This window comes from Cervus elaphus, chromosome 18 (assembly GCF_910594005.1).
Source record: "Cervus elaphus chromosome 18, mCerEla1.1, whole genome shotgun sequence".
Classification (NCBI taxonomy): domain Eukaryota; kingdom Metazoa; phylum Chordata; class Mammalia; order Artiodactyla; family Cervidae; genus Cervus; species Cervus elaphus.
The window spans coordinates 105290588-105508053 of NC_057832.1; the positions used below are offsets into that span (position 1 = coordinate 105290588).

At 42.0% G+C, this 217466-nt stretch overlaps 3 protein-coding genes, 2 long non-coding RNA genes and 1 other non-coding gene across 8 annotated transcripts; 3 read left to right on the plus strand and 3 right to left on the minus strand.

Annotated features, from left to right (window-relative positions):
• The first annotated feature begins 41608 nt into the window (after positions 1-41608).
• NUP205 (nucleoporin 205) lies at positions 41609-139497 on the plus strand. Of its 2 annotated transcripts, XM_043871621.1 has the most exons (44): positions 41609-41749; positions 48560-48702; positions 49932-50103; positions 53421-53565; positions 53949-54108; positions 54517-54745; positions 57225-57389; positions 60645-60820; positions 63103-63219; positions 63425-63562; positions 65131-65281; positions 66774-66979; positions 68000-68182; positions 72611-72661; positions 73184-73393; positions 76718-76817; positions 77249-77386; positions 78498-78687; positions 79656-79776; positions 81983-82064; positions 82325-82489; positions 82820-82944; positions 85447-85561; positions 89871-90020; positions 90594-90665; positions 91006-91163; positions 91675-91755; positions 92752-92943; positions 93441-93708; positions 93812-93910; positions 101296-101444; positions 104970-105161; positions 106391-106512; positions 108054-108192; positions 109738-109864; positions 111774-111850; positions 114012-114140; positions 114357-114483; positions 117925-118091; positions 119822-119945; positions 120396-120524; positions 121094-121167; positions 136196-136249; positions 137624-139497. In XM_043871621.1, the coding sequence occupies exons 1-44, from the start codon at positions 41722-41724 to the stop codon at positions 137696-137698; spliced, it is 6015 nt and encodes a 2004-aa protein (XP_043727556.1). In that variant the 5' UTR covers positions 41609-41721; the 3' UTR covers positions 137699-139497. The 2 variants fall into 2 exon arrangements, with proteins under 2 accessions (XP_043727556.1, XP_043727555.1); XM_043871620.1 differs by lacking the exons at positions 136196-136249; positions 137624-139497 and adding an exon at positions 121728-122222.
• On the minus strand, positions 56193-125131 carry LOC122673773. Its single transcript, XR_006334823.1, has 3 exons — positions 124976-125131; positions 76097-76233; positions 56193-56317 (listed from the first exon to the last, which is right to left on the minus strand). It is a non-coding gene; the product is annotated as an uncharacterized LOC122673773 (long non-coding RNA).
• On the plus strand, positions 94099-94171 carry TRNAG-GCC. Its single transcript has one exon. It is a non-coding gene; the product is annotated as a tRNA-Gly (tRNA).
• A 3508-nt stretch (positions 139498-143005) lies between the features above and the next one.
• SLC13A4 (solute carrier family 13 member 4) lies at positions 143006-185592 on the minus strand. Of its 2 annotated transcripts, XM_043871622.1 has the most exons (16): positions 184874-185592; positions 178786-178914; positions 165228-165364; positions 163153-163325; positions 162633-162687; positions 159966-160005; positions 158956-159033; positions 157099-157283; positions 154084-154203; positions 152714-152815; positions 152282-152383; positions 151494-151591; positions 151166-151290; positions 147723-147884; positions 146336-146473; positions 143006-144178 (listed from the first exon to the last, which is right to left on the minus strand). In XM_043871622.1, exons 1-16 carry the CDS (start codon positions 184970-184972, stop codon positions 144041-144043), a joined length of 1881 nt encoding a protein of 626 aa, XP_043727557.1. In that variant the 5' UTR covers positions 184973-185592; the 3' UTR covers positions 143006-144040. The 2 variants fall into 2 exon arrangements, with proteins under 2 accessions (XP_043727557.1, XP_043727559.1); XM_043871624.1 differs by lacking the exons at positions 143006-144178; positions 151494-151591 and having other exon boundaries at positions 146347-146473; positions 184874-184978.
• LOC122673772 lies at positions 145429-177594 on the plus strand. The gene is made up of 6 exons (XR_006334822.1): positions 145429-145674; positions 145945-146074; positions 159209-159417; positions 159812-160058; positions 171150-171369; positions 177025-177594. It is a non-coding gene; the product is annotated as an uncharacterized LOC122673772 (long non-coding RNA).
• A 5225-nt stretch (positions 185593-190817) lies between the features above and the next one.
• Positions 190818-205662, minus strand: FAM180A (family with sequence similarity 180 member A). The gene is made up of 3 exons (XM_043872918.1): positions 205322-205662; positions 193301-193401; positions 190818-191791 (listed from the first exon to the last, which is right to left on the minus strand). Exons 1-3 carry the CDS (start codon positions 205395-205397, stop codon positions 191399-191401), a joined length of 570 nt encoding a protein of 189 aa, XP_043728853.1. The 5' UTR covers positions 205398-205662; the 3' UTR covers positions 190818-191398.
• Between the last annotated feature and the right edge of the window lie 11804 nt (positions 205663-217466).

A 217466-nucleotide genomic window follows, 5' to 3' on the forward strand; every position in this document is an offset into this window, starting at 1 on the left:
TTAGGTAACTGTCTAAACCTTCAGTATAGGAGATGTGTTTTTTTTTAATGTGTGTTTGTTTTTTTAATTACCAATTATATGGTGAAATATAAGCCAAGTAATGCAAAGACCAAAATAAAAAGTATCCTTAACCTTATTAAAGATTAGAACCACCACACTAAGTCTTTTAGAAAATATCTTAATCATCATTTAATCCATCATCTTATCCTACACACCTTTTTTTTTTAAGAACAGTGTCTTCACAGTGTCTCTTATATTAGCCTAAAATGAAATTCAGGGATAATTTATAAATTTCATTTACATATGTGACTTTGTTTTAAATCAAAATAATGTCCTATATATGATATAAAAAGTACAAAAAGTAATAATACAGTGATTTGTAGTTCAGTATGTAAATGCTCAGACATAACTAGTCTAGAAAATATAATCAAATCATCATTTGTTGGCTCCTGTAAATCTCCACAAATGTGAAAACTCCAAATACCAACTGACACAAGTATGGTGATTTGGCCACCTCTAGCCACAACGCTAATCTGTCCTCAGTGTCCACTGTAGATGCATTCCCAAAGCACTCACTGTTAGAATTGTGTAATAATTAGAAACAGTGTTGGTGAGAAGTTGCTCAATAACACAGGTAGCCCAATCTGGTGCTCTGTGAGGAACTAGAAGGATGGGCTATGGGAAGGGGAGGGAGACTCAAGAGGAAGGTGATATATGTATAATTATGGCTGATTTGCATTGTTGTATGGCAGAAACCAATGCAACATTGTAATTTTCCTCCATTTAAAAATTAAATTTTTAAAAAAGCAAAAAAAAAACCCCTTTGTGTTCATATGCAAAATAGTTGTTCATATATATACTGATCATATATATATATATATGTACAGGTTTTTCACCTATACTGAGGACATTTAAAAGATATGAAGGACACACAAAAAATTTTCATGTGAGAAAGGTTCCCATGTTTCACAGGAAGTCTTGGGCTTCCCTGGTGGCTCAGCTGGTAAAGAATCCGCCTGCAATGTGGGAGACCTGGGTTCGATCACTGGATTGGGAAGATCCCTTGGAGAGGGGAATGGCTACCGACTCCAGTATTCTGTCCTGGAGAATTCCATGGATTTGTATAGTCTATGGGGTCTTGAACAGTTGAATGCGACTGAGTGACTTTCACTCATTCACTAGTTTACCTGGCCCCCAGCCTCTAAAGGTCAGTAGTACCTCCAGGAGTATTCAACACTAGGGGGCAATACCATACCTACTGACAGTCATTTATTCCTGGAGATTAACAGTACAGTGACATTTCCTAGTTCACCAACTAATTAGTGACATAGTCACAACCCTCCCAGGCCAATGCTCCTTTTACAGTATTTTGCCAGTTTTTCATATATGTATATGTGTATGTGTTGTATGTATAATTTCATATAGACATCCAACATATTTTTTTCATATCATTTAAAAAATTAATTAACATTAAATTCTATTACCTCACTGCCCAGTGATTCCTTAGGACTTCCTAGGTATCTCAGTGGTAAAGAATCCTCCTGCTAATGCAGGACACCTAAGAGATGTGGGTTCAATTCCTGGATTGGGAAGATCCCCTGAAGGAGGAAATGGCAACCTACTCTGGTACTCTTGCCTGGAAAATTCCGTGGACAGAGGAGCCTGGCAGGCTACAGTCCATCGGGTCAAAGAGCCAGACACAACTGAATGACTAAGCACACACAATGATTGATTCCTTGGTGTAGCATATGCAATCTATTGACTCAATAAATGTTTTTTGCCTTTGAGTATTGTGCTAGGAGGTGTTGGTGGTACAGTAGAGCAAAACATTGTCTCTGTCCTCATAGAACATGGTACCTAGAGGAGAAAGAGATGAAATAATCAGACATTTAAATATATATATATATATATATATACATTTAAATATATACAATATATAAATATAATTTCTTATAGATTATTATAACTGGTGATGAGTACCATGAAGGTGTTTATAAGATGTTATGAGAGTGTTTAAGAGGGGAATCTCTTTTTTTTCTCTGTTTTTTATAGTTTGTATCTACCGGCCCCAAACTTCCGATCCATCTCTCTCCCTCCTCACTGCCAACCACAAGCATAGGTCTCTATGTCTGTGAGTCTATCTCTGTAGATAGATTCCTTCATGCCATATTCTAGATTCCATACGTAAATGATATCAAATGGTATTTGTCCCTCTCTTTCTGAATTATTTCACTTAGTATCATTTCTAAGTTGCAACCGTGTTGCTGCAAATGCAATTATTTTGAGGAAAACCTAATTTAAATGAGTGAGCAAGAGGAGGATGTGTGCATGTGTGTGTGCTCAGTCACTTCAGTCGTGTCTGACTCTTTGCCACCCCATGGACTGTAGCCCACCAAGCTTCTCTGTCCATGGGATTCTCCAGACAAGACTACTGGAGTGGGTTGCCATGCCTGAGCAAGAGGACGATAGTCAGGGGAAATCTTTACAGGTTAAGAGTTAAAAATATACAAGAATTATGAGTGGGGGGGGGGGGGGGACCTTATTAGAAGGCCAGTATGGATTATGGTGAGCAAGGCAAGGTGGGGGTGTAAGGTGAATTAAAGAGAAGCAAGGGCCGTATCATACCTGAGCCTTGCAGGCCATGGTAGGTAATGTGGATCTTATTCCACAGGAAAAGGAAAGTTTGGAAGGAAAGAGGCATGATCTCACTTACATTTTTAAAAGGCCATGCTATGGAGTGTTTGTCACTGAGGAAGTTACCAATTTAATTTCTGTACTTCCATTCTCTGGAATAATATACAGCTATATAAAAAAGAGAAAGGGAAAGAACTGTATATCAACCTGAAAGAATGTCCATGACATGTTATTATGTAAAAAATAAATAAGTGAATTATAACATGATATATTGTGTATAATGTTACCCATTTTTTAGAAATAAGAAAGAATCAATCTATATTTATGCAGAGCACAGAGAAAAGAATGGGCAGATGGTTACTTTGGGGGGTTTCAGTTGGAAAGGAGTAGAGGGAGTATACAACTCTGTCTTTATAAATTGCTATATGGATCTATTATGTGTATGAATTAGTCTTATACATTTTAAAAAAACAGATCAATCTGCTGTGTGGACAGTGGATAGGAGAAAAGCTATAGAATGAAAATGGAGCAACTAACTAAGAGGATATTTCAGTTATCCATATGGTGGTTCTGATAGTGGTCGCAGTGAAGATAGCATAGTGGTGATGAGTTCAAGATCTATTTCCTGAGGTGGAAACAATAGGACTTAGTGATATAATGGATCAGGAGGCAGTCCCATGAGTAACTCTCAGGTTTTCTGATTTATTTGGCTTTGTAGATGGTGGCTCCTTTGATCCCGGGAGAATGGTGAATATTGAAATAGCATCTGTAGGGAGAAGAACAGCTTCATCCAAAACAACAGCATTTCAGGGAAATGATTGCCCATCTGAGCTGGGTGATCTTAAAAGTCCTGCTGATTGTATTTTGCCCAACTTAGTGGTTTATCTCTAATAATGCTTATCTGCTTGGGTTCTGTCAAAGAAACAACATACAGTTGGGTTTATCTAGGCTGGAGAAGGAGAATGAAAATAGGAAACATTATGGGTTATTTCCCTTTTTTTTTTAACCTTAACAAATAATTAATATATGGATATTTTAAATAAATAAATAAAAATTTCAAGTTATATTCTTAGACTATAGTCTCAAATATAGATCTACAGGGCCAAAGGAAATGATCAGCTTTATGACCCTTGTTATGGCCAGATTGCTTTAGTACTAGTGAACATTAATGCCATTTTACATGGAGGCTTTTTTTTTCCCAAAAATCCATTTGCTTGGAGTTTTATTGTTCTTATTTATCTTTTCTAGTTTTAATTATTTATATTTGAGTGCTAAATATTGACTATGTGGAAGTGAGCAAAGCACTAAGCTCCCTCAAAGATCTTAGAGTTTAAAAGGAAAGACAGAAAATAAGTTAAAAAGCAAGTAAAACTCCACTTATTTGTTGTTAAAGTATTAAGAAGGAAAAAGAACAGAGAAATATATACATTAGAAGAGGATTTACTTTAAATTGGACAGCCTCTCTAAAGAGATGACTTAATCTGAAATTTAAAGGATTGGAAGGAATCACCCATTTAAAGAAAAGAGAAGGAGAAGGAAATGGCAACCCACTCCAGTATTCTTTCCTGGATCAAGGAACCTGGCAGGCTATAGTCCGTGGGGTCCAAAAAGTACATGACTGAGCAATTAACACTACTACTCATTTAAAGAATGACTTGTGTTAAGATCCCAGTGTGGGGATGAATTTAGCATATTCCAGGAATGGAAAGTTTACCAGTGAAGTCAGGGCATTCAAAGGCAGAGTGGTAGAAGATGGAGTTAGGGAAAATCTAGTCTATAAAGGGTTTTACATGGAATTTGGATTTTGTTCCAAGTAGATTGAGGCAATTGAATGGTTTGAAAAAGAGAAGTAAAATAATCAATTTGTCTTTTCAAAAGATCAGTGGGGCAGTGATGTGAAGAGTGATCAAAGATGGCTGGCAAGAGTATATAGAAGTGGAGAGACCAGTTAGGAAGCTATTGCAAAAGTGCAACCTGGAGATAATTAGTTTAGACTATGGCAGGGCTGCAACTAGGATGAAGTGAGGCAGGCTCTTGCCTTGGGCACAGAATTTAAGCAAGCTCTCAAAGATGCAGTCATCAAGGTAAATAACATTTTGATAGTATACGTTTAAAAAGCAACATTAAATAAATAAATAAATAAATAAAAAGCAACATTAATGCAAAAAATCCATGGTGAAAAAACTTTAAAATATAAAATAAAGACAAAATCTGACCCCCAAGTTTACACAACTTTGCCTCACTTTCCTCCCACTAATTCTAACCCTGGTTCCAATAAAAGTTTTGGGTTTTTTTAAAAGCTAAGATAAGTAGCTGGCACTTGGGTACTTTTCTGGTTTGATATTTTTCTTAATCATTTATATAAAAGAAAATACAAGTGCCCCATTAATTTATATACTCTAACCAAACAGTTCCACTCCTGGGTGAGTGTATGTGTGTATGTATATGTGCATGCCAGGAGACTTAATGGCAGCATTAGTTGTAATAGCAAAAGCACTGGAAATAACTCAAATGTCACTCAATAGTAAAATGGATAAATTGAGTAATTTAATACAATATATTACTATACAGCAAAAATTTAAAAAAAAAAAGGGATTAACTTCAGGTACACATTTCAATTTCAAAGGATGAATTCCAAAAACAAAATACAGGGCAAAAGAAGAAAATCATACATAAATATATAACAGTATGATACATTTTATATGGAGTTCAAAAATAGGCAGAATTAAATAATATTGCCCAGGGATACATAGGTAGAGTTAAAACTACAAAGAAAAATAAGGACATGTTTTATACAAAATTCAGGACATGGTTATCCTTACATGGGGGAGAAAGAGATATGACCTTGGAGGGTTACACAGGGAACTTCTGAAGAACTGATGCTATTTCTTTATCTTGTAGACCTACAGGTGTTCAGGTTACTATTATCTTTAAGAGATGCAAATGCATTTTGTACTCTCCTTTGTGTGACTTGCTTCATGGTGAAAACAATTATATTATTCAGGGATATACTCAGGAAAAAATTGAATTACTAACCAGGTTTCCCCAGCTGAAAGACAGCATGTCTGAATATTTTTGCAGGCTCGTTTTACCAATCATTCAAAGAAATCAATAATGCCTCTCTTATTCAACTTCTTCACTTATGGAGATAAATGCAGCATAATTGACCACATCAGCAGATTAAAATAGAAAATACATGTAGTCATTCTAATAGATGCACAAAAAGCCTTCAATAAAAGACAATGGTCAGTTATTAAAATATATATTTTAGCAAAACAGAAATAAAAAGGAACTTCCTTAATCCACTAAAAACTTATAGCAAACATTACACATAATAGTGGAATTTTAAAAGCATTTTCTTTAAAATGTGGCAAGGATGTTGTGCTATCTTTGTTACTATCACGTATCATACCAGAGGGCCTAGCCAATGCAAAAAGACATAAAAAAGAAACAAGAGATATAAGAAAACTAGGAAGAAAAATGACGTACTCATTATATACAAATATGATTGTCAGCATAGAAAATTCAAAAGAGGATATATGAACAAATAATGAAAACTAAAGAGGATTCAGCAAGGTCATTGAACATATCAGTAGACAGGAATCAAGAGCATTCCTATATGTCAGCAATCAGTATGAAACTGCAAAAAATGCACATGACAAAATCGATTTGTAAAGTTTGGGTGATGGGTGTTCAACTGAGAGATTAGGATTTCTTTTTTGGTAATAGCATGCAAAATGATTTTGATCAACCTTTCCACTATTGTTGCAAAAGGAACAGAAGCCCACACACACTGCTCATGCTGCATAGTATAAATGCAAATAAGATTTAGTGAGGAAAACATGCTGGAGATGCAGCACAGATATTATTCCTCATTTATCCCAGAGACACATGCTTAAGCCTGGTATAAATATACGGGGAACACTACCTGTAAGGGAGTTTTCCAAGTGATAAACCAAACTCCCGAGATACTGTTGACACTTACACAGAATGGAAAACAGAGAGCATCTAGGCAATTGTGTGAAAATAAGAATCTCCTGGTTGGGGAATGACCTGTTAGAAGAGAGAAGCTTCTGGAGCTCAGATTCTGATAATAGCCTTTTTTTCTGTTGTGATAACTCACATACCTGTATGAGTAGTTATTACAGCAAAAGTACTATGTAACTATCCCCTAAATGCAGTGACTTAAAAAGAATTATCATTTGCTGTCTCTCATGCAACTGTAGGTTAGCGGGGGGGGGGTCAATGTACCTAAACTGGGCTCACCTGGGTGCCTCTGCTTCTATCTCCAAGTCCAGTTGGAGTTGGCTGTTGCAGGTTGGGCTCAAGACCACTTTCATGTGAGTTTATTCTGGGGCCCAGGCTGAAGGGGCAGCAGCTTCTTGAGGAAAGTTCTCATGGCAATGAGGGAGATAGATGCAGGAGGGCAAGTCCAAATATGCACATATGTTGGGCAACAGCTCAGTAGTCATAGCAAGTCACCCAGCCAGCTTCAACATCAAAAGAACTGGAAAGTAGACTCTTCTTAGGAAGGTTGCTGTGCTGTGCTGTGCTTAGTCGTGTCTGCTCTGTGACCCCATGGACTGTAGCCCACCAGGCTCCTCTGTCCATGGGACTGATTCTCCAGGCAAGAATACTGGAGTGGGTTGCCATTTCCTATTCCAGGAGATTTTCCCAACCCAGGGATCAAACCCACATCTCTTGCATCTCCTGCATTGGCAGGTAGATTCTTTACTGCTATGCCAGTTGGGTTAGGTAAAATGAATAATTTGCTGAACAATAATCTAATCCACCACAATACTACAAAAGGGACAGGAGTGAATCTCTAGGATCATGTAGATTTGTCTCTTTTCACTTCCTGGCTTTTGGGGTCTCATTAGATGAGACGCTTTATCCAAAACTTCACTAAAGACAACTGAGAAGAAGTTGGATAAATACCAAGAAGCATTTACTAAAAAGCATCAATGTGGCAGGCCTTAAACCTGGGAAAGAATTGGAACTTGAGATTAACTGAAGACATTTCTGTCCAAGGGGCATTTGCTTATACCAAATAAAGGGGGTGAGGGGCATCTGAGAGACAAAGGTGCCAAAGGTAAAGATCCCCCTCCTGTTAAATATGCTAATGAGCTACTGCTTTTACTCTGGAGGCATTTGTTAATCTGAGGGGAATAGCTTAAAAATGGAGTAACTTCATGGACACCTGAGGTTTAAGAAACAGGGGTTGGGATTCAACACATCCGAAGGTGGAGATCTGCCCTTGTGCTGGGACCCAGAAAACCCCTATTTCAAAAAGTAAGGGTAGGTACCGTCCAGTGGGTCATCTCAGTAACCCAGTCTTGCCTTTGACTGCATGAACCATCAGGTCCTTGGTTGAAGAAAACAAAAATTTGCTGGAGGAAATTTACATTATCTTAGCTTTTAAGTTAATCCTAAAGATAATATTTAAAATAAAATGTCTAAGAAACAGTGAGAGATTATGGAATACACCTCAAGTCAAAACAAGGCAGGATTGAACACCAGTTGCCCACTACAGTACATGCATCATTCAGTTCAGTTCAGTTGTTCAGTCGTGTCCAACTCTTTGCGACCCCATGAACCACAGCATGCCAGGCCTCCCTGTCCATCACCAACTCCTGGAGTTTACCCAAACTCAAGTCCATTGAGTCAGTGATGCCATCCAACCATCTCATCCTCTGTTGTCTCCTTCTCCTCCTGCTCTCAATCTTTCCCAGCATCAGGGTCTTTTCCAATGAGTCAGCTCTTCGCATCAGGTGGCCAAAGTATTGGAGTTTGAGCTTCAGCATCAGTCCTTCCAATGCATATTCAGGAATGATTTCCTTTAGGATGGATTGGTTGGATCTCTTTGTAGTCCAAGCGACTCTCGAGAGTCTTCTCCAACACCACAGTTCAAAAGCATCAATTCTTTGGCATTCGGCTTTCTCTATAGTCCAACTCTCACATCCATACATGACTACTGGAAAAACCATAGCCTTGACTAGGTGGACCTTTGTTGGCAAAGTAATGTCTCTGCTTTTTAATATGCTAGGTTAGTCATAATATGTTAGGTTGGTCATAACTTTGCTTCCAAGGAGTAAGTGTCTTTTAATTTCATGGCTGTCATCACCATCTGCAGTGATTTTGGAGCCCAGAAAAATAGTCAGCCACTGTCTCCACTGTTTCCCCATCTATTTGCCATGAAGCGATGGGACCGGATGCCATAATGTTAGTTTTCTGAATTTGAGCTTTAAGCCAACTTTTTCACTATCCTCTTTCATTTTCATCAAGAGACTATTTAGTTCTTCCTCGCTTTCTGCCATAAGGGTGGTGTCATCTGCATATCTGAGGTTATTGATATTTCTCCTGGCAATCTTGATTCCAGATTGTGCTTCATCCAGCTCAGCATTTCGCATGATGCACTCTGCATATAAGTTAAATAAGCAGGGTGACAATATAGAGCCTTGATGTACTCCTTTTCCTATTTGGAACCAGTCTGTTGTTCCATGTCCAATTCTAACTATTGCTTCCTGACCTGCATACAGGTTTCTCAAGAGGCAAGTCAGGTGGTCTGGTATTCCCATCATTAATGTGTCCTTTTTCTCTCTTCCCTGTCTTACTTTCCATGCTTCCTCTGTACTTCTGCATTTCTTGGAATCATCTCCCACATAACTTCTTTTACCCAAGCTCTTACCTCTGGGTTTGCTTCTGAAGGACTCTACGCTCACCCAACAGGTGGGACAATCACAGAATCAAGATAGAGGACAGGGACTTCCCTGGTGGTCCAGTGGTTAAGACTCCACACTGCCAATGCAGGGGGCCTGGGTTCATTCCCTGGACTATAAAAAGGGATCCTGCATGCCAGACTATAGAAAGAAAAAGATACTATGCACTGCAACTCAAGGTCCCACAGGCTACAATGAAGATCTAGTATGCCGCTAAATGAATAAATGATACGGGGCAGCGCCTGCATCCTAGTAAGTTTCCTTGTACCCCTTTGCCATCAGTCCTCTCCCCCTACCCAATTCTCAAGCATCTGCAGATCTGCTTTCTATCATTATCATTTTGCTTTTACATAACATGGAAAGGATTTAAAATTTCTTTCACCTTGTTGATTTTATTGAATGGCAGTTTAAAGAGAATTTATTATGTGTGATTGAAACTGCTAACCTTGTCCAGGAAGGACCCCAGGAAGAATCTCATTTGTATCTACTGCTATTATAGGATTTATATATGTCTGTTATCTCTGGAAGGCTGAGGGATGGCCACCAGAATTCTATCTGTAGAAGATCCCAAAGAATCTCCTGAGAGACATGAGTCTCCAGGGAAGAACCTGGCATAAAGGACTGTAAGAAAGCCTTAGTCATTGGAGGGCCAGGAGATGATACTGACTCATGTGTGTTACTCAGATCTGCATCCCAATTCAGCCCTCTCCATAAACTCATATCTGAGTAATGCAGGTGTATGTACTGGGGAGAAAAGGAAACATGAGCTATGAGTCAACTCAGAAAGAGCAATGTCCTTACAGTCTCTGTGTGACATTGATATACAAGCTTCACGTCGTTGATACTCATTCATAAGCATGACATCCAAAGCACATTTGCCCAGAACTTAGAGGAGCTTTGGCACCTTGAAAAACCCAGCATATCTTCCATGACGATGCACAGGGAGGGAGGCGACGGTGCCTAGGACAAGTGACAGATTAGTGAGCACCAGCAGTCATGATGGGTGCCTTCACGTGACTTGACAGGAGGCAGAACCCCAAGCAATTATGCTACTGGAGTCCAAGAAGTAAACAGTATATCCCAATGACTAAGAATCTGAACCTTGGAGTCAGGTCTAGATTGAAACTCCATATATGATCCCATCCTACCTACCTGAGGTGCCCCAATGAAGTACCAACTAATGGTGGCACTGTTATTGTTCAGTCACTAAGTTGTATGTGACTCTTTGCAACCCTATGAACTGCAGCACACCAGGCTTCCCTGTCCACTATCTCCCAGAACTTGCTCAAACTCACGTCCATTGACTCAACAATGCCATCCAGCCATCTCATCCTCTGACGCCCACCTCTTTTCTTGCCCTCAATCTTTCCCAGCATCATGGTCTTTTCAAATGAGTCGACTCTTCACATCAGGTGACCAAAGTATTGGAGCTTCAGGTGCAGCATCAGTCCTTCCAATGAATATTCAGAGTTTATTTCCTTTAGGATTGATGGCTTTGATTTCCTTGCAGTCCAAGGGACTCTCGAAAGTCTTCTCCAGCATCACAATTCAAAAGCATCAATTCTTTGGCACTTAGTCTTCTTTATGATCCAACTCACATCCATACATGACTACTGGAAAAACCATAGTTTTGACTATACAGACCTCTGTTGGCAAAGTGATGTCTCTGATTTTTAATATGCTGTCTAGGTTTGTCATAGCTTTTCTTCCAATGAGCAAGTATCTTTTAATTTCATGGGTGGAGCCACCATCTGCAGTGATTTTGGAGTTCAAGAAGATTAAATCTGTCACTAGCAGGTGTCTGATTTTAACGATTCTTTCATTCATTCAACACATACTTATTGAGAACCTACAACGTGCCAGGCACCTTTGAGTGAGCAAAGCAAATGAGCTCAAGGGCTCAACTCCCTCTGTGCTAGCATCACAAAGAATCACGCAACCTGCTCATGCTGTCTTACTGTTCCCAAGTTATAGAGCCTTTGCCTCTTTCCACCAAGCTCCCTTTGAACAACTGAATTTGAAATCTGCAGTTTTGCCCTGGATATCTTCATCAGTTTTCTCTTGATTCTCTGTCCTTCCCCTTTCCTACATGCAACCAGTTCCTACTTGCTGGGGAGAAAAGCATTCAGACATTTCTCCTCCAATGATCCTGATAATCCCATTGGAAGAGAAGTGAAGTGAAGTGAAAATAGCTTAGTAGTGTCTGACTCTTTGCTTCCCCATGGACTACACATGGATTCTCCAGACCAGAATCCTGGAGTGGGTAGCCTTTCTCTTCTCTCTTTGTTTTTTCTTTTTTTTCCTTCTATTTTTTTTAATATATTTTTTCCATTTATTTTTATTCATTGGAGGCTAATTACTTCACAATATTGTAGTGGTTTTTACCATACATTGACATGAATCAGTCATGGATTTACATGTGTTCCCCATCCCGATCCCCCCTCCCGCCTCCCTCCCCATCCCATCCCTCTGGGTCTTCCCAGTGCACCAGCCCTGAGCACCCGTCTCATGCATCCAACCTGGGCTGGTGATCTGTTTCACCCTTGATAGTATACTTGTTTCAATGCTGTTCTCTCTGAACATCCCACCCTCGCCTTCTCCCACAGAGTCTAAAAGTCTGTTCTGTACATATGTGTCTCTTTTTCTGTTTTGCATATAGGGTTATCGTTACCATCTTTTTAAATTCCATATATATGCGTTAGTATACTGTATTGGTCTTTATCTTTCTGGCTTACTTCACTCTGTATAATAGGCTCCAGTTTCATCCATCTCATTAGAACTGATTCAAATGAATTCTTTTTAATGGCTGAGTAATATTCCATGGATACAGCTTCCTTATCCATTCGTCTGCTGATGGGCATCTAGGTTGTTTCCATGTCCTGGCTATTATAAACAGTGCTGCGATGAACATTGGGGTATACGTGTCTCTTTCACATCTGGTTTCCTTGGTGTGTATGCCCAGGAGTGGGATTGCTGGCTCATATGGCATTCTATTTCCAGTTTTTTAAGGAATCTCCACACTGTTCTCCATAGTTAGCCTTTCTCTTCTCCAGGGGATCTTCCCAACCCAGGAATTGAACCCTGGTCTCCCACATGGCAGGCATATTCTTTACCAGCTGAGCCACAAGGGAAGCCCCACTGGAAGAAAGGAGGGTTATCTAATCCCCAGACACCAGTGCAGCCTTTATGTACCTTGCCCTGCCTTTTACTTTTCTGGCCTCACATGATGAGACCAAGTCTATACTGTAGGTCAGTATTAGAGCTTTTCCCATTTTGGACCCAGCTCTCGGGATCTCTGCTCTTACCCTTTTTTCTGCTGGAGGCTGGCCCCAATCACTGTATGTTCACTGTATCAGTCGGGGTTCTTGAAGACAAAGAACAGCGATGGGGCCTGGCTAACAAAAGTGGGGAATAAATGTATTAGAGGGACTTTGGATGACTCACTCAGTTGGCTGAGAAATGGAGAACCAGGCTTGGAAAACAGACAGGAACCAGGGGGCTGGCAGCTGCAGCAATCTGGTTAACAGCATAAGTGTCAAGGCCACCACACCCATCACCACTGTTCTGCGTGGCTTAAATGGCCCTGTTGCCTCTTTGCATACTGCCACAGGTCAGTCCGACTCGGTCTGCCTCCTTGCATCACTCAGAGTCCCAGAAAGAGCATCTAACTGCAGAGCCTAGGTCGCATGCATGGTCTCTAGCTGTCCAGATACTCAGGCAAAACTCGTTGGCATACTATTTGGCATTTTTGCTTTGTTTCCCTGGTTTCCCCTAGCTGATACTCTTCCAAGTTGAAAGGATCAGGATTGGTTGTGGAGATGTAAAATCCTGTTAGCCAGGAGGCTTCCATGGATTTCGTGCTGACCCTGCTTGGGCTGATCATTGCAGAGCCATCCTTTGGATATTATCCTTTCTTTTCAACTTGAGACTAGCCTGTAGTTCCATTTTAACCCCCTTGCCCTTGTTCTCTGTCTTTTTCTTTGCCATGTTTATCTGCAACACTGTTTGAACCTGTTTATTCTGCTCTGTTTTTGTGACTAGGACTCTTCTCTCAGCTTTAATCATTTCAAACTTGTAAGTCCCATGTTCTATACCTTTTCCAGCTTTAAGACTTTTGTAAACTGCAGCTAGAGAAGCCCCTGTGCCACAGTGAATACCCAGCACAGCCAATAATAGTAATAAAAAATGAAAGTTCTGTCTTTATGTAAAAGAAGGCTTTTGTACAGTGGGAAAATCTGTGCACATGTAGCTAAAGTTATTTCTCTTCAACCATCTTGTGCTGCTACCCAAACAACTTAACTCTTAAACCAACGTACTCCAAAAGAGAATGTTCATTCCCAAAACTCCAGTTTTCTTTTGCATGTTACAAGTCTCTAATTCTTATTATACTCACTGTCTTTATACATTATTAGAGATTTAAAATATTTTCCTTTTTTAAATTTTCAAAATGAGTACCCCTAAAAGGGTTTCAAGGACTTTTCCAGTGGCTCAGACAGTAAAGAATCCACTTGCAATGTGGGAGACCTGGGTTTGATCCTTAGGTTGGGAAGATCCCCTAGAAGAGGGATGGCAGCCCACTCCAGTATTCTTGCCTGGAGAATCCCCATGGACAGAGGTGCCTGGTGGGCTACAGTCCATGGGGTTGTAAAGAGTTGGACATGACTGAGCGTCTAAGCAAATAGCAGAGCAAAAGGGTTTCAAAGTGCTTTCTTTCTCAGTGTTTACCCAATACTACCTCCCTCTGACATACTAGTTGTCTGTATGTTAGATATTTTCTTCTCAGCATTGTTTATAATAACCTGTAATTGTTTATAAAAGTTTTAATTGTCCAATGATGGTAGACAGGCTAAAGAAATTATAGTATATTCATATGGTGGGATTCTGTATAGTCATATTAAGTAATGATACAGATCCATATATACTGGTGTGGAGCCATGTCCATCATGTCCTGGTGTGTTAAAAAAAAAAGAGAGAGACCAAAAGTGTGTGTATGGTATATTATTATTTGTGAAAAAAATGTGTGTGTATGCAAAGAATGTCTTCAGAAGGATATATGAGAAACTAGTACTGGTGAGTCCCTCTAGAGATGGAATCTGTGGGCTGGAGGATGAGGTGAGAGGGAGAGACTGTTTTCACTGCATGCTCAATATGGTACCAAAATAAAACAAATTATTTCTACTGAGGAGAAAATCCAGACACAAAGACCAAAACTGTAATAATTTATGATTCATTTGAAAGACCTTGAGAAACAACTCCATTTAATAACTTTGGGTTCATGGTTTAAATATTTTCTGATTTCTTGCCTGGGTTTGATTGCAACAAAAAACTTGGGGAAAACAGGATTTGAGGTTTCACATTATCTCTTTGGAGAGGCTGATCTGCATTTTGGGAAAGTCATTCTAGATCAGTCGGTCTAATCTTCAATGTAACTCCCTCTTCAACAAGTATTTATTGAACACCTGTTGGAACCAGGCCCAGTGCTACACACTGAAGTGGCCCATATGCTGCAAACAGGTTTCATAAGCTGATGAGAATCAAGTGGGAAAAAATATAAACTTGACCATGATAACTCTTGCTCCATCACTGAGGGCACAGTTCTGTGGGACTTTCTTGTTCCAAGTCCTTGAAATACCAGTAAAGAGACTCAAGAATTTAAAAAAATTTTTTTAATGTTCAGGCACATTTACTTCCAAACTATGCCTTTTTTTTCCTATCAGTAGTCCAGTAGTAGGTGTCAAATAGTTTTCAAGAAAGCAGGATTCAATTTTCACGGCACAAGATTTTGTAGAACAATTAAGTAAGTAATAAACTGCAGAAAATTTCATAGAAGTTTCTGTTAGAATATTTTAAATATGCATTTTTAATTTTGTTTCAATATTTTTTTCACAAAATGTACTTGGGACCAGAGAGATTGCAGCAAAATAATGCTGCATGTTTGGAAATAAAATCATTCTTTTAGCCATTTTTTCCCATTTGGCACTTTACTGACGTCTAGCAATGCTGTGAAAATCCAGTTCTTTAGTTCTTTTCCAAAGATTTAGACAACTATTTCCACCTTGAGACATTTGTTAGAGACTAAATAAAAATCAGAGTAACTGAGACAGAAATGTCTGGTACTTCACTCAGCCAAGTTGCAATTGTAATGTTCATCATCTTTCTACTGGGGAGATCAGTGAAAAATAAGCCGGAGTCATAAAGGAAGCCATCAAGAAGCCACTTGGAAAACTAACTGACCACAAAAGCCTAAGGAGCAGCAGTCCTAGATTATACAGTGCATACAGACAAAGGTTTCATTCATTCATTCATGTATTTATTCAGTTTAGTAGTAATGTGGACTCTGAAATCAGACTGCCTGGGTTTTAATCTTTGTAACTTGGTAACATTACTAGTGTGTGATTCCAGTCATTCAGCTTCTCTGTGCCTCAGTTTCCTTATCTGTAAAATAGTACATATTGCTTTATAGGGTGTTTAGTATTTGTTCTTTGAACAGTGCCTGACCCATAGTAAACATAGAAGTGCTAGTTAGATTAACTTATACATTAGTTTAACAAATATGCATCGAGCAACTGTGTGGTCCAAGCACTGAGCCTGATGCTTGGGTTACAGCAGTGAATGAGTCACAGAATCTGCCTCCTTGACTTTGAGATGATGGAGAAAGACACAAACTTGTGATAACAGAAAATGTGAGGAGCATTTTGATAGAGGATGTAGAAGGCATTACGGGAACACAGTATGGAGGGACATCCCTAGCCCATATCAAAGGGAAGTCTGGCTTTTCTTGGGAGGAACTTTTCGGGCACCAGAAGGGGCATTAGAGACTAGTGGTTAAGTGACTCTGAGAAGCCCAGCTTTCTGGGTTTGCATCATAGCTCCATCACTACTGCTCATGTGAACTTAAGCAACTTACTTAACCTCTCTGTACCTCAGGTTCTTCATCTACAAAATGGGAATCATAATTATATCTGCCTCTTAGAGTTATAGTGAGGAACCAATGAATTTATACATCTAAAATACTTAAATGGTACCTGGAATATCATAAGCACTTTTTAAGTATCTTAATAATAAGTATTACTTGAGTATTAGTATTACTACTTAAAAATAAGTATATTACATCATGAAAATAGAATGACATGTGATAATACTCTTGTAGTTGATGTTGTCTAGCTCTCTTCTTTATGGCTTCCCTGGTGGCTCAGATGGTAAAGAATCTGCATTGCAGAGACCCAGGTTCAATCGCTGGGTCAGGAAGACCCTCTGGAGAAGGGCATGGCAACCCACTCCAGTATTCTTGACTGAAGAATTCCACAGACATGGGTATTGGTGGGCTAGCTATCTTCTTTAGCTTTACCTCTCCTTTTATGAGACAACTGAAAATTTTAGAGCGTTATGTTTTCCTTGCATCTTTTGTCTAAATCAGTGGTATAACTAAAAACTTCCTCCTCACTTCCTCCCTTCTGAAGTCTAGCTTCTAAACAGGTTTTACTGGACACTTTAAAATGATAGAAGCTGGAGTCATTGCTCGCATGGATAATACCAGAATGCCTGCTATTGTATTTTGGCTTTCCTCTACTGGAAGGAGCACTCAACTTGCAGTCAGAAGACGTAGGTTTCATGCCTGGCTGTGTCACTTTCTGGGTGGTCTTGGGCAAGTCATCTAACTTGTCTGATGTTCAGTTTTCTCATCTGTAAAATTGGAGAATAATTCCTCATTTACCAAGTTGTTATAGGGACAATTGAGATTACATAGGCAGGAAGGAAGACTTTGTAACCTGTAAAGGTCTATTCAGGTCTGATCTGACTTATATGTGGAATCTAAAATAGTCAAATTCAGGGCTTCCCTGGTGGCTCAGTGGTAAAGAATCCACCTGCCAATGCAGGAGATGCAGGTTCAATCCCTAATCCAGGAAGATCTCACATGCAGCAGAGCAACTAAACCTGTGGGCCACAACTATTGAGCCTGTGCTCTAGAACCTGGGAGCCACAACTGCTGAGTCCTCATGTCACAACTATTGAAACCCTCTTGCCCTAGAGCCCGTGCTCTGCAACAAGCTGCTGCTAAGTCGCTTCAGTCGTGTCCGACTCTGTGCGACCCCATAGACGGCAGCCCACCAGGCTCTCCCATCCCTGGGATTCTCCAGGTAAGAATACTGGAGTGGGTTGCCATTTCCTTCTCCAATGCCTGAAAGTGAAAAGTGAAAGTGAAGTCACTCAGTCGTGTCTGACTCTTAGTGACCCCATGGACTGCAGCCTACCAGGCTCCTCCATCCATGGGATTTTCCAGGCAAGAGTACTGGAGTGGGTTGCCATTGCTTTCTCCAGCCACAACAAGAGAAACCACCATAATGAGAAGCCCGTGTACAGCAGCTAGAGAGAAGCCCCCACTTGCCGCAACTAGAGAAACGCTCATGCAGCAGCAAAGACCCTGCCCAGCCGAAAATAAATATATAAAAAAATTTAAGAAAATAGTCAAACTCATAGAAGCAGAGAGTAGAGGGGGAAAAAAAAAAAAAAGAAGCAGAGAGTAGAAATGATTTCCAGGGGCTGGGAGAGGGGGTATGAGGTTGAAGTTTCAATTATGCAATATAATTAAGTTCTGAAGATCTTCTATTCAGAATAGTACCTATAGGTAGCTATTGTTTACTTTTAAAATTTGCTGAGTAACTCAAGTGTTCTTGTCACATACACACACAAATAACACTAATGAAGGCGGTGAGAGGAAACTTTGGGATACATTTATGGCTTTGATGGTGATGGTTTCACAAGTATATACTTAACCCAAACATATCAAGCTGTGTACATTAAATATGTACAGCTTTTTATATGTCGATCATATCTCAACAAAATGGAAAAAAATTAGAAACATAGCCATATGCATATAACATCTGATCTAGTTTTCCACATAGCCGGTCACTCCTGTGGCCCATTCATGTTGCCCAATAAATCCTCAGCCATTTGTCCCAAAGCTTTGGCTACTTATGTCAATTCTAGATCAATCTTGGAAGCCTAACTAGGGCTTAAATTGCGAGAGGGGTGGGTTTGTGGGTATGGGAAAGAAACTAACTTTGTTTTCTTCTTTTTCATCCCATCTTCTTTCTTTTCTCTCTCCTTTACTTCCTGGAAAATCTTTGAACCACCCATTCAACAAAATAAGAGGTAAGAGGAGTTTTTCTTCCTGCTCCTTACCTGTATTTCTGTGGTCCTTTATTTCCATCTGTATCACATAGAGAGTCATGGTGTATTGTGGTTATATGTTGATGTGTGTTCTTCCTATGCCACCTCTTTTTTGTTTGTTTCTTTCTCCTGGTGGGTTCTCAATGAGTGTTTATTGGATTGAATTTACCTGAATAGAATGTAACATAATTGAAGCTATTCAGAGCGTATTCCACACACTCAGATCAAGTGATTTATTCAAAAAGAGTTTCAAAGGGGTTAAAAATAGAAATCTGGATTCAGGCAGTTTTGTTCAGAGACTTTCAAGGGGGTAAAACAGCTCTGGCTGCAGGCTATGGTCTTTGTAATGAGAAAAATGCAAATATGAAAAATCGCAAAACACCACTAGGGAAATGTCTGGGTATTTTGAACCTTTGGCAGAGATGTATTTCTGTCTGGAATACACTTCCTTCTCTTCCCTCATGTCTCTAATCTTAGTCATGGCTCAACCCAGTAGCACATAATAAATAAGCAAAATTTATAGAAATCTTTTTCTAAATCCTCATCCCTTGAAATTACGACCTGGCAATTTCTTCCCCCACCAATAATTCTGAATTCAACATGGAATATAAATATGGCAACTGCATATCCTGGCTTTTCCATCACAGTTTTGATATAAAATATTATCTCAGTATCAGACTTGTTTCTTTTCTTGTTCATATTTATGGGGGTCCTATAGTAAATTGGGTAACTTCCCAGGTGGCACAGTGATAAAGAATCTGCCTACCAGTGCAGGAGATGCAAGACACGTGGGTTCAATCCCTGGATTGGGAAGATCCCCTGGAGGAGGAAATGGCAACCCACTCCTGTCTTCTTGCCTGGGAAACCCCGTGGACAGGGGAGCCTGGCGGGCTACAGTCTGTGGGGTCGCAAAGAGTCAGACATGACTGAGCACATACTGTTACTGTCTATGGTAAATATGTTATGTGAGAAAAATGACACTTTTTAAGATATTATGCTTCATTTAATTATGTTTTTAAACATAGGATAGGGAGAGTACTTGGATTCCTAAAGAAATTTCTTTGAAGAAATTCCCAAACTTGACAAGCAATAAAAAATGCATTTTTAAAAAATTAGATGTCACTTTTTATTTTTATTTTTTTATTTTTATTTTTTTTTTTTTAGATGTCACTTTTTAAAAAAGCTTCCTAATAATAAAATTTTAAAGTTATAGTGTTTAGTATTGGTGAAGGTTGGAGAATCAGGTCCATTCTATGGAAGGAATGTAATGTCTTTAAAACAATTTTGTAATATTGACACAGAGCATTAAAAACTGCTTGCTTGTTAAACTAATAATATTACTTCCAGGAAACATTTGTAAAGAATGTGGACAGAGATTCATACATAAAGATATTCATCAAAGTATTTGTAACAATGAAAAATTAGAAGAAACCTCAATATTCAGTATTAGCAGCTCAACTACATAAATGTAGGATTGTATGCTCATGCACAGGATTAATATTTTGGCTTTTGAGTTCTTAGCACATGAATGTTCTCTGAGCAGAATGACAAAGTGGAAAGCTGTGATCCTGAAGAATATTTCATGATGAAGATAAGGCTCATGAAGTTCTTATTGAGAATATAAGAAACAAAATAAATATATAATGTTAATAATTTATATTAATATCAATGTGTCCAGCTGGAATTAAAGCAAGATGTCTAGCTATGGTTATTAGAGCTAATTTCAGCTTTTTATTCTTATAACTATTCTGTGTTTTCTAAATGCTCTGTAATGAGCATGTGCTATTGTTACAATCAGAAAAATATAATTTAAGATTATGAAGGTTTAACAGTGAACCTCAACAAGGAGATAAACTGTTATGCTATAAACCAGGTGGGGTAAGTGAGGCAGTCAGGAGGGGGTTGTCAAAGAAATTCTTGCTTGGAAAGAGCCTCACAGGAGACCACTCTGCACACCCAGGGGTGAGAGCTGGGCTTTGCCTGTTGCCATCCAGAGAATATTTATGTGTTAAGGACTCAGAAAGCCAAGATCGTGGAAGAATTTGGTTTGAACATGCTTAAAAGAATTGAAAATCCCTCTCTCCAGGAGGAGAGAATATCAGAGAAGAGAGTACAAAGAATTTAAGGAAAGCTAATAGCTATGAAGTTATATGGCAAGGCAGAACAGTGTCTGGGAAGGTCAGCCAGTCACCCAGACAGGTCCCCCTGTCTGGAAGGTGGAAGGCCCAGGAAGGTGGAAAGTAAGTCACTAATTATTCTTTATTTATTTATTTATCTAAGAGATTTATTGACCACCTCATAAGTATCAGACACTCCGCAAAGTCGAGGGAATGTGTTGGTAAATAATATACCAGGAATGCAAGTATAGTTGAACAAGTTGAGTTTATTGTTGCTGCAAACAAGAATACACACCTCGGGGATCCATGGGGCATTTCAGTAAAAGTGTGCTAGAAAGGACTTAAAGGATTTGGGTTTGGGTTGGGTAATTTGAGGGAGGATTCAAGGAAACAGAAGTTTGATCTAGATTGAGTGCTTTCAGAAAGAAGGAATAATTCTATGATTCATCACATCAGTCTATCTTATCTCTAGGGAGGGCAAACTGGAGTAAGGCTAAAACTGCAGTTGGGAAAGAAGTGACAGTCCCTCATGTGAGCTGAAGGGAGGATATTTGGTATTTTATAACTTGGACAATGTTATCATCTTTTTCTCTATTCAAATTGATTACAGAGTGGTCTTGTTTTGGTCTTGATTCATCATGGTCACAGAGTGCCTTTATCTGTCCTTGATATTGTGTGACATTGTTTATGTTCAGTGGGAACACATCAAGATCTAGTTATGAGTGCTGGGCCAACTCAAAGCAGCACCAAGGCCTACGTAATTAGTAATATCTTGCCAGCTTCTGGATATCAGGGGGATGCTTTTCTCTTTCTCAAAAGGAAGTAAGTAAATGTAGAACTTCAGATTATACTTGTTGTTTCATCATGTCTAACCCTTTTTCATCCCCACGGACTGTAGAGTTGAACCATAAAGAAGAATGAGCGCCAAAGAATTGATGCTTTTGAACTGTGATGCTGGAGAAGACTCTTGAGAGTCCCTTGGACAGCAAGGAGATCAAAGCAGTCCATCCTGAAGGAGATCAGTCCTGGGTGTTCATTGGAAGGACTGATGCTGAAGTTGAAGGTCCAATATTTTGACTTTCAGGTATTTATACCTGAAGGAAAGAGCTGACTCATTGGAAAAGACCCTGATGCTGGGAAAGATTGAGGGCAAGAAAAGAAGGGGGCAACAGAGGATGAAATGGTTTGATGGCATCACTGGCTCAATAGACATGAGTTTGAGCAAACTCTGGGAAATAGTGAAGGACAGGGAAGCCTGACGTGCTACAGTCCATGGGGTCACAAAGAGTCAGACACCACTTAGCAACTGAATGATGACAGACTATAGCCCACAAGGTTCCTCTGTCCATGGGATTCTCCAGGCAAGAATACTGGAGTGAGTTGCCATTTCTCTCTCCAGAGGATCTTCCCAACCCAGGGATCGAACCCATGTCTCCTGAATTGGCAGGTGGATTCTTTACCACTGAGCCACAAGTGTTATACCAAATTAATAGGGTGCAATGTTAGAGATCAAATTAATAGGATGCAAATATTAGAGATCAGTGTTAGAAATCAGCTCCCTTACGATTATACAGTGGGAGTGACTAATAGATTTAGAGATAAGATCTGATAGACAGAGTGCCTGAAGAACTATGGATGGAGGTTCATGACATTTTACAGGAGGCAGTGATCAAGACCATCCTCAAGAAAAAGAAATGCAAAAAGGAAAAAGGCCTGAGGAGGCCTTACAAATAGCTGATAAAAGAAGATAAGCGAAAGGCAAAGAAGAAAAGGAAAGATATACCCATTTGAATGCAGAGTTCCAAAGAATAGCAAAGAGAGATAAGAAAGCCTTCCTCAGTGATCAATGCAAAGAAATAGAGGAAAACAATAAAATGGGAAAGACTAGAGATCTCTTCAAGAAAATTAGAGATACCAGGGGAATATTTCATGCAAAGATGGGCACAATAAAGGACCTTAATGGTATGGACTTAACAGAAGCAGAAGATATTAAGAATAGGTGGCAGGAATACACAGAAGAACTATATAAAAAAGATCTTCATGACCCAGATAACCATGATGGTATGATCAGTCACCTAGAGCCAGACATCCTGGAATGTGAAGTCAAGTGGGCCTTAGGAAGCATCACTATGAACAAAGCTGGTGGAGGTGATGGAATTCCAACTGAGCTATTTCAAATCCTAAAAGATGATGCTGTGAAAGTGCTGCCCTCAATATGCCATATGGAAAACTCAGCAGTGGTCCCAAGACTGGAAAAAGATCAGTTTTCATCACAATCCCAAAGAAAGGCAATGCCACAGAACGTTCAAACTACCGCACCATTGCCCTCATCTCACATGCTAGCAAAGTAATGCTCAAAATTCTCCAAGCTAGGCTTCAACATGAACCATGAACTTCCAAATGTTCAAACTGGATTTAGAAAAGGCAGAGGAGCCAGAGATCAAATTGCCAACATCCAATGGATCATCAAAAAGGCAGGAAAGTTCCAGAAAAACATCTACTTCTGCTTTATTAACTACACCAATGCCTTTGACTGTGTGGATCACAACAAACAGTGGATAATTCTTCAAGAGATAAGAATAACAGACCACCTGACCTGCCTTCCGAGAAATCTGTATGCAGATCAAGAAGCAACAGTTAGAACTGGACATGGAACAACAGAATGGTTCCAAATCAGGAAAGGAGTACGTCAAGGCTGTATATTGTTACCCTGCTTATTTAACTTATATGCAGAGTGCATCATGCGAAATGCTGGGCTGGATGAAGCACAAGCTGGAATCAAGATTTCCAAGAGAAATATCAATAACCTCAGATATGCAGATGACACCACCCTTATGGCAGAAAGTGAAGAGGAACTAAAGAAGTGAGTGAAAAACCTGGCTTAAAACTCAACATTCAGAAAACTAAAATCATGACATCTGGTCCCATCACTTCATGGCAAACAGATGGGGAAGCAATGGAAACAGTGACAGACTTTATTTTTTTGAGCTCCCAAATCACTGTAGATGGTGACTATAACCATGAAATAAAAAGATGCTTTACTCTTTGGAAGAAAAGTTATGACCAACCTAGACAGCGTATTAAAAAGCAGAGGCATTACTTTGCTGACACAGGCCCGTCTAGTCAAAGCTATGGTTTTTCCATTAGTCATGTATGGATTTGAGAGTTGGACCATCAAGAAAACTGAGCGCCGAAGAACTGATGCTTTTGAACTGTGGTGTTGGAGAAGACTCTTGAGAGTCCCTTGGGCTGCAAGGAGGTTAAAGCAGTCAATCCTAAAGGAAATCAGTCCTGAATATTCATTGGAAGGACTAATGTTTCCGTTTCAGAACTCCAATACTGTGGCCACCTGATGTGAAAAGCTGACTCATTGGAAAAGACCCTGATGCTGGGAAAGATGGAAGGCAGGAGGAGAAGGGATGACAGAGGATGAGGTGGTTGGATGGCATCACCAACTTGATGGGCATGAGTTTGAGCAAGCTCTGGGACTTGGTGATGGACAGGGAAACCTGGTGTGCTGCAGTCCATGGGGTCACAATGAGTTGAACATGACTCAGTGACTGAACTGAACTGAATGGTAGAGAATCAAGGTTAGGGTTGGATCCATTTGCATAGGTTGGTTAAAGAAAGCTTCTCTTAGGAAGTAATGTTCTATTTAAGACCAGAAATGCATTACACTTGCTTACATACATGTGGATCCGGGATGATGCTGTAAACATATTTCTTTTTAAAAACAGTTTACTTATTTATGACTGTGCTAGGTCTTCACTGCTGCTCGGGCTTTTCTCTAGTTGCAGTGAGTGGGGGCTACTCTCTATTTGCGATGTGAGAGCTTCTCATTGCGGTAAATTTCTCTTGTTGCAGAGCACAAACTGTAGGGCAGTTGGGCTCAGTAGTTGTGGTTCCCAGGCTTTAGAGAACCGGCTCAATAGTTGTGGTGCTTGGGCTTATTTGCTCTGAGGCACAATCTTCCCAGATCAGCAATCAAACCTGTGTCTCCTGCATTGACAGGCAGATTCTTTACCACAGAGCCACCAGGGAAGCCTGTACATATATTTCTTATTGTGGGTCGTCAAAAGGAAAAAAAGCAAGGGGGGGGGGTGAGGAAAGCATTGCATAATGAAGATATGAGCATGAGTAAAATAAGGAAATTGGATCCAGATCATATAAATCCTTATAGGCGAGGAGTTTCTGTTTTATTTTTATTAGATTGATCAACATAAAATTGTTGATTTTCAGTTTTGACCAGTGATTTTGATGCTGAAAACTCAGCCTCTGTGCACTAGTGCCAAATCGAACCTCAGAGTTTGGGTGAAGTAGAAAAGAATAGCTTTATTTCTTTGCCAGTTAAAGGAAGCGATAGCAGGCTTGTAAAAAGAGGCTATGTAAAAAAGAAGATGTGGTATATATGTATACAATGAACATTACACGGCCGTAGAAAGAATGAAATACCATTTGATGCAACTAGAGATTATTGTACTAAGTAAAGTAAGTCAGAAAGAGAAAGACACACTACATGATATCACTTGTATGTGGAATTCTAAAAAAATGATACAAACTATACCAAAATTGTATGTCCCAACCGGAGAAAGGTTTGATAAGTTTTATAGCAAGGTTCAAGAATGGGGTTGCTGATAAGGATTAGGATATGTGCAGGGCACACTCCTTTAATCTGGTCTCAGGAAGTCTCTTGAGCTTCTCTGGTTCCTTTAATTTGGCCTCAGGTGGTCTTCTCTGGAGTGAAGAATGCTAACATCTTCCATTTGTTGGGGGTTTTAATTCTGTTGTTGTTGTTTAGTTGCTAAGTCACTAAGTCACCTCTGACTCTTTGGGACCCCATGGACTGCAACACAGTAGGCTTCCCTGTCCTTCATTATCTCCTGGAGTTTATCCAAACGCTTGTCCATTGAGTCAGTGATTCCATCCAACCGTCTCATTCTTTGTCACTCCCTTCTCCTCCTGCCCTCAATCAGGGTCTTTTCCAATGAGTCAGCTCTTTGCATCAGATGGCCAAAGTATTGGAGTATTGACTTCTGTAAAGAGCTCAAGGTGTGTGTCGGGCAGTCGTGTCCGACTCTTTGTGACCCCATGAACTATATAGTTGGCCAGGCTCCTCTGTCCCTGGAATTTTCCAGGCAAGAATACTGGAGTGGGTTGCCATTCTCTTCTCCAGGGAATCTTCTATACCCAGGGATCGAACCCAGGTCTCCTGCATTGCAGGCAGAATCTGAGCCACCAAAGAGCTCCAAGATACTGTTAAATGTGTCCCTTGAGGTAGAACCAAGCTGCACCGACCTAAGGCTGCACTATTGTCTTGGCTGCTCCTCCCTTGTCTCTTCATCCTCTCGCTTCCTTAAGTAGCAACTGTTCCAAACTGCCCTTGGGAGCTCAGGGAAAGTCATGGAGGCTGAGTCTAGTCCTGGCCTCAGGTATAAATAAGAAACAGTGGACACAGGAAGGCTTCTGTGCCCAGGAGCTCCACAGGATCCTGCTCAGTTCCAGTTTCACTTGGTTCAACTTAATGCACTTCAATACCATTAAAACAGGGGCTGCAATGACTGGATTTATATTTTTAAAAGGTCACCCTGGCTTCTGGGTGGAGGATAGATGGCAGACGGATGAGAAGGCAGGGAAAAGATCAGTAAGGTCTCTTCTGATACTGAGTCCTCACTTTGGTTGACTTAGAAATCTGTTTTATTAATTACCCAGTGGAATCTGTGCAGAAAGGAGTTGACTCATGCTAGAAAAATTCACAAGAGAGTGTTAATAGTTGAATTGGAATGCCAATTTATTAATTTTCAATGAGAAGTAACACTGTCAAGCAACTGAATTCCTGTGTTTATTGATTAATGCCATCTTTTTACATGGGTAGCTAAATTCAAATCAACAGATTATTGGATAGGACTGCAAAAAAATCAGAGCAAGGGGAGTTAGGGAGAGTCATTGCCAGCAAACTTTGTTGGCATAACCCCTTGTTGGAAATATTTTTTACATGGAAACCTAGTTTATTAGTTTATTATTTTTTTAACTTTAAATTTTATGTTGGAGTATAGCTGATTAACAATGTTATGATAGTTGTAGGCGGACAGCAAGAGGACTCAGCCATACATTACACAGGTATCCATTCCATGGAGACCTATTTACACCACACAAAATAGAGCTGAAACAAAATTTTTACAAATCAGAACATGCTCTTCTTACACAAGACACTGATATTTTGTTATATATATATTTTTCAGTAAAAAAAATATTGAGGCACAGGCCCAATAAATTGATTTCAGGATCTACTAGAGTCACAACTTGCAATTTCAAAATCGCTGAGTCAAATCATCTTAAGGCTAGTTGGCATCACACTATGATAGTCCCATACAGGATGATGTCCAAACATCAGTAGCACCTCTAAGTTTAGGCTGAGACTGCAGACTGGCCTCTGCAACAACTTCCTGGCTTTCACATTTCCTGGCAATGGTCCCAGGCTATCTCCTATTATCCTCCCAAATCTGCTGGGGGATTTGACTTGCTACAGTTATTACCATCTCGGTGACGGGCAGCACCTAGCTCACCTCCCTCTGCCCTCAACCTCACCTTGCCTTTACCCTGTTGAGCAATCAGCCTTTCTCCCTCTGGGTGGGGCAGAAGGAGGGAATAAGCCACCTACATAGCTAATGGCCTGTGCCCTGAAGCTTAACTGCGCTATGCAACTCCATATTTCAGATTCAGCAAATTAAGGTTAGCTATAAGGACGCAGTTCTACTTCAGCAGAGGTCCAGGACTGACTGGATGCTTGGGTGGCAGGTGAAATGAGGACTCTGCAAAGTGGAGTCATGATGCAGAACACCCAGGAGCCAGAAGGCCAGCAGCAACCCCTGCAAGTGAGGCGTCGCCCTGGAGAGTTTCTGCTCACTACTGATACAGGTTTTCTACCTGAGCTGTGAACAGGGAAATATTTCCCAGAGCTCTCTCAGGTCACCCATGAGTGAGCAGGTTAGGGGTGGGGTAATCATCTGAGATGAGTTAGAGGTCAAGAAAGCCAGGAGGGCCTGTTGGGGGAGTGACCCTCTGGGGAGGCTGGGATTCAGGTATTATCACTCAAACCTCTTTTGGTTGGCCCTAAGTAGAAATGGTGTCCTGCATAAGTGTAAGTAGTATTGCCACTCATATCTGTATTCAAGAGCTGGACGGGTTCTGTTTGTTGAAAAACTTTTATGCTTTTCCTTTTTTTCTCCCCTTATTTTCCTTTTCTTTTTTTTAATTGAAGTATAGTTAATTTACAATGTTGTGTTATTTTCAAGGGTACAGCAACATGATTCAGTTATACATACCTATATATTCATTTTTCAGATTCTTTTTCATTTTAGGTTATTTAAGATATTAAGTATAGTTCCCTGTGCTATACACTAGGAACTTGTTTATATGGCAGGAGGTGGGAAGGAGATTCAAGAGGGAGGGGACATATGTACACCTATGGTTAATTCATGTTGATGTATGACAGAAATCAAACCAATACTGTAAAGCAATCATCAACCAAAAATAAGTAAGTATTTAAAATAAGAATAAAAAGGATAAAAAATAAGTGTGTGTATGTCAATCCCAAGCTCCTAATTTATCTCTTGACCCTCCCACTATCCTCTTTGGTAACTACATATTTGTTTTCTATTTCTGTTTTGTAAATAAGTTCATTTGTATCATTTTTTTTTAGAATTCCACATATAAGTGATATCATATAGTATTTGTCTTTCTCTTTCTGACTTACTTCACTTAGTATGATAATCTCTAGTTGCATTCATGTTGCTGCAAATGGCATTATTTATTCTTTCTATGGCTGAGTAGTATTCATTGTATACATATACACCACATCTTCTTTAACCAATCATCTGTTGATGGACATTTAGGTTGTTTCTATGGCTTGGCTTTTGTTGTGCTGCTATGAACATAGGGGTGCATGTATCTTTTTTAATTATAGTTTTGTTGGGATATATGCCCAGGAGTGTGATTGCTTGATCACATGGTAGCTCTATTTTCAGTTTTGTTTTGTTTTTTTTTTTGAGAGATCTCCATACTGTTTTCCATAGTGGCTGCACTAATTTACATTCCCACCAACAATGTAAGCTATTACAAAATATTAAGTAAGGCATGCTTAATTTTCATTCAGTTAAAAATATTGTCTAATTTTGCTTGTGATTTCCCCCACCTTGGGTCCTTCTCAGTAGTTTTTTCTTTCTCAATCTCACACTGCCTTGTGCACCAGCTTTTTCTCCTGTATATTTATTCATTCAGCAAATATGTATTGATCGTCTTCTATGAGGTGCTAGGTATTGTTCTAGGTACTTGAGAGGCAGAGTGAATAAAATAAATATCCCTGTCCACACAGACATGTATTTTATTGTAGTGTCAATCACTCAGTCGTGTCCTACTCTTTGTGACCCCATGCACTGTGCCCTGCTAGGCTCCTCTGTCCATGGGATTCTCCAGGCAAGAATACTGGAGTGGGTTGCCATTTCTTACTCCAGGGGGTCTTTCCGACCCAGGGATTGAACTCGAGTCTCCTACCTTGTAGGCAGATTCTTCACCATCTGAGCCACCAGGGAAGCCCCGTACACAGAACATGTATTTTATTAGGAGTTACTGTTTTATGATTTGGCCAGGATTTACTCCTATCAAAGGGTCACCTTCCTTTTGAAGTCTTAACATACTATTTCCTTCCTGTATCTCCATGATGACTTTACAGACCTTATTTGCAACTATGAAATGATACCAGTGACTTTTACACTTAAACAGTATGTACCAAGGGAGACTTCCCTGGCCAAATATAAATAAATAAAATACATTAAAAATAGTAAAATAAGATAAATCTCACTTAAAAAAGTATCAATACTTAACGCCTCATATTTATACTTAAACAGTAGATTCAAACCTCCTGTCTACATATATTTCCTAAACTTATAATCATGTTTTTGAGACAGATGGTATTTATTGGGAGATGTGTTCTTCTCTGTCATATTTATGCCTTATTCTGTCTGAACTCAGGAAGATGGACTGAATTTTCGTAAGCATCAGCTAGCTTTAGAGTTGAATCATAACCAAGGTTTCCTACTATTGTCAACCAAAAAAAATTCTGAGATTATGCTGATTTAAATTTTCCCTTTTGGACTTCTTTCATGGAGTGGTGGATGAGAATCCACCTGCCAATGCAGGGGACGTGGGTTTGATCCCTGGTCCAAGAAGATTCCACCTGCCACGGAGCAACTAAGCCCACGCATCACAGCTACCAAGCCTGTGCTGTAGGGCCTGCGACCCACAACTGCTGAGCCTGTGTGCTTCAACTTTTGAAGCCCATGCACCCTAGAGACTACAGGCCACGACTATTAAGCCCATGTGCTACAACTACTGAAGCCTGTGTGCCTAGAGCCTGTGCTCAGCAACAGTAGATGCCACTGCAATGAGAAACCTATGCACTGCAACAAGAGCGTGGGGCTCTCTGCAACTAGAGAAAGCCTGGGCAGCAATGAAAACGTTATGCAGCCAAAAATAAAATAAATATTTTCTTGTATACTTTCACTGTTTGAAAAATGAACAAATTACGGAAACTTTCCAGTCGCTATGAACGTAATTAACAACTTTTCCTGATCACTGTGGGATGATCATAGATAATGCAGTAAAAAAATGCATATAAAATGTTGTTTTTAAAAATATTTATTTATTTATTTGAGTGACCCTGATCTTAGTTGCAGCCTGTGGGATCTAGTTCCCTGACCAGGGATCAAACCCAGGCTCCCTGCACTGGGAGTTTGTAGTCTTAGGCACTGGACCACCAGGGAAGTCCCCTGAAATGTTTTTTTTTATACATTACACATGGCATGTGGGATCTTAGTTCCCGAACCAGGGATCAAACCCATGCCCCCTGCACTGGAGGCACAGAGTCTTAACCACTGGACCAACAGGGTATTCCCAAATGCGTATGAAATGAAACAAAAAAGTGAATAGCTGATAAGGGATTCATGTCCACAACACATAAAGAACTTTAAAAATCCAACAACAAAAATTCAATTAAAGAATGGACAAAGGACTAGAATATACATTTTTCCAAAGAAGATAAACAAATGGCCAATAAGCACATGAAAAGATGTTCAGCATCATTAATCACTATGGAAATGCAATAAAAACTGAATGAGATACCACTTCATATCCACTGGAATGGCTAGCATTGAAAAAAATAACAAATATTGTCAAGAATGTGGAGAAATTGGAAAGCTCATGCACGGTTTAGTGGGAATGTAAAATGGTGAAGCTGCTATGGAAATGTTATGGAGACTCCTCGAAAATTAAACACAGGACTTCCCTGGTGGTCCAGTGATTGGGAATCTGCCTGCCAATAAAGGGGACACGGGTTCAATCCCTGGTCCAGGAAGAGTCCACATTCTGCGGAGCAGCTAAGCCCATGTGCCACAACTACTGAGCCTGCCCTCTACAGCCCATGGGCCACACCTACTGAAACCCACATGCCTAGAGCCCAGCTCTGCAACAAGAGAAGCCAATACAACGAGAAGCCCCCGCTTGCTGCAACTAGAGAAAACTCATGAGCAGTAGCGAAGACTTGGCACAGCCAAAAATAATAATGATAAAGAAATACTTTAAAAAAATTAAACAGAATTACCATGTGATCCAACAATTCCACTCTGGGTATCATTCCAGAATAACTGAATGTAGGGGCTGGAAATATTTCTACACCTATGTTAATCGCAGCATTATTCACAATAGCAGAAAGGTGGAAGCAACCCGGGTGTTCAACAGATGAATGGATAAACAAAATGTGGTCTATATATACAATGGGCTATTATTTAACCTTTAAAAAGAAGGAAATTCTGATACCTGTTACAATGTAGATGAGCCTGACATTATGCTAAGTAAAAATAAACCAGTCAGAGAAGGCCAGGTGTTGTATGATTTCTATTACATGAGGTACCCAAAGTAGTCAATTCATAGAACCAGAAAGCAGAATGGTGGTCACCAAGGGGCTGGGACGAGGGGAAAACAGGGAGTTGTTTAACGGGTACAAACTTTAGTGGGGAAAGATGAAGAAATTCTAGAGATATGGATGGTGGTGATGCTTTGAGAACAGCATGAATGCACTTGATGTCATAGATCCATACACCCCAAAATGGTCATAATTTTAGGTTATGTTTATCTTGTGTGTGTGCATGCTCAGTTGCTCAGTCAGTCATGTCTGACTCTTTGTGGCCTCTTGGACTGTAGCCCGCCAGACTCCTCTGCTCATGGAGTTTTCCAGGCAAGGATACTGGAATGTTTTGCCATTTCCTACTGCAGGGGATTTTCCTGACTCGGGGGTCAAACCCACGTCTTTTCCATCTCCTCCATTGGTAGGTGGATTCTTTACCATTAGTGCCACCATGTTTATCTTATCACAATTTTAAAAAATGAGTACCCAGACTTGGTCTAGGTACTGTGCAGATGTAATTTTAGAAACCAAGAAGCAACAATATTTCAGTGCTAGATAGTACCTTTCTAGAAAAACCACATTTTAAAAATGGTTACCTTGTTTGGCATCGTCACACTTATGACTAAAGATTAAAATCTTAAAATCACAGTATATTCAACTAAGTTCTAGTGACCATGTTGATTTTCTAATTTCAAATGCATTTAAATTAGTCTTATTACTACTCTCAGGGCTTCCCTGGTAGCTCAGACAGTAAAGAATCTGCGTGCAATGTGGGAGATCCAGGTTCAATCCCTGCGTCCGGAGGATTCTCTGGAGTTGGGAATGGCAACCCACTTCAGTATTCTTGCTTGGAGAATCCCATGGACAGAGGAGCCTGGAGGGGTTGAAAAGAGCCAGACGTGACTGAGGGACTAACACTTTGCACTTTGACTGCTTCTATGCTTATTAAATGGGCAGCTTAAAATGTATAGGGTTGTGCAACATGGCTGAGTTAACACTCCCATGGGAGCCTCATTAAAAGAGTTCACTGATGCTATGCTATTGTTAATACAATCATCCCTGGGTATTCACAGGGGATTGGATCCAGGACCCACCCCCCGCCCGCCCCCACCAATACCAAATTCTGAGGATGCTCAAGTCCCTTATATAAAATAGCATAGAATTTGCATATTGCTATATTACACATCCTTCTCCTCCCACTATACTTTAAATCATCTCTAAATTACTTGTAATACCTAATACATTGTAAATACTATGTATATAATTGCCAGCACAAGGCAAACACAAGTTTTGTTTTTTGGAACTTTCTGTAATTTTTTCTCCAAATTTTTTCAATCTGTGGTTGGTTAAATCCTCAGTTGTGGAACCCACAGATACAGAGGGCTGACTGTATTAGTATAGCTTTATCAGACACTCTTATTCAGTGGCTCCTTCTTTCTTTGGGTAATCCCCATATTTTACCTTCACTCTTCTTCATTCTGACCATCCTATGACCATAGCAGAGTATCTTCTAAGTATTTTATGTCAAGTTCATATATTAGTTTACTGATTCTTCACAGCAATTCAAGGAAAGTATTACTCCTATTTTAATGGATGAGGAAACTCAGAGAGATTGAAAAACTTGCTTACAATCACACAGTGAGTCACTGGCAAGGTAGAAATTTAGATTCAGGGCAACCTGCCTCAAAATCTCTTCTCAACTCCACCAGCATGCTACACCTTGCACTGTTGATTGGTTCCTCCCTGAAATCTCAACTCTTCCACGAAGCAGGAAGAGAAGATACAAAATGCACATGGCTGAAGAAGGACCCTAAGCCAAATGGAAGCAGAGAAATGATACACACAACAGCTTCGTGGTAAACTGATATCTAAAAAATCTTTCTCTAATGTATTTATTTTTGCATTTGTTTGCACTTGGAAATGTTTCCTATTGTCCTTTGTTTTGGAGTTTACGTCATGTTCTGAACAGTACGGTAGTTTACTTCAGTTAATGCTTTCTTGTTCCTTGTACATAGTTTCACTTTGAGTATTCTGATAGGATGAATGCCCTGCTCTTTCATCATACTCAGACAGAATTCTGCTTTCCTCAGTGACTCCCCATTCTCCTTCACACACAAGGCGTCCCAGACTGGAGCCAAGTAGTCATGCTAATTCCCGGGGTACAGTCCAGACTATTTTTTGATCAGATAAGTTGACTTTGCCACCAGTACATTTACACTCCTTTACCCCTGCTCATTTTCCTTTTCTATGTCTGCACTGCCGTGATGCCTCCTGTCAGGACCAAAGTTCCCACCATATCTATATAGGAAAACCTCTCAAAGCGTTGTTGCTGTTCTGTCGCTCGGTCGTGTCTGATTCTTTGCAACCCCATGACCTGCAGCACACCAGGCTTCCCTGTCCTTCACTATCTCCTGGAGTTTGTTCAGATTCATGTCCATCGCAAGGGGATTCCGCCAGCTAATTCCTTAGCTGGACCCTGGTGTGTTTCATGTAAGGGAGCATGGAGGACCCTATCCCCTTCAGGTCTGTATCGGTAATCCATGCATCAGGAACAGAGGCACCAGCCTTCTTTTCTGGAGTTTTCAGTCACTTACAAGAGAGATGGCGGTATGTGGAGCCATTTTTCAAGGAGCCCATGGTATAGTCAGGCACTGAGTAGAAGACGGTAGCCGGACATCTCATCTTTATTCATTCAACGAATATTTGTTGGCTGCTGGCTGCCTCTCCTTTTCTGTATGCAGCTTCCAGTCGATGACTGACAAACCTGTGGGAGATTGTAGTACATTACTGGAGAGACAGGAGGGCACATCGTCCAGGCTGAGGTAGGAGTTCCATGGGGGAAAGTGACACCTGAGAAGAGTAACTTAGATGAAGGGGCTACAGGTATTCTAGAAGAAGAAGATCATGCCAACAAGGATTCATAGGCAAAAAGTTATGACTCTAATTGCTGTTGTTGTTTAGTCACTAAATCATGTCCGACTCTTTGAAAACCCATCAACTGCAGCCCACCAGGCCTTCCTGTGACTCATTATCTCCCTCACTCTGTCCAAGTTCATGTCCATTGAGTTGGTAATGCCATCCAACCATCTCATCCTCTGTCGTCCCCTTCTCCTCCTGCCCTCAATCTTTCCCAGCATCAGGGTCCTTTCCAATAAGTCGGCTCTTTGCATCAGGTGGTCAAAGTATTGCAGCTTCAGCTTCAGCAGCAGTCCTTCCAATGAGGATTTGGGATTGATTTCCTTTAGAATTGATTGGTTTGATCTTGCTATCCAAGGGACTCACAAGAGTTTTCTCCAGTACCACAGTTCAAAAGCATCAATTCTTCAGAGCTCAGACTTCTTTCTGGTGATTCCAGTAGCCAGAGGGAATACTCCATGAAGAAGGGACTGCTGTGGATGCTGGAGGAGCTAAGAATGTGAATATAAGTAACCACAGTCAACACTAAAGAGCCTTCGGGGAGGAGGTGTGAGATTAAAGTGAAGAGGCCTGAGGGGTCAGATCATGAACTGCCTTGTGTTCTACTGTAAGAAGAAGCAAAAGCTGGAATCAAGATTTCTGAGAGAAATATCAGTAACCTCAGATATGCAGATGACACCACCCTTATGGCAGAAAGTGAAGAAGAACTAAAGAGCCTCTTGATGAAAATGAAATAGGAGAGTGAAAAAGTTGGCTTAAAGCTCAACATTCAGAAAACGAAGATCATGGCATCTGGTCCCATCACTTCATGGCAAATCCATGGGGAAACAGTGGAAACAGTGTCAGACTTTATTTTTTTTGGCTCCAAAATCACTGCAGATGGTGACTGAAGCCATGAAATTAAAAGACGCTTACTCCTTGGAAGGAAAGTTATGACCAACCTAGAAGCATATTAAAAAGCAGAGACATTACTGTGCCAACAAAGGTCAGTCTAGTCAAGGCTATGGTTTTTCCAATAGTCATGTATGGTTGTGAGAGTTGGACTACAAAGAAAGCTGAGTGCTGAAGAATTGATGCTTTTGAACTGTGGTGTTGGAGAAGACTCTTGAGAGTCCCTTGGACTGCAAGGAGATCCAACCAGTCCATCCTTAAAGAGATCAGTCCTTAATATTCACTGGAAGGACTGATGTTGAAGCTGAAACTCCAATACTTTGGCCACCTGATGCGAAGACCTGACTCATTGGAAAAGACCCTGATACAGGGAAAGATTGAAGGCAGGAGGAGAAGGGGACAACAGAGGATGAGATGGTTGGATGACATCACCGAGTTGACGGACATGAGTTTGAGTAAACTCTGGGAGTTGGTGATGGACAGGGAGGCCTGGTGTGCTGCATTCCATGGGGTCGCAGAGTTGGATACGACTGAGCAACTGAACTGAACTATTGTAAGAAGGGTGGACTTGCCCTCAGGGCACTGACAAGAACTCGAAGGGTTTTAGGGAGAGGATGACATGGTCCCTCTGGTTATGGTATGGAAGATAAAGTGGGCATGAGTGAGACTGGCAGCAGGAAGACCAATTAGGAGGCGATGGGAATAATCCTGCCTTTGAAGGGAAGCATTTACACAGAATCATTTGCTGCATGGTGTTTGTGACTCTCTCAAGGGCAATCTGGTGAAGATTTGTTTCCTCCTCCGCCAGTGTCCCACGGCTAATAGTTCTGCCATTGCAAACTTTCCACAGCTGGCTACTGACTGGCGTCAAACATGATGGTGAGTCTATCATGCCTGGAGTCCTCACTGGCTGGATATGGAAAAATCTCAGAACTTGAAACTCATCTCAATGTCTAAGGCTTGTCCAGAGGAATTGTTGCAGATCTTTAAATATGAAAACTTGGGCTTTGTCACTTTTTCACTGATTTGTTCCCTCTCCCAGCCCCATAAGCTCTCGGGACCATGTAAAATTCTAGCATCTGTCCATTCAAGTGCCATTTTCTTCATGTAATTTTCCCTAATTTTTATTTCCTGGACTCCAAATAAGAGTTAACTGTCCAGAAAAGAGCCATATGTCCTCATGTTCACTACAATCTTATTTACAAAAGCGAAGATATAGAAGCAACCGAAATGTCCATTGATGGATAAATGAAAAAAAGAAAATGCTATATATTATATACATATAATGGGATATAATTTAGCTGTTAAAAAGAATGAAATCTTGGGACTTCCCTGGTGATCCAGTAGTTAGGACTTAGTGTTTTCACTGCTGTGAAAGCCCAGATTCAGCCTCTGGTGGAGGAACTAAGATCCTATAAACTGTGTGGCATGGTCAAAAACAACCCTCCCCCAAAACAACACAAAGATCCCCAAATCATATGAAACCGAGTTCATACATAACAAAGAAAAGATTGGTGGTTGCCAGAGGCAGAAGTTGGAGGATGAGTGGAGGTGAAGGCAATCAAAAGGTACAAATTTCCAGGTCATAAAATAAATAAACCATGGGGATTGAATTATACCATGGTGACCATAGTTAATAATACTGTATTTCATATTTGAAAGTTGTTAAGAGAATGAATCTTAAAAGCTCTCATCGCAGGGAAAAAAATCTGTAACATGGTGACCATGTTAACAAGACTTTTTATGAATGATCATTTTGCAGTACATACAAGTGTTGTAGCATTATGGTGTACACCTGAAACTAACACGGTGTATGTAATTATACATCATTTTTTTAAAAAGGAAAAAAGAATTAACCTTTCTTGTTTTAAGATTTCAAAGAATTTTGTGTATACAGTTAAAAATCAATAAATTGGAGCAAGGAAGGAAATTACAAATAACAGATCAGTTAGACTAGGGCACAGTCCTACCCCTCACCCCAGATAAATCACAAGTTTGAGTAAACTCTGGGAGTTGGCGATGGACAGGGAGGCCTGGCGTGCTGCAGTTCATGGGGTCACAAAGAGTTGGACACGACTGAGCGACTGAACTGAACTGAAGTAGTTGACTATACCTCCAGTTACACTTATTCTGCCTTAGCAAAACTTTATTTAAAAACACTCACATAGCACTAAAGGTCAGGCACAGTGTAAGCACTTTACAAATAAGCCTCTTAACGACTCTACAATATAGATGCTCATCTTATCACCCCCATCTAGAGATGAGAAAACTAAGCCACTAAGGAGGGTTTCACAGCTAATATGTAAGAATTTGAACCCAGGAAGCCTAGCTCTAGGTTCTGTACTCTTAGCCGCAATTGCGTATATGTGTCCTCTCTCCCTGCCAGTGGATCTTGGAAGCACCAGGTTCTGCAGATTGTTTTTTCCTGAGTTGTGACTGTAAGCTAGGGATGTGGCAGCAGAAGGGAACGCAAATATAAAAAGACATAGTTGTGCTCTCTGGGAGGAAATCAGTTGTTTATTGAACATAACAAACCACGAAACTGTGGCTTAAAACAGCAGCCTTTTACTTGCTCATGTTTCCAAAATGTGGGCTGAACTCACTTACCCGTTTGCAGTCAAGTGATGGTTTAACTAGAACTAGAGGATCCGAGATGGCCTTCCTCAACTCTAGACTCTTAGCTGGTTTAGCTGGGAATAGCTGGAGGCTAGTTAGACTTCTCTCCTCCTGGTCTTTCATTCTCAAGGAGGCTGGCTGGGATTTCCTTTCATGATGTCTCAGAGCAGCAAAAAAAAAGCACAAGTGGAAGCAGCAAGGCCTTCCAGATGCTAGACTTGGAACTCACTCAATGTTACTTACACTGTACTTTTTTGGTCCAAGCGAGTCATCAGTGTGGCAGATGATCACATAATGCCTTGAATTCAGGGTTGTGGGTGGTGATAACTTGGTGGGTGGTCGACAGAGGGACGGAGAAGGAAAGATAGACATTCTAGGCAGATAGTATAGTAGTTGCACAAGTACATGGTACAAATGTACCTAGGGAATAACAAATACTCAAGAGTGATTAGAATAAAAAGGGCATTTGAGGAAGAAAAAGGGTAGGAAGTTTGAAGAGGATGGAACCAGATCAGGAAATGGCATGAGTGCCTTATTAAGAAGTTCCCAGTGTTACCCTTAGGGACTAGGTCATTGAGAAGTTTTGTTTGTTTGTTTCTGAGAAATTTTGATTATGGAAAGCACATGATTAGGTCTTCCCTTGTGGCTCAGTTGGTAAAGAATCTGCCCGCAAGGCGGGAGACCTGGGTTTGATCCCTGGGTTGGGAAGATCCTCTGGAAAAGGGAAAGGCTACCCACTCCAGTATTCTGGCTTGGAGAATTCCATGGACTGTATAGTCCATTGAATCACATAGAGTCGAAGATGACTGAGTGACTTTCACTTCAAGCACATGATGTGATTTGTGTATTTGACTATCACTTTGGGAGACCATGGGAATGGGTGAGATGGAAATCAGGAAGACCAGTGAGAAGGCTGTTGTGAAATAGCAGGTATAAGATGATGAGGCCTCATGCAACAATGGCACAGGGAGCAGAGAAGAGGAAAAGGGCTTCAGAAATATTCACAAGGCAAGATGAATAGGATATGGCAATTGAAGGAGGAATATGGAATGATTGTCAAGTTTGTGACTTTGGCAACTGAGTAGATACAAGTGATTGAGTTTTATGAAAAAAGTGCTCATTTAAGCTTTGGATCAATTAATTTTGAGATGCCTATATGACAATCAATAAAAGTGTGGGGTGGACAAGTTGGATATACAAATTTGAATTCTAAGACAGAGGGCCAGGTTAAAGATATAAAATTCATCAGCAAGCAGGTGGCTGTAAGAAGCCATAGATTTCCCAGAAGTAGGCAGAATGGTAGAATAGAGGCTGGTGCAGGGGTGGGGTACTTCCCTCATGGTCCAGAGTCTAAGACTCTGTGCACCCAGTGCAACGGGCCCAAGTTTGATCCTCGGTCAGGGAATTAGATCCCTACATGCTGCAACTAACAGTTGGCATGCCTCAACTTAAAAAACAAAAAACAAAAAACCTGCATTCTGCAACTAAGATCGGGCACAGCCAAATAAGTAAGTAAATAAACATAAAAAAAAAAAAAAAGAATCCAGGCTGGGAATGATCAAAAGGGAAGAACTACATTTAATAATGAGAAGAGAAAGAAAAGGCCATGGAGATTTTAAAAGAACTATTAAAAAAGGACTATAAAGACAGGAGGAAAACCAGGAGGAGTGGTACCCCACAAGTCAAAGGAGAAAAGAATTTCTATGCTATTTGGAAAAGTGCTTGTGAGATTTAATTAATCACCAATTAATCACTGGTGACCATACTGAGAACAGTTTTAGGAGAGTTATAATGCCAATACCCCAGTTGCTATGGACTGAGGAAACCTGTGAGATGCTTGTACATGAGATGATGCGCGAGGGGGAGTTGCAGGAAGTTAGAGTTAAAGAGTTCCTTCATCGAAAGCGAGGGATCTACAAAGAGGGAAATGTGTGGGCTTAAAGAGTGCAAGGGGAAGGCTCATAATAGTTGTGCTGAGAAAGAAAATCTTTGAGTGCTACTTCCTGCCAAGTTTCTGCTCAAAATTCTTCTCACTTTCGTGATAAACTTCAGGAAAAATCCCTTTACCTTTTCATTTGCTTTCCCCCTTCTCTCCTTAAAATCACTTTTATTGTAATCTGGCATTTGTCTCTATCTGACAATGACTTTCAAAAAAATCACCACTGACTGTTGTGTTCCACCTAATGTAAACTGTGTCATTCCATATTATTCATTCTAAAGAATGAATGTTTGCTGTTCTCAACAACATACTCTGTGATTTTGTCTAAATTATTTAATTATTTTTTTTCCAACAGTGAAATAGGAATATAAATTCTAATTTCTCCCAAATTCAGTAAAATGTAGGAGAAGTTGAGAAAGTGGGGTTGTAAGGTACATAAAAAATCTCTAAGATAAGTAGCTCTAATTATATCTCCCTAGTAGGATTGTTTCAGGGATTAAGTGAAATAATGTAACAGCAACAACATTCTTAATAAATATCTCTAATAAATATCTGGCATATGTTTTTTTTAATTTAAAACAAATTCTTTTTTAAATTTCTTTTTTATTGAAATGTAGTTGAGTTACAATGTTGTGTTAATTACTGCTGTATATCAAAGTGACTTGGTTATGCACATATATACATACCTTCTTTTTCATATTCTTTTTTAGTATGTTTTATCACAGGGTATTGAATATAGTTCCCTGTGCTACACAGTAGTGCCTTCTTGTTTGATAGCAAATTCTTAATAAATATCTGGCATGTGATAGCAAATGGTAAAGACTGTATTTTAGTTTGAAAATTAGCAAACTAAAATTCAGCAAGTGAAAAAAGAAGGTTCGTCTATTTGGAGGTGCTTAGGCAGGAAAATATTTGGTGTTTATGAAATGATATGTTTGGAAATTGCTTCAATATAATCTCCCATGTTGGGGGTATGGTACAGGAATTGACCAGTTATTGAAGCCGAACATTCATTATTCTAATTTTGTACACATCTGAAATTTTCATAATAAAAAATTATGATTGTTTAATTGCATGCAACTATATTCACACAATATGCTTGGCATATAGATGAAATGTAATGAAAATTTAGTTTGTAACCGGTCAAGTTGCTTTTTGAAGTTTGTCACCGTACACCCCACTCAACTCCCCAAAGTAAGGGAGTGATGCAAGAAAGATTTAAAGTAGAATTATTTGAATTTACAGCTTTCATAATATCATAAGTGGGTGTCATTTCAATAACTAATCTTTTTCTGCTTCAGTTTACTTTTTTTTAGCATTCTCCTTTTATTTATTTTTCCTTTTGGATGAGTTTCGTGGCACGCAGGATCTTCTTTCCCCGACCAGGGATCGAACTGTGTTTCCTACTGTGGAAGCACGGAGTCTTAATCACTGGATGTCAGGGAAGTCCCTAGCTAACCAACTTGAATCATTATAAACAAAACTACAAGTCCCAGAATGCACTGCACGATGGACGTCAACTCGAGGACCCCGCGTCTCCGAACTGGTTGCCCTCGCCTTTACTTGAATGGGAATAATCCCAGCGAAAATTGACGTCTGTGACTCAGAGCAGATTTTCGAGTATCTGTACGCTTGGGTCGGTCGAGAGTGCAGTTCGAGAGGGACAGAGTGGTACCTTTCTGATCAGGCGTCGCCCCGGGCAGCCTCACCTCCTTCTGGGGCTTCCGTGCGGCAGGAGGGCTCAGTTATTGCGCCTCCAAGATGGCGACGCTGTTGGCGGTAAATTCGGGTAGGTGCGGCCGGGACAGAATGCAAGCTGTGGGCAGGGGGCTGACCCGCCCTTTAGGTAGAGACCCGGGCAGTGAGTTTCCTCGGAGTCCAGGACCCCACTTGTGCATAAGTGCCTCTTTCTCCTTAGCTCCAGGGCTAGAGTCCCGCCCCTCCCCAGTTTGAATGGCGCGCGTCGGCACTGCGGTTCTAGCCCTAGAATTGGATCTTAAGGGTCGAGGCAGGGAGGCTTGATCCACTGGAACAGGACGGGCAGTTCTCATAACCAGGGCCTAGTCTAGTGCCTTCCATTCCCCATCCCAGTATGTGTCTGCGGCCCGAATTCCTGCAGGATTAGCAAGTCTCTGGCAATGGGACCAGGAGACCGGAGATAATTCTCAGCCACGAGCTCAGGCTTAAATGAAAACTCCCACCTCAGAATAGTCCCTGGGGCCCTTCTAGGTTGGGTGGGCGGGTGGGTGGATGGGTAATTCTACAGAAAGCGAGGCCCCTTGGTTATGAAGCCTGCAATCCGGAAGCTGGTCCAGAATGCCGTGACTCCCGGCTTGGCTTCTGTGGCCCGTCTCTGGATGCTCCTGAACGTTTGGAGCAGTAGACCGTCGGGGACGGGCAGAATCTAGAAGGGAGAGAAGAAAGTTTGACGGAGTTGGATTGGGTTTTCTTGTCAATTCTCAGTCGGGCGAGTACCCCCCGCCCCACCCGTACCCCTGTCCCCACCTGGGCGTTTGAAAGAGTGGGTGCATTCTGATTGTTACAATTCCTGGGATGCCCTGCTGCAGCCTAGTGGGCCGGCCTAGGATGCCAGAAGTGCTGTGGCGGCCGGAAGGTGCCTGGTAGATGAAAAATTTCCTGCTTAGAATGCCTTGATTGAGCCGTGCTAAGCTTCATGGGTAGTTAAGAGCACATCTGCCTGGTAAATGCTTGTAGGGCATTTCACTCAAGAGGACCCTTTTTCTGGGCGCCTTTTCTTTCTGTCTCTGTACAGTCTTTTCTTGTTGCTGATATATTCTTTTCATGGGGTTCTGTGGTTGCTCAGCTGATAAAGAATCCGCCTGCAATGCGGGACACCTGGGTTGGGAAGATCCTCTGGAGAAGGGAAGAGCTACCCACTCCAGTATTGTGGCCTGGAGAATTCCATGGACTGTATGTATAGTCCATGGGGTTGCAAAGAGTCGGACACTACTGAGCGACTTTCACTTTTCACTTATTCTTTTCACATGACTGATATTTTTGAAAACTTGTCTAAATCTGACTTTTGTAAATCAAACCCTTTCAGAGCCACTATGATAAATTATTTTATAATAATGAATTATGTTTATTGAGCACCTCCTTTTTTCCAGGCACTGGACTGAGAGTTGTGCTTTCATTTAGTCCCCCTTATACAACTCTGGGGTAGTTGGTATTAAATACATCAGTTTACAGATTTGGAGATAAGAGTCTTATTAACTTCTTCAAGATTATACAGCTAATGATTTAAAATTTAAAGCCAGTCGTCTTTTTTTTTTTTCCCTTGAAGCCAGTCTTTGATACTTAAACTTCTACATGTTCCTACTTGTGAAAGTGTTAGTCACTCAAGTCATCTCTGACTCTTTGCAACCCCTGTGGACTGCAGCCCACCAGGCTCCTCTGTCTGTGGAATTCTCCAGGCAAGAATACTGGAGTGGGTTGCCATTCCGTTCTCCAGGCGATCTTTCTGAACCAGGGATCGAATCTAGGTCTCCTGCATTGCAGGCAGATGTTTTCTACTGTCTGAGCCACCAGGGCAGCCCCAGTTAAGCAAAACCTAATTCATTTCATTACATAGTATTTTCATGTATCTGAATGTTAGCAGTGAAGTTACTTTCTTAATATTGATGTCCTGCCCTCCACCCAGATGTAAACTTAAAACAAGTCTTGCATGTTATATATGTGGTTATATACTTTTCTTTAGTATATACTCATTGTAAGTTACTATTCTTAAGTTGAAGGAAAATGCTGTTGCCAACAGCTGCAAAGAGTATACATTGTATAATAATGCCTTGTGGCAGGAGTGTTTAATTGGCCACATAGAAAAAAAACATTTTTAAGAGCTGAGTCAGGAGAAATTTTATATATATATATATATATTTGGCTGCACTGGGTCTTAGTTGTGGCATTCGAGATCTTTAGTTATGACATGTGTGATCTAGTTCCCTGACCAGACATCAAACCCGGCCCCCTGCATTGGGAGTGTGGAGTCTTAGCCACTAAACCACCAGGGAAGTCCCAGGAGAATATTTAAAAAAAAAAAAAAAGATGTCCAGGAAAGTAACCCAAACGCCCATTGACAAGTTAATGGGTTAGTAGTGTGGTCTATACATCTATAATGGAATATTATTCATCTTTGAAAAGGAAATCCTGTCGTATGCTACAACATGATTGAACCTTGAACATTCTGCTAAGTGAAGTAAGCCAGTAACAAAAAGACAAATACTGTACAATTCTACTTATGTGAGGGATTGAAAGTAGTCAAACTCACAGAAGCAAAAAATGTTGGTTGCCAGAGGCGGAGGGGAGGGGGAAATGGGGGCTTGTTTAATGGGTACAAAATTTCAGTTTTACAAGATGAAAGAGTTCTGGAGATCTGTTACACAACAGTATGATTGCCCTTAAGGCTACTGAACTGCATACTTCAAAATGTTTAAGATGGAAAATTCTATTCTATGTGCTTTTTATCATAGTTCAAGAAAAAACTTAAACATCTTAGAATTGTAGAAAGGGAAGAAAGTAGATTGTAGAATTCAGAGACCTATGCTTGAGTTTCAGCTGCATGATTTACTAGTATTGTGACCCATGTCAGCCTGGCTGAGTAGACCTATAGGCTTGTGAGTAAGCAGCCATTAACACTGTCAGTCCTTGGAGGGCTGTCTGGTCACTCCTGTCCTCTTCATAGCATTGTCTGTTTCAGACCTTTTCCACGCTCATCAAATCTTTAACCTCCAACTGATCCCTTAGTCTCCTAGTCACACAGAAAGAAGCCAACAGGCATGAACTCTTTTTTCACCCTTAAATCTACAAAGGTAGGTATATCTACACTCTTGAGTCAGTTTCCCTGTGTCTTCCTGTCTAAGGTAGATCCTACCCTTTACAGCCTTATCCCTGTTACTCCCTCCTCTTGTCGATTTGCCTCTGTGTCTTGTTCCTTTTCTTTCCACTACCTGCCCTCTTTCTTGATTTCATGCCTCACCCCAGTTACTGTCCTCTTGCTCCTCTTCACAGTCAAATCTTTCAAACATTCATCAGTATGCACTGACTGTTCCCATACCTTCTCGTCCTCCACCCACTCTAGTCTCTTGTTGTTTAGTCACTGAGTTGCATGAGACTCTTTGCGACCCCATGGACTGTAGCCCGCCAGGCTCCTCTGTCCATAGGGTTTCCCAGGCAAGAATACTGGAGTGGGTTGCCATTTCCTTTTCCAGGGGATCTTCCCAATGCAGGGATTGAACCCGCATCTTGTGCCTTGGCAGGCAGATTGTTTCCTGCCGAGCCACCAGGGAAGCCTCTCTAGTCTGTTCCCCTCCTCCTAAACGACTGTCAACTTTTACATGCTTTTCTGTTTCAGTAAGTCCAGCAGACATGTGAGATCTTATTCTCGCTTGATCTTCAAGGGTAAAACCAAAATCCTTATCAGGAGCTAGTAAGCCCTGCGTGGTGTGCCAGCTGCCCCCCTTGCGGAACCCTTCTCGGTACTCTGGCTCTCTTGGCGTTTTCAGCAGTTTGAGAATGCAGCATTTCCTCTTGCCTTGGGAACCCACGTGCTGTCCTTTTTCTCTGGAGTGTTAATGTCTACCACCTTCCACTCCCCCTTTTATCCTTTGCATTTCAGCCTAATAACCATCCCTTGCTCAGTGCATCCTTGCCTTCCCTGATCTCCCTGGAGAGGTCACATTCCTCTGTTGTGCGATCTTTGCCCTGGATATTTCACTGTCATAGCCCTTACCCCCTATTGGAGATTGCTCTGAAGTGTGACTGTGTGGGAAACGTGCTTCCTCACTACACTGCGAGCTTATGCATACCTAGCCCGTGATGAATGGGTGAATAGGTGGGATTTTTGATCTGTTATTGGATGCCTTCCTGTAAAAGGAGAGAAGTAGAATTTTCTCTAGAATTCACTGAACTTATTTAAGCTATGTATAGTGCAAAGAATCATTCATCAGAGGTTCTATTAAGTATTATTTTTACAGACAGTCTTTTGTTAGCTTTTTGTCAGATTTTAAAAAATAGGTGTGGTAAGGTGACTTTCGCATTTACCTACAAGTCAGTTTTTTTTTTTTTTTTAAACTATTTATTTCTTTTAATTTGGCTGCACTGGGTCTTAGTTGCCAAATGTGAGACTGAGTTCCCTGGCCAAGGATCGGACCCGGGCCCCTGCATTGGGAGCACTGAGCCGTACCCACTGAACCACTAGGAAGTCCCTACAAGTCAGTTTTGATAACTTTCCTTCATACCCTGTGCCAATCAGTAGCCAGTTCTGACTCTACCAAAAGCTCTCGCCTTTCTGTTTTACTGCCCTCAGCCTGCTTTAGGTTCCATCACCTCATGAGTAACTTACCGACCAATCAGCCTTGGGTCCTGAAACTTCATATTCTAGTTAGTCTGTCAGTCACACGACTGTGCAGGTTTATTTTGTCTTCTGGGGCTTCCCAGGTGGCTCAGTGGAAAGGATCCACCTGCCAATGCAGGAGATGCAGGTTCAGTCTCTTGTGTTGGCCAGATCCCTTGGAGAAGGAAATGGCAACCCACTCCAGTATTCTTGCCTGGAGAATTGAAAAGAATCGGACACAACTGAGTGACTGAGCGTACATGCATTTTGTCATCTACTACTTGAAACTTGCCCATTTGCTAATTGGAAAAATTCCATCTTGGCCAGGAAGACAAGGCTCAAACCTGCTCTGTCCTCAGCAGCTGGAAAGAGCCAAGAAAATGATCTCTGGGGGAGTCAGGTAGCCACCGTCCAACTGGTCCCTCACAGGCAGTCACCAGGATCCAGGGTCGGGTCCTCATCTTGGCAGGCCTGGAGATGTGATATTTGTTAGTTGTATCCAGAGTCGAGTAGATGCCAGTAATTGATTTTCTCTACTCACCCTCAGACAGATATGTAAATCAGTATGTCAGTTAATTGATCTTTAGTGGGAAGTACATCTGCGTGGGTCCTCATTTCCTCAGCACATTTTATTCTGGAAAGTTTATATGACATGCTGTATTTTCCATCAGAAGATTGGCAAGTTTAGGGTCAAGATGGGAAAAGCAAAGTTGGGAGTTGGGTGATTGTTCTCTATGTAAGGTCGAGACAAGTGATCCCCTTTTGCTCACATCTCCATAGCAAAGGTCTGACACACAGCTTCCTCCCTGCCCATCACATCAAGTTAGATGCTTCCTTTTGTATGTTCTCCTAGGACTCTACTTCTTCATCATACCTTTCATTAGACTGTTAGTTGTGTTTTGAATTCTGCATTTAATGCCTGTCTTTCTCATCAATCTATAAGTTCCATAAGCCCAGGGATCCTGTCTGTTCTGCTCGCTCTATAGTCCCTGACACGTGGAAGGCCCTCAATACAGTGAATGAATGCTTCAGCTTGACTGGTTTAGTCTGTCCTCTTCTTGGACATCGGGCTTCCCTTGTGGCTTAGCTGGTAAAGAATCCACCTGCAATGTGGAAGACCTGGGTTCGATCCCTGGGTTGGGATGATCCCCTGGAGAAGGGAATGCTACTCACTCCAGTATTCTGGCCTGGAGAATTCCATGGACTGTATAGTCCATGGGGTCACAGAGTTGGACATGACTGTGTGACTTTTATTTTCTCGCACATCCCTTTAAAAAAATTTGCACAGTACTTTGCCGCCTTCTGACAACACTGTTCACAAGATTGTAATGCGTTTAGTTAGGTCACAGCTGTCTTGCATGTCATTCTGACTGTCCTGGTGACTTTAGCGGGATTTGTGTTTTCTTAGATATCAGTTAAACATGTTTGCAGCCTACTCTGTGGTTTGAGCTATAGTTAGTGCATCCGTTGAGTGAGTGAGTGGTTTTGGTTAGTTTCCCTTTCAGAGTCTTTATTAACATAGAGGGGTACCATGTCTGATTGTTTGCAAACAGAAACTTTGGGCTTCTGTGTCATTTTTTTCAAACGGTACTTAGTAGCACATAGCAATAGCTCTGTATTACTTATTATTCTTAGTATCTTTACAAAGAAAAATGTGATCCTTTATTAAATGAGTTTACAGAAGAATTCTGTATTTCTATGCTGTTTTTTAACAGCTAGTGTCCCAAGCAAATAAAATACTTTTTTCAGCTTCTAAGTTTTACAGACTCTGGTTCCTCCTCCCCCCATTCCTGCTTTTCCTCTGGATGATAGGGAGGGAAGGAAAGGCAGTTACATTTATTGAGTGACTGTGATATGCCAGACACTGTATTGTATGTTTTACCTAGTTTATTCTTAGTCCATTCAACCTTATGAAGCAGGTGATGTCCCTATTTTCTATATAAGGAAACTGAAATTCAAAGAGGTTAGTTTCTTACTGCATGCCACATAACCAATAAAGTGACAAAACCAGGTTCCACTAATGCTTCAGTTTAAAGTCAGTATTTATTTTATATTAAGTCAGGTAAAATGATGTTTATGTTATTGCTTGTGAATTCTAATACTCTTTTACGTTAATGTTTGGTTTGTATATGTAATTCCTTATATTTGAAAGTTGCTGTGAGTGTGACTAAAATGTGTAGACAATAACTTTGCCTTACTTTCCAAATGTATGTTATACTTGATGCTGATTTTATTTATTTTTCCTTTAAGCTGCTAGTCTGTGGGGTCCTTACAAAGACATTTGGCAGACTGTGGGAAATGCTCTCTGGAGAAGACAACCTGAAGCGGTCCACCTCCTTGACATGATTTTGAAGAAACACAAACCTGACTTCATCTCATTGTTCAGAAACCCTGTAGGAGATTTTCTTTTTTTGCTTCTTGAATTTGCTTTTTCCTTTAAAGATTGAGGGAGCAAGTAAATTCTTAATGCATTTAAATGCAATATGTTACTTGTTCTAGTCTATTGATTTAAGTTTTTTCTAAAGATGGAAATTTCCTAGGAGGAATTATTCTCTTCTTTCTGTTCTCCATGGAAGTTATATAGCTTTTAATTCTAGCTAGCCGGTATCTTGATAGTATTTGAATATGATTTTGGAAGGTCCACATATTCCAGAAATAGAAGCCTGCTTGGAATTTCTAACTTGCAGTTAATCCATCTAAGCTTAGTAAGGTTGATTATTTTATTTATTTCCAGGTACACGTCAACATTTTAACTCTTCATAACGTTATGTAAGTTGTGTTAGGTGAACGAGTTAATTCTTACATGTCGTTAGTCACTGCGTCTTGACATACTTTTCAACGAGGAGTAGATTACTTCAGTGGTGGGGGTTCATATTTGGAAACTCCTTTCCCCGCTGTTTGACAGTTTCCTTTATATACCAGCAAGGCCATCTAAGAGCTATTTATGGGTTTGTCTTACCAGAAAGGGCCCTGGCCTGGGAGCCAGTTGAACTGAGTTCCAGTCTTGGCTTGCCCACTGAAGAGTTGTGTGACCGTAGGCAAGCCACCTGACTTCTCTGGGCATCAGTTTTTCCCTTCTGCAAATAGAGAAGGTGGATTAAATGACTATATGGCCTTTTTCAGTGTATAAATACCTAAGATTTTATGGTCCATCATGTAATTCTGTACTATGTTATGTGTAAAATATTTGCAGGTAAACCTTTTTGCAAATAAGACCACATTTTAAAATGACATACTAATAAGCTATCATTAGTCCTAATTAATTCAGCAGTTCATTTCCATTTGCTATCTTCCACTTGAAGATTCATTGTTTTTATACTTCTTAAAGATGTGATTGGAAAGTTCCTTAGACACTTGAAAAGTCGGATGCTGTTTTGTGTGATTTCTCAACCTTTCAGAGTTGAGCAGAAATAGTTACTGAGAAGGTAATCATAGTGTAAAAAGTTGAAAGTGATGTAAAACGTTACCTCATAAAGTTCTAACTGTAGATTGTATGATAAACACTGTTTGTCTTGTTACCTGACTGCTTTGTGAGTGAGCTTCTCTAGGTAACAGCTTACCACCTTGTTTTCGTGCACCATTTTCATGAGATGATCCCATTTATTTCTTTTTACTATTGTAGCCAAAAAACGTTCAACAACATGAGAAGGTTCAGAAAGCCAGCACAGAGGGAGTTGCCATTCAGGGTCAACAGGGAACCCGACTTCTTCCCGAACAGCTCATTAAAGAGGCTTTTATCCTCAGTGACCTTTTTGATATTGGAGAACTGGCAGCTGTTGAACTTCTTTTGGCTGGTAGGTTGACACTTAACCTATGGTAAGGCAGTACATAAATACAGAATTATTCACTTGAAATTTCAACTGTTATACCATTTAGATTCCACAGTAGTTTCTAAAGATGCAGTGTATTTGATATTCACCATATTGCCTTTTGTTTATCTTTGACTAATGGAAAGGCTTTAGTTTAGTGGTCAGAGTTGTTTAAGAAAATTTAATTGTTTTAAGATAGACTTTTTCTCGGTCATTGACTCGCAAAGAATAGCTGACTGTATCTCAGATGTTTTTATAGCACAAAGCATTTCTTGTCATACAATGAGTAAGAAGGTAAGGTCACTGCTTTCTTGGCGTTTCTTTTTGAGGGGGTGATTCAGACAATGAATAGGTAAAGAATATTCATGACTGAGTGAAGTTGTTCAGTCGGGTCTGACTCTTTGCGATCCCATGGACTGTAGCTTGCCAGGCTCCTCCATCCATGGAATTCTTTAGGCATAATACTGGAGTGAGTTGCCATTTCCTTCTCCAGGGGATCTTCCCAACCCAGGGATTGAACCCAGGTCTGCTGCATTGAAGGCAGACTCTTTACCATCTGAGCCACAAGGGAAATTCCTAGGTAAAGAATAAGATAATTTCAATAATATGGAGTTCTAGGAAGGAAGTAAAACAAGGCAGTAGGATAGAGATGGGGGCTGGTAGAGGGAACTGTGTAAGGAGTGTACTAAGGGAAGGCCTCTCTGAGATTGGAGCATTCGATCTGGAACCTATATGATGACAAGATACCAGAGTTGTTGGGGAAGGCTGTTCCAGGGATTGCAGAGCTTGAGGTGACAGCAAAGGCCTGCCAAAGGACACAAAAACCACAGTGGGCGGGACATCATGAGTGAGGGCGAGAGTGAAAGAAGACAAGGACATCATAGGAGTCAGACCATAGTCTTGCAGGCCGTGAAAATTATTTGGATTTTATTCTAATTGCAGTGGGAAGTTGTTGGCAGGGGCTTTAAGCATAAGAGTTACAGAATCTGGAAAAACTGAAATTATTTGTCCTGCTGCTGTATAGAGAAAAGATCAAAATTTCCATAAAAAAAGTAGTTCATTTTAATCATAGTTGGGGAGCCATGTGAAGAAGCCAGGTGAACATTTTAATTGAAAGACAGTCTAATATGTCTGAAGATAACCATGCAGCTGCCAGAATAATATCTGGCTTTTGACCTAAGGTTGTATTGAAAGAGGTAAGATATTGAGAATAACTAAGGTCATTTTCCCATTCTGTGATGGAGATGTTAACTGGGCATGTTCCAATTATGAGTTTAATTCAAAACTTAATTTACCAAATATTTTTCCTGTGCCTATTATGGGTCAGGCACTGTGTTAAGATTCAAGGGATATAAAGATGAATAAAACCTCAACTAGCTTATAAGTTATTATAAGTGAAGTTATTACACTGTACATAAAGGAGCTGATAGTCTAATAACTGAGAAAGACATAGGAACCAGTAATTATGACCCATTAAGTGCATTAATGCACAGTTAGGGGATGGCCCAGCAGGGAGATGTTTAAATTGACCTCAGATTGTTGTAGAGCAGTCCACAGAGATCACGAGGCTTACAGTGGCTGTTGAAAGTAATTAGGCATATGTCAGGTGGAGTAGGTGCACACTCAGAAGACAAAGGACATCCAGACAGAAGAAATCGCCTGTGAGAACTGTGAGGCAGTGAGATGAATTTGGGGAAGAGAAGGGAAGAGAGTGTAGGAGTGACTGGGGCAAGGGGAGAAGAAAACCATAGGAGATGAAAGTGTAGGCAGGGTTGTTCAGAAAAGACAAAGTAGAATTTACTCAAAGGGGAGTAGTGAAAAAGAGCGAGTAGAAATATAAGAGAAGGTTATTTAATTTACTAGGGGAACAATCTTAAAAATATTTGAAAGATTTTATGTGAAAGAGAATAAAACAATGGATAGGTGTTTGAAGTAGAGGACCCTTTAGTTCAGTCACTCAGTCGTGTCCGACTCTTTGTGACCCCATGAGTCACAGCACGCCAGGCCTTCCTGTCCATCACAAACTCCCGGAGTTTACTCAAACTCATGTCCATCGAGTCAGTGATGCCATCCTGCCATCTCATCCTCTGTCATCCCCTTCTCCTCCTGCCCCCAATCCTTCCCAGCATCAGGGTCTTTTCCAATGAGTCAACTCTTTGCATGAGGTGGCCAAAGTATTGGAGTTTCAGCTTCAACATCAGTCCTTCCAATGAACACCCAGGACTGATCTCCTTTAGGATGGACTGGTTGGATCTCCTTGCAGTCCAAGGGACTCTCAAAAGTTCTCTCCAACACCACAGTTCAAAAGCATCAATTCTTTGGTGCTCAGCTTTCTTCACAGTCCAACTCTCACATCCATACATGACCACTGGAAAAACCATAGCCTTGACTAGACGGACCTTTGTTGGCAAAGGAATGCCTCTGCTTTTTAATATGCTATCTAGGTTGATCATAACTTTCCTTCCAAGGAGTAAGCGTCTTTTAATTTCATGGCTGCAGTCACCATCTGCAGTGATTTTGGAGCCCAAAAAAATTAAGTCTGATGCTGTGTCCACTGTCTCCCCACCTATTTCCCATGAGATGATGGGACCAGATGCCATGATCTTAGTTTTCTGAATATTAAGCTTTAAGCCAACTTTTTCACTCTCCTCTTTCACTTTCATCAAGAGGCTTTTTAGTTCCTCTTCACTTCCTGCTATAAGGGTGGTGTCATCTGCATACCTGAGGTTATTGATATTTCTTCCGGCAATCTTGATTCCAGCTTGTGCTTCCTCCAGCCCAGCGTTTCTCATGATGTACTCTGCATATAAGTTAAATAAGCAGGGTGACAATATACAGCCTTGACGTACTCCTTTCCCTATTTGGAACCAGTCTGTTGGCCCATGTCCAGTTCTAACTGTTCTAACTGTTGCTTCCTGACCTGCATATAGGTTTCTCAGGAGGCAGGTCAGGTGGTCTGGTATTCCCATCTCTTTCAGAATTTTCCACAGTTTATTGTGATTCACACAGTTGAAGGCTTTGGCATAGTCAATAAAGCAGAAATAGATGTTTTTCTGGAACTCTCTTGCTTTTTCGATGATCCAGCGGATATTGGCAATTTGATCTCTGGTTCCTCTGCCTTTCCTAAAACCAGCTTGAACATCTGGAAGTTCACGGTTCACTTATTGCTGAAGCCTGGCTTGTCCCCTTAAACCCTGGGATTTCATAATGTCTTTGAACTGAGCATTGGTATCATGATTTATGTCACAGCCTAAAAACATACATGTTAACTTACTAAATTATTTCTCAACTTCCTTTTCTAGGAGAGCACCAACAGCCACATTTTCCTGGCCTCACCAGAGGATTAGTAGCTGTTCTTTTATACTGGGATGGAAAGCGATGCATTGCAAATTCCCTGAAAGCCTTGATACAGTCCCGACGAGGAAAGACATGGACCCTTGAACTCAGGTCTGTTTGCATGCTAGTATTTCAGGGCTTAAATAGAAATTGCTTGAAGAATTATAATTTTAGAAACAAAACTTTCTCTTTTGTATGTATAATTGAAGTAAAGTGTATAGTAAGTTGAGTAATAAACCCTCCCTTATTGTGCTGGGAATAACACAACAGTTTAAATCTGCTTTATTTCATTTACAAATGAAATATTACTCAATTATTTATGGTTAGAAGTTTACTGAAACACAGTGATCTGAAAAGAATGAAAAGAGCTAGATTATAACTCATCGTGCTTGTTTCCAGTTATCCAACATTATTGTCAAAAGAGTATTTGCTATATCCATGTGATGAGGAAGTTTAAACACTATAGTTCATTGTAACTTGATTTTTTATCACAGTCCGGAGCTGGTTTCCATGACAACACGGTTTACTGATGAGCTGATGGAGCAAGGATTGACTTACAAAGTTCTTACTCTGGTGTCACAGATTGATGTTAACAATGAGTTTGAGAAACTGCAGCGTGAGAGAGGTTTGGGCAGTGAAAAACATCGAAAAGAGGTAAGTGTTCAGTGTGTCGGTTCACAGTTGTCTGTGTCAAATCTTGAAGGCAGAAAAGTCATGTCAGCTAGAACATTCTTCTAATACATGCGTAGGAAAATTATAACATGGTGAAGTGTGGTCAGTTCATGAAATTGACTTGCACTTGTTTCAGCCTCTTTCTAGTCACTATGTGCCATGCTAGCACTTTTTCTAGAATGAGGCCTTTAAGAAATTGGTTATCCTGTAGAGGAAACTGGAGTTAGGATTTGTTCAGAATTGCAGAGTTGAGATTTTAGGGTCACTTATGGATTCAGATACATTTATTTAGTTCACCTTTATAATAGATAGTTGACACTTTGGAATAAGATCAGGCTTCATAGTAATTCATTTATAATGATAATCATTCACCTTCACCTTTATTTCTAGGTTTCAGATCTCATCAAGGAGTGCAGGCAGTCTCTGGCGGAAAGCCTTTTCGCCTGGGCTTGCCAGTCACCTTTAGGCAAAGATGACACTCTCCTCCTTATTGGACATTTGGAAAGAGTGACGGTTGAGGCCAATGGCTCGTTGGATGCAGTGAACCTGGCTCTTCTTATGGCGCTTTTGTACTGCTTCGATAGCAGCTTTATAGAAGAAAGCACAGAGGAACGTGATGGTAGTGAACTTTGTATCCACTAATACATTTATTTAAAAAAAATCAGGTTTAATTGTGGAGATGACATTTAAGAATGGTGACATTCGAACAGCTAGACTATAAATTGTATATTTTATTCCTCTGTGTGTAATTCATCCATATTTGGATATTTAGATATAAGATCACATTTTGAAAGTAATTTCAACCGTGTTAGATGTTTCTTTTATCGTTTGGGATTTTGAAATGGGAAAGTGGCTAAAGGATTTGCAATGTTTTTGAATTATGCATACATACTTTGGCCACCTTATGCGAAGAGTTGACTCATTGGAAAGGACCCTGATGCTGGGAGGGATTGGGGGCAGGAGGAGAAGGGGACGACAGAGGATGAGATGACTGGATGGCATCACCGACTCGATGGACATGAGTTTGAGTAAACTCTGGGAGTTGGTGATGTTGAGTAAACTCTGGGAGGCCTGGCGTGCTGCGATTCATGGGGTCGCAAAGAGTCGGACACGACTGAGTGACTGAACTGAACTGAACTGAATTTGCTTGTTTTTTATTTATTCATATTTTAAACCTTTCATTCTAAGGGGGGATGACTATAAATTTTAGTAACATGTCATCTTTGATGTTGTTTTCTGTGAAGTAGGTAGAATTTCTCTTGCTAACCTTGTAAACAGGCTTCTCTGGTGGCTCGGCAGTAAAGAATCCATTTGGCAATGCAGGAGATACACGTTTGATCCCTGGGTTGGGAAGATCCCCTGGAGAAGGAAATGGCAACCCACTCTAGTATTCTTGCCTGGGAAATCCCATGGAGAGAGGAGCTTGGCAGGCTACAGTCCATGGGGTCACAAAAAGTCAGATGTGACTTCGCGACTAAACAACTTAAACAAAAACCTTATAAACAGTTATTGCTTAGAGCTGAGGATCTTAAAAATGATTCTCACAAAGGAAGATTACTGCTATTTAATGTCATGCATGCGTGCTAAGTCACTTCAGTCATGTCTGACTCTTTGTGACCCTTTTGACTGCCAGGCTCCTCCGTCCATGGGATTCTCTAGGCAAGAATACTGGAGTGGGTTGCCATGCCCTCCAGGGGATCTTCCCAACCCAGGGATTGAACCTGCTTCTCTTATGTCTTCTGCCTTGGCAGGCAAGTTCTTTACCACTAGCACCCCCTGGGAAGCCCATTTAATGTCATAAATATTTATAATTATTCCAACAGTTTTCCCCTGTCCGCTTTTGATTGTATCATCCCAGTTTGCTTTCATTAGATATGTGAAGAGAACAGAGGTTTCCCATTCGTCTTTGGAGATCATCCTTAGCCGTTAGGAAAGGCTTATTTAAAACACAGCTATCCCGTACCTCCAGTCAAATTGTCAGGTGACACATCATGTCACATCACAAGCAGCACCTGTGCTATATTATTACATTGTTGAGTTGCTCTGTCGTGTCCGACTCTTTGCAACCCCATGGACTGCAGCACGCCTGGCTCCCCTGTCCTTCACCATCTCCTGGAGCTTGCTCAGACTCATGTCCATTGACCTGTGCTACTCATAGGAATGCTGCCAGTTAATGCTTTGGTCAGATTTCCTGTATTGAATGAAATGAAGCACAGAATTAAGTGGATGTTGGCTGTGTTAATGGAAGTTTGTAAGCTGAAACTTTGAAATGCTAAATAGAATGAATGCCTGGGAAGTTTCATAGGTTTGGTATTCATTTAGGGTACTTATTTTGATTGTCTCGTCTTAATTACTTGCTGATCTTTCTGAATATCTTTGTTAACGGGAGAAGTGAATTACTAATTCATGTATAATAGTAGATATAAACTTTAATAATACAGAAAATTAAAGAAAGTGTTTTTCCTGGTTTAAGGTTGGAACCACTGAACTGGTTATTCACAGAATGACATCAAAACAAAATATAAGAAAACAATGAAGTTAAATAAAATTCGTAGGTGATCAGTGATGTTACCCCCTATTTTAGATTTATTTGGGATCTTGTGCTTTTTCAAAGTACCATAGTATAATTGAAAATACCTTAATTATTTGGTTGTTTCATTTATGTTATAATCAGACTAGATGCATGCTTGCAGTTGGCATGCTTTGTTATGGTCAGGGTTTTCTTTTTAATATTTTAAATTCAGGCTGTTATTTAATCTCGTAAAAGTATCTTTCTTTAGTCTTTAATATTGGTTTATATTTTGGAATTTGTGCACAGAAAAAAATGACTGGCTGTTTAACTTTTTTCAAATTTGTTAATAGAACATTTACCAAAAAATCACTGCAAGTAGTGAAACTAAAATTTAGGGTTATTGTCATTTCTTTCATTTTTAGTTTGTGTACAGTTGTTACAATAGTGTTCTTATTTCTAAGATTCATGTTTAATTAGTCTTTTTTTACAGAAATTCTCTGACTTTCTTATTCTTAGATATCATTCCTACACATCAAAAGTGGAAATTTTCTCTGCTTTTTGGTACAGTGTCTATTTTTGTTTTCAGATATGATTCACCAACTTCCACTGTTGACAGAGAGGCAATACATTGCAACAATTCACTCTCGCCTTCAAGACTCACAGCCTTGGAAGCTGCCAGGGCTGCAAGCCACAGTGAGACTTGCCTGGGCCCTGGCCTTGAGAGGGATATCTCAGCTGCCCGATGTGACAGGTAAACTGATTGTAGGTCATTTTCTTATGAGAAACGACGTATCTGCTTTTTATAATATTTCAGAAAAGGTGTGACATTTGACATGTCTAAACATGAGCCTAGGAAGATGCTTAGAGTTGTGATGAATGAATCTTTTCCTTTTTTTCTTGTCTCTCAGAAACTGTTCAAAAATTTTTTTCTCTTTCTTGTAGCTAGTGATAATTCTCTTTTAGCTTCTTTTTTTTTAAGAGTTTGAAATTTGAAAATGACAGTGTAACATATATATATATTTTTTAACTTTTTCTTCTTGGGTTTGTTCATAGACATATTTTTCTCACATTGTGTCAGATTAAAAACTAGTATTAAAAATGCAATGTATTAGGAGGTATTTGGTTCAGTCAGTAATGGATGTGGAATTCTGACTTCTAACAATGTTTTCTACTGTAGCATATCCTTTTCTGCCATGTGTGTTCATGTAATTATCATCATACTAGTGGTTTACTGTAACAGGATGAGAAATAAACTTGTTGTCATTTGAAGCCCCTGAAATTGTCACTTCTGTAGGTTTTTATGGTAAATTTGGAAAGGTTTTATTAAGATTTACAGTCCATGGGCTTCCCAGGTGGCACAGTGGTAAAGAATCTGCTTGTCAGTGCAGGAGACACAGGAGACGTGGGTTTTTCATGGGTTGGGAAGATCCCCTGGAGGAGGAAATGGCAACCCACTCCAGTATTCTTGCCTAGAGAATCCCAGGGACAGAGGAGGCTGGTGGGAGGGCTACAGTCCATGGAGTTGCAGAAGTGGGAAACGAGTGAGTGACTGCATTCACGTCAGTTTTCTAGTTTTATAGTGTCAGCAGATTCCAGTATCTTATAAATTGTGTGATTCCAGAACATTTTGTTCACTAGTCTCATGCTGTTCCCAAGTGGGCTGTGAAAAAGCTTTTTTTGTGTTACACAGTTTTCTTTGGCTGAGTGTTTTTTATATTAAAGCTGATAAAAGGCTAATTAGACATTTACATTCATGTACAAATTCTGTTTTTTAACTATGCCTCTTCATTTATGAGTCTTATTTCAGTACTTTTTGGGCATAAAATGACCCTATGTGCTTTTAAGTAGCTATGTGATAGTTAATTATATTCATATACTGTAAATTACTGTACCATTGCCCTAATCTTGGGAGGCACATAGAATATGCTGTACCTCACTACTGAATAGTAGATAAGAATAGTCTAGAAATCTGGACCTGGTTTCAAATCCTAGATCTTTGGCTACTCAATCTCTTTGGTTTTGCATGCTCATATCCTTTCATAATCTTTGAAATTAGAGGTATTATAATGAACATTTTGAATACAAATTTTTTTCTGTTAATTTGTATTTTAAAAATTACTAGAAAAAATGAATAAATTATCTTATATTGCAGAAATGGTCGTTTCTTGAAATAATCCAGACAAATTTTACCAAGATCTGAATTTTGAAAAATTGCTTTCTACTCTTTATTATAGACTTCTGTAAATTTTATCAAATGTGTTTATTACATTATTTTATAAAAGTGTATTTTGAGTTTTATTAAACTCTAAAATTTTTGTATATTGTTTTGAGACATTAAAACTCATTTTACATTACGGTATTAGTGTACTTTATTACCTAAGTAGTCTTTAAAAAGTAGTTCTTAATTCTAGTATTTCTGAATTCAAGTGACGACTTGGAACTAATTATCATTGTTATTATATGTTTAATTAACCATTTCAGTAATTATTAATAGTAGTAATAACAAATAATTAAGAAACTATTTTGTTCTCAAGGAATTTGTATAATATGGGTAGATATACAGGCTTTATTTCAAAATGCCAAACAGCACATAAACAAAAAAAGAAAAAAACCAACCAATCTCTTTTCCTCTGGTTGAGAATATCCTGGTTTATATCTATTCCAAGGCATTGAAAATGTACCTTAAGTAGCAGATTATATTTGGTCTCTATGACAGTGAAACAGAATAAGCTATTTAACATTTATTTTCCAAAGCCAGATTACCACAAAATTACCTAGCAGTTTTATATTTAAAGTTTAAAAGAACTGAACAGCAATGTAGTTTTTGATGGAAGGATGCAGCATCACCCATGATATACTTTTACTGAAAAAATGGAATGTAATTAATTAAGCTGCTCAAGATCAAACTTAGCAATATTTAGTGTAACCAGAGGAAAAGGAATATAGTAACTATATTACTGGGATGCAATGCTAACCCACATGGTGGAAAATGCTACAGTATAAGACTTAGTTTTTTTCAGCAGAATAAAGGGCAAGAGGAAAATGAAAAAGATGTAAGAGGAGCCTACAGATATATCAGTTAATTGCAGTGTGTAGACCTTATTTGGATACAGATTCTAACAAACAAATTGCCCTAAAGAGAAGAAGCAAAAAGACAAAACTAAAATCTTTCATAACATTTATGGGACAGTTGTAAATTTAACCACTGACTGGAGTTTTGATATTGAGTTATGTAGCAAAATACTAATGGCATTACATATGTGGTTTTTTCCCTTTTTTTTAAAGTGCCATTTTGAGTTGTATACTTAGAAGTATAGTGTTAAATTGTCTGGTATTTGCTTCAGTCTAAGTGGAGAGGAAGAATGCATGGCGATCTAAATGATATAAAGTTAATCGTAAATGGTTAATATTGTAGCTATTGTAGGGGATGTGGAGGTTCATTATACTTGTTTTCTCTTTTTTCACTTATCTGTTTAAAGTTTTCCAAGTACAAAGCTAAAAATATTACAAATAGACCACTTTGTCTTTAGGTTAAGATTTATTTAGTTTTTCCGTTTTTGCTACTTGTTTACCAGATTAATAGAGTTGCTTAAGTGGCCATGTTTTTGATTTTCACTTGTTGACTGAAGACTTTTGCTGAATGATCCAGTTCATTTCATTGAGATTAAAGCCTTAGCATCATTTAAACTTGTTAATATTTTGATAATAGCTTTCTGACTACATTTGTGTTACATCATACATCTGTTAAGTATTTATTTATTTATTTTTTATCACTCTTAATGTTACTGTGAAGAGCAGATGGTTTTCTAATGCACTTTTTTGGTAGTTCTTTGGGGTTTATTAGTCAATTACAGTTACACACTGTCTTATTTTGTGTGTAACTCAAAATATACACAGACGAAGGGTTGAGAAGAGATCTGAATTTTGAACTGTCAGGAGAATATTATGAAGTATTATAATCTAGTAACTTTTCCTCCATGTGCTATTTTTCTAAATACATTTCTAGCTCTGGCTGAATTCACAGAAGCAGATGAAGCAATGGCAGAGCTTGCAATTGCTGACAACGTTTTCCTGTTCCTCACTGAATCTGTAGTGGTGTCAGAAAACTTCTATCAGGAGGAATTTTACATTCGTAGAATCCACAATCTCATTACAGATTTCTTGGCACTTATGCCAATGAAGGTAAGTGTAATAACGTAGGGTGAGTAAGAGTGGTAGAAGATAATAAAAGACTTATTAACTGAGAACAAACTAAAAGGAAGTAATATTTGACATTGAGAGTGGTTTATAATGAGAAAGTAGGAAGCAAGTGAAAATGCTTCTGTGGGGAGAAAATTATTAACTCTGTGCTATCCTGAGGAATCAGTGTTAAGGTTGCCTTATTTAATGCTTTTTATACATGATTAGTAAGATGCATAGTGGAGAATCTTCAGTTTTATAGATAATTGTTTAAACACTTAATTATAGTGTGTAAATGGACCTCCACATAGATACAGGTAATGGGTTTAAGAAACTAATGCAAAGGTTAGTTTTTCTTTTTAATTTTTTTTTTGTTTTTTAATAATAGGGCTCAGGGGCCTTGCCTATCTCTAGCATGAGGTTATATTTAAATAAAGTGCTGGAGCTGTAGCTTTGTTGCAGAAAGGGATTCTTAGAGCCATTTCAGACAGTTCCTTCATAGCATATTTCTGTGTGCCATTTTGTGCCAAAGAAGTGGTGGCAGGAAGTAAAAGAGAGAGTAAAGTCCTATAAAACTGCTCTGTGTGTGTGTGTGTGTGTGCAAGCTTGCATGAGGAAACACCCGATATGGAGTTCTGATATGATACGTCTTAAAAAATACAAGTCAAGTGGAAAAAATACCTGGAGTGGCAGCAAACAAAGAGTTAACTGCTTACTCACGCTATAATGAATCAAGTGTTCATTGAGTTTCAGCTGTGTTCCAGGTAACTATGCTAGGAATTGTGAAGAAGACAAATAAGTAGGAGACTCATTCCCTGCCAGCAAAGAATGTATATATAGTCTAGTTGGAGAAATAACATACACACAGAGAAATATAGATAGTAACAGGAAGTAAACGAAGGTGTAGAGAGTAAATTGCTGTGTATTTTTTTAGGTTAAGGATAGCTCACTTAGACTAGAATAGTCAAGGAGTATTTAACAGATAACTTCAGACCTCATCAGCCTTGAAGGACATGATAGAGTAACATGCTAGAAATTTTGAGTAGAAATTTTTTCATTTTATATTTGTGGAAATGAAGCTTTAGAAAAGGTTAAGGCTTTAACTTTTTCTAGTTATTAGTCTAGAAGGGACTCTTAATATGGAAAGATAATGGTCATCTGGAAAGATGAAGACTGAGAGGAGTTTGAATAAACAAAATCATACATGGTTTGGATAGGGTAAGCAATGAACTTATTCACACATCAGGACACTGTAATTTTGTTAATATAATACTGTTTTTAGGTTATCTATTTTTTCTTGGATAAGCTTTGATGCTTTTTGTCTTCAGTGGATTTTTCTAGTTCATTCCACTTATCAAATTGATAGCATAAAGTTATTCCTAATAGTATACTTTTTATGTCTATATGATCTGTAGTGATGTTTCTTTTTTCATCTCTAATATTGGTAATTTGTGTTTTCTCCTTTTTTTCTTAATTAACTAGGCTAGAAGTTTATCAGTCTTATTGATCTTTCCAATGAGCCAGCTTTTGGCTTCGTTGATTTTCTTAAGTTTTCTTTCACTGTTACTGATTTCAGCTTTTATTATTTTCTTTCTCTCTGCTTGGGTTTTTTTTTTTTTTTTTTTTTAAATTTTTTTTAATTTTTTTATTAGTTGGAGGTCTGCTTGGGTTTTAATTTGCCCTTTCATTTCAGTTTCTAACAGCGGAAGGTTAAATTATTGATTTGAAACCTTTATTTTTTTCCTAATACAAGCATTTAGTGTTATAAATTTATCGTAATTACTGCTGTAACTTGATCAAATTTTTATGTTTTTGTTATTAGTCAACTTAATGTATTTTTTTATTTTCCTTGAGACTTTTTTGATTGATAGGTTATTTACAAGTACACTGTTTAGTGAATATTTAGGAGGCTAGTTTTGCCTGTTAATATTGACTCTGGTATTGGTATTGGTAGTTACTAAATAGTACTAGGAATGCTAAATATCCTGTAATGTTCAGAATCATTCAACCAGTGAAGAAGTGTCCTGCCCAAAATGTCAGTAATTGAGAAACACTATAGTTAAAATTATCTATAATGGGAATTGCATTGAGTTTTAAGATCTTAGAAATCATAGATAATAATATTGTAATAAAATTGCTGGTATATTCATTTCCATGACTAAGGTGGAGTTGATATTTAAACTATTTTTCTTTTATGTAATAACTTAGTTACCTGATTTTCTGTTTCATTATTATTAGCACATATAATAAATTTACATATGAATTGCCTGTAATAAATTTCATAGGTGAAGCAGTTGAGGAATCGGGCAGATGAAGATGCTCGAATGATTCACATGAGTATGCAGATGGGGAATGATCCCCCCATTTCACTTAGAAGGGATCTGGAACACTTAATGCTCTTGGTAAGTTGTTATATTGGATCATCATCTCCCTCTCTCTGTTACTTTTCCCCTAACTTTGGAAAAGTTCAGATCTTTTTCCCCTAACTTTGGAAAGTTTCAGGCCTAATATCTTAAACATACAGGTGAATTCAATAAAATGTAACTTATTTAAAAGTAGTTTTTTAGTTACAGACATTTTCACACAGTTTTTTTTTACACTTTGCAGATCGGTGAGCTATATAAAAAGAATCCTTTCAATTTAGAACTTGCGCTGGAATACTGGTGTCCATCAGAGCCTCTTCAGACTTCCACTATCCTGGGTTCTTATCTTGGGGTGGCTCACCAACGACCCCCTCAACGCCAGGTGAGCTCTTGATTTTCCTGCTTTTTACCTTGGAAATCATAAAAACATGAAGAATGGTATTTTCCTCATGTTACTGCTGTTCATGCAAAATGAACACTTGTAAACTTTAGGTGTTTATACTTATTTAAGGAAATGGAAACTGTTAAATTGATCTGATCATTTCAAAGTTTATCCAGTCAGCCTTGTATTAGATGCTAGCTATGTATTGAATCATTAGATGTAGGAAAGTGTCTAGTTTCTTTGTGAGTCGCTAAATAAATGTGTGACTAAATAAGTGACTAATTAAAACTAATATTTATTAGCTTATTCTGTCCTCTATAGGCATAACAACAAATATCCATCTTTCTTAGCAAGTTGGGTAAGATAGGAGAGGTACAAATACTAAAGAAAAAAGGCTTAGAAGTTATAATTAATGCCAAAATGCCTATGAGTCAGTAGATAGTGTAGGAAAAAGTTCATTTTCTATTCTGTATTAACTTTTAAAATATGTTATGCATTAACCAATCAGAGGGATTACCATATCTGTCTTCATTCTTTTGGGATTTTCTATTTTAAATGGTTTCATGCCATGTACTATAATTTTGATTTGTGCTAACAGTCAAAGGTCAAGACCCCCTTTTTTAAACTGTATTTCTTACATTTATTGTTTCACTTTTTTCCTCACTTAAAAAATATATTTCAGGGAAGGATTTATTAAAATTTTTTAGAGATTAAAATAATTTCCATTATGAAGATTTTCAAATATGGGAGAATAATTATAGCGAACACCCAGTATCTTAATTTAATAGCTGTTAACATCTTGCCGTATTTACTTCTGCTCTTGTTATTTCTATTGCTTTTTTTTTTTGCTGAGTTTATTTTAAAGTAAATTATAGGCAGCATGACCTTTTCATCTCTCATTGGTTAATATCTCTTGAAAATAAGGATATTTTTCTATATGATCATAAGATCACTGTTAAACCCAACAGATTTAACAAAAATTTCCAGAGATCTGTAACATTTCTGGTTCAGAGTTCCAGCTAATTAGTCTAAGTAATATATTTAGTTGTTGATAATAGATTTAAGGCTTAAGCAGGAGAAAAGAGAAACCTAAGAAGTGAACCTAGAGAACAGGAGTATAGAAACATGTATCAGCAAGAAGATAAAACAGTATGTTTAGGTTACGATCAAAAATTCTTCCAGGTTCCTAGATCTTCGTATTCAGTTTTACTGGGGTTTAGGAACTCTGGGTTCTAAGTGTGTCTTTGAATTTGCTGGTTAATTTTAGCTGAGTAAATTCTTCAATTGTTTTACATATTTAGAATATGAGTAGTCTTGTATTTGTGATATTTAGTTGTTTTTAAACAATGTACGTTGGGTTCACAAAGATATTCTGTAGTTCCATTAAATTACTAATGATTAACTTGGAAATGCAGTTTTTCGTAAATAGAATACAAGATTATTTTGTCTTGGGGGAAGTTAAATAAGAGTACTTAGTTTTGGTTCATATGTAGTCTACATTGGCTAGTTCATGTTGGCTTAAAGTTAAGCTATGCTTTATGTAAACTGTTGGCTTTTCCGTATTTCAGGTTGTCTTGTCAAAGTTTGTTAGGCAAATGGGCGACCTGTTGCCTCCAACTATTTATATTCCTTACTTGAAGATGCTGCAGGGATTGGCCAATGGGCCCCAGTGTGCCCACTACTGTTTCAGCCTGCTCAAAGTCAATGGGAGCAGTCATGGTAAGAAAAATCTAGATGTTTTCTATGTTTGTCATGACATTCAGTATTCTTCTACCTGTTAAAGCATATTGGTAATTTGTGCTGGGTTCTACTGGGCGTATACATTATATTTATAACAGAAAAGCACACTGCTGGCTCTATGTATGATGATGCTTTGATTATGGTCTCAAAGAGGGGAGAGTGTTACCATTTGCTTTATAAAATACAGTACAGTTTAAGAAATGAGGGTTAATATGCATTTTCAAGAACACATCCGGTGTTCAAAGCAGGATATGTACCCTTGCCACATAAGTTTGATTTTTCTAGTTTCTCTTCGGATGTCCTTGTTTTCTCAATTTCTGTTCTTAGTTTTTCTCTCAACTTTTTCCCAGTTTCAGCATTTAATTTTCAGATTTGAGTCTGGTTATATAAAAAAAAAAATGTGTGCATCCCTCATTCAGTAGGTAAAGAATCTGCCAGCAGTACAGGAGACCGGGGTTCCATTCTTGGGTTGGGGAGATCTCCTGGAGAAGGAAATGGCAACCCACTCAGTATTCTTGCCTGGAGAATCCCAGGGACAGAGGAGCCTGGTGGGCTGCAGCCCATGGGGTCGCAAGAGTAGGACACGACTTAGCGACTAAGCCACCAACCACACCAAAGATAGTGCAAAAGGGAAGAGAAAGAAATATTTATTAAACATCTGTCAGGTAGATTACTTTCATTTTTACATTTGAAGAAACAGGTTTAGCAAAGTGAAGTAATTTAAGGTCACAATGCATAGGCAACCCATGATTGGTAATTGAGATCTGCCTGACTCTAAGACTGGAGTTTTGACCATTTTGTTAAGGCTTCTTTGTCTTGTCTGCTAGGCTTTTACTCTCAGTGCTTAGTATGTAATAGAGTACTGTAATCTGCAAATCATGATTGTAGTTATCTCTCTCTTTGGAAATTTAATTTAAGCTCAACATTTGGGAACTGCTCATGGGAAAAGCAGCCCTGAATAGTTACATGACAACATGGAGAAATGTCCTGGATTCGAAGTAGGTAACTGACATCCAGGGCTTCCTAGGTGACTCAGCAGTAAAGAATCTGCCTCCCAATGCAGGAGATGCAGGAGATGCAGAAGATGTGGGTTCGATCCCTGGATCAGGAAGATCCCCTAGAGGAAATGGCAATCCACTGTAGTATTCTTGCCTGGGAAATCCCATGGACAGAGGAGCCTGGTGGGCTGCAGTCCATGGGGTTGCCAAGCATTGGCCATGACGGAGCACACACGAAGGGCAGGGCAACTGACATCCAAAGTAATTTACCTTTGTACTTGCATGGGCACCACCCAGTCTTAGTCCCAGAGAAAAATTAATCCAGAGTTCTAGTTTACAGAGGACTTCTAACACACAGCATATCTAGGACAAAGGCAAACAAAATTATTGTTTTATGTTTATTTTCTCCCTCCATTTCCAAGCAAGTACTTAGACAATTTTGAAAGGAAATTCTGTGCTGTGTTTCTTTCCAGTTGAAAATATCCAGGGAGCAGGTGGCAGTCCTGTTTCCTGGGAACATTTCTTTCACTCCTTGATGCTTTACCACGAGCACCTCCGGAAGGATCTTCCGAGCGCAGATAGTGTCCAGTACCGCCACCTGCCTTCACGCGGTATCACCCAGAAGGAGCAGGATGGGTTGATTGCTTTTCTGCAGCTGACATCTACCATCATTACTTGGGTAGGTAACCCACCTGCAGCGTGTGAGTACAGTGTAATTTTATTTGTATTCTAACACAGTGGCATTTTAAGGAGCCCCCAAGTTTTCTTATAATGCTTAAAGTTTATAAGCGATAAATTTAGCATTTATATTTGGCATTCTGTTCTTCTAAGTTCTTTGTTTCTTCACCTTTAAAGGGTGTGTGGTATTCCCTGCTTACTGTCAGAAGTGTGTATGAAAATCATAGCCTAATCGTGTGGTTTGTATTTTTTGATGTTGAAGTGTACGAGCTATTTATATATTTTGGGTATTAACCCCTTACTGGCCATTTCATTTACAAATATTTTCTCCCGTTCTGTATATGGGTTGTTTCATTTTGCCAGTGGTTTACTTTGCTGTGCAAAAGCTTTTAAGTTTAATTAGGTCCCATTTGTTCTTCTGGTTGTTTCTGTTGTTCGCTAGCGCAAAGCTAAGTTCCATTGTCTGACATTCTCTCTGAAGAACAGGAATAGTGTCTTCTAAATTTATTGGTTTTTCTAAGAATGCTAAACAGTATTCAAAGTCAAAACATAAAGTTTGTAATTGTTTACTGTTGAATTAAATTGAAGTGATACTTGGTACTCTGTGTGTGTGTGTGTGTGTGTGTGTGTGTGTGTATGTATTTCTATTTTTTTTCTCAGAAAAGGACAAGGTATTTTTCTCATTTATATATGACATTGTTCCAGAAAGGATTTAAAATGCCTAGGTAAGATTTATGTGACCCTGGAAGACTGTTTATCTCTGTTTGTATATTTTGTTTTCTAGTTTTAGAGCTGTAATTCAGTAAAGGCTATTTTTTTCCTCCATTTTTTTATATTAACTGAGCTTGTGATCTGATTTGATCTACTTGTAGAGTTCAGGCATTTGCTTTGTTTTAGTATGTGTTAATTAAGCCTGTGAATACTCAGTGTAAGTGTTAGCAATTTAGATGATTTTACTGGTCATTTTCTTAGCTTTTAAACATGCGAAGCCTGTCTTGTTCTTTTTGTATTCAATTCGCAGAGTGAAAATGCCCGTTTGGCACTCTGTGAGCATCCCCAGTGGACCCCCGTGGTGGTGACCCTGGGCCTCCTGCAGTGCAGTATCCCTCCTGTGCTAAAGGCTGAACTACTGAAGACACTTGCAGCGTTCGGAAAATCGCCTGAAATTGCTGCTTCTCTCTGGCAGTCGTTGGAATATACTCAGGTAGTGCTGTGAGCTGTCTTACTTACATTACTCCAGTTGGGACGTGAGTTTTGATACTGTTGTTCAAGCAAGTGCATCCAGTTGAAACTTAAAGTACACCATGAACTTCCCAAATAGAAAGTTATGATTTTGGTACTGAGCATAACATCAGAAACTAATAGGCTTGGATTTTTCTCTTGGATCAGTTGACAACTTCACTGGGTTACTAGAGATTGGTTCTTCTCTTAAGACTTTGTTTTTCAGTGTGTGTAAGATTAATAAATGGACAGAATTCCTCAAGTCTGTTTTTGGGTATTAGCCTGCAGTAAGCGTTCAGAAGTCATCTGTACTCATTAAATGTGAGGGATGCCCAGTTTTCTTTTTCACTCCTTCCTTCTGGGACCCTTCCTGTCTTATAACAGTCAAGTAAAATGTCTTATCAACTATTACTTCTTTAGATATAAGCCCTATTGGAATTTTTATGTCAAGATGGGCTTATTCTATAAGTGATGGAGTAAAAAAAGGAAAATAAGATTGTGTTCTGTAGAGATATTTCTAGGAAAATGGTTAGGTGGAACATGCATTTGTCTTCAAAATAATATGACATAAGGGAGCCTGTGATTCTGACATATTGGTAGAAGCTGCTGTTTGAAGCAGTATTCTAGTTGATTTCTAACATACGTGTCCTGAATATGTTAATGATACTTTATGAAAACAAATAAAGTTGGTATGTGCTGAGAGGCTGGGCCACTTTTCTTTTAGTATTAATAATTCAGTTCTTTCATTCAGGAGCATGTCAGTACTTATTATTGTCCTAAGTGCTTCAGTTCAGTTCAGTCGTGTCTGACTCTCTGTGACCCTATGGACTGCAGCACGTCAGGCCTCCCTGTCCATCACCAACTCCTGGTGTTTACTCAGAGTCATGTCCATTGAATCAGTGATGCCATCCACCATCTCATCCTCTGTTGTCCCCTTCTCCTCCTGCCCCCAGTCCCTCCCAGCATCAGGGTCTTTTCCAATGAGTCAACTCTTCGCATGAGGTGGCCAAAGTATTGGAATTTCAGCTTCAACATCAGTCCTTCCAATGAACACCCAGGACTGATTTCTTTTGGGATGGACTGGTTGGATCTCCTTGCAGTCCAAGGGACTCGTAAGAATCTTCTCCAACACCACAGTTCAAAAGCATCAATGCTTTGGTGCTCAGCTTTCTTTATAGTCCAGCTCTCACATCCATACATGACTACTGGAAAAACCATAGCCTTGACTAGATGGACCTTTGTTGGCAAAGTAATGTCTCTGCTTTTTAATATGCTGTCTAGGTTGGTCATAACTTTCCTTCCAAGGAGTAAGCATCTTTTCATTTCATGGCTGCAGTCACCATCTGCAGTGATTTTGGAGCCCCCCAAAATGAAGTCAGCCACTGTTTCCACAGTTCCCCCATCTATTTCCCATGAAGTGATGGGACTGGATGCCATGACCTTAGTTTTCTGAATGTTGAGCTTTAAGCCAACTTTTTCACTCTTCTCTTTCACTTTCATCAAGAGGCTTTTTAGTTCTTCATTTTCTGCCATAAGTGTGGTGTCATCTGCATATCCGAGGTTATTAATATTTCTCTGGGCAATCTTGATTCCAGCTTGTGCTTCATCCAGCCCAGCGTTTCTCATAATGTACTCTGCATAGAAGTTAAATAAGCAGCATGACAATATACAGCCTTCTTGTACTCCTTTCCCTATTTGGAACCAGTCTGTTGTTCCATGTCAAGTTCTTACTGTTGCTTCCTGACCTGCATACAGGTTTCTCAAGAAGCAGGTCAGGTGGTTTGGTATTCCCATCTCTTTCAGAATTTTCCACAGTTTTTTGTGATCCACACAGTCAAAGGCTTTGGTATAGTCAATAAAACAGAAGTAGATGTTTTTCTGGAACTCTCTTGCTTTTTTGATGATCCAGTGAATGTTGGCAATTTGATCTCTGATTCCTCTGCCTTTTCTAAAAGGCAGTTTGGAAGTTGACGGTTCATGTATTGCTGAAGCCTGGCTTGGAGAATTTTGAGCATTACTTTGCTGCTGTGTTAGATGAGTACAATTAAGCAGTGGTTTGAGCATTCTTTGGCATTGCCTTTCTTTGGAATTGGAATGAAAACTAACCTTTTCCAGTCCTGTGGCCGCTGCTGAGATTTCCAGATTTGCTGGCATATTGAGTGCAGCACTTTCATGGAATCATCTTTTAGGATTTGAAATAGCTCAGTTGGAATTCCATCATCTCCAGTTTTGTTCGTAGTGATGCTTCCTAAGGCCCACTTGACTTCACATTCTAGGATGTCTGGCTCTAGGTGAGTGATCACACCATCCTGATTATCTGGGTCGTGAAGATCTTTTTTGTATGGTTTGTCTGTGTACTCTTGCCACCTCTTCTTAATATCTCCTGCTTCTGTTAGGTCCATACCGTTTCTGTTGTTTATTGAGCCCCTCTTTGCATGAAATGTTCCCCTGGTATCTCTAATTTTCTTGAAGAGATCTCTAGTCTTCCCCATTCTGTTGTTTTCCTCTGTTTCTTTGCACTGATCACTGAGGAAGGCTTTCTTATCTTTCCTTGCTATTCTTTGGAACTCTGCATTCAAATGGGAATATCTTTCCTTTTCTCCTTTGCTTTTTGCTTCTCTTCTTTTCACAGCTATTGGTAAGGCCTCCTCGGACAGCCATTTTGCTTTTTTGCATTTCTTTTTGTTGGGGGTGGTCTTGATCCCTGTCTCCTGTACAGTGTCACAAACTTCCGTCCATAGTTCGTCATGCACTCTAGTCTATCAAATCTAGTCCCTCAAATCTACTTCTCACTTCCACTGTGTAATCATATGGGATTTGATTTAGGTCATACCTGAATAATCTAGTGTTTTTCCCACTTTCTTCAATTTAAGTCTGAATTTGGCAATAAGGAGTTCATGATCTGAGCCACAGTCAGCTCCCGGTCTTGTTTTTGCTGAATGTATAGAGCTTCTCCATCTCTGGCTGTGAAGAATATAATCAATCTGATTTTGTCATTGACCAGTTGGTGATGTCCATGGGTAGAGTCTTCTCTTGTGTTGTTGGAAGAGGGTGTTTGCTATGACCAGTGCTTTCTCTTGGCAAAACTCTGTTAGCTTTTGCCCTGCTTCATTCTGTACTCCAAGGCCAAATTTGCCTGTTACTCCAGGTGTTTCTTGGCTTCCTACTTTTGCATTCTAGTCCCCTATAATTAAAAGGACATCTTTTTTGGGTGTTAGTTCTAGAAAGTCTTGTAGGTCTTCATAGAACCCTTCAACTTCAGCTTCTTCAGCAATACTGGTCAGGGCATAAACTTGGATTTCTGTGATATTGAATGGTTTACCTTGGAAACGAACAAAGATCATTCTGTTGTTTTTGAAATTGCATCCAAGGACTGCATTTTAGACTCTTGTTGACTCTGATGGCTACACTATTTCATCTAAGGGATTTTTGCCCACAGCAGTAGATATAATGGTCATCTGAGTTAAATTCACCCATTCCAGTCATTTTAGTTCACTGATACCTAAAATGTCAATGTTCACTCTTGCCATCTCCTATTTGACCATTTACCATGATTCATGGACCTAACATTCCAGGTTCCTATGCAATATTGCTCTTTACAGCATCGGACCTTGCTTCCATCATGAGTTACATCCACAACTGGGTGTTGTTTTTGCTTTGGCTCCATCCCTTCATTCTTTCTGGAGTTATTTCTCCACTGATCTCCAGTAGCATGTTGGGCACCTACCGAACTGGGGAGTTCATCTTTCAGTGTCCTATCTTTTTGCCTTTTCATACTGTTCATGGGGTTCTCAAGGCAATGATACTGAAGTGGTTTGCCATTCCCTTCTCCCGTGGACCACATTCTGTCAGACCTAAGTGCTTAGTGCTTCTTTATACCTGAGATGATGTGTGATTGGGTTTGGACATTTCTGTCTTAGATAAGGCTAACTGACACTGAGTATAATTATATACCAGAGACTATTTATGCCTCCAGCACGGTCAGGACAGAACTTCTTAACCCAAAACTTCTGTTCACATAAGAGACCTGTTAACAAATTTACTTCTTGGTTTTTTGGTGCCAACAGTAGGGCTGGTTGTAAAAAAGACTAGTGTCTTGAACATCAGTGAGATTTCATTCCATAGATCCTTTTAAGGTTTATTCCTAAAATATCTGAGAATAAATTTGTTGAAAACACATCTTGTGTGCACTTAAGAAATTACCAGTTTTCTGAAACCCAGGTAATTGGAAGTTCTCCCTGAATGTGGACACAGTTGCTCATGAAAGTTCATGAGAGACTTCTCAGTTGTCATTTCTGATTGACATTGTAAATTGGTGGGTGATGTATGTGACTATTATATTATTGCAAAGCCACTGATTTTCATTGATCAATGAGGAATGCTCCTAACATTTCATTCTTCTTATTTTAAGATACTGCAGACTGTTCGGGTTCCAAGCCAGAGGCAAGCAATTGGTATTGAGGTAAAATTTTCCTTTTAGTTTAAATTCTATAGTCATGCATTCACATGATGAAAAGACTAAGAAAAATATATTCTTACTGTATTAAGTTTCTGTAGTTTTCAGATTTGATGTGTTTTCATTTGAGGGTTTTCTGTGTTGAAATGGTGATGAAACTTTATGAAAGAGATCAAAACGCTTTTGGTTTCAGAGCTGGAAAAGAATGTTAGTGGCAGCCATCCAGACTGAAAGTTTGGTTTGAACTCAATTTAATTTGGCTACTTGGGTCAGCCATGAAGTGCGAATTTACTTGTTTAAGTTTCTTTTTTCTCTCTGTGCCCCCTTCCTCTTTTTTTTTAAAGAAACTTTTAAGATATCTGTTTTTAACTTTTGTATCTTTACCTCTGAATAAAAAAATCATAGGGTCTTTGTGGGTCTTTGGGTGTGATATTATACCAGTAGTAATGAGTTAATGTCTGAAAAATGCTTTGCACTTTAAAGCTAGTGGTTTTATGTTACTGAACTTCCTTTATTTTTCTTTGGAAGGTGGAACTAAATGAAATAGAATCCCGGTGTGAAGAATACCCTTTAACTCGCGCCTTTTGCCAGTTAATTAGTACCCTGGTGGAGAGCTCCTTTCCTTCTAATTTGGGTGCTGGGCTGCGGCCCCCCGGTTTTGACCCTTATTTGCAGTTCCTGCGAGATTCCGTGTTTCTCCGATTCCGTACAAGGGCTTACCGGAGAGCAGCTGAAAAGGTTATGTTCAGAGAAAAACTTTTGTCTCCTTATTTATTTTATTGCTGTTTTTTCTTTTATTTGAGGTATGAGATGCTATAAATTCATTTTAGCTTTTGAAAGTAAAATCTATGGTCTTATACTGACATATCCATGGTCTGATTGGTTTAAATGTATTAAAAAATACATTCAGGCATTAAAACCAGAGCACTGACTCTTTAGTGATCAGTAATTTAATTGATTTATAACAGAGAAGCACACTACTGGCTTTATGTATGATGATGCTTTGAGTATGGTCTCAAAGAGGGGAGAGTGTTACCATTTGCTTTATAAAATACAGTACAGTTTAAGAAATGAGGGTTAATATGCATTTTCAAGAATACATCTGGTGTTCAAAGCAGGATATGTTCCCTTGCCACATAAGTTTGATTTCTTTAGTTTCTCTTCAGAAGTCCTTGTTTTCTCAATTTCTGTTCTTAGTTTTTCTCTCAACTTTTTCCCAGTTTCCTCACTTAATTTTCAGATTTGAGTCTGGTTATACCAAAAAAAAAAAGTGTGCATCCCTCATAGCTCAGTCGGTAAAGAATCTGCCTGCAGTGCAGGAGACCCAGGTTTTGTTCTTGATCTCCTGGAGAAGGAAATGGCAACCCACTCCAGTATTCTTGACTGGAGAATCCCACAGAGAGAGGAGCCTCGTCTTCTACAGTCAATGGGGTCACACGAGTAGGACATGACTTAACTACTAAACCACCAACCACCACCACCAATTTAATTGATATGAAGTCATAGTCATTAAATCTTTAATTGAACAAATTTTGACCAAATCGAACCAAAAATGATATACCTTTGGCAGTTGGAAGCACACTATCCTTTATTGGGATGATTTAGCTAGGGTTGGAATAAGTTTTAACTTGCACACCATTTAATATTGGTTAGTAAGTAGCACTTCTTGGTTGTGGAGTCTTGGCTTAGTGGGAAGGCATATTGTGATTCATCAGATATGTAAGCCTTGGAGAGAGGCCAAGGGAACACTGATGTTTATGCTCATATTTGCTCTGGTTGTAGTACATTCACAACTGAGCTTTTGTATATATCATCTTATGTAATTATAATATTACTGCAAGGCAGGTACTATTAATATTCCCATTTTACAGATGGAGGCTTAGCAAAGTTAAGGAACTTGCCTAAGGTCCAGGACCAGGATTTGAACCTAGGACTCTGATTCCAGATCCAAGCTCATAACCACTAAGCTATGTAAGAGACCCTTTCAGGTTCTGACTTAATTCACTTTAGTCTATAATACTGTTTATTGGTTCACAGAATACCCTTGCGGACAGAATACCTTATAGGGACATTTCTAATTTATTTTATAGTTTGGTGTTTTTGAACCTGTTGGGTTTATTTGTTGTTGTATTAATGATTATAAAATAGTTCATGCTACTTTGGGAAATTAGGAAAATATAGAAAAATATGTGAAGAAATTACATCACCCATAATCTTGTTGCCAAAGGAAGGGATAACTGCTTTTATTCTTTTTCCTTTGCATATCTACTTAAATTGAGATAATTAGTGGCATTAGCTTATATCCCTTTTTGGTCACTAAACATAGTATTATGAGGATTTTTTTCATGCTATTAAAGATTCTTTGAGAAGAGTCTTTTTAATGACTGCATAATCATTACTTGTATCTGGTATAGCTTATTTTTCATTGCTATATTATCAGACATAGTTTGTTTCTAATATTTAGTCCCAGATAGCTGAAGTTTATTTTTTGTCAGTTGCTTTATAAGTTTTGCTTCTCATGTGGTTAAAAATCGATACCAACAGGGGTGTATGTTTTACTAAAGGCCTAGTATTATCTTATTAACATGTATTTCCTTATTGGATTAAAGCATTAATAGCAGTCATGCCTCATTAATAAAAGTCATTTCAGATGGATAATGGATACTAACAACTGCAGTCTCTTCAGCAAAATGTTCTGATACTTTTTGGCATTTCTTTTAATTATCTTACTTGCTTTTTCTTAAAAAGGTCAGTGTGACCTAAGGGTTTAGAGCTTTAGTCAGCCACTCTTTTTCTGTGCTTATTATTTTTCACTCGTGCATTTTTATATTTCTAGCACTGCTGCTCTTCCAGCTACCAATGATTTCCTAACATATTACCCTAAGAAAATTTCCCTCAGTTTTGTGAATTTATTTCACTAGAAGGTCTTTTTTAGGTTTAATTTGTGTTATTGTATTTTAGAACACTAACTTGTCACAAAAACAGTGCTTTGCATTGAGATAAATAAATATAAACAGTGTTTGAGGCAGCATATATATTTAGTAAACCTAAAGTCCATTATCATGTGGTGATAAACATTTTTTATTTAAATAAATGATTTTGAAAAATTTAGAAAATAGAAATGAGTAATTAAATAAGATAAATTAAAATTAAGATTGTCATAGTCCTAGTTTTAAAAATCAGCTTTGATAAAATTATATGCAGTGGAAATAATGACTAAAGTAATAATCTTAAAAACCACCGTCTACAGTTACTAGACTCAGCCTTATTAAAATTTTATGTAGTAGATTTTTTTAAACAGAGTTTAATTTTACTGTCTGTACAGTTATGTCTGTACAATATATTTTCCCTTTGGCATAAATATTTTTCCTTGGTGTTACATAGCTTTTAAAAACATTTTAAACAAAGAGGTGAAGATGAGGTCATTTGGAGGAGGCCTACCAGTGATTCTTAACTTTGGCTAGAGCCATGAACCAGCTCTGGGAATTAGAAGTGTGGGGCTGGACCTTCAGCACGTTGGCTTCCAAGCTTTATGGTCTCAGGAAATCATTCAGTGCTCTGAGCTTTACTTGCTTCACCTGCAAAATAAGAGTTGATGAGATATTTTCTCAGATCCTGTCTAGCTGAGATCCTTAGAGAAACTGAATGTTTGATGCTTTTGGAGAAGTGTTCAAACGTGATGGTTTTTCATTATAAATTGAGCTAGATTTATGAATTAAATTTATTTATAAATTTTAATTTATAAATGGAGCTCTGTATGGCTAGATATTGGGTGCTTTAGATTTGTTAACAGAGCTCAAATATCTGCTGTAGAAATGTTTCTTTTTTAGAAATGTTTCTTTTACTAACTCTTTTATACCTGTTTTACCTTGAAAAACTAGCCAGTCCACTGTCCTTAGCAAAACAAAGCAGAATGAATTGGGCTTTCTTTATTGCTTCGAATAAACAAAGTAGAAAAGGGACTTCACACATTTTCTGGAGGAAAGTTAGAGGGGTGAAAAACTTACCCAGTCTATCACCGTGAACTGTTATTGTTACTGAAATATTTGTGTCTTTCTGTAGTGGGAAGTTGCTGAGGTTGTTTTGGAGGTGTTTTATAAATTACTCAGAGATTATGAACCTCAACTTGAAGATTTTGTGGATCAGTTTGTGGAACTACAAGGTAATTTAATTCTGTCACTTTCAAAGTGTCAGCTATTTATAAACCTATTTATAATTTATAAATTACTATGCATAAGATGTAAATTACTTCTGGCTATAAACTAAATTATAATTTTATATGTTTTGTTACATTGTTTTAGTCATTTTGATTGTTCTAAGCAAGAGAAAATAAAGTAAAAATTTCACAGAATGAAAGAGTAAGAACATTGCCTACAGATTAACGAGTTAGATGTCAGCGCAACGTGTGAACCACTGTGTACACATCAGTCCTTTCGGAAATAACCATTGTGTATAGTTTGTGTCACTGTCTGTAAATTGAAGCTTGCTTCATTTGTTTAGATACTATTTAATTCACAAATCTCATGCTTCATAAAAAGGGTGTGACAAAAGTACTAATTCACCATCTCTTGGACTATGTTATGTTCTATCTAGGAGAAGAAATCATAGCCTATAAGCCACCAGGATTTAGTCTGATGTATCACCTTCTGAATGAGTCACCGATGCTGGAGCTTGCCCTTAGTTTACTGGAGGAAGGTGTTAAACAGCTGGATACCTATGCTCCTTTCCCTGGTATGTGCCTGACTGTCTTCATAGCTTGAAAACAGTTTTGCTGTTTTTGTCGTGTGTAAACTGAAGCTTTGAAGTAGATGACATCTTAACTTCCTTTCGCCGTAAGATTTTCTCTGTGTCTACAGTATTGTTTTAGTGAGTCATACCATCAAAGTAAATTAAAAGTGAGAGCTGACTGAAATACAGAGACTCTCATTATAACTGTTTTATTGCAGGGTCTTTGGTAGGTAATCATAGTTACCTCTTACAACTTTAACATCTCTAAATTTAAAGTACCTTTTGTTTCATTTTCTCCATAGTATTTGTAAAAGCACTTACTACAGTGCGTGGTACATGGTGTTCAATAAATTTCATTTACTATTGCTATAAGTTATTATTATTTATTAAGTGCTTACTGTGCATTTGGCAATTTTAAAAGCTCATTACATGTATTAATGTATTTAACCTGTATGAAAGACCTGTGCGGTAGATGATATTATTTCCATTTAATGAATAAGGAAATTGATGCATGAAGGCGTTTCACATCTTTCTCCAGGGTCAAGGATGTGATTTGAGCTTAGGTAATTTTACTCCAGAGCCCATGAGTTTTAAGTTTGAATGGTGGCACTATATGTAGCCCTTGTTTATATTTGCCTCTTTATTTTCCAAATTTTCCACGGTGGTTATGTATTATTCTCTAAATCAGCTTCTCAGCCTCAGCACCACTGGCATATTTGGCAGAATAATTCTTTAATGTGGAGGCTTTCCTGTGTGTTGTAGACCTCTGCCCCCTAGATGCCTGTACTGCATCCCTTGCTGTGACAATCAAAAGTCTCCAGGTATTGCCAGATGTCCTCTGAGGCCAGACTCACTCCCATCTGAGAACTCTGCTCTAAATAATTAGGGAAAGAATGCAGGAAAAAATACTGAGAAGCCATTGCATTAAATTAATCTGAGTCACAAAAGTACAGTGACTTGTCTGAGTGAGCAGTTCTGTGAAGTTACTGCTAAAGGGTTGAAAACTTGAGGGCTTTTTGAATCTGAAACTCACCCTTTATCTTGTTTTCCTGAGAATTGATTCTGAGTTTCTAAGATTCATGTGGAACTTGCTAACTTTGATTTTGCTCTGTAGGAAAGAAGCACCTGGAGAAAGCAGTGCAGCATTGCCTTGCGCTTCTCAATCTTACTCTGCAGAAGGAAAACCTCTTCATGGATCTGCTGAGAGAGAGTCAGCTGGCTCTGATCGTCTCTCCGTTAGAACAGCTATTGCAGGGAATCAATCCCAGAACCAAGAAGGCGGATAATGTGGTGAACATTGCCAGGTGAGTTCCGTGTGTAGGTAGAGAAGTGACGATGTGAGTCAGATGGCATTCTGACTTTGATGTCCAAATCTGATCAGATCCATAAGGCATCACTGAAGCATTTTTTTTGGTCTCATTTCATTATTGTCGTCTTTTGCGACTCTGATTTTAATGACTCTGGACCTTGTAATTTCTTTTTCTTCTTTCTAATTTATTTTATGTCCTAAATATTTCAAAGTATAAAATGACATAATATTGTCTCCTGTAGGGAAGTTGGATGTTTGGAGAATATAGGGCCGGGGAGCAAACTTTTCACTGTGTGTGTTTGAGCCTCTGGTGGTTTGCTGGCAATGCTTAGTGTTCTGTAAATGGTGGGCACATCATCCCAGTCTCTGCCTTCAGCTTCACGTCATGGCATTCTCCCTGAGTGTGTGGCTATGTCTACTTTTCCCTTTTTTATAAGGCTGTCAGTCGTTGAATTAGGGCTCTCCCCAATGGTCTCATCTTTACTTGGTTAATTATATCTTCAAAGACTCTGTTTCCAAATAAGATCATTCTGGGTTTGGCTATCAACATGTGAATTTTGGGGAAACACGATTCAACCCATAACAAGGTTGCTCAGTCACTTCAGTCGTGTCTGACCCTTTGTGACTCTGAACTGTAGCCCGCCAGGCTCCTCTGTCCATGGGATTCTCCAGGCCAGAATACTGGAGTGGGCTGCCATGCCCTCCTCCAGGGGTTCTTCCCAACCCAGGGATTGAACCCCAGTCTCCTGTGTCTCCTGCACTGCAGGCAGTTTCTTTACCACTGAGCCACCGGTGAAGCCTCCGTAGCAGGTTACATCTAGTTATTGACAGAAGGGGAACCTTGTCTAACTTACCGAAGTGCAGTGTGGGTAGGAGAGCCCTGCCTCTGAATGTTCTGTAGTGATTATAGTAAGAAGCAAAAATTTCATCACGTTGTTCCCCAAATGTTTTCTTGTTTTAAAGATACCTGTATCATGGCAATACTAATCCAGAATTGGCTTTTGAAAGTGCCAAGATCCTCTGCTGTATCTCTTGCAATTCCAATATTCAGATAAAATTGGTTGGAGATTTCACACATGACCAGGTAACTGATTTTGTTATTTCTTTTCTTGTTATTTTTTTTGGTACGTCCAGAATACATCTTATTCTTGTATGTGGGAAAATTCTGAGACTTAAGTATATTTGTATATGACGGATAAAAGCCTGTCCATGTACTGGACTATGATTTGTGTTTGATGATAATACCATTCCCAGGGATACTCTTAATATGTATACTGTAGTATGTGGTTATACTCTTTATTATAGTATGTAACTGTATGGCCTAATGAGAGCATTTAATGCGCTACTACAAGCACATGAAAGGGATGATTAGGTTTGTAAGTGCACCTTCTGTTTGTTTTTTGCATCCTTATGTCACTCTTCCTCAGTTGCCTCTGTGCTGAGTGAGCCTCTGCTATTCTGATTTCACTGATGTGAGTTGTCTGCTTCTGTGGGTTTTTGGTTGTTGTTTGCTGTTGTTGTTTAGTTGCTAACTCATGTCCAAGTCTTTGTGACCCTGTGGACTGTAGCATGCCTGACTCTTCTGTACATAGGATTTCCCAGGCAAAAATATTGGGAGTGAGTTGCCATTTCTTTCTCTAGGGGATCTCCCACTACACAGGGGTGGAACCTGTGTCTCCTCCATTGGCAGTCAGATTCCTTACCACTGAGCTACCAGGGAAGCCTCTGTGGCTTTTTGGTGACCCACAATTGTGTCACTTCATTTGATACACTGTAGAGTATTTTAGATGTTTTCTTCTTTTAGTCTGGTTCTCTTTCTGTTGACTGAATAGCTATAATTGGAGAATCTATTATTTTTCTTTCTCTTTGTAGACATTCCTCACCTTGTATATTTTATGTTGGAATTCACTGCTCTAGTTAGTTGAAGAATATTACTGGGTTTTTGTATTTTGAAACAGGGACTCTTCTGGCATTTTGGGTGGGACAGATCTTCATTTTAGTGTAACTGTCTCTTAAATTGCAGGACTCTTAGCATCCCTGGTCCCCTGCCACTGTCTTTGAGTAGCAGTCTCTGGTCCTGAAGATTCAAAATGCTCTCATATAATTCTAAGGGCCTTTTAGAGTTGCAGTACCACCCAGGTTGAGAATCACTATTTATAGTAAATTTTAGATGTGTAATCTGGTTTTTGGATAAGTTCATGAAACCACATAATTAATTAGAGGATTTTGGATGCAGATTTTCTGTTCATTGGTATTCATTTGAGTTTGAGTTGTTACCAGTTTTAGTATCCTGCTAGAGTTCTTAAGGGCTTCCCAGGTGGCTCAGTGGTAAAGAATATGCCTGCCAAGCAGGAGACACGGGTTTGATCCCTGGGGAGAGTACCATGAACAGAGTAGCCTGTAGGGCTATAGTCTATGAGGTTGCAAAGAGTTGGACACAACTTAGCATATACACACATACACACACACACACATAGAGTTCTTAGAGGAGATAGAGTCGTATCTAATTTCTCAGCCCAGAAATATAAAACTGGTGTAAGTAATACATTTCTAAAGAGAAAAAATGAGAATTTTATTTTATATTTTAGTTAAGATCAATAGCATAGAGTATATAATGAAGAGTTTATGAAATAGCAATTTAATGTTATTGTTTTCAAAAACTAGTTTGATTCTTTGGGAAAGAAAATTAATGAAGCAAGTTTCAAAGCCAATAAACTTTAAAAGTTTTTGTTTCTTATTCATCTTTGTTTATTTTTGGCTTTCTCTGCTTTGTGTGGGCTTTCTCTTGTTGCGGAGAGTAGGGGCTACTCTTCATTGTGATGTGCAGGCTTCTCTTGTGGAGCACGGGCTCGAGGTGCCCGGGCCTCAGTAGTTGCAGCCCGTGGGCTCAGGAGCTGTGGTGTGCCGGCTCTCATAGTGGCCACTCATGGGCCTCAGAGCCTGGGTTCAGCAGCTGTGGCACACAGGCTCAGTTGCTCCACGGCATGTGGGATCTTCCCGGGCCAGGAATCAAACCTGTGTCCCCTGCTTTGGCAGACAGATTCTTATCCACTGCTCTACTGGTGAAGTCCTCTTTAGTTATTTCTATAGCAAGCTAAATGGCACTCAGTTAGGAACTGAGTTTTATATTAATTAAAAATATAACTAAAACCTAATACTTTCCTTGGAACAGATTTGCCTTTTGCCTTTATAGACAAGTGTTTATAATTATATATCATATTTATCATAGTTTCTCTAATACTTAGAACCTTTTTATAACTTGTCATTTTAAAATCTTTATATCATTTCAGAGTGTAAGTCAGAAGCTGATGGCTGGTTTTGTGGAGTGTTTGGATAGTGAAGATACAGAAGAATTTGTACGTCTAGAAGAGGGTATGTCTCAGATTAACGTGTATTTTTTATTTTATGTAAATAAACTGTTGAATGTCTGGTGGTGACATAAGGGAATTTTGAGAATTTGCTAGCATAACAGTAAATAAGACTTTTGGGAAACCTCTTAAATCTGAATTTAATGTAATAGCTAATCAAGTAAACTAAAGCTAAAGAAAACATCTGAGGTTTGAGATACAAGTTTTATATTTTTCAGTTTGACCCATGGTAACTTTTTATTGCTTTGTTATTTCCACATTTAGGCTCAGAACTTGAAAAGAAATTAGCTGGAATCCGTCATGAAACAAGAATTCACATCTTGAATCTTCTCATTACCTCTTTGGAACGCAATCCACCCAATCTTGCTCTCTACCTGTTGGGCTTTGAATTAAAGAAACCTGTCAGTACCACAAACCTGCAAGACCCAGGTATCGCCACAAGACACATAGCCATTTATTTTTTTTCCATATTTGTCACTAAATGGTTACGTATTGAATTCTAGGCTTGTGGGATAATTCACTGAAAGAAATAATGTGTGAAAAATTATGTGACAGGTTGATTTTTGGGGGATTTAGATGAAGTCTGGACAGACTAAGCCTTGGAAAATTAGTATTTAATAAATTTTCTGTATCAGTATTTGAAACGATATTTATAGTAGAGTGTATGTGTACAAAACTTTAAGTTTTATAAATGTATTCTAAGGTTTTTAATGCCAAAATTTGAAAAGAGAAGCTGAATTTTCTTTTGGTTTCATGCAGGAGTGTTAGGCTGCCCTCGGACCTGCCTTCACGCCATCTTGAACATCTTGGAGAAGGGAACTGAAGGGAGAACAGGCCCGTTGGCGGTGAAGGAATCCCCTCAACTCGCTGAGCTGTGTTACCAGGTATACAGAGGGCTCAACTTTGTAGCGCACCCATGAGAAGAAGCTTATGCTTGAATCCATCACATATGCAAGTACCACGGTAGGACTGAATCGGAATGAGTTCATCTAGTGGTTTGGCCAGTCTTTCATTTATGGGTAAAATCCACAAAGCACAAACTCAAGATCTTAGAGATCTACAAGATCCTGTCTGTTGATCTCTTGAAAAATAAGGGATGGATTTAGACCAGTTGATGCAGAAATTTTCCAAGGATGCTGTGTTTCAAGTTGTTTCTTTTTGGTGGAGAGAGTAGTGGATTAGGGTCAGAAGACTTCTGGTTCCTACCTCTGCCCCTTAACTAGCTAAGTCACCTTGGGTCTGCCATGAAACTTCTCTCAATTTATTAAATTTGTGAAATGGGCTATTGTGAGACTTCAATGAGAATGCAAGAAAGTAAGGGAAAGTACTTTTTAAGAACCATGTGCATTATACATATAGCTGTTTGTAAGGTGGCCGATAGTCAAATTAAGTTTAAACTTAAGTGAGAGCTGCTGTTTTACTTGTGTTTTATTCTTTTATTTCTTGTTTTCTTCACATTGTAAGTATTTTAAGAACTAGGCTTTATAAGATACAACTAATTTCTCAATTTAAGTGACACCCTGATTCTCATTTTCATGGTAGGAAATGCATCATTAACTTCTAGTAACCTGGAGATTTTTGTTATTCTTGTATTTTTCTTTTTGTTATTCTTTACTGTCGTCTTCTATCCTCTGGCTCTCCAAACTTCACTTCTCAGTACTGCAGCTCAGTCTTCCTGTAAATCCCTTAATGAGGGAACAAACTTGATGTATATTTTAGCACAGTGTTACTGATTTTTATGTACTTAGGTAGAAGCAATTGATAAGGTTAATCATCTGGGTTAAAGGAGTTAGGCAGGTATAAGAAGTGAATAAAACCAGATTTAAGACAAATAGGTGGGGAGAGGAGCCAGGGGAATCCAGCAGACTGGAGACCGTCTACTCTGCTACTCAGCCCCTGCTCATTTTTACCCTGTTAGAGTGCAGACCCTGGTTTGCCAGATCCTCTGCTTTCTTAAACACTATACAGGCCAAACAAATTATGTCTAAACCAACAGATTGCCAGTTTAATACATATGCTCTGTGACTCAAAACGTGGACCAACATCAGCAGCATCCCCTCCTGGGAGCTTATTAGTGCAGAATTTCAGGCCCTACTCCAGCCCTTCTGGGTCAGAATCTGCATTTTTAACAAGAAACACTGCTCTGTTGTTAATGAAAGAGGTGTCCTTTACCTCTAGGTTTATACTTCACTGTGTTTCAGAAAAAAATTAAACCTCTAAGAAGAGCTTGTTTAAAAATAAATCTAATTATGTGAAAGGGAAACACTCTGGGCCTTATTGACACCTTCATCGTCCAGCAGCACAAGGCCGTCTGACTGAAGAGCTGACACGGAGCCTTGTGTCTTTGCTATCTTCCCTTGGACAGCGGAGAGTTTTCCTACTTGGTCTTGGAAACTAGGAAGGGTGTCAGGCAAACCCCTGGAGAGTGGCTTGTCATGCTTTTGGAATTCACTTTCTTTGTCCTTCTCCCTCGAGCAGTATTACCTCCCCCATATCTTGGAGCCTCTGTTCTTGTATCTTCTTAACTCACCATCTACTATGAATAACTTGATTTTGTTTTGAGAAGTTCAGTATTTATAGTGTCAAAAGCAATACAATATCAAAGCTGTTTGAAGGACAAGCATACGTCCGCAAGTATTTAAGCTTTACCTTGTGTCCCCTTCCTATCTTTCCCTTGTACATATGAAATACATATGTACAATTTTGTGTCCTTCCCTCCCCCCGAGGGAGGGGAGACACTTTCTATGCTGCTGCAATATAAGTTACACTTAGGTTGTTTCCAGTTTTTTTTACTCTGCTTTACTCAACGTCTTTAGTTATGCTTTGTTGTTTTGTATTTTTCTTAAGACTGTGTTTCTAGATCTATATTGAATTTACATTCAGTTGTTCTTGATTTTATAAAGTCACAGAGAACACTGAATTGGTGAATACTGAACCATTGCTCTTTGGGAATACATAGGATTAAATTCCCACAAGGGATTCTTAGATCCCAATAATTATATCAACTAATTAATATATAACCTTGGTTTTTAGAAGTTACTTCTGAGTAATTTGCTGCTAATAATAGTTAAAATACTAAAACTTACTATTTAATTGCATGTATATATGTTAATGTATCTGGGGTGATTTAAGGTTAGTCCTGTGAGAGTGTTGTCAGCATTCTCCTGTTGCATTTCAGTGTATTTTGAGTCAGTGTGCTAAGAACTGCTTTTACTCTTGAGTTTTTGTTTTATATGTACATGTGTTTATCCTTTTTGCTTTAGTATTTATGGGTCTTAGTTTCCACTTAGTAGATTTAAGGTCAACCTTTTTATATCTATAACCTTTTTTATCTATAATATAAAAAGCTAATTTGGGGATTTTCTTATGTTATTGTAATTCTGTAGGTGATTTACCAGTTATGTGCATGCTCTGATACATCTGGTCCTACCATGAGGTACTTGAGAACCAGCCAGGACTTCTTATTTTCTCAGTTGCAGCATTTGCCATTTTCTAACAAAGGTAGGACATTTTTCTCCTTTATTATTAAAACAAATGTGTAAAGTCTGTGTTAAGTGATTTTAATTTTATAACATTTTGGGGTAGCATTTAGACAAGTCCAAGTCTACGCCCAAACCAGTAATGCTGAAGAACTTAATCCAAGTCTATGCCCTGACCAGTAATGTTGAAGAAGCTGAAGTTGAACGGTTCTAAGAAGACCTACAAGACCTTCTAGAATTAACACCCAAAAAAGATGTCCTTTTCATTATAGGGGACTGGAATGCAAAAGTAGGAAGTCAAGAAATAACCTGAAGTAACAGGCAAATTTGGAGTACAGAATGAAGCAGGGCAAAACTAATAGAGTTTTGCCAAGAGAAAGCACTGGTGATAGTAAACACCCTCTTCCAACAACATAAGAGAAGACTCTATACATGGACATCACCAGATGGTCAGTACTGAAATCAGATTGATTATATTCTATGCAGCCAAAGGTGGAGAAGCTCTATACAGTCAGCAAAAACAAGACCAGGACCTGACTGTGGCTCAGATCATGAACTCGTTGTTGCCAAATTCAGACTTAACTTGAAGAAAGTAGGGAAACCCACGAGACCATTCACATATGACCTAAATCAAATCCCTTGTGATTATACAGTGGAAGTGAGAAATAGATTTAAAGGACTAGATCTGATGAACAGAGTGCCTGAAGAACTATGTACTGAGGTTCGTGACATTACACAGGAGGCAGGGATCAAGACCATCCCCCCAAAAAAGAATGCTAAAAGGCAAAATAGTTGTCCGAGGAGGCCTCACAAATAGCTGATAAAAGAGTATAAGCTAAAGGCAAAGGAGAAAAGGAAAGATATACCCATTTGAATGCAGAGTTTCAAAGAATAGCAAGGAAAGATAAGAAAGCCTTCCTCAGTGATCAATGAAAAGAAATAGAGGAAAACAATAGAAACAGAAAGACTAGAGATCTCTTCAAGAAAATCAGAGATACCAGGGGAACATTTCATGCAAAGATGGGCTCAATAAAGGACAGAAATAGTATGGACCTAACAGAAGCAGGAGATATTAAGAAGAGGTGGCAAGAATACACGGAAGAACTATACAAAAAAGATCTTTACAACCCAGATAATAACGATAGTCTGGTCACTCACCTAGAGCCAGATCCTGGAATGTGAAGTCAAGTGGGCTTTAGGAAGCACCACTATGAACAAAGCTAGTGGAGGTGATGGAATTCCAGTTGAACTATTTCAAATCCTAAAAGATGATTCTGTGAAAGTGCTGCACTCAATATGCCAGCAAATTTGGAAAGCTCAGTAGTGGCCACAGGACTGGAAAAGGTCAGTTTTCATTCCAATCCCAAAGAAAGGCAATCCCAAAGAATACTCAAACTACCACACAGTTGCACTCATCTCACATGCTAGCAAAGTAATGCTCAAAATTCTCCAAGCCAGGCTTCAATAATACGTGAACCATGAATTCCCAGATGTTCAAGCTGGATTTAGAAATGGCAGAGGAACCAGAGATCAAATTTCAATTGGATCATCAAAAAGCAAGAGAGTTCCAAAAAAGCATCTATTTTTGCTTTATTGACTATGCCAAAGCCTTTGACTATGTGGAGTACAAAAAACTGTGGAAAATTCCGAAATGATGGGAATACCAGACTATCTGACCTGCCTCCTGAGAAATCTATATGCAGGTCAGGAAGCAACACTTAGAACTGGACATGAAACAACAGACTGGTTCCAAATCCAGAAAGGAGTGTGTCAAGGCTGTATATTGTCACCCTGCTTACTTATATGCAGAGTACATCATGTGAAATGCTGGGTTGGATGAAGCACAAGCTGGAATCAAGATTGCTGGGAGAAATATCAGTAACCTCAGATATGCAGATGACACCACCTTTATGGCAGAAAGCAAAGAAGAACTAAGGAGCCACTTGATGAAAGTGAAAGAGGAGAGTGAAAAAGTTGGCTTAAGACTCAACATTCAGAAAACTAAGATCATGGCATCTGGTCCCATCACTTCATGGCAAATAGAGGGGGAAACAGTGGAAACGGTGACAGACTTAAATCACTGCAGATGGTGACTGCAGCCATGAAATTAAAAGATGCTTACTCCTTGGAAGAAAAGTTATGACCAAGCTAGACAGCATATTAAAAAGCAGAGACATTACTTTGCCAACAAAGGTCCATCTAATCAAAGCTATGGTTTTTCCAGTAGTCATATATGGATGTGAGGGTTGTACTCTAAAGAAAGCTGAGCGCCAAAGAATTAATTTTCGAACTGTGGTGTTGGAGAAGACTCTTCAGAGTCCCTTGGACTGTAAGGAGATTCAGCCAGTCCATCCTAAAGAAAATCAGTCCAGAATATTCCTTGGAAGGACTGATGCTGAAGCTGAAACTGCAGTACTTTGGCCACCTGATGCGAAGAACTGACTCATTGGAAAAGACCTTGATGCTGGGAAAGATTGAAGGTGGGAGGAGAAGGGGACGATAGAAGATGAGATGGTTGAATGGCACCACCAACTCAATGGACATGAGTTTGGGTAAATTCCTGGAGTTGGTGATGGACAGGTAAGCCTGGCATGCTGCAGTCCATGGGGTCGCAAAGAGTTGGACTCGACTGAGCAACTGAACTGAACTGAAATGGGGTAGCAGTTTTAGAATTTGTGGAATTCTGTCTTCATTTTATAACTTTGCTTCTGTGTTCCTTTGTGGTGTTTTTGTAATTTGTGCTTGAGAAACCTGATGTTTTAACTGCCAGCATAAAATTATTTTCAAATAGCCTGTTAAGGATGGAATTTGATCCTTTTACTAACAAAAATTTGAAGTTGTGTTTAAGGGATAAGAAAATATTTACATAAGATTTCAGAAATTTAGATTTTTTTTTTTTTTAGTGAAATTGTTTTGTAAAAGTGTGTGTTTTACTTTTGTTTCTTGTGTATGATCAGGTTTTGAAATGAAAAATAGGAAACTAATTATAATAGGAACTATACCATAACAATTTTCTTAGTTCATATTATATCTGGACAGCAATCGTTTTATTGAAGTTTTTTAAAAGTTTATTTTGTATCATCTTTATGTTTTAGGAAGTCTAGGCTCACAGATTTCATAGTAAGTTTCCATTACTAGTAATTGTCAGCTCTGATTTGCTTTTTAAGGATTTTTTAAACGCTTCTATTTATTTATTTTCGACGGTGCTGAATCTTCATTGCTGCGAGGGCTTTTCTCTCTAGTTGCGGTGTCGGGGGGCTTCTCAGGAGGTGGCTTCTCTTCTTGTGGAACAAGGGCTTCAGGTGCTGGGACTGCAGTAGTTGCGGCTCCAGGGCTCCAGAGCACAGGCTCAGTAGCTGTGGCGCACAAGTGTGGTTGCTCCTCAGCGTGTGGGATCTTCCCAGATCAGGGATGGAACCCGTGTCTCCTGCATCGCCGGCGGATTCTTTACCCCCGAGTCCCTAAGGAAGCCCCTGCTTTACTTCTTAGGGTGTGGTGTGAGACACTTGGGAATTACCTAATGGCAGAAGAGGTTGAGTTCATTTCCATAATCAGTATATGTTATTTTTAACCCCAAGATACTGTTATAACAAGATTTTTAAGAAACCCTTTTTTATTCCTAATTGGACAAAAAAAGTTCCTATCTTGCCTATTTTGCTATCTACTTTTTAAATATTGATGTAGCTTTGCTTGTAATTATTATTATTAGGAGTAGTAGTAGTGCTTGTATGTTTATAAAACTCATAATTTAGGACTTCAAAGCCAGGCATATTACAATCATATTGGATTCAAAAACTTTTATTGGATAAGTGATTCCCAATTCTAACTATATGTTAGACCAAAATGATGTTGATAATCTCAAGATAGCAGAAAATCATGCATTTTAAAATTATGCAAATTATGTATTTATTTTAGTTTTTAAAATGTATTTTTTTCTGAAATAAAAATCAAATTTTATGGTAGTCTTTTTTTGCCAAGATAAATAGTTGAGAATTACTTGGATTATCTCTTTAAGTATTAAATTCTCTATTCATGTCAAACTATGATAGATTCAGAGTTCTCTAGATCTGCGTGAAGTTATTCTAGCAACAGAAACTTGATTCTCTTTTGTTCTTCAGTTGCTTTTGCTTACCTTTCCTAGACATACACTAATTTTTTCTCTTGGCATCTGGTTTTTCCTTTTTTAATTTTACAGAGTGACAAATTATTATGGTGCATAGTTTCATAAATTATTGACTATGTTACATGGGAGAATATTGACGAGTTAGAGACTATGTCTGTTCTGATTTTGTGTCATACTGGGAAACTAAACATATATATTTAAATTACAGAATATGAAATATCTATGCTGAACCAGATGTCATGGCTGATGAAGACTGCCTCAATAGAACTAAGGGTAACTTCTTTGAATCGCCAACGCTCTCACACCCAGAGGCTCCTCCACCTCCTGCTGGATGACATGCCAGTGAAGCCCTACTCAGGTGAACAAGTGCATGTTGCTATTTGTATTGTCCTGCTGCTGACTGGTCTGTGTGAATGCAAGTACACATCTGAATCTTATGGGTAGTCTGTGATTGTAGGCCAGACACATTCTTTCTGCCTTTAGAATTTTTTCCCTTCAGAACACAAAATTAAAAGTCACCTGTCATTGCCATGTTATTATTGTTAAAAGCATTCACATTTTGCTCTGTTCATATACACAGATACACAGTGGAGTTGGTCACGCTGAGCCAGCATGACCCAAGATATTCTAATATGTGTTTTACATGAAATTAAGCACAAACTTTGTCTCACAGGCATGATTGGATCCTGCCTCTTTTAGAGTTCTGATTATACTTTTTACAATTGTGAAGTGGATCTGAGAGAAACAGAAAGAATTAGAGGAATGTTGTTGATAAGTTCTCATCATCTTTGCATTTTAATTATCCATTTGCAAGGGGCTCTTTGACCTAGAAGCAATAACCTAGAAATAAAATAACCTGATATTTGTTATTTCCAAATAAATTTTGTGAATGTGTTCTGTTTCTGATCTTTTATTACTGATGCTCCAACAGATGGGGAAGGAGGCATGGAAGATGAAAATAGGTCTGTCTCTGGGTTCCTGCACTTTGACACTTCTACAAAAGGTGAAGCTCTTTGAATTTGTAATAAATTTGTAGATACGTATATATTAAATTGCTTAAAATCTCAGGAGGTAATTAATGCCTGTACCTGCAAATTCTGAACTGATGTTGAAAAGCTATGTAAAAATTATTTGTCAACAAGAAAAACTTTTTATAGCAAGATGATAGCATGGGAAAAACATTTTTGGGAATGAATGTGTTAGAAATAAAATCCAGTTTAGATTTCAATACAGTCTTCAGTTTCCAGACTGGTGCCCTTTGTGAACATAGATGTAGTACTGTCTTTGGATTGCTTTTCTCCCCATGTCGTAGCGAGAATAAAATGACTTTTCATCATTTCCAGTACGTCGCAAAATTCTCAGTATTCTCGACTCCATTGACTTCAGCCAGGAGATCCCTGAGCCTTTGCAGTTGGATTTCTTTGACCGGGCCCAGATTGAACAAGTTATTGCTAACTGTGAACACAAGAATCTACGGGGACAGACAGTCTGCAATGTCAAGGTGAGCATTGCCTTAGAGTGTGTGGAGTATCACGGGGTTCAGTCTTTGAGTCATTAGGAAAAAATAACATGTCTTTTTTTGTAATAGAAGTGTTGGTTTATTAGACTGTGGTTTACGCTTTTCAAGCAGCAAGGAAAGAAAACTGAATAGGCCGCACTAATTTTATCTCTTTGTTAGGTTCCCCATCTCCTTCCTGTTAGTAGTCATGCCACTCTGGGGTGGTTTTAATTAGTTAACTCTCTACCAGGTAGGTGGCAATGCCCTGACTAGTAGGAAGAAGACAGCCGGTGGCTTTGCACCAGCTTTCCTGCCGCAGAGGCTCTTCGGTACTACTGTCTGGAATGTGAGGGATCCCTCCTGTTTTTGACAGGAATTGGACAGTGCCACAGTTAAATTATATGTAAAGTTATCTGAAACTTTCCCCTCTAGGGCAGTTTAAAGTAACTGCTAGGTTATTGTTGTACCAGTGTCGGGAATGATCTTATTTTTCTCCCTTCTCTCAATTATGTAGCTTCTTCACAGAGTTCTTGTAGCCGAAGTGAACGCCCTTCAGGGTATGGCAGCCATAGGACAGAGACCTCTCCTGATGGATGTAAGCCCTGCTGACACCTTTTAACTCCTTAAGCTACTTAAATCGCCAGTTAGATGACAAAGCAGTGAACTGACTTCTAATTCATTATTAGGAAACTACTTAAAAATTAAAAGTCACCCGTCATTGCCATGTTATTATTGTTAAAAGCATTCACATTTTCCTCTGTTCATATACACAGATACACAGTGGAGTTGGTCACGCTGAGCCAGCATGACCCAAGATATTCTAATATGTGTTTTACATGCAAATTAAGCACAAACTTTTCTAGTCATCTCACAGGCATGATTGGATCCTGCCTCTTTTAGAGTTCTGATTATGCTTTTTACAATTGTGAAGTGGATCTGATAGAAATGGAGTCTTTCACTTTTGACTTTGTAATGTTAAAAGCTGAGCTGAAGTTAATCTCTGGATGCCAGAATAAAAATTATATCTTTTTTGCTAAGCTAGTTGAGGATTTACAACCTTTTCATATTGTGTAATAGATTTTACTTGTTCCCAGTCAGTGAGGGAAGAGTCACTTGTCATCACAAGTGGGGAGATACGGGTCAGAGATCGAGTGGGAAGGACCACATATGTGGAAACACAGCTGGCTAGGCCAAAGCCAGAGGCAAAGAAATAGAAGACACATTGAGGAAAGGTGCTATTGAACTTGAGTTTTAGGGAACTCTAGTGTTACAAAGTATAATAGACAGTTGCAAGAAGAAAGAAGATGGGGTGAAAAACTCATTTCCATCCACATCACCTCTGTCACCTATCTTAAACATACACACACACACGTGCACACACATAGCTTTATTACTTTTTATGAAAAATAATAATATTCTGGCCACCAGTGTAATATAAAAAGTTAATCTGCTATCTAGCAAGCATGTGGAAGGTTTCCAGAGGATACTGTAAATGTTTTCAGATTAACTGACAGGGTTAAAAATAGCAGTCTGTTGGTAAGACTTTATTTGTCTAAGTGTTAACCTTGCAATTCAATTTCTGCGGCTGTAGGAAATCAGCACCATACTCCAGTACGTGGTAGGAAGAAACAAACTGTTGCAGTGTCTTCATGCAAAACGGCATGCTCTGGAGTCATGGAGGCAGCTGGTCGAAATTATCCTGACAGCCTGTCCCCAGGACCTCATTCAAGCCGAGGATCGCCAGCTGATTATTCGTGATCTTTTACAAGATGTGCATGATAAGGTGACATGCTTCCTAAATTACTGTATGCTGCTGAACAAATTTTAATCCCATTTAAAGATACAGTCTGCCCCACCTTTTTTTCCATTGTAGATTTGGAGTCAATAGAGTTGTGCAATGCCAGTGTTAAAACTTTCCTTGAGGAAAGTTTTATTGTAACTGTACAATAATGGCTCTCAACCAGAGTGTGTGTCAGAATTCCTTAGGGAGCTTTTTAAAAATCTCCATGACAGATCCCTACCCTAGACCTATTAAATGGAGGCCATTATGTTAATTTCCATTAAAAACCTCTAGGGAATTCTGCTAGGGCTCCTTTCTGGTGAAGAACATTTTACTCAGCATCCTATTTAAATTTCTTTCTGTGTATTAGCTTTTATCTTCTTTGAATAGTAGTTCCATTTTTAAATTCTTGTGATAGTTGAAAAGCTGCATGTGTAAGACATGGTAATGACTGTAGCTGAAAGCAGGGCCCTCACTGTGGTTTGTCTTTCTGCTTTAAGATCCTGGATGATGAAGCAGCGCAGGAATTAATGCCCGTGGTAGCAGGTGCCGTGTTCACCCTGACCGCTCACCTAAGCCAAGCCGTTCGCACAGAGCAGAAGCAGCCCTTAGTCTTGGGACCTGGAGAGGTCCATTGTGCTTTCACTCTTGATAGCTCTTTCAGCTCGCCTCCGCCCACAGAGAACCCAGTGGTGGGGTTTGCATCTATCGGAGATTCTTCACTTCACATCATATTGAAGAAACTGTTAGACTTCATTTTGAAGACAGGTTTTTTTTTTTTTTTTGGTCCGAATTTTCTACAAATTATGACTTCTGTATTTGTCTTAACTTTAATTTGGAAAAAGATTTTTACTCTGCTGTATTTTCCTAGGTGGTGGATTCCAGCGAGTGAGGACACACCTGTATGGCTCTCTGCTTTATTACTTACAGATTGCCCAGAGGCCGGATGAACCAGATACCTTAGAAGTGGGTAAGTGCTAATCTTTTCTGTTTTTAGAGATTGGTTACTTCAAATGTTTTTTGTTTTTTTTTTAATTACCTTTTCACCTTTTGGCTAAGCAAAGCTATTAATAAATGAGTCTTTATGGAATCATTAAAGTACTTACTATAAAGTCAAAGGAAAATGTTTAGTTTTGTAAAATTGTGGCAATAGGAACTTCCCTGGTGGTCCAGTGGCTAAGACTCTGCACTGCCAATATAGGGGGCCCAGGTTTGATCCCTGGTCAGGGAACTAGAGCCCACATGCTGCAGCTAAAGAGCTGTGTGCTGCAACTAAGACCTGGGGCAGCCAAATTAGAAAAGAAGAAAAAAAAAGTGACAAGAGTACAAAAGTAATGTAAGCACAAACCTTCAAATACTACTTTAGCTTACATATTTTTGTAACTCCTGCTCACCTCTGGTCCCATTGCACAGTACATGTCTTTTAAAATAGCTCTGTCATTCGACAGTATGGAAGTCAGGTCAGTTCAGTCGCTCAGTCGGGTCCAACTCTTTGTGACCCTATGGACTGCAGCACTCCAGGCCTCCAACTGTTCATCACCAACTCCCGGAGTTTACTCAAACTCATGTCCATTGAGTCAGTGATGCCATCCAACCATCTCATCCTCTGTCGTCCCCTTCTCCTCCCACCTTCAATCTTTCCCAGCATCAGGGTCTTTTCCAATGAGTCAGTTCTTCACATCAGGTGGCCAAAGTATTGGAGTTTCAACTTCAGCATCAGTCCTTCCAATGAATATTCAGGACTGATTTCCTTTAGGATGGACCGGTTGGATCTCCTTGCAGTCCAAGGGACTCTCAAGAGTCTTCTCCAACACCACAGTTCAAAAGCATCAATTCTTCTGTGCGCAGCTTTGTTTATAGTCCAACTCTCACATCCATACCTGACTACTGGAAAAACCATAGCTTTGACTAGATGGACCTTTGTTGGCAAAGTAATGTCTCTGCTTTTTAATATGCTGTCTAGATTGCTCACAGTTTTTTCTTCCAAGGAGCAAGCGTCTTTTAATTTCATGGCTGCAGTCACCATCTGCAGTGATTTTGGAGCCCCAAAAAATAGTCAGTCACTGTTTCCACTCTTTCCCCATCTATTTGCCATGAAGTGGTGGGACCAGATGCCATAATCTTAGTTTTCTGAATGTTGAGTTTTAAGCCAACTTTTTCACTCTCCTCTTTCACTTTCATCAAGAGGCTCTTTAGTTTAGCATAGAAGTAACATTTATTTAATCATTTGCCTCATTCATAAGTAGTTAAATTGTTTCTAATTTTTTACTATCACAAAAATGCTGCATCAAATATTCTTTTATATGACTATATATTTCTCAAGAAGGAGACCTTATAGTAGAATTTCTATGTGAAAGAGGATGCACATTTTTATTTCAACAGGTTCTACCGAATGGCTTTCTACCAGTTTAAACTCTCATCAATAGTATACATGAGTCTTTTCGTACTTAATGTGAAGGTTTTCTTGAGTAAATGTCACAGAGTAGAATTTCTTGGTCAGAAGGTCTGTGTGTTTAAAATAATGATAGAGGCTTTGTAAACTATAGTTTTTGTGTGTGTGTGTGTGTGTGTGTGTGTGTGTGTGTGTTTATTTTTTTCTTTTTTGACCATGCTGCTCACTTGTGGCATCTTAGTCCCCTGACCAGGGATTGAACCTTGGCCCTTGACAGTGAGAGCATGGAGTCCTAACCACTAGACCACCACAGAATTCCCATGTAATTAGCATTTTAAAATAAGAGTAATTATATATATTCTTTGATTGCCATGTTTGGAAAATGTTTTTAACTGTTCAAAAGATTTAATACTCTGCCAGACTTAATACTGATATTTAAGAACTTGTCATAGGCACCTTCTTATAACCTTCATGAGTATTTATATTGTATACAGATTCTTAAAAACCACTCTGTGTGTAAGACTCAGATTATCTCATATTATTTTTTACTGGCTATATTTTTTGTATAATATCCTTAGAAGGTAGTAATAGCCAAATCATGCATTTATGGGAATGTCCTACTGGCATAAATAATGCACAAAAGTAGTTTTAGGTCATTAAAAATAATAGTTCAGAGAAAGTTTTTAAACAATTAGGTTTTTAAGAGTGATAATCCACCAGCATACCTCCCCCATTTTCCTCTTGACTTACAAAAATTTTAACATTGGATTTAGTTGAATTGGCAGAAATCATCACTTAACCACTAGGTGGAGCTTTATAACATACTTTATAAGAACTTATTACCAAGATGTGGTAAAAGCAACGTGACCATAAAAGAAAATTCACCTTTGTTTTAACTTTCAAATGATCTATTTTTGGAGCAGGTTTATCCCTTAATTAGTTTTTTTCTTAGTCATAATTACTGCTTATTTTGGCTTACTTTAGGTAGCAAAGTATTTTCTAGATACTAGTATTTTTAATTTTCAAATTAGAAATATTACATTTAAAAACTCTTACTGAGCACATATTGTTGTGCAAGACACTGTACATACCTTCTGTTGTTTTAAAACCAAAAGTGAATTTTAATGTGTACATACTTAATTTTTCATACCACTTTTACTTTATTTTTACATAACCATATATATTGAATACTGGGCAGCCATTTTCCCTGTTTGGTAAAATAGGAATCTGACTTAGAGAGATTAAGTGACTTGCTTGTATGTGACATCTGAGAAGTAGAATTCAGTTTTCTCAATTTGTAACAGAATTCTCCTGACCTTGGAACATCATATCTTCATCTTTTTATTTTATCTTTTTGTAATCTGTAGTTTTTCCTTACTGTAATTTGGTAGAAAATGTCACCAATATATTTGTAACTTATGTCGTGCATGACTAATTTCTAATAAATAAAGAGCATCTACAAATCAATAACCCAACAGAAAAATGAACAGAAGATATGAGCAGATTGTTTAAGGAACAGGAAATTCAAATGTCTCTTAAACATACAGTTAATTTTTTGAAAATCCTTATGAGTGGATCCTGTCGCCTTGAGCTGGCAATGCTGAACATACATCTGGGGAGGAACCAAAGTATATGTTTTCTGATAAAATTATTTGGAGAATCTTAAGTGTTTCCCTAATTAAGAACAGTGTAGTTGAAATCTGACATTGCTTTTCATATGTAATTCTTGGGGGTTAGCTGACAGCTATTATTGTCATAAATATCTCTCTGTATTCTTTTCACTTTTTATTTTCTCTCTTTTCTACCAGTGACCACTAGAAAGAAAAAGTGGATAATCTGACCAGAGCTTAAATGTTTAATATGAACCACAAGTATTATATTCTAGATTTCTTTATTGAACTATTTCTTAAACTCTAGTATTGTAAAAGCATTTCACATTTAAAAATAGATTGATAACGACAAAGATATACATTTTCAGCATATTTTTAATCAGATTAATGTTTTCACTAAAAGTTTATAAAGCCAACCTGTCAAGTTATGTTAACACCTCAGTGTGGAGGTGCGTCCTTTTTAGTTTTATTTCTGAGATTAGCGCTGTTTGACCGTTTTGTTGTAATTTCCGTAAAATGGATTATATTGCTTTGAAACCAGATTCGTTTTTAACTTTCTATTTTCTAGGAGCTTATCATTCAACTTTAATCTATAATTGATTGAGGAGCTGTATGGAAGATGTCAGTTTGAATTCTTTATTTTAAAATTATTGTTGCAATTTTAAGCAGTTTTATTATGTTTTTCTCATATGTTCTATTTTCTTCTAAATTGGCTTTTCTTTTTCTTTAGTTTTGACAAGTTGATAGTATTCAGTAAATAAGAATGAGAAATTATAATGATGATGAATTTTCTGCTCTGCTCATAATTCTTTTGGGCTATTGTGACTTTTGAGCAGAATTTTCTTGTTCTTTGTTTATGAAATTGTAGTATCCAGTCATCTTTTTAAAGGAGACTAGAAAAGATGATCTATTGCTGTTACTAAATTTTTGAGAATTGTATCGTGAGATTTCCCATTTTTATGGTCTAGGTGTTAATATGATCTAGAATCATAGTACAAGTACACCTATGATTTTAGTCATGAAGTAGTGGGACTGAAAGGATTTCATAGAGCATCTTGCCAGTTATTGACTCTGTTCTTTTGAATCCAACTCCAGTGACTTAAAAATACCAGCTACAGCTGGTGTGTAGTAGGTGCAGACTTTTTGCTTGATGTGAATTTAGATGTACATTTCTCACCACTCCTTTTGTTTTACAACCTGAGTCAGATCTTAGGACCTTAGAACCTGACTAAAAATAATCGGGTATTTAAAAAATAGCATTTAGCTTTTCTTTTTTATTTAAAAATAAATGTTAAAAATAAAATAAATGTTGATTGAAGGAAAGTTAGGACATATTAATAAATGAAAGGAAGAGAAGAGTCACACACTCCACCTTTCTAAGATAACTATCAGGACGTTTTGGTTAGAGCCAACTGTCTTTTTGTATTGATTTGTATCTTCCTTTTTCTTTCTACTTAGTATATTATGAGCTTTTCCCCTCTCATTTAATGGCATTTTAATGCCTCTATAGATTTTGCCACTTATGGATATGTGGCAAATGTCCTACCTATTTTTAGACCCTTCGCTTATTTCTAGTTTTCACAATACAAAGAAAAAGTAATAATCATTTGGTGGTTTATTATTTTAAATTGTTCCAGAAAGCATGAATTGGGTTCTTGCTTTCATAAAATCTTATATCCTAGTAGAAATGGCAGTATATGTGCTTATAAAACAATAAGCCTTAAATTGGATGATATAGAGTGGATGCCTGCAAACTTTTTCTGTAAAGGGCCAGATAGTAACTATTTTAGGCTTTGCAAGCCATATGCTCTCTGCTGCAACTCCTTAACTCTGCCATTATAGTGCAAAAGCAGCCAGAGACATATGCTATGTTACATTGAAATTTTATTTACAAAAACAGGTGGGAGATCACATTTCACCCACAGGCCTTAGTTTGCCAACCCCAATTATAAATTACAAGTTTTACAGGATTTAAGAGGAGAAAGGAGATCAAGGATTTTGCTGGACTTTTCTGGTTGGGTTGCATTTACATAAGAATAAATGAGGGTCTTTTCAGTAAGGCCCAAACTAGGAGGGAGTAAAGAATCAGGCCATAAGCAGGGGAGAGGGTTGATAGCAAATTAAGCCAATTTGAAATGGTAGGACCATATTATTAATGACCTTGAAAATGAAACTATAGTGTTAGAGCTAGCAGAATTAAGCAATAGACATTTAACATTTTTGAGTAACTTGATAAGAAGTTTGTAGTTTAGGAAAGTATGTGTGGCAGTGATTTATGTGGTATGTTGGAAGAAGGGACAGATTGAGTAGAAGAAATCATTTTGGTGATTAATTTATCCTCTTAAAAAATGAGGATTTTAAAGAAAGGCCTTTTAAAAAAAACTATTTTCCGTTATGATTTATCACAGGATATTGAATATAGTTCTCTGAGTTACAGTAGGACTTTGTTGTCATCCATTCTATATATAATAGTTGGCATCTACTAATCTCAGATTCCCACTCTGTCCCTCTGCCTTGGCAACCATAAGTCTGTTACCCGTTTTAAAGAAAGAATTAGATTTTTCTTTTTTCTAGGTAGTGCTGTCAATAAGTAATATTGGAACTCTGAGATCTGTTCACAATTTGAAATCAAATATTTCTTGGATATCTTCTGCAATCCCTTGTTTTTCAGATTTCACTATGAGGCCCCAAGGTTCTTGCAGGGGTTCCTCAGGGGTTTTGGGGAAGAATCTCTAGAGTGATATGCCAGCATCTCTTTACCCTCATTTCAATCAGAATGTTTGAACTAAGGAATTCAGGGCTAAAAAGCCTTAAACCTGTAAAGTGGTGGCTTTCAGACTTGCCCAGATTCTTGACTCACATAATTTTGTGGCAGTTCTGTGTGTAGAACAGGAGAAGCCCTATCTCCTCAGACTAGGCTCCTGAGAACCCACCCACCATGGAACTCCCCCCGCTGAGGGCGTCTGGTGGCCTCTCTGAAGGAGAGTTTCTAAACTTTCCTTTAAGCTGTCGATCAGTCAATAATTAATATTTGAGCTTCTACTTGTGTGCTAAATTTCTGGAGAAATAGGGGTAGACAAGACAGAATCCCATTGTTAACAAGCTTATGTTTGATGTGGTCGATGTGGGGAGACAGGAAACAAGCATGGAAATCCACCTCCGCTTCGAATAACATAATTTTAGTAAATCTGGCAAATAAGTACTGTGGAGAAAATAAAATAGTCCTGTGATATGTTGTGAGGAGGGGTCGGGGAGGAGGGAGTATTGGGTGTATTTGGGGAAGTGATATTTAATAGAAGCTGGAATGGGGAAGAGGAGGTAGCCATGCTACGATCTGGGGAAGAATATGGAGAACAGCTAGTGCAAAGATCCTGAGACTGAAGTAAGAGCTGAATTTGAGGGACAGAAAGGCTAGTGTGGTGGTAGTGTGGAGGTGGAGAATGGAAGGGGTTGAAATAGAAAAGTAGATGGGACCAGATGGGATCATGTCGCTTAAGGAAGGGACATGATTGAGATTTATAATCTCATACCCTCCTTTGACACTATTGGAAAAGAAATGTGATTAAATAAAACTAAAGTAGTGGTGAAAATATTTTAGGGAAAAAAAATCATTAAAACTGAAGATTTGCCCGCTGTAGACTTTATAGTGAAATATAGACTTGTGGCTTTATTTTATTTTTCATGATTATGTCTGCTTTGTTTTATTTTCCATTCTGAGCACCCTGTCTTAAGAATTTTTCCTCAGTTTGAAAACTGATGTCATTATCCTAGTTGGGGAAAATCATAAGATTAGTTTCAGCTGTATTGCTTTATGTAGTATATTTATGAAACTTTTTTCTGAAAGATTTTCAGGAATCTATGTAAAGTTTATAATCCTATCTTGAATTATCATTGTAGCTTGAATTAAATTTAAGTTGTCTTCATAGTGAGTATACCTTTTCCTTTTTAGTAAGTATTTCAATTAGAAAGTATAAAAGAATAAAACATCTGCTTTTTGGAAGTAGAGGTTTGTCTACTTTGTACCTGATCCTTTATAGCCAAATTCTCATAGCTCTCAATAAAAGATAAAGCCAGATCAATTAGCAGAATAAATACAGGAATTGGTTCTCCTGGAATCTCTTAATTCATTTTGATTTCTTTAAGGATAGTTTCTCCTTTTCCTAATACCATTGTTATCTCAGTGTACATGCATGGAATAGTGCATTGTGTTCTTGAAATTTACCTGCTCAGACTCATTGGTTGATGGACCTTTGTGTGCAGGCAATAATGGAAATGTATAAGGTGTGATTACTCAGTTACCAAATTATTTTTTTTGCTGGAGTGTTTTATATGTCTTCTCTTGTAACCCTTTAGCCAAGAAAACCATGTGGGAAAGGCTGACTGCCCCTGAAGATGTGTTTAGTAAATTACAGCGAGAAAACATAGCCATCATCGAGAGCTATGGTGCTGCCCTCATGGAAGTGGTCTGTCGAGATGCTTGTGATGGTCATGAGATTGGAAGGGTATGGTAACTCCTGCTCAGTATTGTACTTGGATAGATATTTTGACTTTATATTAAGGCAAAAGTTGGATCAGCTTTTCAAATGGATGTTATATACTGGAAATTATTTTCTGTAATATATTTTAGTGAATTTTCTTATTTACTCTAATTTAGAATTTATATTTTGTTTATTCATATGCTTTGTTCACTTACATTCATCATCCTTATTAGTTCAGACTGGGCCCTGAGAATAATCTTTTTCCTAATTTTGAGATTTGCCTTACACTGGTAGAAACAACAGAGGTGCTGGTTAATAAAGATCCTTGAATAATAGAATGGGGATAAATAGCTGTTCGTTTCCAAGGCAAACCATTCAATATCACGGTAATCCAAGCCTATGCCCCAACCAGTAATGCTGAAGAAGCTGAAGTTGAACAGTTCTATCAAGACCTACCAGACCTTTTAGAACTAATACCCAAAAAAGATGTTCTTTCCATTATAGGGGACTGGAATACAAAGTAGGAAGTCAAGAAACACCTGGAGTAACAGGCACGTTTGGCTTTGGAGTACGGAATGAAGCAGGGCAAAGGCTAATAGTGTTTGCCAAGAGAACGCACTGGTCATAGCAAACACCCTCTTCCAACAATTCAAGAGAAGACTCTACACATGGACATCATCAGATGGTCAACACTGAAATCAGATTGATTATATTCTTTGCAGCCAAAGATGGAGAAGCTCTATACAGTCATCAGAAACAAGACCAGAAGCTGACTGTGGCTCAGATCATGAACTCCTAATTGCCAAATTCAGGCTTAAACTGATGAAAGTAGGGAAAACCACTAAACCATTCAGGTATGACGTAAATCAAATCCCTTATGACTGTACAGTGGAAGTGAGAAATAGATTTAAGGGACTAGATTTGATAGACAGAGTACCTGATGAACTATGGACGGAGGTTCACGACATTGTACAGGAGACAGGGATCAAGACCATCCCCATGGAAAAGAAATGCAAAAAGGCAAAATGGTTGTCTGAGGAGGCCTTACAAATAGCTGTGAAAAGAAGAGAAGCAAAAAGCAAAGGAGAAAAGGAAAGATACTCCCATTTGAATGCAGAGTTCCAAAGAATAGCAAGGAGAGATAAGAAAGCCTTCCTCAGCGATCAATGCAAAGAAATAGAGGAAAGCAACAGAATGGGAAAGACTAGAGATCTCTTCAAGAAAATTAGAGATACCAAGGGAACATTTCATGCAAAGATGGGTTCAGTAAAGGACAGAAATGGTATGGACCTATCAGAAGCAGAAGATATTAAGAAGAGGTGGCAAGAATACACAGAAGAACTATACAAAAAAGATCTTCACGACCCAGATAATCACGATGCTGTGAGCACTCACCTAGAGCCAGACATCCTGGAATGTGAAGTCAAGTGGGCCTTAGAAAGCATCACTATGAACAAAGCTAGTGGAGGTGATGGAATTCCAGTTGAGCTATTTCAAATCCTGAAAGATGATGCTGTGAAAGTGCTGCAGTCAATATGCCAGCAAATTTGGAAAACTCAGCAGTGTCCACAGGACTGGAAAAGGTCAGTTTTCATTCCGATCCCAAAGAAAGGCAAGCCCAAAGAATGCTCAAACTACTGCACAATTGCACTTATCTCACAGGCTAGTAAAGTAATGCTCAAAATTCTCCAACCCAGGCTTTAGCAGTACGTGAACCATGAACTTCCAGATGTTCAAGCTGGTTTTAGAAAAGGCAGAAGAACCAGAGATCAAATTGCCAACATCCACTGGATCATCGAAAAAGCAAGAGAGTTCCAGAAAAATGTACATTTCTGCTTTCTTGACTATGCCAAAGCCTTCAACTGTGTGAATCACAATAAACTGTGGAAAATTCTGAAAGAGATGGGAATACCAGACCAGCTGACCTGCCTCTTGACAAACCTATATGCAGGTCAGGAAGCAACAGTTAGAACTGGACATGGAACAACAGACTGGTTCCAAATAGGAAAAGGAGTGCGTCAAGGCTGTATATTGTCACCCTGCTTATTTAACTTATATGCAGAGTACATCATGAGAAACGCTGGGCTGGAGGAAGCACAAGCTGGAATCAAGATTGCCGGGAGAAATATTAATAATCTCAGATATGCAGATGACACCACCCTTATGGCAGAAGGTGAAGAGGAACTAAGGAGCCTCTTGATGAAAGTGAAAGAGGAGAGTGAAAAAATTTGGCTTAAAGCTCAATATTCAGAAAACTAAGATCATGGCATCTGGTCCCATCACCTCCTGGGAAATAGGTGGGGAGACAGTGGACACAGCATCAGACTTAATTTTTTTGGGCTCCAAAATCACTGCAGATGGTGACTGTAGCCATGAAATTAAAAGACCCTTACTCCTTGGAAGGAAAGTTATGACCAACCTAGAAGCATATTAAAAAGCAGAGGCATTCCTTTGCCAACAAAGGTCCGTCTAGTCAAGGCTATGGTTTTTCCAGTGGTCATGTATGAATGTGAGAGTTGGACTATAAAGAAAGCTGAGCGCCAAAGAATTGATGCTTTTGAACTGTGGTGTTGGATAAGACTCTTGAGAGTCCTTTGGACTGCAAGGAAATCCAACCAGTCCATCCTAAAGCAGATCAGTCCTGGTGTTCATTGGAAGGACTGATGCTGAAGCTGAAACTCCAATATTTTGGCCACCTCATGTGAAGAGTTGACTCATTGGAAAAGACCCTGATGCTGGGAGGGATTGGGGGCAGGAGGAGAAGGGGACAACAGAGGATGAGATGACTGGATGGCATCACCGACTCGATGGACATGAGTTTGAGTAAACTCTTGGAGTTTGTGATGGACAGGGAGGCCTGGCGTGCTGTGATTCATGGGTCGCAAAGAGTCGGACACGACTGAGTGACTGAACTGAACTGAACTGAAATAGCTTTTATATTGGATATATCTTTTTCTGCTTTTTTGAGAAGTATTTACATTTGTGTATCTTTAAAATATTATGTCATATTGGTGATAATATATTGAGAAGATAATTTCCTACTGGTGGAAAATCACATAGCATTTGAATCATGTAGTGTGCTCTTAATTATGTTAAAAAAATAGTATTTGGGAAGAAATAGGCCAAAGTGGTCTTGTTTATCAGATACTGTATTTCCGTACTTTGTTTGTTTGTTTGTTTTCTATGTTTTCTACAATGAGCAAGTAACACTTCACAGGAGGGGAAAATGCTATTTTTAAAAATCGATTTCCTCCTTTCCTCCAACAAGTAATGTTTAGATTCTGTTAAAATATGTTTAATGCTATTATTTTAATGTGTTAGGTTTTGTTTCAGAAATATAACTTTACCCTGAACATTTTCCTTTTATTAATAAATCAAGATTCTGGATATATAGCTTTCAACTTCTCCAAAAAAAAAGGAGAGAGTTGTATTGCATGCAATAGTTCTTCTTGTAAGAAAACTTTTAAACGTTTCCAGGTAGAGGGCGTTAACTGTTGTTGACTCGGTAGCCATCTCCACATTTTGGACTTTGATTTATTCTTCCTTCAGATGCTGGCGCTGGCTCTCCTTGATCGAATCGTCTCCGTGGATAAGCAGCAGCAGTGGCTCCTATATCTGTCTAACAGTGGCTATCTGAAGGTGCTTGTGGACAGCTTGGTAGAAGATGACCGTACTTTGCAGAGCCTACTCACTCCACAGCCTCCCCTTCTAAAAGCCCTTTATACTTACGAATCCAAAATGGTAAGGCTTTATGTTCACTTGAGGTTAGATCAACAGGTCATTTCCTCTTGAGGTGAAAGCTATATTAAGGAAAATGAACGTGGCTAACATTTTTAATATTTTTATCATACATGCCATAATCATTTCTGAGGAGTTTTAAATTTGGGTACATGTGCTAGGAATGCATCTTCTGAGCTTGCGGAGTTGAGTTGAAATGGTCCTATGAAGGCTAGCTGGGTGCTGAGACTGCTGCTTACTCACTTCTGTTGCTGGTGATGCCAAAGCCGTGTGACACCCAGTGCTCTCTGAGGAGAGTGAGCACACATGTCCTTCCCAAAGAAAATCAGCCTGTGCCAGTTGCCTGATGAAATTCCAATGTAGATGTGCTGGTTCTACTTTTAAGCACAGGAATTTTTCAATCTAGTATATATATTTACTTTCCTTTCCTCCAAATCTTGTTTTAATTTCCATTTCCTCCTGCTTAAAAATACCGCCAATGTCACAGTAAGAGAAGCACTAAAACCTTAGATTCTTCATTGATTCTGTTTTCCCTCCCTCCTACATTTATTCAGCAATTATTTGTTAAATATCTGTTATGTGCCAGGTATTGGGTGAGGTAGTAGAGATACAGCTGTGAGCAAAACAGTCTTTCCTGCCCTCCATCAGCCCATGTGATGATTTCCCTGAGTGTGTAACCCATGCAAGGCCTGTGTGGCACTTCAGATACACTGTACCATTTATTCCTCATGAAAATCCTATGGTGAAAGTGAAAGTCACTCAGTTGTGTGGGACTCTTTGCAACCCCATGGACTATACAGTCTGGAATTCTCCAGGCCAGAATACAGGAGTGGGTAGCCTTTCCCTTCTCCAGGGGATCTTCCCAACCCGGGGATCGAAGCCAGGTCTCCTGCATTGCAGGTGGATTCTTTACCAGCTGAGCCACAAGGGAAGCCATAGGGGTATAATGTGCCCCATCCTAGCTAGTCACCAATGATTACAGATTAGAAATGTGCTATGATGGGGACATGTCTGGCGGTCCAGTGGTTAAGAGTTTCCCTTCTAGCACAGGGGGTGCGGGGAACTAAGATCCCACATGCCACAGGGTGTGGCCAAGAATTAAATAAAAACAACATTGTAAATCATCTATACTTCAACTTAAAAAAGAAATATGCTATGAGAAAGCTTCGTTTTTATATGAGACGCGTGACTGCAATCTATGTACTGATGATTTTTGTTTTGTAACTTCTTAGGCATTTCTCACAAGAGTGGCCAAGATTCAGCAGGGTGCTTTAGAGCTGCTGAGGTCTGGCGTGATTGTGAGGCTGGCACAGTGCCAAGTCTATGACATGCGCCCAGAAATGGACCCACAGGGGTAAGTGTCTGTATCATTTGGCTTTTTTTTGTTACCAGTAAAGGTTTATTAAGGAAAAAGAACTTCAAACATAATTTTGCCCTTTATAATTCTGTTTGAGCAGTACTCTCATCTTGATGGTTTTGTCTGGTCATACCCCCCTGCCATTTGATACTAATAAATGAAAGTTGTTAGTCAGGGTAAAAGTGAGTAGAGACATGTCTGCATGCTCAGTCATGTCTGATTCTTTGTGACCCCATAGGCTATAGCCCCCTGTCTCCTCTGTCCATGGGATTCCCCAGGCAAGAATACTGGAGTAGGTTTCCATGTGCTCCTCCAAGGAATATTCCTAACCCAAGGATTGAACACATGTATCTTATATTCCCAGCAGGTGGGTTCTTTACCACTAGCACCACCTGGGAGACGAGTGCTTTTTCTTTTAGATCAGTGACGTAAGAGAAAGATGGGAGAGCATTTTGTTAGTAGATGTTACTTTTCCAAACTATATTGTTCCGTTTAGTGGAAGTACATATTTTCCATTATACCGTCTTTTAAAGTCCTGTATGAAATTATAATTTGTGGTGGATTTTCTTTTCTTGATGACTTGAGTAATATTTTATGTTTTTCTCATTTTAACATTTTGCCAACTGCTTACTAATTTGAAAGCTTCAAATGAAATTATTTTAAGTTCCAAACTAGCAGATTTCTCAGTTGAGTTTGAATGTGGATTTTTTTTCCTTTTTTGTCTACGTGGCTCCAACATTATTGAGCTTATATATAGCCTACCCGCTTACTATCAAATAACATTATTTCAGTTTTAGTAACTTTCTTCAAAAGATCCATTGCCAAATTGCATGTTTTGAGTTTTTCAGGTTTAGCTATAGACAATATTTTGCTTCAAGAAAAATTAACATCACTTTCTGAAGTTTTAAAAATGCAAGTTTTTACTTTCACCTTAGGTGAAGGGGATTAAGTTATATCCCTCCCTCATGATGTGTTATTATTGCCCATCTTTGGAAAGCCTTTCTGTTATCTCTTTTTATTTCCATATTCTGCTTTCATTCCCTTCTCAACAGGCGACCATTTTTTTTGGTCCAAAAATTTAAATAGAAATATTTACAGTAGGCAAATAGTTTATTAATACAGTGTTCTGAGACCTAAACTTAAAGGCTAAGTCATTTTGCAACCTCGTTTTAGGTTTTAAAATCTCGTTTTATTTTATGTAATAGACAGTGTAGATTCCTTTTTGGCTTTGTGTATATGAGAGGGAAATTTGGGGAAAGCAGCTTTTGTTTCTGTTTGTCACTCATAGTCTCTATGGCTTAAGGGAATATTTGGAGTAGAATAAGCATGTTTGGGGAATTTTGTCTTTACTAAGATTTTTCTCAAGAGTCACTTAACTCTGTCTTCACTGTACATGTGGGGTAGAGAGTCCTCGTTAGTAGCGTCACATCTTACTCAGTCACCTGTGGTTATTTGCCGTGGGGGTGGTCAGGGACTGTTGGAATGTACCTTAACTCTTGGACTGTTGCTGTCTCCTTGTTCCCTTGATATGAATCAAGCATGTTTGGCATGAGAGACCCCCCGGTGTTCATCCCTACTCCAGTAGACCGATACCGCCAGATTCTCCTCCCGGCTCTTCGCTTGTGCCAGGTCATCCTTACGTCCAGCATGGCTCAGCACTTGCAGGCAGCAGGGCAGGTAAGAGGAACCCTTAGTGTAGAAATCATCAAGTACAAAAGCCTTGTTTTACAAATGCAGAAGATGGACCGCTTACATGAATTTCTTTAGGTCCCTTGTACTTTGCTCTGAACTTCATCGGTTTGTTTTTGTACTCTTGTTTGAATGAAATGTTACAGCTAATTAATAGAATAGTGAGATGGGAAGCAAGACATCTAAATTAGTTGTTGTATAGAAGGAAGCAGTTACCGTGATAGAAATAAGCTGACTTCTAAAATGTAATTTAACCTGGTATTTATTAGAGAATGCTATACACTTTATTAGACCTTACAGAGAATACAGAAGATAGATGGTAATGCTACATTTAGTTGTGATATTATTTTCAGTGCTTTTCAGTGAAATCTTCAAAAATATGTTTATTTCTTTAATAATGCAGTATACAATTTAGCCTTTTGCTGGTTAATTAGGCTTATCATCATGAATGTGCCATTTTTTATTGTATTGCTCTATTCTTCTGATACCCTCAGGAGCTGTGTCCTAATAATTTATGGTGATTTTATCTGCTTTCCCTGCCGTCAGTCTTTAGGCTTGCCTCACCAAGATAGAATGCTGCTGTTTCTAGTGTGACACCTGATTTTATACTGACTGCATTGGTCTTGGTGACATTCTGTCCCTTTCATACACAGCCTTTGAGTTAGTTCTTTAGCACACAAAGACTCTGTCTTCTACTTTATTGAGGTTAAGATTTTTTAGTGGAAGTGGGACATTGTGAAATAAGACCAGACTTACCCTGAGCATAGCGGTATTACCTGAATAACTTCTTTAAAAAATACAGATTACTGAGTTGCATGTCCGACAATGATGGGCTGAGGCCAGGAATCTATTGAAAAAATAAAGGGCCACAATTCCTGAGAGATTCAAATGTTCAGCCTGTTGTGGTGTAGTCCCTGCCTTCGAGGCATCTGTAATCTAGTTGAGAAGATGTTTGGATGTGAAAAAGAGTAGAGTCCTCTGTGATGGGACACTGTAAAATGCTAAGCTGGAAGGGCAGAGTTTGGAGGTCAAGGTTTGTATCTCCTTTATTTTCACCATATCAAAAGGAGAATTAGACAAAAGCCTTTCTGTGATTGTCCCTGTCACACTAGTCAGACTTTCATAGAGCTAGCTTGAATTCGGGAAGTCATTTTTATACACACTTATTTAAAATTCATGTTCTAGTTCTAGTTAGACAAAAATTTCAAAATAAAAATTTTGGGTCAGATAAAATACGGGTCAGATAATAGTTTTCATGCAGTTGTTCCAAGTTATTTTATTCTTCTGCAGTAGCTCTTAAGTGTATTAAATTTCTACACTTTGAAATAATCCTTATCTTGAGCTTTCTTACGAATGTTGACTTCTTGAAGAAATAAATTATGTAAATGCAAAGGATAACTGTTTATCTAATATTCCTCATTACATTAAATTATTTGCTTCAGTGTTACTAAACCGATGGATATAAATTTATAATATACTTTTCTCCTTTTCCACCTCTGTGTTTTCCTTTCCCCCTCTCTTTTTCCTTGGTAGGTGTTGCAGTTTCTCATTTCTCATTCAGATACCATACAAGCAATTCTGCGCTGTCAGGACATTAGTGCAGGGTCTTTGCAGGAACTGGCTCTGCTGACGGGAATTATAAGTAAAGCAGCACTTCCTGGTGAGTTGATTATGTTGAATTTTTAAACAACGGCTTTATAGACATACACTTAGTAGAATGAGGTTATTACTACTTTGCAGCTGTATATGAATTATTTGAGAGTGGACAAAGTTAACACAGTTAACTACCTTTTTTGAAGTCATATGTTTATTAAAATGATTTATGGTCAGTATAAAAAATTCAGAAAGTTAAAATAATTAACACTCAAATCCCACTATCTAGAAATTACCAAATGCTAACATTTGGTAAGTAGCTTTTTAACCAGTGTCCTATGTGTTTGTATGTATTGGTGAGTGAGGGGGCATGATGGAAAGAAACAGACGTATAGAGATAATATATGAAAATGGGATGCCTTTTGCATGCAGTTTTAGAAAGCAGCTGTTTAATTTTACGTAAACTTTATAGATGAAAACCTAGTTGAAGAGAAACTGAAGACATTGATGAATTCTAGATAGACTTTTCTTTATTTAATACAGGTGTACAAGAGATGTTAGTTCTTACAAGAGATATTAGTTCTTAAAAGATGACTATGATTAAGAAAAGATTATCATAATTAGTAAGGTATTTTGGTCATTAAAAAAATTTGTTTTACTAACATAAATTTTAGACAGAACCAACTAACTCGATGTGAAAGATGAGTTACTTTACACATCTTCCACCCTCACGTTATGTTTACTTATATTTTTACTTTGTGAAGTAAATATCATTTTCATTCAGCTCTGGAACCATAATACCTTCAGCTGTTTAGTTTTACTTGTATATTTACTTGGATTCATAGAAATGCACCGGTTTTTTTTTTTCCTCTTACAACTTCACCATTTCTGAGTTCTTTCTTTTGATTTATCTCTTGGAATTTTTAATTTGTGTTGAGGTCCTCTCTCCCAAGAAAAAATATATAACATTCTCTGAATTCTCTAATGTTTATGAGCACCTGAAGATTGCCTTATTCTTGAATGACAGCATGGCCTAAAATTAATGATAATAACTCATATTTTTAAGCATTTATATGCTGGATACTGTTTTAGACGCTTAGCATGTTAATTGATTTAATCATCACAACAGTCTTGAGAGTTAGAACCATTATTATCCACCTTTTACAGGTGAGGAAACTGAGGCACAGAGAGGTTAGCTTGTCCCAAGTCACACGAATAGCACTGTAGCGCTTTCCAGGAACTGTGGCTTCTGAGCCTGTGCACTTAACTACTCAGCTATTCTGCCTCCATTTTTACATTGCTGTGAAGAAGTCTGAGGCCAACCCCTGATTCTGCCCCAACACCCCCAGGAATTTTTCCTCTCTGGACATTCCTCGGTGCCTGAGCCCTTTGTGTTGGGAGGAGGAGAGTTTGGCAGGGCCAAGTGCAGTGTTTATTAAGGTACTCAGAGCCTGTGTTCATTCTGAGGAGATCCCAGGGTCAACTCCACCTCACCTTGTCATGTCTCAGTCCTGTGTGCTTATTATGGTCATTTCCCCAGTTCAGTCCAGTGGCCTTGAATGATGCCAAGACAGTCCAAATGATGCATAGAAGAGTTAAAAGAAAAAAGGAATGCATTTCATTCTTAGTGTTTTATATTCTGAACTGTTTCATGAGAAAGTAATTTACTGTGGAGTTTAGAAAATTTTGTTTTATATTTATAAATAAAAAATAGATTTTTCTCAAAAGACTTTTTAAAATGCACTTTTGAATCACTGATCCAATCTAGATTTAGTTTGCATATGACTGAATGTGTGGTGGGTGGTACACTTAACAATTTGTAAAGTTGTAAGGTATTTCTCAAACCTCCTTCATGGCAGTCTGTGTCTGTTCATGCATTAAAGAATGTGAAAGAGTAAAACTACTCTTCCTAGTTTTTTAATGTCTATATTTTGTCAATTACAAAACTACATTTAAAAACATTCTAAATTTTATAGGTATACTAAGTGAACTTGATGTTGATGTAAATGAAGGATCACTAATGGAACTACAGGGACATATTGGAAGATTCCAGGTAGCTGATTCTTTACTTCTTTTTTATTTTTTAAATTAAAAATTTTTTTTGACTCTTAAATCTTTAAAGAGCAGTAGTAAAACTTATAATAAAGTACAACTATCCTCTCTGATCCTCCTTATACGGCTCCCTTAATTTGCGTAAACCCAGCAATGGTTTTAATTGAGTCTTTCATGCCTCTAAATAATTTGCTTATGTTGCTACTACTTGATTTTCCAATTTTAAGAATCATCTGTCAACCTTCCATCAAAGAGGATAAGAATTTAGATCTCTTTACTCCTGTTCTTCCATCATATGATATGTGTGTCTCTTATAACAGCCCCCACCCCCAACTCAAAAATTGTATCATAATTTTGATTAGATTAACATTTAGTATTATATTATTACTGTGTAAAGTCATTTATAAATAAGCCATGGATGGACCATATGTTACTTTTCTAAACATTATGTTTTCCCTAGAGTAAATAATTGTTGCTTTTTTTTATTTGCTTGGTTTTTGTACTTCTGATTTATTCTCAAACTCTCCTCCAGTTGTGTAATCTCCTTTCAATATATTCAAACACAGTAGATAGCTTATCAATTCAGTATTTTATCACAGTCCTTCTGGGAGCCTCCTGACCTGCTTTGATCTAGACATCTTCACTTTTGGGGCAGAGGAATTATATTTATATAGTAGAATCTATATTCCATTGTTTTTGCACAGTAATTGTCATAACCAATCCTCTTTTCATGAACTGTTTTTCAAGTTTCCGAAAGAAAAATGCTGCCATCAGTTTTTTAGTTTATACATTTTTATATAATATTACTGTTATCTCTGGGACCCAGGGCATGTAAGTGGAACATTTTGAGTCATTGTCAGATAGCACTCCACTTACACGCCAAAATAATCTGGATTTTTCCCCCCCCTCAGTCTCCTAACTTTTTTAATTGGTGGGGAGGAAAAAATATTTCTGATGCATCTTTCATAAGGTGGCCTCTGGAAATGTGTTGCTGCATCTGTTTTATCTGTCAGTGTGGCAAACAGCCAGTTGTAAGTTTTAAAAATAGATCCAGCTGTTTTGACAAAATAAATTTATATTATAGTCTCCTTAGTCTGTTTTGCCTTATCCAAACTTACTCTAAATTAACATGAGTTTAAAGTAGATGTTATATAATATGTAGGTATGTATGTGTATATAGGTGTGTATGTATATAATACCAATGTTTCAAACACATTTTTATTGTGCACTTACTACGTGCAGTGGGCAAGGAAATGGCAACCCACTCCAGTATTCTTGCCTGGAGAATTCCATGGATAGGGGAATCCTAGTGGGCTACAGTCCATGGGGTCATAAGAGTTGGACGCGACTGAACACATTCTGCGTGCAGAACACTGTACTAAGCACTTTAAATATAATTCAGTGTCTCGGGTAATCCAAACAATAATTTTACAAGGTGAGAATTGCTATTATCACTCTAGAAATGTGAACACAGAGGCTTGAAGAAGTTAAGTAACTAGTCCCGGGACAAATAGCAAAAAGTCATGTGCCTGCAATTGGAACCCACATCTCTGATTTTGGACATATTGCCAATTTTGCAAAGCTTGTCCTTTCCCTTTGAGAACCATAGGAACAATTGTATTTTCAGGTGAAAAGTACCAGCGTGTCAAACAAATGACCTTTGCATTTTATCTGCCAAGGTCACTTCTGTGTTCCCCACTCCTTGATGACATCCCCAGAAGAAGACATAGGAGTCAGAGCCTTTAAATTTGAGCCTTGGTAGACACAATGATCACAGATCTGCTTCTGTCCACCGTCTCATTTTCTTCTCACTGTTTATTGATCGGTGTTTGTTTAATGGGTATCTCCTAAGGAGTTACTTGGTGTGATACAAAAAATTGGGGGCCAACACTGAGACTTCAGTGGGTGTTAACTGCTAAAAAAATTAATATTCTTTTAATGAGTTGTCTGCCAAGTAAATAAATTTGCAAAAAGATGAATTTTAATATTAATAACTTATAGTTGACTCAGTTGGAAGTCAGAAATCAGACACATTAAAGAGGATTTCACTCTCCACTGAGCTGAGTTTTTCTTTATCTCCCTCAAGAAAGAGAGGTCACTAACTTTAAACATATCCAGCTAGATGTGAACTTTTGTTCATTTTTTGTCTTTTCTTTCCTTAGCGCCAGTGCTTAGGACTACTAAGTCGCTTTGGTGGCTCCGACAGACTGCGTCAGTTTAAATTTCAAGATGATAATGTGGAGGGAGATAGAGTGAGCAGGAAAGATGAGATCGAACTGGCTATGCAGCAGGTAAGAGGAGTGGCAGTTATGTAACTATTCTTTACGGTTTTTATGTTCCTGGAAATATTTGAGAAAAGTAATACATGTGGATAATTTTAAAATTGATTTGTGACTTTGTTGTAATTTTACAGATTGACCTAACTCTGTTCTCCTTGCATCTGGATTTGCACGAGATGGGGCATTTGGGGAGCTAATATTTTTGTTGCTGCTCTTCTCACTTTGTAGATTTGTGCTAATGTCATGGAATATTGCCAGTCACTCCTGTTACAGAGTTCCCCTACCTTCCAGCATGCTGTGTGTCTCTTCACGCCCAGCCTTTCAGAAACCATTAACAGAGACGGGCCCCGACAAGGTGAGCTGCTTCTTTCTTTCTGTGTTTGAGGAATTAAGTTGCAAGGATTATGAGAAGCTCTAGTTAGCTCCAGTAAGGTGCAGCTTTTTTTTTTTTTTTTTAACAAATAATGAATGGGGAATTTTAAAAACGACTTCTTTAAGAAGAAGTGATAAGGAGGTACTGTTGTCAGACCTCTGGATACAGCTGGAGATCTTGAAAGAATAGAGAAATTTAAGATTTTCTGAGAATAAATCTGGAAGAGCCATGTGGGGAGAGTATAGTTTTACATAGTGTGTGAGACCCCATAGAGTCTGGGATTGGAGACTAAGCTAGCTTGGTGAGAAGTATGAAAATATTGCAGACAGTTTATATGTTAAATCATGTTAAACTGAATTTTTAGTATCTCAACTGGATTTTGTATGATAACTCCAAATTTCCATACCATAGCACAGTAAAATTTAGATACTTAGTAGGCTCATGTAGCCTGTGATTTCCTAATGACCTAGTAGCGAAGATTAGGAATCTAAGGCAGGATTATGGATTGGTTAAAGCCGTTTTCCATGGGACACTGAAAGGCCAAAAGCCCTTTTGGATCTTGGTGGTTGTATTGTGATCGACTGGTGATTTCAAGAAACATTCTATTTGAGATTTCTGAGAATGATTTTGGGGTTTGTCTTACTGTGTTATAAATGTCCTAGGTAGTGGGATTAAGAGAATTTTATTGAAGTATTATTTAAATACAACCAAATTCACCCATCTTAGGTGGACCGTTTGAGTAATTTTTGTAATTTTATGCAGTGTGGAACTACTACCACAGCCAAAATATAGAATAATTGCCTCATCCTTTGAAGTTTCTTCTTGTCCCTTTGCATTTGATTGTTTCCTTTGACCCTTTGGTCAAGGTGTCTATTATTTTGCTTTTTCCAGAATTTCATATAAATAGAATCATACAACATGTCTTTTTTGTGTTTTGACATCTTTCATTTAGCTCAGTGTTTTTGAAATCCACTTACATGTGTGTATTACTGTTTGGTTCTTTTTACTTATGGCTAGTATTCCATATGAATTTATCTATCCACTAGTTGATAGACATTTGGGTTATTTCCAGATGTTTAGCTATTGTGAATATTGCTGCTATGAATGTTTGGATATAGATCTTAATGTGGACTTATGTTTTCATACCCCTTGATTAGATGCCTAGGAATGCAATTGCTGGCTTGTGTGATATGTTTAACTAAGTAAGATACTGCTATTCTGTTTTACAAAGTGAAAATCATTTTATATTTCTACCAGCCATGTAAAGAGTTCTAGTTGATCCACATCCTAGCCAGTGCTTGGTTTGTCAGTCTTTTTAAGTTTCAGCTGTTCTAGTGGATGTGTTGTGATATCTCATTATGGTTTTAATTTGCATTTCCTTGATGACAAGTGATGAGCCTGTGTCCAGGTCTAGTACCATTTGCTGAAAAGATTTATCTTTTGGTTTGATTACTTTGGTACATGTTGTCAGAAATCAACTGATCACATAAATTTGGATTTATTTTTCTTCAGACTTTTTTAAGGACTAATAAGCATTTTCTTCCCTGCCAATTCTAGACATACAAATGGGTAGGTATTTAGTAGGTTCTAGAATAGTTACAGAGAGACAGTTTAACTTAGTGGTTAACCTAGGGTTAAGAGCACAGTCTGATGATGAACTGCCTGGATATGAATCCCAGTTCTACAGGTGACTTAAGAAAAATGACTTAGCTCTTTGTGACTCAGTTTCTTTGTCTATAAAGTAGAAGTAATAACAAGGTCTCCTCTAATGAATTATTGTAAGGATTAAATGTGTTAATAAGTATAACGTGCTTTCGAATAGTGCCTGACAGCACAACATCAGTGTTAGCTATTATTATCTTTATTATTGCTCTTATATTGTTGTTATCCTCTAGTATATTTACTGTTCCTTGTGATCAAGGGACACTTGCTGTAGCACTTCTATTTCCTTGACCTCGTTCTCTTTCCCACAGAATCTATTTCTGTAATTAAATATCTCATGAGCCATCCTCATCAGATGTCTAAGTCCGGTGCCTCTGAATATTTTCTAGACTGGAGCAAATTATTGTATAAGAATTCCTGAAGAAATCTGAATTACTCTCAGCATTAGACCATTGTATTTGTGGCTAGTTTCCTACCAAGTTGTGGAGAAGGAAATGGCAACCCACTCCAGTATTCTTGCCTGGAAAATCCCATGGACTGAGAATCCTGGTAGGCTACAGTCCATGGGGTCGCAAAGAGTCGGACACGACTGAGCGACTTCACTTCACTTCACTTCATTTCTTACCAAGTTGAGGTCTCACAAATGTTATCCAGGGACTGGCATAGCTAATTTCACTAAGAGAAGGCTTTCTGTGATGACCTGTGTCATAAAGATTGTCACATCCTCACTGAAGACTGGTAAAGGAGACCTGGCAAATCAGATGAGTCTAGGCAAAATCCATTGACAAAGGAGTCTTCTTTTTCCCCTCCATGTGAAGGTCTGTTAGATCCGACTTTGGAGCAAAGTTCAGGGAGATGGCAGTGAAGGAAGCAAGTGTAGATCTCTCTCCCTCAGTATTCATGGCAGTTGGGGCCATTAAACAAAGTTTGTCTTCAAATTAAACTTGAAATTACTAAGGTGTTTCTCAAAGAAATCCCTTCGTTGCAAGAGGAAATTGCATTATTTGCACCACACAGACCATGTCTAGAATAATGATGTTGCTGCTCTCTAGTTGTACTTCCCTTTACATACAGCGTTTCCAGCATCACATTGTTCCTTTCTACCTTCATCAGAAAGTGGTCACGTAAAAGGCAGATCATTTTGTTTTGCTAGCCAAATGGAACTATTGTGGTGGAAGACTTAAGCTTTAAAAATTCTGTTATCTGTTTTTTAGCTATGTGTTAGTATTCTACTTGTCTGTTTGGAAGAATGATTTTGAGCTGGCAACTCAGCAACCAGAAAGATGCAGATTGGAAATGAATCCATATAAGTAAAGCCTTAGGGTGAGGCAGGACTTATTCACCTGGGGGTCAGGAAACTGTAAGCTATATCTGTGCATACGGGGTGGTGGGTGGTAGAGAGATGGGTGTATAGGCTTATAGCTTCCATTGAATTCTCAAAGAGGTCTTCACCCAGTAAAGGATAAGCTTTCTCAGTGTCCATCAGCCAGACTGACTTATTGTCTCAAGGCTCTATCCTTAATGTACCTACCTCATTACAGTAGCTCCTAACCACGCCTTTGAACTGTTCAGTTCAGTTCATTTCAGTCACTTGAACTGTTAGTGGTGTTTAAAAGTAGTCCTGGATTGTTTTTAATAATAGTTTACATGCCTTTAAATTCCTGGGCTTTCCTTTTTTAAAAAAAAAAACAGGTCATTTGAAATTCATATAAAATGGCTGTAGGTAGAACATTGGTTTTTTTTTTTAATCAACTCCATTAGATACCCAAGCTCCAGTGGTTCCATACTGGCACCTGCCTGGTTTGGGCATTATCGTCTACCTGCTGAGACAGAGCGCTAATGATTTCTTCAGCTATTATGACAGTCATCGACGGAGTGTCAACAAGCTACAGAACGTCGAGCAGCTTCCCCCAGATGAGATAAAAGAGGTATGAATCTTATAATGGGCAATGGAGACTTCTGAGAAGCCATTGGTTTTCCTGATAAGGCAGGGGACCAGTGTCAGGCTGGTAAGTAAAGATAATGCATGCAGTGAGATGAAAGGAACTCCAGTGACTCTTTGTGGTGGCTTGAAGAAGAGTCCCTCACCTAAGTACCACACTTCATAAGTGTGGAAACTTGACTGAGTGACCAAAAGTTGTACCTGTTCAAGAAAACCACCTGCTTTTTTCAGTAGAAAAGCAACTGGCCTTTGAATAAAGAATTTGATAATTTATACTGTAAACATCTGTGCTGAGAAACTTAGGTTTCTATTGCAGATGCTTTTTCAGTTAGAAGTGATTTCCTTAGGTAAGATGTCTCTGTCCCTCCAACACCTTCAGTATCTGTTAAGTGAATTTTTTTTTTTTTTAAGTTATTTATTTTATTTGGCTGCACTGGGTCTTAGTTATGGCATGTGGGGTCTAGTTCCTTGACCAGGGATTGAACCCGGGCCCCCTGCATTGGGAGCGCAGATTCTTAGCCATTGGACCACCAAGGAAGTCCCCTGTTAAGTGAATTTTTTAGACAAATGGGATGACCTGTCAGACTTGACCACCTTCTCTCAATGACCCAGAACCATTCCCCGACACTTACTGTAACTGAAGAGGCTGGGTTACTGGGCTTGCTCCCTAAGCAGCCCGCCTTCCTTTCCATTTGGCACAGCTGAATTGTAAAACGTCTTGTGGCCAGTGCTGAAGCCTCCTGGCGTCCTGTGTGGCGGCCTGGTTGTTGAGCCATTCTGCCATTCCTGGTTCACACCAGGCTTCTGAATTATAGCATGTCACCGTCAAGACTAGTCAGAGCCCACTCCACTCCCTCCTTGCATCCTTTTGATAACTCTAGGGAGCATGTATTGAGAGTTCATGATGTGCCCAGCCCTGAGCTCCAGGCGCCACCTGAATACATAAGGCAGATACTGTTGCTCCTCCTCTTTCTGAGATGTGGAAACAGAGGCACTGGAAGAGGGTATAGTTTACCCAAAGCCAGCAAGTACAGGCAGGGGCAGGCGTTACTGAGTGGGCTCAGGTGATCCCTGAGGTTGAGTGGTGTGCACCCGGCAGCCCTTGCCCTTGGCGTGTGGCTCACGGGTGACGCTGGCACTCGCAGGAGGAGCTGCAGTGTCTCACCAGAGCACGTGGCACTTCCCCAGCCCACCGCGGCACGCCTGCTGCCACACCCAGGGTCTGCAGGTTAAATCGACCCGATGTGCGTGCAGGCATGCCACATGGGGGAGGGGCCAGGGGAGTTTCTGGTTTATGATCCTACATTTGTTAGGCTCTACAAGTCTTATTTGTGTTTTCTTCAGAAGATACCTGACGGCTGTTACAGATATTCTCCACTGAAAATGCACCATTTTGTTTCGTTTTGTTTTGTCTTAATTTGACAGGAAATTCAGGGTTGGTTGGCCCATCAACAGATTGGAAATGTGTATTTGAGGGATTGGACTTTTTCAAAAAGCCACAGATGAACATTCATTTATGAATTCAACTGCTGCTTTGGCTCTTGTTTTTTAAATTACTAGCTTCCTAACTAGATGCTAAACTCTTGTCTGCAAGGATGTTTAAATTCACTTGAATGTTTTTCACAATACTTATCACAAATGACTGCTTATAGTAGATTTTCATTACATTTTTGTTACAATATATGTCATTCTTAATGCTGTGTTTTTTTTTTTTAGTTATGTCAGTCCGTGATGCCTGCTGGTGTTGATAAAATCTCCACTGCCCAGAAATATGTTCTAGCAAGACGGCGTTTGGTGAAGCTGATCAACAATCGAGCTAAACTGCTTTCCCTTTGTTCTTGTATCCTTAATGCAGTCATCGAGACTGCAGGGTGCTTGAAGGGTGACCTCTAAGGGAATCTTCAAATGCAGGAACTCTTATTCTCACATTATTTGGGTATCAGAACCAAATGGAAAGGGGCATGATTATCATTATTTTTTTCTAGGTAAATGCCTGACATATTTCTAATGGAAAATTTTTTCTTACTCTTTCCAGTAACTAGTAATCCTCATAATATATGCAGATACTTTGTGTCCACACAGGAGGTCAGGACTCTGAAGGCTCTGCTAGCTCTGCCCCAGGGTCTGACCTCCTTCCTCTCAGCACAGCGTGCTGCTTTCTGGAGAGACCTTACAACCAGCTTGTTAGACTGAAGCTGTGGGTGTATCACTGAGTGGTGCAGTCTCAGAAACTGGTTTGTGAAACTGTGTGATGAGATTGTTTTCCTTGAATCTGGCCTCTCCCCTGCAGTCATCATAGAGACCTGCCTGTTTATTCTCTGGCGCCATCTGGAGTACTACTTGTTACACTGCACACCCACCGACTCTCAGGATTCCTTATTTGCCTCCAGGTCCTTATTTAAAAGCAGAAGGCTACAAGGTAAACTTTATTCTGAAAATTAATGAACCAAGGATGCCTGCAGATTTTAGCACCTTGAAAACCTAGTTACATTTAACTGACTTTTGACTGTTCTGGTTACAGAGCATGGACTAGGTAACTAAGTAACTACTTAATTACTAGGCATAGCTAGTTTTCCTATTTCCCTTCTGTCCATAGGAGATTGTGCGGAGCACAAGAGCATCTTAGAGGCTGTCTTCAGCTGCTCCTCAGCTTCTTGCAGTTAATGGCTGATGCAGGTCCAGAGTCCTCTGGTCCAGAGGAGTGGAAATGGGTCAGCCTTGGCCACGCTACTCATTGCTAAAGGGATCTTTTGTGACTGATGAGCATGTACTGGATCCCTTATGTGGCAGGAAACAGAAGGAAAGCTTGAGAACCCTGGCCTGGAACATCAAAATGCTTCCTAGGGGCTTCCATTTACTGAAAGCTAAGAGAGTCCTCAGCTTTGACCCATGCCTGGTCACAGATGCTGTGGTTCATTGTCATTGGGTTCTTCTCTTTTGTGGAGGAGACACCTGCAAACCTAGTTTGACTGTGTCTTTTATCTCTAGATTCCTTTGCTTCGGAAAGCAATCTGGATTTTAGAAGTGGGTTAACTACAGTGAGCCAGCATGATATAGACCAGGTAACGTTCTGTTCTCATACTCTTGTTCTTGTTTTGCAAGTACAAAGGGAAAGCCTGGTACGTGAGTAAGATGATAGTTTTCACAGCTGCATGCAAAGACCTGATTTGAATTCTGGGATAGCAACCTAATAGCTGTGTGACTCAAAGCAACTTACTTAGCCTCTGAGCCTTCATTTCCTCAGCTCAGAAATGGAAGTGATAATTCAACCTTGAAGTGTTTTGTCAGAATTAAATGAGGCCTTCATGTGTGAGACGCCAGGGTAGTGCCTAGAAAGTAGTAAGAGTTCAGTAATTAATATGCGTTATGGTCTGGAAACTCCATATACCAACAGTTACTGCAATTTAAAGCAAATTTAAAACTGTATGTACTTATACAAGAAGGAAAAACGTTATTATCATACCAGTAAACTTCAGGGTGGAAAATGTGAATGTTTAGTTAATTTGGCATCTGAGAAAGGATCACATTACAAAAATTCAAAGGTATTTTAAATAGGAAGACAAAGAATAAAAGAAATATTTGAGACTACTTAATCATGAAATGTCACACGTGTTACTTCTAGCTTCAGGCTGATGCTATCAGCGCTTTTGGAGAATCACTGCAGAAGAAACTTCTGGACATTGAAGGATTGTATTCAAAAGTGCGATCTCGCTATAGTTTCATACAAGCTCTCGTCAGACGCATCCGAGGCCTGCTGAGGATATCACGGAACTGAGAGCCTATGCTTATACTCTTCTGAGGAAGAGACAAATTGGGGAAAACTGTCTCCTTTTTATAGTTTCCTTCTAAATTATGAACAGAAGATATTTTGCTATTTCTTTCTTTATATATGGACTTCTTTTCTGTAAACTTCTTTGCCTGGTGCCATGCTCACTAGTTTAAAAAAAAAAAAACTTTTTAAAAAAAAACAAACATGTGGTCAGTCTCTTGAAATTTTATCTAGAAAATGGTCAGCATTATCAGGAATTATCAGGAATTCAGCAATTCAAGAATCCTTCTACAGTGCTGGTTTTTCCCCAGGGGTATTATTCTGAATGCCAAATTAAAGGCATAGTCTGAAAAACTCCTATTTTTCCTTCCTTTGTAGCCATATAACATGTTTTATGATAATGCTTTTTTAATAGAAAAGTATATTCAATACCCTGTGTTACAGGAATGTCTCAAAGTCAAGGCATCCCTTTACTAAAAGTATTTTTTTCTTTCCTGCATGTAAATGATGAAATAATCACTTGCATTTATTCCCTAAAATAATTATGAAATTTTTCAAATTAATCATCTGCCTGTATTTTACACATAGTTAATAGGGTGACTGCTGTTAGCACTCTTACTTCTTGCCTGGTAGTATTTATGTGCATGTGACTACATCATCTGAAAGTCCATTTGCTGCTTTCCAGTTACCAATTATTTCAGCCTGGTATATAGAAGAGACTGCTGAGAGGGGAAAGAGTCTTGACCCTCAAGTAGTGGCAGAAAATTAATACTTAATTCTATAATTTTTCTTCTTAATAAAATGTCCATGACATTTTAGGCATTTATAAAGACTTAGTCATTGTTATATTTTGAAATTAATCTACTGCCTAACACTGACAAACATCAATCTTTCACTGCAAAGCATCCTGTTAATAAGGAGCATTCTTGGAGGGATGTGGATGAGTAAGTAACTGGTCCAAGACATAGTAAGCCTGGCTGCTGCTGCTGCTGCTAAGTCACTTCAGTCGTGTCCGACTCTTTGCGACCCCATAGACGGCAGCCCAGCAGGTTCCTCTGTCCCTGGGATTCTCCAGGCAAGAACACTGGAGTGGGTTGCTATTTCCTTCCCAGTGCTAAGTCGCTTCAGTTGTGTCTGACTCTGTGAACCTATGGATAGCAGCCCAGCAGGCTGCTTTGTCCACAGGATTCTCTAGGCAAGAATACTGGAGTGGGTTGCTATTTCCTTCTCCAGTAAGCCTGACTGTTGCTCCACTAATCAGGCATATGGTAAGCTTTATCATGTGGAACACAGACATGAACACAGAAAGATCAGGAAAGAGCCTGAGTCACAGAATCAAAGCATTTTGTAAACCTCTGATGTGTGAAGCCTTCCACAGGACAGAGAGCTAGTTTGGGATAGTTAAGATTTGGGATTTACTGAGCTTCATTATTTTGTTTTGCCACCATTTCTTCCAAAATTAACAGCAGAATGGGGATCAGAAGTTGGGGCAGTTGAGAAGTGCATGGAAAAGAGAAGCTGGAAGAACTGCAGCTGCACTGTATATTGCTTTAAAGGCTGACGAGAAATGCTGTTTGTGTAATAAATATAACAGGGAGAGGCTAACACTTAGGGCACACGCCTGACTCAGCATTGTTCCCTGGGACACCGGGAGAGAGGCTGGTGGATGTTGCATGTGCTCTTCAGCAAAGCAAAGGAGATTGAAAAAGATTTTAGATTTTTTTTTTTTTTTTTTTAAGCATTTAGAGCGTAGATCATCTATTCCTCAATACTTTTTTGGAGCATAGATCATCTGTTCTCCAATTCTTTACCAGCTGAGCCACAAGGGAAGCCCAAGAATACTGGAGTGGGTAGCCTATCCCTTCTCCAGGGGATCTTTACTACAGGAATTGAACTGGGTTCTCCTGCATTGCAGGCAGATTCTTTACCAACTGAGCTATCAGGGAAGCCCATTCCTCAACAATACTAAATAAATATAGGATCTTAATGTGTTGCTGTTACTGAGTTAGTTTGCTGGAATTAGAAAATCAAAAAGAGGTGAGTACGTTCTTGCTAGTTATTAGGGTTTTAGTTTTGATAAACTGGTTGTTGTTTAGTCAGTAAGTTGTGTTTGACTTTTCCAGACCCCATGGACTGTAGCCTGCCAGGCTCCTCTGTCCATGGGATTTCCCAGGCAAGAATACTGGAGTGGGTTGTCATTTCTTCCCCACACAGGGATCAAACTCGAGACTCTTGTATTGGTAGGCAGGTTCTTTATCACTAGCGCCACTTGGGAAGCCCCAGTGGAGTATGTCGCAAAAGCTCCACAGGTTATTCTGCTTTGCCTGTGTGGATGGGAACCAGGACCTCCTGTGGTCCTTCTAGGTCAGGGAGTTCAAAGACTGGTCTTTGGGATGCCGGTAATCATACAGACTACTAGGCCCCGACCCAAGTTTATAGGAGCGGTACTTGAGCACTGGGCTCTAAAATCTGAATGTTCAAAGCTTCCAGCCTGGCTTGGGCCTTGGGACTTGCTCCTACTGTTCCCCGCGCGCTCTCGCCAGACAGGCAGTTCAGGAGGTGATCCCCAGGCGCTCCACTAGGGGGCGCAAGGAACAGCTTCCGGGTGAAGCAAGGCGGGAGAGGCGGAGCGGGGCGTGAACCGGAAGTCTGCCGCGGGCACCGCCCATCGCGCTGGGGGAGGTAGGTCCCGACGGCCCTGGGAGCTGCAGCCGCCTTTCGCGCCCTGCTTGCCGAAACTATGCTCCAGTTCTTGGTGAGTGGAGCTGCCGAGGAGCGAGCCGGAGCTTGGCCCAGGGCTCTCGGGGGCTCCAGACGCCCCCACCCCGACCTCGTGCCGGTCTGGGGGGGCCTGGGCGTGGGTCCCGCAAACCCCGGCGCCTAGCTCGTCGCCTTTCCGGGTGGGCTGTGGGGGTTTTTGTTCTGCCTCACTCATCCTTTCACTAGCGTTTTTCTGACGCCGTAACTTTTGAGGTGTCAGAGCATAGGTGTTTTTTCAAATCTGTTGTGTGATGGGCCACGCGTGCTTTGTAAAGTGCGTCCCTAGTGTTCAGGCTCCTTAATGACTTTTCGGCCCTCCCGCCCCCGACTTAAACACGTACCCCGTCTGCCGCTTGGAACCCTGCTGGTTGCCATCTTTGAGAACACAGGAAGGCCAGTGATAAACACGAAATTCGTGAGCCGCCGGAGTTAGAGACCGAGGGAGCCCTCCTCAGACCTTTTATAGCTTCCAGACTGAGGACGGCTAGTTGCTGACATACGTGAGTCAGGCCGCGGTGAACAAGTAATTTTTCCAGAATGCTCATTCTGGGAGAAAATGAGTGTTACCATGAGTAAGCAAATTATTTCTCATGGCTCTCCTTAAGTTAGAAACAGGTTTTCTGGCAAAGATTGCCTTGTTGAAGGTTTCAGGAGGACTTGCCAACTTTCAGCGTGAAAGTCTTTCTTCTCAGGCTTTTGTGCTTTCAAAACTTGATTCTTAAATTCTGAGTGATAAGAGGCGAGTATTCTGAAAACCTTCCAGGTGGCCCATGGAAACTGAGTACTCTTGGGACGAGATACTTTCCCAAATGTTACTTTCTTTTTTTCCCCTCCAGCATGCTGAAACGAGATGCTGTCCTTCTGTTTTATTTCCAAGTTTGGGGTAATTAAAAAAAACTTTTTTTCAATTTTTATTGGAGAATAATTACAATGTTGTGTTTGTTCCAAACGTTATATTCTTTATCAAAGAGATTAAAGAAGAAAAAGTGTCCCTCTGTCGTTTTTGAGATGGTAGTTGATTTTTCAGTCTTATAGACGAAAAGAGGGTATCCCTGACAGTAAACTGCCTAAATTACTGCCTTATAGTTGTAGGAAGCACTCAGGTTAAAAACAGTATGGGCCCCAAAGTGTAAGATGATGTCATTGAGTCTCCTACTTCAGCTGTAGCTCATTGGTAACTGGGAGGACATGGATTCAGAAGGGTGGTGCTGGAACAGGTTTGGAAAGTGATGGAATAAGTCACAAGTAAATATCTTGGAGGGTTCATTGCCACCACCCATTTTGGAACCCTCCAAGATGTTTCCTGCAGTTGTCATTTTCTGGAACACCATTTGAGAACCACCGCACCTGATCGTGTTGCTTATATTAATATATTTTTTTCATTGCTCATTTCTCTTTGGATTACAGTATTTGTGCATTATCCATTCCTTACGTGTCGAAACTTGTTCCTGTGGTCCTGGCGCCTCTTTCTGCCTTGATTTTACTGCAGTGGCCTCCTCACTTGTAGCATGGTGTAGCCACAGTGTGATTTAAGGAAACTTTCAAAGCTTTTCAAGGGAAACCTGATATGATGGGCTCTGCTGGTGGTTTGTGTGTGCTGCCTTATGCACTTTCATGGGGTAATGTGTTGGTTCTCTTCTGTCTCACAGGAGTGGCCTCTGTTACTCTTATTCACCTCCTCTTTAATCTGTCCTCCCTCAGCTTTTGGATCCTGCATCTCAGTGCTTTTCAATATTCTTACACAGTGGAACACGCTGGGACTTGTTTTTTTGGAAGAAGCTGCACAGAGTACAGGTGACAAGCCCTGGGTCCTGGCTGCTCCAGGGGCCGAGAGGAGCAGTATCTCGGTGCACCAGTTGGGAAATTGCCTTATCTAATCTCCCCGGTTTGTACTGGCTGCTGTTCCCTTCTTTTGGTTTCTGACTGTTTCTCAGGGCTCAGACCTTGACTGTCTCTATTTCAACACCCTTAGGGGACGTGTTCCTTGTCATGCTGTTGTCTTCACCTCCGTTGACAGCTTCCAAAACTACCTTGAGTCCTTTTTTCTGAGTTCAGTTCCCCATCATCAGCTGCCTCCTGAACATCTCTTGTCCAACCCTCTATCTTAGACCCAACATGTGGGGGACCTGTTACCTCTTTCCCTTCCCACCCCGCACTCCACACCTAACTTCTTTCTCCCCTAGCCCTGGCTTTCATTAACTTGAAATATTGACATAATCTTGACTTAGTTCTCTCCTTCATTCTTCATATCATTTACTTGCTGTGTCTGGCACATTTACGTGCTGTATGTTTTTGGGCAAGTTACTTAACTGCTCTGTGCCTCAGTTTCCCCAACATAGAGTGGACAGTAATAGTACCTTTAACAGGGTTGTGAAGACCATGAATTAATTACTGAAAAGGAGTTAAAATGCTGCCTTGCGCATAGTAAGCACTCAGTAAGAGTTGGTATTGCTTTAAGCCATCAAGTCTTCATTACTTAACCTTAGGACAGGTTCTGTCTTTGTGTTTCCATTGCCAAGTTTGTAGAGCAGGTCTTCTTCCTTCCATCCTTGGACTGGCTGCACTAGCCTAGTAGGTATGAATTAGAAAAGTTATTTTAGATTCTCTAATTGAACATGATGGTGCTTAAGTCTCTGCTTCTGAGGAGGCATTCAGTTCATATTCAGTCACCTCCAGTTACAGCAGGACCTGTTTCCTCAGGTCCTCTTTCACTTTTGGTCAATGTCTTCTTACCTGGTTCTACTCTTTGATGTTAAAAAGCAGTTCTAGTTCACGTGACGATCTTTTACGGTTTCTGAGCATTACCTTGGTACCACTCTCTAACTCCCTGCTCCCGCCAGTCTTGTCTTCAGGCTACCCATCTCTTCTTCTTCCACTCATTCTTCATGGTAATCCTTCTCTGAATATTCTAGTTTTTGAATGTTTTTTTTTTTAAACATAGCACTCCCAATATAATCTGATCGGCTGTAGAATAGCAAGGCTGTTGTCTCTGGTTCGTTGTGTTTCCCTTGACACCCTTGGTTCTGTCCTGTCTTGCAGCTGCCAGAGTAGTCACCCAGGAGGATCTGTCTTATTCACATGCTCAGAATCTGTGGGTGCTCCCCATGTCCTTCCCCATCAAGTCATAACCACTTGCACTGGATTTTCAAGGTTTCCTTTCCCACTGCCCTTCAACATGTATCCTCTGACGTGGTTTGCTGGGCTAATCTCACTGGTCCACCCCAGGGTATGGACCTTCCTGCTGTCACATCGTCCCACTTCCCCTTTGTCCTCCTTTTTGCCTTCGCAGCTCCACTTAGTGGCCCATCTCCCACCTTTTCCCACAAGCCATCCTGATGACTTTACTCTTGAAAGCTTTACATTGTTGTGATCCATCTTCCCATTTATTTAGGGTCTTTCATCAGAGTTGTTTTTTTTTTTTTTTTTAGTTTTCTTATTGATAGTCTTGCTTTTTCCAGGTACTTTTTAGTTCTGCCTAGTATTTTTTTTTTCCTTCACTTTTACTGTGTTTAGTCTTACCTAGTATGCCTGGGTGCTTTTTAGTTTCGTTTTTGGTTAACGTGACACCCTTTTTATCGTTACATTATAACTGAGCAGAGGGCTTGTGTGCCTGCTCTGGAGAAAAGTAAACTGTGACAGCAGTGTTCGCTGCAAAGTCAGGATTGTATCGCAAGGCGCCAAGCAAGGGAGTGGGAGACACGGCTCAGATCTGCTCCAGCTTGGTCTTTGAGGTTGGGGTTTTTAGAAGGGGAAGAACAAAGAAGCTAGGTCATTGTCTTGTGATGTTTCTGTGACCTTTCTTAGTTGTAGTTTTGGAGTCAGGGTTGTTCTGGTTTCCAGTTCTGTGGCCTGTGACTCAGGAGTCTGTTAGCTCATCTTATCCTGGAGAAGGAACCTGAGTTTGTATATTAGTGATGTTATGCACAACAGCAATTTTCATACATTAATGATGTTATTGACAGTAGCACATTTAGTACATTACTTATACTATTTAAAAAATTTTTAGTGAAGTGTAGTTGATTTATAATGTGTTGATTTCTGCTGTCCAGCAAAGTGATTCAACCACACATGTGCACATAAACATCCTTTTTCGTACTCTTTTCCACATGGTTTATCACAGGGTACTGACTAGTTCCCTGTGCTGTACAGTAGGACCTTGTTTTTTTAATGATAGCATTAGCAACAACTTTAGTCATCTGACACTGGTTGATTAGTGTTCATTTAGCACAGGGTTGAGGTCAGAAGGAACAAGAAAACGGAATGAAGTTTTTGTTTGTTTTTTGTAGTGAAACAAGTCACGTGTTGATTAGGAGGAAAAAGAGTACAGTATGTGTGGATAGACACATGGGCAGTCTCAGAGCGAGAGTCTTGAGTTGCCAGGAATGAAGTTTTGGATCAAGAGCTTGGTTAATCATAAACTAGGCAAGGGTACTTAGTTTTAGGATGAGTCAGTTTCACCATTGTCGAGTTAGTTGTTGCTGATGTATAGAAATGCTAACGATTCTGGTATATTGATTATGTATCTAGCATCCTTGTCTACCTTTTAGCTCCAGTAGTTTGTAGATTCACTTCGGAGAAGGCAGTACCATGAAGGCACTCATATCTCCAGGGAAGACAAAAATCACAGTTCTGTGTTCTTTTCCAGTTCTTCTTTCCCGCTCTCCTGTTCTCACTCTCAAGTCAGGACTTGCAGTAGAAGTAGAGTGAATATCCCAGTTATGTTTCTGCTTTGAGTGGAAATGCTTCTCAGGTTTTAGTAGGATGTTTGTGTTTCTGATATTTTCTAACAGATTCATGGAACTCTCTTGATAGCTCAGTTGGTAAAGAATCCACCTATAATGCAGGAGACCCTGGTTCTATTCCTGGGTCGGGAAGATCCACTGGAGAAGGGATAGGCTACCCACTCCAGTGTTCTTGGGCTTCCCTTGTGGTTCAGCTGGTAAAGAATCCTCTTGCAATGTGGGAGACCTAGGTTCAATCCCTGGGTTGGGAAGACCCCCTCGAGAAGGGAAAGGCTACCCACTCCAATATTCTGGCCTGGAGAATTCCATGGACTCTGTTGTACATGGGGTCGTAAAGAGTCGAACATGACTGAGCAATGCTTGCTCACTTACTCACTTCTGTTTCTTAGGAGTTTTTATTGAGATTGGCAGTAGAATTTTATTGTGCTTTTTCCCATCTAGTGATCATGACTTTTCTCCTTTTACATGTTAATATGAATTAGATTTCTAACACAAGGCACTTAAATCTATGTGGCCCATTCAGATCATTTGCTAATGTGCTGTGTTTTGTTTACTGCATCTTGATGTACAATATTTTATTTTGTCTTGTCTTTCTAGAATAGATCATAAAGTTCACAGGAAGAGGAAACATACTTCATAGTTAGATTTGCCAAGCAAATGGCACTTAGTACTTTGGGATTGATTTCATTTGTTTATAATTAGGTATTCCTTTTTTGCTTGGTTACTCCTGTCAGATATTCATAAGATACTTGAATATTTGAATCAGCTTCTTTGAAAATAGGCAGACCAGTTCTACCTGATGCCCTGCTTTTCAGAGTGTTACTGGCTAACTTCCATGAATGTCCCTGTTTAATTTACTGACTCAATTGAAGAATTAATAGGTTTTTTTTTGGTTGTTGTACTTTCTTCATTCTTTAAGGAAAATTATTGAATATAAAACCTAGCTTACACCTTAAAAATGTACTTCTATGTAGTGTTAGTAGAGGGGGATAGAATTTGAGTTTTATTATTACTGAAGCAGTTGTTAAACATATTTGATGATTATCTCTACACCAAGTGTTGAGTGTTTAAAAGACTAAGGTGCAAAAAAGGTAACTTTTTCCCCTGCTTCCTTGGAGCAAAGAGATCCTCTGACAGCTTCTATAGCTGAGACTAAGCTTGAGAAGTAAAATTATCAGTTTACTTTTTTATTAATGTAAGATAATGTATACTTTTGGTTTTCTTGTCAGTGTGTAGCTTTTTTCATCTGAGACTGTGAAACATTTTTAGGTGTCCTTTTGAATGCTAGTTATATTTGCTAAACACAATCAGATTATTTTTAGATTTTGTAAATCCTTGGCAGATATAAAGTGGTTCAGATTCTATGTTGTAACTTGTTTTGGGTGTGTACGTTTTGAAAATGTGATTTAATGGGTCTTATTTCAGACCTGTCAGGTAGTATTCGCTCTGGACTATTGCAAGTAACCATTTCCAGATAAACATTGTAGCTTTATTTGCGAGCTACGCACATAGTAATCCCCGCTGGGGCAGGCGCAGCAGCACTGAGAGGAGTCGGGCGCTCCGGGGCTGCCCCTGCTTTTTCAGACTTGGTGCTTCTCTGTGTTCATAGGTACAGTGTTGTGACTAAGCCCCTTGTGTCTATACATGAAAAAATTGACAGCATTTTCAGTAGACCGCTCATGTACAAAACAAAGCCTTAGTCTAATGGTCCTCAGTTTTTCATCTGACATTTCCATTCTTTTTAAACTTTTGTCCAATCTGGAAACCTCAAAGTTGTCTTTGATTTCCTCAGTTTTATCCCATATAGCTGATATTCTACCCATTCTTACTATTTGCTTTGGCTGGGCTGTGTTGCGTGCAGGATCTTCATCCCCCAACCAGGGATTAAACCCTTGCCCCCCAGTAGGGGGAGGGTGGAGTCCTAACCACTGGACCGCTGGGAAAGTCCCAAATCTTGCTTTATTTTTTTTTTTAATAGTTTTGAAATGTAGTTCTGAAACCATATAGTTCACTCATTTAAAGTGTAGGGTGTAGTAGTATGTCTACAGACTTGTGCAATAATCACCACTATCTAATTTTTATATCTAACCTGACCTGTCTCCTGAGAAACCTGTATGCAGGTCAAGAAGTAACAGTTAAAACCAGACATGGAGCAATGGACTGGTTCCAAATTGGGAAAGGAGTACATTAAGGCTGTATATTGTCACTCTGCTTATTTAACTTTTATGCAGGGTACATCATGCGAAATGCCAGGCTGGATCAATCACAAGCTGGAATCAAAATTGCTGGGAGAAATATCAACAACCTCAGACATGCAGGTGATACCACTAACTGCAGGAATCGAAGAGAAACTTAAAAAAGCCTCTTGATAAGAGTGAAAGAGGAGAGTGAAAAAAGCTGGCTTAAAACTCAACATTCGACAAAACCTATGATCATGGCATTCGATTCTGTCACTTCATGGCAAATAGAAGGGGAAAACATGGAAGTAGTGACAGATTTTATTTTCGTGGGCTCCACATGCAGTTAAAAGACAGTTTCTCCTTGGAAGGATATTTATGGCAAACCTGTGAAAGTTGTTCAGTTGTGTCCTACTGTTTGTGACCTCATGGTTTATACAGTCCATGGAATTCTCCAGGCCAGAATACTGGAGTGGGTAGCCTTTCCTTTCTCCAGGGGGTCTTCCCAACCCAGGGATCGAACTCAGGTCTCCTGCACTGCAGACAGATTCTTTACCAGCTGAGGCACAAGGGAAGCCCTGGCAAACCCAGAGTGTTAAAAAGCAGAAACATCACTTTGCTGACAAAGGTCTGTATATAGTCAAAGTTACGGTTTTTTCAGTAGTCATGTATGGATGTGAGAGTTAGATGTGTAAAGAAGACTGAGTGTCGAAGAATAAATGATGCTTTTGAATTGTAGTGCTGGAGAAGACTCTTGAGAACACCTTGGACAGCAAGGAGATCAAATCAGTCAATCTTAAAGGAAATCAACTCTGAATATTCATTAGAAGGACTGATGCTGAACTCCAGTACCTTGGCCACCTGATGTGAAGAGCTGACTCATTGGAAAAGACCCTGATGCTGGGAAAGATTGAAGGCAGGAGGAGAAGGGGGTGACAGGATGAGATGGTGGGATGGCATCACTGACACAACGGACATGAATTTGATCAAACTCTGGGAGATAGTGAAGGACAGGGAAACCTGGCATGCTTCATTCCATGGGGTCACAAAGAGTCAGACATGACTTAGTGATTAAACAACAACTATATTTCATTGTCTCCCAAAGAAACTCCATACCATTAGCATTCATTTCTCATTGCCCTCACACCCAACCTGGACAGTCACTCATTTTGTGTCTTTCTGGATTTGCCTGTCCTGGACTTTTCTTTTAGTGAAATCATATAATATGTGGTCTTCTCTGACTGCCTCCCGCTTGGCATAATGTTCTCAAGGTTCATCCACATTTTAGCATGGATCAGTGCTTCATTCCTTTTTATGGCGATATTGCATCGTGTGACTACACCACGTTTTGTTACTTCATTCACCAGTTGATGGACATTTGCGTTGTTTCCACCTTTTGGCTGTTATGAATACTCCTGCTGTGAACATTCATGTAGAAGTTTTTGTGTAGATACATGTTTCAGTTTTATTGCTTATATATCCTAAAGTGTAATTGGTGCATCGGATGGTAACTCTGCTCAGCTTTTGGATGATTTGCAAGACTTTTCCATAGTGGCTGCATCATGTTACATTCCCACCAGCAACGTATGTTCCTGTTTCATCACGTTGCTACCGGTGAAGAGCAGTCAGTGGTTTCCTACCGGTTTGCATGAGAACTAAAGGCGCTTGCTGGTTTTTGAAGTCCCATCAGCTAGCCCCACCCAGCTTTCCAAACTGGTATTTCTCTCCATTTTTTGTTCGATCTTCTTTTCTCATTGGGCCTATTTCTTTTATTCAGGTCATCGCATTGTCATTCCTGTCTTGTACCTTGATTCTCCAGAGTCATGTCCCTTGTCAGTTTAAATTTTAACACTTCCTTAACATCTTTAGAGCCTTTAATAACAAGTTGAGGTACACTGATCTCTTTCAGGTATGGTTTCTCAAAAGAAGCACTTCTGTATCATTCATTTTGTTACTTACTGCATGACCCAGTTCTGGTTTTCATGCATCTGTTACATTCAGGGTCCTGTGCAGGGTCCTGTCTGTCATTGTAATTGTTGTACTTACGTATAGCTTTTCTTTCTGTACATCATATAAATTCTTTAAGAAAAGAGACCATTTTGAAATCTTTTCACAGGGTTGGATGTGAAACTGATTTTTGGTATATAAGGGACTGCAATCCTTTAATCAAAACCTTTAGAGGCCAGATGTATTTGGGAGGGTGTTTTTCAGATTTCTTCTCACCCATTTGTCCTCTATGTAGCTTTGCTCATGTCACTCCTCAGTCCCCAGACTTCTGGTGTTTTACCATTTATTGTCCTCAGTATGTTTGTGAGAAGCAGTTACATATTCCTAGAGTCTCCGAATCGTTGCAGAAAGGACATAATCATGATGTATTTAGTGTTGAGCTTGGGAGGAAGGCACTCCCTTCCTTCTGCTTATCTTCTCTGCGGGGAGTGCTGGGGGTGGGGGGGACATGTAATATGGGGAGGACTGTGGCGATAGCATCCATCCATCCAGATGGACCACTGAGGAGGCCTCCAGGTCTTGACCTGGAGGAAGGTAAGCATTCCTGCCCTGTGGAGAGGCTTCTGGCTCATTCGTGACCCTCTGAACTCTGACTCCCATCTAACTTCTCAGTCACCGTTCCTCACATATAGATTTCATTTTTTTAAATCCTTTATTTATTCTGATTAAAATTTCTTAACTCTGTAAACTTGCCTATTGAGTATTCCATGAACAACATACAAATGCTTTTTACTGTCATGCATTTTCCTCCACCTTCTCTTCAAGTGCACCATTTCTCTTGCATTATGTATGTAGTTTTATAATATCCCATTGGTAGACCTAGCAGTATTTTGAAACTGGAGTTGGATGACTTGTCCAGAGACTCATGACTTGTCTAGAGACCCATGATTTTTGTTTTGTGTAAGTCAGGAGCCTCAAATTGGCATAGCACCAAGGAGGTTAAGTGTCTTGCCTGAAGGTACACAGCTAGATAGTGGTAGAAGCACAATTTCTTTTTCTTGAAATTTTTCAACCTTCTGTTCTTTCTGTTTGGTGTTAGAGCTAACATTCTTAGATGATTTTTCCCCCTCTCTTTAAGCAAATTTAATACTCTTTATGGATTTGGAAAAACTCTTACTACTTGGTTTCAACCCGTAGGCGTGGAAAAAAATCCTTTGGCTTCTCAGTGCCACGTTGACAAAAGTATTTCACAAGCTATGTTTGAATAATCAAATGTTCAGAAAATGGTCTATGTTTAGACTTGATAGTCTCTTTTTTGCATCCTACTAACAAACCCATTTAAATCATGGGTGTTTAAAGCTTAGTAAGCTTCAGGCTTAGTAAGGATCCAGCTGTGTTCTCTCTCCTATGTGCGTCTCCAACTTGAAGACAATTCCACCATGCCATATATGACCACTGGTGCTACGTGCGGTGCTTTATGTTTCTATATTAACCTCTGCTGTGTATTTATTAGGAGCAACAGTGACTAAAGAAAATGATAAAAAAATCAGTTGCAAATTCAGATTTATAAAATTAGAAGTTAGGTGTTCAGTTGGACAATTTAAATTATTGGGTGAAAGTGAGACGCTCAGTCATGTCCAGTTCTCTGTGACCCCATGACTGTTTGCCCACCAGGCTCTTTTGTTCATGGAATTCTCCAGGCAAGAATACTGTAGTGGGTTGCCATTTTCATCTCCAGGGGATCTTCCTGATCCAGGGATTGAACCTGGGTCTCCTGAATTGCAGGCAGATTTTTTACCATCTGAGCCACCAGGGAATCCCACCTGGGGGGAGAGGGAGGCAGAAACCAGGAAATTATAGATCATCATTAAAACTCCCAGGCTGAAGGAACTTTGAAGCTCTTTTGGTGTGAAGGGATTTTCATGAAGCAGTTTTTGTTCAGGAAGACAGTCAACCAGTGAGATAACACCAGAGTTCTCTAAAGGTTGTGCATGTGTCTCTTGCCACGGATTCAGAGCTGGCTAGGGGACCTGTGTTCTCTAGGTCTTAAGTGCCCCGCCCATTAGACTCCACCCGTGCCAGAGAGCTAAGCCGTATGCACTGTCAGTTGTGTGACAGTCTCTCGCTTTATGTCTTTGTATATTTTAGTTTTTGAGTGTGAATCTGCTTTAGGTTGTCCTGTGCTCCTGTGATGAAAGACCCTGAACAAGTTACTTCATGTCTTAGACCAGGTGCTTCTTCAAATGTGAAGAGATTGAACTGTGAACATCCCTTCATTTTCTAAAATTCTGTGATTCAGCTGGATACTTTTTAAAATTGAATACTTTTTACTTGATGTAGCAAGAAATAACAAATCTCATACCCCCCCCCCCCCCCACACACACACACACAAAATACCAAACTGTGGCTCTTAACAAAAATCAGATTTTGGCTTGAGGTTCTAGAACTTACAGCCAAGTATTTGTAAGGTCAGTGTATTTAGTTCTACCATATACTATTTAACCTTGTGGGAGGATATTTCCATGCCTACTTTATAGACGAAAGATGTGGATTTCATGCCATGCACTCCCCTGGGCTGGGCACTGAGGACTTCTAACTGTCCGGAGTTCCTTAGATGCTCCCCCTGTGGTCTGGTTGGTATCAGGCGGCACAGAACTCCGTCTCCAGTGTGACTCTTCCTATTCTATTCTTACAGCTTGGATTTACTCTTGGCAACGTGGTGGGAATGTATCTGGCTCAAAACTATGACGTAAGTGACCATATTCATGTCTTCCTTGATTCCACGTACCTAGTGTGTAGTGACTTGTGTTTGTTGAAGTAAAGTATGCCTTCCAGCATAAACAAGGTGGTCCATCGGTCTGAGAGGAAAGTCCTGAATTCTGCAGAAAGATTTCCATTGTCTGAAAAAATAATAGAACTCACAGAAGCACCTGACCTATCTTTCACCCTAAGAGAACAAAATCCTATCAGCTTAGGTGGTCTCATGGTGACCGTGAGCTGTGTTTGTTAGCGCAGAGTAACATTGTTGGAGTCTTACAGTTCTATGGAAAATCACGTGAAGTGAGACTTGCACTGGACAGTCTCTCCAGCCCCTGCTACCCGGTTGTAGAGATGACTGAGTAGTTTGGAGGTGGACCCATTTAGTGCTACACATGTAAGGACAGAATTCCGTGAAGTAGCGAGTTGTATTAGCTTCACTTTACAGATGTGTAAGTTGAAAATCGGGTGACACAACTGCCCATGAATAGGAATCCTGAAATGTAATGTTTGTTTTAAGGAGACAAGGAAAGAAGACATGATTTTAACTTTTGATTTGTAGTGAAGTTTTTAGTGTAACAAAGGGAATTACCTTTGTCATCCTTAAACTTGAGTCTTGTGGTTTTCTAGGTAGGTGCTTGTTAATATATGTCACGTTTATTGTTTACATGTACAACTTTGCTTGGAATATAAAGAAAATTTGGGCTATAAAGAAAGCTGAGTACCAGAGAATTGATGCTTTTGAACTGTGGTGTTAGAGAAGACTCTTGAGAGTCCCTTGGACTGCAAGGAGATCCAACCAGTCCATCCTAAAGGAGATCAGTCCTGAATATTCATTGGAAGGACTGATGTTGAAGCTGAAACTCCAATACTTTGGCCACCTGATGCGAAGACCTGACTCATTTGAAAAGACCGTGATGCTGGGAAAGATTGAAGGCGGGAGGAGAAGGGGATGACAGAGGATGAGATGGTTGGATGGCATCACTGACTGAATGGACATGAGTTTGAGTAAACTCTGGGAGTTGGTGATGGACAGGGAGGCCTGGTGTGCTGCAGTCCATGGGGTTGCAAAGAGTCAGACACTACTGAGCGACTGAACTGAACTGAACAACTTTGCCTGGCACTGGATTGAGGGAGTTCAGTGGGTATATAAAAGTAGAACTCAGGGTCTGACTTTTGGGGGAGGGAGCCTGTTTTAACTTAGCACTTTTGGGATCTTTCTTAGGCAGTTATGAGGCTAAGGAGCACTGCTGTTTATTAGGTTTCTTTTAGAGGAAAGTTAAGCCATTTCTCTTTAGAGGAGGAGAAATGAAAAAATACTGACTAGGTAGACATAAAATGATGATATTCTCTTTTCTCTTTAAAGATACCAAACCTGGCTAAAAAACTTGAAGAAATTAAAAAAGACGTGGACGCTAAGAAGAAACCCCCTAGTTGCTGAAGCCAACTCCAGCACTGCCTTCTGGATAAACTGTGTACTGTTCTCCAGGGCCTCCTTTACCGTCTGAACCAAAAGCTTTTGTTTTAATCTCCAGCCTCAGCAGTTTTCGTTTTCGCTAGACCTTGCATTGCCTTACAGCACAAAAGGGACCAGAAGTTAAGAACGACCCTTATTTCTCCCAACATCCTCACTTCTTCCCTTCCTCCTTCCAGCCTCTTGGGAGGTCCTGAGAATGGAATCATGGTGCTCAATTAGTTATCATACCTTTAGTTAGTAGTCTCTCCCTTATTCTTTGAGATTTCTACTACCTTTTCCAAAAGAAAAATGGATGAGTTTTGTGTAGTTGATGAGATCCAAATAATGCGTGTTTCAGAGTCTGGTAATTATAATGGGTTTTTAAACGTTTGGTACTAAATTATGTTGTTTCACAGTAGTAATTAAAATGAAAATCTGGAAGCTAATTTCTGTGAATTATCTACTGATTTTATATCATCAGGAAGCGCCATAGTTGCTAATTTCACCAATAAATCAATTTACTATTCATTAACCAAGAAACTGTGTTCTGAGAACCCTATCAGGAATTGGGGAATTTAAAAGTATTTAAAATAATGGTCTTTGTCTTCAGTAGAATTCATAATCTAGTGTGCCTGTTTTTTCTAGATGTATTTGATCTGGCTCTTTTCAGTCATGAGAAATCATAGTTAATGGGATTACAGGTACCTTTGACATTACATGGTAGATCTATGAGAAGTTGTTTATAAAGGAAGTTTTCTGCATTTTTGCATTAAAAGTGTGCACATTATAACTTCAGAGTGATTCTCATAAGACTGTGTGTTTTTCCTGCAATCAGAAATCACTCTTGTAATTTTTCAAATGCATACTCAGTCCATAAAATTTTTTAGATGTAAAAAAAAAGTTTAAATGCATAACTTTCCTCTGGGTCAATACGAAAGTGGTTTGTATTATCCTCCAACTCCTAGTTCCTCTCACTGGGGTCAGACATTGTTGCTAGTTTCCTGTATCCTTTTGAGAAAGATTTTGTGCCTAAATACACACACATGCATGGGGGTTTTTATACAAATAACAACAAACTGTATACAGAGTCTTCCCCGGTGAGGATCATTACATAGCAGTATGGAAGGAACAAAGAACTGTTTCCATTTTTTGGCTGCATAAGGTTGTACTGAATGAATATACTATAAAATGCATTTAATCTGCTCCTGAGGAACGCTTAGGTTTTTTTCCTGTCTTGCTACTACAGTGGTAACGTAAAACTTGATGTTATTATGCTTGTCAATGCAGAGGGATAGCTCCATCCTGAAGTCCTAGAAGGGTAATTTGCACTAAATATAAATAAAGTCGCATCTCATTGGGCGTTTTGTTTTAGAGAGCTTGTTGGGCAGCTTTGCTGATAATGCCATTTCTGAAGACATTTTAGCAGAATCAGTAACCTGAAAGAATGGCTTAGAGACCTTTTTTTCAGACAGTGATGCCACTAATACTGTGATGATAAAATGAAGTGATTCTGCTTCTCTTGAAAAACATGGATCTTTCATACATGGAGATGAGTTTTGTCCCTGTCGAGTTGTACTGGTGTGTGGGACAGATTAGGTCATACTGTGGACTGGCTTCTCCATTGAAGTGTGATCAGGGGCAAGCAGCTTATTTTTCTGAAACTGTTGTATTCTCTGTACCTACCTCAGAGGGCTTCCATGAGAAACAGCTGAAATAATGTGTGTGATGTGTATGTAGCACAGTGCTTTGCAAATTATCCAATAAATAGTAGATACTAGTCCAAACGTGTTGCTTTTGGTGTGAATACTTTTTTTTCCCCCCTGTACTCACTTTTGGAGCAAAAGTCTATGAACTGTGCAAAATTTGTTATTATTCTTTGGTCACTCGCTTTGTTGATGAAAATCTATAGTATCCACATTGATCATACCACCTGGCTTACAAGGTTTGCTCTTGAATGACTGAATTGTTAACAGAATGGACTGCAACCTTGAAGGAGAGAGGTTTACCATCCTTGAGAATATTCAAAATGCCACAAACTTAGAAAACCGTTCTCAAAGACAGATCCTTTTTTATCACCTACGGAGCATTGTTGTTTGTGGATGTATTCTCCCAGACTGGCTTCTTTGGGGGCGAGGGTCACTTAGGTGTTGTAATATTAGGTCTCTATAATTATATGTGGTAATTGAAACTCATTTGGACTTAGAGCTTCCATCAGAAGTGACACTTAACCTTGATGAGGAGGATCATTTCTTCCAGTGGGAGCCATCCAGGAAATGACCTTCACCATGTAAACTGCTCCCCAGTGAACACAGGCCGACTTCCTGGTCACCCTTCAGAGCCCCTCTCCTAGTTTTAGGTCCTTGCAGGAGTGAAAAGGAGCTTTGAGTTCTCAAGCAGGGTTGCCTTTACTGAGATACAGTGTTGGAGGAGCCCAGAACCACCATGGATTTTAGGGGATGTGGTGATGGTAATGAGGGCAGTGACTGGTACATTCCCTGGGTGTTTTGTCGAGACTCTTGCCTCACAAAGCAGTGGAGGGATGGGAAGAACCACTGAGAGACATGCCTTGTTTTCTTTTCAAAAAGTTTGAAAATCACTGTTGTGATTTAAGGAGACTTTCTGCTACTCCCAACCTTAAAAGGAGGGTTACATAAAATACTACTAAAGTTACTCACGTGTGAAAAGTAAGACTTAAGGGTTGATGTTGGGAACCTAAAAGATACATTGAACTAGAATCCTTATCCTTAAACTAACCTCCCAAACAAAATACCCAAAGAAAGAGAAAAAAACAAAAGAACCTTAGTTGGCACTGTATTTTATGAATTGAAGTTACCAGCTGATGTCTTTAGACCTATCTTCTGATTTACTGTTAATTAAGTAATAATTAAGCAGTTTTTGGTTTAAAGGGACAGTTTTATTTTCTTCTTTCTAACTCATTTACTCAATGTATTTTTGTGACTCTAGAGAAAAGTTAGGATGTGTGGGTTTTCCAGTTGTCTGTACTTAACGGGTTCATGGAGCATGTGCAGCATGCATAATGTTTTCATTTCCACTGAGTGGTTCACTCCCTAGATACTGTGCTGGTGTTTGCTTTTCTGCTAAACTCTCCCACATTTTAAATTCTTCCTCTGTTACTCCTCCTGAAGGAACACTATATACTGTACTGAAGCAAAGGAGACTTTTCTTCAGCTCCCCAGCCTGAACTTTGCACGTAGCATTTCCCAGCCTTACTCAAATGAGTGAGTTCTTTTTTCCCCCACTGTCTGTTAACACCTTGCCTCGTGGAAAGGAGCAGGACAGTGAAGGGGAAGTACTTTGAGATGTTGCCTGGTTTTAATAGGGAGTCTGTGAAACTTGGATTTTCACATGTTCTATTTATACCTTTCCTAAATCTGGATGCCACGCAGTCAAGCACTGAAGACCTTGAAGATGGCATGGGAGAGAAGCCAACAGTGAAGTTTTGTGGGAAGTGCCTGGGGTGTGGTGGGACATTGCAAAACCCGAGCCCTGCGCCCGCGTGTGAAAAATGCAGCTCTTCCATGTGCAGCTGTGCCGGACTGGGCCAAGCAGAAGGCAGCCTGTAAATAGAGCGGGCGGTGTGCTCAGCATTTGTTCAGGGAGGGCGGCCCCGGGACAGCTGCCTGAGCCCTTGGGCGCGCTCAGCTCCCTGTCTCACCGTGGTTCAGTTACCTCGCTCGCCTGAGAGATCCTAGTGTTGAGATGCACTTTTCAAACAGGCGTCTAAATGGGAAGCCACCTACTTTATTTGGGTTCAGCTAAATAAGAGATCTACTCTGACAATGGGGGGAAAACTAGCTATTTTTTACTTACTAAAATGGCACACAAGTCTTTGTTTCATGTGAATTCTAACATAAAAGATTGTATACTGTGTACTTCATGGGTGACTTAAAGGAATTTCCGAGACAAAGCAAAATTTGATGTATAATCGAAAATAAGATGCAACTCTACTTGGTGTTTTTGTTTCTCAGTTTCATCATCTATAAAATGAGCTGGTATAAGATGGTCATTTACAGCTTTCCCACCCATGTAGAGCTGTGATATGAGAAGGATCAAATTTAATGTCTTTGCAAAAGACAGCACTACCAAGTAGAGCTGTTAGGTCGTGTCCAGCAGCAGAGTGACTTTAGATGACAGGGAGTTGTTAGTCACAGCGGACACTCGTTAGTCATATCTGGAATGAGCAGGCTTCTTTGGACTGAATCTCCGGTCTGGGGACAGAACAGTGCTGTTCGGTCTACCGACCAGACCGAAATAAACACCCTTTCTGAACTGACTGCTCCAGAGTGTTAGCCGCCTGGTGGACGTGGCAGCAGCTTCACGGAGCTGCTCTGCTTTCTGTTTCAGAGCAAGTCAGGGTCTCAAATAGCTGAACAGGGGCCAATCATTCTAAGTCAACTGAATTCTTTTTTTTTGGCTGCACTGGGTCTTTGTTGCTGCATGCGGGCTGTCTCTCTAGTTGCTGTGTGAGAGCTTCTCATTGCAGTGGCTTCTCTTGTTATGGAGCACGGGCCTAGGACTTGTGGGCCTAGTTGCCCTGTAGGATGGGGAGTCTTCCCAGACCAGGGATTGAATCCATGTCCCCTGAATTGGCAGGCGGATTCTTAACTACTGGACCACCAGGAAAGCCTGAGGTCAACTTCATTATCTGTCACCTTTTCTTTCTCCTTTTGCTTGTTTATACTCCCAGCATCTTATTGATTATCTGTGCATTGCCTTGTTGTCTGACTTAAAGCTTTGGTGTCTTAAATTCTGAAACAGGTCAGACGCTCGACCATTTGGCTACCCTGACAATAGGAGTGACATCCTGACTCAGAAATATTTCAAAGCAACATGACTGTTAGCGATGCTGGTTCCTCAGACCTGCCATGGTGTACCTAACACTGGTATTTCATTTGGCCTCATTCACTTTTGTAAGTGGCCAGGTAATTTGGCCTGCACTAACTGGAAGCAGCATTAATATTCCTGGTTAAACCTGGTGCAGGTTTTTGACTGGCACAAAAGAAACTTTGTAACTGACAGATACATGATAAACTAAGAGAGTGACTTTACTGGTAAATCATTGTTGGAAAACTGTACTTGCTGTCATTAGTAACTTAATTCAAGCAGAGCTGTAACTATGGTTTCCTCCTTTTCCCATAAGATGTATTTAGCAAGTAGTTGATGGTAGAAATCTGAAATGTGTCATGCTGAAGGGATTGGGAGCAACATCCAGTCCTATCATGGGGATAGGGCTGCAGTTCAGGAAGAAGGAGGAGGCCTGGACTTGTGGAATCATTTCAAGGAAGACATTTATTGAGCAGACACGCACACAGTTTACTGTATCATATAAGTTGCTGGAGACTTTAAGAGACATGAGACATCTCCCCTCCCCTCCAGGGGCTCAGCAGCTTTTAGAAAGTGACAGATGTGTTTGGACTTTTCTGTGCCTGTCTTCTTAGGGACGAGCTACTCATTACCTCCTGGAGAAAGCCCATCAACATATCATCAATAGTGCTGTGGTCTTAATCACAGTTTCCGCCTCCTTAGTGAGACAGGTATGAACTGTGAAGGTTTTTCCTTCCTCCCAACGCTTAACCAGCACGGTGGTATTGATGGTTAGTGCTGAGTGGAGAGAGAGAGACTGATCCCAACGTGTCTTCTTTCTCTGCTGCCTTTTCCTTTGACAGAACAGCACCAGCCTCTTTCTGAAGGGGACACTATTTCTTTGCAGGGGTTTGGTGCCAGGGTATAGAGAAGCCATTGAAGAGAGGCACTTAAAAGAGGAGTGATAAGAGAGTACTGATTGCCACAAAGAGGCCTCACTAAGAACTGCCCTTTTGTGGAGAGAACTTGGGCGAGAAACACCCGGGAGAAAGAAGCCGATGTCAGGTCTCAGGTTCTGGGTGAGACTTTTCCCCCAAAGAGGAGATGACACTGGTTTCACTCTCTGCACTTGGAAGGATGATTTGGGTTTTCTCCTTCTATTCCTAAACGGGACTGAGAACTTAAGAATAACATCAAACCCAGTGAGACTGGTCAGTTTGTGAGGCTTGGCCTCTGAGGGGCAACGAGGACAGACTTTTGTCTCTTGCCGGCTTTCATTCAGAAAGAGCTGGTTGGAGAGACAAGCTACAAGGGAGGGAGAGGGGTTTTAGGTTTCCTTGCGCTGAGGAGGGAGGGCAGAGCGGAAGACACACATCCGGGCCTGTGCGTTGTGCTTGGAGGCTCTCCGCACGTCACTGGAGGTGGAAGATGGAGGAATCTTCTGAGGGGGTCCTGTGCTGCTGGTGGTCCTCTCAGCCTGCTGGGCGCTGGTCGCTCCTGGGGTCAGGCCTGATCAGTGATATTACTGACCTTGGCCCAGGCGGGAAACGTGTTGAGGTTGAAGAGGCTTATTCCCCAGGTATTGATGGCCACCATCACTGTCACCAGGCCAATGACATTGACCCCCAGGCCAGCTTTCACCTGCAGGACACAACAGCAGGGCGCACAGCCCGCGGTCACTGTGAGCAGACAGCACAAGTGCCCCGGCGCCCCCCGCCTGAGCCTGTCCTGACGTGACCCCAGCCCCCCTGCATGGCCCTGACTTGCTCCCCTCACTGCCCCCTGGTTCTCTAGTGGTGCCTCTTGGCGGGCACAGGCCTGTAGAGGACAGGTGGACAGGAAGGACTTGGGGCTGGGAGATGGCCGTTGGCATCGTCTCTCCTTTTGTAGCACTCACACTACGGCACGGAGGCCTGGGAGGTGCGTGCTTGGGACGCCAGCTCTCGGCACGTTAAGTTGCACTAAGACAGCTGCATGACTGGGAAATGTGTTCACTGAGATCAAACAGAGCTCACGAAAGCAGAAGCCTCTCAGCCTTCACACGTGAGGGCCTCCTAGGAGAGCCTGTATTCTGTGACTGTTGCGTTTTCCCCACAAGGAACAGCTGAAGGAAGTAGTGTCCTTGGGTTCACCTGGGCAAAGGTCAGCCGCCTCCACTCAGCCCTTCCGCAGAAAGGCGACGGACGGCGCCCTGGCTGGTGGCACGGGGCCTTTGCTGCTTTCTCCTGAGGGAATGCCATCTCTGCGGCTCTGACGGCTTTGTTTCTGTCATGGCGCCGACACGCCCAGGTGGGAGGGGGACGAGGGGGAGGAAGGGTGGCAGAGCCAGGGCCATCTGGGAAAGTGTACACTAGCTGGCATCCTAGCGGGTGACGACCCGAGTGCGCAGGGTGTCCCCACAAGTCCATTGACTGGGACTGAGCCGGGCAGGCTGCGAGGGAAAAGTGAATGTGAGGAAGTGGTTGATGACTCAGTGAGTCGCCCTTCTGCCTTCTGGCCCAAGCCCTGTCCTTATGAATCATCCCGACCCCCCGAGCCTTTCAGCATGGAGAACTGCCCACGTTTCCCAGCAGGTGAGAGGAGGCAGGTTCTAAAGGAGCTAAGTGAAGGTCATTTAGAACTGGGAGGTCACACAGAGCATCTGGGCTGAACCTGCTCACTTAGCAGATGACGGAAGTGAAGTCTTGAGTCAGTGCCCAGGCTGGGGCTAGAACCCAGGACCGGCTTACTGCTCGTCATTTGGTGCCTTTAAAAATGACTGACTCTTGTCCCTTGATTCCAGCGTGAAGGCTAGGGGTGAGTGGCAGGAGCACACGGCAGAGGGAGCAGGATCGGGGGTGCAGGGGGAGGCCGAGGGGACAGGAGCATCGTCGTGGAGCTCGGCAGGAGTGGATGGGGCTGTGCAGTAAGATCTGGGGGGCGGGGACAGAGGGGCGGCTGTGACCCCATTCCCGAGGTAACTCAGATGACTCAGATGGGCAGTATGAGAGTAGAGAGGATGTGAGTATCTGCTCCCAGCCTGAAGCTCTTCCTTTTCTCCGTTTGATATTTACAGGCTGCCAAGATCTAGTTTGGATTGGAGTGAAAAACTAGCCCCCAGCAAGGGAGGATGGACCATTTCAGTCAGCCAGGCCCAGGTACCTGTATGAGGGTTTCCTCCCTCCCCAACCTTGTCAGCCCTGGGAGTCGAGAAGCACAGCCGTGAGCGTAGGCTGAGGGGTGGAGGGTGGCCCCACACTAAAACCAGCCACAAAGTGTCCCCTCCAAGCCGTGTTTCTGAGCCTCACTGAAAACTAAGAAATGAGCTATGGGTGCTTCATTTTACAGTTGTTGCTTCGGGGGTTTCTTGGTTGGGGAGAGGGTTGGACAGAGAGAAGGATCTTGTTCTAAGTATCTTTCACCCTCAGTTCACACAGTGTCTCACACTTAACCTATGAATAAGCCAGCAACTCTGGGCCAACATCCCCATGGTTCAATGCAGGAACTGAGCAAAGACTAGAACAAGACTCTCAGCTTCCGGAGTGCGTCACACCCCAGGTCGGTCCCAGCCTTTTCTGTCTACATTCCCATTCTTTTCCCAGATGAGGGCTGGGGAGAGCACATGATTGCTATTCTTGGTGCTTGTGGACCAAAGAAAAACCTTTTACCAGGACCATTCTTTCTGCCACCCTGGGGCTGAGCTATGATAGATCAGGGGTACTGCTTATAAAATAATAAACTGTAGAAGGCTATATAGGGCCAGTCATCCCTGTCTTTGTGGCAGGTGGGCCTGGTGGGAAGAGGCCACCCGCGACTCACCATATCTTTAATCTGGCAGTGCCCATAGCTGAAGACGATGGCGTTGGGGGGGTTGCCCACTGGCAGCATCACTGCAAAGGAGATGCACATGGTGACCGGGATCAGGGTGTAGAGTGGATTTATTTGCAGCGTCTCAGACTAGGAAAAGAGAGAATTCACAGAAACATTAGCATGGAGGTTAGACTTGCATTTGCCATGCTTATCATCACGAGTGTGCCTAAATGATGGCTGGCTGTCAGCTGCCCTTGACTGGATACTACATGTGAGGGACAATTAAACCAAGCCCTCAAAAGCACGTAGTCCCAGGCTCCTTGGATGGGCCCCTGCTGCTCACTCACTCCCCATGGAAACAGGGACTCCAAGTTGCCTTCCTACTAGAAGGGATGTTTTGTTTCTTGGTGCTGGTCTAAGGGGGTAGTTTTAAAATTTGATGCTTCAGCTGAGAAATTCTTCCAACACAAATCTCATGAATAAGTTGCATTGACTGAGGTAGACATCTCTCGCTCTTGGGGTGCAGAACTAAGGTTTTTGTTTTTGTTTTTCCTAGGTAAGATAACTGCCTTATGTGGGACTTGAACCTGTGGTCTTACCCTCAATGGTACCAGGTTTTAAGTGCAAGTTTTAAGGGAGAAGTTGGAGGGAGACGTCTGAGCAGTGAGCAGAGAGTGGCTGACTGGGAGGAGTTTGGGGCTGATAAAGTAGGAGGATATTATCTTGTTGGCAGTGAGGAAGAGCCTTCATCTTACAGGTTCCACCTCACAGAATGGGACGGAGGCAGCGTTGTGTTTGATGGATCACCTCTTGGGCTGCTTAGCCAGGCTGAGATCTGCCAGTGGCTCCACCCCCACCATCCCACTGCGCAAACACCTACTCCATTAATCACAAATTGTTCTGAGACCCAGGAATGAGCCTGGCATTGCTCATAATTCTCAGAATCTCCTGGACAGAGAAGCGGGGTGGAGGCGGTGATGACAGAGCTGTGGTTTTGGTCTCTGCAGCTGAGAGTACTTCTGGGAGCACTTTTTGTCTCCATTTTCTGTAGCTATTTCTCCCGCCCTCCTGTTAGGTCTCATCCCTGGAGAAGGGAAAGGCTACTCACTCCAGTATTCTGGCCTGGAGAATTCCATGGACTGTATAGTCCATGGGGTCGCAAAGAGTCGGACACGACTGAGCGACTTTCACTTCACTTTCACAGGAGAGAAAGATTGACTGCAATCGTGGGGTTTTAGAATCCTAGGGTTTTACGGTTATCTTGTCCATTCTTGTTTCCATTCAGAACTGCCCCTAAGTTAAGCCTAGACTTTTGGGAAGGGGTTTCTATAGCTCTTGCTTTTATTATCTATCTACTTATCAGTTACTGGATGTCTGGGAGCCCTGTTCTACTCACCAGACTGCACACGATGGGCAGGAAGATGGTGATGGTGGCTGGGTTGCTCACAAACTCTGTGACAATGGACACCAGGATGCATGCCAGCAGGGTCACAGCCCATGGTGGAAGGCTGCTCAGAGACAGCATCTGCTGCCCGATCCACGAGGAGAGGCCAGAGGTCTGCAGGGAGACAAGGCGATGCAGTGAGGAGAGAGCGGCACTCTCAGCCTCCAGAAGGTCGGGGATGGTGGGGGCTGGAAGGGACCACCAGGAGCCATCTAATTTGCCTCCCTATTTTTAGGCAGGCTGGATCCACAGGCATTCCTGTTTTGTTTTGTTTTTATGATTAAGTCACTTCATAGCTCAGCAAATTATTATTATTTTTTAATATTTATTTATTTGGCTGTGCTGGGTCTTAGTTGCAGCACGCGGGATCTAGTTCCCTAACCAAGGATCAAACCTGAGCCCCCTGCACTGGGAGTGTGGAGTCTTAGCCACTGGACCACAAGGGTCTCAGCAAATTCTTCTTTTTTTTTTATTGGTTGCACATTTAGTCTTAGAGCCTCCTGGTCAGTTGTTGTCACAGGGCACGGAGAGCCTCCACTTGCTGTGATCCTCCTCGGCGCTGTGACGACTCAGCAGGGATTGGAGGCCTTTGCGGGTGGTGGGCCGCTCAGCTTCAAACCCGCTACTCTTTCTCCAGCCTCTGACAGTGTCATGCTGTCCGTTCAATCAACAATGCCCTTTGCACAGGTTGCCAAGTGTAATCCTTATTCCTGCTTTTGAAATCTATTTCTATTATCACCCATGAAAAGGAACAAATTATCACCATGTTTGGATAGTAACTTTCTTCTGGTCTTTGGGGCCTGAGTAGGCAAGGGCTGGACATTAGAAATTTTACGTGAGTAATGAGGGAGAGAGGAATTATAGGTCTGTCTCCATGTCGTGGCGAAGGGGCCACCTCACTAGCCTGGAAATGGTCATTCAGCCTCAGCCTGTGTTAGGTTCAGGTCTCATTACGGCTGACATCAGGATCTACCATCTGCCCGTACTTCTTGTCAATATGAAATAAAGTCTTGAACCTTTTCCATTAGCAACACCTATACACATCAACTCAAATAAACCAATATTTCCACTTGGAGTAATTCACTTGGTTGGAAGATGTTCATCTGCCAGTGATGAGGGCTCTCCCCATCCCCTAAAAATGAAGGGCACAATTGAGTTTATGTTCTTAAAAAACCCCAGGTTACCGTACACACTTTCCAGCTCTCCCACCCTCCCTCCTCTCCCTTCTCTGGTTGACATGCTCTGACTTTTCCTGTTCACCCTCCAGACTGCAAATGCAATAAAGAAATGAGGACTAGGGCAAGAAACAGGGTGAGACATTTTATGATTCCTCAAACTGCGGGCCCTACTCATGTTCTGCTATTAAGGACGGCCTCACTATGTTGTCTGCAGGCCACCCTTTCTCCTCTTCTCCAAGTTCATCAAAAGCTCATTTCATCTCCATAGCACCCAGGCCACTTCATGGCACGCTCATAGACAACTGATAACCAAAGGGCTGCAGAATTCTCTCATGTAGCCATTTTTATCTTGAGACACTTCCTTCTTTTTTCTCCACTGACTGACAGCTATAAATGCAATATGTGAGGACTACCTCAGTTAATGGTGGGTGCAGTGCCTCGAACCTCTGTAATTGCTATTGCTTGTGACACATAAAACTCTGCTCGTGAGAAAAGACAGAGGAGGCAGAGAAGTTAGCTGAGTGGAAGCAGTGTGTTTTATAAAGAAATGGAGTATTATTTATCATGTTATCCAACAGTACTTGTAAGTAAAGTGAAATAATGGTAATTTTTTCTTCAGAAGAACTAGCTTATACTATAATTTGAAATAAACTGATAAATTAGGCTGTAAAGTTAGGGGGAAAAACGCAATAAAGGAAACTTTAATTTTTTAAACCCTTGGTATGAAAACATTTTTATTGAATTTTCCTCACTAATGTTAAGACTCTGAAATTATTTTCGATTCAGGAGGAATCACACATACTGTACCTAAATTATATTATTAAAATAGTAGAGTGAGTAGGTTTTATAGTCATACCAACTGTACACTTACAATTTTGGTTAAAAAAAAAAAAATCTTGCCAGGCTGGGCTCAGTGGCCAAAACTAACCACTGAAATTCAACAAGGATAAATATGATACTATGGACTTGGAATCAAATATTGAAAGCATATATACAGAACTGATTGAAGGATTTGAAGCTTAATAATGGCTAACAACGAAAAGAATGAAGGGTATTAGTTGACTGTGGTTTCAGTGTAAACATTGACATGAGTGCCAACAAAGCCTTGTAAAAGCTTCCGTAAAATACAGGACGGGGCTTGAGTTATTATTAATAACTGCTCTAGTCTGCAGTAGACTGACCACCCCCGGACTGTCTTTGATCAAAGGCAAGGTGTAGTGAGTCCTAAGGAGAGAGACCAGTGTGGTCAGGGGTCACTACTCCTATGAAGAATGGTTAAAGGAACTGGGGAGTTTTAGTTGGAAGAAAACATGATCTAGGGGAACGTAAGTGTCTTTATTGTTTTAATAATTATTACTGAGGAGAGGGTTCCTGAGAAGAAAGCCAGACCAAGATGTGGAAGACATCCAGAAGACTTTAACTGAAAGTCAAGAGTGACTTCTCTGCTGGCTGTGCAGGGCTGGCCTCGTCACCCAAGGTGTCCTGGAGGGAAGAAGTCTCTCCTGGGTGGGCTAGGGGACCCCATGTCCTCCATGGTTCCTTCCAAGTGGAGGACCCTGGGACCTGATTACTGATGCAGATAGCATTGAGGCCCAGACAATGGGCAGTCAAAACTGAGCCACGTTTAGAATGGGTTAATGTGTTAAACATACAGAGAAGACAGAGGAAGAAAACAGTGAGAACCTTAACCTGATTATTAATGGTTGTTACTTCAGGAAAGGGTTAGGAAAATCAACTCTTTCCCACCAGCCCCCTTTAAAAGATCTCATCCCAAATCCTCCCACGCAGGAAATCAGGGGGCATCTATACCCGCTTTAGCATCATTCTCCACAGGGCCTCAGGATAGGCATACAGACTAACTGAGGGATCAGTCTGGGGCATCTCTGGGCCCTTATACCTGTCACCACTGTCAGATCCCCAGACGAGATGGCTACAAAGTCCAGTATTTCTCTTACCTGCAGTGGTGTGGGCCCATACATGAGGTGTGAATGCCTGTGTGCCAGGACTCTGCTCCCAGTGGTGCCATTTAGACATTCTGGGTAGGACATGATGTCCATTCCTGGCTTCCCTTCCCAGCGACTTGGGTGGACATTCACCTCTTAGCACCTTTGAATCTTCCCTCCCAGAACCATAAGGACTCATTATATAAAGCCAGTGGCTTTACATAATTTACATAATGAAAAAACACTTGGCCCAATAAGACGACTCAAGGGTTACCTTGCTGCCAGAAGCCAGAGCGTAGCCTCCTCCCACCAGAATGACGATCTCCCAGGGCATGGTCTTCTGGAAGTCCTTCCACGTGATGATGGGCTCCATGCCCAGCGAGGGCCCCCGGTCCTCCCCTAGATCACAGGGAGACAGGCGGGGCCAGATGAACCCTCCTGGTGTGATTCATGGAGACAGGGGTCTCGTTGATGAACGAGAGGATACTCTGCTACACCGGGAGGAGTCAGAAGGGCTATGGTAAGGCTCCTTCCAGAAATTCTGAACTTAGACCATTATTTGACTGGAGCCAGCCCCGACTCTTCCCTTGAACTCCTCTCACCATCTCTCTTTTTCCCGAAGCAAGGCTTCTTCGCTGGAATCAGGAAGAGGAGGAAGCCAAGGAAGACAGAGACCGTGGCATCGGTGCGATAGCCCTTCCTGCCAGAGACAAGCAGAGCTGGGGAGGAGAGTCAGGAGGCCCAGGGGTCACACCGGGCCCAGGACAGCCTGTCTGCATGTGGTGCCTTTCTAGGGCACCTAGTCTAGTGGGGACCTAGCCTTCCTTCTGGCCAGCTGCTGCCATGCCATCCACTGGTGGATTTAATGTCTGGAGGCAGGGCCTAGCTAGGGTAGATGTCTTAGTGTGAATTTATGGACCTGTTGGAAGGAGTGAGCAGGAGTTATTTTAGACAGAGGAGAAGAGAAAAGGGGGCGTTCTCTTTCCTGGGAGGGGCACAAGCTGGCACTGAGAGCTTGTGGCCTGTGACCCTGGCCCTCGGGAATATGGAGGGGGGGCGGACACCCCTTGGCCACTGTGACCATAGCCTTTATAGGTGGTGTTTTACTCTACATTTTTCCCTTTAAACTCTCGAAACAAGCACTTAAGTAACAAGACCAAGGTCATGTGGATGGTAAGTGGCAGCTCCTGACCCCAACCCTGGAGGCAGACTCCAAAGACTGTTTTCTTCTTGAGTCTGCACTGCAACTTCTCTAAGAAAGACGAATTTTTAAGAGGACAGAGTCCTTTCTGGGTTCCTGACTATCCCTAAGAGTCTAGGAAGGGACCCTGGTAGGTACTGCCTGAAGAGTTCGGGTGAGGGGGTCGTTCATAGAGACGGTATCATTTACTTTTCAAAGAAGGAATCCCAACCAGGAACAAAGCCAGGCTCCCGAGTAAACCACAGCACAGTCATCAGGATGAAGAAGAATCCAGTCACCATTTCCGGGTAGCTAGAAGAGAAAACAGGAAGACCTCCTCCAGGAACTGGGACGTTTCGCTTGGCCTCCTCACTTTGCTTCGGGATGCTCTTGTGATCAGGGCTCCAGAACTGGAGACCTGAGACGCAGCTTCTGCTCAACCACTTGGAATATAGCAACGGGGAACAGTGGCCCCTAGGGCCTGGGCCAGCTTGTCTTTGGCATTAAATAGCACCTCTATTTGTACTTGAGGAAAACTCCCCCAGCTCAGGAGGCCACCAAGAACAAGGCTGCTTCTGTGCACACTTTACCTGCTGTGATTTTCTCTTGGGGAAAGAGAGAGGGTGAAGGACTGATTCTTACGTAATGGCTCCCAGCTTTTCATATTCCTCTTGGATCCTCTTCTCTGATAACTCCTCCCTTTTGGTCCTCTTCTTCTTACTCAGAGAGCAGGTCTCTTTAAAACTGAGAAGGGAAGAATAAGCAGAGGAATGAAGGCCACTTCTGAGAGCAAGTGGAGAGCAAGTTGTAAGCAAACACTAAACTACTGACTGGCTGTGACGGTTCTTCTCTCCCCTCACTCTGCCTATCATGTGTCTTCGTCTGCCAAGTTAACACAGCCTCTCAGCAGCCTTCTCTCTAGCTTCCTGGGTGAATCTCTGGTATATAAATGTGAAGTCATGTCTCATGGACTTGCGTGAGGGTATTTATGTGGGGTTGTTTCTACACACTCATCTTTCCCCCGCTCCCAGTTGGTTTTTTAATTTAGCTAATTAATTAGGCTGCACTGTGTGGCTTGTGGGATCCTGTTTGATTCTGAACTAGAATTGAACCTGTGCCCCCTGCATTGGAAGCACAGCGTCTTAGCCACTGGACTGCCAGGGAAGTCCTTACACACTCACCCTTTACCTAAGTGAGAATCATTGTGATGTGGCATATGTATGTAGATGCTTATATATTTATTTTTTTGCAAGCACACATAGAAGTGTGTGTGTGTGTGTATCTGTCTAGAGATAGGGTTGTTTGGGGTGAACGGGGTGTTAGTTTTCAATTAGCAATACTGGGAGTATGGAAGTATACAGTTGTCATTGATTTGATGATTGTCTCTTGAGTTATTTTTTTAAAAAGCTCAGCTTAGAGAACATTCCCTGAGCAATGGGAAAGTTGGGTCCCCTGGACTAATAGCAAAACATCAGGTATATCTTTCCTTTATGTGTTTGAAACTGATCAAATTTGGAGTAAGCATCAGTAATGGAAAACTGGCTAAGTAGATTAGTATTAGAAATAGTATTACAAGAGGAATGTCTAATGTTATTTTAAGTGATATGAGCATATTTCATACAACTATTAAGTATAAATCAGTCATGTCTATAAAACTAAGCCTAAGGCAACTTCTACTTGGAGTCATTTCCTTAGAAATTAGTTCAAATTACTCTCCATGAAACTACATTAACTACTGTCCAATTCAGACTTTTTATGAATCCAGCCCTTCCTCTAACCAGTCGGTTGACCTTAAGACCATTACATTGTAGAGCTCATAGAGAAGTGCAGAGTCCCCGTGTGTTTGGAGTATCTAGAAAACACGATGCCTGAGTCCTCATCTGCTTCACTGCCTTCTCCCCTGGGCATCCTTGATGGTTACTTGGCAGCTCGCAGTAGAGTCTCACCCCCAGGGCTTGAGCCATGGCCCTCGATGGATGGGAGGGCCTTGCTCTCAGGGCCCTAGGACTCACTTGCAGCCCAGGAACAGCCAGTGCATCCAAAACCAGCTGACCACCAGCATGATGAGGGAGATGGGGAAGCTGAAGAGGAACCAGGTGCCAAAGTTGACCACTTCTGCAGCTGGATACTGGCTGGAAGGGAAAGAACCAGGACAGTGGTTAGAAAAGGGTGGATTTCCATGTAGTATTTTGGGGGGTAATAAGCTAAATAGTCCTTAGGAGACATAAAGCAGAGTTAACAGTACAGCTAGTGATAAAAATATGATAATACATAATCAAGAAGTCACTTGACAGCTGCAGCTGTCCTGAGCCCAGCCAAGAATTATGAAATGCGCTAAAATGGCATCCAAGCAACCAAACTTGATATGATGGAAGTGTATACACGTTGCACTCAGGAGAATCACTCAGATCTGTTTGCTTCTTAATTTATGTAAAGATTCTGATAAATTTACCACCCAAGATATAGACTAAAAGAATATGAATTAGCCCAGAAACTAAATCAGAAGGGCAGAAACTCAGAGCTTGGGCAGAGTACTATGGTGTGAAGAGCTCAGATCCTGGGGAATTAGGTCTTAAACTTTGATCTATCCTTCTTCCTCCCATCTCCTTCCTCATTTTCATCCATTTTCCTTCATTCTCTCCCTGCTCGAGATCCCACCCCCTCTTGTTACCTCAGTGCCATCACTGTCAGTCATCCCCTCTCCCTAGTCTTTAATTATTTCTTATCTGGATCATTCCTATCAGCGCTGGAATGTCTTTCATCTTAAGAGCCCTTTCTTGACCCTGCTTTGTTGTTCAGTTGCCCAGTCGTAACTCTTTGTGACCCCATGGACTGCAACACGCCGGGCTTCCTTGTCCTTCACCACTTCCCAGAGCTTGCTCAAACTCATGTCCACTGAGTCGGTGATGCCATCCAACCATCTCATCCTCTGTTGTCCCCTTCTCCTCCTGCCTTCAATCTTTCCCAGCATCAGGGTCTTTTCCAATGAGTTGGCTCTTCACATCAGGTGGTCAGCGTACTGGAACTTCAGCTTCAGCATCAATCCTTCCAGTGAATATTCAGGACTGATTTCCTTTAGGATGGACTGGTTGGATCTCCTTGCAGTCCAAGGGACTCTCAAGAGTCTTCTCCAACACCACAGTTCAAAAGCATCAATTCTACAGTGCTCGGCTTTCTTTATAGTTTAACTCTCACATCCATACATGACCACTGGAAAAACCATAGCTTTGATGATACGGACCTTTGTCAGCAAAGGAATGTCTCTCTCTAGGTTTGTCATTGCATTGTCTTAATTTCATAGCTGCAGTCACCGTCTGCAGTGATTTTGGAGTCCAAGAAGATAAAGTCTGTGACTATTTCCATTGTTCCCCCATTTATTTGCCATTCTTTACCCTCCCTTTATTATCACCCCATCTCTCCCCTTCCCTTCATAGCCAACTCTGCATTTCCTCATTTCCACCCTACTCCTCAAACTACTGAAATTTGGCTTCTTTTCAGGTCACTTGACCAAATTGTTCTCACCTAGGTCACCAGTAACCTCCATATCATCAAATATAATGGATACATTTTTGTCCTTACTTTGCCTGGTCATTCAACAACTTTAAACAACATGGACCACGTTTTTCCCTTGGATAGAACAACACTAGATTTTCCTCTTCTCTGTCTGATACTGTTTTATTCTCTTTTCTAGTCTACTTTAAATGTTTTTCTAAAAAAATATTTACTTATTTATTATTTGGCTGTGTTGGGTCTTAGTTGCAGCACAGGGGATCTCTCAATGCGGTGCCTGTACTCTTGAGCTGTGGTGTGTGGGCTTCATTGCTCTGCGGCATGTGGGATATTAGATGTCCGACCAGAGATAGAACCTATGTCCCCTGCATTGCAAGGCAGAGTCTTAACCACTGGACCAACAGGGAAGTCCCTAAATGTTTGGGCTTAATGTTTATGCCCCTGATCTCCTTATTCTGTGTGTTCTTCCTGAGTAATCTCTGTCAATCTTAGGGCTTCAGCTTCTATATGCAAATCACTAGGACCAGCTACCATCTACTTTGTGGGGCCCAGAGCAAAAGGCAAACGTAGGGCTGCTTGTTCACTGACAGTAGGACATTAAACCCCACATGAGGGCCTTGTGAGCCTGGTGGCCTAGGGATGGCACAGGTGGCCTCTGACTCCACATCTGTGTCTTTAGCCTGAAAATGCCTCTTGAGATTCAGGGACGTGTCCACCCGGACATGTCCACTTCTCTATCAGCATTTCCTCATCTTTACCCTCATGTAGGTCAAGGGCAGCTCTGTTTCCCCAGCTGCTGAAGCCCCGACTCAGACAATGAATCCAGGGCTTCCCCTCTCTCAGGTTTTTCCTAATCTGACCTCAGAAGCTCGCTCAGATCAGGCCATTTCTCCTCCCACTGTTATCCAGGCTGCCATCAGCTCTGTCCTGGGCGCTGGCAGCAGCAGCCTGGATTGTCTTCCTGCCTTTCCCTTCCCAAATTCCACTGTCCATTTAAAAAATCCAGAATGTGTTTTCAAAACTGTAAATGTGATCACCTCACTCACTGCCTATAATTCTTCAAAGGCTTCTCCCAGCCTTTTCGGATGAATTTCCAGTTCCTTCATGGGCCTTGTGAGGCCCTGGGTGGTCTGTGCATCCACCTCCCTGGCCTCCTTTCTCCCTCTGCCATTGCCTTTATTTTCTCTGCTTTCTTGCCTCTGAGCCTCTTACACTGTTTTGTCTGGAAGATCTCCCTTTGTCTAGTTTACTCCAGCTCAGGCTCCAGGTCTCTACTTTCATCATCACCTCTTTGGGGAGGCATTTCCTCCCTCTAGATGGATGCGCCCCAGCTGCCCCCCGCCACCCTTGCAGAATCCCACCCTTCTCATCACATTTGACTGTAATGACTTAATCCTTTCTCTGGCCCTTTGTATAGAAGCTGCTCTGATTCCATTTTCTGCTATATCCTTAGCACCCGGGTCTGTTGCTGACATGCTATGGTTTGTAAATACTTGTTGACCAAATAGATTACTTACTTGTTGAAGTGCTCCAAGAAGATGAGGCTGGTGGAGGTGCCGATGATGGTGGTCAGACCCCCGATGGTGGCGGCATAGGAGATGCTCAGAGAGAGGCACTTGCAGATCATTTGGTCGTGCTGGGACTTGTACTTTCTTTTGAGCTCCTGGTTCCTGGAGCTGGGGGTCAGGACTGGTGGCTTTGCCTACCAAAGGAAAGTCAGTGAACTTCTCCAACCCAGCTTGGGCTTCTGGCCCACAAAGCATGAAAGATCATTGTGCAGCGGAAATGGTTTTAGCTTGGGTGTCAGATGGGTCCCAGTCCCAGTTCTATTCTTGACCTGCTTGGGCAGCCCCATCTGGACTATAGTTTCTTCTGTAAAATGGGGAAAATCCAGTTCCTCAGCCAGGTTGTTGTAAAGAGTAAATAGAAAGTACTTGGAACCCTTCCTGGCATTTAACAAATGATAAGCTATTAATATTGCTATTTTTGTTGTTACAAATATTAACAGTTATGTTTTTTACTTGAATTCCAGTAAAACTGACTGCTCTCTACTTCATGTTTAAATACCAAATGGAAGATGGTTATTCTCTGTGGAGTTACAATACTGTCCTGGTTCAGAAATGACTAAAAAAGAAGCTTTGCATTATAGAAAGAGTCCAGCTTTCACTGGACAGAGAGTCAAAGTGTGTTTCTCTCCTCCCTTCTTTCTCACTTTTTCCTTCTTGCCTATTGATTTTTCCTCCCCTCTTTCTCCTCCCCCTCAATTTGCATAGACATCTCAGCCTTGCCCTGGTCCAGTCAGGCCCTGAGTGGTCCATGTGATGGCCTTTCAGGGTCAGAGGTTTCTGACTTCTGATCTCAGCTCTGAGCTTAAGAAGCCAGTGCCCCTCTGTCCTGCCAGGCCCATGAGACTAGGAGTAGCCTGGTACAAATGTCACCAGGCTAGGCCATGGGGAGGCCAGGCCATGGGGAGACCGGGGGGCAGAGGCCACCCGGCCACAATTCTCAAAGCCCATAACCTCTTCCTACGAGGGCCCAGAAAAGGCTGGAACTTTCCGCATTCTCCTGAAACAGTCCTTGATTATAAGAGCTGGAGAAGACCTCAGAGAGTCTCTGATCCAGTGGTTTTCCATGATCCTTTCTCCTAATGAAAACTGACGTGGACCTCCATAGGAAGGAGGTCTATAGGAAACAAATATGGCATTTAATGAGCATATATCGATGTTTTAACTGAGAGTGCATTGGAATCAAGGTTCTCCTCTTACTAGCTCCAAAGCCTTGGGTACATCTCTCTGCATCTCAGTTCAAAGTTGCTCTCTCGTTGAGCCAAGACTAGAGAGCAAATGCCTGGCACAGTGCTTGGTATTTAATAAACAATGGTGTTTATTTATGATGATACAGATGCTACATAATTGAGATGATTTTGATGAACACAAAAACTTGAAATCTAGGGTTATAAGTAAGAGTTGCAGTGTGATGCCAGCTTCCACATTTGTTTTACTTCTGCATTTTGTTTCAGTGATAAAAGTTCCAGGAAAATCAGGGAACAGAAAAACAGTTGCCTTAAAAATCTCAGGATACGTGAACACAATATGTGCAGTGCCCCCGAAGCACCTTTGAGGAGTAGTGTGAACACCTCTGATCTAGACCGAGCCTCAGTTTTAAAGCTGATGAGACTGGGGCTCGGGCAGTGGGATAACTTGCCGAAGTCAGCAGTGAGTGGGATGCCTTGTCTCCACGGCACACGCAGACCTCACACACAGGTGGCTGAAGTGGCCTGGTGACAGCCCGCCTGCCTGACGCCCTCACAGCTGCAGGAACAGTGCCCCCTGGGAGCTCGGAGGAAACAGGGTCAGGAGGTAGCGTTCCATTACCTGGGATGGGTGCTGCTCCCTGCCTGGGAGGTTTGTTGTTTTGGCAGAACTGGTGACTGTGGGCACACCATTCAGGTTCTGTCGGGACAAAGACCATCACACCATCAGGAGGATGTGGGGTCTGGAGAAGCCACTGGATCACCCCGGGGTGGGGGTCACACCTCCGTCTCCCCTCCCTGGGGACTTGGGGAGCAGAGCCAGGGTGAACAGAGGGTAGAGAGCCACCCCCACTCTGCCTGCCTCCCTTTCACAGGTTCCTGTCCAGCTGGACCAAGCACCCCATTTGAAGAAGCTTTTGAAATTTGGAAAAACATGGCTCTGTCCTTAGAGGAGAGCTTGACTTTCTAGAACTCCATTAGCTCATGGAGAGCCCTTCATTTTAACACAGAGAAAATGAGAAAGAAAACGCACATAACCAAGTCCATAGTTTGGACCAATCAAGGCCCATCCATTGGGACTGAGGTGAGAAGTGATGTAAAACCAACCCCAAGGGAAGGGGCAAGGCTGAGCAGTGTGTGGGCAACTTGACTTTCACCTATAAACCGTCCCCTTTTGTAGTACGATTTTTCTAAATGAACCCCTCGTGAAAGGAGTCCTTAGGGTGAATCTTTGGATGGCTGAATATTGGGTTTCTGTGAGGAAAAGTTAGCTTGTCCCTTTGTGAAGCTAAGCCCAGAAACCAGGCCTGGGGTTCAGAACTGCCCGAAGCCTCACGTGTCCAGGCTCAGGTGAGCGCCTCTCTGCCCTCACATCTGAGAAGGCCACTGGCTCTTGGCAAGCTGCCAGGCATCTCTGTCTCTGAGTTACCTTTTTTTTTGTATAATTGTTTTTTTCTTTTTTTGGCTGCACCATGCAGCTTGCAGGATCTCCGTTCCCCAAGCAGGGATCAAACTTGCACCCCTTACAGTGAAAAGGCAGCATCTTAACCACTGGACCGCCAGGGAAGGCCCCATGAGTTATCTTGAGGTCTTTTAAGTATCTCAAAGCACAGGAGAAACCCAAGGCCATACCTTGTTCTGCATCAGGGAACTGAAGTCTGTATTTGACGTGCTGGAAGAGAACAAAGGAGGTGGGAAAAACAGCAGTGGCCCAGACTGGCTGAGGTGGGGATCCTCCCCACATTGATGTTTGGTATAAAGGACCCTTCTAGACTCAGGTGTTCTTGGCTACAAAGAAGACAAATCTCACCTTCGAGAGATGTGGTAAGGATTTGAGGGGACAGGGGTCAGGGGGTTACCTTTGAAGGGAGACCGAGACTCCTAATAATAGCTAACATGGAGCTGAGCCCTCAAGAATGGATTTCAATCCTCATGACCTTGTTAATCTCACAGCAGATCTGTGGGGCAGGTACTGTTACCTACATTTACAGGGTAGGAGTCTAGGCAGAGGGAGGTTACTAGCTTCCCCGGGGGGCCTGGGTGCTAAGTGGTGGTGCCAGAGAGGAACCTGTCTGCCTGCCTGGAGAGCCTGGGCCCCCGGACCGCGGTCTCACTGGCTGACCATCTAGAAGGAGAAACGTGAAATGCTTCTCTAAGGTGAACAGGAGCAGGGAGAGCCAGGGCCACGGGTGGTGAAAGGCACAGGAGAGCAAGAAGGCGGGGGCGAGTTTCTCAGCAGCAGCTGCACCCCCCAGGGTGGGAGTCACCGCGGGTCCCTCCCACCCCGGCCACCCTCCAGCTCTGCCTTGGGGAGAGAGGAAGGTGGGGATTTAACACCAGCCTTACTGACTCCCACTCCTCACTAAAGGCATGTTTCTGGTCTGTCTTAGCTCTGAGGACAGTGGGTCCCGTGAGCTCAGCCACTGGGAAAGCCAGTGAGGTGGTGGACGCATGCAGGACGTGGGGCCCTGCGGTCGTCACCCACCTCCAGGCTCTATCCGGAGTTGATGGATCTCAGGGGGAAGCGTTCATTGGAGGCAGTTGTCAGCCTGGGGGGAGTATTGTGATATTTCCTTGTCCTCCTCCCCAAATCAGTGAGGAGGCTGGTGAGGAACCCCTCAGACTGCCATCCTGTCTGGCAGTCTGGCAACCCCCTCCCTACATCCCCCTGCTCCAGTGCTGCTGAGAGAATCCAGGGACACCCTGAGCTTCAGCTTTGGAGTTTGGGACGTGTGTTTTCATCTGGAAAAGAAACAAGGGCAAGAGGCCAGTGGGCGCTGCCCAGGAGGCCAGAGTGAGGGGGAACAGACCCCCTGCACCAGGAGCAGCTAGAGCTTTCGGTGTCCAGCGGATCTTGTTGGGGGGGAGGCCCCCAGGGAAGGTGGCTGGGCCGCTGCTCAGCGTGAAAAGGCCCCACCACAGAGGCAGAGGCAACCCCAGATGGAAGGGTGTGGGGAGTGAGCCACCAGAACACAGAACCAAGGTGGCCAAGTAATTCTCCAAGAGCACCTCATGACACTGGGCTCTGTGCAGAGGTGGCCTCCAGGGGACACTCTGAAGACCCTGAAGGGAAATGCCCGATGTGGGAAAGGGTAGGGACCTGAGTCCCTGGGCACTGACTGCACTCTCCAATACTTCCAGCCAAGGCCCTCTGTGCCCCTGTATCTTTCCTGCTCCCTACAGCCACTGTCCTGACTCTGGAGAAGTCAGAAGTAGCAGAGAGGGTTGGTGAGGGGAGGGGAAGGCAGAGGAAGACTGAGAGAAAAAGCCAGCTGTCTCCCCCGCTCATGGTCACCTCTCATCCTGCAGACCTGGGCTGACGGGGGGTTGAGTGTGATCACAAGAGAGTGTGGGGAGAAGCTTCAAATGAGACAGTGGAATTTTGACACGAGCCTGGACTAGATGGCGGAATATCTGAAAATGAGATTGGTCTAATATCTGGAAGGAGCTGTGGGATTTGCCTGAGACATCATCAAGGGTGGGGAGGCAAGGCCAGTGTATTATGATCGGAGACAGTGGTGGGAGGAGGGGCCCCCTGCATCTGTTTCTCCAGATAGTGCTGGTCTCACTCACTGTGGGTCCCCCCCCTTTTTTTTATGAAAAGAGCAAATTGCACAACGGAGCTCTAGTACAGATCCAACTTTTAAAATGTCCTATTCATCACAGTCTTCCTTGAAGACCACATATTGATATCAGATGTTCAAAAGAAATCAGCTGTTCATGAATCTGCCTCACATGAGTGTTTGAGACCAGATTTCTCCTTTTCTAAAAAAGCTTGTTTTCATCGTCCCGTGGCTCTCTCACCAACTGTCCTGTTATCCCCTACGTGCCACTTAATTTTTCCTTGCCATATCTAACAAGACCAAATCTTGTAAGACCAAAATCTTACCAAAACTAGTAAGACCATATCTAATACCTATGAATTACTTTGTGGTCCTCTAAGAGGCTCCAGCAATATCCAATATGCAAGATGTTTTTCACCAATAGAGTTTTAAAATATTCTCCCAAGAGGGACATCAATTTAGATGAAATTCTGCTTGGGAAATGTATGTACAGTCTGTATATCCTGTCAGGTTCAGCGTAGTCTTTCCCCCTCTTCCCTCAGCCCTGCAGTACCCAGTTTTGAAGGGAGTTGCCCTCAGGATCTTGGGCAGTGTCTCCTGGGCAGAGAGGAAATTGGGGCGGGGGTAAGGTGGTGGTGTGGTGAGCTGTGAGTGTGGCCCACCCAGCTGAAAGGGCGGTTCCTGGGGGGACTCTTTCCTGACCTCTGGGATGGACCTGGGGGGCAGTCATACTCACTCTTCATTGACGAAGATGAGTTCCAGGGGAGGTTGGCTGTTGTTTACATCGAGATCTACAGCAGCAAAGGAAAGCAGAAAGTTAGACATGGAGTCCGGACTTGGTCCTGAAGGGCAGGGGCTCCAGGCTGGGGCTGGACTAGGGGGACCCAGGGGCATGCAGGCTCCCGCTGGGCCTGGTGCCTGGCGATTCCCCTTCCCTCCACTCTGAGGGTGTGGTGGGACTCAGGGACACAGAAAAAAGCCTGGGGTCCTGGGCTAATCCTTGAGCATCTGGGGGCAGAGAGCAGCAGAGGCTGCTGGAAGCGGGACAAGAAGGAACAGCGGCGAATGGCGGTCACAGGGAACCTCTGGATGAGCAGGGCTGGAGGTTAGGGGATAAAGGGCAGGGGAGGGGGGCGTCAAAAGACGAGGGGAGGGAAGCTGGGGGGGGGGGGCGGTGGGAGCAGGTGCCGAGCTGGGCGGTGTCACTGGAGGAGGGGTGGAGGAGCAAGGGGGAGATGAACTCCAGCAAACTGTACTGATGGGCTCGGCCTCTTCGGCGCTGGAGGTGCCGGCCACGAGCTGCTCCTCCTCGGCACTGACCAGCTCCTGCAGCACGGCCTCCACGATGGGCATGACCATGGCAGTGGTGGACGTGTTGGAGAGCCACATGGACAGCAGCGTGGTGCAGCACATGAAGCAGAGCAGCAGCCTGGAAGGCAGGGCGGGGTTCGGGGTGGGGGGCATGCCCACCTCCCCAGGCCCCACCTCTGACCTCACGGGGCTCCCTCAGGGCCTCCTACCAACCCACCGGTGCAGGCGTTTATCCAGAATATTGGGGTTTTATGTCATACTTGGTACTCCCAGGGCTTGGCACAGAGTCAACATTAAAGATGTGAAGATGTGTTGAATGAATGAAGCACACTTCATGGGCTAGTGTGGCCTTGGCATTCCCCCCTACCCCCCACCAAAAACAGCCCTTACTTAAGCAAAGAGCTTTGGTCATAGGGTCACAGGGCATGGACTTAACTGATTCCTCATCTCTCTGTGGAGAGAGCTTGGTGACGTTAGCTTGGTGATGATGTGTGTTTCTTTGTGTGGGTATAAAGGAATTCTTTTTTGCCCCTTGCAGCCAGCAAACCTCTGAATACCTTCATATTCCTTGCTTTGCAGCCATGTCACCATAGTTATTAGTGACCGAATAGAGATGAATGGATGGAGCTCATGGCTCTGCTCACTACTTGTTCCACTACTAACATGTTGAAAGCTTAGCCCTCAAAGGCCCCAGTGTTCAATTTCACTGTGTGCACTTTTTCAAGCTGGTGTCTTAAAGAGTTGAGGCTTGGAGAAAGGCTAAGAAAGATAACATTCAAGTTCTCCTTGACTTTGAAAACATGCACTGTGTGTACAGATATAGTTCTCATTTCCATAAGAGAAGTCAACATAAAAACCTCCCATGTGGATCACCTTAGGTGGGATCACCGACTGTGCAGTTTGGGGCCAGCATGTCTGTCCTATGGATCAAGACTGGGTAGGTGCCAGAGCCCCAATGAAGCCTCTGTTTAGGCTGATGGCGACAAGAGTTTGTCTGATTTGGGCCCTCACCAGCAAACAGAGGGCCTCACAGGGTGGAAGGTGCGGCGAACAGAGATGAGTGGAAACACAATGGGATAAAAATTCTCGAAGATGGTATTCAGGGGTTTTAAAGAGCTGCAGGGTCCGAATATCATGTTGGGAAGTGCCAAACTGTGTCCAGCAGGTCGAGTGTGGGGTACAATATTAGGTTATTATTGAGTGAGGGGATATTACTGAGAATACCCACCCCCCCTTAATGCTGTGAATTAAAGCTGTGGTTAAGTGAGAGACGGGAACATCTTCTGAATTATAACCTGTATTCATCTAATGACTAATGTTGAAAATGAATACCATAATATTTATTTATGCTCTGTTGGATTCTCAAAGGAGCCAGGGAAAAAGGGTTGCAAGAAAGTTGTAAGGAGGTGAGGAGGTATCCTAGAAGGAGGTGAGGAAAGTAATCCAAAGAGAAGGGCAGGATTATTATCTAACAGAGTGGGAGTGAATTCACACAACACCATCAATTCTGACCTCCTACACATTCCCAAGTACCCCTCCTGACAGCAAAGAGAGAAGAGGAGACAGCTGAGGGGCTGCAGATCGGGTCAGGTGCCACGTCTGACAGGCCTGTGGTCTGAACCAGTGACAACACGAACTCAGGGTAGATGGCAGGAAACTGCCACGCCTCCTTAAATGACAGAGGAAACACCACTGCTTCATCCAGCCTGTTACCTGATACACCGGAAAGAAGGTTGGGAAACAGCTTACATTGGTCCATCTTGTTTTACTGAACGAGCCGCTTAGATGTTGTAACCTGCTGCACCGGGAGTCTAGGTTACTCGGGTTATTTAGATTTTGACAATAAAGGACACTAACGTCTCCGTTCCAAGGTCACAGTCCCTCTCCCTGGAGGGAGAGGAGGGAGCCTCAGGGCCCTGGTGTCCTCCCATCCCTTCTGGTAGAAAACCTCAGGTGGACATCCCCCTGACTGTCCAGGGGGCCCAGTGGGCGCTGGGGAGGCGCGCCCAGTGTGACTCACATGCCCGGCTTGGCTCCAGCCATGAGGACCATGCGCAGAGCAATGCGCTTGTGCAGGTTCCACTTCTCCACGGCCGCCGCCACGCAGATGACGCCCACCAACAGCAGCGTGGTGTTCTTGAAGTACTCGCCGGCCACCTGCGGAGGCCAGGGTGGGTCACCCCGGCCCGACCCGGCGCCCAGCCCCCATCCGGCTAAACTCACTGTCAACCACAGGCTGGCAGGCAAGAAGCAGGGAGACGAGGTTTATTTAAATAGCTAGCTATGGTGTATATTACATTTATGGGCTTCCCTGCTGGCTCAGTGGTAAAGAATCCACTCGGCAATTCAGGAGACCAGGGTTTGATCCTCAGGGTCGGGAAGAACCCGTGGAGGGGGAAATGACAACCCACTCCAGTAGCTCTAGCCTGGAGAATTCCATGGACAGAGGAGCCTGGTGGGCTGCAGTCTATGGGTCACAAAAGAGTCAGACGTAACTTAGCAGCTAAATAACAATATTACACATACATGTTCTACTTTGGGCGGGTGCTGTGCTAGCTTTGTTGTTCAGTTGCCAAGTCATGTCCGACTCTTTGCAACCCCATGGACCGCAGCACGCCAGGCTTCCCTGTCCTTTGCTATCTCCTGGAATTTGCTCAAATTCATACCCATTGAATCAGTGACACTATCTAACCATCTCATCCTCTGCCATCCTCTTCTCCTTTTGCCTTCAATCTTTCCCAGCATCAGGGTCTTTTCCAGTGAGTTGGCTAAGCACGTTACAAAGATTATTTCATTTAATCCTGCCAATAACTCTATAGGGTAAATAGTCTTCTCCACTTTTTAAGAGATATAAAAAACACCCATTATGAATATGATTTCAAAAAATAAACATTAACAATTTTATCTTGCGAGTGAAGTGAAAGTCGCTCAGTCATGTCCGACTCTTTACGACCAAATGGACTATACAGTCCATGGAATTCTCCAGGCCAGAAGACTGGAGTGGGTAGCCTTTCCCTTCTCCAGGGGATCTTCCCAACTCAGGGATCAAACCCAGGTCTCCCTCATTGCAGGTGGATTCTTTGCCAGCTGAGCCACAAGGGAAGCCCAAGAATACTGGAGTGGGTAGCCTATCCCTTCTCCAGGGGATCTTCCTGACCCAGGAATCGAACTGGGGTCTCCTGCAATGCAGGCAGATTCTTTACCAACTGAGCTATGTCCTTAAAAATTATGAAAATAACCCTGGATCTGTCCACTAATCTTATTTTCTTTAGTTTTTTATAAAATTATGTTCATTTTCTTATTAGAAAAACACCTGTTCACTATGGAAAACTTTAAAATATAGAAAACTTAAATATAAAATTACCCTCAATCTTAACTACTGTTAATACTGTGGTATATTTTCTTCGATTTTTAAAGTCTATATAGATACATAATTGGATTTATATAGTATGTGCTGGCTTTTATCCTCTGTTTTTTCATTTGACATTGTACTTTGATCATTTTCTTTTGAGACTTAAATTTATTGGAAAAATCCATGCTCCTGGCAGCATGAAGTACTATAGAATTTACTTAGCCATTTTCCTTTTGTTGAATATTTAAGTTGATTTCTTTTCTTTCTTTCTTTGCTACAATGGAACAAAGAATAATTTTTGCTTAAATCATTAAGCTTATATGAATGTGATTATTTCCTTAAGATAGAGTTCTTGAAGGTGTCTTAATAACTTGCCAAATAATTACAAAGTTCCAAAGGGTCCCAAAATGATAATAGTGCAAGGAATATCCTACACTGTATCCATTTTTGTTTATTTGTTTCTGAACCATTTGAAGGTTACATACATTTTGGACCTTTTTCTCTAAGTATTTCAGTGTTTATTTCCTAAGATTAGGGGTTTTATCTCAAACAACCATAGTACCAGTTGCCAGCTTCTCCTTGCATTTTAATAATGAGAAAATTGAGACCGAGTCCTGTTCAAAGATGTTTCCTATGTTTGGGGTCCAGGACCATCTCTTCATTGATCCCCTCCCTTAGAATATTCTCTTCTTATCTCCATTTTGGTGAGACTTCAAAGCCAGTTCAGGCCTGGTACCCCCCAGAAAACCTTCTGTGTGCCTCTAGCCTCTGGCTCCAGAACATTCCTTGTGGGTCCTATTAACTCTACACACATCACAGAGCACATAGGGCAATGCTTAAATTGTTGCTTCATGCTTGTACTGTTTATCTTTTTATGGGTGCCTCTCTTGTCTCTTCGGAGAAGGCAATGGCAACCCACTCCAGTATTCTTGCCTGGAAAATCCCATGGATGGAGGAGCCTGGTAGGCTGCAGTCCATGGAGTCGCTAAGAGTTGGACACAACTGAGCGACTTCACTTTCACTTTTCACTTTCATGCATTGGAGAAGGATATGGCAACCCACTCCAGTGTTCTTGCCTGGAGAATCTCAGGGATGGGGGAGCCTGGTGGGCTGCTGTCTATGGGGTCGCACAGAGTCAGACACAACTGAAGTGACTTAGCAGCAGCAGCAGCTCTTGTCTGTTAACTGAATTCTAGGTTGCAAAAGCCCAAAGAGCATGTTTCTATATCTCTTAACACCTAATAGGATAAATTGCAAAAGTAGACGCTCAATAAATACTCGTCACATACAAGAGAGTTGTTCCCAACAATGGGACCATGATATAAACTGAGAGGAAAAGATGTAGAAAAGTTGAACTCCTAACTTAGAAACCCTCTTAAAGTGAGAAAACAATAACATTTCTGATTGCAAGAAAAATCAAAACTGAACAGGGAAGGAAATGCAAATATAGTAAATTCTGTGATGTTTAAAGTAGATGGAATTTATATAACCATAGTGTTGAAATTTGATTATTGAATTATATGCCTGTACTGAGAGATGGAGGAGAATGGGTGATGTAAGAGTTCAAAACCCTCATCGACTATAATCAGAAGACAACTGATAATGTCTAAAAGTGATAACAATTAATATGTGTGTATTAAGTCGCTTCAGTCATGTCCAATTCTTTGCGACCTTGTGGACTGAAGCCCACTAGGCTCCTCTGTCCATGGGATTCTCCAGGCAAGAATACTGGAGTGAGTTGCCATGCCTTCCCCCAGGGGATCTTCCTGACCCAGGGATCGAACCCACCTCTTTTATGTCTCCTGCTTTTGTAGGCAGGTTCTTTACCATTAGCGCCACCTGGGAAGCCACAATTAATATAGGAATATCATAATGGACTGTGGCACTTAATACCAGAAGAAGCAGTTAGCAAAGTTAAGTTATTAGCTCTGGGTTGGGGGAGGTAGGTGGAAGAGACAGCCATTTTTAAAATTATGATCTTTTTCAATATTATTTGATTTTTTAACCCTGCTAGGAGCACTTTGGTAAGATAAGAGCTGCGCCAGAAGGCAACCTGCTCCATTTCCCTCTTCTCACTTGTTCCCCCACGGAGATTTCCTTGTGTCTGACTGATGAGTTCTGTGCTGCAGAATGACCTTCTTTCCTCTCTGACCATTTGCTGGAAGAAAAGCCCTGTGCTTCTGGTTAACCTAGTCCTCGGCCAGGACCCCAGCCCTCATGGACACTGTCACTAATTCTCCTGGAGGACGGAGAAGCTCTGCTGGGCTTGTGACTCCGGAGGAGAGTGCCCTCCGGGAGGGACAGGGAGGGTTTGGACCCCGACGGTGGATGGAGGTGCTGCCTCCTGGCAGGAGGTGGAAGCACTGCTGGAAAGGTCATTGCTGGCTGAACTGGACCTTCCTCACTGTCCGCTCATGGTCCCAGGCAGCTGAGAGGCAGCTTGCTGGTGGAATCAGTGTTTCCCTTTCCTCTGTTGATCAAGGAGGGAGGGAGACCTGGGCGACGGTCCCCCACTGGCCCCATGACTCCTGGCCCTCTGTGAAGCTTCTAAAGACTCAGTACTACCAGGGTTACTTTCCCAGGGGACTGACTGACAGCATTATGGTTTTCTGCCTCTTTGGCACAAACCCTAATGGAACTCCAGTTTGTGATGGCCTTTCAGGAGGCTCAGAGCCTGCACAATGGGTGGGGCTACTTTCTCTGGGTTCGTCTCAAAGGGAAGCAGAAAGGAACCAACCTGTGTAGAGTGCCTTCTGCATACCAGGAATGTTGCATTTTGCATTCGCTTTCTCATTTAAGGTGAGGAAACAGACCCAGAGAGGTTCGGGAAGAGGTTCCAGAGTCCCCGATGTGAGGGGTGGAGTCGAGATATCAATCCAGGTCCCTCTGAATCTAAAGCTACCATGCGACATGCCATTCATGGTAGCCAACTGGAAACCATTCATCTAATTCAACCCCAGGGGAAATTCTTGGTCCCCCAGACAGCATGGGCCAGCCCACATTCCTTATCTTTATTCACAATCACAGTCCTGATGCTAACCCCAAATACCTGGGCCTGGTCCAATGGAAGCCCCAGGCTCAACTTTAGTGGGATATTTGTTAGCTGTTTAGAAAACAACTGTGCTGTTTTCTTATTTGGTGTTTTGTGGGTTCACACGTCCTCCCTCCCCCTTGTGAATGATACCACGGGCTTGGTGATTTAGCCTGGGTGTGGTCTGCGATCACAAGATAGTACCATTAAGTGGGGAAGAGCCAGGGCTCTGGAGTCAGCCAGGACTTGGCTGTGTGACCCTGGGCAAGTGATTCAACCTCTCTGGGCTTCATTTCTCTCATCTAAAAAAATAAATGAGGACTATATGACTCCCAGTCTTTTGTAAAGCTGTTGTGAGGATTAAATGGCACGTGCAAACCAGCTAGCCTGGCCCGCCACCCTGCCAGCTGGGGCTCCTGGTGGTTCTCCTGTCAGTCAGTGGTCCAACTGTCCAGGTCTGTGGCCATTCACCCACGGAGAAGGCTGAGGCACAGCAGATAGAACCCTGTCCAGGGGTGGTGTCGGTCAGGTTTCTAACCCACTGATTTTTCTTTGACAATGAAGCCTTGGTTATTCAGAACCCCTCTGGGAGTTCCAGGATTCTTAAGAATTCTTTTAATCATTTTCTAAAATGTGTTGCATCCTCACATTTGCCATGAGCCTTCCTTTCCCCACTATCTAATTTTCAAGACCAATATTCTATGAGTTGGGAAACTAGATAATGGAAATCGTTAGAACTATTTGCAAAGAAAAATTAGATTCTAAGACGAGAGCTCCTCCCGTGGCTAGAGTGCGTGGATTCTGTGACATTTATGTTGGCAGGGTTATTGCCTTTACTGCTTTACTGCTCTATGGTTTTTCTCCGTGTGCCAAAACCCTGGGCTTGGAGAGCAGAGGTATTTCCGGACGCTGTTTAAGAAGAGAGATGGGCTCAAAGAGACGGCTTTGAAAAGGTGGAGCAGAGGATAGCAAGCTCAGGCTCTGGAGTTAAGATGCCCTGGGTTCAAATGCCTGCCCCCACAGATGCTCTTGGACCAAACACTGAACCCAGATACCCTCATCACTCTGTGCAGTGATATACAACACATTGAATCCATCATACTGTGTGCCCGAAGTAAAATGATGCAGGACAGGCTTGGCATATAGGAAGTCCTCAGAAAAGGCCCATTATTATTGTTCAATGAAGTAAAAAAGATGAAATGCTTCAAGATGAGATTCAGGGTCAGGAATCAGGTATGCCAGCCTGACCACGTAGAGAAAGAAATGAAATAAGGAGCAAGGTGGACCTCAAAGAAAAAGATGCTTCCAAACTTTCTTAAGTGAAGGGTGAGGATCTCTCTAGAGTTTTCTAACGCAGCCTGGACTAAGAGGCACAAAGACGTTAAGTGCTGAGCAATGTAGTCTATTAATGAACTAGTTCATTGTGAGTGAATTGCTGGTGACATCTCTTAGTGATGAGCTTTTAAAAACATCACCCTCTTTGGCCATGGGATTATTTATTGCTCTCTAGATAGGTCAGGTTTTGTTTTTACAAAGTTGTTGCTGTTGTTTTTTAATAGGAGGAGGGCAGTTGTGGCTTTAATCCTAGAAGTCTGAGGAGAACAGAAATCTGGATATTGATCTTGGTTCAGTGCTTTTCTCACTAAGAACATCATCAAGGGCATCGTCAGGGAGAAAGGCAGAGATGGACCAACCAATCATTCATGAAGATGAGCTGGGCACTCTGATGGGCACTTTCTCACTCAGAAAGCTTTTAACATCCTCATAACTCCCCATGAGGTAAGTACATCAATTGTTCTGATTTTCCAGGTGAGTAAAATGGTTACAGCTTAGAGAAGTTACACAGGGAAAGAAAAGAATGTTGCCCATTCCAGTTCTCTAAGGATCAAGCCCTCAGCTTCTGCAGTCATGCACCCTGAGGGGAATGCAGGATGGAGAAAAACAGGAAGCCTCTACACTTTGGGTATGAGCCCTAAATAGTTAAGATGCATATCTAAGGAATCATTTCAGTGGCTCCAGATTCTTATATCTTCTCATAAATAGAAAAGCACCAGGATCATTAACTGGAGATGGCTGTTGTGATTAGCAGTAGTCTTCTGATGTTTGACTACATGTTTTTTTCCCAGAAAAATAAATTCATATATTTCCTGGCTCCTGCCTCAGCTCTTTGGAGCAGCTCCTCAGTAACCCAGGCTGTCTCCCAGGCCATAGTCCTCAGTAAGGTTAAGTTTTACCCAAATAAAACTTAACTGGCAACTTTTATTTCAGTCAACACACAATTTGCTCAAGACTAGTTAGTGACAAAACTGGATTCAAACTCAGATCTACCTTACTCCCAGCTTGGATCCTGCCCCTTGCTAAGTTGCCGCTGCCCCTGCTCGTGGTGGTGACAGCCAGAGACTGGCCAGATGTGTGGATCTGACTGTGTCCTGACACGGTCATGGGTGGCATTGCACAGGTACTGTCGGCACCCTGCTGTTGGCGGCACACAGCCAGGCTCTCCTTGCAGGTCAGCTGTGGGTGAGCCTTGTCACGTGGCGGGAAGGTGGCAGTCCCTCAGTAGGTTGGTGGTAGTCGCTGGAGATGGGCCTATATTGAGGCTCTTTTGGTTCATCTGAACTATTTGCAGTGAGTCCAGGATGGGATCCTGGGCAGGCTCCCCCTCAGTGATGAGCTAAGCCCATCAGAACTGGAGCCTTCCCAACACCATTTCAACCACCTCCTTGGCAAAGAAGCCACGTCCACTGTGGCTGCCTCTCTGCCCTTCCCTGGGGGCAGGAATGCTGATTCTACTGGTTAAGTCTGTGCAGGCTAAGACACCTTCCTAACCACCTGTCTGTATTCCCTGAGGACAGAGGTTTTCAAACCACTCACTGCCCCCTGGAACCTCAGCGGCTGCTGTGGGAACAGGGTGGCCAAAAGGTGTTGCAGCGGGAAGGGCCCAGGCAGCAAGGGCTCTGAGCCCCCATGACCAATCAGAGTAGGACTTCCTCTTCCATCAGTTTCATATACTGATTCTCCTAAGATTTAGTTTCAAAAAAAGCTTTTGTTGCTTAAAAAACATGCTTGGCAAACCCTACCCTAGAGAAGGCTAAAGCAGAGAGACCCAGATGGTTGCTGACCTGGCCCGAAGTCAGCCCAACTCCTGCAGAGCCTAGAAGTGCTAACTTACCAGGTGCCCCCAGTTTCTGCTCTTCATGTGGAAACACATGAAGGTTTGGCCTCAAAGGGCTGCAAGATCTGTAGGTTCCTGGGTATTGGGCCCCTCTTGTGGCCTGGGCACGGGCTCAGCTCTGGGCTGTGTCTGGATGGCTGTGGGTGATGGGCAGCCTGGGTTCAGGTGTGTGGCTGGGCACAGATGCTCAGTCTGTATCCTCACAGGCTTGTATATGTGGGGGGGATGGGGAGGGGGGTGAAGGGGGCGGGCGTGTCAGCGTCCATGGTAAGCGGAGGCCAGAAAGGCAGAGTAGAGAGTGGCATATGAAATGCCCCCAGATTTAAACAAACATTGAAGGTCTGGGCACCGGTCAGGAATCGGTGGGTCAGAAAGATGAGAAGCCAATAGGGAAGCAGATTTCAGGATATCAGACTCCAGCATCACTTGGCTGTAGAGGCTGTTTTGTTTTTACAGCTGGAGCTGCCTTGCCTCTTCTCCCCGGCAGGAGCTAGAATCTAAATGGGAGTTGCTAGAGGCCTGCAGTGTAGGCCACTGAGACAGCAGAGGGCGTGTGTGTGTGTGTGTGTGTGTGTGTGTGTGTGTGCGTGCGTGCGTGTGTGCGTGCGTGCGTGTGTGCGTGCGTGCGTGTGTGTGTGCGTGCGTGCGTGCGTGCGTGCGCGCGCGCGCACATGCACGCACATGTGTTTGGTGGGTAGATAGAGAGCAGGTGTAATCACTACCAGAAATAGTTCCTGACCCTGGGCACCCCTGAGGCTCTTTCTAAGCCTCAGTATTCAAACCATGCCGTTTAGTTCCCCAGAGCACCCCTGGGCCCCCACCTCGATGCCGTTCTCCTATAAACAGTGACTCTCAGCTCACTTGATTGACACAGGTACTGTTCCCGGCTACTGTAACACATTAGAAGGGCTTAGAGGACTTTCAAGGCAGATACGATGATAGTAATGAGAGTCACAATGCAAGCAAAAACAAAGAAAGACACGCCTAAAAATAAATCTGAAATACAGAACTGAGCTCTGTGCACCAGCAGAGGGGTGCAGTGACTGGGTGCTTACAAGCTTGATAGAATCCTAAAGTCAAAGGGTCCTTAGAGCCCAGGCCCTCCCCCAAGGAATGCAGTCTACGTCTAATGTCCCTGATTCAGTCATCAGACTTGTGCTTCTGGGGACAGGAACAGCAGGACCACATGGGGTCCCCGTTTCAGAGTCTTCCCTCCCAAAGAGGGGAATCTCCCTTATGGTGCTTTGCCTCTGGTTCTGGTTTGGCCCCTCTAAGCCTGGTGTGTTGAGCTGCACAAGCCAGAAATCATGCCCCTCTTGAGGCCTCTCTTCCTTCCTCATGTGACTCAGCTTCTAGATTTTAGACATCTCGGCTACCCACCTCTGAATGAGCACCTTATCCAGAATTTACTGCCCAGGACAATGAACATAATAGTCACTTTATAGAGGATTACAAGATAGGCTCCTCTGACCACAGGATTTCCCAGGCAAGAATACTGAAGTGGGTTGCCATTTCCCTCCTCCATGGTTCTTCCTGACCCAGGGATCAAACCAGGGTCTCCTGTATTGCAAGTGGATTCTTTACCAACTGAGCCACCAGGGAAACCCATTAAAAGATACAGTGCATGTAAAGGACCTCTGCATTTTGGCAGCCACCTTGGATGGAAGGCTTACACTGAGTCTGTACTCAGCTGAAAGCCAAGGGTCTTTTTCACATGAACTGCTAACATTCATCCTTATTAAACTTCATTTTGCCAGTGCCAGTCCATCGCCTCTTCCTGGCAGCATTGATTCTGTCACTGTATATTAGCTGGTCCATCCAGCTTTGAGTCATCTGCAATCCCAGTAATATGCCTTTCATATTTTCATTTGTGTTCTCTCTCCAGCATGATGCCAACATGTTATGAAAGATCCTTTAGGTTCAGCTATTTAACCACTACTCAAGCTACTCAACTGTGCTATTATCCAGCCCACATGGGTTCCTCTGATTGAGAAATTTTTATCCCTGGAAATACTGAAGGCGCCAAAGAAAAAGTTAATTTATGTTCAGCAACTCCTGTTTTAAAAGACCAGGGAAATTGTAAAGCCTATGGAAAGACCTCCATCAAAAAGCAGTCAGTATAAATTTTGGGCACTTGATAGGGTAAATTTCATTTATCTAGAACATTCTCTCACAGGAAATCGTGTAAATCCTCTGCAATGCCAATAATAGTGGCATTACTGCATAGAGTCTTCTGTGTTACTCCATGTGGTTTACACTTTCTCTCTACTAGAACAGAAACTTCTCAAGGTCAGGAGCCATTTCTATCTCTTTTCAGCACCTGAGTTCGGCTGAGAGAGGACAATCTAAGCTTTGCACAGTGAACTCTTAACCTGCAGACTGACAATCCATCACTGTAAAACTTAGCCACTTATATGCACACATCCAGCCCCAGTGGGAAACCCAAAGCATTAGCTATGAGATTCAAGAGGGCAAAAATAGATTTCTTTTTCATTTTTGTCACCTGCAAGGTATCTGTAACATCCCACAGTGCACACAGTAAGTACAGCACTCAGAAATAAATATTTTTCCGAATGTTGACTGAATAACCTGAGAGACAGAAGCCACAGATTCAAGGTCACACTGATCCTATTTGCACGCTTTCCTTCACATGGAGAGTACAATACTGACACATACCATCAAGAACACTGCAGTTGAGAAACATTGACTGAGGCTGGTGTGAAAGTGGACTGTATGTAAAAGATACTGTAAATCCTAGAAGGGGTGAAGCTGGGTGGAGAGACGCTATGTCTACAGCAAGTTTTTAATCTGACGTTCTCCTGTACCATTGAAGGGACAGACAGTACAGATGAACCTACTTGCAGGGCAGGAATAGAGACACATATAGAGAATGGACATGTGGACACAGTGAGGGAAGAGAGTGTAGCATTAACATATATACACTGCCATGTGTAAAGGAGATAGCTAGTGGGAAGCCACTGTCAACCACAGGGAACTCAGCGCGGTGCTCTGTGACAACCTAGAGGGGTGGGAGGGAGGTTCAAGGGGGAGAGGATATATATATTTATATGTCGTTATTTGCATCCATTGCTGTTGTTGTGTAGTGGAAACTAACACAACATTGTAAAGCAATTATACTCCAACTAAAAAAATCAAAGGACAAAGATATCAGGGCGGTCCCAAAGGAAGAGACCAACACATTTAGTATTGGAAAGTTTTTGGAAAGGCTTCATCCAACAGGGTAACTGCATAGGATTTTTAAAGCTTAAAGGATTGGAGAGAACTTTCCAAGGTAGCAAAGTGGCCTGAGTCCTGGCAAGGGGCTGGGAAAGCACAAGTGGGTTTAGGGAGTGACAAATGGATGCTGTATCTGAAGAAGGGGATTCCTGTAGACCACCCCCCCCACCTCATTTTTCCCAGAAAGCTAAAGCACGTGCTGGTACAGGAGATAAGTCAATGGCTTAGGAAGAGATATGTTCTCTGTCTTGCAAAGTCAACAGGCTCACACACGGCTATCACTCATGTCCTCTACCTGATTGGCATTTCCTTTAATCTGAGCTTAAAAGGCTAGCTAAACAGATTATTTTTGGTCTAAACTGCACCCTGGAGCCCAGCTGTTAAATATCATCACCAACCAAAGCCACTTTATCAGGCCGATGGGGTAGAATTTTTCACCTCAAATGATGAAATTGGCTCCCTGGCTCTTCTGGTGTTTTCCACCTCTAGCTCCAGCAGTAACAACCCCTCATCTCTCCCCAGACAGTCTTCTTTTTCTCCTTACAAAGTGCAGTTGCCTTTGAAAACAACTGCCTCCCTAGACTCCTTATAGGTTGAGCCTTCCTAATGGTGCAAATGGGCAGACCCTAGGATGAACTGTTGCCTAGCAACATCACTAGTACGTGGAGGGGCTGACTGGCCCACCAGTCTGTAAGATTCCGCTGCAGGAAGCCCTTGGGAAAATAGAGACATCATCTACTTTAAGGTTGAAGCATGCTGTTGGCTTTTGGGCTGCCTGTAGTGAAATACAAAGATATTAGTTTTTTAAATGAATAGTTAGCTCACTTTAAAAATGTTACTTAAGTTTCAATTCTTTCTATAACTTTTTTTCTCTGCTCTCTACTTTCACCTTCTCACTCATTGGCTTTTTTTTTTTTTTTTTTGATGCATTGGCTTTTGCTGTCACAATTTTAAAGATAAACCTTCCAGACAAGTTCATACTTTTCTCTTAATAAAGGTAACATTGACGCTTGTTCTTTTAGGCATGCATACAGACCTGGAGCTACCTATTCTCTTTCCACAAAGGAAGGGGGACAATCGGAGAGACTGCCTAGTACTTTAGGTCCCAGGTGAGTTTTATGTGGGTCCCAGGATACTGATGTTAGACCCATTTCAGGAATAAAAGCACTGCTGAGCGTTTGGGGGATCGTATCCTTTTTGGAGAGTTTGGAGAGTTTTTATGACTACTAAATGCCAACCAACAAGCTAATGTACTAGCCACCTCTAAACCAAAATGTTGCAAACCAAAAAAAGCTAAACAAACACTGGCCAGTTGAGTCCATCTGGTAGAAGGACATGTTAATTTGTAGTCATGTACAGTGATTAATTAGTTGCTCTGTTGTGTCTGACTCTTTGTGACCCCATGTACTGAAGCCCACCAGGCTCCTCTGTCCATGGAATTTTTCAGGCAAGAATACTAGAGTGGGTTGCCATTCCCTTCTCCAGGGGATCTTCCTGACCCAGGGATTGAATCTAGGTCCCTGCAGGATCTGACTAACTGCAATTAGAGGGGAGCCTAATTTTATCTTTAGACTTTCACAAAAAGTTCTGTTATCCATGGTTAAGGCATCCTATGGACCCAGGTTCATTATTCCTTCCTCACATCACAGAGGTGAAGTGAAAAGGTATACAGTTCTTAGTAGTAACTCACCATGAAGTTATGTAATACTGAAGGGGGTGTTTTTCTGACAGTACAGTAAGCAAGTGCATAGACTGAAATCTAATAGGTATGAGTTTGAATCCAATTCTGCTGTTGCCTACTATGTGATCTTAACTCTGAACATCTTTCCTCATTCTGTAGAATGGAAATAGTAATGTCTGCCTGGTAGAGCTCTTGGGAGTATTAACTAATACAGTACTTCTGGGGTTGTACCTGAGTCTTAGTGGGCATTCAAACAATAGGTCCCTTTCCTCTTTTCTTCTGAGCCTATGTCCTTAGCTAACCTCTCCATTCAATCTTCTTCAGAAATCCTAAGCAGAGACCAGGTGCTATAATGAGATAATCCAAATGGAACCAGGTGTTAATGAATGAGAACCGTTCTTCATCTTGCTCTTGGTGTCTGGCTGTGGTTTTCTTCTTTCCTATTTGTCGGAGGCTTAACTATTTGCCCTGAAATTTGGCACCACTCTGGGGCTCCTGTTGACAATTTCTGTCTGAGCTTTAAGAATGCCAGAGACAGTGAACAGAGGGTAGGTAGACAGCAGTCAAAGAAAGAATCTGCAGTAATCCTGAGTTGGGGAAGAAGGGAGAGACATGTTTTTCAGAGGAAGTGAATGAAGACATTGTCAGGCCTCAGGGAAACACGGTAAGTTTCTCTGTCAGCAAGCATTTATTGAGCCCCTGCTCCATAGAGGCTCAACTTTATCATGAGATTCCAAAGACCCCAAGACCTGACTCCTCCTTTGAGGGTTTAGAGTCTACAGGGACAATCAAAAGACAGAGAAAGGAGTGGGGAGCAATCTGGTTGAATGTGCCAATCACATGGTTCCTAAAGGTTTTCAGGTTGAAGGAGCATTTGGATCCAAAAGGCTTCCTGAAAGTGGCAGTTTGAGGGAGAGGCAGGTCATGGGTTGAAGGAAAGGAGCACGGGGTCCAGAAGAGCAGGTTCAAAGGCTTAATGCTAATGGGTTGGTCCAGGGTTGAAACAAGCCCCTCCTCAACGCTCTGTGAATCTCCCTTCACCTCCAGCCCTCTCTCACTGGCCTGGCAGGGACCAGGCAGGGGCCGCCACCAGTGGTCTAACCTCGCTGGATCGCAGGACTCCGAAGAACGGGTAGAGGAAGGCAGGCACCAGGGCTGCAGCTCCAAGAGGCACCGCCTCGGACACCCAGTACACGGCGGTCACGATCAACACATAAGCACATGAGGCCTCCTGGAAGGGGAGGAAAGTGGGTGGTTAGAGACAGCGTTGCCACCGAGAATCCAAAAGAGAGCCGGGGCAGAGGCAGTGATCACACAGACTTCAACACGGGTGCTGGCATACAGGCCTTGGGGTGGGTGCAGAGCTGGACTTGGCGGAGGAGTTTGCTGGGTTGTTGTTGTTTAGTCACTAAGTCATGTCCGATTCTTTGTGACCCCATAGACTGTAGCCCACCAGCCCCCTCTGTCCATGAGATTTCCCAGGCAAGAATACTGGAGAGGGTTGCATTTTTTTCCTCCAGAGGATCTTTTCAACTCAGACATCGAACCTGCATCTATTAGGTGGATTCTTTACCACTGAGCCACCAGGGAAGCAGTTTGGTGCGTATGTGCCATCATATTTTGGTGGGTGAAGGTATGACTGCTCCTTGGGGAGACTGATGTCTGGCACGTGGTTTGCATGGGTTTGCAACAGGGAGGGACTGGACAGTCATGCTATCATAGCTCTATTGGTCCCTGAAACAGCAGGGTAGGGACAGAAATTAACTGCAGTGTCCAGATAGATCCAAGATCGTATATCATAAAGGTATATCATATGTCATAAAGGAGTTCATACAGAATATTTTGGTGTCAAGTTGATCAGATGCTGGAAGTTCTTGGGGTGGCTGAAGGCAGAGGTTGATTTGTGTAACTGGTTCACATGTGAACTCTGGGCCATTTGAAGCTGGATCACTCCTTGCTGGGGGTGAGGGTGGGAGTGGGGAGCTGTCCTGCGCTTTGTGAAGCATTTAGCAGCATCCTTGGCCTCTACCCACAAAATGTCAGTAGTACCTCCCCGGTTATGACAACCAAAATGTGTGTGTGCTCAGTAGCCCCCCAGTCCTCCTCTGGGACTCTCCAGGCAAGAATACTGGAGTGGGCTGCCAGTCCCTCCTCCAGGGATCTTCCCGACCCAGGATCGAACCTGGGTCTCCTGCACTGAAGGTGGATTCTTTACCGCTGAGCCACCAGGGAAACCTAAAAATGTCTCTAGACATTCCAGATGTCCCTTGACAGTGGGAGGAGGGGGGGGATTGTCCTTGTTGAGAACCAGTGCCCTAACCAGTCTGGGACTTTATTCCGCGTGCCTGATACACATGGAAACATCCTTCTGACAAAGGGAATAAGACTGTTCTCTGCCCGGAAGGGAGGACCTGGAAATTTACCAGGGTTTTTCCGAGCCTACCCCCTTTGTTATTTTGAACAGCCTTGGGGTGCACAGAATAAATAAGTATAATATGCTTATCAAAAATTAGTGCTCCAGTGATGCTGGCTGCCAGGAATGGCGCTGATTAATGGTGGTGGGAAAGGTCTCTGTCAAAAGGCCTTAACCATGGACTCTGGAGGGCCCTGAGTAGAAGATCCAAGCTGGCTGTGTTTTCCTCTGTTTATACCTAGTTCTAAACCATCTGGTTTCAGGTCTGACCTCCCCTGAGGCTGGCTGGCGATCAAGGAACCTGACAAACCTTGTTCTGTTTATCTCTCCCTTGGGTTCAGAACAAGTGTCCTCAGACTCTTACACAAAAGTTACAAAAGGTCGCTGTGATCAGTGAGGGGCGTCAAGGGAGATTAACCCAGCCTGGCTGGATGGGACCTTGCTCCCTCCTGATATGCATGGATTAGAGGGCTGGGGTTTGAGAAATGGGAACTGGGCCCAGCAATTGTTGACTGGGGCTCCCACTGAGGTTTCCTCTGGGGCCAGAAGATCAGAGAGAAGTTAAAACTTTTGGAAATGCTGATAAGACAACAGAACTAATACTGGTGGGGGCGGGGGAAGGAAAGGCTCCCTTTGGAAAAGAATGCAACTTAGAGACATGCTCCCTTTATTGCAGAAATAAAAATACCTAAAGGAGTTCAAAGCTCTTCAGCCCACCTGAGCTCATTCATTCCCATTTCCTTTCTGGGAAAGAAACGGAATGGTAGGTGTTGGTTCTAGTTGATGAAAAGGAGATAGAACGTCTTTCTCTCTCTCTGAGAAGCCCTTATTTCTTCTGAAGAAACTTCAGTCCTTATGGCTTCATCATTACAGGTCCAGGAATGAAGCAGGGGTGGTGTGGGGGGCGCAGAGAGAAAGAGCACGCGAGAGTGCCATTTCCTTCTACCATGCACCATTTTGGTTTGAATTAGGAGAATTTTGATAAGCCAAGGTAAACTTTTTGATTGTAACTATGGTTAGGAATTAGAACAGGTTACTGGAGGAAGTGACCAAGCCACCTTCACTCAGCGGTATTAAGAACAGGATAAACTGCCATCTTTTTTTCTTTTCAGCTGTGTCACATGGGATCTTACTTCCCCAACCAGAGATCAAACACGTGCCCCCTGCATTGGAATCAAGGAGTCTTAATCACTGGACCACAAAGGAAGTTTCTCCTGCCATCAATTTTTAAAAATAGCTTTTTGTTTTTATTTTCTATGTATGTTTATATTCACATTTACGAGCATTTTCTCTTTTTGCACTCAGTCACTCAGTTGTGTCCGACTCTTTGTGACCCTATGGACTGCAGCCCACCAGGCTCCTCCATCCATGGGATTCTCCAGGCAAGAATACTGGAGTTGCCACATCCTCCTCCAGGGGATCTTTTGGACCCAGGGATTGAACCCATGTCTCCTGCATTGGCAGGCGGGTTCTTTACCACTAGTGCCACCTGGGAAGCCCTCTTGCCATCATTTTTATCTGAACTTTCCTTAGAGTTTTCTAACTTTCATTAGAAGAATGGGTAAGGGACCACCTTCAGATTACCTTTCCATCTATTTCACACTCAATTCACTCATGGAATTCACATAAATTTCCCTTTGCTTCTCCTCAACCATTTCAAAATTCAGCAAGAAAGCCTATATGCGATAACCCAGAACACGCTGTGTGTCCCTGCATCTGGCCCGGGGTCCGGCAGTTACTCAGTCCGTGTTGGGTGAACTAACTGGGCTCCTCTGCTGGCTAGCAGGTCTCTCTTATCTGCTGGAGAAAACGTTCTGGAAGCCCTCAGCCCCTTATCACTGCCCCTGGTCAGCAAGTATGTACTGGTACGTATTCAGGCAGTGCCTTTAAGAGATAGTGTCAGTTCTTCATGGCTCCTGTTTACAAACAAAGGAGTAAGTTTAAAAGTGGCATCTCCCCACAGCAGATGCTTCCAACTGGTGTTTGCATCTGCTCCTTTCCCCACAGTTTGACCACCTTGATGAAACCCCACTGGAAGAAGCTTGAGGTCTGGTTATTTGGTGTCATAAATGATTGCAAGGGCTCTTGACAATTTAGTCTGAGAGCTGGGTTTAGTTATGGACGCCACCCCCTGGACTCCCGCTTCCTCTTCTGTCATACGGGGGTCCGAGTCAGGGCCTCTGGCTTTAGAGAGCTGGGCAAGAAAAATGGGGAGGTTCTTCTAATCCTTCCCGAAATATAGCTGTGGCTTGTCCCTTGGAAGGACCATGAGAATTGCAGGCCAGGACCTTCTGCCTAGGTCACTCCTCCCAGCTCCAGCCCGGAGCAAACAAGGCCATTTAGGAATCTTAAGGATTAAATATCAGAATATAAGTGTGAGGCAAGGGGGATGAAGTGACGGGAGCCAGTCTCTGCAGTGGCTCGTGCCAGCTGTGGGTGCCGTGACCACATCCTCTATGATGTGCCTCTTCCTTGCAGAGAAAGGTAGCGTCTTACGGACACTGTGACCCATGGAGGAATTGCTGCTGCGGGCCACGCAGGGGCAAGTGGCAAGCAGGCTGCATCCACCCCTGAGGGCTTGGCCCACCTGGGTTCCACCTGGCGGTCCCGAGGGTTGTAGGTGGTCCGAATCATCTACCCTCCCCAACCCCGTTAACACAGACTGGGAAGCTCTGCTGTTATTTGATCCCTTAGTTATGTCTGACTCTGCGACCCCATGGACTGTCGCCCACCAGTCTCCTCTGTCCAGGCAACAATACTGGAGTGGGTTGCCATTCCCTTCTCCAGCAGATCTTCCTGGACCAGGGATCGAACTCGTGTCTCCTGCATTGGCAGGCGGATTCTTTACCAATGGACCACCAGGGAAGCCCATTTTCTTAAGGTACTGATTCTCAGCTGGCGGTGATTTTGGCCCCCAGGGAATGTGGTAATATCTGGAAGCATCTCTGGCCGTCACAATGGCGGGGGCTGCACTGGCACCTGCCGGGTCACGACCAGGAATGCTGCTGAACGTCCTACAGTGCACAGCATGGTCCTCCCCTCGTGACAGAGAATTTTCTCTCCCCTCCACCCCCCACTGAATGTCACCAGTGTGGCTGTCCCTTCCCTAAGGTGAAACTCAGTTGGACAGGAGGGGATAAGTCAGTGAAGGGCTTAAATCAAGTGCCTCTTGATCTTAGTGAGTCCACCTTTAAAAACCTATTCAAAAATTATGTATAGACCCCAATAGAGCAGAGGGTCACCTTTCCTTCCTTTTCTCTTCTCTTTTCTCCCCCCACAACATCCCTCTTCTGTCAAAATGTATGGATGATTTTGTCTACTTCAATAATTTGTTTTTCTATTATTTTTCTTCTCATGGGTCCTGCCCACTAGGCATTGTTAGCCGAGAAGCTCAAAGACTGGCTCCCAGAATGAAATGGCAACATCTCTCTGCACTCATGGTCCCCAGAGACAGAGCTGATTTAGGAGACTTGTGGGGAGTGGGGGTGGCTGATGCTGCCATGGAGAAAAGTGGGTGCTACTTGGCTGGCATTCCCTAAATCATCTGACATTGAGTAAAACAAAGCAACAACATGGACAGAAATGAAAATCACCCTGTTGGGGACAAAGCCAAAGGCAGACTAGTCTATCGGCCAGGAAAACTGTCAGCACCAATCACTGTCTGCTAATCCCAGCCCGGCTTTCATCAGCGGCTCCCTGGCACTCTGAGGTATTTGTTCTACTGAAGATTTAAACTAGTTTGTTTTTAAGAAACAGTCCTAATCCCCTCTAAGTTTATAATTACTTTTGGTTACTAAGTTACTCAGGGAGCTGAATGGAAAGACAGCCCTTCCCCTCCCACAAACATGATTAAGTTTCTTGGCTTATTTCTCCTAAAGTCTCAAGGGTAGTGCCAGCTGGGGGAAGGGGTAGAGACACTGGGAGGAGGAGAAGGACAAGGAGGAAGAGAGGGAACACAAGGAGGGGAGAGGAGGAGGGAAGAAGGAGGAGGGATGGGGAGGAGAGGAGGGGGAGGAGGAGAAAAGGAGCCGGAGGAAAGAAAGAAAGCGAAGCTCTGGGTCGGCTCACACCAACCTGGACAAAAAAATTCGGTCACTGTCTAGAGTTGGGGGCTCTTACTCTTTTTTTTTTTAAATCAAGTCATTTGTTGTCTCTCCTTCCACCGCTCAGAGAAGGAAACAGAGAGGATAGAGATAATCAAAGGGCCATATGCATGCGGCCAGGGCAGGCAGCCAAGTTCCACTTTCAACTTACAGTTCAGGAGGAACTTATTTAAGTTTCCAATAGTGGTTATCAGAACCCACCGAGGGTCACCCACGGACCCTGGCTTGATGGACAAGAGCCTGGCCGGGCACTGCTCCCCAGCACACCCCAGCCTGGGGTCCACAGTCCCCTCCCTCTCCGCCCCCTCCTCTATGGGGAGGTCTTCCTGCATGTCCAGTCACTCTCCCATGCCATGGTCACATGTTGACTCCTGGCAAACACCGCTGTCCAGAGCGTCCTCATCGGTGTCCACCTGGCCCACAGACCGGCCACTCCAGCCACTGACCCACCCCACTTCTTATCTCCCTCCCAGTTGGGGGCCGTAGGGTTGGGGTGACTGGGGGTTGAAAATGGCAGTTTTGGGGCAGAAAGCATGTGAGCCTCCTCCAGGAAAGCATTTCCACTTCTTGACACCGACAGAAGAGCATGCTGACCTCTGCACTGAGCCCCCCTCTTCCCTCCAGCGACCTCCCAGCTGACCCACTGGCCCCGGGAGGGGACGGCCGGTACTCACGCTGCTGGGGTGGAGCATGGGCAGGGGCAGCAGCAGGAGCGGCACGAGGATGGCGAGCAGCAGCTTCCTGGCTCCGAGAAGTCCCTCCAGCAAGCCCATCCTGGACCTCCGCCCCTCGGAGCCCGCGCCAAGTGCTGTGCTGCTTGGCGACGCTCGCCTCCGTCCAGAAAGACTTCTCCAACCTTTCTCGGCTTCCAAGAGTCCTCTTTTGTTTTATGGGCAGAACAGGAAGGCAGGTAGAGCCCCTGTCTACACCAAAAGCCGGGCTCCTCGCCTCCAGTTTTAGGTGGGATTGGTGAGCATAGCCTCATGCCCAGCAAAAAGGAAGCGGGAAAGCGTGACCCACGGGGACATAGTGGCTCGCTCCCTTTGCTAGATCAGTAATGGAGTCACTTTATTCTACAGCTCAGCAAAAGCCCCCTTAATCGATCAAGAGTACACCTCTGCTGCAGCTGTCTGGCCTCGAAGAAGTCATTTAAAAGCTTCGAAAAAATAACAGATGCCAAGAGTCTGTGGCGCCCTCCATCATTCTTCCTCTCTCTGATGGCCTGCTTTGAGCAGTACTATCTTCACTTTCTACCAGACCGGCTGTGCCCCTTTCCCTTAAAAAGTCTAGTCGTCCCCGCCCCACTTCCCTTAAAACAAACCCCCGAAGTTGTCAGCAGAGCATGCAGACTTCAATAGGGCTGGGTCTCTTCTCCCAGGACCTGGCACCTTAACTCTGTTCAGACTTCTTTCCTTCTAATTGGTTTCCCATTATAAATGTGCCTTGAGCCTGGGCTTCCAGAGCAGGGAGGAAAAAAAAAAGTCCCCAAGACATTCCTTTTTTTGTCACGGGACAAAATCCTGCTGGAGGCCCACCTTAACACTCCTTCACCTATGGGAAGCGGGACAGAGGCGGTAGCCACGCCCATTCCTCGCAGCCAATCAGCACGTTGGAAAGAATGAGTCAAGTATCTCTTCCAAAGGTGGTTCGGGATTGGTCCCAGCAGGGGCCTGCTGAATTCGCAGAACCCAAGAAACTTGCAAAGCTTATTTTTGTTCCTCAAACATCCTAGGGGCCGGAGTGATGACCATCACTGTAAACATAATCCCACCTCCCCACACACTGCTTTAACGATGCAAAGCATAAGACACTGAACTTTCTCTTTGAGGGCCACTTGCTGACCTAGTCCTCAGGAAGGTATGTCTGGTAGCAGGGAGAAAATGAAACATGAACCCTGGAGAAATTTGCCCCAGAGGATACAACATCAAGAGGCATCTCTGGTGGCTCAGTGGTAAAGAATGTGCCTGAAACGGAGGAGATGCAGGAAACAAACGCAAGTTTGATCCCTGGGTCGGGAAGATCCCCTGGAGGAGGGTATAGCAACCCACTCCCGTGTTCTTGCCTGGAGAATTCCAGGAGGAGCCTGGCTGGCTACAGTCCACGGGGTCTCAAAGAGTCTGACACAACTTAGCAACTAAACCACCCACCACCACCACCATACAACATTAAGTCTTTCAGACTTCCCTGGTGGCAAAGACCATTTGCTTCAGTGCCCAGGTGAATACAAAGCACCTGAGTCAGCATTGGACATTAGCCTCTCAGCAAGACCACAGACCTTTTAGGGAGAGTGGGAAGGGTACTGCTTCTCTGGAAAAGTCTAGACACCAATTTTATTTCAGAGGCCCTTAGAGGATATCCATGGTCCTTCTGGCTGGAGTAGGTGTTCAAATGCTCCTCTCTGAGGCTCTTTACCAAAAAAGAAGCAGAAGGCTTCCTTTGACTGGTATGCAAGGAGGAGGTGGGAGGGCAGAAAAAAAATGGATGGGTTCAAGAACAGGGCCTTTGCAGCCTTTGGACTCTTTCTGCTGCTTATAGAAGAGAAGCATTTCTCTTTTCTCAGAAAGGTCATGTGGATGAGGGGCAAGGAAGAAAGAGAGAGAAAGCACCCACAGTTTTATAATTGGTGGTGTTTGGCAGCATTGCCTTGATCTGAGAGGTGCTGTGGGGAAGTCAAGGGTTATGAAATTCATGCTCTCAAATTCACAGAACCTAAAAAATGACTTTCTAAGGTCTGCAGCTATGCCAGTTGAAAATAATCCCCAGGCTAAAGGTGAAGTGAATCTGGAAAGGTGAGTCTTGAAAACCAGTTCTTCTTAACCCCTAAAGCAGGAGCAGCTGTGGGTGACCTGGTTTGAAATTGTCTTGCCACTGGAGGATGAGCTACCATGACTCATCTCTTTAAATGCTTATTAAAGACTGGCTGTCATATTTACTACATTCAAGCCTCATTTTTTGTGATGATTTTGAAACTCAGGAAGAACGGTAACACATGAGTGATGTTTTGGTGGCAAATATTAAAGAGACTGGATGCAGACAGCTGTGGAAGTCAACATTCGATGTTAAACCCGCGAGCCACTTCAAATTCTTTGGTGAGATAATCTGAGATAACAAGGATTCCACTGAGCCTGGAAACTCGATCATGACATTTTTATTACAACATAAGTGAATATTTGTTAAATAAAATTCTGTGACACAGTCATACCAAGAGTTCTCCTTTAGGACTCTTTCCATTTTTTCAGACAAAACATTTTCTTAAGGAAATTTTACACATTGCTTCAGAAATACAAGACAAATTCCACTTATATGAGGTATCAAAAGTAGTCTAACAATTAGAACGTTGAATGGTAGTTACCAGGGGCCATGAGGAGAGGGAAAAGTGGAATGTCGTTTCATAGGTATTGTTTTTGCAAGATGAATAAGTTCTAGAGATCTTTCACACAGCTGTGTGCATGTAGTTAACTGTTCTGTACTGTATTCCTAGAAATGGTTCGGTTCGAATGGTAAATTTCATATGACATGCTTTATAACCACAATAAAAAAAAAAAGAAAGATATTAAAATGGATTAGGGAAGTAAGGAGCGCCATTTAGTGCCCTGCTTCCCAGGTGGCCCTAATGGTAAAGAACTCGCCTGCCAATGCAGGAGACACAAGAGATGTGGGTTCGATCCCTGGGTCCAAAAGATCTCCTGGAGGAGGGCATGGTAACCCACTCCAGTATTCTTGCCTGGAGAATCCCATGGACAGAGGAACCTGGTGGTCTGCAGTCCATGAAGTCTCAAAGAGTCAGACATAACTGAAGAGACTTAACATGCATGCATACCTTGTGGAAATATCTTCTGATTCACTACTTTTGTGATTCTCCTTTAGTTAGATTCCAGGTGAGATGACAGAGTAATGGAAGTTTCAGCCTATAGATGTTATTCAGTGTCTCTGGAGGGACACCAGAGGTAGCCATGAGAATGCCAACTATAGAAGAAACTTCCAGGGTTTTTAGATGCTACAGTGACCCAGCATCTAGTAATGGCAGAAGGGTTCCATTGAGTCACAGGCAAGTTTCCACTGATGTCACACTCTGAATTATTCTTTGAGCGAATGTGACAAAATGTGTCTGGGTTATGACTGTAGCGTGTACAGTGTGGCATTCATGAGGCAAAATGGGAGAATCCATGGTTGTCCAGGCTACTCCTTCACTGCTCTCTGGGCAAAGAGTCGAGATTTGGGGGGGGTGGTGGTGTTGAGCAGAATATTTGATTTTGTTTATGAATGAAGTCATTGCTGTAAAACTTTTTGTGGGCAAACAATTTGTATTCAGACTAAAATAGTGTTTAAATATCTAGTATAACTGGCTTCCCTGGTGGCTCAGTGGTAAAGAATCCACCTGAAATGCAGGAGCTGCAGGAGGTGTGGCTTTGATCCTTGGGTTGGGAAGATCCCCTGAAAGAAGGCATGGCAACCCACTCCAGTATTCTTGCCTGGATAATCCCATGGACAGAGGAGCCTGTAGGGTTACTGTCCATAGGGTTGCAAAGAGTCAGACACGACTGAAATGACTGAACACGCACACATCTAGTAACAAAAATGAAAATGTCATTTGTCTTTAAAAAGGTTGTGCCCTTCTTGTTCCTTTTTTTTGTTTGTTTGTTTCAGTTGACTGCCACGTAAATTTGGACTCGATTTATCAGTACAAAAGTGCCTTTAATTTGTTTGTGGCAGGGTGAATGAATGAACCGTCACTGTTATCACCAGTCCTGAGGACAACCCTCTCCTATTCCGGGATCGTCTTCCCTCGGGAGCAGCTGTGTGTACCCTCACATGGTGCTCAGGGACACCAAGTGTGGGCCTTTCTGCTTGGTGACTAGAGGAAAGCTCGTAGATCCATTCTGATAGGCATGGAGCCCCAGAGCAGATGCAGGACTCTGACTGTCAGACTATTACCCAGTGTCCAGAGACTGAGGCCTCAGCTGATCCCCTCCCCAACCCTCATGCAGGCAAAGCCCCAACACTGAAGGTAGGCTGTGAGGCTAGTCTGCTTTCTGGGCAATCCCAAACTTGTGTGTACCTTTGTTTTGCCTTTGTTTTAATCAGACAGCAATCCCTGAAAGAGACTGAGCATCAGAGAGAGCCAGGCAGAGACAGTGAGAGGTTAGCCTGAAGAAATCAAGATGTGCCTTGAGGATTGAATGTAGAGATATCAGAATCGGACCTAAAGACAGCGCAGCAGAGACACCGATGAACACAGAGATAAGCGGAGTGATGATGTCAAAGAGAACATGTGATCTTAGAAAGAAATTGAGTAGAAACAGTATATATCAGAGTCTGTATCTGAGGGGTGTACAAGAGAGGTATAACTGGGGAATGAGAACCAGAGAGACTGGCTGGTTAGTCTTCTGAGCCTGAGAGCATGAGGATGCAAAGTAAGACTTTTATTTGATGATAAATACCTATTTCTTCATCCTGATATTTCTTCAAAAGATTCTGCAGCTTGTGCTGCTAGGTAAGGCTCCCTTATTCAAAGATTTTAAAGAGGTTGAGACCAGCATTCATCATCATTAAACGACAATTGTTAAAAACCCATTTCAGAATCAGATGTAGCTCAGTGAGTCCTCGCTTATTCAAAGATTGGACTTCTTGCAATTTTAGCCTCTCAAACCCAGTCATAAACCTTGGAGAAACTGGAAACATCTCTGAGCTGGTGAGGAATCTTAATTAGAACTGAGGTGATTTACTCCTGGCAGGGACTTTCATGGATTAACTCTTCTTTAACATAGAATGCCAAAAAGACTTGCTATCTTATCTTTCAGGCCAAGGCCAGTTAGAAAGAACGAATTGCAAAGGTCAAGTTATGTTGGTAGCAGAGGAAAGTGCACTCTTATAGCCTGACTCTGAGGAAGGCTGTAGAAATATACCAGATTCAGAGTTAACAAAGCCTGGGAAATTTCAGGGTTGATACAAGCAGCCCAGCAGACTGGACAATGCAGGTCCAGGTGTCTCCCCTTGTAACATTTCATAGTTAGTTAAATTTGAGAAGCAGAGGGATCTTAGATCTTATCTAACTCCTACACTAGGATGTCTCCAAGATACTAAATAAAAATGTAAGACATTTCATATGTATAGTTTAAAATATATCAAGTCGATAATTCTGAAATGAAAGATTTGGCATTTGAAGGGGTAAATTTTTGTCATCTGAAAATCACTTTTATTTGGTGCACTTAATTCTCTGAGGATGCTCAATAATTTTAGCATTAGAATAGACAGACCAGGGCATGGGTGCCACCTCTCTTGTCAGGATGACCCTCTCTGCATTAGCTTGGCTTCTCTGTTCAAAAGGCAAGGCATAACAGTAGCATTTCTGTGGGCCTCCTTCATATTTCTCCGCTAAATTAGACTAGCCTTCAGGAAAGAAGAAGCTTGGTATATATGTCATAACTGATCTTCTGACTGATTCTTCTTGGGGACTTTTGAAAAAGTTGAGAAGTAGGCCCTTAGTTAACAACGTATTTATTTGGCTATGGCTCTAGTTTCTTTAGGGCTTCCCAGATGGTGCCAGCAGTAAAGAACCCGCCTGCCAATGCAGGAGACACAGGAAAGGCAGGTTCAAATCCCTGGGTCTGGAAGATCCCCTGAAGGAGGGCTGGCAACCCAGTCCAGTAATTTTGCCTGGAGAATCCTGTGGACAGAGGAGCCTGGAGAGTTACAGTCCATGGGATCACAGAGTCGGACATGACTAAAGTGACTTGGCACACACCCATACTAGTTTCTTGATATCTTATTACAGAACTTTGGAAAGACGTTCATTCAATCCAGCACCCTGATCTCTTAGGACCAAAGAACTCTGTTCCCTCCTCCACCTTCCTGCCATGCCCAAACTTCTATGATGCCTCTCCTGTCTCTTTCCTCACTCCTGGGTGTTTGTGTCATGGGCAGCCAGTGTTAAAGCATATGTTGCTGTTGCTCCTGCTAGACTGCTGCAATTCACCAGGCCAACCATTCACCCTCTGGAGGCATCTTGAATTACCATCGCAGCCCTTTTTTCCATCCCAGGTCACATTATGGTATAAATCACCATCTTTTGCTTATCAAGAAGTTACAAGGGGCAAAGAGCAGCAGGGTTCCTTATTTGATCTCTGCAGCTCTGAGTTGGCAATGTGTGTTCTGTGGCTGGTCTCTGTAAATGGAGTAGAGAATGAGGAGTTTCTGGATTACTGTGTGCTGGTCCCCGCTCCATGGCCCTGGTGCGGGTCAGTCCCTCGGGGAGATGCTCTCGGACCTGAGGACCGCATCAAGTCATGCCTCAAGGCACGGAAGAGGCTGAGAAGGGACTGGGCCCAGACGTCCTTCTGATACCCTTGGGACAAGGCTGTGCGGTAGGCCGTGTAGGCTAGAGTCAGTGCTGTCCTTTCAAAGTCCTCTTTCTTGAGGATGCCTGGGCGGCTGGAGAGGCTGGCACTCAGCCGCCGGATGTCGGGGATGCTCTTGGGGATCACGTCATTGCAGACAGCCCGGAAGTCTGAAGCCTTCCGCAGGGAGGCCAGCTCCTCGTCCTTGATGGAGATCTTCAGGTCAGGGCTGATCTCAAGTTCAGCCAGCAGGAACTGAGGAGAAACACGGGATGTGGAAAGGCATGAGGCACCCATGGTCATTGAGGACATTGCATTACCAGATTCATGATTACATGTGTTCATGTAAGGGAGGCGGCTCACAAACAGCTTCAGAATCAAGAGACCTGGGGCCCAGGTCTGACTTTCCCACTGTGTAACCCTGGATGAGTTACTTCACTTCTCTCAGCCTCGTTTTATCCCTCTGTGAAGTGGTTAACAACAACAACACTTCACTGGGAGAGTGTGAGGAGTAAATAAGACAAATATGGGCGGCATCTAACACCGTGCCTGGTTCAAACCACTGTTAGGTGACTCTGTTGTTTCCACTGTCCCAAGTCACCCCCTTCTCGCCTTTCTCCCTCCTGCCAACCAAAAATCTTCTACAGCACAAACTGGCTATTTTCGATACTTTAAAATCAGAACCTGGGTATTCGAAGGATGCAGAGAATTGTGCTAGGAATTAAGTGGGCTACAGAGAGCTGTCCTCATTTGTTACCTGTTCTTTAAGGATGGGGTAAGGTCTGTCATTTGCACCCCCTGCTCTGTGCCCGGCTCATATCAGGAATCTAATAAGTCCTGACTCTTCCCTCTGGCTCTAGCATTCCCCAGCTCTGACCCATTTTCCATGCTACTGTCTGTTATCTTCCTAAAGCAGATCTGTTCCTCAGACTCCCATGTTCATAACTTGGCAAAGGCTATGCATTTTCCAGTTTGTTTCCCGAGGCAGGGTTTGAAATCTGCCGCCTGGCTCAGCCACTTGGCTGTGGCAGGCTGTCTGCTTCTCAGCCAGACAGTTGTAGTCCTGGAGGACCTCAAGGCAGGAGGAAGACTTGGGTGATCACTGGAGCCCCTTGTCTAACAGCTGAGGAGACATGGGTCCAGAGAGACACCGTGGCTTATGTAAGGTCACGTGGCCGACGGGTGGCAGAAGCAGAGCTAACGCTCAGATCTCGAGCCTGCATTTTCACCGCTGAACCAGGCCACAGGGCCTTGGGAAATTCACTGTGGTCTGGAGAAGAGGGGTCATCGTGCCAGAGGCGTGAAAGGCAGAGGAAGAGCCTTTGGGGTGGCCCCAGACTAGAAAATGGGGCTCTCCCTGTGTGAGGTTACCGAAACTCAGTGCCACTCAGACACCAGGTGTGGCATCATCTGGGCACTGCTGACCCATCCTGGCTTAAAGCCCTGGTGGGGGCAGACTGCCCTCTTCTGCTGCTTGGGTGCTGGTAGGGGCACCTCCGAGCCAAGTCTAAATCTCTAATTTGCCTCCACTGAATTCCTAATGTCGTCCGTCCCTGGGATGACAGGTGGGACAGGAGAGGGGTACAAAGACCACTAGCCTTTGAGGTGGGCAGGATGCTGGGACCTCCACACAGAAGTCTAGTCTGGTTCCCCAGGCAGCAGAGGCCACCCACTGTCAGGGGCTCAGGTCACTCCTCCAAAAACCACAGAGAAGGGGCAATGCCTGCTCCGTGACTTGGGTTGCTCACTCTGCCCTCTGCCTACCTCATAGAGCAGCTCTACTTCCTCCAGGGAGCTCTGCAGGATGGGGTTCAAGGGCAGCGATGAGGATCTCTTTGGCCGGTGGGCGGCAGGGAAGAGCACGGCTGCAAGAAATTAAGAGTGAGCTTGAGGGCTTGCTGTGTGCACTGGCTTTTCCCCGCGGGTGAACTCCAAGGTCAGCCAGCCACTCTTGAAAGTGACTCCGACTGGTGGTGGATACAGAGGGGGAGAGTGACAGACCGCCCTGGTGTGTCCCAGAGAGTCCCAGGCATATCAGGGGTTACTATTTCACACCAATGATTCCAAACCTGGCTTCTCATCAGAATCATTTCAGAAAGTTTTGAAAAATACGTATGTTTAAGGAGTATGAATCCTCATGGGCCTTTATGTTAGAACAAAAACATTTATAATAGTTATGACATAGGAGCAACCTGAGTGTTCATTGACAGATGAATGGATAAAGAAGAAGTGGTACGTATACATAAACAATGGGATGTTACTCAGATATCAAAAAGAATGAAATAATGCCATTTGCCGCAACATGGGTGCACCCAGAGATGATCACCCTAAGGAAAGTAAGTCAGAGGAAAACAAATACATGATATCCCTTATATGTGGAATCTAAAATAAAATGAAACTTATTTACAAAATGGAAATAGACTCACAAACAGAGAAAACAAACCTATGGTTACCAAAGGTGGTGGGGGGGGGGATAAATTAGGCATTTGGGATTAGTAGAGGCAAACTATTATATATAGAATAGATAAGCAACAGGGACCTATTGAATAGCACAGGGAACTATACCCAATATCTTGTAATAACGTGTAACGGAAAAGGATCTATAAACAGAATCTTGATGTGTATAACTGAGTCACTTGGATGTACACCTGAAACTAACACATTAGAAATCAACTATATTTCAATACAAATAAAAAAAAGAGATGAGCAAACCATTGACCACCACCTCCCCCAATTCAACAAACAACTCCCTAATGCTACTGTTCCCTACTAACACTGCACATTTCAGCACTTTATCAGAATGAAGTGTACTGGTTTATGCTTATTGACAACCCTTTGAATCAGAGACTCAGACATCTGGCTTATTCCCCTGCCACCTGGAGGAGAGCTGCCAGGAATCTAAGCACAGGAGATGAAGTGTAGGAAGAGAGCTGCACAGACCCTGACACTGGCTCTGGGGGTGTGTGGTGTCAAGGGCTTGACTCAGAAACGCATTTGCTATAAAATCAGTGACTTGACACAGAAGTTCCTCAGTGGCTGCATAGAGATGTAGTGGCTGGGAGAAGATGGGCAAGCTGCTAGAGGCAGACAGGACCAAGAATTAGGAGCTGACGGAGGACACGAGAAAGAGAAGACAGAATATTATAGGAATTGTTGTTGTTGTTTAGTCACTAAGTTGTGTCCAACTCTTTGTGACCCCATGGATTATACCCTGCCAGGCTCCTCTGTTCATGGCATTTCCCAGGCAAGAATATTGGAGTGTGTTGCCGTTTCCTTCTCCAGGGGATCTTACTGACCCAGGGATTGAACCCATGTTTCCTGCATTGGCAGCTGAATCCTTTACCACTGAGCCACACGAGAAGCCCACTGTAGGAACAGTCATTAGAAATTGCACTTCTCCTGGGCCCACCAGGCTAGAAGCAGGTGGCCCCATCCACTGCCACAGCCCCTCCATGTCCCAAGACATGGTGCAGAAAGGATTGGCAAGCCCACTGTCAGCTGTAAGAAAAATGGGCCACTTCTTTGAGACACTTGGTTGTGATCTACCAGAAGCCTGGGCAAGTAGCTATAAAAACTGGTGAGACTTCAAGGGAAGGTTCATTCCCTGAAGTTGTGCAAAGCACAATTTGCATAATTGTTCATGATCACTCAGTTTCTTGACTATGGTGACCTTGGACCACCAGGGAAGGGTCCAGTGATGTCCAGAGTGCAATGTTGAAGAAGGGAACTGCAGAAGCATTTAGAAGGATTTCTATCAGAAGTGATAACAGTGAAACATCTTTGATGTAAAGGACATTTCCTGAAAAGCTCACTGGTGGGAACCTAACCTCCTGGAAAAACTGCCTGGCTATAGAATTGCTGTAACACTGCCATCTCTGTAATTCATTTATTATCTAGCCCACAAGTTCCTCAGGGGCTTGGATAAGAACGCTTTCAGATTTCTGTCTGCCCAGCGGAGAACCTGGCAGGCTTTCAGGGTGCACACAAGTTGCAGATGTTGGCAGACTAAATCCCTACATTGAAGGGGACCTTGACGGGCAGAAGGACAGCCCTCCTTCCCCAGACCACCTTGGGGGACAGAGCCTACGAACTCCAGAGCAGTAGTTCCTCACCCAGAATTTTAGCAGAATTTGTTCTCTTTGACAGAAAAGTGCCCCTTTCCCACAGAATCATAGATCTTAGGGGCTGAGTGAGCCTCTGCTCACTTGAGGCCCCTGCCTGTGGTCTCAGGTGGAGCCAAAGAGGGCAAGGCATCTACTCCTCATGTTTGTAATCTTGACCCCACGTGAGGGTCACCCAGGGCACCTGGAGAAGTTCTGATTGAAGTGACTAGTGATTGGGATAGTCAACTTTTTGAAAGCTTTCTAGGTGCTTCGAATGGCAGCCTGGGTTGTGAATCAGAGGGTGCTTGACCAAAAGCTGTGTAGAAGGAACTGGCCAGGCTGAGTGGCCACTCCCAGTTTAGCCCGGGGCTTCTCAACCTTGACCATGTTGTAGAATCACCTGGGAGCTTTAAAGACCTAAATGCCCAAAACTGCCTCCCAGGCATCTCTGGGGTGGATGGATGTAGGCGATGGGACTCCTGACAGCTCCCAGGTATTACAAAAGGTAGGCAGGGTCTGTAACCACTGTGTTATCCAGACCCACTGCCAAGCAGTGGGTGCGCTGCTAGAGTTGAGAGTTGCTTCCCATCTGACAGGGCCTTATGCGGGCATCTGAAGAGATGAAAGATACATCCTAAAGGAAATCAGTCCTGAATATTCATTGGAAGGATTGATGCTGAAGCTGAAACTCCAATACTGGCCACCTGATTCTCCAAGCCAGGCTTCAGCAATATGTGAACCATGAACGTCCAGATGTTCAAGCTGGTTTTAGAAAAGGCAGAGGAACCAGAAATCAAATTGCCAACATCTGCTGGATCATTGAGAAAGCAAGAGAGTTCCAGAAAAACATCTATTTCTGCTTTATTGACTATGCCAAAGCCTTTGACTGTGTGGATCACAATAAACTGTGGAAAATTCTGAAAGAGATGGGAATACCAGACCACTTTATCTGCCTCTTGAGAAACCTGAATGCAGGTCAGGAAGCAACAGTTAGAACTGGACATGGAACAACAGACTGGTTCCAAATAGGAAAAGTACATCATGAGAAACACTGGGCTGGAAGAAGCACAAGCTGGAATCAAGATTGCCAGGAGAAATATCAATAACCTCAGATATGCAGATGACACCACCCTTATGGCAGAAAGTGAAGAACAAAAGAGCCTCTTGATGAAAGTGAAAGAGGAGAGTGAAAAAGTTGGCTTAAAGCTCAACATTCAGAAAACTAAGGCATCCGGTCCCATCACCTCATGGCAAATAGATGGGGAAACAGTGGAAACAGTGGTGGGCTTTATTTTTCTGGGCTCCAAAATCCCTGCAGATGGTGATTGCAGCCATGAAATTAAAAGACGCTTACTCCTTGGAAGGAAAGTTTTGACCAACCTAGACAGCATATTGAAAAGCAGAGACGTTACTTTGCCATCAAAGGTCTGTATAGTCAAGGCTATGTTTTTTCCAGTAGTCACATATGGATGTGAGAGTTGGACTATAAAGAAAACTGAGCGCCAAAGAATTGATGCCTTTGAACTGTGGTGTTGGAGAAGACTCTTGAGAGTCCCTTGGACTGCAAGGAGATCCAACCAGCCCATCCTTAAGGAGATCAGTCCTGGGTGTTCATCGGAAGGACTGATGTTGAAGCTGAAGCTCCAATACTTTGGCCATCTGAGGTGAAGAGCTCACCGGAAAAGACCCTGATCCTGGGAAAGATTGAGGGCAGGAGGAGAAGGGGATGACAGAGGATGAGATGGTTGAATGGCATCACCGACTTGACGGACATGGATTTGGGTGGACTCTGGGAGTTGGTGATGGACAGAGAGGCCTGGTGTGCTGAGGTTCATGGGGTCACAAAGAGTCGGACATGACTGAGCAACTGAACTGAACTGAACTGATGTGAAGAACTGATTCATTTGAAAAGACCCTGATGCTGGAAAAGATTGAAGGTGGGAGGAGAAGGGGACAACAGAGGATGAGATGGATGGATGGCGTCACTGGCTCAATGTGCATGAGTTTGAGTAAACTCTGGGAGTTGGTGATGGACAGGGAGGCCTGGTGTGCTGCGGTCAATGGTGTCACAAAGAGTTGGACACGACTGAGCGACTGAACTGAACTGAAAAGAGCAAGACCCTTGTGTCCTCGGATACAGAGATGGAGGCACAAGGAGGGGTGCGCTTTCCTTGGCGGGAGGAGGAACAGATGTGGGCTATGTCTTCTTCTGACCGTGAAACCCCTTTTCAAGGTAAGATCTGAGAGCAACTTCTTTATGTCTTCTCTGTGATTGTGAAATGAAAGGTCTTGTTCTCTTTAAAAAAAAAAAAAATCATTTGGCAGCAGGGGAAGAGCCAAGAAGGGAACAAGGTCCCAGCATGGGCCCTGAAGTTATTCAGACCTGCACTTTCTTCACTCAATTGTTTCCCCGGGAACAGTCACTTCCTTTAAGGTGCAGACACGCTGGTAGACCACTAATTCTCAAGAACTGGGAAGAAAAGGCTTCCTGATGAAAGCAGTATTTAATAATGGAAGCACTGTTTCCAGTAGCCCTTGTTCTCAAAATTTTTAAAATAATAACAGTTCAGGGAAGATTGTTAGAAATAAGGTCAGCCTCTGGATGGGGCTGGTTATTGCTTCAGAAAGTCTGTGTGGGGAGCACAGGAATCTCAAAGATGGACACTCCCCCCTTCCTCCCATCCCCACCTCTGCACGTACCCCTCGGGTTGCTGTGGCTGCTTGACGGTGCGGGTGGGGCAGGGGGCTTTTTGTACCTTGTGAGCTAAGGGTTCACATTCCATTTTATAGATGAAGAAACTTGGAGGCTAAGAAACTTGCCTTTGGCCACCCAACTGGTTTGTAATAAGGCCTGAGATTAAAATCCAGGTCTCATGGGCTTCAAAACCCAACACTGCTATATTTAAAATAGATAACCAACAAGGACCTATTGTATAGCACAGGGAACTCTGCTCACTACTCTGTAAGAACCTAAATAGGAAAAAAAAAGTTGAAGAATAGATCCATGTGTATGTATAACTGAATTACTTTGCTGTGTACCTGAAGCTAATAAAACACTGTTAACCAACTCTACTCAATACAAACTAAAAATTAATAATAACAAATTAAAACCAACAACCAGGTGAACAAAAACTCCTCCAATCTCACTGATGCGGTGTGTGTGTGAGCTAGTGTGTGTGTGTCTGTGCTAGACGCTCAATCATGTCTGACTCTTGTCAATCCCTTGGATTGTAGGCCACCAGGCTCCTCCATCCATGGAATTCTCCAGGCAAGAATACTGGAGTGGGTAGCCATTCCCTTCTCCAGGGGATCTTCCGACCCAGGAATTGAACCCAGGTCTCCTGCATTGCAGGCAGATCTTGGTCTGAGTCACCAGAGGAGTCCTACAGGAAGGATACATGTAGTTAATTAGAAATGAATGAATGCATATGGTGTAAAACATACTCTTAAATGAATCACACATATTTTTAAAACAAATCTCTAACTTTGATTTATAATGTGTTATGCAAAGTTATTTCCCTGGGCTCCAAAATCACTGCAAACAGTGACTGCAGTCATGAATTTAAAAGATGCTCCCTGGAAGGAAAGCTGTGACAGACCTAGGCAGCATATTCAAAAACAGAGATATCACTTTGCCAACAAAGGTAAGTATAGTCAAAGCTGTGGCTTTTCCAGTAGTCATGTACGGATGTGAGTTGGACCATAAAGAAGGCTGAGCGCCAAAGAAGTGATGCTTTTGAACTGTGGTGTTAGAGAAGACTCTTGAGAGTCCCTTGTACTGCAAGGAGGTCAAACTAATCAATCCTAAAGGAAATCAGTCCTGAATATTCACTGAAGGACTGATGCTGAAGCTGAAGCTCCAATACTTCGGCCACCTGATGTGAAGAGCTGACTCATTGGAAAAGATCCTTACCCTGGGAGACATTGAAGGCAGGTGGAGAAGCAGGTGGCAGAGGGTGAGATGGTTAGATGGCATCACTGACTCAATGGACGTGGATTTGAGCAAACTCCCGGAGATAATGAAGGACAGGGAAGCCTGGTGTGCTACAGTCCATGCGGTCTCAAAGAGTCAGACACAACTGAGCGATTGAACACCAACATTCTCAGGAGGGGCCTGAAATGCTGCCTGACCATTACTCACGTTTCCTGATTCCTCTCATTCTATTTCAGCATGAAATAGATGACTCCACACCTCCTCCTTTCTCCTGATACCAGTTACCCACCTCTTGCCCAGACCTCTGACATCCCTTCTATTATTGTTTCCCTGCTCTCATTTAGAGCTTTGGACCAGGTCTCCAATAAAGACTCACTCACCTTTCCACCTTTCTCTCCCACATCATTAGTTTTCCCTTCTCTACTGATTTTTCAAACTGGCATGAAAACACATTGCTGCTTGCTGCTCCTTAAAAAAAAAAATCCTCCCTTGCCGGCCGCTCTTACTCCTCATTCATCTCTTTGTATTGCTGACTCCTGGCCTCAGCCTGTGTCAGGATGCATGACTCCTCTCTCCTCACCACCGTGACATCTGTACTGATCGTCCGCTTTGTATTTCCAGGTCAGACTTCTAGATACCCAGCTGCCTACAGGAATCTCCTTTTGGATTTGTAACAGTCGTCTTTCCTGATCCCTGACCCCATGCCAGTCCCCACCACCCCTCGCACCTGTTCCTACTCTCCTGATTTATCTGCTGTCTTTCCATCTCTCACAGCTGCCCAAGCCAAAACCTGGGAGTCATGAGTCATCCTTGCCTTTTCTCTTTCACATTTCACACCCATCCAATCAGCAAATCTTGTTGGCTTTACCTTCAGAACATACCTGGGATCTGGCTACTTCTTACCACATCCCTGCTAACCTCCAGGTATCTAAACCTTGAACATTTCTCCTAATGGTGCTTCTGCTTCCATCCTTGGCTGCCATCATCATCATCCTCATTGCATTCTTTTTTTTTGACCATGCCACGCAGGGAGGCATCTTAGTTTGCCTACCAGGCATGGAACCCATGCTCCCTGCAATGGAAGCGCCGAGTCTTAACCACTGGAAGGAAGTCCCCCTCATTGTATTCTTAACAAAGCAACTAGAGCAATTCTGTGAAAACATACGTTCCATGATATCAATCTTCTGCTGTGACTTCTGTGACTTCCCATCTCCCTGAGAGTAAAAGCCAAAGATCTTCAGATGTAGGAAATGGCAGCCCATTCCAGTATTCTTGCCTGGAAAATTCCGTGGACAGAAGAGCCTGGTGGGCTTCTGTCCGTGGGGTTGCAAAGAGTCAGACATGACTAAGCAAAATGGGCACACACACATAAATATATGTATTCTTTTTCATTGTAGGTTATACAAGATGTTGAATATGGTTCCTTGTGCTATACAGTAAGTCGTTGTTTTTATCTATTTTATACATAGTAGTTTGTATCTGCTAATCCCAAATTTTTAATTCATCCCTCTCCCACCCACTTTCTCCTTTAGTAACTGCATGCTTGTTTTCTGTGTCTGTTTCTGTTTTGTAAACCAGTTCATTTGTATCATATTTTAGAGTCCACATATAAGTCGTATCATATGATATTTGTCTTTCTCTGTCTGACTTCACTTAGTACAATAACCTCTAGCTACATCCATGTTGTTGCAAATGGCATTATTTCATTTTTATGGCTGAGTAGTATTCCATTGTATACATGTACCATATCTTCTTTATCCATTTTCTGTCGGACATCTAGGTTGCTTCCATGTCTTGGCTATTATTGTGAATAATGCTGCTATGAACATTGAGGTGCATTATTTTTTGGAACTAGAGTTTTCTTCAGATATGTACTCAGAGGTGGGATTGCTGGATCATATGGTAGCTCTATTTTCAATTTTTTGAGGAAGCTCCATACTGTTCTCCATTATTCTGCACTAACTTACATTCCTACCAACAGTGAAGAAGGGTTCCCTTTTCTTTACACCAGAGAAGCTACTTTTAATTATTTCAGTCAAGGCTGGCACCTGTCTTGCTCTCTATGCCTTAGCTCCTTCAAGCTTTCTTGCCCAGATGTGCAGGCAGAAGCATGCCTAACGGGAGAGCCTATTTTTGCTTTGATCCTGATCTCGTTGACTTTTATAACCTGTGACAGAAATCTCTTCTCCCCTCCCATCTCTCAAATAGGTTAAAAAAGCAAACAAACAGAATGGTATTAAGACTATGGCTTCTGGGTAACCGTGTACAGCATCTGTGCCAAAGACCTTGTTGGAAAGGACTCAAAAGAGACCATATCAAGCCAAAATAAAACCATATTTCTAATGAATCAGTTGAAGCAACTCTATGGAAACAGCCATGGGCGTGGAAAGGAAAAGCCCTCATTTATAACAGATCTTTTGCCAAATCCTACTGATGTCATTTACTTTTTGGCTCCTGGGCCAGCCCTTCAGACAGCGGTCCCCAACCTTTTTGGTACCACGGATTGGTTTCGTGGAAGACAATTTTTTCAGGGACTGGGGAGGGGGATGGTTTCAAGATGATTCAAGTGCATTTCATTTAATGTGCACTTTATTTCTATTATTACATCAGCTCCACCTCAGATCATCAGGCATTAGTTGGGGGGTGGCTGGGAACCCTTGCCTTTATTAACATAGTGCCATTCTGAAGAAGCCAGAATCTCAGTCCCTTGTGCTGGGCGTTTTCCTGGAGCGCTTCTCAAAGGGCTGCTGTGAGTCGGCTCCCCTTGGCCAGAATATGCCACCGCCCAGGGGGAGCCCCACTGCCCAGAGGGAGCCCCACCGCCCAGGGGGAGCCAGGGGATGCTGGGAGCACCTGGAAGGGAAGGACAGCAAGGCTCTGCTGCTAGAAACAGCGCGGGAGTGAGGTCGAGCTCTAGGCTTTCAATGGAGGGATCTGGGGCGTGCTCACTTCTTCCCATCCTCCAGTTTTCCTACCTGTTAGTGTTCAGAATAGCAGCTGCCTAAACGCAGAGATGTGCAGCAGACAAAGTGGCTACTCAATCATGCTGGACCAGTGAGTCAGTCCCTACCGGGGGCCCTTCCCTCCACGGAACATTCGTGATTGAAAACACACAAAACACTGAACTGGACACCTGAAAATGACACCGAGGAACCACCTTCCTTATGAAACTACTTTTAAAAGAAATAACATGTATATGGAATAAAAATTAAATATTTATAGGAATTCATGCATGCATTTCTTTCTGTTTTTTAAGACTGGCTAGGTTCCCTGCAGTCCCTCAAGTGATGCAAGGGTGGGCCAGGTGTGTCCACTTCCAGGAGGCCTCACTAACCACAGGTGAGTCATTTAATCTTAATCCAGCCGGTGAGGCTGGAGCAGCCATGCTGGCCCAGGGAGCTGCCTCCCAGGGCGGAATCCTAGACAGCGCGTCCAAGGGAGAGGCAGGGAGAATGGTAGGGGAAAAAAGATGTCCTGCCGCAGGGCGAATTCCTGTTGGGTTTATTTCTCCACTTTCACCCGTGGAGCCAGGCGGAGGGGGAGGGTGGAGGCCGGGGTGGTGCTGCGGAGCAGGGGCTGGAGGACTTTGTAGGGAGAGTTCGCCCTCCGACTCTTTCCATAGGGAATTCTTCTCAATTAGGCCTGGTGGTGGAGGCAGGGGTGGGGCTGGGCTAAGGATGAAGGTGAAAGGGATAGTTTAAACGTTTGGAAAAATTGGTTTTCCTTTGGGTGTGACTCCCATCCCATCTTAAAAAAATGACAACTGTGGATTCTTTTCACAATTAGACAAAATGTTAAAAATGAATAAAAAAAAATCAACCACGTGGAAGACTTGATGATGGTTGGAAGGGCTCCCATATCATTTGTTGGCTCTGAACGCTGACATGAGCCGCTAATCCAGCACTTAGTATCAGCGGCCTGATGGAGGCCTCTATTTCAGCTATGTTGGCTTTCTGTCTTTATATAGATCGTTATTGATATGGGGGGGGGGGGCAGACCTTCCCCAGGGAGGAGTGGGTAGAGGGCCAGAGCAGCTGCCCTCAGGATGTTGCTGTAGAACCCACAGATTTTCTGTTGAGAACCTCACACTTTCTTTAATGAAATTTTTCTAAATGGTGGGTAATAGTTGACCTTGATTTAACTCCTCATTATTTAGGAAGTGTTTTATTTACATTTTTGAATATGACCCTCACATGACAACGCCATGAGGGTCACTTTTTGTTATTAATATGTTATCTGTTCATGAACTAAAGCTCAGAGAGGTCAAGAGACTTGCCAGACATCACACAGCCAATTAGAGGCAGAACTTAAAATTTTTGAGTTCCTTGCAGGGTAGGTAGTTCATGATGCAGTTATTGTATTTACAAGACTTGTAAAAAAAAAAAAAAATTGAACCATCTCATTTGGCTTTCTAACAGCCTGTGTGTTAGGAAGAATGGATTTTATCATCCTTTTTTAATAGGCAAATTAAGGAAGGCCCCAGTTTCACACAGGGGTAAGCGGCAGAATACAACACCGAGGTCTCTTTGCTCTGTGCTTCCAGGTATTACCCCCCAAATTTGTGCACATGATGAGCAGGGAAGTGTGTGTGTGTGATGTTCACTGGAAAAAAAAGGGAAAATGCTTCATTAATTATTTGTCCCTGGGCAAGAATCATTTCATAGCCCAGTATAGAGAATTGGCAAGTCCCTAATCTCAGGTTTACAAGTGAGGGAGTAAGAACCCTAAGAAGTGCCTTGACTTTTGCTTTCCCCCATATCAGATCCACCTGCTCCACGCTGCTCTGTGCCCCAGCTGGCTGCTGCCTTCTTCCCTGACTGTCTCCTTGAGAACCAGGCGGGGGCTCATCCCCTTGCTGCTATGCCGCCTTCACCCCACTTTGGATCTCTGGGAATACCAGCGAACCTGACTTCTTTTTCCAGTTCTTTCCAGGACAGAGATCTCATTGACTTTAGGCAGCAGAAAGATTTCAGTTCAGATCGGCATGCAGCGGTCAGCGCTATGGGTCCCTCGCTTCCTAAGTGATAAACCTTAGTGGACTGGAGATGCTGCCAGTGTCTGCCCACGGGAGCCAGAAAAAGATGCCAGCCCAGCTCTGACGGGCTGCGTCCCGAGGGGAAGGAAGTCGTCCGTGGGGAGAAGCCTTACTGGGCTTCTTCCTTTCCGGGGGAGGCTGGCTGGGGTGGTAGCAGCCGGGCGGACACGAGGTTGCTGAGGGGATTACTATTCCTCTTCTGTTGCTGGGCCAGCTCTCTCCAGCTGGAAAGGTGTGACCACTCCTGCTCGGGAAGCAGTGTGGAGCCCTCCACGTGGACACGCCACGTCCCCCAGGGGTCAGAAGTCTGGCCGGCCAGCACCCCCAGAGCCATCATATTAGCATCAGCCCTGGGCACCTGCTCTCTGCATGCCCTGCCCAGCTGGTAGCAGCCTGGGGGGCACTCGTGGGAGTTTGTCCACCTTCTACGAAGCAAAGATGACCTTCTCCCCAGCCTGTCAGGAAGGGATGCTCTCTGCACTCTCCACCTCAACCCTGTTTTCTCAGCAGCTTTGATTTTTTTGGGTGTCATTTCCCCCATCACCTTCTAACACCTTCTAGCCTGTTGAGAAGCATAAAGTGTTTGACAGAGAGGAGATCAAAGGAGGGCACAGGGCTTCTAATTTCCTTCTGTTCCCTCTACCCCTCCAGATTCCTAATGATATTCAAGAAAGAATCATAAGCATCAAGCAAATAAAGGAAAGGCAACTCACCCCTGGTCCACCTGTGAGACAGAGTGGCCTGAGCATCAGAATACAACAGCAGAAGCAGCAACGTCTTCCAACACATCTTTTCCTCCAAAAAGGTGAGACGTCGCCCTCGAACCCAAGGGGACCCCAGGAGCCACAGGTATGCCTGTCCTGGTCCTCCCAGGGCGGTGGTGAGGTTCTTACCACCCCTCCGTCTTCAGACGTGCAGAGATGCCCTCTCCTGCCTCCCAAGGGTGGAGTGGAGGTTACTCCTGGGGAGGACAGGAGTGGGACCTCTGTTACTCCTACTCTCTCTGGGATTGGGGCACTGGGCTTCCACAGAGAGACTCTGTTTTTGAGCACATCTGGAGTGACTCACGGGGCATGTGATCTCTTTGGCAGTGGGGCGGATAAATATAATTTCTGTTCTTGAGTTCCATGTGTTGGATGCACCCACTGGAATTTTTCTTTAACAAACAGACTCGCGGAACTTGTTAGAGAGCCCGGCAAAGAGCTGGCTGCTGTCCCTGTACACACACACACACACACACACACACACACACGCACTCTCACACCAGCGCCAGGGGCGAGAGCCACAGCGCGAGCCGGGAGACTTGCCTGGCAGACACCAGCACTGACTGAACCCAGAGCTGTGTTCAGAAAAGCAGAGTCATTGTGGCGTCTGGGCTGAGTGTCCGCTGTTACCCTTGTGTGGAGCTAGCCCTCGTGAGGAGCAGGAGAGCTGCTGTGGTGTGTAGGTATTGTAGGGGCAGGTGATGATCCAGGGGCCCATAGGTGACCCCATTTGCATTCAGGACACCTCAATTTCTGGACTGTCTACACATGGTCCCAAACCACTTTGATTCTCCCAAGCAAAATAGTAGTGTTTTTCCATGATCACACTTTTGGCATTTGATTAATTTTTATTGAGATATACTTGACATAACACTGTATAAATAAGTTTGAGGTGTACAGCCCATTGAGTATTTTTTTTTCCCCTTTGGTTTCACTGGGTCTTCACTGCTTTGTGGGCTTTCTCTAGTTGCGGTGCCTGGTCTTCTCATTGTGGTGGCTTCTCTTGTCGTGGAGCACAGGCCCAGCAGCTGTGACACACGGGCTTTGGTTAACCTCAGCATGTGGAATCTTCCCGGATCAGGGATCGAGCCCATATCCCTTGCATCGGCAAATGGATCACCTATTCACTGTACCACCACGGAAGTCCTCCAATGTGTTGATTTGATATGCTTCTCTTTTGCAATATGATTGCCCCCATAGCCATAGCGAACAACTCCATTATGTCGCTGAGTCATCATTTCTTTTTTTGTGGTGAGAACATTTAAGATCTGTGACCATTAAAAACAATTTTTTTTAAAAGTTTATTTTTGGTTTGCACTGGGTCTTGGTTGTTGCACAAAGGCTTTCTCTAGTTGTGGCGCATGGGCTTAGTGGCCCTGCCCTCTGTGGGATCTTCCCAGACCAGGGATCGAACTGGTGTCTCCTGCTTTGCAGGCTAACCATTAACCACTAGACCACCAGGGAACCTCTCCACAACCATTTGGAAAGTCCTGCCACAGACACCTTGATTTTGTCGAGTACCACGTTCTTACCTTCTCTGAAATTATAGACGTGTGATGCGAAAGCCCGCAGGACATTTTTTTTAAAGAAATTTTCTAAATAGACTCTAATGGAAGTTGCAAACAAATATCTATTTCACTGAACTATTCCCAAGCTTTGAATTTTTAAAAAATATTCTAATAACCATCAAGAAGGTGATATGAAAACAATTCAAGAATTTTAAAACCCCAGTTTTGAATGAGTTTTTCAAAATTACTGTTATGTACAAGTTGTTAGGTAAATTGCAGATTTTTTTAAAATTGAGATATTATTAATTGGTTGTTTTGATCTTTATTTTAAAACCAAATGTATGTCTTCTCATACACTTAAATTTGTAAGAGTCATTCTGTTTCTAGTAGTTTGGGTTTTTTTAATTGTTAGACTCTTTGTTTGGTAACAGAAACTAGAGTCAATAACCACTGAGGTCAGAAAAGGCAGAATTCATAGAACTCTACCTTCTAATACCTATGACAGTATTACCACTCTTGATGTCTTATAGATATAAAACTCATCTACTCAACTGCACTGTAAGCTAATGTTAAAACTTTACTTTCTTTAAAGTCTTTTTTTTTTTTTCCTTCTTAGAAGTTTCTTTGGGAGTTTGTCTTCTAAGAAATGGATAAAGCCACATTCTTAAAGCATTTGAACTATAGGGTAAGCACTGAACAAACTGCTTTGGAGTAAACAGCTAATCCTAAAAGAGAGAGGAAGCAAGCCATGTGGATTTTTCTCTCTTTAAGGTCTTAGAGTTCATGAACTTATATTTGGGATTGCATCAAGAACTCAGGGAACAATACTTTAAGTCATCTTCCTGAAATACTGTAGGGCTCTTTAAAAATTTGAAATGTACAAAATATGTGACCTTATTTATTTGTTGTATATTTAGAGCCATAATGGGATTTTTATTTCTACATTTTTAATGAATTTACTTTTCTGGGGAAAGGGCCTTGCTTTTAGAGTTAAAAACCTCTTTTAACTTACAGAAGAGTTATTATTTGCTTGTTTGTTTAACGTGGGTCAACATTTCCATGCTTCTATTCCTCGGTACCTTGAATCTGATCGTAAGAATTTCTTACTGTAATAAGAACTGGCATGCCTTCTGAGGTAAAGGAGCACCAAATAGGGTTTTCCAATCAGTCTCAAGACTAGAACATTATAGAACAGTAAACATTTTGAATAACTTTTTTCCCCAGATAAAATCCCTGCTTCTAGCCTACTTCAGCCAGGAATTGGTTGGTGAAGAACTTTGTGTGTGGGACACAAACAGACCTTATCACAGCCACCTATTTGTTTTTGTGGAAGGGTAATTAGATCACAAAAATCCACTCTGCTGTATTCCAGCAAAGTCAAGTCCATCAGTTTTTTTATAAGAGGTATCACAGCAAAACCAAACACTACCTTATGGGCAGGAACAAAAGGCAAAGCAAACTGCTAACGAAAGCTCTATTATCAGAAATTCCTGATTTCCCCCCGGAAAAGAATTAATTTTAATCCCTCCCTATAGTTATATTTAAAAACATTTGATATCTGCTGTCATACCTTCCATAATCATTTTTCTCCAGTGCAGACAGTACTAAACTCAACTATTTATGCAGCATTGACTTTAACACTTAAAACTGTAGATAGGCCTAGGTTAAGATCATAAATAAACTAAGCACCTGTGGTGTGTTTATGTGATATGCTTTAAGTTATTCAAGGCTTTTGCCATCAGAACTGAACACCAAGCGTATTTCTCAAACAGATGGCTTACCATATGATCACATATGTTGTATTTTTATCTTTATTTTTTACATTATGAAAAGTATAGGTTAATTTGTTTATTTCTTATAAATCTGTATTTATATGTATATAAAGTGCTGTACAATGAGTGTAAATATGACTTCTGGAAAGTTTTAGACTACATTTAGAATCCCTTTAAAATCAAAATGCTGCTCAAATGAAAGTTAATTTAATATCTAGGTGCTTACTTTTTGTTTTACTGAACTTATAAGACTGGAAAAAAAAATCAACACAAGTAGAGTTACCTTAAATTTATATATTTGTGCAGCAGATTATTTTTGTAGACTAGAGTGGGAATTTAACTGGCAATTTATAATATAGCTTACAGCTTTTAAAAAACTTTTAAAGAGATTAAATTTAAACTATTAAATATTTAGATTTTGCTTTCAGACTTTATAATAGGACGCCTTAAAATCATGTTATATATTTTATAGGCATTTAATTCCTAGTTCATTAAAAGTCTGGTTGTTAAATTCATTTGATTTCTTAAGAACAGTTATTTAAATTAGTTTTAGGAAATAGGATCTTCATTTCAAGGAAAGAGAATCAAGTTTGCCGTTTTGATAATGTTACCCTTAGAAAGGGAAAATGTGAATAATAAAACCTACATTGTTCTATTTTGCTTTCTTCTGCTTTTTAGAAGCCTGAACTCTTAAGCTCAAATTTGTAAGGGGAGAAAAGTGGATGGGGAGGGTAGAACCAACCACAGTATTTATTTTTCTAAAACTTAATAAACCCAGATTAAAAAAAAAATTATATTTATTTATTTTTAATTGATTGATGATTGCTTTACAGTATTGGTTTGATTTCTGCCATACATCAACATGAATTAGCCATAGGTGTAGCTGATCTCACCCCATGGGTTTCCAAGCTGTGGAGGTGGTGCCCAAGGTGAATGGATGACTGGAGAGGACTCCTCTTTGTTTTAATCAGAAGGGCTTTTTAAAAAAATCTGTTAGAGGAAGTTGCTTGAAAAAGGAAACGTAGCTCTGTAACTTTTGAAAAACACTGATCTTTCTAACATTCAGACTAGCTATTGGGTACTTTGTTCCAGCCTTGGTGCTAGATGCTCTTCTTGTATTTATTGATTTAATGCTCACACAGCAGACTGTGAGGTCGATCTAGAGCTGCCCTCTCCAATCGAAATAGAATTTGAAAATCAAATGTAATTCAAAATGTTCTAGTAGTCATGCTGAGAAAGTACATAGGAAATCAATTGTCATAATACATTTTATTTAACCCAATATATCTAAAATATTATCATTTCTATGTGTAATAAACACAAGTTTAAGAAGATATTTTATATTCCTTTTTCATACCAAGTCTTTGAAAGCCAATGTATATTTCACACTTTTGGCACATTTCAGTTCAGCTCAGTCACATTTCAAGTAATAGTTCACAGGTGGCCAGTGGCTACTGCATTGGGCAGTGCAGGGCTGGAAGGTGAGAGGCAGATAACTGTGGTCACCATGATATACATTACATCCCAGAACTGATTTATCTTATAACTGAAAGTTTGTACCTTTTGACCACCTTCACCCATTACTCCCCTCTCCCCCAGCTCTGGCAACCACCAGTCTGTTTTCTGTTTCTGTGACCTTGGTTTTTTTAGATTCCACGTATAAGTGAGATCATATGGTATTTGTCATTCTTTGACATTTCACGTAGTGCCCTCAGGGTCCACCCATGTTGTGGCAAATGGTATGATCTCCTTCTTTTTAATGGCCGAATAACATTCCACTGTGTATATACACACCACATTTTCTTTATCCATCTGTTTGTTGATTGCCACTTAGGTTGTTTCTATGGTTATTGTAAATAATGCTGCAGTGAGCATGGGGGTGCAGACATCTTTTTGAGACAGTGATTTCCTTTCTTCAGATATATCCCCAGAAATGGGATTGCTGGATCATATGGTAGTTCTATTTTTAACTTTTTGAGGGTCCTCCAAACTGTTTTCTGTAGTGGCTGAACCACTTTTTATTTCCACCAACTCAGACTACCTTTTCTCTACATCCTCATCAATACTTTTGATCACTGTCTCTTTGATGATGACCATTGTAACAGATATGAAGAGATATCTTGTGGTTTTGATTTCCATTTCCCTGACAGTTGGTGATGTTGAGCACCTTTTTATGGATCTGTTGGTCATTTGTACTTCTTTGGGAAAAGATCTGTTTATTTCCTATGCCCATTTTTTAATCAGGTTGTTTGTTTTTTCACTATTGAGTTGTATGGACTCTATATATTATGGATATCAACCCCTTATCAGATACACTATTTGCAAATACCTTCTCCAGATCATTCTGTAGATTACCTTTTCATTTTGTTGATGGTTTCCTTTTCTGTTCAGTGTACATCCTTTTTAAATCTTCAAAACTTGCCCAAAGGACCAGGCACAGACTGGGTGCTCCAAAGTTGCCCGTTGAATATTTGTTGATTGATGCTGAAGCTGAAAAAGCTTCCACTCCTCCCATTGTCTTGCCAAGAGAACTTCCGTAAGCGAGGAGGTTTCTGAGGAGGGAAGATGGACAGGAACTGGCCTGGCCACCGGGAAACCAGAATAGGAATCACGGTCTTGGCCTCCAGTCCTGGACTTTCTCATCTGCAGATGGGACTCATCAAATGATCACCTACTATCACTAGGATGAGGATTAGCTTTTGGATCTGGGCTGGGAACAAATGCGTTTATAACTCTCTTTGTTTTGTAAGATGATGAGCCAGGCCTTCTCTCCCACCACTTTGCCCAGCAGCAGGAGGTGAATGTGCACAATTTCTCTAGGAGCCTGACTGAAGTCTTGGGAAATCCTGGCCCAATGCACTGATTTTTTTCTCTCTTCATGTGTTTCTTGTTCTTGCTGCCATTGCATGCACACCGGTTAAACCTGGCAAGTGAATGCAAACACCGCCTTTTATAACAACACAGCAAACCCACAACAATGGAGTTTCCCAGAGCTATCGATTATGTATAAAAAAACTTTTTTTGAGGGGGGGGATGTTTTACTAAAAAACAACAGTGTTCAAGTGTGTTTGCACCTCTGAATTCCCACTGCATCTACCTGTGTGTCTCTTGTCGCACCGTTTTCCAGCTTAGTGATATCTATTGTTTACTGGGTTCTGACCGTATGCCTTGTTTTATTTCATTCAATTTTCACAGTAATTCTGTTCAGTGGATACTATAATAGAGTCCATTTTACACATGGAAAACTGAAGCTTAAAAAGGACAAATCACACAGTATCTGCAAGGCAGACACTTCCATATACTACCTACTAGGGGCTGAGCAAAACAAACACCATTGAAGCAGCTTCTATATGTTGGAAGCATGATCAGTAACAGAGTACTGGGTAGGACCCATTAATAGTGATGGTTGTGTGTGTGTGTGTGTGTGTGTGTGTTGTGTGTAGAAATTCTGTTCATTTTGAGGGCTTCTGACCCCAGCACAGAAGTGGCACAGTCTACCCACATATGGTTGTCATGTGCTCATTCATTTATCTACTTTTAAAGTACCACCTCTATGCCAGGCAGTAGGTATAGCAAGCCAAGTTAGACATGGACCCTGCCATCAAGAATCTTCATTCTAATGGGGGAAGTAGCTCCACAGAGATTTAGAGCATGTGATGTTAGATTTAATGATGGAAGAGCCTATGGTAGGAAATGAGAGGGCAGGGGTGTCAAGGAAGGCTTCTTGGTGGGGTTGACACTTGAATTAAGATTTTAGGTGCGAGTTGGATTTAATTAGATTATGGGAGAGAGGGTATGGTGAAGGATGAGACAACCTGAAAAATGGCACAAAGAGGGAGAGATGACGGGATATGTACAAGGAAATAAAAGTGGTTTGGCCTTGTTGGAAGATCAAGGATGAGCAGTGGGAAGCAGGTTGGTGGGAAGGAGAGCCTTGGGTGTGACACGTGGACTGTACCCTCCTGGGAGGGAAGCGTCAGGGAGGGCCACCTTCAGGGAAGCGAGATGGCCTGCTTTCTGTGGGTGGATTTGACAGAGTAGAGATCAGACAAGGAAGGAGCAGAGGCAAAGTTCTAGGGAGAGATGGTAAGGGTCTGAAATAGGACAGGAGCTAGTGGTGAAGGAGAGGAAGGTGTGGGTGTGAGAAAGATTGTGGAGGTAAAGAGGACTTCCCTGGCTGTCCAGTGGTTAAGACTTCTTGCTTCCAACACAGAGGATGTGGGTTCAATCCCTGATTTGCGATCTAAAACCCCACAGGCTGCACAGTGCAGCCCCAAAATAGAAAATAAAATAAAAATTCACTTTAAAAAAAGATTGAGGAGGTAAAATCAGAAACACACAATGACTTCTCAGAGGAGGAGCTGAGCGAGAGAGCAGATGAGAAGTTCTGGGGTGACCCCAGTGAAACTGGGAACAGACAGATGCTGTGACTTTGATGTTGGACCTGCCGAGGCTGAGGCGTGTGCTGGGAGTCTCTGTTTCTTGGTTTCTGGGGTGCTTGTTCCCTGCTGTGCCCCCCGTGATATGCTGCTGCTCTTTACACATAGCCCTGGGGGTGGGATCTTACTGCCGGACTTGGGTGCTCTCGCTGCCCCGGGGTTCTCTGCTGAGGTCTGCAGCCGTGAGGACGGAAGAGGGTGTTCATCCTTCCTGGAGAGAAGTCACCTGTGTCTGGACGGGGAAATGAGTGAAGGTAGATCTGCCATTGGAGGGAAATGGGGACACTGACTCCCCTCTTCTGGGTCCTCTTCCTTGGCCCCGGTGGGGACGCTTAGCTAAGGGCCCCTCTTTATCAGGTTGACTCCACTCATCCTCCACATTCTGGCTGCAACAGTGTCCCTCTCCCTGGGAAGCCCTGCCTGGCCTCTCTGCCTACATTTTCTCTCCAGATTAAGCATGTCCAAGGTGCTGTGACCCTCTCCTTTGAGTCGCATCCCAGCTGCACTGTTACTCTGTGATATTTTGACTCAGCTGATTAAATGGCAGGCTGTGCACCCTATGAAGGCAGGACAGTGTAGTGTTCACCCATCTTTGTATTTCTGGCGCCTTCTGGCACCTGCTAGGTGATCTAGGGCAGCCAGGCAATAGAGGTCTCAGTCAGAGTCCTGGCAGGAAACAGGTGGCACTTTCTAAAAAGGAATTGAAAAAGACGAGAATGAAGGAATTGCTTATAAAGGAGTAAAAGAACTAACGGAACAGTCCCAGGTTGGGGACTAGCCACGGTGGGAGGCTGTTATTCCTTGTCAGGGATTGAAATAGGTCACCCAAGAACGTTTGAAGTCCTAAGTCCCAGGTTCTGTGAATGTGATCTTATTTGGAAATAGGGCCTTTGCAGATGTAGTCAAGGGAAGATGAGGTCATTAGGGTGGGTTCTCATCCAGTCTGACTGGTGTCCTCATAAGAGGAGGCTTACACAGACACACCCAGGGAGAAGACAGCCATGTGGTGATGGAGACAGAGATTGGAACGATGTACCTATAAGCCAGGGGTGCCAAAGATTGTTGGTAACCACCAGAAGCTAGAAGACACAAAAAAGTTCCTCTGCAAGTTTTGAGGCGGCATGGCCTTGCTAACAACTTGACTTCAGACTTCTAGCTTCCAGAACTGTGAGGCATTACATTTCTACTGTTTTCAGCCACCTAGTTTGTGGGGCTTTTTTATAACATCCCTAGACAATTCATATACTCCTTCTGGGCCTGAAGGGACAAGAGGAGGATCTGAACTGTTTGCAGTGATCTTAGCAGAGGAACCGCCTGCCAGGAGCTATGGCCCAGGTAGCAGAATCCAGCTACTGCAAACCCTGGCCCAGCAGGGAGGGAACAGGGGGATTATCACCTTGACCTCGCACCTTTCCCACTTCCTAATTTCCTTCTCCTGTTCCCATTAGCCTAGCCCATCTGGCAGTCAGAGGACAAGGGAGCTTGGTGATGTGGTCTGCAGAAGTCAGTCTCCCAGGCACAGGGCAAAGGGGTCAGGGGAGTGATCTGGAGGGCAAGGTGAGTAGATTCCACAGAGGAAGTACATGAAAATATTGAATGCATGAATGAGTGAATGAATGAAGTCGGAGACAGAACTGCAGGGTAGTTCTCATTTCCAGTTTGGGAGTGGACGATCTCGTGGCACCGTTCTGTTTCCGTCACGAGGAGAGAGGAGTCATAGGATTCTCTCCATTAGGACTTTGGGTGTAGCTTCCAGCCCTGCCCTCTGGCTCAGCACCCAGGTTCTGAGTCTTGTGAAGCCTCCCTCTTTGTGCAGCCAGCACCTTCAGGCTGGATGCTATTTTCAGGCTCTTAAGTGAGGTAATTTGGTACGACAACAGAAACACAGCTGTAATTATGAGGTGCCAGCCTCCGAAGCAGAAATGTTGGCCCTCAAGGGATGCAAGCTCAAGTGACTCAGTTGTACATGCAGGCTCGTGCCAGGCAGGCCAGGCTGGTCCCCCCTCCCCGCCCCACCACCCCCGGCTATGTGCACCAGCCTAGAGGAGTGCTGGGCGGATTCAGCTCCTGTGTCCATGCGGGGCCTCAGTGGCCAGGTGCTGCCAGCCAGAGCAGTGAGTGACACAGGGGCATCAAGGTAGCCCACCAGGTGATGGGCCATTTGAACCAAAGCGGCTAGACCTCTTCTCTGGTATAAATACTGTCAAGACCAGGCTGTATTGGCAGAGCTTCTGATGCCAGTTTCTGTGTCATGAGAACATCTGCCGTGCGATGATCGGTTCAAAACTCTGTGTAGACATAATGCTTTGCATAATCTCCATTCTCCATCAGGTAGCTTGACCTGCCCTGTCTGGGATCTTTGTCGTTCTCAGATCAAAAGTAACTAGTTATACCCTTTGCTTCTAGGATTGTTTGTTAGTTTGTTTAGAGTTGTTGTTCAGTTGCTCAGTTATTTCTGACCCTTTGTGACCCCATGGACTGCAGCATGCCTGGCTTTCCTGTCCTTCACTGTATCCTGGAGTTTGCTCAAACTCATGTCCATTGAGTCAGTGACACCATCCAACCAACTCATCCGCTGTCACCCCTTTCTCCTCCTGCCCTCAACTTTCCCAGGGCTAGAAAGGAGGTTGCTAAAGCAGGGCCATGGCGTGAGTAGTGATTTGGATGGAAAAAAATCTCGGTGTTCCTATCCATCACTCAAGTTTTCTAGCTATGCTAAGAATGCTGTGAATTCTTCTCAGAATTATCCTAGATGACAAGCACTTGCTGGTGTCCACCGTGTACAAGCCACTCTGGGAAAAACAGAAGCGGTGGCTCTGCCCTATGAGAGATTATATTTTCCCCCTTTTTAAGCAAATTTTACCACCAAACAGTTTCTGTAGAAGTTGAAGCTGAAGGGTGCCTCAGGGCACATGTTGAGACTCCTCATTTACTAAACAGATGTAAAGCAGGCAGGAGACTTGGAGAGGAGATGCAAAATGAATTCTTGGAGAAGCCTCTTTTGGTGTGAAATGCTCTGGGGAGAAGGTGGTCTTGTTTGCACAAGGAGTCCCTGGGTACTCAGAGAGGGAAGGACTGGATATTAGACAGAATTTGCAAGGTTATGCTGCTTTAACAAATAACCCCAAACTTTCAGTGATTCCCAACAACAATAATACAAGTTTATTTCTCATTCATGTGACCTGTGCATCCTGAGTCGGCCATGGCTTGACTTCTTGATGTCTGGGGATCCTGGCTAGTGGAGCAGCTTCTACATGAAGCACTCCTTGGCCATCAGAGCAGAAGAAGAAAGGTTCAGGTAAGCCACAGTCTGGTTCTTACGGTTTCTGCTCCAAAAGGACACACATCTCACATTTCAATTCCTCCCATATTTCAGTGGCTAAAACAAGTCATGGGGCAATTCCTGAGTTCAGCAGGGCAGGGATGTATAATTCTCCCATAGGATGGAAAAATGGAATGTTTGGTGAACAGTAATACAATCTGTTGTATATATCTGTGCCTTCCTCCTGAGATGCAGAATTAGGGAGATGGAGGTATAGCTCAAGGGCAGAGCACTTGACTGCAGAATTAGGGAGATCCACTGTGTTGGCACCATGAGGCTCTCATCACAGCCAGTTGCAGGGATGGGCAACTGGATTCTCAAAGTGAGAGAGAGAGATCTGATGGGTCCATCTGAGTGAGGCTGGAGACCAAGGGGTAATGGTTCTGGGTCCACGAGGTGGTTGCTGGATGCCATCCTGACTTAGTTCTCCAGTTGTAGCTGAGAAGCAGATGAAGGAGTACTTGGGAGACTCCGAGTTTTGGTGTAGTTTTCTTTTTTCACATATGTATTAATTTGCATTGGGGTAGGGTTGCTTTACTGGAGAAGGCAATGGCACCCCACTCCAGTACTCTTGCCCAGAAAATCCCATGGATGGAGGAGCCTGGTAGGCTGTGGTCCATGGGGTTGCTGAGACTCGGACATGACTGAGCGACTTCACTTTCACTTTTCCCTTTCATGCATTGGAGAAGGAAATGGCTACCCACTCCAGTGTTCTTGCCTGGAGAATCCCAAGGACGGGGGAGTCTGGCGGGCTGCCGTCTATGGGGTCTCACAGAGTCGGACACGACTGAAGCGACTTAGCAGCAGCAGAGTTGCTTTACAGTACTGTGTTGGTTTCCACCGTACAGCAGAATGAATCAGCCAGCCATATACATACTGCTGTTGTTCATTGTTTAGTTGCTAAGTCATGTCTGACTCTGTGACCCCCTGGATTGTAGCACAACAGGCTCCCCCGTCCTTCACCATCTCCAGGAGCTTGCTCAAATTCCTGGCCATTGATTCAGTGATGCCATCCAACTATCTCATCCTCTGTGGCCCCTTTCTCCTTTTGCC

Coding starts and splice junctions, on each gene's coding strand:
- NUP205 (XM_043871620.1), top strand. CDS start 41,722: ATGGCGACGCTGTTGGCGGTAAATTCGG. Junction 93,709..93,811: donor AGACTTCATTTTGAAGACAG/GTTTTTTTTTTT, acceptor GTATTTTCCTAG/GTGGTGGATTCCAGCGAGTG. Junction 109,865..111,773: donor AAGTAAAGCAGCACTTCCTG/GTGAGTTGATTA, acceptor TAAATTTTATAG/GTATACTAAGTGAACTTGAT.
- SLC13A4 (XM_043871622.1), bottom strand. CDS start 184,972: ATGGGCTTGCTGGAGGGACTTCTCGGAGCCAGGAAGCTGCTGCTCGCC. Junction 163,326..165,227: donor GCTGGAGCCAAGCCGGGCAT/GTGAGTCACACT, acceptor CCTGCCTTCCAG/GCTGCTGCTCTGCTTCATGT. Junction 160,006..162,632: donor CTCATCTTCGTCAATGAAGA/GTGAGTATGACT, acceptor GTTCTCTTCCAG/CACGTCAAATACAGACTTCA.
- FAM180A (XM_043872918.1), bottom strand. CDS start 205,397: ATGTGTTGGAAGACGTTGCTGCTTCTGCTGTTGTATTCTGATGCTCAG. Junction 193,402..205,321: donor GTCTCACAGGTGGACCAGGG/GTGAGTTGCCTT, acceptor AATTTCTTGCAG/CCGTGCTCTTCCCTGCCGCC. Junction 191,792..193,300: donor AAGTAGAGCTGCTCTATGAG/GTAGGCAGAGGG, acceptor GTTTCTCCTCAG/TTCCTGCTGGCTGAACTTGA.